Source organism: Pelophylax lessonae, assembly GCF_965119305.1.
Source record: "Pelophylax lessonae genome assembly, chromosome: 5".
NCBI classification, from domain to species: domain Eukaryota; kingdom Metazoa; phylum Chordata; class Amphibia; order Anura; family Ranidae; genus Pelophylax; species Pelophylax lessonae.
The window spans coordinates 191,333,579-191,621,936 of record NC_138772.1 but is presented as its reverse complement, the minus strand read 5'-3'; the positions used below and the strand labels follow the sequence as shown (position 1 = coordinate 191,621,936).

General features: G+C 43.6%; 1 protein-coding gene across 1 annotated transcript; it reads left to right on the top strand.

Annotated features, from left to right (window-relative positions):
• Positions 1-108,499: 108,499 nt before the first annotated feature.
• On the top strand, positions 108,500-282,386 carry VOPP1 (VOPP1 WW domain binding protein). Its single transcript, XM_082259830.1, has 5 exons — positions 108,500-109,031; positions 242,855-242,913; positions 272,704-272,781; positions 276,373-276,509; positions 281,727-282,386. The coding sequence occupies exons 1-5, from the start codon at positions 108,981-108,983 to the stop codon at positions 281,900-281,902; spliced, it is 501 nt and encodes a 166-aa protein (XP_082115956.1). The 5' UTR covers positions 108,500-108,980; the 3' UTR covers positions 281,903-282,386.
• The last annotated feature ends 5,972 nt before the right edge of the window (positions 282,387-288,358 follow it).

The window sequence follows — 288,358 nt, the reverse complement described above, 5'->3', positions numbered from 1 at the left end:
CGGGATACAGTACGTTGTTCGGTAATGTTATTTCTTGTTTTGGCGCGGTTTTAATGTTTTGGCGCGGTTTCAACAGCTGCAAGGTAGTCAATCAGCAAGCGTTTAACTAGTGTGCCCTTAGAAGCCATCACAGCCATGCCTACTAATGGCATGGCTGTGATTGACCAGTGCAGCATGTGACCCAGCCTCTATATAAGCTGGAGTCACATAGCGCCGCGCGTCACTCTTCTCTAACTATACTAGGGACAGGTTCCTGATGCTGCTGAGGGAGAGATAGGAGATTATTGTAGGGGCAGGCTGGAGATTGCTTTCAGGGAAAGAATAGAAAGAATCTTTTTTAATCAGACAGCGATCTACATTGACTTTATTGTGTGGGGGTGCAGTTCACAATCTTTTTGCCCTGACCTGAGCCTAGTGAGGAGGAGGGAGTAAAAAAAAACTTTTATCAGTCTGTTAGGTGGGCGGCGTGCGGCGTGCAGCGTGCAGCGGACATGTAATGCAAGCTCAGTGCATATGTGTCTGCTTAATCTGGATTAAAACTTTTTTCCTTCATATTTTACTTTGACATACAGTGTTTAGACACTGCTTTTCTAATCTGCACTTCAAAAAGCACCAATTTAAGGGGAAAATTATTTTTTTTCAGTTTTTAGGGAAAAAAATAATTTTTCAGTTTTTAGGGAAAAAAAAAATATTTTTCAGTTTTTCATTCAAATAGGTTTTTGTTATTCAATAGCGGAATAGAACAACAACAGTATCCAACCTGTTAGGCGTGCGGCGTGCAGCGTGTAGCGGCCATGTAATGCAAGCTCAGTGCATATGTGTCTGCTTAATCTGGATTAAAAAAAAAAAAACTTTTTTCCTTCATATTTTACTGTGATTTACAGCGTTTAGACACTGCAGTTCTAATCAACAAGCATCAATTAAGGGGACAATTATTTTTCCGTTTTTCATTCATACTTTACTGCGACACTGTCATACAGCGTTTAGACACTGCTGTTCAAATCTGCTCTTCAAAAATCACCAATTAAAGGGGAAAAACAAAAAATTTTCATTCATACGTTACAGTGAGATACACCAATTGGATACTGCTGTTGTATTCCGCTTTGCAATAAAAACCCATTTAGGGGAAAAAAATTTAATTGCAGCCTAGTCTGCATATGTTACAGTGAGATACACCCATTGGATACTGTTGTTGTATTCCGCTTATCAGTAAAAACCCATTTAGGGGAAAAAAAATGTAATTGCGGGCTAGTCTGCATATGTTACAGTGAGATACACCCATTGGATACTGTTGTTGTATTCCGCTTATCAACAAAAACCCATTTAGGGGAAAAAAATGGAATTGCGGGCTAGTCTTCATATGTTACAGTGAGATACACCCATTAGATACTGTTGTTCTATTCCGCTTATCAATAAATAAGTCAATAAGTCAATCAATAAGTCAATCAATAAGTCTGGCCAGCATGTGCAAGGTGGAGTTCCACCTTGTGGGCATGTCACATATGAGGCGGTGAGCGGGAAGGCTGAAGTTGCGCTGCAGCGCTGACAGGCGAGCAGCAGCAGGGTGAGAACGCCGAAAGTGCGCACAGACAGCCCTCACTTTCTGCAGCAGCTCTTGACATATCAGGGTAATTTTTAAGGAAGCTCTGTACCACCAAATTCAGCACATGCGCCAGGCAAGGGATGTGCGTCAAACCGGCTAGGCCCAGAGCTGCTACGAGATTTCGCCCATTATCGCACACCACCAGGCTGGGCTTGAGGCTCACTGGCACCAACCACTCATCGGTCTGCTGTTCCATGCTCCTCCACAACTCCTGCGCGGTGTGGGGTTTTTCCCCCAAACAGGCAAGTTTTAACCCTGGCTGTGCTGAAGTTGGTGGTGAAGGTGTTACGCTGACCGGATGAGAAGGCGGTAGAGGATGAGGAAGCGGAGTAGGAGGAGTTAGGAACAGGAGGCAAACTGAAGCGCCCTGCAATCCTCGGTGGTGGAAGGACATGCGCCAAACTGCTATCCGCCTCAGGCCATGCCGCCACTGCATTTACCCAGTGTGCTGTTAGGGAGATATAACGTCCCTGACCGTCCTTACTGGTCCACGTATCCGTAGTTAGGTGGACCTTGCCACAGATGGCGTTGCGCAGTGCACACCTGATTTTGTCACCCACTTGGTTGTGCAGGGAAGGGATGGCTTGCCTGGAAAAGTAGTGGCGGCTGGGCACGATGTACTGTGGGACAGCCACTGCCATAAGGCTTTTAAAACTCTGCGTCCCCACCAAATGGAATGACAGCATTTCAAAGGCCAGGAATTTTGAAATGCTGGCATTCAGGGCCAGGGATCGCGGGTGGATAGGAGATAGAAAGCAGTGTTTGGGAGATAGAAAGCTGAACACTTCCACGGACATTGTGGAGATGGTTGTTGGTGACCCAGGTGTTGGTGTTGCTGGCAGATCCTCTGTTTGCGGGGTGGCAGGTGCCACTGTCACTACAGAGGTGGATGAAGAGGCCGAGACTGCAGCAGCAGAAGAGGAAGCAGGAGGAGCCAGAGACCTTTCTTTGTTTTTTAGGTGTCTACTCCACTGCAGCTCGTGCTTTGCACTTAGATGCCTGGTCATGCAGGTTGTGCTCAGGTTGAGAAGGTTTATGCCTCGCTTCAGGCTCTGATTGCACAGCGTGCAAACCACTCATGTCCTGTCATCATCACATTGTCTGAAGAACTGCCACGCTAGGGAACTCCTTTGAGCTGGCTTTGGTGTGCTCGGTCCCTTGCTGCGTTGGGCAGTAGCAGGCGTAGTGTCTAGGGCACGGCCGCTCCGCATTTGCACCGTGCTCCCTTTTTTGCTGTGCTGGTGGCTCTGTGCGACCACCGCTTCTTCCTCTAAACTACTCAGGTCACCTGCATGACGTTCATTCCATGTGGGGTCGAGGACCTCATCGTCCTCCACATCATCTTCCACCCAGTCTTCACCCCTGCCCTCCTTGTCGGTCTCCACAATTCGGAATTCTGCAGCAGTTGGCACCTGTGTTTCCTCATCATCCGAGACGTGTTGCGATGGTCCTCCCATGTACTCATCTTGAGACATAAGTGGTTGGGCATCGGTGCACTCAATCTCTTCCACTTTTGGGGCAGGGCTAGGTGGATGGCCCTGGGAAACCATGCTAACAGAGTCATCAAAAATAAGAAGAGACTGCTGCATGACTTGGGGCTCAGACTGCTTGGCTGATTTGCAAGGGGGTGAGGTGAAAGATTGATGGACATCGGCTGCAGGTGCCAACTCTGACATTTCAGCAGAAGAAGGAACTGGAGGCACTGTCAGCAACCCAATCTACTATCGACTGTATTTGTTCTGTCCTCAACATTTGGCCTGCCAAATACTGCTGCAGGTTCTGTCGCCTACTCGCAGCTGAGAAAGGTGTTTCACCTGTGCGTGTAGCTGGCACAGATCGACCACGTCCTCTCCTTGCAACAGGAGCTCCACCAGCAGCACCACGACCCAGCACCAACATGGTGGAGCAGTATGTGTGCACACGCCTAGACATACTGAATGACGGGTCTGCCCCCTTCAACTTCTGGGCCCATGGCCTGAGCTTGCCCTTTACGCCTTGGAGGTGCTGGCCTGCCCTGCAGCCAGTGTATTATCTGAACGGGTATTTAGCACGGCTGGGGGAGTTATCACAGACAAGCGCAGCCGCCTGTCCAGAGCCAATGTAGACAAGCTCACGTTCATTAAAATGAACCAGGCATGGATCCCACAGGACTTGTCCGTACCTTGTGCAGAATAGACATGTATACCGGCCTTACCCAGCCATTGTTGTATTTGATCTTTCTTACTCTTTTGGGGTGTACCCTAATTTAAAAAAAAATTAAATTAAAAACCAAAACCAGTGTTGGCTACCTTGTCCTCCTCCTCCACCGCTGCCGCTTCCACCTACACCGCCATATCAACCGCCACCTCAACCTCCTACTCCATATGGGCCTCGTTCTCCTCCTACATCATTCAAGATTATTATTTTTTATTTTTATGTATTTTATGTTATTTCAAGTTATTTTCCTATCCACATTTGTTTGCAGAGCACTTGCAATGCTCTTAAGAAGATTTTGCTGCCATTTGCTGCCCTCTAGCCCTTTCCATGTTTGTTTTAGAGCCATTTTAGTGCTCAAAAGTTCGGGTCACCATTGACTTCAATGGGGTTCGGGATCGGGGTCAAGTACGGGTTAAGTCCGGGTCACGAACCCGGACTTTTTTTTCAAGTAGTAACAACTCCCAAGATGCTTTGCTTTACTCCCTGATGCTAATCACTCTGCTGTCAGGATGTCATGACACAAAGTCTTAGGCTGGCCATACATGTTCAATTTTTTTGTAGAATTTTCTGTTAGATTTACCAAAAACCATATAATATGAGGTTAAAACTAATCAAGACTTTCAAATGTATCCAATTAGGCAGGCCTTTGTACTAGGGATAGACCGATATGGTTTTTTCAGGGCCGATACCGATATTTTGGTCAAAACATATTGGTATCGGCCGATATGGGCCGATATTTTCTACATTTAAAGTTTTGGAAAATAAAGACAATTTTTGACATAAATCAGGTGCTGAACATGTTAATTTCTGTTTAATGCTTAATGGCTTGCTTGCTGGCACCCTGTGGTGGGTGGCTGGCTGGCTGACACCCCGTGGTGGGTGGCTGGCTGGCTGGCAGCCTGCAGTGGGTGGCTGGCTTGCTGGCACCCTATGGTGGATGGCTGGCTGGCTGGCACCCTGTGGTGGGTGACTGACTGGCTGGCACCCTGTGGTGGATGGCTGGCTGTCTGGCACCCTGTGGTGGGTGGCTGGCTGTCTGGCACCCTGTGGTGGGTGGATGACTGGCTGGCACCCTGTGGTGGGTGGCTGGCTGGCACCCTGGGGCAGGTGGGTAGCTGGCTAGTACAAGGCCTGTGGGTGGTGTGGCTGGTACAGTGCCTGTGGCTGGCTGGTACAGGGCCTATGGGTGGCTGGCTCTCTGGCAACCTGTCTGTGGGTGGCTGGCTCTCTTGCTCTCTGGCACCCTGTCTGTGGGTGGCTGGCTGTCTGGCACCCTGTGGTGGATGGCTGGCTGGCACCTTGTGGTGGGTGGGTGGCTGGCACAGGGGCCATAGGTGGCTGGCTGGCACAGGGCCTGTGGGTGGCTGGCTGGCTGGTACAGTGCCTGTGGGTGGCTGGCTGGTACAGTGCCTGTGGCTGGCAGGTACAGGGCCTGTGGGTGGCTGGCTGGTAAAGGGCCTGTGGGTGGCTGGCTGGCTCGCTGGTACAATGCCTGTGGCTGGCTGACTGGTACAGGGCCTGTGGATGTGGGTGGCTGGCTGGCACCAGGCTGCTGTGGGTGGGTGCAGTGGCGGCTGGTGCTCAAAATTTTTTGGGGGGGCGCAAAAATAAAAATGTAATAGGTATTGCTTTGCAGCAAAAATTGCGGTAAAAAATTGCGTGACTTTGAGGTCATGGTACAGGCATGGCACAGATGGTATAGGCATGGCACAGGTGATGGTACAGGCATGGCACAGATGATGGTATAGGCATGGCACAGGTGATGGGATAGGCATTGCACAGGTGATGGAATAGGCATGGCACAGGTGATGGTACAGGCATGGCACAGGTGATGGTATAGGCATGGCACAGGTGATGGAATAGGCATGGCACAAGTGATGGAATAGGCATGGCACAGATGGTACAGGCATGGCACAGGCGATGGAATAGGCATGGCACAGATGGTATAGGCACGGCACAGGTGATGGAATAGGCATGGCACAGATGGTACAGGCATGGCACAGGTGATGGTACAGGGATGGCACAGGTGATGGTACAGGCATGGCACAGATGATGGTATAGGCATGGCACAGGTGATGGATAGGCATGGCACAGGTGATGGAATAGGCATGGCACAGGTGATGGTACAGGCATGGCACAGGTGATGGAATAGGCATGGCACAGATGGTATAGGCATGGCACAGGTGATGGTATAGGCATGGCACAGATGGTATAGGCATGGCACAGGTGATGGTATAGGCATGGCACAGATGGTATAGGCATGGCACAGATGGTATTGGCATGGCACAGATGGTACAGGCATGGCACAGGTGATGGAATTGGCATGAGGAGGAGGAGGACTGACAGGAGGACTCACTTACCGGGCTGCTGCTGCTGCACAGGGCTGGACTCACTCGTCTCTCTTCCGAGACCCGACCGTGACCGACTGGTTCCAGATGACCTCCTCACCCCACGCTGCGCCTGCGGCCTGGTCTGGATCCGGATGTGGGCTTTCTGAAGTGCCGCCGTCCCGTCCGTCCACGAAGATTAGAAGGCCCGCCGTTGCCCGATCCGACTCGCCGACTCCCGCCGAGTCCTGCTCCGGTCCTCCTGGTGACTCGAGTCGGGCTTGAACAGAAAGTGCGGATGCGACATCTTCTTCTCTCCACTGCTGCTGCGCGACACACTGTGCTCGGGCGGGAAGGAAGTCGGAAGGCGGAAGCGGTGATCGTGACGCCGGGGTGGTGCACCGCCCCACGCGTCACGTCACCAGGTGATGTCCTACTGTGATTGGTCCAGGCTGGAGTCTGGACCAATCACAGCCCGGACATCAGAAAAGTGGGGGGTGTCGGGGCGCATTGCTCTGCGCCCCGATGACCCCCTGAAGAGCGCCAATCGGCGCCCCTGCTGGCCGAGGGTGGGGTCAAAAACCCCACCCCCCCATACCCAGGACACAGTCCGGCGCCCCTAGTGGGCGAAAATTTTACATTTTGTTTTTCAAATCTTTCTTCTTTCTTTTTTTTTGGGGGGGTGGCGCCCTTGCGCCCCCTATCGGCCTGCCGCCACTGGGTGGGTGTATGGCTGTGATACACTCCCGCGAGACTAGTCCCGACTCCAGACGAGTCTTTCCAAGGTGAGGGAGGCGGCCTAAGAAGGCAGAATGACGTCACAAAAATATCGGCAATATCGGCCAGTTCTGGGGCCGATACCGATATATCGGGGAAAGTGCATATGAGCCCCTGATATATCGGCCTTGCCGATAATTGGTCTATCCCTACTTTTTACTGCATAGTTTAAGGTAAATCTAAAGAGAATTGTACAGAAAATTGTAAGAAAATTGTATAATGTATTGCCAGCCTTAGCTGAGCACTAGAGAGAAACAGCGTTATTGCAGCAGTGCTGCAGAGTGTCTCCTGATACTACAGGCAATATTAGCCAGCTCCTGGCAAAAAATCATCTTTAAAATCATGTTATAATTTAAAATCAGAGAAACCCTGACAGATTGATTCTATATAAAGTGAGGGTCTAGCTAGATAATTTATTGCAATTTATATCTAGTTAAGCAAACTTGTGCACTATATTTTGATTATCAGATTTTAGTGTATGGTTATGGTTAGCTTTAAGGATTGTCCAGGAACAAAGATTTTCAGGGAAACATCTTTTAAAGCCAGGACCGTTTTTGCACATTAGTAGGATTATGTGACATGCACAGATCACAATATTCTAAGATAATACAGCAGCCCGGTCATTGTGGAAAATCTTGAGTTATAATACAAGTCTTATCTTGGTTTAATATCATATATATTCATCTGTTGGAAATCCCTGGCTTGGGGCAGTTTATTGCATCAGACACTTCAACCTTAATCTTTTTCCTATTACACTCCTGAGTCCGGCACCCTGTATATAGCACACTGCAGAGTCCTGCACCTTGTACAAAGCATACTCCTGAGTCCTTCACCCTGTACTAGCACACTCCTGAGTCCTGCAGCCTGTATATAGCACACTCCTAAGTCCTGCACCTTGTACAATGCACACTCCTGAGTCCTGCACCCTGTACGCAGTGCACTCCTGCATACTGTACATAGTGCATTCCTGAGTTCCACACCCTGTATGTAGCACACTCCTGAATCCTTCACTCTGTATGTAATGTACTTCTAAACCCTGTGTATAATGCATTCATGGTATTTACTAATGCCTCTGAAAGGCCCTCCTATTGTTAGTGCAGTTTGGCCACACCCACCCTTTCATGCGGTGTCCTTTCCCCCTTGCACCTTTTGTTTGAGAAAAAAAAACCTTTCATAAACTATGCAGTCTGATTGTATAATTCTCAATTAAGTGGTTGTGGCTTAAATAAGGTTTTTTGATATTTGGTTGTGGATTCAGCTGCAATTACATTTCTATGGACAATTATTTTCCAAAATTCTTTAGGTGAAGGTCCCCCTAAAATTCTTAGTACAATGGGGAAAGGTTTGGGACTTTAAATGAGGCACCTTCTGACTAAGGCTTGGTACCTCCATCCCTAATATTTGAAAGAGAAAGGGAAATTGGGACTTTAACCACTCCCATACAGAGCAGTTAGACACCCTTCCTGCCCAGACCAATTTTCAGCTTTCAGCACTCTCACACTTTGAATGACAATTGCTCAGTCATGCTACACTGTAACCAAACAAAATTTTTATCATTTTTTTCACACAAATAGAGCTTTCTTTTGGTGGTATTTGATCACAACTGGGGTTTTTTTTTTTCGTGATATATGCAAAAAAAGAGCAAAAATTTTGAAAAAAAAACACTTTTTTTTGTTTCAATTATAAAATTTTGCAAAAAATAAATTTTTCTTCATACATTTGGGCCAAAATGTATACTGCTACATGTCTCTGGTAAAATTAACCCAAATTAGTGTATATTATTTAGTCTGTGTGAAAGTTATTGAGTCTAGAAGCTATGGTACCAATTACTGAAAATTGATCACACCAGATGTACTGACTGCCTATCTCCTTTCTTGAGGCCCTGAAATGTCAGGACAGTACAAATACCACCCAAATGACCCCTTTTTGTAAAGTAGACAGTCCAAGGTATTTAGTAAGAGGCATGGTGGGTTTTTTGAAGTTGTAATTTTTTCCCACAATTCTTGGGAAAATGAAGAAAAAAAATGTTTTTTCTTTTTTTACCCACAAAGTTGTCAACTTATAAGCTATTTCTAACACATAGCATGTACACAGCAAAAATTACACCCAAAAATACATTCTACTACTCCTTCCGAGTATGGCGATACCACATGTGTGAGACTTTTACACAGCCTGGCCACAAAAAGAGACTCCATGTCCAAGAAGAACCTTCAGGCGTTCTAGGAGCATAAATACACATAAAACTTTCTTACTACCTATCACACTTTTCCAGGCCCTAGAGCACCAATACAATGGAAACACCCACAAAATGACCCCATTTTGGAAAGAAAACACTCCAACGTATATTCTATGAGGCATTATGGGTCTTTTGAACGCGTCATTTTTTTCCACAAGTTTTTGGAAAATGTGGGAAAAAAATTAAAACCTTTTTTTTTTACACAAAGTTGTCAATTTATAGGATATTTCTAACACATAGCATGTAAATAGCAAAAATTACACCCCAAAATACATTCTGCTACTCCTCCTGAGTATGGCGATACCACATGTGTGAGACTTTTACACAGCCTGGCCACATAAAGAGACTCCACATTCAACTAGCACCTTCAGGCGTTCTAGGAGCATAAATTACACACATCATTTTCGGACTACCTATCACACTTCTGAAGGCCCTAGAGCACCAAGACAATGGAAACACCCACAAAATGACCCCATTTTGGAAAGCAAACACTCCAACGTATATTCTATGAGGCATTATGGGTCTTTTGAACACGTCATTTTTTTCCACAAGTTTTTGGAAAATGTGGGAAAAAAATTAAAACCTTTTTTTTTTACACAAAGTTGTCAATTTATAGGATATTTCTAACACATAGCATGTAAATAGCAAAAATTACACCCCAAAATACATTCTGCTACTCCTCCTGAGTATGGCGATACCACATGTGTGAGACTTTTACACAGCCTGGCCACATAAAGAGACTCCACATTCAAGAAGCAGCTTCAGGCGTTCTAGGAGCATAAATTACACACAACATTTTCGGACTACCTATCACACTTCTAAAGGCCCTAGAGCACCAAGACAATGGAAACACCCACAAAATGACCCCATTTTGGAAAGCAAACACTCCAACGTATATTCTATGAGGCATTATGGCTCTTTTGAACGTGTCATTTTTTTCCACAAGTTTTTGGAAAATGTGGGAAAAAAATTAAACCTTTTTTTTTTTTACACAAAGTTGTCGATTTATTGGATATTCCTAACACATAGCATGTATACAGCAAAAATGACAACCCAAAATACATTCTGCCACTCCTCCTGAGTATGGCAATACCACATGTGTGAAACTTTTTCACAGCCTAGCCATATAGAGGGACCCAACATCCAAGGAGCACTATCATGCATCCTAGCCACTTGCCTAGGCCTATTTTTGACATTTGGTGTTTACAAGCTAAAATCAGTTGTTTTTACTAGAAAACTACTTAGAACCCCCAAACATTATATATATTTTTTTTTTAGCAGAGACCCTAGAGAATAAAATAGAGATTATTGCAATATTTTTTATCACACCGTATTTGCACAGCGGTCTTCCAAACGCAATTTTTTTTAAAAAAATCACTTTTTTTAATTAAAAAATAAGAAACCAGTAAAAATAGCCCAATTTTTTTCCATAATGTGAAAGATAATGTTATGCCGAGTAAATAGATACCCAACATGTCATGCTTCAAAATTGCGCACGCTCACGGAATGGCGACAAACTTTGGTACTTAAAAATCCCCATAGGCGACATTTTAAAAATTTCTACAGGTTGCCATCTTTGAGTTACAGAGGAGGTCTAGGGCTCAAATTATTGCTCTTGCTCTAACGATCGCGGCGATACCTCACATGTGTGGTTTGAACACCGTTTACATATGTGGGCGGGGTTTCCGTATGCTTCCGCTTCTGCACGCGAGCTAACAGGGTGCTTTAATTTTTTTTTTTTTTTTACTATTTATTTTATTTATTATTTTTTATTTTTACACCGTTTAAAAAAAAAAAAAATTGATCATTTTTATTTCTATTACAAGGAATGTAAACATTTCTTGTAATAGAAATAGGCACGACAGGACCTCTTTTTTGTAAGATCTGGGGTCAAAAAGTCCTCAGATCTCACAAGTACACTAAAAGATAGAAAAAAAAAATAAAATGAAAAAAAAAAAAAGGGACCTTTAAACTGGTTGCTAGGCAACAACATTTGCCGTAGCTCCGGTCCTCCAAGACCATAGAGTTGAGTGAGGGCAAGCTTGCCCTCACTCAACATCCTGTCCATGAGGATCCGGGACCGGATAGTTTTCCCCGCTGCCGGTGGGTCCGGTAAGCGGGGAAAAGGACCGGGACGCGGCGGGAGGGGGGGTCACCTCTTCCGCCATCCCGGAAGGGTGATCCCGCGGCGAATCCGCCGCTGGGACCACCCTTATCGGAAAGCCAACTGTCCACCGTTTAAAAAAATACCAGGGTTATGGCAGCTATCTGCTGCCATAACACTGTTTTTTAGGTTTAAACCGAGAACGTATATACATTGGCCGGTTGGCAAGTGGCTAGGGACATAAATCACACACATAAATTCTTGACAACCTATCACATTGTTGAAGGCCCCTAACACATAGCATAATACATACAAAAATACATTCTGCTGAGCAAAGGATAAACAAAAAAATACCTGTGGTTTTAGCAGTGCAGTGGTTCAGGCAGCAGGCAGGAACGTAGACAGCGACAGTGAAAGGATTGTCCAGGCAGCAGGCAGGAATAGTGTCCATAGTCAGTACAGGCAGCAGGCACAGATATTGTCAGCACAGCCAAAGCATTGGTCCAGGTAGCAGGCAGGTCAGCAGCAGAAAAAGGATTGTCCATGCAGCAGGCAGGAATACTGTCCATAATTAGTACAGGCAGCAGGCAGAGATATGGTCAGTACAGCCCAATTATTGGTCCAGGTAACAGGCACATGTTCCATAAAAAGTCCTGGGTCAGTGCAGGCAGGGATATGATCAGCACAGCCAAAGTATTGGTCCAGGCAGCAGGCAGGACCATGAAGCTTAGGGCCTCGGTTGGGAAAGAATGGGGACAGGGGTAGAGGCTTCTCCCACCCAAATCGCTTTGAAGCCTCCGGACTCCAGACCCTGTTCTGAGTTTACAAACCCAGAGAAATCCAAAAACTGGTTTTCTCATATCAGAACGCTATCTTCTGAAGCCCCTCACAAAAGTGAGACCCCTGTGTCATTTTGAATCCCACTACTACAGTAGCAGGGCGAAGGATCAGTTTAAGTGGCAGGCAAAAAACATGGTCGTAACAGGCCGAGGTCAGTGCAGGTAAAAGGCAGAAATAGACGGTAGGCTAAGGCAAAATCCATAAACAATCCAGGGTCAGTTCACTTGAAAGGCAGAAACATGGCGGATAAACAATGCAGACGGCAGGCAAAGGCATCGTCGATAAACAGTCCAGGGTCAGTTCACTTGAAAGGCAGAAACATGGCGGATAAACAATGCAGACGGCAGGCAGAGACATAGTCGATATACAGGCCAGGGTCGGTTCACAAGGAAGGCAGTAATATGGTTGGTTGAGGCAGCAGGAAAATATTCAGCAGTGAAATATGGGCTAAAAGTTTAGGGCAGTGTGATATATTTTGAAGCATTCTCCAATGCAAAGGCCAGGTTGGGAGGGACAATCGGGACAATGGAAACTGGTGTCTTTCCTAATTCCTCTTTTGCCACACACCCGACACCTTTTTTGGCGTCTTCTTCCGGTTTGTGATGGTGGGATACGGAAAGGGAAATGGCGCTCATGAAGTCTGCTGACACAATCCGAACGAATGATTTCTGGGGGGGATCCTTGCTGATAAATGAGGGCAGTGGCAATGTCTTCAATAAACTGGAGGAAGGGGATTGGTGTTGTTGTGGACTTTTTATAGGTGACAAAGGCATTGTACATGGCCAAATGGAAAAAGTACATTGTAAGCTTTTTGTACCAAAAGACGGTCTTTCGTGTCGGGAGATAGGGCTGCAGCATTTGATCGTTTAAATCCACCCCCCCATGTACTTATTGTACTCGTGGATGCAAGCAGGCTTTTGAACGGAACCGCGTCGTCTTCGAATTTCCACTGAGCTGTCATCGTGGATGGTGGACATGAGGTAAACGTCCTTACTGTCCCTCCACTTCAAAGCCATTACCTCCTCGTTCCTAAGGCTTGCGGATTCCCCAATTCGTAATTGAGTGGTGATAAGACTCTGCGGGAAGCCCTTCCGTTTTTTTCTTACTGTACCGCATGCCAGGGTTTTCTTCAAGTACAGGTGGCGGAAAAGGGGCAAACTGGTGTAATAGTTGTCCATATAAATATGGTACCCCTTTTGCAGCAATGGGAAGGCTAGGTCCCAGACAATCTTCCCACTTACTCCCATGTACGTTGGGCACTCAGGGGGCTGGAGCTCAGAGTCTCTGCCTTCGTACACGCGAAAGGTGTACACATATCCCGTTTTACTTTCGCAGAGCTTGTTTAGTTTTAAGCCGTACCTAGCCATCTTGCTGGGAATATACTGCTTAAATGCCAGCCGGCCTGTGAAGTGGACCAGTGATTCGTCCACAGCGATCTTTTGGTCAGGGACATAGACTTCGGGGAACCGTCTAGAAAAGTAATCAATTAGGGGGCGAATTTTGTAGAGTTTATCGTAATTGGGATCATCTCGGGGAGGGCACTGGGAATTATCGTTGAAATGCAGGAAGAGCATTATAGCTTCATAGCGGGACCTGGGCATGACTGAAGAATAAATTGGCATGTGGTGGATGGGTTTGGTGGACCAATAAGAGTGCAGCTCATTTTTTTTTGTAACCCCCATATTGATTGTAAGGCCCAAAAACACTTTGAACTCTTCCACTGTTAGGGGTCTCCATTCAAAAGGACGGGAATGATATGAGGTGGGGTTGTTCAAGATAAACTGTTGGGCAAAAAGATTGGTTTGGTCCACGATGTTTTGAAGGAACTCCAAAGGGAAAAATAAATTAAAAAAATCAATCAGAATAAAATTTTCGGTGTTGACCTGCAAACCTGGCTGTGCTGTGAAGGGGGGGGATTGTAGCTGACCCAGAGCTAGAAGGCAGCCACAATGGGTTTGCCAAGGCATCCGGAAGCTGCATTTGGGCTCTTCTTCTTTGGGGCTGGTGTGAAATCCCAGTACTTGTACTGGGCATTTCCTCCTGGGGTCCAGCGCCGTTGGCGTTTGCCGATTGGCCATTGGCGCTGCTGGTGTCTGCCTGATTTTCAGTGCGGCGTCTTCTAGGCTGAACTTCTTCCTCCTCCGATTCAGTGCCGGATGTAAAGCCTTCAAAGGGCTCAAATTCTGAACCGGATTCAGAAATTGTTTCAGCGTCGGAAGGTGAGATCTCCCCGCTGCCGTCACTCATCATGGATATCATTTCACAGGCCTCTTCGGCAGAGAAAACCCTTTTGGACTGTGACATGGTGGCTGTATGAAGGGTGACAGGTAATCGGGTACTTTGCTGGGCAGGTGACAGGCAGGTGATAGGTACTGATGGGTACTGATGAGTAGTACTGATTCTGATAGGTGTTACTGATGGGTACTGATCAGTACTGATACTGATAGGTACTGATGAGTACTGATGGGTACTGATGGGTACTGATGAGCAGGCGGCAAGTACTCGGGTACTTCAGGCGTCAGGTACTCTGATGAGCAGTTGGAAGGTACTCAGGTACTCTGATGAGCAGTTGGAAGGTACTCGGGTACTCTGATGGGTAGGTGGAAGGTACTCGGGTATGCTGATGGGTAGGTGACAGGTACTCGGGTACCCTGATGGGTAGGTGACAGGTACTCGGGTACCCTGATGGGCAGGGAAAAGGTACTCGGGTACGCTGATGGGCAGTTGACAGGTACTCAGATGGGCAGGTGACAGGTACTCAGATGGGCAGGTGACAGATACTCAGATGGGCAGGTGACAGGTCCTCTTTATTTGATGGGGGCAATCAGGGCACAGTAATGGTACAGTACTCTCACTGGTAACTCACTGTTAGCTGATCTCCTCACACTGGATCGGTGTGTGAGGAGAAGAGCCTGGTAACAGTGAGTTACCCTCATCTTTGTTGACATTTGTGACCGGCTGTGATTGGACACAGCCGGTCACGTGGTAAAGAGCCAATTTCATTGGCTCTTTACCAAGATATGGGATTGGCTCTGTCCAAGGGACGAGCCTCGTCCCCGATCGCTGCTCTGCGCCCCTCCGGGGGCGCGCATTGCAAAGAGAACGAGCGGCTCGTGCTTGAGCCGCTCATGTGATCGGCTGTGATTGACACAGCCGATCACGTGGTAAACAGCCAATTTCTATTGGCTGTTTACCTCGATCAGGGATGGGCTATGTCCGAGGGACGAGCCTCATCCCTGATCGCGCCGCTGCGCGCCGCCGGGGGCGCGCACTGGCAGCTAGAACGGGCCGACGTCATATGACGGCGGCCCGGCTCTAGACAACCACTTTGCCGACGTCATTTCACATGACGCGGTATGGAAGTGGTTAAATGAGATGCATGATTCTCAGTGGGTATAAATCCAACTAATTACCTAATGCAATTCATATATGTACATGTAGGTAGAATGGTAACATATAATACAATATAAAAGATGGTAATGTTGGGAGCAAATTTATTTAAAAACTCATCAACAAATGATGAGTTGATAAGTGCTAATGATGAATGTCTAAAAAGCAGTTATGTTCTAAGTAAATCTAAAGCCTTAGAATTGTTTCCAATCCTTCAAAAAAGACAGACTTGTGGGGGCCATTGTCTACTATGATGATACGCATGCATCTTCTCCTGATGAAGTGGAGTGAAGTCCACGAAACGCGCCGAGCCTGTTGATGCAAATTTATCCTAGTCATGTGTTTCTATACTTACTGTTTACATGTTTCTGTTCATCATGTATTTTTGTTTGTTGATATCCATAACACATATTATGTTCCAGTTGTAGACCAGGGAAACCATTGTATCTTGAATGTATATTTCTATCATGCAATCATTTTATCATTTGTTGATGAGTTTTTTTTATAAATTTGCTCTCAACATTACCATCTTTTATATTGTATTATAAGTTACCTTAGGTAATTAGTTGTATTTATACCCACTGAGAGTCACGCATCTCATTTTAAGTCCCAATTCCCCTTTCTTTCCCTAAAATTCATATTGCCTTGTAAAGTTCCTTTACATTTGTGCTCCTTCCATTACCCACCAGATATGCACTATAAGGGCTTGTTCACACAGGCTTTTACTGCTACCCAACTGCCCACCAAATCAAGGGCATTCAGTTGCCCAGGGAAGTATACAGGTCACGGCAAAAATTACGCAGTGTGGTGCTCTTTTGCTGAACACAACCCATTCAAGTGAACCAGGCCGCGCACCAAATTGCCATGCAAACATGTGCAATGTGCTTTTTTTTATAGGCCGTGGATCTCCATGGTGTAGCTATTCTGTACAATACCAAGATGTAAATCAGAGACCTTTAGGGCCCATTATTACTTTGTCATACTAGTTGAATGTGTTAATGCATATACGCTTATGCGGGTTGTGTCACACATTAATGTGCGTTGTGCTAAGGCAGCCCATTCAATGTAACAGAACAGGTGAAAGTTGCAGACATTATAAACGTTAAATTTAAACTGTCAGTTTTTGGACTTACCTGTGATTGGTATTTTGAAAGTCACATGCTGTGTTCAACGGTCCTGACACCAGCTGATCCCTATAAAAGAAGAAAAATGCATCATTAGTGATGCAGTCAGAGGGAATTTGAAGTGAAAAGCACATCCCGCCCTCCCACCCACGTCGCTGCTCAAGTTATGAGGTCTTGTCTTGTCCCTTTCTTAAGAAAGGGGACTTTAAGTTGTAATGTTTATAAGCTTGAGCTGCAATAGCTGAGGTAAATGTGTTGTTGAAAAATTTTAAGATAGATATTACAGTATGTTTTGTTATTATAATTTTAATAAATACCTATAATAAAGGGCCACGGCCTATTGAATCCACAGAATTCTGAGTCCAGTGTTTTAATTATTAATATGAAATATGTGTTCTGCCTACTATCCCATAAACTGTGCCTTTTTGTACAGAACTACAAACCTTAACTGCCTTATCAGTATTTAGCTGAGGAAACATAGTGGGATATTTTACATTGCAAAAGATAGATCTGATACTTAAATTTCCCCCGCCCCCACATATGGGACAAGTGGCAGACATTATGTCCGTGAAATCTGGACGGATGGAAACCCTATTTTTCCATCCGTTCAGGGATCGGATCGGATGAGAGCGGACAGGCGGTCCGCTCTCATCCGATCCCCCATAGATAGCAGCGGGGCTGTGACACCTCCCTCTCCGCACTGCAAGCGGAGACGGAGCTGTCATCCGCCGGCTCAGTGGGGATCAGCTGATCGATCCCCGCTGAGCAGCACGGATCCGCCTACGGAGGCGGACCGTGTGAAAGAGCCTTAAAGCAGTCGATGGGGATTTTAAGAGAAAACCACAGCTGCTGGTCATGGAATCCTTATTACATCACATGATGGAGCGGTCAGGCTCGACTGACAGGAAGGAGTAGATGCGATATTGCCTGTCACTGCCCCTGGTCTCATTGGTACCAGCCCCTGCTATTGCTAATGCTTCAGAAATCATGCAGCTCCCTTCCTTCTCCCCCCACACTCCAAACATTGATCCTCCTCTGCTTCCGGGACTTTCACCTCATGAGGCCACTTCCTCTCAATGGGATCTGCCTACCTTCGGTGTGTCACCGGACACTCCCTGTGATGATGGGCAAAGTAATCACAGCATTCCTCCTGCATCAGTAGCCCGGGACATGCGCAGAACAGCTGTTGACATTGAAAAAAGATAGCTTCCAAGCGGCCACTCAGGTTTGAATCCCCATACCGGACAAGAGATGGGGGAGCATAGAGGATGATCAACCTACAGATGGAAAAGTAAAAGACTGGTGGATGAACAACATAATTATTCTAATGTAGCACTCTTTTAGGTAGGTGCTAGTGAGAGAGTATAGTTTTTGGCTCTGTCTGCCTATCAGAGGAGCAGCAGACAAATCTATATTGTTTTCTGCCTACCAGAGAGCAGGATATGTGAGTTAGGTCTGCTCATGGTGCTCAGTGTGTGATTCATCTGATCTAGGGAGTGTTTCACACTGGTCCAATAGGGAGGCATATTGGACAGTGGAGGAATACTGATCAATGGGTACACAGGCTTTGATACAGCCCCAGTGATTGGCACAGACTGATTGTCTCACTGCATTGTGGGGTGTGGTATAAAAGCCAGGAGCACATGTGCTGAAGGGTCTTTTGCTGGTGAGCAGAGTCCCGGACGGAGGGTGGTTGCTGCCTCCTCTATAGCAGTAGCACGTGGTCACATGCAGTCGGCCTGGGGACCAGGAAGGAAGGAGCTGAACCCAGAGGTCCATGAGAGCTGACTGAGGGGGTAGAGACACTTGAGACCCTCGAAAAACAGTATCGTGAGTACAAGGGATCGTGTCTAAGGGCCTGACCTGAGGGGGGCCACCCCGGGTGTAGGATAGTCAGAGGACGGGTCAAGTGAAAGGGTGTGTATCCAGAAGATAATTCATCCTAAAAGTAATCCTAAATTCATCTAAGTGGCAAGGTGAATCAGCAGCCTGGCTGCATCTTCAGACAGGAGTCCTCCCCTATTGTAAATAATTCATGTTGGAGTATCCCACTCTTCCCTTCTCCCATCCCTAATTTAAATAAAACCACAAAAAAACAACTACATCCTAGACTGTTCATTGACTGAGCCAGAGAGTAAAGAGTAAAATTGTGCATGCTGCATTCGCTAATAGTAACCCAGAGGGAACCCAAGGTGTACAATCCAGCAGTCCTCAAGGGGGCAGTGCTACATTTGGGGGCGTCATCCGGGATGCACTACTGGGTTACTGCAATGGTTGTTAACAGCAATGGCCGGAAACTCTTGCAAAGTAACGTCATGCTTTCTCAAGAAATGTACTGGAGTGTCCACGGAAAAAGTGATGTCTGCTCTCAGATGGCTCTGAGGAAGAGGGTTCTCCCTCGACATGTGTTAGCCCTATCTATATGGACACCTTCAAGTTTGCTTGTCCTAATTAAGGAATATGGTCCTGCGGTCTCTGGATAGTCAAAGGAATCCTTTTGTTTTATGCTTTTATATAGCATACTCTTGTGAGTATAATGTATGACGTGGTTTTAACAATTTTCCAATAAATGTTTTTTATGGTATTGAACTAGGTCGGTGCGCCCTTCTCTTGTCTTTCATGCTTTCAATTTGTGTGGATACCCATCATCCTGAGAGGGCAGCAAGACTTCAGATGCCAACAATTTAGCCACCATCTCTTTGGTTTTTACGAAACATTTGAGCACAGGAGGCAGTTACTTGTCTTTTTTGCATCACGATTACTGTCTGTGGTTTTCATTAAAAAACTTCAAGCTATCAGATGAACTCCATTTTTTTATTTTATCTGCTCTAAAAAAAAAAAAAAAAAAAAAAGGAGACTCCCTGCATTTAGCAAAGTCTGAACACAACAGACAACAACAGTATTTTTTTTAGAACAGTAAATACGAAATGGCACAGCCCCCTTTAGTAAATTCCACAGCCCCCCTGCACATTAAACAGTCCCATTTACAGAACACAGCCCTCCATTTACATAACGCAGCCCCCCATTTACATTACACAGCCCCCCATTTACATTAGACAGCCCCCATTTACATTATACAGCCCCCCATTTACATTATGCAGCACACCAGTTACATTATACAGCCCCCATTTACATAACACAGCCCTCCATTTACATTATACAGCTCCCTATTTACATTACACAGACAATTTACATTATATAGCCCCCCCCTGCACTCCCAGGACAGCCCTGCCAGTGCACTCTAAAGTTAAAACAAATCAGTGTCAGTGAATCCATTTCAGGGACCCCTTCCTACAGTGTGTAAGGGTTAATGTAAATGGATGCCTCTCTCTTACCTTATTATTATTTCCGATCTTTCATCACTGTCAGTCACGTGCACTCCGGCACTCCGGCCGGCCGGGAGGAGGGGGAGGAGGAGAACGGCCGGCCAGAGGGCACGTGACTGTGACGGTGATTAAAGATCAGAGATAATAAGGTAAGAGAGAGGCATCAGTTTACATTAACCCTTACACACTGTAGGAAGGAGTCCCTGCAACGGATTCACTGACACCGATTTTTTTTAACTTTAGAGCACTGGCAGGGCTGTCCTGGGAGAGGCGGGGGGAGCTGAGATGACGTCATCCATGCATCAATGCGGCCGTTCCTCAGCATTGAATTTGAATTGTTCAAGGCTGCATCGCGATGCATCGATGCTACGATTAATTTCAACGCCCCTATTGCCAACGACAACAGATGGACTTTTGTCAGAAAAACAGCCTGTCTCTACAAGTAGAATGCAGGAGAGTTGATGAAGAGGAGATGCACTGTATTATACAAAAGGACTGTATCTGCTTTACAGTAATCAGTGCAAGTATGAATGAAGAAAGTAGTGACCCGGGACACAGGGATTGGTGTGTCGGGGGTCATGTCGGTACATGCTCTATGAAGAAAAGTGTTGACCGTGCAAATTATGACAGTGGGACAATTTTCCTAAATAGTGTGGGGAGTGATATCTATGCATATACTGCAAAGAAAAGTATTGACTGTGCAATTCATGACAGCTGGACAGTTTTCCAAAACAGTATGGGAAGTCATGTCTGTACATGTACTGTGGAGAAAAAATGTCGGCTGTGCAATGTCTGACAGCGGGATCATTTTCACAAACAGCGTGGGAGGTCAGTTGGCTTGGCGAGATGGAAGTGCAACTGAGGCCCAAGTACAGACGGAGATGGCGGATGTGTGTGGATTGAGAAGTACAGTCTGCCAGGCAGTGATCTTCGTGCTGGCTGAGCGGTGGAGCAGCAGTGAAGAGGTTACTGCACCACGTGGGAAAGCGCACGCTGAAGAGATCTGTCTAACAGGAGGAGTCACCGCCGGAGAGTCAGCTAGTCTGGAGGTGCGCCCACAGACTGCCAATCCTCGTGGAGGAAGAGAGTTGAAACATCACTTCCGCCTTCGGGTGTAGCTGAGGAGCAGACACGTGTGTGGAAGAGCATGATGGCGGATGTCGGAGTGAGCCGGAGCCCAGGGGCTTATCCCACATGTTGGCGGAGAACCTGTAAAGCTGATGGAATCACCGGAGTCGGTCCTGTGGGACACCGGAGTTTGGTTGGTGCCCAATGGAAGGCTGGCGCTGTGCAGCAGGAAGGACAAGGAGCACCTCGGGCTGGTATGTAGCCGGTGCTTGAATGTGTCTATAAGGCTGCAGGCCTGGAGTCAGTGTGGACATTGCGGTGATATGCTCATACAGGCGGTGCAGAGTGCCTTTCGAATTTCAGAACTTCACAATATTAACCACTTTTGGACCTAAAGGATTTGCCCCCTTAATGACCAGGCCATATTTTGTGTTTCGGCACTGCATTACTTTAACGGACAATTGCGCGGTCGTGCAACGCTGTACCTAAATAAAATTTATGTCCTTTTTTCCCCAACAATATTTTTCACATTCTGCTATATAACATACCCCAAAAAAAAAAAATTTAAAAATCTAAATTTTTTTACATTTTAGGCCAATTTGTTTTCTGCTACATATTTTTTGGGGAAAAAAAAAAATCGCAATTAGCGTATTTTGATTGGTTTGCGCAAAAGTTATTGCGTCTACTAACTACAGGAAAGATTTGTCATTTTTATAATTTTTTTTTTTTTTTTTTACCAGTAATGGCGGTGATCTGCGATTCTTTGCTGCAGACAGATTGGACCCCTGACTGACATTTTTGACACTTTTGGGGGGACCAGTGACATTACTACAGTAATCAGTGCTAAAAATATGCACTGTCTGTTACTGTAATAATGACATGGCAGGGAAGGGGTTAACACTGTGGGTGATCAAGGGGTTAAATGTGTACCTAGGGGTGTGTTTCTAACTGTGGCTTGTGAAATGATCATAGAGACCTGTGTTCCTATATAGAAGGATCACAGGAGCTCTGTGATCATTCCAGGGAGAACGGTCAGCTGTGTTAACAACAGCTGACCGTTCTTCTCTCTCAGCGGGGAACGATCGCAGGTGTCAGGCGGCAATTGTCTGCCCTGCGCATCGGAATCCCGGCTGACGAGCAGGGGTGGAGTGTGCCGCCAGCGGCACGCTCGCCCCTAGCTGCAGGAGCGCGACCGATGTATACCTACGTCGTTTCGCGCAGGAGCGGCTGCCTGCCGCAGTATAACTGCGGCGGGCGGGCGGTCCGCAACCAGTTAAAGTTAATTAATGCCTAATGTTTTCTGAAGTAGTTCTTCAACAGGAAGTTATTTGTATTCTGCTGCGTAAGAGTAAAACTGATCAGATTGGACATGGTCGTTGGAACACTCAGTGTAAAATAAAATAAATAAATAAGAAAAAAAAGGCGCAGAAGGGAATGCATACACAAGTCGTGCCCATATATGTAAATGGTGTTCAATTCACACATGTGATGTAACGCGGCGATCGAGCAAGAGGAATAATTCTAGCACAAGACCTCCTCTGTAACTCTAAACAGGTAACCGGCAAACATTTTCATAGCCTCGCCTATGGAGATTTTTAAGAACCATAGTTTTTCGCCATTCCATGAGTGTGCGCAATTTTGAATCATGACATGTTAAGTATCAATTTATTCGGCGTAACACCATCTTTCACATTCTAAAAAAAATTGGGCAAAAAAGTCAAACATTGCTATTCGTGATGGACACTGTTTTCTTATTTTTTAATTTCCAAAAAAATTGCGTTTGTAAAACCGCTACGCAGATACGGTGTGATATAAAGTATTGTGATAATCTCCAACTTATTCTCTAGGGTCTCTGCTAAAAAAAAATTATATAATGTTTGGGGGATCTAAGTAATTTTCTAGCAAAAAAATACTGACCTTAACTTAACAACGTTAAACAACAACAAATGTCAGAAATAGGCTTGGTCCTCAAGGGGTTATTTAAGTGGTGTAGGTATAGCACGAATGTTGAACTGCAATTTGACAACATTAACATTTATCTGGATATTTTTTGATGTTTTATAGTTGTTTTTATTTAGGAGTATTTTCATTTTAGTCACATAGCGCCTGAGGTAGTTTTTTAATACTTAGTTTAAATTTGGTATAAGCAAAGCTAGAACTGTCCATCATGAATAACAATGTTTAACATTTTTGTAAATGTAATTGAAGATTGCCTTTACATTGGAGAACAGATCTTAGATGAAGATGTACTCTGTTTGTCCTTACCATGGATATATTGTATAAACTTTGGCAGGGACCCAAGGAAACCCTTCCTCATCCCACTTCATCTGACATGGAGAAAGGAGTAGCTATAATTTCAATAGTATCTGCTTTCTCTCACATCAGCAGCCAAAGCAATAAACTTTCCTGTTTCTTTGGCTAGAGGCCCAGAAGGTGCTCTTACTAAGCAACTCTATAGGCAAAAAATGTTTGGTTTTAATAACACGATGTCATATTTTTCTTTAAGGATATCCAGATGTTTTTGTGAGTGTGCCCAAAAGCAGCTTCAATTGCAGTGTTGTAATTTTTACAATTACAAAGCTCAGTGCATTTCTATTTTAAACATATTTTTTGTCTCATTGCTGATCTCTGGTCGTTACAGGTATGCAGCACTTCCAAGTGTGAATGTCTGCTCCTCCTTCTACACATTATATTTCCTCGTACTGGGTAGTAGGTCACTACTAGAGACTTACAAGCCAGCTGAAGGAACTACAATGTGCATGAGGGGAGCAAGTTTTCAGGCTTTTGACACACCCAGAAGTGTCAGAGACCTCCAGCATAAGGGTGCTTTCATACAGGCAGTCCGTTTAGGTCTGCCTGTCAGTTTTTCAGGCGGACCTGATCGGAGCCTCCATTCACCCTTATGGAGCGGCAGATGTCAGCGGTGACATGTTCGCTGACACCCGCCGCTATTTGATCCGATCCTGTCCTACAAATCCAGACGGATGGTGACCCTATTTTCCATCTGTCTGGAGGATCGGAACGTATAAGATCGGGTGAAAATGGACAGCCGATTTCCCTGTAGGGAAGAGCAGGACTCTGTCTGTCTCTGCTCTGCACAGTGAGCAGAGATTCACCTGTCATCTGTCTGCTCAGTGGGGATTAGCGGAGCGATCCCCCGCTGAGAAAAGCAGAGTCCGCCGAGCAGACCGCCCATGTGAAAGGGCGAGTTTTTACAGAGTTTTAGGATGCACAGGGTCAGAAAGGGCTTAATTAGTTTTATTTTCTTTGGCTTAATTTGGTTTGTGGCCTGCAGTGACGTGTCACTTTACCAGTGCTTTTACTAAGATCAGTATGAACCATAAGGACCCATTCACACCAGTCCATTCCACTGCATAGCATTTAACGCATGTGTATTGCATCACGCATTAACATGCGTTGTGTTAAAGTGTTACTAAACCTAAAAACATTTTTTACCTTAATGCATTGGTTGCATTAAGGTAAAACACTTTTTCAGTTTCCCTGTGCCCCCCTTCCCCTGTGTGAAGAGTAAGAGAGGGGAGAATAGATCAGCGCTGTACACGGCTGCATTTATTCTCCCTTTACTTCCTCTTCACACAGCATTCGAGAAGCAGCAAGAACCATTGGCTCTTGCTGCTGTCAATCAAATGTTGTGAAGAGGAAGTGGGGGGCGGCCCTAAATCCTGCTGTGTAAGTCTATGGAGCGCGGCTCCATAGACACACAGGTTGGGAGCGCACAGACTGCGCTTCTCCCCATAGCAAGTAGAAGAGTAAGAAAAAGAGGAGGAGCCAAGATCGCTGCCAGGGACCCCAGAAGAAAAGGACCGGGGCCACTCTGTGCAATACCACTGCACAGAGCGGGTAAGTATAACATGTTTGTTATTTTATTTAGAAAAACAAAAATAAGACTTTAGTAACATTTAAGGCAGCCCATTGATTTGAATAGGCTGCCTAAGTTGCAATACAATGCAACAAAAGTGGTGCTTACAGCATTTTTGGCAACATAGCACATCACAATGCAAGGTAAAGCATTAGGCAGAGTCCAAGCTGGGGAGACCGCTCCAGGTGAGACTGGGATCAGGTGTCGGTCGGATCCGCAATCCAGGGTCACATCAAGCAAGAAGGAATGACCGCACTTCCGATGAAATTCAAAAAATGAGTGTCTTTATTCCACATCAATCAAATGGCAAATTTAAAACATACACACTGTGAGTGCAGGACAAGGTGGTAGACGCGTTTCACGACTAGATATGTCGCTTACTCATTACCCATGATGAGGTAATGAGTAAGCGACATATCTAGTCGTGAAACGCGTCTACCGCCTTGTCCTGCACTCGGGGGGCCGGATTTAAAGAAACTGCAGCTTCAAACATCTATGACGTGTTTCAGTTTCTCCGCTTTAAAATCAATTAACTAGCGCTGCGGCGAATTGGCTAGTGAAACAGCAATAATGAATTCCGCTGTCAGCGGTATTCACTTACGATCGCGGCTTCGCAAATGAGCATACTTATGTCTTTGTGCTTATAGCAGTTTCACATAGCGATGTGGGCTAGTGGATTAGTGCACACATCACGTCTGTAATTCATCTCCCTCTGCTGTAGGTTTGAGGCTTACCATCTCCACCTAACTTTTTTATTTTCTTTTTTTGTTTATATTTCAAAAATGTAAAGGATTACATCATATATATTGCTAAATAATGTTACACTCAGAAGCGCTTGCAAACTTACTGCATTTTAAGCGATTTTATGATCTTGTCTGTGTGTCGAATCGATCTTATGATTGAAAGTAGCAAAGGCAAGTGACCAAACCTCTACACTACTTCAGGTCAAGATGAAAACTCACAATTTTACCATGGTCTTCTTCCCAGATTCCATACAATGTTTAGTACTTTAGCTATATGTGCTTTTTAGCCTTAACACACTCCTTTTTTTTCACCAAACAGCTTTATTCTGCACAATAGCTAAGTGCTTTGCAACTTCACTGCAGTTAACAACGTCATGGGTTCAAATCCCAACAATCACTACACTTGGGATCTCTTTTCACTCTCATTTTTTTTAGAGTTTTTTTAAACTATCTTGAATTTGGGGGGGGGGGGGGGGGGTGGAGGGGGGGGTGTCCTACCCAAATTTCAAGCACATTAATGGAACCAACACAATTTTGATTTTATGAGTGGGATCCTAGTTTTCTCGAGATGCAATTCTTTACATATTTACCATGGTTCTTACAATTTCTTGACCAATAAACATAGGTGTCTGATATTGGACTCTCTCCATATTTCAACAACACAGACCCTCATAGTCCAACATTACATTTGCCTCACACCTCAACACAACACTGTCACATCCCTACTCTACATTCCAACCCCTCACATCACCAGTACAAGCAGCATGCAAAGTGCAAAGCTCCGGCCTTGGCAGCTTAATGTGCCATACACTAAGAATTTTTCAAGACTTTTTCCTGTAGACTTAACCAAACCATATAATATGAGGTCAAACCTCAACACTTTCAAATTGTATGCAATCAGGCAGGCCCTTGCACTACATAGAAAATGTAAATCTGAAGGATAAAGTCTTCTCTAAATCTTACAGTGTGTATGGCCCTTTTGTCTGTAGGCACCCACACCAAACAAAAAACACATGTTCCATTCAAAAGTCTTTATTTATTCTAGAATTACAGCATAAGGAGGGATGCAGCAAGATAATATTGTCAGTCTCCAGTCCGTGTGCCTTTACAGCGCCAGCCCACGATCTTTGCTCCATGGCTACGGGATTCTGATGTCTTCCCCAACTTCATGCAGAGTTTGGAATCCATTCTGCACCTCTACCAGCTCATAGGGGACAGGCATGGCCAGGTTGCTGGTCAGCTTCCAAGCCACTTTGGAAGTTCCAGGGTGTTCATGTTGGTCATCGATGCTGCTTTTGGCCATGTGCCTTACCAAATATCCACTGACGACAAAAGAAGATGAGTGGAGTCCATCAAGGTGGGTTTCTACCAGCTACAACCGCAAGCAGTACCACTCCTGGAAAAATAAAATAAAGGATAAGACATTTCATTATGAAAATCACATCTTAATGCCTGTTTGCTTCATTCTGAACTTCATTTAATTTCGACATCACGAGTGAAATAACACATTTTCTGCCAACTTACACAAACCAGAAATCATTAATGCAAACATTTGAATACACACCTGTGACGCCACACAGCCCATCACCACAGGCTTCTCATGGTACATGCCATGATTCCAAGATGTTCACGTTCTGGAAAATTAGAACACCATAAGATACCAAGCAGCCGTTCATGTTATCAATAACTACAAAGGTGGCATAGACACAACTAAACACCTGCCAGCTCTTCTCAGCCCTTTCCACTATTCACAATACCAACATGTTTATGGTTAGAGGTGCATGTTTTTGCTCAAGTAACACAATTTTGCCAATGTTGACTACACTTTATCTACAATGGCAAGTGTCATTGGCAGATGATAATTACCCTCTGTCTCCCTGTGAGTGGCACCTCTGCTAACTAGCAAATTAATACACATGCCCTATCTTGACCGGTTACAGTACTTACATGTAAAGTGGCTAGCAACCAGGGTATTCCGGGTGGCAAAACCTGCAGCGGTGCTCCGCCGCCTGGGGGCCGCTGGCTGACGGACCTCTGGCTCCCTCTCCTCCGTCAGCTCCCAAGATTCATCCGCACATGTTGTGCAACACGCAGCACGCCAGGATGATCTTGGAAGCCTTTGTAGGAGAGTACAGGAGTTCACCCCCAGGCCGGGCCAAGCAGAGAAACCGGGATTTGAGAAGACCTATGGTCAACTCGATGATACTCCGGCTTCTCCGCAAGGCCCTGTTGTAATTCATTTCTGCTCGGCCCTGGGGGTACCTGATTGGAGCCATCAGCCACGTCAGCTGCGGGTAACCAGCATCCCCTGAAAAAATATACATTAGTTCTTCATATCATGTGACTTTAGATGACTCCTCAAAATGGGAGACAATTATGCATTTTACTAAACAACCTGCTCGTCTGTTTGCAAAAACTCATATGAAACATCTCAACTCTGTCTAACTGCCTAAATCACTAATACAAATGGGAAAAAGGACACACAAAGTGGTGTGTTTCTCTTGCAAGTTCCAACTTGGCCCCTATTTTGTTCCTATTACATTAGCCTAGGTCTTACTTCTGGAATATATCTGCAACTAGAGTGAGGAAACCAATATTGACTCACTTATGCAAAGTACTTTGGGGATATGGCAATACCATTGGAATCATTTGTAGGTTTTCTTTGGGTGGCTAGAGGACACCATTTACACATTGGTTAACCACCTTCATTTGACTCAAAGACAACTCTGGAAATCTTTCTTTTGTGAGCTGCTAAGCTGCTGATCTGGTTGTGTGTGAACAGCCTGCCAACTCCTAACACATCCATTTTAGGTAGGCTTTGCTTAAATCAGGGTGTACACCGATGTAGCTTATTCCTATGTCTATGTAATCTTACAGTTTATGTTGTTAAGACAAAATACTTTACCAATAAGCCACCCTTGGGGCATTTGGCCACTTTCAAACGCCTCGTACAGAGTACTGGTTCGTAACATACTGGAATCATGGCACGACCCTGGGTGACCAGTGTTGACACTCATGATGCGCTGTTTGGCGTCACAAACTAATTGGACGTTCAGGGAGTGGTACTGCTTGCGGTTGCGGTACTCCACTTCGTGGCTCCTTGGTGGCCTAATGGCTATGTGGGTGCCATCGATTGCCCCTAGTATTTGCGGCATGTGTGCCCGCAGGTAGAAACCCAACTTGACTTCATTCCACTCATTTTCATTCTGTGGCCAGTAGATAAAATTGGGCACTATATCGACTATGGCATTAATGACCAACATGAACACCCTTGAAATTGTGGGCTGGCTAATGCCCATGATACTTCCCGAAGTGGCTTGGAAGCTGCCACGCCCTAAAATATACAAAGTGGCCAGCAATCTGGCCATGCCGGGCACTGCATGGCCGCGCTGTGTGTCCGGTTCAATTTTGTCTGATATGAGCTGGTAGAGGTGGAGAATAGTTCCTCGCTCGAGCTGGAACTTCCTCCTGACATCAGAATCCCGCAGCTTGTCCAAATAGATCCTTGGAGCAAAAATGCGTGGCTGGCGAGGTAAGTGCACACGGACTGGAGGTGCTGCTGGAGGTGCTGCTGGAGGTGCTGCTGCTGCTGCTGCTTCCCCACCTTCTGCTGCCTCCTGTGCTAGGGCCTCCTCAAACAAGGCACCGATGAATGCCAACATTGCACCATCTAATGCGTCTGGGATATCGTCCTCCATTTTGAACGCGCAAATTTGCGAATGCGCAGATATATATAGAAACGGCCGCTAATTATCACACCTGTGAGCCAGCTATAAAAGGAGCACATGGCCAATATGGCTGCTGGATGTTATAGATCAATGTTTCTTATGTGCTAGCAAGACCCTGTGACCCACAACGTACATTATCTTGAGGTAAGACAATTGTATCTCTCTCTCCCAAAAAAAACCCCAACAAATTCTCTCTCTCTCTCTCTCTCTCTCTCTCTCTATATATATATATATATATATATATATATATATATAGATCTGTCTGTTTGTGTGTTCTTGCTCACCGTTATTGTTTACTGAAGGAGAGAATTTGTACTTATCTTGGGTGTGCTTAAGTTGTCTATGGTGAATCCCCTCCAACCCACAATAGCTTGGGAACCCCTCAAGTGTCTTTTAATCATTGGCAGTTGGCCCCATGTGCATGTGGTTTTGACATGTGTTTTCTCATGTTTGTTAAAGGTGTGCAGTCTAGATTTGGCATCTAAACCTGCCCCCTTACCTTCCCAGCTTGCAAAGACACCATTTTTGCTTTCCTGATAACTGTAATTTATTATGTGCACGTATGTAGGTCATGCGATTTCTCATGTATGTTTAATGTTTGCAGCCTCCTTTTGCCTATAAAGGATTACACCCCCCCCCCCCACCAAGTCAGTTTGTGCCATTAGGTAAGTGTTTGGAGGGCCTCGTGTGATTTGTGCCCATATGCGTTTTCTTATGTGTTTTTTCCATTTCTTTGCAGCCTCTTGGGCTCTTTTGCCACCAACACCACCACCACCACCACCAAGTCTGTTTGTGCCATTAGGTAAGTGTTTGGAGGGCCTCGTGTGATTTGTGCCCATATGCGTTTTCTTATGTGTTTTTTTCCCATTTCTTTGCAGCCTCTTCTGCTCTTTGACCACCAACACCACCAACACCACCAAGTCTGTTTGTGCCATTAGGTAAGTGTTTGGAGGGCCTCGTGTGATTTGTGCCCATATGCGTTTTCTTATGTGTTTTTTTCCCATTTCTTTGCAGCCTCTTCTGCTCTTTGACCACCAACACCACCACCACCACCAAGTCTGTTTGTGCCATTAGGTAAGTGTTTGGAGGGCCTCGTGTGATTTGTGCCCATATGCGTTTTCTTATGTGTTTTTTTCCATTTCTTTGCAGCCTCTTGGGCTCTTTTGCCACCAACACTACCACCACCACCAAGTCTGTTTGTGCCATTAGGTAAGTGTTTGGAGGGCCTCGTGTGATTTGTGCCCATATGCGTTTTCTTATGTGTTTTTTTCCATTTCTTTGCAGCCTCTTCTGCTCTTTGACCACCAACACCACCACCACCACCACCACCACCAAGTCTGTTTGTGCCATTAGGTAAGTGTGTTCTGTAACTGTTCACTAATTATACTGTATATGAAGAGCAATCTGCAAATCATGTTTTTTTCTGTTTTCTCTTTTGTCATTTCAGATTTAGGCATTTGGGGCTCTTTGCTGCTGCTGGACAGCCATATTCTCTGCCCACCTCGTGCTCCCATGGCCCCACCCACTGGAAGGCTGAGGAGAAGGGGCAGGGTGGCCAGGGGGGGCAGGGTGGCCAGGGTGGCCATGGGGGCAGGGTGGCCAGGGGGGGCAGGGTGGGCAGATCGTCTGGCTCTGGTGTGAGGGAGGCTCCAGCTGTATCCATGAGGGAGTCCACCATCCCCATCCCGGAGGAGGAAGCCGGGGGAGGTGGTAACACACCAAGTGGACAAGCTGGCTCTTCTGACAGTAGTCCTGGAGAGGGTCCGTCCACCGGAGTCAGCTTGTCCACATTATCCCGGCTTCCCCGTTTCTCCCACAATCAGTGCTGTGTCCTGGTTCAGGCCTAAATGGCCAGATATGAGGCGATACATGGGACCAGGGCCGCGGCTCACTCGGTAACAGAGAAGCGCAGATTGTGGGATGAAATCCGGGATGCTGTAAATGCACTGGGTGAAGCACCTCGCCACCGTGACAGTGTGCGGAAGAAGGTCACCGACATCTGCGCGTCCGTTCGGAAGAAGCTAATTGCATGGGCTGCGGAGGGTCTTTATGACCGACAAGGTCGGCTGGATGAACGTGCACGAAGTTCTCTCTGGGATTATCAATTACCTTTCTTACAGATCATAGGACCCGATACCATCTTTTCCAGAGAGGACTTAGATTCGGATGCTTTGCACCGAGGTAGGATATTATCTTGGATGTCAATTGTGTGAGTTGTTTTGAAAAGATGAACTACTATCCTATGTGTGACATGAATAGAATTTGATACTTGCCCTTCCAATTGTCCTTTTTTTGTTTTCCCCAACCTGCAATTTGTTCATCTGTAGCACGGATCTCAGCCCCTCCACAGCCCATGCAGCTTGGCAACCCAGACGGACTGACGGGTGTTGACATCAGTGCTGACCCTCCTCCTGGTAGGTCCCATATCATACTGTGCCAAACAATGTAGATGTATATTTTATTCTTTCCAAGATAGCTCATATTGCTATGTCCTTTACAGAAGATCCGCAGCAGGGAACACACCCAGTGCAGCAAGGCCTGGAGGAAGGTGTTGGTATGTCTAGCAAATTAATATATTTTTTTTAATCTTATTAACCCCGTTAACACACATGTTTTTTCTTTTGAAAGAGTCTTGCCTTTTAGATGTTTACCCTGCAAAACACCGTTGCCAGCATTAATGGGTGCCGTCATTAGTAGGCAGACCAAGCCTTCTTAACCTTTGGGAGGGTTTAGCAAGTGTCTTATGAGCCCAGGAAAGCACTTTTGAATGTTTGGCCTCAATGCTTCATTCCTGAAGCTAGGAGGGCAATCTGGCCATAATCATTACTGCCTAAGGTTATGTACTAAACATGTTTTTTTTTTTTTATTTTTTTTTTCAAAGAACATCAGGCCCCTCTTGACGTAGCAGCTGGAGTTGGATCAGGAGCTGGCGACGATTCTGCATCCAGTGCTGTGGTATGTGATATAAGGGAACAAGGTGCACATGTAACATTTCAATGGTAGTAATGATTTTGGGCTAGATGTGGCTTACATTGTGTGTGTTAAATTAGTGCTATGACATTCTGACGATGCACCAGCACAAGAGTTCGATCTTGAACATCAGGGAATTATGTTATAATTTGGTGTGCCACTAATGTTCCAAAAACATCCAGGACCTTTAAAGTCCGGCCAGTCTTTGATTTTCCAGGTCCAAATTCATGTGTATCGTTTTGTTGGGTTGTCCTGTAGCCGATTGATGGCGAGATTTTAGACAACATACGTAGATGTAGAAAGTCATTGGTGTATTTACCAAAAGCATAAACAACCTACCACACCAGGGTTAATTGGGAACACCTTCATGTCGAAACTTTTTTGCCTTTGTCATATTAGTCCTACCAATATAATATGTACCCATTATCAGAAGTGTTGCTAGCTTGGATAATATTACAATGAACAAGTACTTATTAGAAGCACAAACTTTTCAACGTTCTGCTTGGGGTGTTAAGTTGTCAAACTAATCTGAACTATTTAGTCATGATGTTTGATAATGATTTGGTCTATTTCTTCTGCTTTCAGGTAGCCTTCGATGCAGAGGGATTGTCACCTACCCAACCTCGTCCATCTATGCTGGATGTAGCCGAGAGGCTGCTTGATGAGTATCGGATCCAAAATGAGTTAAGGAGGCGTACTCAGCAATCTACTGAGGTAGTACGTCTGCTCGGGCTCATACAGGAATCTGTAGCAACAATGGTACAGGTTCAACAGGATATGCGTAACAGCTTGGTAAGTTTAGCAGACCAGCATCAACGGGATCGGCAAAGTGTTGACACTCAGGTGCTGGCCACACGCCAATGCCTGTTTGGATCTGAAGATGCCCCATTGGCAGAGCCCTCCCAAACATCTCACTCACCTGCCACTGCAGGTTGTGGTAGTGGGAGGGTAATGCCAGTGTTGGCCACTTGTCAGGCAGCTGGGGATGGGATAATTCCTCCTGTAGCCACTCCTAGCACTTCACACTCCGTTCGGACTCCCACACCCCTCAATGAGCAATCCTCCTGCACAACCTCATTGCGCACTGGTTCCACAATGCCCTTTCCATTTGACTACACTCCCTACACACCTTTAGAACTTCACTCCTACCCAGGCCATCACCCTTTGTCAACAGCCCCACATGCCATTTCCCCCCGCACCGTGGACCACAACAACCAATCAACCACCACTCCCCACACATCTTCACAACCCTTGCACCACCAACAGCATCAAATAGCCTCGGGGCAGCAGCTAACAAATTTACTGGTAATGGCACACGTTCCCCAAATTCTTAGGCTGAGCACAGAGCAAATTGGACTATTGGCACAAGATCTTCAGTCTGGGACATTTCCAGGGTTCACCACCCTGCATCAGCAGCAGCCTCATGCACAAGATCTGATCATAATGGGCCACTATACCACAACTCTAAGGCTGACCCAAGAGCAGATGGGACTATTGGCCCACCATTTGATGGCAGGAACCTTTCCAGTGTTCACCACACTGCATCAGTCACCACCACCACCAACTTAATTTGATCTTTTTTTTATTTATTTGTGTTAGTTTTGTTAATGATTGTTACATTGGCCAATTTGTGGGGCCATTTTTTTGTTTAATTTGAGGGTGGCACAATATGATTTATTATAGTGTTTTTTTTGGTGATGCAATTAAATTTTATGCAAAATGATTAGTTTGTGTTTGATCTTTGTTTTTTTATGAGTGTTGGTGGCCAAGTAATGGCCCTGGTTAATGTAGGCATTTATACACACGTGCTTCTCTATCTCCAAACATATGATTTCATTTAAATTTGGAAAACTCAATGTTCACATAATGACCCAAGAAAAGGTCTCCCTTCAAATGTAGCTTCAAAACAAGTCTCAAGGATAACATAAACCAAAGCCAACATGCTAACAATTACAGACCACACCACTCGACTAAACAAATACGACACAAAAGACATTCGATGTGTACACCAAAAAGAAAACTTTGGTAAGAAAACATAAAATCTTTTTAATAACACATGTAGGTGTGTAACAACTTTAGCATAAAAAAAATATATTCTTAAAATATATAATGGGCAACAATTACAAATGTAACATTTCTTTGTGTTGCAACGTGCAACATAAGTAAAAAAAAAAAAAAAAAAAAAAAAAAAAACTAATATCTTTTTAAAGGTGTCACATTCCTAACGAATGGCTCCTTAGGGTCTGGATCCACGCCACAAAGCTGTTCCAAATATATTATTCGGTCTCCGCACCACCTCATATAATCCAGGAGGACCTCGTTGGTGAGGTGGGTGTGCCCTGGGTAGAAAAAGACATGACAATTAGTTTTATGCAAAATGATCCAAACAAGGATTGTAATTAATGTGCCTCAACAAATATGCTTAGGAGTCTATAGGTTGGCTTTTATCAACACTCTGAAGCAAATATGCTAAATTGCTGTTGTAAACCTTGAACTCAAACTTTCACAGCAAATTGTTCAAAAGGTTACATAAGATGGCTTGGAATGTTAGTAGCAGTTCCACCAAAGCTAAGTAAAAGGCTTTTCTTCATGTCAACACAAGCAATCATTTAGAAGAATGTAAGGTGTTTTGTGTTCAATTGGTCATCACGATACATGTGCACACATTTATCTCTATCACCTTTGGAATTTGTGTAGCGTTCTCTTACTGTCTATAGATTGAACCTGACACATAGTAGAGACTCACCCTTTGGAATTCTGAGGAACAGTTCTGGCCGGAGTAGATGTGTCTGCTCCCCTGATCTCCTTTCCGCCATCCCAGCTGTGTTAAGAGAGAAGAAAAAGATTCTCAACAAATGGACTCACGCTAACTGTAGGTTACGCAGTCATGAAAACGCTCTAACACCCACTCCTTACCCCTCCACACTTCCCTGAAAGTTTTATTTAGACATTGATACGGTGGTGATGCAGATTTGTACAGTGCAAGCGTCGTTCTTCTGGGTGAAGCTTGTAGCGTTAAGGATACGTACTCCCTGCTTTTGTGCTGATTGTGTTTCTCTGATGTTTTTTGTGCCTCAGCCCTGCCTGTTCTAAGTGTTGGTAACATATCATTTTTGGAGGGCTGCGGAAAACTAATCAGGTTAGACTTACCCTCTCTAGCTTTTTGGGGACGAGAGAAATCACGATCCTCCTTTTTACATGGCTCCTGTACACACCTCTAGGCACCTCCCTCCTGTTGGTTGACCCCACAGCAGGCAGCTTGCTATGGAGGCACATGAGATGAAGCCAAGCACCCTGTGCCTGTTCAGGCACTAGGCTGTGAGCCAGCCTTGCCCCCCTCCCTTCCTATGGTCTCAATGATTAGGAGTGACAGCATCAGGAGGCAATATTGGCATGCTGTCACCTCAGTTAAGGAGGAGGGGGAGTCTGTTCCAGACAAGTATTTGTGCAAAATTTTGGACAGTAAGAAAATGGTCCCAGTAAGTCTTAGGGGGAATATGCACACCTATCACTTGGAATACTAATGCATAGAATGCATTCACATAAAGAACCTGCTGCCTTTAGAACAACTTGAAGCCTGAGCGGGGACATACACAGTTAGCATTTCTCCACTTACTAAGTAGACACATTACTGCAAAAGCACACAACTTACCATCAACAAGGTTTGGTTGGCCCCCAGAACTTGATGGAATTGCCGGCTCAGGAGAAACTGCACAAAAAGAACACAAATTGTGAACTGGAATGTGGTACATTACCGAGGAAGAGTATTTATGAAAGATTGATAAACACGCATTTTCAGTGTTGACTAAATCCGGACATTAGTAAATTAACATGGCCCCCAAAAATTTCGAAGTACAAAGCACACCATTTCCAATGTAGAGAAACTAACACCAATTTAGAATAGGGTGGCTTGAGAAAGCTTAAAAATAATAACATGTCCTGTAATGCTCCCCAAAACCACCTTTCAAACATGAAGGTTAAGCAAGAGTGTTTCATGACCAACCTTACTGTCACATATAGCAAAACTGCACTTGCTTTGACTCCAACTTAGATTATCCTAGATACACATCATCCTAGCACACACAATACATGTGATAATCTAATTTTATGTACTTACAGACTAGTTCAGGGGAGCCACAAACATCATCCGGCTCCACCCCTGGAGTGGGGGAGGATGGGGGAGACCCTTCATGGGGGGATGGTGTCCCTTCATGGGGGGATGGTGTCGTATCTCCTAGAAACACAAAGACACAAATACAATCCTTGAACCAAAGCTATTTGATAAAGGCACACAGAAAGTAGTTGGGAAACATTGAAGGTAGTAGTTACAGTGGACTGGGTAAGCAGCGGCCCCTCTTCCCCAGTCCTCCACAACAAACATCCTCAATGTCAGCTGCTACATAACCCCAATGGCAAAATATATATATTACAGCCCTTATATTTCCCAGGACACATTGAACACCCAAACACATGTAGAATACTTACTTCCCATTTGAGGAGAGCCCAGGTCCTCGTCATTCCCCGAAAAATTGGCCTCTTCCTCCTCCTGGCCTGGATCCACATAACTTGGCCCTGCCTGAGGCTCCTCTGTTGCTGAAGCGACATCAACCACAAAATAACAAAAAAAAAAACAATCATTCCTCCAAGTTAGACCCCATACACAACACACCAGCACATCCACATTACTTACAGTGGGCCTGAGAAGGCTGAGGCTCCCGATCCTCATCACTGGTTTCTAACAAAAAAAAAAAAAAATCATAAAAAAAAAAAAACATTATATATTATTTATGGACACAAATAGGCAGTAACCTCTCATCATGCTAGCACCATACTCAATGCCCCTACAATTCAGAACATAAAAGTGCACTTACACCAATGAGATGCATTGACCATGTTTTAAAACAGGAGGGCACCATGCAAATTAAGCGGTCGCCTAAGGCCTCGCACCTACAGGGGCCTTGCGGCCAGTGGCGGAGCACCAACATTTCGAAGGGCGCAGTCAGGGAAATCTCCCAAGTAAAAGATTGCTTTCAATCCTCGGATCTAAAATTTGCAGCAGTGTGCTGCAGTCCCTTCACTGCGTCTGCCAGGTGTCTGTTGTCCGCTGACACTTACTCCTCCTTCTCTGACTGGGGATTGGCAGTCTGATCATGTTATCCTAAGATGTTGAGGAATCGGTAGGTGTGTACCTGCACCAGTAGGAAGTGACTGCCCGGTCAACTCACTCTGCTATCATCAGTTGTTGCTCTGGAAGGAGAGCTCCGCCCTGGACCCGGAACATACAGGTAACCAGGCCCAGACTTGATATTTTGCAGGCTGGTCATAGATTTGTGGTGTCTACTATGCAAAGGGGGTGAGTAGCCCCAGGGAAGTTGGAAGAGTCCGAAAATGGTTGGTGGAGGAGGAGGAGAAGAAGGCCCTGGGTGGCTGGGGGACAAGGAGAGGGCCCCTGGGTGTTTTCTAGAGGAGGAAAGATCCCCAATGACGCCAGAGTCAATTGCCAGGGAAGAGAGTGGAGCTGAGCAAGTCCTGCATATCTGACCTGAAAGCCAAACATGGTGTAGATGGAGCCCTTTGCCCTACACAATGACAGCACCGGAGGTGGAAGGTGAGTGGTAGCGGGTCTTTGACATTATATAGCATATGGACTCTGTCCATTATTGGTAGTTTTGTTTGGAGTTGTCCTTTAGATGTTTAACTCTGTTGTTTTTGACCCGAGCTGTGAGGGACTGAGGTATGACAGCCCACTATGCTGAGACTTATAGTGCCCTAGAATGTTGAGGACTGAGGAATCCTTAGTCCCTAACAGAGGGCACTACAAGTCTTAGCATAGCAGGCAGTAGTTCCTCAGTCCCCTACAGAGAGCAGTACAAGTCCAAGCAGGTAGCCTTCTGCAGTGGGACTTGTTGTGCCCTTGACTGTGGTGGACTGAGGAAGGGAAGTGTAAGGGGGTCTCTGTAAGCTCAGATGTATGGGGGAGCTTTGGTGACCACAGAGTTCCCTTTTACACCAGAGTCCCCAGCTTCCCCCCTCAAATAATGGTTCCGTGAACTCTCCTTACATCAGAGTCTTCACACTTCCCTTTTACAGTGTAGTAAGTCTGGAGACTCCGATGTAAAGGGGGCTCTGTAAAATGTGATTAGAGATTTGACATTTCTACCATTTTTTTTATCTACTTACGATCCACAATTTCGAGCTGCTCAAATGGCTCGCTGTCTCGGAAGGCGTATTTAAGTGTGGCCGTCCTCCTCCTCCCCTTCTTCACCAAAAGCACAAGAGGGTGCCGGCCGTCCGCTTTGGCTAGAAGCAGAAGAGAAAAAAGAAACATAAAAAATACGAATGTACATAGTAGTATTAAAGGTTGTGAAGTGACACTTGATGGAGGTAGGAAAGGTAGGAGCGAGAGGGAGGGGAGGGGGGGGGGGGGTGTTGGTATTAGTGTTGTTGCATACCTAAACACATGTCCACCTACCCAAAAAATTGTAACCTATCTGGTCACATGTAATGTATATTTTTACTTACCGGAGATTTGCTCCACAGCCTTTAGCAGGAGCCTGGGTGAGCGCCTTTTTGCATCACTCCAGGCCCGCTGCAGATCCACCACCCGAGCCTGGAACTGGAATCTCCGCCGCAGCCTCATCCGGACACGACACATCATCTTGTGCTTTTGGTGAAGATGCATATTGAGTTTATCATACCCCCAGAGGAGGAGGAGCTGTGGAAAGAGCAGTGTATGTTTGAGTCCAAGTATGTCCAAAATAGTACAGTCTTCCAAAAACATGCTAGGTCATCTTTGAGATATTGTAGAACAAAGAATTCCATTTCTGGTGATACATATACATCGATGTCCAAATCTACCTCCCCACACTGGTGATTTCCTCTACATGATATTGCCATTTTCTCAATTGGCCTTTCATTACACACCCAGGGCCGCCATCAGGGGGGGACAGCCAGTCACTGTATTTACAACCTTATTGCTGTCCATTTAGCAGGGTGAAAGTAACTTTACACACATGTAGCATAGGTATCAACTTTTGTCACCATGTTAAAAGGACAGCAGTATGGGTAGCATTACAGTGACTGTTATTGGTCCAGGCTCACTAAACTAGCCAATGCTTGGAAAAGCAAGCCATGCAGATTGCTTTTCAGGTCCCTTTTAACATGAGCTGTCTGATTGGGTGTGGCTGTTCATTTTTGACGCAGACCTGATAAGCCCCTCCATTCTCCTTTATGGAGTGTTATATGTAAATGGGATTGCTTCATTTGAGATGCAGATTTAAACTATGTATGGCCAGTCTGAAGGTACCCAAGTTGATTGATCGATCACCTTGAGGACAACGTACAACCAGTCTGTCAGATTTTACACACACTTATCGCTAGCATCTCTTGTAGCCACTAGCAATAATCACTGTGTTTTCCTGGCAGGGGCAGCACCGGGAGAACACAATGGCTCCGCAGGAGGGTTTCCCCTGTCTGTGTTGATGGTGGAATCAAGGCAAAATGTTTTTCCTGCAAGCCACGGGACAAACAAAGATAGTTTCTTTAATTAATCCATGATTTTTTCAAAATGGGAAAAAAAAGATGTTTGCTTTGTATATTCTTAAGTTTGCTACATAACTAGAACATGTAACAGTGTTATATCATTGCAGGAGATTTCCCCTCACTTCCTGTCTTGGTGTCACCAGGACAGGAAGTGAGGGAATCTCCCGGTGGGGATATAGCCAGCAATTCTTTCCTTTTATATATACTATGGACATTATAAGGCAACAATTGCAAGCTATTTCCCCACAGTGATATTCCCCCACTTCCTGTTCTGGTGACACTAAGACAGGAAGTGAGGGGAAATCTCATGCAATGATATAACCCTATTAGAAATTTGAGTTCCGTCTAAAAAGTATACATACAGTAAGCACTTGGTTTCCAAAGTGGCAAAATTCTGGAGGAGTTAAAACCCCATAGTGTGATCGGGGAATCTGACGCTGTGCTCCTACACTCCTCAATGTGTCTGTTCATTATGCTGTGCTGAATTATCCTTGATTCGCAATTCCTGCAAGAGTTGCACATGGTATGTGGGAGATGCGAATTTAATGTGGCAGAATTATCCACACAATCACACATAATCCTTTTTAAAGGTCCCCAGCAGAATTTGATGGCATAGTGGTTCACAGCAGTGCCATCAGATTCCAGTTAGATCTGTAAATTAACAAAGCAATGGGATCTGGGGGTTAAAAAAAAAAACAACAAAAATGACAAAAATCTTTCCCTTTGTTAGTAAACGCGATAACTTTTGCGCAAACCAATAAAACTACGCTTTTTGCGATTTTTTTTACCAAACATAGGTAGGATAAAACAAATTGGCCGAAAATGTTAAAAAATTTTGATTTTTACATTTTTTTTTTGGGGAATTTCATATAAAAAAATGTGAAAAATATTGCTATTTTTGCAAAATTGTCGCTCTTTTTTTGTTTATAGCGCGTGATCAAAAAATCGCACAGGTGATCAAATACCACCAAAAGAAAGCTCGGTTTGTGGGAAAAAAAGGACGTCAAATTCGTTTAGGTACAGCGTCGCACCACCGCGCAATTGTCCGTTAAAGTCACACAGTGCCGAATCGCAAAATACCCCCTGGTCTTTTAGCAGGAAAATCCTCCGGGGCTTAAGTGGTTAAGGGGATCCAGGACTATGACATGATAGATTACCTAGGCAAGCTGGCCAGCAACAAAAAGGATATGTTGCAGTCCTGGGTACCCTCTCGGTGCTCCCTAAGTTTGTTATCCCTGTCACTTATGGTTTGTGAGCAGTGTCATGCCAAGCTGAAGAAGCTGTGTCCTTACTCACGAGTGTATGTAAAGTGAATGTACTTAAATAAATATATATATATATATATATATATATATATATATATATATATAAATAAATATATATATATATATATATATATATATATAAATATATATATATATATATATATATATATAAATATATATATATATATATATAAATATATATATATATATATATATATATATATATATATATATATATATAATAAATATATATAAATAAATATATATATATATATATATATATATATATATATATATAAATAAATATATATAAATATAAATATATATATATAAATAAATATATATAAATATAAATATATATATATATATATAAATAAATATAAATATATAGATATATATATAAATATAAATAGATATATATATAGATATATAAATATATATAGATATATATATATATAGATATATAAATATATATATAGAGATATAGATATATAAATATATAAATATAGATATATAAATATATATATATATATATATATATATATATATATATATATATGTATACAGTAGGGAACAGGTTCACATGTAGGAACTTTCTATAACAGGAAGCTTCTATCTCACGTCTAATAGGCAGAAAGTGCATGCGCAGATCTGCAGACCAAAAGTTAAATGCACACCCGCTAGATAAGCGACACCCCCCCCTCCCCTCCTCTCCCCTCCTCTCCTCTCCTCTCCTCTCCCCTCCTCTCCTCTCCTTACCTTACAGATAAATGCCACAATCTCGTGTGTAAATAGCGCAGGAGCCATGATCAACCAACTTGCCGAACGAACTGTACTGTTTCCGGAAACGTGTGCACCCAAAAATAGTTTCGTTTCCGGTTGCATTTACAAATGTGATAACGCAGTTTTTTATATTAGCGAATTCGCCAAAAATAGTCACCTTACACAACCATTAAGCATATCTAACAAATAGACAAAACATACATTTGTGGCCACCAGAAAACTTTATTTAGACACATGAAGATATTTTGAAAAAACATTTAAAACATGCTCTTTATTACAAAGACAATACACAGCTCAAACATTTCACATGACATATTTTTGGCACAGTCTCCACAGTATACCATTGAAGCCACAGAATTGAATATTTTAAAGCAAAACACACTTTGTACAACTTTTCTAGCATATACATCAACAAAGAGCACATAATCTGAAGATACATGTGCAGATTGACAGAACAATACACAATTATGTTAACACCCAAAAATACTTACAGAGAGAGAGAGTCAAGTGCGCTATGTGTCTTTGAACATAACAGACAACACAGCAAAATCACACCTCCATAAATAACAAAGGCCCCCAAATGTTAACCATAAAGCATGTGACACACAATATATTTGACCTCTTGCTAGGCCAAATCTTTACTACACTCTGAGTGACCTATATATAATCAAGGGGAAGACACACCCAGTAATAGTTACTCCCAGGCAAAAAATTAACTGTGTGTGTCCTGTGTGTTTTGGAGCATGCTCATTTGGCAAAAAAAGGGAAATAGAAATGTGAATTGAGAAAATTCTCTCTTCAAGTTTGCTAGTCATTATTTAGAAGGTTTAAATACAGGAATACATACAATTACATGAGAGAGCGAGAGAAAGCGAGATATATATTTAGGGAAACAATTGAAACACCCCTTTTTGGAATTGGCAGTTGAGATTGTGAAGATTGAACAGATATGTAAGCCAACAATCTGACTCATCACTCATGAACATCCCTAATCTTGGCGTGGCAATTATATCAGGCGTTCTTATGGGCGTTTTTGCTGGCGTTTTCCCAGGCATTTTGACATGCATTTTTTGGCAAGGCATTTTTATATGAAATAACGTTAAAAAGCCCCAAAAACAGACTACAACACCTACATGTGAACGTAGCGCGTTTGGTGGCGTTTGGGGGGATTTGTACAGCTCAAGGATCAACTCCCAAAACAGCCAAAAAGTCCAATCCTATTCAGTTCAATGGCCCCTGTTCCCATGTGAGCATTTTGACAGCATGAGAAAAACACCCAACGCTCACAAGTGGACATGAGCTTGTTTAATGGCAGTAAGGACTGAGAAATAGCACAATCATTAGGGAGTCTGCCTTCCTGCGGTAGGTTTGTAAGTTCGAATCCAGAAGGAGCCCTCTGTATGGGCAACACTTGGAGGTCTCCAAAACTCCAAATGTTTACATCAATAATTTTGCTCATGTTTGAAAAAGGCATGTGTATCAGTAAACTTTTAATCTAAAGACATGAACAAAATACAGAAGATGCCACATAAGTGAATATGTAGCAATATTGTGAGTGAGCTAAAGCTATATTTGTTTGTTGGGCATACTTTGCTAATTAGCCAAGTATGGGGATATATATATATATATACCTTCAGTTAAATGGGTAGTCAAATGCTAACACTTGGCCATACCCATATGGAAGAAAATGTTGTTATATTTTAGAAAAACATTCTTTGTAAACACATAGAATATTGGCAAAATTGTGACATTTCCTTTATATTTGTGAAATGCTAATAACCTTTTTTGAAATATGTTTTACATCTTTTTTTGTTCTATATGACTACCCATTCCCCAATGTAATATTTGGTTGGATAATTTAGATAATGTGGAGGTTTTATATAAACACTGTAGATTTCACTGTTATTATTTCAAAGTTAGCAGGAAAGGTGTATGGAACGTGATGGTGTTTACTAAGGGATCCCCTGTTAGAAGTGTGCATGTTTTTCCAATCGGCCTGTTTTTTCCATTTTCTATGGGCGAGCCAGCGGATTTTCAATCGGTATTCAAAGAAGAAATTGCCCAAAATCGCGCTAGCGGAATTTTTTGAGCCTATTTGGCGTTGCGCATGCGCACATTTGCGCGTTCGCAGCTCGGGGCAGGAGGAGCTTTTTTACCTTTTTACACTTTTGCAGATATCTCTCTTTCTAAGTCAGTTTTTGAGATTTTTTAAAAGCTAGTCATCTCCAAATTCTTCTCCACACCTTCCACAGTGATTTGGGATTTTTGGGGGTACAGGGGAAAATTTGGCAAAACATTAGTCGAGCTTTTAGCTGGCGTGTTTTTAAGTCCCACTCTAACCTTGTAGCATCTTAATGAATCTCACAGTTGGCGTTATTTTCGGCCCGCCGTTCTTTGAATACCAATTTCAGACTTAAAAATTTGCCGGTTCGCAAAATCCCGCCGAAACGCCAATTCGCCGTACTATGAATCAGGCCCACAGTGTGTATGTTTTAAATTTGCCATTTGATTGATGTGGAATAAAGACACTCCTTTTTTGAATTTCATCGGAAGTGCGGTCATTCCTTCTTGCTTAAGGTAAACCATTACCATACATTGAGCTGCAATTAAGATCCACTGGGATTGTGCGCTTGGGTGTCATTCAGAATGTAACTTCATCACACCAACAGGCATAACAAGCAATATTACAGAGGACTGAGGTGAATGAGCATTGAGAGGAATGCAGCTATCTGTGCAATTGGATTAATAAACCTCTTGGTTTTTTTGCCCACCTTGTCTACAACCTATTATGGAACTTAGCAATTTCCCTCTCCTTGCTATTAGGTCTTCTGCTGATGTGTGTTTCAGTCTGTGTCTCTGCTCCACTTTTCCCTAAACTATTTGCATTATCTATCTGCCTTTTGTAAAGAAGTTTCTAATTTCTGCCTCCTGCAGGTTCAACGGGGTTAATTTTCTAAAGGCAAATAGAATGTGCACTTTGCAAAGTGCAGTTGCACTCTGCAAGAGCAGTTGCTCGAGAGCTTAGTAAATGAGCAGAAGCTCTGTTGAATTCCATCATCCAATCAAGTGCAAGAAAAAAATTTTGTTTTTTTTAGTCCCCTTGCATGTGATTGGGTATTTTTTGCAAAGTGAAACTTTACCTCATTTACTAAGCTCTGGAGCAACTGCACTTGGCAAACTGCACAGTCTATTTGCCTTTAGTAAATCAATCTCATTGTGTCCTCCTAACTCCTTACCATATTCAGGCTGCCAGGGTGAGACATAAGGTAAGTACTAAAATTATTCCTCCTCCCTGAGACTTCAGGCCAGTTCACACCATAGGAAAGCAGTCCAAATGCGTTCCGAATGCTTTTCTGCATGCACATTTTAATTTTATTTTGAAAATATTATATATTTATAATATATATATATATATATATATATATATATATATATATATATATATATATATAATATATATATACTCAGTATCTCACAAAAGTCCAAAAGTGTCAATATTTTGTGTGGCCACCATTATGTTCCAGCACTGCCTTAACCCTCTTGGGCATGGAGTTCACCAGAGCTTCACAGGTTGCCACTGAAGTCCTCTTCCACTCCTCCATGATGACATAACGGAGCTGGTGGATGTTAGAGACCTTGCGCTCCTCCACCTTACGTTTGAGGATGCCCCACAGATGCTCAATAGGGTTTAGGTCTGGAGACATGCTTGGCCAGTCCATCACCCTTACCCTCAGATTCTTTAGCAAGGCAGTGGTCGTCTTGGAGGTATGTTTGGGGTAGTTATCATGTTGGAATACTGCCCTGTGGCCCAATCTCCAAAGGGAGGGGATCATGCTCTGCTTCAGTATGCCACAGTATATGTTGGCATTCATGAACTGTAGCTCCCCAGTGCCGTCAGCACTCATGTAGCCCCAGACCATGACACTCCCACAACCATGCTTGACTGTAGGCAAGACACAACTGTCTTTGTAGACCTCACCAGGTTGCCGCCACACACGCTTGATGCCATCTAAACCAAATAAGTTTATCTTGGTATCATCAGACCACAGGACAGGGTTCCAGTAATCCATGTCCTTAGTCTGTTTGTCTTCAGCAAAATGTTTGTGGGCTTTCTTGTGTATCATCTTTAGAAGAGGTTTCCTTCTGGGACGACAGCCATGCAGACCAATTTGATGCAGTGCGTGGCATATGGTCTGAGCACTGACAGGCTGATCTCCCACCCCTTCAACCTCTGCAGCAATGCTGGCAGCACTCATATGTCTAATTACCAAAGACAACCTCTGGATGTGACACTGAGCATGTGCACCTCTTTGGTCAACAATGGTGAGGCCTTTTCTGAGTGGAACCTGTCCTGTTAAACCATTGCATGGTCTTGGCCACCGTGCTGCAGCTCAGTTTCAGGATTTTGGCGATCTTCTTATAGTCTAGGCCACATGTGTCAAACACAAGGCCCACGGGCCGAATCCGGCCCTCTAGGCCATTTCATGTGGCCCTTGCACCTCTCCTGCAGCTCCAGCCCTCTTCTGGTCCTCCTCCAGACCCTGTACTTTTTGCTTTCCAACAACACCTACAGCTTCTTCCCAGTAGCAGCACCAGATAAGGGGGCTGCACTGTGATGTAAGGGAGAGTGGGGAACTCAATTTCTGATGGTGGAGAGGCTCTTGGTGTCTGATGTAAGGGTAGGGGATGCTCTGGACATCTAGTCTTACAGATACAACCGTCCCTTTAGAGGGCAATCATGATGCTGATGCGCCCCCACGATTAAATTGAGTTTGACACCCCTGGCCTAGGCCATCTTTATGTAGAGCAACAGTTCTTTTTTTCACATCCTCAGAGAGTTATTTGCCATAAGGTGCCATGTTGAACTTCCAGTAACCAGTACGAGCGAGTGAGAGTGATAAAACCAAATTTAACACACCTGCTCCCCATTCACACCTGAGACCTTGTAACACTAATGAGTCACATGTCACCGGGGAGGGAAAAGGGCTAATTGGGCCCAATTTGGAAATTTTCACTTATGGGTGTACTCACTTTTGTTGCCAGCGGTTTAGACATTATTGGCTGTGTGTTGAGTTATTTTGAGGGGACAGCAAATTTATACTGTTTTACAAGCTGTACACTCACTACTTTACATTGTAGCAAAGTGTCATTTCTTCAATGTTGTCACATGAAAAGATATTAAATATTTATAAAAATTTGAGGGGTGTACTCAATTTATCTCATTTTACAATGACCTGATGAGTGCCTTGTCACTGGAGGAATTAAATGGGAATATCCCATGATCCAGGAAGTACCTCTATTCTAATCATTTGTGTTTGGAGGAGAAGAGAAACCATAGCTGCATATATATTGTGCCTGATAGTTCTATATGCCTACTTGATTCCTATTTCTGGTGAGTAGGGATTACAAGAGGGGAGCACGAAGAAGCACTGTGACAGCACCAGAAGATAATAACAAGCACAGACACTTTCTATTGCACTGTATATTGCACCTATGGACTTTATTTACTATTGCACTAGCACTTTTATGTAATATTGCTTACTCTATTTTCGCACCTGCACTTTCATATATTATTGATTATAATGCATATTGCGTTGTCATTTTGAAGCAGCTCTTAAATTGTATTTCATATGTATTTTATTTGTGTTTAGTATTTGAGGATTTAGCACCTTACACAATAGCAGCAGCTTGTTAAATTAGTTTGCATGTATATTTTCAACACTTTTTCCACTGCCATAGCACAGGTTTTTTTTCAATTATTTAATCCCACATATCATCACAATCATCCCCCTGAAAATTGGGGATTATTGCCATCCAACTGTTCCTACGTTTAGTGAGTGCTTGCGGCCTTTCTACAAACAATTCCCTATAAACTTCAGACAAGGGCTTCTTTGGCGATTCATCGGATAATAGTTGCTTAAAAGGGGAAGAAGTAATCTCTAAGGTTTCAGAGCCAAATTGTGCCAAGAATACATGCTGAAGCTGCAAGTAACAAAAGAAATACCAGTTCTGGAGGTGGTATTTGGACTTTAGCTGATCAAACATAAGGAGTCTCCCTCCCCCCATGATATCCTGCAACTGTTTCATGCCAACCCATGCCCACAAATCGGGATCCGGGATGTCACCAAAGTGAGAGAGTCTAGGGTTGAACCAGAATGGGAAAGAAGGTGGAGGAGCCAGACTATCAGGCTTCATCAGCACCTGCACCTTATCCCAGGCATGCAGAGTGCTGCACATTGACCCTCTCAAAAGAGAGGCCACCTGGGAACCCCTATAGACCAAATAATATAAACTTTCATAAGATCCCAGAAGAGCGGCCTCAAGCACCGTTGCTGCACCCCCATCATCATGTAACAGCCAGCGCCTGGCAACAACCATTTGACCTGCTAGGAAATATTTAAGAAGATCCGGTAGTGCCAGGCCACCCTGTCTGAAAGGTTCTTGCATGGTATGAAGCCCTATCCTGGGATGGGATGCTGGCCATAAAAAAGGAGATAAACAGACTATTTGCATGCTTAAAACATGAACAAGGAATCCAGATGGGAGAATTACGTAAAAAAGTATAAGGTCGGTAAAATTTGCATCTTAATAGGATTCACCCGGCTGATCAACGAAAGTGGTAAATGTCGCCACGCGTCCAACTGTGTCCTGGTCTTAATTAGTAAAGGGAGTAGATTAAGTGACATATAGTCTCCCACTCTAGGTGAAATACAGATGCCTAGATATATAAACTCTGAATCCCAAGTTATAGGGAAGTTTAGAGCAGCCTGAGTCTGGGATTCTGCATTGATGGGCATTATGCTAGATTTTTCCCAGTTAACCCTTAGGCCAGAAAAACGCTGAAAATGATTTAAAATCTCAAACACCGCTATGAGGGATGGGCCAGGATCCTGCAAAAAAAGAACAATGTCATCCGCATATAGGGCAGTGCACTCACGGATACTTCCTATCTCCAGAGCTCTTACCGCCGAAGATGTCCGCAGGGCAATGGCTATGAGTTCTATAGCGAATGCAAATAAAGAGGCGGAAAGTGGACACCCCTTGCCTGTACCTCTTACCATGGAAAACTGGGAAAGGGGTGCCGTACCAAGTCTAATGGGTGCCTTGGGACTACTGTACAGCAAATATATCCAGGTAAGAAACTGTTTTTCAACCCCATATGACGTAGAACCATGGACATATAGTTCCAATCCACTCAATCGAAAGCCCGCGTAGATTTTTGAGGAATAAAACCAATCTGGTCTATATCGACCAAAGTACTGATGACCTGTGATAATCTAGTGGTCAGTATCTTGATCAAGATCTTAAGATCTTGATTCAGAAGTGCAATGGGCCTATAGGATGAACATTCCAGAGGATCCTTGCCTGACTAAGGTAAAAGAACAACCTGTGCCTCCATAAGGGAACCCTGAAGTACCTTATTCTCTATACAAAAATGTAATAGTGATTTAAATCTTGGGACAAGAACTGCCATGTTCAGCCTATACCAGTAAGCACAAAAGCCATCCGGTCCAAGAGATTTGTGAGGAGGAACGGCCCGAATAGCTAATTCTATCCCTGCCTTAGTGATATCTGCCTCAAGGCTGTCCCTATCTGAATCTGACAGGAGGAGAATAGCTAGGGAGGAGAGCAATAACTCCAGTTCTTGTACATTGTAAGTTGGGATAGGCGCATATAGTGTTGTAATATTCCACAAAAGTAGCTAAAATGTCAACTGGATCCATAAGCACAGATCCCTGCAGATTTTTAACCACTTGCTGACCTGCTGCCGCACATATACTGAGGCAGGTCAGCTTTATTACGCGAAACGATGTACGCCGGCCACCCGCAATTGCTCTCCATAGAGGCAGAACGATGGTCTGCCTATGTAAACAAGGCTGGCTGCCTTTCTGTCACAGATGAACACAGGGATCCTGTGTTCCTGCTATTCAGGAACACAGATCTCTATGTTCATCTAGTGCGTCCACCCCTCACACAGATAGAAAGCATCCCCTAGGGACATACTTAACCCTTTGATCGCCCCTGGTGTTAACCCCTTCCCTGCCAGTGTCATTAGTACAGTAACAGTGCATATTTTTTAGCACTGATTGCTGTAGTAATGTCACTGGTCCCCTCAAAAGTGTCAGTTAGGTGTCCGATTCATCCCCCGCAATGTCACAGTCTCGCTAAAAATCGCCGATCGCCTCCATTAGTAATAAAAAAAAAAAAAAATGCCATAAATCTATCTCCTAGTTTGTAGACATGATAACTTTTGCTCAAACCAATCAATATACATTTATTGGTATTTTTTTTACCAAACATATGTGGCAGAACATATATTGGCCTAAAATGAAAAAAATTAAATTTTTTAATTTTTTTTATTCGCTGTGTTTTATAGCAGAAAGTAAAAACAAAACAAAAAAAAAAAAAATATATATATATATATATTTTTTTTTTTTTTTCAGAATTGTTGCTATTTTGAAGTTTATAGCGCAAAAAATAAAAACCACAGAGGTGATCAAATACCACCAAAAGAAAGCTCTATTTGTGGGAAAAAAATAACATACATTTTTTTTTTGGTACAGCATTGCACGACCGTGCAATTGTCAGTTAAAATAACGCAGTGCCGTATTGCAAAAAATGGCATGGTCATTGAGGGGGTACAACCTTCCGGTCCAGAAGTGGTTAATGCAAGGGACATTTGTCTGCACCCTCTGTTCTGCCACTAACATAGCCAGGAACTGGCCGTTCTTGTCACCTTGGTCTAATAAGGACTCAACTCAGTAAGATGTAACGCCAATTGACGACGGGTTTCTAGTAAGGCTGTATATATGGCTTTCGAAGGAGCAGAAGCATGAGCCAGCTTGCAACCTCTTTCTTTATCCTGCAGTTCCTGTAAGGCGGAGTTAAACGCCTTACGGGCCTGTTTTATAGCTGATATATAGTGAGCCCTCAAACAGACCTTAAAGGCATCCCACGCAACAGGAAAAGATGCTGAGGAGAGGTTGTTCTCCCAGGAGCTAGAAAAACAAGTGCCACCTGGAAGGACATCAACTCCACTTCCAACCACCCAAGACTCAACCTCTATGCGCCCCCTAATCCTTGATGGCAGACCAATATGAATGGACAAAGGGGTATGATCCAAGAGGCCCCCTAGCAAGTAATTGGCTCCCCTCAGCAATTGCCGCAGGGGATCATTAAAAATCAAAAGCTAAGTCTATCCTAGATGAGGACTTATGTGTTTTAGATAAATAAGAAAAGCTCAGAGTAGTAGGGTTCTTCCAATGACACAACTCTATCAGAGATGCCGTTGTCGCCGAGGAGGACAATTCCACAGAAGAAATCCTGGTCGGGTTAGATGAGTCCAAGACGGCACTTAATATGGCATTAACTGGTTGCTGACCACACGCCGCCTATTTACTGCAGCAGTGTGGCTCTCCCAGGCAAACCACTTTTTAAAGTGCAGTTGCACTCTTCAAGTGCAGTTGCTCCGTAGCTTAGTAAATGATCAGAAGCTCTGCTCCAATCATGTGCAAGCATGATGCTGTTTTTTAAATTTAACTTGCATGTGTTAGGTTGTTATTTTTAAAGTGAAGCTTTCCTCATTTACTAAGCTCTGGAACAACTGCACTTGCAGAGGTGCAACTGCACTTTCAAAAGTACACAGTCTATTTACCTTTAGTAAATCAACCCCACTGTGTTCCAGTGCGTTTTTGGTGCGTTTAGGTGCATTCCATAACAATCCAGTGCAGAAAAGAATGCAACATGTTCTACTTTTTATTTCTGGAACTGGAATGCACTGGAACTGACTGCACTGGTGTGAACTATGCCATTGAAAACCATATAACCTACTAATTATGCGTTTTTGATGCAGAAAAAAAATCACATAACTGCATGTGGTGTGAACTGGCCCTTAACCGGTTGCCGACTGCGCACAGTATATTTACTGCGGCAGTCAGCCCCGGCCAGGCAGAGTGACGTAGGTCTACGTCGCTCGCCTGTCACTGGGATTAGAGCCAATAGCGGGTGAGCGCGCGCCCGCCTCGGCTCATTCAGGGAGGAGTGCGAGCGTGTGACCGGCGGACCCGATGTCCGCCGGTCACTCGCCGATCGTCGGTACAGCGTGAAAAAGGCAGAGCGGCTTATGTAAACAAGCCGCCTGTCATTCTCCCCTGTGTAAAAATGAAGATCTTTGTTTTTACACCAATAGCCATGTCCCACTACAGTTAGAATCACGCCCCTAGGACACACTTAACCCCTCCCTGTCCAATACAGTTAACCCCTTCCCTGCCAGTGTCATTTTTGCAGTAACAGTGCATATATATACAGGGCCGATCCTAGGGTAACAGACGCCTGGGTGCAGAAATATTTATGGCGCCCCCGTGTGGGCGTGGTCATCTTACTAACTCCTCCCCTTTCCTAATGGGACATGGAGGGGGGTCTCTCCAAGGAACACAGAGAGGGCCTATGTTAGAGAGTCTGTTAGAAAGAGCCTCCACCAGGCCCCATTAGAAACTACAATGGGGTTGTATCATGGGACCTGGAGGAGGATCTCTCTAACAGAGGTCATCTCTGTGTGCATTTTAAAGTCTATGTTAGAAAGACCCCCCACCAGGCCCCATTAGAGACTACAACGGAGTCTAATGGGACCTGGAGGGGGGTTTATCTTACAGAGGCCCTCTCTGTGCCTATTGGAGAGTCTCTGATAGAAAGAGTCCCCTCCAGCCCCCATGAGAGACTACATTAGAGTGTCACCGAACAATAGAAAAATAAACAATATTATATTAATTAATAGCACTTTGATGCCCAGGCCCAAGACTAGAAGACTTCACTTACCTTAAATAATGGGTACTGGGGCTGGCTGCTGGTCCTGGGGCCTGGCTTCTGGGGCTTTGCTGCTGGTCCTTAGGTCTGGCTGCTGGGGCTGGCCTGCTGGTCTTGGGGTCTGGCTGCTGGTCCTCCTGATTCCTGGTTGCTGGTCCTGTATTCCGGCTGCTGGTCCTGGGGTCTGGCTTCTGGTCCTGATTCTTGGCTGCTGGTCCTGATTCTTGGCTGCCTGTCCTGATTCCTTGCTCCTCTGTGGTGTGCTGGGCTCTGTGGTGTAAAGCTCTTGTGTGATATCTCAGCGGGGCTGCGGCTGTCACTGTGAGAACGGCTCCTCCATAGTCCTGGCTCACAGACGGAGTGATATCACTAAGCCTCCATACAGGGCTGCCGCTAGAAATCCCAGGGCCCCATACAGCCTATTTGACAGGGCCCCCCCCCCACTTCCGGCGAAAATATCAAAATGATTACCCCCCCAATCTCTCTTCCTAGCACAAATCCCTCCCAATCACCCTTCCCAGCACAACCCCCTGAATCCCTCCACAAATTCACAACCCCATCCCCCCAGCACAAATTCCCCCCTCCTAGCACAAATGCCCAAGCCCCGCTCCTAGCACAAACTTTCCCCCCAATCCCCCCTTCTGGCTCAAATCCCCCAAACCCTCCTACAAGCACATACCCCCCCCCCCCCATTCCTCCTTCTATTAAATGCCCTGTCCCCCAAATCCCCATTACACTTTTACACTTTCTAGCAACGAGAGTTGCCAATCCCTCAAACATCCCAGGCATAAATTATTTTCCCATTATTATTTCTGTAAGCCCCCCAAACCGACAGGGAGAAACCACTACTAAGCCAGGAGGGGGTGCACTGTGTTGTGCTTTCCCCTCCTGTCTGAACAACACACAGCATAAGAGACAGGATCGCTCTTACATTGCATCAAACTGTACACTCACACACACCGTTTGATTACCCCCCCACCCACATTTCCTGCTGTCGGGAGATGAGCAGCCTGTGGAGAAGGTAGGGGGTGGTAATCAAACTGTGTGTGTACAGTGCGATGCAATGTAAGAGCGATCCTGTCTCTTATGCTGCATGGACGAGTGTTGTTCAGACAGGAGAGGAGAGCCCACGGAGCACCACACAGCGTACCTCCTCCCACGTCTTACCTCTCCACGACTCCACCACTTCTCCAGACTGCCGCCCCCGTGTCCCAGCTCTGAGGGTGGGGGGGGGACAAACAGCTGAAAGCCGGCAAGAGGGGGGAAAACCCGGCTTTCAGCTGGTGGAGGAAGAGGCAGACAGTGCATCGCTCTGTCATTGATCCCTCTCCCCACCAATCCTCCTGCTGCCCGGGCCCCATACAGGAGTACTGGCTGTACCCCTCTGATGGCGGCCCTGCCTCCATATACATGAGTTCTTTAGAGCCCATTCATATGTGGTGCAGACGTGTAACCTGTGCAGGGCGCTCTGTTATCAGCACAGGGATGTACGGGTGCTGTGTGCGTCCCTGTGCCAGCGTCCCATTCATTTCTATTGGCACCTGCATCTGTGTGTCATAGAATACAGAGACTGTGTCCATGCAGTCTTATGTCCCAGTAGAAATGAATGAGGTGCTGGCACTGGGATGTGTACACCTCTGTACCCCCCGTGCTGATAAAAGACAGCCCAGCATGGGAGACACATTGTTTGCACCCCTTGTTAATAGGTGCTTACTAAAAATAGAACAGCTGTCTGCACAGCCATATCAGGGACTAAAAAGCCTGAACTTTTTACCTGTTAGCTGAGTAGATTGTGGTAGACTCAGCAGCACAGAGATAGGAGGATAGAGAGCACCATTCAACTTTGCTGTACAGCTAGAGAGGAGGGGGTCAGAGGAAAGGGCACAGGAGGAGGGGGGGGGGGTCACTACACAGAGGAGGAATGAGCTCTGAGATCGTCCAGAGCAGGGAGAGATAAAAACAGAAGGCTGGGGGGGAGGGTGCCGATGTCCCACGGACATCAGGAAACTGTGAGAGAAATCAGGAGTGATGAAAAGGATTAGATAGGGGAGGGGAAGCCGCTGTTCAGAAGCAGGAAAGTTATACAGTGTGCATCTATTCTGGAGTCATCAGGAAGCACTGATAGTCGGAGCTTTCCATCCTCACCTGCCCCGCCTCCTCCACTCTGTCACTTGGGGAATAGTACAGCGCGCTGTGCAGGCAGGGGGTGGGTGATACCATCTACTCTACATGTAGGTACATAGCTGCTCTCTGTCTCTTACATTCGGCAGCATATTCTGTGCAGGGTTGTACCCATCAAACTGCGCCCTCTTCCCATACTGGTCCTGCTCAGTACTATGTGGAGCAGCGGCGATTCAATGAGAGGCAGAGTGGTGTCATCCTCCCCCCGTGGACACCCTGGTGCGGTCCGCCCCGCCCCTCTCCTCAGCTCACAACTGCAATGTATATAGCAGCTCCGAGGCTGCAGTGAGAGACTTGCGGCCAGGAGAGGATAGTGCGCCCCCCACCAGGCGGCGCCTGGGCGCACTGCACCCGCAGCGCCCGCCTGGGATCGGCCCTGTATATATAGCACTGATTACTGCAGTAATGTCACTGGTACCCCCAAAAGTGTCAAAAATGTCAGTCAAGGGTCCGATCTGTCCGCCGCAATGTCGCAGTACCGCAAAAAAAACGCAGATCGCCGCTATTACTCGTTAAAAAAAAAACACCAAAAATGTCAAAAATCTTACCCTTTGTTAGTAAACGCGATAACTTTTGCGCAAACCAATCAAAATACGCTTTTTGCGATTTTTTTTTTACCAAACATATGTAGCATAAAACAATTTGGCCGAAAATGTTAAAAAATTTTGATTTTTACATTTTTTTTGGGGGGGAATTTCATATAAAAAAAAGTGAAAAATATTGTTATTTTTGCAAAAATTACGCTCGTTTTTTGTTTATAGCGCATGATCAAAAAATCGCACAGGTGATCAAATACCACCAAAAGAAAGCTCTGTTTGTGGGAAAAAAAGGACGTGAAATTCGTTTAGGTACAGCGTCGCACGACCGCGCAATTGTCCGTTAAAGTCACGCAGTAAAAAATCGCAAAAAAAACCCTGGTCAGGAAGGGGGTAAAATCTTCCGGGGCTTAAGTGGTTAAAGCAGAAATATGCTCACCAAACAACATTGTCTTACGTTGTTCCTTCCCCCCTCCCTCTTCCACAAATACTAAATATGTTTATTGTTTTGATGACCATTTTTCTTTTTTTTTCATTTTTGACTTACTTCACTTCCGGGTTTTCAGCCTAGGGAACGCCCCACTGCCTCCTAATATTGCTACAGTATGACACAGCTATTTCTAGAGGCAGTGTTTTAATAGGCCCCATTTTTTGAGTATGCACAGTGGATGTCCGCACATGCACACAAATGTACTACAGTACCCATCCACCAGAAGCTGGCAGCATTTGCGCTCTTGTCTGGATACCCACCATATATAGATTTGCTGGGGTTTACTGCATCCCAAATGCCTGGAAGAGACCAGCGGTGTGTCTGGATAGTGTGTGTAGAAGAGACCAGCGGGCAATTTTGATAGTGTAAGCATGCATCTTTTTTTAAAAAAATGGCAGCTCAGAACAAGGGCAGGGGGAGGTCATTTGGCAGAAGTTGAGTTCTGCTTTAACTAGCATTTACAATAACAGGGAAACAAAAAAAAAACGCTATCTAAATGTAGTGGTTAGTGAAAAGAGGATTTTATAGTGCTAAAATAAAGCAAATCACAGAAAGACTGTACAAGTAAAGCTCATCTATCCTATGTGCAAGCTGTTTTACTCCTGCAGAGATGGATGGGAAAAGCACTGTACATCCCAATGAAGTGTTCCCAGTGGGTAACTGGAGCCCTCCGGGTACAGCCTACCTCCAGCCACCAACTGAAGTTGTAGCTGTATAGTAAGGGGCAACTGTTGATGGATTGAATGGATATATGTCTTTAGAGGCAACTCCTGTTTGTTGACATAAGACATATGAGTCACCATGGATATATTGTGAAATGTCTTACTGCCACACTTTAGCCCATCCTCTTGCCATTTTACAGCTCTTCTTAATTGGAAGGACAGTTATGGTACTTGCACATTGAGACATTTCAGTCCCTTGGATGTCCCATGCAGTTATTAAAATTACAGGAGACACTCCACAACAGAGCTATAGAAGAATGAGCCTCTTATAGAGTGGTCAAATCGGGCATATACACTCCTCCTTATATCGGCAGCAAATAGTGGTCAGCCAGGTTCCCCCCCTTGACAACTGAGACACTCAGTTGTCGGGCATGGTTCACATCTCCACGTAGTGAAAAATTACATTCCTACATGCGTTTGTTTTGCGTGTTTTGGAGCAATTTTACTCGCCACACATAGGGCAGCCCATTCACTTGGTTAATGGACAGCACTGCACGCACCAATCGCTACTGAGAAGCTCCAAAACTTTTTTTTAAGCAGATTCATTTGAGGCTTAAGATCACTCTGGTATCAGGAAAAAGGGGGAACCTGGCTGATCACTATTTGCTGCCGATATAAGGAGGAGTGTATATGCCCGATTTGACCACTCTATAATTTGAGGGTCGAACATTTCCGGTAAGAGGCTCATTCTTCTAGAGCACTATGGTGGAGTGTCTCCTGTAACCATGACCCTTCTCTTGGGCATGGGACTTTTTCCTTTCCCCTTATGGAATGTTCTAATTGGGATCATTACGATCTGCATTATGATTATTGGACAATTGACTGACCATCATTTGTTTTGGCGCTGCACCCCATTTCTGTTATTATCTTTTTTGGATCTCAGTCTTATCCATTGGTGCTGGCAGCCTATTTGTTATATTTTTCTGTGAGACTGTGTGCAGATATCCTGTTTGTTTTTAGTTATTAAAATTGACCACATGAAAGTAGGGGCATTTTATATATCCATTCATGTTGCGACTGAATAAAGGAGGAAGGCAATTTTAAAAGTGTTTTAGTGGAATATTGTCTGTGTTTATGATTTTATCATAATTATATTGAATAAAGCTTTTGTAATGTGCATTGGCCAAACGGAGAACTGGTTTGTAGGAATTAGTATATTTCCTAGGTATTTCTTTTTATTTTAGGGATATATCAAGGAGATTGAGTCTAAATCAGGTTCCTTAGTATGAGTTTTTTGATAGATCGCTAGAGATGGAGTGCGGTAAACACATTTTTACTTACAGAAAAGGGTATTGAAAAGCAGCTTTTAAAAAATATAACATTTGAATGCGCAGGATCACAAAATGTTGGTACTCTACTTTGTACTTTGTACTGTACATAGAATCCTTAGCCTAAAGCTTGCCATACATATCAACATCAAATTATATTGTATTATCTACAGTATCTCACAAAAGAGAGTACACCCCCTGTGTGTATGTATATATATATATATATATATATATATATGTATATATATATATATATATATATATATGTATATATATATATAAAATATAAAATGTGTTATGTGTTTTGTGCAACGTTTTGAATTTCCCTCCCTAGTTCCGCTCCCATGCAGCATTGCTGCTGCAGGGAACGGAACTAGGAAGTCATCACACCGACGGACGAGCGGCGGGACTCTCGGCTGGCGGTCACAGCAATGAGAGATCATCGCTGGATCGCCAGGAGAAGGTAAGAGACACCGCTGCGCTCTCTGCACATCTACCCCGAGCGTGACTCGGGGATACCGATCCTGGACTAAAAAACTCACCCCGAGTCACGCTCGGGATTACTGCCAGGGAGGTTAATGAATTTAGAAACCATGTTTACTCCATATATATCCATTGGCCTCATGTGTTCACCTCATTTAAAGTCCCAGGGCGAAATTTTGTTTTGTAAAAATGTAAAAACTAAACTAATAGTTTATCATATTGCAGCAGCATCCACACATGTAGGACATCCAACATTAGAGGTAATTTTTTGTTCTTTCAAAGCAAATACAGCTTGCACACTGGCTCTGACTAGTATTACAGCATTCACACTTCTTTATTTTCTCTCCCCTATGCAGCTAGCATGACTCCAGTGTTGACAGAGAGGGGCAGGAGGGTTGTCAAACAAGGCCCAGTGTCCTCCTTATCAACCAATGAGGTCAGGAGTTGTTAGGACACTGGTGGGTGGCCTGCACAGTGCTGAAGGTTGTAATGTTGCACAATGAAAAACTGTGGCTTTTTGTAACAAAAAAGCAGGCTTGATCCACCTGCTGGCTTATACACAATTTTTGGCCAATTTTTAGGCGTTTTTCCAAGGTACCCCTGAAGAACCGTGAAGGCAACCAGGATGAAAAAGGCTATTTTAAAGATACTATGTAGACTTTTCAATACACTTATTTCACAATATCTCCTTAGTCCAATCTTAAATCTGGTGAGGGTGCCCTGATATTCCTGAAGTGCACAGTATTATTTTAAAAAGTCTTTTTTTGGAAACTCCAGTGTTGCTGTGATCATGATTAATTGAGAGATAAGTGATGCAACGGAGACAGCTGTACCTTCCAGGCACACAAAGGTCACTCTATAAGCACATACTAATCCTACCTTGAGTTTGATCACATCTATCTATAGAGTGCACTCCCTGCAGTAAGAGTAAAAGAAGGTGTTTGGCATCAATACATCCCCATTGCCAGCCATGATAAGTATTGAATATTGACTAGGCCTACCAGCCAGTGATGAAAGAGTAGCTGGTGCAGTTTTTCCATGCAGCCCACACATGGAAAACAGCACAAGAACGAAGCTTCTCAGTGGAAAAAGTATGCAAATCCATCTTCTGAGCTAATATTTCTCTCAGATTACACTGCATTTTCTAAAGATCACATTGGCCAAACTATGCAGCAGAGTGTTTAACCTCTGATGTACAGGATACACAAGAGGGGAGTCTATAGTTCTGCAAATTATGGAAGCAATTAGAGATTGTAAAGCACCATTAACTTCCATCAATGAAGCAGTCCGCATAGATATTTCTTTGATCAAGCAGGATCTGCAAAACCTTAGAGAAAGAACATTTGATGCTGATCATAGAATGAGTAATTTGGAGAAAATGGCTGAGTCTATAGGGAGAAAAATGAATTAAGTGCTTAAACAGTTAGTAGCCCAGAAACTGAAGCTAGATGATCTTCGAAAAAGATCTAGAGGGAATAGTGAGCAGTTGTTGGGGTTGGGGGATCCCCTGTTTGAATCAATTCTTGAGTATTTGCTTAAAATGTACAGTATCTAAATTCCACATTATTTAGATTTTTATTTTGCAATAAAAGCATATTTAGCACACAAAAACATCAAAACCAGAGATGTTTCGGAGACAAAATGGCTTCCTTTCTTAGGATGACAGAAGCTGCCGGAGGCCATGCTAGGGACATTTATGCTCTCTGTGTTGGTGATGACTGTCGATTGCTCAAGTGAAGGTCCAGTGTAATGACAAGCTAAAATATATTTCCTGACAGACTTCCATGGCATCATACGTCTGGGTAGCCCCGCCCTCGCTCCTACCCCATAGGACCACACTACCTACATTTTCAGGCTGAGCCAGAGGCTGCATTCTTTTTTTGTCCTCCTCACTCATAAGGACAATTTTGTATGAAGTTTCCTACCTTTTAGAAGACGTGGCAACTGGGGTCTCACGCCGGACAGCCGTATGGATATTGGGAGCGTCCTATGGTGTCCAGTAGTTCCAGGATGGCTCCATTAGTCACCAAATGCCCGGCTAACAGCAGCGTGGTGAATGGCACACATGGGCAGAAGACTGACACCTGTAATAATGTAAGCTCTGCCAATGGCGAGCAATTGCGCTAGGTAGGATGCTCTGCTAAAAATGGGTGACGTCTAAAGCGTGCCCAGCATGACGGTGTGCTCTGCTGTTCCTGGGATCCGGGTCGGCCTATGGGTGCATCGATTGCTCTGTGGACGAGGTCCAGGATACATGGGTATGTTTGGCTTGAGGTCAGCAGAAGGGACCAAGAGCCATGTGGGCTGCTAGGGATTGTGTTATAAAATAAAAATAAATTAATAATAACCAAAATGAAAACTTATAGAGATGTCTATGCTCTGATGTGCATTGTAGAATTTTTATCAAAGTTTGGTGCAGTTGCTTTTTTTTCCTGAACAGATATCTGTTTGTTTTAGCAAGGTATTTCTTTCTGTGTTGGAGGCTCTGTCTAATGAAATCACTTGTGTAGAAAAGTCTGCTGTGGTAGTGTTTCTTTAGCAGTGGTTAACCCTTTCACCTAGGAAACAAACAACTGTTACTTTGCCTCTCTGAACAGCTTAAGAAACTTCAGCAGCTGCAGTTTGTATTGGGAAAATTATTTAATAAATTACTGCATGGCTTGAGTAGCAATTGTACATGTTATAATATTTATTTTTTTACTAATGTGGAGTTCTCCCTTAAACTTACAGAGATTTGTTTATTTCTGCAGCCTTATACCTTTTATGCCTTGTCTGTTCTATGCAGGTTATAGCTGAAGGGGATCAGTGTCCTCCTTACTGATACTGTTCCTGGATTGTCAGTCCTCCTGCAGGTCTCCTAAAGCTAGTGTATGAAAAGCTGACTAATGGACACTTGCTATTAAGCATCTCCAGATCTACTGTACATGTAATATGCGCACCCTAAACTGGGCCTTTTCTGCTCATGCCTTGGCTGGTAAAACTCTGTATGAACTTCCTGCCTTGTTCAGGCATACAGGGACCAAAATGACAGCGACCGTTAGGTTGCCACGGGTAGTCAAGACACTCTTAAGGAGTCTGTTACAACTCTCCCTGTGCAAGCATCCTCTACTCTGACAATGTCAAGCTTTTCCTTGCAGGACCAGTCAATTGGCTAATTTATCTCTCTTCAAACAATTCCTAAAAGCAAGATCTTTGAGCAGGTTTTTTCATAACTCCTTTGGTAGGCTGCTAGGATGCCTACAATAGCAGAGGTACCTGCAATGCAAGTATTTAGCACTTCCAAAAGAGTGGATTGCCTTTTCTCCTACGATGTTTAAGCTACAATATCATTCTTCAAGAGGGGTGCAAATTGAACAGAAGGACAGAGCAGCAGAATGTCTTTGTCAGCACCTTGCAGTATTGGGTTGCTCAAGTTCAAAACCCAACCAGGACACTTCTACCTGCAGTGCAGGATGTCAGATTAAGGCACTTATGGGGGAGCGGTTTTCCAGCATTATGAGTCACCTGTTTGGTTGATGTGGCCTTCATCAGCTTAGCTGTATACCAGTGGCGTAACTAGAACCTTCAGGGCCCCGATGCAAAAAACCATGAAGGGCCCCCCTGACCCCCGGATGGGGCCCTTCCCTCCCAGCCCAGTGGCGGAATGTCAGGGCCATTTGCAAGTGCGATGTTTGTGTGTTAGTCCTGCCACTGGTGTCAGTCGTTTTATTATTTTTATTAATTTTTTTTTTACAATAATATTTTTTAAATATTTTTTTTTTTTACATTTTTTTAGGAGCCCCGTTGGGGGGCTTTGGTGAAATATCAGGAGTCTAAACAGACCTCTGATGTTCCACCTTTGAGACACAGCTTTCCATCTCCTTCTCTGAAGCCTCAGCTGCACAGAATAAATGGATAGGAATAGCTCTGTACAGAGATTCCCATTCATTCACATACTGAAGCATTATAACACAGTTTACTATGTTTCAGTTATGAATAGACAGTCGGTGATCAGTATGGATCACTGACTCTCCATTCAGAAAAGGCTTCATCCTGACAGATCCCCTGCAGCAGCCAGTGGGAAAGAAAAAAATATACAGGGGATTTTTTTCCTGGTGTTTCTGTGGGGAAGCCCACTGAAATTATTTTTTGCTGCCTAAACGCAGCACGCAGCTGCGCAGATATGAAAAAGGGCTTGTTCACATGTGAGGTTGAGGGGTGGTAAAAAGCACACACTTTAACTGTGTTTTTACCACCCCCTAACTGTTAACCCTGTAGCTGCAGAGGCAGCAGCTGGGGGTGGACATGCTGTGGCTGGAAGTATACCCCCAGGTGAATGGGGCTGCACTACAACCACCCCACAACTGTGTGCATTGGAAGCAGTTGCAACATAGTGATGATACATTTAGGGGGTTAAAACAGGCGGTGAGGAGGCAACATAATGCCTTTTTACCGCCTGTCAAATGCCTCTGAAAAGCGATATGAGCATGGATCGCTTTTCAGAGGAATGGCATTTTCTTGCTATTACTATGAACAAGCTGGAAAAAAAAAAACCACTTCTGATTGTACACATATAGGGGGTCAGGATTAAAATGAATGTGCATACATACACGCATGTAAACACACATGTATGCACATACACACACATATTCATAGTCATATATAAGCACATATATACACACACACATCTATATAAGCATACACACATATTCACACTCATATATAAGCACATATACATTCACACATCCATATACAGTTTTTTTAAGGGGTCTGTTACTAAGACTGTGGCAATGTTTGCAGTAATTCTCTTTTGGCCAAACAGGTCTTGGTTCCTGCCTTTGATACCAGGGTATTGGATTGTGGTCCTTTCTCTCGGATGAGATCTTCGGTCGTAAAGAGCAATATTCCAACTTTGTTCATCTCTTTCACTTTCTCATCCTGGCAGGAAGAGACTAATCAGCCTTGGCTGTTTCTCTGAGCTAATATCTATACATTCTACAAAATTATTTGAATACAGCTTGCTCAGTTTGGGCTGCTTTGTTTTCTTTGCTTCAGTCCTCTGTTCAGGTGCATTCTGGACTTCAACTGATCCTAAAGCTCTCTTAGAGGGCAGATCTCTGCAGTCCCTGTCATATCCAATGTCTCCTGGGTAGACTATCTCTTACTCACCCAATACTTTGGTGGGGGGTTGCATCTGAGACTCGAAGGAGAACCAAGTCTCTCTAGGCAGGGTTTACTTCGTGCACTGGGCTTCCTTGCTGGCTCCAGATGAGCTCTTTTTTGCAGTCCAGGCTTGGTAAAGACTGAGCTATAAAGACATACACTCTAAGGGCTATCTCTTCAGCCAGGAAGTTTTCCAAGATCACAGATTTAAGCTAGGAAAGATCCTTTGGTGACTTACAGGTTCAGATGGGATCCCCACTAGTCCAGTTGGAGTAAGGATTGAGCTCTAATGTCCATCTCTCTAGGTCTACATCCCCAGCAGGAAGCCTGACCAGAATCAGGGCTCTTAAAGTGGAGTTCCACCCTAATTTTATACTTACCTCCATCTTCTCGCTCCGGGTCACCTGAAAAAGAAATGGATAATCACATTTTTTTTTTTTTTTTACTTACCTCGTAGCAAAGAAAATATACTTACCTTACTTCCTTCTTCCTCCTTCCTCGGCCGCGGTCCGTCGTCACTTCCTGGCTCTGCAATGATTCCTGGGAGCTGAACGTCATCGCTCCCAGGAATCATTGCGCCTGCACCGGCCCCGACGTCAGTTCCGAGGCGCGTACGTCATCCCCTTCTAAACAGCTTCTGGGCATGCCCAGAAGCTGTGGAGGGATGACGCGCGCGCACCGGAAGTGACGGCGGGGCCGGCGCAGGGCATCGAGGGACCGAAGAAGGCAGAAGAGGACGGCGAAGAGGATCTCGCTGGCTTCAAGCTGCCCACATCTGAGATGGCAGCGCTGGACAAGACGTTTTCAAGGCAAGTATTTGTCCTAACAGGTAAGTGCAACCCGGGACAGATCAGAGGCTAGCCATTATGGAATGTACTAAAAAAAAAAAATTCCAGGGTGGAACTCCGATATAAAGGCCCCTTGACAGATTGGTGCTCCAGATGGCATCTCTTTCAGTTCAGTTTTTAATAAAGTCTCAGTCATGAAGACACCCTTTCTATGAGTTCTGTTATGCTCAGAGTTTTAGAACATATTTGTCACTTTCTCTAGCAGAGTCAGCGGGACGGAGGGTCATCCAGAATTTTTGCTGGATGGGTCATTCCAGCTAGTTATTAGTCTTATAAAGCTTGGGGCTTGGTTTCTATGAAAGCAGTCACCACACATTCATCCAGGAGTGTGCAGGCTTTGTGCGCTCCCTGTGAAAGGGCGCCAGGAATAGTTGGAGGATGACATATCTTCCATTAAAGCCTCGTACACACGCAACGAATTTCCGCCGACCGGTCGTCCGTCTTTTGTCCAGAGTGCGTGTCTGTTGGTTGGAATGTGCTCTAGACTGCACATGAATTTTCCCGTACGACAGAACTCTATTTTAGAAGTGATGTCATGTGTTGGATAGCTTTCTATGTGTTTTTTCATCTCTGAGCATGCCTAGTCTTGCTCATAAGATTTTTCCCCATCGAAATCTGTACTAATGATACGAAAATCTGACGTGTGTTGACGGACAACAAATATTATATAGCCTGCACACCAGAATTTTTTCGGCCGAAAAGTCGGAGTCGGTTGTCGGAAGCACCATACTAACAAGCCGAAAATCGGCAGATCGGTCGTCGGACGAAATTTCCCGGCCGAATTTCTTATCGTGTGTACGGGGCTTAAAGCTGTTCTGGCTCTTTGCGGGGTGTAGCTAACTTCCTTATGCTGTCAGTATCTATCCATAGGGTTTGTTGGCTATGATTAAACTACTATTCTGACATCCCACCCTTGTTTTTTGGGCTAGTTAGTTCCCAAACGTATGCAGCCATGGAAGTCTGTCAGGAAAATGGAAAATTTACCATCAAATACTTACTGTAATTTTCCTTTGCTGATGGACTCCATGGTAGCAGAGATCCCTCCCAGAGTCATGAGTAGGCTAGTTACGGAACCCGGCCTCTGGCTCAGCCGGAAAATTTATGTGGGAGTGGGGTCCTATGGGTTAGGAGCGAGGGCGGGGCTACCCAAACGTATGCTGCCATGGAGTTGATCAGGAAAGGAAAATTACGGTAAGTATTTGATAGTAAATTTTTAGTTTTTTTCCAATAGGCCCAGTTTACACTAGCTTGTAAATTGGTGTGTGTTTTGTGAAAATGGAACATGCTGCATTTAAACACGCAACAATTACAACACACTGCATGTATTATAATGCATGGCACCACACTGTATGCACATTATATAAAGAAAAACTGCGTATTTTAGCTCCTGTTGTGAACAAAAAACCCAGTAGTATGTTCTTACCTCAGTTTTTGTCAAGCCTGTGTTTTTCAATAGTCTATACTAGAGCAAAAGCTAGCTGCCTTATGTATTTGGATTTACTAGTGTGGACTGATCTTTTGACAAAAGCAAACAAATCTTTATCCATAGATCTTCGCCATCTGGCTCATCCATGACGTCATTTTGGCGCCAATGCGCCGACGTTTGAATTTCCGATCTCAGTGTATATTAGACAGCCCACGGGACGGTCATGCCTCGGCGTTTACCGTTCCCGTGGGACTTCTATTTTATACACTGTCTTGGCGTTGGACACACAGAGCAGGACTTCCCCTCGGTGGATATTGAGCACCATGCCATCTGTCTGGGTTTTCTCTTTCGGTAATACTTGGCTTATCCCCCTATACTTTATACTTTTGATTGTCTATTCACTTTATTCCTTATTATGTAATTTCCTGTCTCATTTTTCTCACTCATTTTCACCCTCACTCATCACACTTTACTTCCCATTCCCCTCTTCCTTTGGGTATTTTTTCACTACCTGTCTCCACACCACCAGGTGTTTCCTATTCACTTCATGGGTCATGGGTCTCCACACACCCTCTTATTCCACTTTCACCCACTCTACTTCCCATTCCCCTCTTACTTTTGGGTATTTTTTAACCACCTGTCTTTATACCACCAGGTGTTCTATTCACTTCATGGCTTTTTGTCTGTCTCCATACACCCCCTTATCCCATTTTCACCATTTATTGTCTCATTTTTATCTTATTATTTCTGCACACTTCATCTTTCCAACTATAATACTTTTTTTACTCGTATACATCTGTACTTTAACATATACTTTTAACATATACTCATTATACTCCTCTTACAGATATATGTATACGGTGCTGTACTCATGGCTCTTGTCATTCCAACTACCTAGCCCACACATGCCATGTGTGCGACATGTTCCACCTGGCTCACCTGCCTGTGTGCCCTCAGCTCCAGTCTCTATGCCATTCTGCATGCCACTATGTAAGTTTTTGGGAGTTATGCGGTGTAATTTTTTCCCACCCTTTCTTCCCTCTATCCCTTTTTCCTCCCCATTTTTCATGTTTTTGATATTTTTCATCTTTTGACTTATCCTTATATGTGCTTATATTTCCCATTTTCATAGACTGCTAACAAACATACATCTACTCCTGATGAAGTGGCGATTTGGGTCCATGAAACGCGTTGAGGCTATGATGTTTGTAAAATACTGGATTACTCTATTACCTGGAACCTCAAGTTCTTTTATATTTTGCATACTTTTATTACCCTTATATTATTGGAAATCAGCCCTATTGGATATCATTCATTGTATTTGGGGAGTGTTTACCTTTATTGAATTATTTTTGATCTGCTATGTATGTTTTATCAATATTTTTTTATCAATAAATGCTATTGACAATTTACCTGCCGACCCCTTCATGTCTCTCATTTAAAGTCCCAACCTCCTTTTCTTTGCAAGAAGTCTGCCTAAGATACAAGTCAGATTTCTGGCATCCCCTGCAACAAAAATGTCATTTTTGGAGAGATACTCCCAATAGGAACATGTCTAAAGGGATGCAGGCCAAGCAGCTTTCCTCATTAGTGCTCTGCAGCTGCCACAGCTGATAGATAATTATGAAACCACTCTCATTTGACCCACTCAGCACAGAGGCACAGAGGAACAAACAATGATTTCTTCAGAATAACAAAAGGTAGGAATCTGCAATAAAGTTTGTTAAAATCCTTGCAATGAACAGAGATCACCCAGAGGGGAATGTTTTTTTTCTCAACAAAAGTGGAGTTACGCTTTAAAGCAATATGCCTTGAAAACAAAAAATGCACAATAAAACAAATGATCAGAAACTGGAGTCAATGTCTATGACCGAACTGTAAGACATCGCCTAAACGAAATGGGATTTTCATACAGAAAAGCCAAACAAAAACCATCATTGACACCTACAGTAAATGAAAAAAAAAAAAAAGGGTTACAGTAGGCTAAAGAAAAGCAATCATGCACTGTGGATGACTGGATGAAAGTGATATTCTGTGATGAATCACGAATCTGCATTGTACAGGGTGATGATGCTGGAACTTTTGTTTGGTGCTGTTCCAAAGAAATGTATGAAGGTGACTGCCTGAAGAAAATATGCACATTTCCACAATCATTGATGTTATGGGGTTGCATGTCAGGTAAAGGTTTGGGGGAGATTACAGTCATTTAATATTCAATAAATGCACAAGTTTATATTGAGATTTTGGACACTTTTCTTATTCCATCAATTGAAATTGCCCATCAGTGCCTCATCATTAGTGTCGCCTATCAGTGCTGCCTATCAATGCCCATCTTTCAGTGCCCATCTTTGACACCTATCGATGCCCATCAGTGCCACCTCTCAGTGCCCATCAGTGCCACCTATCAGTGCCCATCAGTGCCTCCTCATCAGTGTCCACCAGTGCAGCTTCATCAGTGCCCATCAGTCCCACCTATCAGTGCCGCCTCATCAGTGCCTATCAGTGCCCATCAGTTTAGCCTATTCAGTGCACATCATTGAAGGAGAAAAATTATCTGTTTGCAAAATTGTATAACAAATTATGAAATTTTTTTTTTTTTTCAACATTTTCCGTCTTTTTTTGTTTCTTTAGCAAAAAAAAAAAAAAAAACAAACAGTGGTGATCAAATGCCAACAGAAGAAAGCTCTATTTGTGTGAAAAAAAAATTATAAACATTTAATTGGGTACAGTTTAGCATGACCGTGCAATTCAAATTGTGACAGCGTTGAAAGCTGTAAATTGGCCTGGGCAGGAAGGGGGTATAAGTGCACAGTAAGCAAGTGGTTAATTAAAATAATTACAGTGCCATCATCCTTATACAGGGGTGCAGAGGTAAGCTGTGAAAGGGGGAAATGTGCAGAGGTGAGCTGTGGTCATGAAAGGGGGTAGTGCAGAGATGAGGTGCAGAAGAGAGCTGTGGACAGGGATGCAGAGGTGAGTTGTAGATGGGTGGGGGTGCAGAGGTGAGCTGCAGACATGTGGGGGGTGTTGAGATGAGTTGTAGGATGCACGTGAGTTGCGGATGGGTGGGGGGGAGGTGCAGAGGTGAATTGAAGACACGGGTGCAGAAGTGAGTTTTGGACAGGGGTGCAGAGGTGAGCTGCGGACAGTTTTGGATGGGGGTGCAGCGGTGAGTTGTGGACAGTGGGCGCAAGGTGAGTTGTTGTAGGGGGTGCAGTTAATTTGTAGAGTGGGGCGCAAAGGTGAGGTGTGCCTAGTTGTGGATGGTGGGGTGCAGAAGTGAGTTGGGGATGGTAAGGTGCAGTGGGGAGTTGTGGATGGTGGGGTGCAAAGGTGTGCTTTGTACAGGGGTGTACAGATGAGCTTAGGACAAGGGGCAGAGTTGAGTTGTGTGCAGTATGGTGCAGAGGTTAGCAATGCCCCTTTAGGACCTGCCCACTCTGCAATTTGTCCACACCGACCGTATGATGCAGTGCACACAATATGCCGCATCGGGGGGCCTTGAGGGAGTGAGTTTCTGTACCTATTCTCTGACAAACAAAAGCCCTGCCAATGCCAAAAATTCCATTGAGCTTTTACACTGTCAAACTTTTCCTTTAATTTCTCCTCCGGTGAGTCCCTGTATGGCTTGGGGACAAACAAGAAATCCCAGATCACTTCGTCACACCAAAAGTCTCTGAATTTCTCTATCAATAGCATCACCTCCCTGGGTGCATATGATAATCGTATCCATATTCAAGTGCCACTTTTTTCTGCAACCACCTCTGCATGCGAGATAATTGGGGGAGAGTCCTCCTGTTACCTCTCCCCTGTGGAGAAAAGGGAGTGCACACCCTTTGCATCATATGCTCACAGGCCGCATTCTGGTCTCTGGCCCTGGCAATATTTCCTGGAGGGGTGAGGTCTGGGATCCTTTCGACATATGCATCACAAAATCCTAATTTCTGAGCCAAGTCCCCTCTCTCTATGGCTTCCTTAGTCTCTTGGTCAAGTGACACTGCCACTTTAGGACCTGGGGAGCTGCTCCCAGCTTCTGACCCCCAGTCCCACTCAGTTTCATCTATGGACCCCCAATCATCGATCACTTCTTCTACTGATCCATATCTGTGTTGGAAAGATGGGGAATCCATGCGTACAGGGCATTTGTCTCCCTCATTGCTAGTGCTAGTAGGTGAGGCTTGAATTATTGCTGGTTTTTCAGGCTACCATATGCTAATGGCGGCAGATCCTGCCATGACCACTGAGGTAGTTCTGTCCTCCGGCCACCCTCCGATTACCGGTGCGGGCATGGATCCCCTCCCTATGGAACTCTGCGACCGAGTCCCACTTCCACATATTGAAGGCCCACTGACTTCTGGCAGGGCCTCCAGCTGCATCATCAGCGGCAACATGCCCCTCCCGCCTCAGCGGAGGAACTTGGATTTAGTCCCGATCACCTCCTGAGTAAGGCCTGATTCTCATGTAATAGAGAGCTTTTTGGGTCGGCCCTCACTCTTTTCTGCCCGGAGCAGCAGATAACCACACTGGACCCACGGCTGTACTCTTAGCCTAACAGTAGCACACTGAGGACATACCGCTTCAAGGAACTCCCGGCCGCCTCCCCTGCACAGCGCAATGTCGCCGTCCAGCACCATCTGGATACCGGTGTGCCAGACTAGGGAAGGATCGGGGGCTGGTGGATCTGCTGCTGGTTCTGCCTTGCAGAGTCATCACCCATGGTGGCAGTGATAGTGGGTACACTCTTCATTTCTCTCACAAACGACATGCTCCTCTCTCCTACACGTGTGTCCCGCACAGCCACACCCAAAGGAGGGAATAATAATAGAGTCCCCTTAGTCACTCCTGATTGGCTGGATGTTCCCCCTGTCTCCACCCTTTCACCATATATGGCAAAATCCTGGAGAACCCCCAAATGTAGCAATATTTCCAGGCCTTGAGCCTGATGTGAGTCTGCCATTGTTACCATTGACACTTCCAACACATTTAAGTTGTGAACCCAAGTGTTAGAATTGAGACATTGACCACTCCGGCATCTTTGGTTGGTTTTGTTTATTGTATTTTGGGGATGGGAGAAGGGAATCTGGCTCAACTAGATTAACTGGGACTTTGTACAAAAATGCCCTGTGCCGCTGTCTTGACACCAGCTGAATGCTGACCAGCGCTTCCTGGAGTTTGAAGATACGGTTATGCTGAATTTGTGCTGGAACTTCGACTTGAACTTGTTTATTAACTCAGAAGATCCAGAACTATAGAACACTTGACTCCTGACACTCAATCTAGCTCAAAAGTCACTGAACAGCTCCCTTCAGTCCTTCACTGACCGAGGTAGCTCCTTGTCACTGCTTGTGCCGCTGCAACTCTTAACTCTGTACACTGCACACATTAGCTCTTCAGGGCCCAACCGCTGGCGCCCCATCTACACTTCAGGGTCCTCTAACTAGGCAACCCCTCTAACACTTACGGGGTCCTCTGACTAGGCACCCCATTTACAGCTAGCTGATTCCTGGATCCCTGGAAGCTTCTCTGGAGTGGTCCCCTCTACATTTGGCAGACCCTTAGGGGCAGTTCATAGTACTCACGACCTTGGCAGGCTTTCTTGGAACTGAACCCCTCTTCCTCCTCTGATCCTCAGCACACCGGATCCCCTCTGCAGCTCAACTCAGCATTCTCTGGATTCCCAGGCAGCCACCTGAGACACCTGATTGGATTTCCTCCACTGCCCAATGAGAATCCTCTCATGGAGCCAGTGGGGAGACTCCCCTCTCAGCAGACACACCTGGGAGACATGACAGCCCAGCTGAAATTATGGCCCTGCTGTTAGGCAACCAAGGCCCACTATACTTTTACCTAGCACCTACCCTGTAGGGTGCTACAGATGTTTAACAAACAATCAGATTAAGAAGACATTGCAGGTGTCTAAAACAACAGTGGATTGCCTTCTACAACAATAATATCTAACAATTGTAAAGGTTGCTGCATGTTGGGTTCTGACTTAGTGTTGCTATTCGGGCTAAAAGTGAAATTTTAATAATTGCGATGAACGTGGCAAAATGTGACAGGCTATCCCATAATGCCCTGGACCTCAGCAGCAGCTATAGTGGCCGGGGACATACAGGGGCATGGAAACCTACAGTATGTGGGAAGAAACACATGGACACCCTGTTTTTGGTGACAGCAGTAGTCCCAACACACAGACAAGCAGTTTGCCTTGAGTCCTTTGAGTTCAGTTCACACTATGGCGTTGCAGTGGTGTGCACTGCAAAAAGAAGGACATGTGTCATTTTAAGATGCACAGTGTGGTGCAACCACTACACCACATTGGGTCACTCTGTGGTGCAAAAAAGATGATTAAAATGTCATTGTACGTAGTTAAACAGGTTGAAAAAAAAACAAGTCCATCTAGTTTAACCCATACAAAAAAATAAATAAATATTAGCAAAAATATGTGACGTGACATTTCAAAATAGTTGAGGAAAAAAAAAAAAACATTTAAACCGCAATGCATCATTACAATGCATTGGCACCAATCCCTTTACAGTGTACATCAGCAGCTAAAGTAAGGTTAACAATCTCTATTTTGCAGGTAATACTGTGTATTTGGCTGAGATATCATGATCATGAAGGAGAGTTTTGATACCAGAGAAGGGTGTGGAACAGTGCTTGAATTTGAGTATAAAAAGGTAGACTGACAGTACTTATTGCAGAAGGACAAAGACACCCTACCTGGACGAAGATCAGGTGCCTCTCTCCAGGAAGTATCAGGCGCCAACTAGCATTTGCTTGTCTACAAAAGGAGAATCAGAAAATCTACACCTTTTATGTATGTCTGTGATTCAAGCTTCGAGTAAAGTATTTTAAATATGTTATTTCCAGAAAGGCTTGTGCTGTTTTATTATCCTTTTTTCATAGTACATTTCGTTTGTGTTGAGTGTTATTATGCCTAGCCTGTGATTTCAATAGGGCTGCGTTTTATATGTTTGTTTGTATTGTATTGCATATATTCATAATGGTTTATTAAACGTAATTTGTTGCAACAAATCAAGCCTAACATCTTGTACTCAAAGTACGGCAATTGGAGGTAGTGTTTCTACATCAACATAGTGTGTGGTCTTCATTGTATTGTATTCTTGCTACTTTCCTTCCCTGCCATCCAATTATCAGTGTGCAATCACCTATCAGCTATACCCTCACAACACCTTCTGTAATGATATCTGGGTATCTTGTCTTATAATAAGCAATCCTGAGCAGACTTGGGTCTAATTGGAGCCATAGGCATGACTTGACAGTTAGAGGTTCCTTTCTTATGACATATTTTTAAATAATTCACAGATTTATACTGTATATAAAGAGTCTGAGCTGATGGTGCATAGGTATATTCTCAGGGGAGCCAAGGAGCATGGAATAGATTACGGCCAGCCAAATTTTTTCAAGTGGGACCCACCATTTAGTTGTTACATTATTGTGCCAGTCCAATATCCATTGCAGGGCAATCGTCTCATAATCTATGCGAATGACGGGCACACCCATACTACCCATCCTCTTAGGATGCTGCAAGGTGGCAAATGTGGGCTTCGTCCATGACAGATGTAGTTCACAAAGAGACTGGTGATGGTTGAGAAGAAGTACCTGGGTAAAGAGCTGAGCATCATTTGCAAGTAGAAAAGAATCCGGGGTAATACATTCATCTTTCTGACACTGACTCAGCCCATCCATAACAAAGTGCCTCGGTCCCAGCTTTGCAAATCCGCTCGAATGGTAGAAAGTAGTGGCGCGTAATTACGGGTATACAACTGAGAGCAATGGGAAGGGAGATGAATACCCAGGTACTTTAGGGAGGCGTGACACCGGGTGAAGGAAAATTCGGTCTGCAGCTGTGTATGTAAGCCCCGGGGGAATGACTAGGAGCAGAATTTCAGATTTAATGTAACTAATTTCAAAATTCGAGAGTGATTTTGGAAACCCTGCAGCTTAGTCATGATGTTGGGTAGAGAAATTAACAGGTCAGAAACATAGAACAGAACATCATTCGCATTAGCAGACCACTTATGTTGCGCCATCCCCACACGGACTACTTTAATATTGGGAATCAGGCCTATTTTATTAAGCAGTGGTTCAAGGGTCAGTGCAAAAATAAGGGGGGGGGGGATAAGGGACCCCTGCCTCATCCCATTACAGATGGGGAACGGATCCGAAAAGACTACATTCATCTTGCCCCGAGCTTCTGGGGAGCTTTAAAGCGACGCTATCCACGTGAGCATGTTGGGCCTAAGCACAACCTGGTTAGTACTGCCCAGAGATATAGAGATATACCCAATCCACCCTGCTGAATGCCTTTTTAGCATCAGTAGAAAGCAGGAGACAGGGTGGATGGTCAGCTTGTGAATGGACCCAGTGAATCAGCTGGATTGCTCGATTAGATTTATCCCTGGCTTCCCTCCTAGTTTGGTCAGGGTGGACTACTGCTGGCAAGATGGCTTTAAGGCGATTGACCACGATTGTCGCTAGTATTTTGATGTCGATATTTAGGAGCGCAATTACCAGGGTTAGTATAGTCCTTTCCATCCTTGGGGATGTTTGCAAGCAGGGCCTCCTTGAGGTTACCAGTACCAGAGGCCAGGGCCTTAAAGTAAGAACACATCGGACCGGAAAGGAGCTGGTGGAATTTACAATAGTAGGCATTAGTAAAGCCATCGGGGAACCAACTACTGTGTATATATCACACAGCATGACGCTATATGGTCTGTTATATGATGTGTATATTTATTGCATTGTTTTCTCATATACCTTATAGAACATTAGTTGGTTTCTTGGTCTCTTAAGCCCTGAAGAAGCAAAACCAAGCGAAACGCGTTGGCTGTGCAGGGACCAATTTCCACCTTCTCTTGTTGAGACCCACCACTTGGTTATCCTTATCTGTGTTCTTGTTTTTATGTCATTATATGTTATATGTATGTATGTCTTTAGAGCATGTTGGCACATGCCTTTTATGAGAAATAATTAATTAATAAACATGCGTTTTTAACAAACTTGCTGTGTAGCATCATATTCTGACCATCTCATTTTGGCCTACAAAACCCCACTCTTTTCCTTTCTCAATTTTTTGGTGTAATATATATAGGGGTGTGGCTTACTTTTTACGGCAATTTTTTCCTCTAAACGGAGAGACTGCAGTTCTTCTGTAAGTTACCAGGTCGTGCGTCGTTTGTGTTTGAGTTCCGCTGACCGAATTTTCATCAGAAGGTTCCTCAGTTCCCCATCACATGCCTTCTTTAGTCTGGAGCCCTGAGAAATAAACTTCTCCCGGACTACTACTTTGTGTCCTTTCCAGATGAAAGCTATCCCCATGTCACCCATCGAGTTCTCTGTGAAATTTAGGAAAATAGAGTCTGAAACCCGTTTCAACACCACTGCATCATCCAGCAAGTTCTCATTCAGATGCCAGGTCCAATGGCATCATCAGGAGATGAAAACTGGGGCGTGGTCCGAAATTGTAAGTGATCCAATTGACGCACCAGAGAGAGACTCCAAGGAGAACTGGTCCATCAGCAGTAGATCTATATGGATATAAACAGCATGAGTAGCCGAATAGTAGATAAAATCTTTATCAGTGGGGTGGAGCACTGTACAGCAGTCAATCAGATGGTGTGTATGTAGGTACTTCCTAAAATGCCTAAGAAAGGTGAACGAGTGTGTAAAGCAAGGGTCTTCGAACTATGGCCCTTCAGCTGTTCAGGAACTACAATTTCTATCATGCCTAGTTATGTCTGTGAATGTCAGAGGTTTACAATGCCTCATGGGACATGTAGTTCCGCAAGAGCTGGAGGGCCATAGTTTTAGGATCCCTGGTGTAGAGTGACCAGAGGATGTGTCGAGCTGCGGGTCGGTACTCACATTGAAATCTTCCCCCAGAATCAGCTGGCCTTCCCAAAAGAAAGAAAGGGATTCTAAAACAGAATACAAAAAGGTAAGCTGCTGGATATTTAGGGGCATACACAGCTGTAAAGGTGAATTTACAGTCAGAAATGGTCTGTCCAAGTAAAAGGGCAGTGTTTGTGCACTGCTATGGACACCCCTCCCGACCAGGGATGTGGGGAATTACTGAGGTACCATTGGCTGTACAGATGGGCAGGGAGGCAGGGGGACCGAGTCAGTGTTAAAGTGTGTCTCTTGCAATAAAAGAACATGTGCCTCCAAGCGCTTTGTCTCAAGCCACAACTTACTGTGTTTACAAGGTGAACCCAGGCTGTGAACATTGTACGATACTATCGTCAGAGAGACCATGATGGAAGGAAACTCGGGAGGCAACCTAGGCCCAGTGGCGGATCCAGGGGGGGGGCATCGAGTCAATTGCCCCCCCCGAGAAAATAGTACCAGGTTTAAGTTTACAGAGGCATTATCTAAATGCATCTGCAGGGACTTTATTTCTGCTTCCCCGGCTCCCAGGAGACCTAAAATATAATCTCTAAGCCCCATCAGTTCAGAGGGGCCCAGGATGCTGTTTCATAGAGAGAGTTTTTTTTTTTTTTTTTCCCTGCTCAGGTGGATTAATACCACCAGGAGCCGCATTTTGCGACAATAAAATGAAAGTTCCGGCCAGGCGGAGTGATATCAGTCAGCAGCCTCATCACTGCCTGACTCCTGCAGCCAATGGGTGCAGAGAGGAAAGGGCGGGCTCAGGCTGAGGGGGAAGCCTGAGACACAGCAGCGTGCGCGTCTGTGAACACACTGAGAGGGACAGGTCTGCACAGCAGACAGGGGCAGTGAGGAAAACATCTAGACTGCAATTAATCCATTTGTCTCCAAAAAGGTACAGTAACACACCCATCCCCCTTCTCCTATGCCATGTCCTTGCTGCTGGCCAGCCACCATGAGGAATTATACAGCAGCTAAATGCTATCATCATCATTATCATCATGATAATCACACAGTACAGATGCATTGAGCCATAGCACCTGTATTGTGTGATTGTCATGATGATAATGATGATATAGACTGACAGTGAAAATAATCTTCCTGCCTCCTTTACACAGGGTGTGCTGCAGATTTAATGGCTTTAGGATGCATAAAGTGTTGCATATATCCCTGTGCCAGCATCCCATTTTATTTCTACTGAGACACACAGCCACTGTGTCCCAACATGTCATGCTTCCGGGTGTGCATGCAGGGTGCTTTCATGGACCTGCACCAGGATGTCATATCAGGACAGTGCAGCCATGTGTCAGAATAAAAATAAAATGGGCTCAATAGCCCATTTTGTTTATGGGGCTGTGGCAGGCGGAGGGTTAAAACAGTCAGGGTTTTTAGCTTTAGCTTGTTGTTAGGCAGTTTTGAAGAATAGATATGAATTTAAAGTGATTGGCTATTAACCATAACATTATATGTCACAGTATCTAGGGAGAATAACTTCTTTACTTGTTTAAACCGGTTTCTCCCGCCGGGAGGTCAGGATTTCGATTGGCCGGGGGTCTCCAGCCAGGTCATTTAAGGAGTCTCCTCAGGAACAGATCTTCACACATCGCCTACAGAAGAGGAAAAGAAGACTTCTCAACTTTTCCCCCGAGAGGACATCGGTGTCGGTCAAGCCTGCGGGATTCCGGTCTGCACTTACAGCGGTATCGGTCAAGCCATCCGGTCCCCAGTCAGGTCAGCGGTGTCGGTCAAGCCATCCGGTCCCCAGTCAGGTCAACGGTGTCGGTCAAGCCTCCCCCTTTCTGATTCGGGTCATCGGTATCGGCCAAATTTGGAGTCGGGTGGATCTGCGGCATCGGTCAAGACTCGAAATTTCTCTAGAAGACTGCAGTCCTTACCTGTCGGCGTGCGAAGATGAGCCTCCTCAGAAGATTGATTGAATGCGCCGGTGAAGCGGGAAGCGAGGAGTGGCTCCGGAGGTGCCTCGAGCTGCCGCTCGCCGCGGAGGACGGAGGATCGTCGGGCGGAGACCGGACCGGGATGGCATCGCGCGAAGAGGCCGGCGGAAGCGGAGGACGCGGACCGGGTGACGCGACGGTTGGAGCCGGAAGTTCGTCATCGGCTGCGGGACCGGAGAACGTCAGCGGACGGGGTGTGAGCACGCGCGTCACACCCGGAAGAGCCGGTACGGACGCAAGACCGGCGAAGAGGAGGCGCACTCCGCGCCGTCGTTACTCGCCCCCGGCGGACACCGGGCGCACCGGGAGAGCTCATGTCGCCCCCGCTACGAATCGTGCGGCCAGGAGGCCGGCACCGGCAGCTGCATCCGGGTCGCAGGCGGCGACCGAACAGAGCGACCGGAGGATTCCGGACCAGAGGGCCCAGGAGACAGGTGAGAGGGATGTGTGTCACCCTGTCCCGGCCCATTCAATTCTTATTCAGCCCACTGTAACCTCCCTAGGGGGGCCCCCTCTTATTCAGGATCTAGCTTTTGATGGTGGGCAGCCAGCTGAGAGCTCCCAAAGGGGGGATTCATTATTTACTACTCAGCCCACTGAGATCCCCCAAAGGGGGCCCCCTATGTTCACTGATCAGCACAATGAGCACAGATTGAGTGGCACGGCTGTCGCTGAGGCTGCACTCCAGCCATTAGCTGGATTGCTTCATGGTTTTCTTAATGAATTTAAATCCTTGTTCGATAGACATGCTGTTGCCACTCAACCTGCTCCTCCGCCTGATGTATGTACCAATGTTCATAATACTGCTATTCATCTTTCTCCTTACCCAAGAAATGTGTGGGCCCCCACTGTCGATGTTTTGGAGGTTCAAAACCCCACTAGGCCTCAGAGTTTGCATTCTGAGGGGTCCAATGCTTACCTGTTGGCGAAATCGCAGAATCTTCCTGAAACTTCTTTGCGGGAGGCGATTGCTTGTGAAGTCTCCCCTTTGGGGTTTCATTTGTCTGAGTCCGTCAAAGAAAGGATTTGGCAGGGCAACTTTGTTGACCTATTGTCTCTTTTGCCCTCTGCCAGAGACTTTATGGCCAAGTCAGACAAAAAGGATGAGGATGAGAGGAGACGCCCTATCTCCAGATCAATTAACAATTGGCTTCAGGGATTTTTCATTTTTGCTTCTGTGCTTTGTGAAAGATTCCCTGAGAGAAGCATTGGTGATATGATTCTGGAGGCTTATAAGAACTTTGGGGGATCCGCTTGGTTCCAATATGATGTGGCTTTCCGCCAGAAGCTGGCAGTTCAGCCAGCGTTGAAGTGGGGAGTGAAGGATGTCGGCCTTTGGTTGGATCTTTTTCTTCCTCAAAGGTCGATATTCTCCAAACAGCCCTTTACCAGTCAGCAGACCCAACAGTCATCCACCACAGGCCTTCAACTTCGCAAGGGCGTCTGTTTTAACTACAACGAATCCGTGTGTAGGTGGCCTGGATCGTGCAAATATAGGCACGAATGCGCCTTTTGCTCTGGGTTTCACCCCATTGCAAAATGTTTCAAAAGGCATGGGAACTTGCCTACGGGTGCTGTGCAAAAAAGCGGTAACCCCGGTGAAGCTCACCGCCATGCTCCCGTGGCTTCAGCGTTATCCAGACAGGATGAAGGCCACCCTCCTAATTGAGGGTTTTAGGGATGGCTTTCCTTTGCCTAGATTTTGCGGCCAGGGTTGCACATTGGTCGATAATTTGAAGTCGGTTTATGGCTTTGAATTGGTTGTGGCGGAAAAGGTGAGTAAGGAGTTGGAATTAGGAAGGTTTGCAGGCCCTTTTGATTTTCCACCTTTTTGTGACTTTAGGATCTCTCCTTTGGGCATTGTCCAAAAGAAGGAGCCTAATACTTACAGGCTCATCCATCATTTGTCATTCCCTTTCGGGGAGTCGCTGAATGATGAGATTAGTCATGATTTGGCCACCGTCCAGTATTCTTCGTTCGATGATGCTTTGGGTAAGTTACGGAAGCTCGGTGAGGGAGTCCTGATGGCCAAGACGGACATAAAATCTGCTTTCCGTTTGTTGCCAGTGCATCCGGACGCTTTCAATTCCCTTGGATTTGTATTCGCAGGTAAGTTTTACTTTGACAGATGCCTCCCTATGGGCTGCTCTCTGTCATGTTTTTATTTTGAGTGTTTTGCCACTTTTTTAGAATGGGTCATCTCCGATTATTGTGCCTCTAATGACATTGTCCATTATTTGGACGACTTCTTATTCCTAGGAACGGCCAATTCCCCGAACTGTTTGCACCTTTTGGAAAGTTTTCTCACGATGTGCAAATAGTTTGGTATCCCTTTAGCGCAGGAAAAGACGGTTTTCCCGTCTACTTGCGTCCAATTTCTAGGTATCACGATTGATTCTGCAGCAATGGAGTTCAGACTTCCCATGGAGAAGATTGTCAAGCTTACGGTATGTCTTTTGAACTTGATTCGTAAACGTAAAGTTACCTTGAGGGAGATGCAATCTCTGCTAGGTTTGCTGGCATTTGCTTCCAGGGTCATACCTCTGGGAAAGCTATTTTCCAGGAAACTATATGCAGCTATTTCAGGCCTTAAATCTCCCACTTCCCATGTCCGCTTGACTGCCGAAATCAGGGAAGATATGTTGGTGTGGTACCAATTCTTACTTGATTTCAATGGGAGAAGTATTTGGCAGGAGGAATTCATCCTGGACGAGGATTTCTGTCTTTTTACAGATTCGGCTGGTTCAGTCGGCTTCGCAGCTATCTGGCGCACACATTGGTGTGCAGATCGTTGGTGCCAGCGTTGGGTGGAGTTGGGCTACACGCGCAATAGCGTGTTGCTTGAACTGTTTCCCATAGTTCTGGCACTGGAGATCTGGGGGGACTGCTTCCGGAACAAGCGTTTAATGGTTAGAACGGATAACAAAGGGGTTCTTTTTGCGATTATTTGTCTGTCGTCAAAGTCCCCCCCTGTTATCGCTTTGCTGAGATATTTGGTATCTAAGTGTTTGTCACTGAACATTTGGATAAAGGCGTCTTTCGTGCCTGGCAGAGATAATGTATTGGCCGATGCTTTGTCTCGCTTGCAGATGGAGCGCTTTTTCGCGTTGTTCCCGGAGGCAGACGAGTCGAGCTGGCCGTATCCGGCCCATCTGTGGACCATTGCTTAGACTTAGTCGCAAGGAATATCGTTAATTCTTTAGCTCCATCGACTATGGCAGGATACCAATCGGCGTGGTCGCTTTGGTTAGCACACTTACAATTTTTGGGCGAACCTGCGGATAATTTTTCCGAAGATTTGGTATTATCCTTTTTAAATTATTTATTTCAGAGGAGGTATGCTTGGACGCACGTTAACAAGATTCTAGCGGGTGTGTCCTTTTTTGTCAAATTGAAGAATTTTCCTTCCTGCCTGTCATTTTTCGCGGTACGCCAAGCTTTGAAAGGTTACCGGAAATCCACCTTTCGCACTGATTCGAGGAAACCCATTACGATTTCTATTTTGACCAGGTTATGTGCCGTTACGGTTTCAGTTTGTTTTTCGGTTTATGAGTCCGTTCTTTTTAAAGTAGCCTTTACGCTAATGTTTTTTGCGGCGTTGCGAATTTCCGAATTAGTTCCCTCAAGTAGATCGTCGACCTCGGGTTTACTTTTTTCGGACGTCGTTTTATCGGCTGAGAGCTGCAGTGTGCTGATTCGTTTTTCTAAGACGGATCAGCTAGGCGCGGGGAAGCGTCTTCGTTTATACAGGTTCCGGAGCTCGGCGGTTTGTCCAGTTCGCCTGTTGAACGATTTCTTGTCCATTCGCTCAGCTGGCTCCGATTTTTTGTTTACTCACAACGATGGTAGGCCATTGACTGGCTATCAGTTTACTGCCGTGTTTAAAAAATGCCTGATTAAATTGGGCCTTGCTGATGAGAAATTTACGTCTCATTTATTTCGAATCGGCGCCGCTACTGAAGCGGCGAGGTTGGGATTGAATGACCAGGTGCTTAAAAGGATTGGTAGGTGGAAGTCAGGGGCTTTTCAGTCCTATATTCGTCCTCATTTTGTTTGTTGATATTTTTAGGACGGAAACTGGACACTTGGATCATCGGGCATTCCTTCGTGCACTGGGCTCGTGCACGCGCCAGGAGAAGACCTTATGGTGAAAATGTTGGCCTGAATCCTGCTCACTTTAGTGTCCAGTGGTTTAGCAAAAGAGGGATGCTCTGGTCCGAGTTCCGCCCTGAGGTGTTTAGGTTGTTGCAGTTTCTTCCCCCCCCAGATGTACTAGTCGTCCATCTTGGGGGGAATGATGTGGGCAGGGCAAAAACGCTCGATCTCATTTTCTCGATTCGGGACGATTTGCAGCTGTTGAAGTTATCTTATCCACATATGATAGTGGTTTTTTCGGAGATAATTCCCAGGCTTGCCTGGTTCAAGCACTTTTTTTTAAAGCCGTTGGAAAGAATCCGTAAACGAGTTAACAGGGCTCTGGCGAAACTACTGCGCTCGGCGGGTGTTCTCTCGTTTAGACATAGAGAATTAGAAGGTGGTACCAGAGGTTTGTACCGTTTTGATGACACCCATTTGTCCGACATTGGTCTGGACATTTTCAATGTTAATCTGGGGACCTGTGTGGAAGAGGCCGCGCGTTGGGGATGTGCCAGGCGGGCGTGAGCCGCCTGCCTTTTGGATGATTTATTTCAATATTGAATTCTGATATGACAACCTGGGTCGTGCTGACCGGGTTGTTTTGTGGTTTTTACGATGTTATTAAAGTTTAAAGAGTTTTCTGATTTTATGATTGTTAAATAATAAACGGCCGCGGCCTCTTTCATTCCAAAATTATATAAATGGGTGGTCTAATTTCTTTATAGTTTAGTAAGGTTAAGGTGGAACAGTCCTGCCTACTGCCCCATAAAAATAAAATGGGCTCAATAGCCCATTTTGTTTATGGGGCTGTGGCAGGCGGAGGGTTAAAACAGTCAGGGTTTTTAGCTTTAGCTTGTTGTTAGGCAGTTTTGAAGAATAGATATGAATTTAAAGTGATTGGCTATTAACCATAACATTATATGTCACAGTATCTGGGGAGAATAACTTCTTTACTTGTTCAAACCGGTTTCTCCCGCCGGGAGGTCAGGATTTCGATTGGCCGGGGGTCTCCAGCCAGGTCATTTAAAGAGTCTCCTCAGGAACAGATCTTCACACATCGCCTACAGAAGAGGAAAAGAAGACTTCTCAACTTCCCCCCCCCCCCTTCCCATGTTTATTGTCGCGGTCAGTTTATTATTTTAGGGTCCCCTTCTTTTGAAGGGGGACGTTTATGTTTATAAAGTTTGGATGATTTATTTCAATATTGAATTCTGATATGACAACCTGGATCGTGCTGACCGGGTTGTTTTGTGGTTTTTACGATGTTATTAAAGTTTAAAGAGTTTTCTGATTTTATGATTGTTAAATAATAAACGGCCGCTGCCTCTTTCATTCCAAAATTATATAAATGGGTGGTCTCATTTCTTTATAGATTAGTAAGGTTAAGGTGGAACAGTCCTGCCTACTGCCCCATACAAATAAATGGCATGCCGGCATGGGGATACATGGAACACTTTAAAACAATGTCACTGTTTTAACCACCTGCCGACCAGCCGCCACAGTTATATGGCGGCAGGTTCTCGCAAATCGTCGTACCTGTACAGTGGTGTGCAAGAGTGATCCTGGGGGCGCGCGCGCCCACTTGCCAGCGGGGAAGCTGAGGCACAGGGCCAGCAGCCGCGATTGGCGCCGGGCACCTGCAATCGCTCCCTGTGAAGAGAGAACGACAGTCTGCAGTTGGAAACGCAGCAGACTGTTGTTGTCTCAGGAATCACTGCAGAGCTCCTGTGTTCCTCCTATTTAGGAACACAGGTCTCTGTGTTGGTATTACAAACCCCCCCCCACAGTTAGAAAGCACCCCCCAGGCTCACACTTAACCCTTTGATCGCCCCTGGGTTAACGCCTTCCCTGCCAGTGTCATTATTACAGTGACAGTGCATATTTTTAGCACTGATTACTGTAGTAATGTCACTGGTACCCCCAAAAGTGTCAGGGGTCCGATCTGTCTGCTGCAATGTCGCAGTCCCGCTAAAAATCGCAGATCGCCGCCATTACTAGTAAAAAAAAAAAAAAAAATTACAGTGCCCCTCCCGAGATTAGACTCTGGATCCGCCCCTGCCTAGGCCTCTATTAGAGGTGGAGAAAGACTTGCAATAGCTCGATTCATAAATCACAGAGTGCTGGGAAAACAAAACATAATTGAGAACCTGGAAAACAAGAAACGGTTATAACGCATAAAGAAAATAATGCCCAAAGGGCATGGCAAAGTATCCAAACACCGCTAGTAGGAGGCCCCTACTCGGCCATCTGGCCAAGACCATGGTGGAGGTCAGCGAGCAGCATGAGGTTCCCTATTAGGGCATATAACTCGGAACGGTTGACCTATTGGGGGGAGGTGGTATGACATCAGGTGCGAGCCCAGTTGAGGACCCGCCACAGGAAAGGTGCACGCGTGTATGCTAGGTGGGCAAAGCAATATACCACAGCAGCATGGAGGGAGAACCTAAAGGTAAACTGCAAAGGCCAGAAATGTCTGAGAAAGTCTCTCAGGGTGCCACTTGTAAAGTAGAAGCCTGTAGAGATGGCCTTGCAGTTCGCCCGGCGGTCGGTTCGTGGCACATTTTTCTTGTTCGCAAATTCGCAAAAAGTCTGACTTTTGCCGATGTTTGCGAATATGTCCGCGCCGCCATTTTCTTTTTCATTCAGAAGAACTTTGACCCATGACACAGCCGTCAGGTGGAACGGGACAGCTAGTTGAAACATTCCAGCACATGGACAGTCCCCCACCCTATAAATAGACCCGATCTGGCGGCCATTTCACATTCTGCTTTCTGCCAGTGTAGGGAGAGGTCTGCTGTGCTCATTAGGGAGAGTTTGCTAGACATCTGCTGTGCTCATTAGGGAGAGTTTGCTAGACACATATAGTGCTGTGAAGATCCACAAAAGTCCTTTTCAGGGCTGGTATTTCGGTATAGGCCTTCTACAGTCTCTTTTCAGGTTAGGGACAGGTATTCAGTGGTTGCTTTAGGGGCAGTTAGAGATCGGCTGCAGTCACAAATCGCTCTGTCAATGTCCACAAAAGTCCTTTCCAGGGCTGGTATTTCCGTATAGGTCTAGTATCTTTTGAGCTTAGGGAGAGGTATCCTGTGGTTGCTGTAGGGGCAGTTAGAGATCGGCTGCAGTCGCACAGAAATCGCTTTGTCAATGTCCACAAAAGTCATTTAAAATGCTCCAATGTCGTTTTAGGGTCTATTACAGTCTCTTTAACATTAGGGCCAGGTATCCTGTGGTTGCTTTAGGGACAGTTAGAGATCGGCTGCATTCACACACAAATCGCTAATTTTGATCTTACACAATTCGCTATGTTAATGTCCACAAACGTCATTTAAGGTGCCCCAATGTCGTTTTAGGGTCTATTACTGTCTCTTTACTATAGGGGCCAGGTATCCTGTGGTTGCTTTAGGGGCAGTTAGAGATCGGCTGCAGTCACCCACAAATCGCTAATTTTGATCTCACACAAATCGCTATGTCAATATCCACAAAAGTCATTTAAGGTGCTCCAATGTCGTTTTAGGGTCTATTACAGTCTCTTTAACATTTGGGCCAGGTATCCTGTGGTTGCTTTAGGGACAGTTAGAGATCGGCTGCAGTCACACACAAATCGCTAATTTTGATCTCACACAAATCGCTATGTCAATGTCCACAAAAGTCATTTAAGGTGCTCCAATGTCGTTTTAGGGTCTATTACAGTCTCTTTACTATGGGAGCCAGGTATCCTGTGGTTGCTTTAGGGGCAGTTAGAGATCGGCTGCAGTCACACACAAATCGCTAATTTTGATCTCACAGAAATCGCTATGTCAATGTCCACAAAAGTCATTTAAGGTGCTCCAATGTCGTTTTAGGGTCTATTACAGTCTCTTTAACATTATGGCCAGGTATCCTGTGGTTGCTTTAGGGGCAGTTAGAGATCGGCTGCAGTCACACACAAATCGCTAATTTTGATCTCACAGAAATCGCTATGTCAATGTCCACAAAAGTCATTTAAGGTGCTCCAATGTCGTTTTAGGGTCTATTACAGTCTCTTTAACATTAGGGCCAGGTATCCTGTGGTTGCTTTAGGGGCAGTTAGAGATCGGCTGCAGTCACACACAAATCGCTAATTTTGATCTCACAGAAATCGCTATGTCAATGTCCACAAAAGTCATTTAAGGTGCTCCAATGTCGTTTTAGGGTCTATTACAGTCTCTTTAACATTAGGGCCAGGTATCCTGTGGTTGCTTTAGGGGCAGTTAGAGATCGGCTGCAGTCACACACAAATCGCTAATTTTGATCTCACAGAAATCGCTATGTCAATGTCCACAAAAGTCATTTAAGGTGCTCCAATGTCGTTTTAGGGTCTATTACAGTCTCTTTAACATTAGGGCCAGGTATCCTGTGGTTGCTTTAGGGGCAGTTAGAGATCAGCTGCAGTCACACACAAATCGCTAATTTTGATCTCACACAAATCGCTATGTCAATGTCCACAAAAGTCATTTAAGGTGCTCCAATGTCATTTTAGGGTCTATTACAGTCTTTTTACTATAGGGGCAGGTATCCAGTGGTTGTCACAGATGTGTGAATGGACCCTATATGTATTAGACAATGTATTTACCGGCTGCTGTCAGTTCTGGCTGATTTATGAAAAAAAAATATATTTTTTGCTGTAAAAAAAAAAATAAAAAATTCAGGGCAACTTTTTCAATTGCAATACTTCTGTTATGACATTGTCCATGTGCTGGGGCTATTTGTGCACAGCTAGTACGTGTTTTGTGGCTGCAAATATGACCTAAAGGTTTTTAAAGTTCGCCTCCCATTAAAGTCAATGGGGCCCGCGGTACGCGGACTTTTGAGAAAATTTGCGGCTGGCGTTCGCGAACCATCCCGGCCGATGTTCGTCCATCACTAGAAGCCTGTAGGTTGCCACGGTTGTGGACGAGAAGGGAGTGGGATCTCCAGGGAGGAACGCCAGTTTGGAATGTCTGTAGAAGGCAAGCCAAGGCGAGTCAGGAACTGGAGCAAGTCACCTTTGTGATTTGTTGACCGTCTTTAGTGACTGGCTCATTGAAAGGAAGGCCTCACCAATCGTTAAGCTTTGCATCTTGAAGGGCCTCCAACAATGGTTTGAGAGCGCGGCATTGCATCAGGGTGTGCCTGGGGATCCAGAATAAAAGAACAATTTGGCCCTGTTAAAGTCCACATGACAGAAACCCCTGACATGAAACAATATGCGTTCCTTTATGAAGTATTTGTGGAGTTTACATATAATGTCTCCCAGCTTATCCGGGTCCTCTGAGGGTGGGCGAAGCGCTCTGTGAGTGATATCTATTTCAGTGTGGTCAGGCACCTCATGGCTGAAGATTTGGTTAAAGACACCTTGCAGTGTAGGGACTATATCCCGAGGTGCAGTGGCCTCTGGCAGGTCTCTAATGCGATCTTTTAGTAAGTGCCTGCAGGGTGAAGGTAATGTCATCCCAGTTTGATTCTAGGGCTTCAACTCTACCCCCTATGTGAGCAGTATTAGCTTGGAGGACTTCTGTGCCCTGCCTCAGGGCCTTCTCTGCCATGTTAGCAAGGAGCTCCAAATCAGCCTTAGTGGGGAGGGGTAGAATATGGGAGTTAAAAAAGAATAGCGCAACCATGCAAAAGAAATGACTATTAAATATGGAGACAATCCATAAATAAAAATGGGGGTTTAGTCCCACCATATGGCCATATCGTGCTCAAGCCCACCACTGCGTCAAAGTACCCCATTATCAGTGGGTCCTACACTATCCATAGAAAAGGGGTGAATCCAGCCTCTCCAACCCTTGGAGACAACACTCCTTGCTGGGATGGATGTGCTAATGCACTACAAAGGACTCCTCCTGTATCTACTTGATGGTGGACTCTGATAGAGTACAGGTGTGTGTGGGGGGTGGGATGCTCAACCACAGAAGTCTGGTCAGACCGAATACATAATATACAAGCAAAAAATTGGGGGAGCAAACCCTGAACTTGTATATCTAAAGCCGGTGCAGCTATGGACCAGGCAACATGTATATTAAAAAAGAATATTGTTTATTATGTATTCGGTCTGACCAGACTTCTGTGGTTGAGCATCCCACCCCCCACACACACCTGTACTCTATCAGAGTCCACCATCAAGTAGATACAGGAGGAGTCCTTTGTAGTGCATTAGCACATCCATCCCAGCAAGGAGTGTTGTCTCCAAGGGTTGGAGAGGCTGGATTCACCCCTTTTCTATGGATAGTGTAGGACCCACTGATAATGGGGTACTTTGACGCAGTGGTGGGCTTGAGCACGATATGGCCATATGGTGGGACTAAGCCCCCATTTTTATTTATGGATTGTCTCCATATTTAATAGTCATTTCTTTTGCATGGTTGCGCTATTCTTTTTTAATATACATGTTGCCTGGTCCATAGCTGCACCGGCTTTAGATATACATGTTCAGGGTTTGCTCCCCCAATTTTTTGCTTGTTTATTAGAATATGGGAGTGCAAGTCTCTATATTCTGGGATCTCTCCCACATCAGAGTGTCTGTCCTGGTTGTCTGAGTAGGAAAGTGAGGCTGTGGGAGGAAGCAATGGTAGTGGTAGCTTTGGAGAAGAGATCAGGGAGGCTGCACGTGCAGCATTAGAGTGCTCACCCAGGTGCCATCTTGGACAATCCGGCGGGGCCTCGGCTGCTGTCTGCAAAATAAACGTCCAGGGAGCTAGAGCAATGCTGAGAGGTCCTCTGTAACTGTGGGGATGTGTTCTGTTTGGGGGGCATGCCAGGACGCCGGGTTCTCCACCAGAAGGCTGCTGTGGAAATGAAGCGGGTCTCGCGGAGCTCTCAGGAACACGTCCTCACACGCTCATGGCGTGGCCACGCTCCCACTTGCACTGCTTTTAAAAAGGCACTGCACCAAACCACATGGTGACTGCAAATGCATTGTGTTTGCGACATGCGTTTGGGGCTCAGTTACCATTACATTGCCACCTGCAGCAGATTGCCAAGGTATTGCATTTTCAGTGCAGTGTGGGAAATGTGCATAACACACCTTTCTAAGCACCACTTTTTGGTGTGAACAGACCCTTATACTCACCTCCCCTCCAAAATTGCAATACCTACCTAGATCTCACTCCATGGCCCATGGCATTGTCTAAATCTCTCCATTGGCTTCTTGATCCAACCTTCATGCCTATGCAGTTTAGCCCCAAAGGCTTCTAGGCTGGTAGACGGATAGGAGCAAATCCTGTAAGATAACATTTTTTGCATTGGTCTGTGAGAAATAAGGCCACTACCTATATAGGCAGCCAACACACAATAAACATTTACAGTGCATTTAGCTTTACTTCACTTGTTCTATATTTAGGCCTCTTTCTCATGGGGTGGATCCACTGGGCGGATTCCACTAGCTCAGCAGGGATTGCTCCGTTGATCCCCTCTAAGCAGGCGGATGACAGGTCCGTCTCCGCTCACTGTGCAGAGATGGACCTGTCGGAGTCCCGCTCTCCTCTATGGGGAGATCAGATGAAAACAGACAGCATGTCCATTTTTTATCTGATCCGACTCGCTGGATGGATGGCGAACGTATCGCCATCCGTCTGTTTTCAGCGAATCTTGTCGGACCAGATGTCATTCCAATTTTGTTGCAAAAAAATACTATCTGTGTAACTATATAAAATGCTAAATTTCCTTGTAAAGTTATAACTTTTGATGTTACCTTAGAAAGTCCTTACTTAAAGACCCATCATAACAACCTGAACAACCTCAGTGTTCTACGCAGAAAAGCTTCAGCATCAGCAGTCATGGAAAAGCCTTAAGGCCCGTACACACGTACCGATCGTCGGCATACAAACGTCGGCGGACGAAAGATCTGCCGATTGTATGCGTGTTAGTATGGTGCCTCCGACAGATGTCTGCGCACAATCCGCGGACAAAAGTCTTTCTTGCAAACATGAAAATTTTTGTCTGCAGACACCAGAACGGACGATTGTTCGCCTGTCAGTACAGAATTCGGCCGACAGACCGCAGATTTGCAAGACTGGGCATGCTCAGAAAATAAAAAACACAGGGAAAGTTAACCATTACATGACATCACTTCTGCAGTCAGCTGAAGTCTGCAGACAAAATTCTTGTGCTGTCCTTGTGCTGTCTTTGCACTTTTCAACAGACACCGACATCCCGGGGAGAAAAGACGAACATTTGTATGCCGACGATCGGTACGTGTGTACGGGGCTTTAGAATGTATCTCTTAAAACTGACTTCATTTGCAGGGGATACCACAAATTAGATTCATAGCTCAATGAAAACTTCAGGGAAAAGGAGTGAAGACGATAACACACAAGTATATAATGTACAGAACACCCCAGGTTTCCTTACTGAAGTGCCATTTTAATGTATTTGATTGTTTTAGAAATAGATGCGTCGCCCTTCCATGTGCTTCTTGCTGTTAAGGCCAGTTATAGGTCAGGGCAGTTGCCGTTTGTTTGTACTGTTGGGTATTTGTTGAGGGGGTGCACTGGACACCTTTACTGCCATTGTGTTATTTTCTGGGTGTCCAGTGCACCCCTGTGTCTTTAAGGAGAAGTGGGCTCCCTCCAAGCAGTCAAACCTGCCCTTAATCTATCCATTACTATACAGTATATGTGCTCATACTGTAGAGTTAGCAGTGCAGATAATACTGGGGTGCCTTGTCGAGGCCTCTGCAGCTTACGCATGTATTTGCAAATGTGTGCAAACTAAACCACTGTTTTTAATGTGAACTGTTAGACAGGACATTTCAGTTGGTTTCTGGCGGGTTGGTATGTTGAGATGTAAACACTGCCATTTTATTTTCCTGGAAAGCAGAGTACATTTTTTTTTTTTTTTTTTTTAAGCTTTCCAGGGTAGAGGATCTCAGATCATTCCGAAAAGAGGACCTGGTATGCCTTATTTCTATTTATGCCTTATTTCTATCACAAGGGATGTTTACATTTCTTGTGATAGAAATAAAAGTGGTAAAAAAATAAAAAATAAAGTAACAGTGTAAAAAAAAAAAGAAAATTCAATCATAATTAAAAAAATGTTTTTTTAAAGCTCCCCGTCCCTTCGTGCTCGCATGCAGAAGGCGCGAACGCATATGTAAATGGTGTTTGCACCACACATGTGAGAAATTATAGCAAACATTATAGTGAGAGCAATAATTTTAGCACAAGACCTCCTCTGTAACTCTAAACCTATAAAAACTTGGAAAGTGTCACCTATGGATTTTTAAAATACCGTAGTTTGCTGCCATTCCACGACAGTGCACAATTTTAAAGTGTGACATGTTTGGTATCTATTTACTCAGCATAACAAAATCATTTACCGGTATATTTTAACCAAACATTAGGTTATATATTGTATTTTTAGTATTTAAAATCATTAAAAGTGTTTTTTCCAAAAAGATTGTGTTTGAAAAACTGCTGTGCAAACAGCATGTGACAAAAATTGCAATACCCACCATTTTATTCTCTAGGGCCTCTGCTTCAAAAATATATATAATGTTTGGGGTTTCTTAGTAATTTTCCAGCAAAAAAAAACTATGGTTTTAACATGTAGAAGAGGAATGCCAGATCTGGCCAGGTAGGGAAGTAGATAATATAAATTATTATTATTATTATTAATGATAATAATAAGTGTGGTGATGCTCATAGCATCTGGGAAGATTAATTTTTCTAATCAACATTAGAACAATTAAGGCAACAATCTCCATTGCCGCCATGGGCAACAGTCACTTCAGACACATGTGGTGGATTGTCATTACACAGTATATTAAAAATAATTTCATTTAAATGTTTACACTGCATGAAGTTCTAAGGTTGTAAAATCAAAAGAAAACTTTGCTTTGGATATATATGATTCCAGCTCTCCCAAGGGCCCATGTTAATATGAATTTTTAATAAGTATTCTCTTTGAAGTCTTCACAGAGAGCAGGGTAGTCAGAATCAAAAAGAAATCCTAGTTAAGAGATCTCCAAGAAGCTGTGAGCTGTGTGCGTTTATCAAACTCTCCGATCTCCCGCTGACCCCAATCTCCTAATCCAACTCTTGTAAATAATATTAATCTATCTTTTAAATCTATTTTTACTATTGTCTATTATTATATTTATATAACATACTATTTAATATAATATTATATTGTAAAAATAAATTTAAGCTGAAATTTATATTACTGTAATGTGATAACCTTTTGTGGTATTTTATGTGTTTGGCATCTGAAGACAAGACATACTTATGCATCCAAATTGTGATTAACATCTATCAGAACCAGCATAACTTAAAAGACAGCTGTAGAGTTGGCCTTAAATTTACCCCCCACCCCTTCCCTAATGCCTGAGTGCTTTCCACTAGGGCGGATACAAATACAGATATTTGCTCATCCTTTCCCCTAAATTTGGCTTCTTCACACTTCACATGCGCATCACGACATCATTCATTCTTGTGGGAAAGCCGTACTCTGAGCGACTCCTAGAAGCAGATACGCTGGAGAGTGGGAAATTTAATAAAGGACAATTTAACAAAGGTACAATAGTCCTTTAAAGCAAGTATGTGCTTTGCCGGTGCAGAGTGAAGCAGCAGGTCCGCTTTAATGGTGGTGGCTCCAGCAGCAGCACAAACCCCCCCCCTCCCTTCACTTCCTGCTATTCTGCTGGTGTGAGTGCAATAAAATATTTCCAGTATTTCCGAGTATAAGGGAGAATTTGTCTCACTCACTTCCTAGTATGGGTGACACTGCTGGATGTTGGTGGGGGCTCACCCAAGAATCGGAGTGTAGGGTTGACCATAGATGAATCAGTATCTTTTAGTCTTTTGTTCAACTAGTAGGTTGAACAAAAAAAAACTTACCCAATTTCCCCATCCACACTTTTCAGTTGAATGGGAGAATCCACCATACTGCGGGGAGGCTTCCCCACTACCAGAATATGCTGATTAGTCTATAGCCTGCCGCGGGGATCGAGTGGACACTTATCAACAGGGTGGTTGAACAAAAGTCGATTAGTAGATCAACTTCAATTCAACAACAGTGGCCATACATGGGACGAAACTCGGCAAGTCCCTGCTGAACCGGACAAATTTTCAACCATGTATGGCCAGTTTAAGCAACAGCATGGTCTTCACAAGAGCACTCTGCAAGGAGAGATGGGCCAGTGGCTCTAGTGGCCCAGGACTTCTTTCCCACAAGCTGACACCAGGTTGTGGCCCTCAGGATCGTCCTACCAAGGAGATACTGGAACAGGATGGCTACACTTTAGAGACAGGGTGCAAATTATGGAAGGCTGAAGCCTGAGTCAAGGTCTAATGCAGGCGACAGGCAACAGAATAGTTGGTGTCCAGGCCGAGGTAAAAAAAGGCACCAGTCAAGTGAGTAGTTGAAGTTCAGACTAAGGTCAAGGCAGGCAGTAAGCAACACAGTAGCCAGAATAGGCAGAATTGGCAACAGGACAACACAACAGACGGAGTCGTGAATACAGGTAATGCAAGAACAATACTAACATGCTCAGAAGAGGTGGAAAGAAATCACAGCACCAACCACCATAAAGAAAGAAGTTTAAATACCTTTTAGGCCAAAAAGCACAGCTGGCATCAAAGACACACTCCAATGCAAGCAGCTTGCCATAGCAAAATGCCACGATTTGATGTGTGTGCAATGCATGTAGCTTTTGACAGGCTTCATACCCTGCAAGGCTGGTCATTGGCTGTAATCTGAACCTGTGCCACCTGGGTGCCTGAAAATCAGGGTTTTATGCTGTACAGGGTTAAACACACATGGGTATGAGGCTGTAATTTCTCAGTAGCAAGGTAATTTATTAATAATAATATATAATATAAATAATATATCTATTATACAATATATTAATACATATTATAGTTGCATACATCTCAAGTACTTTTTTCACCACTTCTTTTTCTTTATAATGGTTTTTCAAAGTAAGAAATGCAGTAACTTAGAGGGTAGGTGAAATGTTTAGTGTGATAAAACACTTTTCAGTATTTAAACAGAACATTTGTACAGTAGTTTGTACATCAGACTAAAAAGAGGCGTGACTTAGGAAGGAGGAATAGAAAGATTTAGTGTAAAAAAAAAAAAAGGACAATCCATCCAATGATTGACAGTTGAATATGTAGTCCAAGCCTTACTATTAGGGTTTTTGGTCATTGAAGCACATGGCTTGTCAAAAGTAATCATAAACTAGGGCAGAGAATATTTTGTCTCCAGGTTTAAAAAATTCATATCATAACTCCCAGCTGTTCCTGATTTTGAGGAACTGTCCCTTTCCTCCTCATTTGTCCCTCATTTTGGTCTGATCTATATAGTTGTATATAAAATGCACTATTTATCTATCAGAAAGTGTTGTACAGTGCCAAACTTTTCATCCAATTCCAATTTCTAATTTGCTGCATATGTACATTTCAAAAGCCAATATAAAGTAGTAGTAGTGATGAAAAAAAATAATTTGTAGGTTTATCTAATCATTTTTTTAGAATTCTCCTTTAAGGGGTGTGGCAAGAGTTGTATCCTATGCCTATGTACTTTTGCTAATAGATGTCCCCCATTCCAGTCTTAGAAAGTTGGGAGGTATGTTCAGGTATCCCAAGAATGAGCTATAAAGGCCACCAGTGAAGTGAACAGCAGATGAGCAAATACCATAGATATGAGTTGATGAAATCTCCACCTAATGATTTTCAGCTTACACACTGCTGAATGCAGTCTCATTATCACCTCTCCTTGTCTCCTATACAGGTGGAATGAGCTGTAAAATAGATATAGCACCCTGCTCCATTTCATACAAAGCAAACCCATTATTTATGTAGCACTTTACTGGATTAACGACAAACAGGTCTTACCTAATAATATAGCACAATCTCATCACCTTTCTAAGTTCTTTACCTTCTTTACACAGAAAGATAAATGATTTACCTGTAGCACCCTCCTAGGTAGGTGCTAGTGATACCTGTAGCACCCTCCTAGGTAGGTGCTAGTGATACCTGTAGCACCCTCCTAGGTAGGTGCTAGTGAGAAAGTATAGTTTTGAGCTCTGTCTGCTTACCAGAAGGACTGCAGGTAAATCTATATTGTTCCTTGCCTACCAGACAGCAGGATCTGTTAGTGAGGTCTGCTCATTGTGCTTAGGATGCAATTTGTTCTGTCTGGAGAGTGTTTCACACTGGTCCAATAGGGAGACATATTGGACAGTGGGAGGAAACGTGACAAATGGGTGCACATGCTTTTGATACAGCCCTTGTGATTTGGCAAAGGAAAAGTGCCTCAGTGCATACTGGGATACCGTATAAAAGCCAGGAGCACATTTGCTCAAGGTCTTTCGTCTGGATAGCGGAGTCCCGGAGGGAGGGGACGGCTATCTCCTCCTCTGTAGGGGTGCTACTAGGCCTCAGGAGGGTCATTCTGAGGGCCTGGAGATTAGCAGTGAGGAACTGAACCCAGAGGTCCAGAAGAGCTGACTGAGAGTGGAGACACTGGAGGATCTTGCTCTGCAGTACAGTGAGTACAGAATCTTGTGTCAAGGGGCTTGACCTGAGGGGGGCCACCCCTGCTCCTAGGATAGTCAGTGGAGGGTTGTCGGTTGAAAGGGGATGCTAGTGAGAGTGTCCTGAAGATAAGGTTGTCATTCACTAAGTTGTTTGCTAGGAAGTGACAAGCAAGAGACTTAACCCTTTCCACACTTGTGGCAGTGTGGGTCAAGCAACCCAGCTGTTTCCAATCAAGCTATGAGATCTAGAGGTAGATGTCCTCAGCTGATATATATACTGTAGTTCAAATTGGAGTATCCCACTACAGTAATCCCCCGCTACATCGCGGTTCAGTTTTTGCGGTCCCGGTAATTCGCGTTTTTTTTTGTAATGTTATTTTACTATATAAATCATTAAAAATGAAAGATTTTTGTGTTTTTCATAGCTCTTGCTCTGTCTCTAAGTATCTTTTATGTGTTTAAATGAGTTTCTATTGTTTTAAAAGTGTGTTTAAAGACCTTAAAATGCTTCTACACGTACAGTGACAGTAAAAAAATCATGCCTACAATGCATTTTAATAGGGTTTTTCTATTTCGCGGAATTTCACTTTTCGGGGCTGGGTCCGGAACGTAACCCCCGCAATGGAGGGGGGTTTACTGTATTCTCTTCTCCTATCCAAGTTCCAAATAAACATAAAAAAACAACACCCCCTAGACTGTTTATTGTGTGACAAGCCCGCAGGAGCAAGGAGGAATCAATGAACTATACAGTATCTCAAGGTAACCATGTGCTGGTAACTCAGGGAGTCCATCATCCAGAAGGCCCAACGGGGACAGTGCTACATACCCTTTTGTGGCCACCTTCTATCTTGCACAAAAGATGACCGAGCCAATGTATCTGTTTTACACATGCACATTACAGACATGACGATTTTTCAAAGATTCCCCCAAACCAGATAATTTCTAAAAGCAAAAGAACCATAGAAGTAAAGGTGTAGTTGTCCTTGATTTAAGTCCTAGATAATTTTTCCAACTGGTTTTATTAGTATATAGACACAGCGAAAGGGTGGGATTCTTTCTCAGCCAGAACCATGTACCCCAGAATTACACTTATATAACCATTGCAGAGCTACATCAGATGCTGTTTCAGCATAACAACAGTGACTTCATTGCTTTGTTCAGTGCTTGTTGCGCAACTTTTGTGACTTGACATCTAAGTCCAGTGATTGCTTCAAAGCACCTGCAGCTAGACTGCTTGATCCAATGCTTTTACAGCTATTACACCTTGTCTGCTTGATCCAACTTTTATTATACAGCTACAGTATAGCATCGTGACTGCTTGATCCAGCATTTACTATACAGTATACTATTCATACCCCTTAACATTTTCCATATTTTTTCATGTTACAACCAAAAATGTAAATGTATTTTATTGGGATTTTATGTGATAGACCAAGACAAAGTGGCACACAATTGTGAAGTGAATGGAAAATGATACATGGTTTTCAAAATTTTTACAAATAAATATCTGAGAAGTGTGGCGTGCATTTGTATTCAGCATCCTTTACTCTGATACCCCTAACTAAAATCTAGTGGAACCAATTGTCTTCAGAAGCCACCTAATTAGTATAGTTAGGTTATAAATAAATATACCAAGCTTCGAACATCTCACGGAACACTGTTCAATCCATCATCGGAAAATGGAAAGGGTTGCAGTTGCAACAAAATTATATTAGCAGGTGGTGAGGGGTTAATGACTGCTTAGGATACCTATTGGTTCCACGCCCAATCCAATCCTGTCTTTTTTTAATTTTCCTGTTGCCGCTTCCTCCGTGACTTGACAAAGAGCATGTACGTGAAACATGTCGTCATGGCAACGTCTCCTCCCTGCGTTCCAGGTTGGTTTACAGTTCCGGGTTTGAGACTTCTGCCTTTGCCTCTGAGTTGCAGCCACGTCATACCGTAAACACACGGCTTCTCCGACTGGCATTCCATCTACAGAGGTTCGGCTACAGTTCACACAGTGGACCCAGTAGTCAATACCGATCATCATCGGAATGCCTGGTACAGCAATAGTTTCATTGGCTTAATGTCTCTTATTGCATTTTAACTTTGACATTTTCAATAAATAGTTTTTCATATCTATCGGCTTGTTTATCAGCATTTTCACAATACCAATATCCGGACAGTGCTGTTTTCTTCCTTTTGGTTATTTTATGGCGCAATTGCAAACCTACCAAGACATAGCTGTCCACCTACACTGACAGGTGGGAATTAAGGAGAGCATTATTCAGAGAAGCAGCCAAGAGGTCCATGGTAACTCTGGAGGAGCTGCAGAGATCCACAGCTCATGTGGGCTAATCTGTCTACAGGACAATTATTAGTCGTGCACTCCACAAATCTGCCCTTTATGGAAGAGTGGCAAGAAAAAATTGTTGATTGAAAGCCATAAAAAGTCCTGTTTGCATTTTGCGAGAAGCCATGTGGGGGACACAGCAAACATGTGGAAGAAGGTGTTCTGGTCAGATAAGGCCAAAATTAAACTTTTTGGCCTAAAAGCAAAACGCTATGTGTGGTGGGAAACTAACACTGCGCATCCCCCTGAACACACCATCCCCACCGTGGCTGATACATTAATTGAGCAGTATAAATTACTTTGTGTGGGTCTTTTGTCTCTAGGACCCTAAGTAAACCATTTTGGAGATTTGTTTTTTGAATGTGATTTTAACTAAAATAGAATTCTTTGTAAATGTTGTTATCTGTTGGCTTGTGCATCCCATTTGTACCAGTAAAGTCCAATCACAATTTTTCTGGTTTTTTCATATACGGTATAGAATATATGGATGAGGTACATTTACAGCAGAAATTATATATACTTTGACAATACATATTAAAAACATGATCAACCAAACATACATGCACAGTGCTACAAAGATATATAGCATGGAACATATAAGTAGAGAACAGTGTGACCTAATGAGTTTGGACTCATTAAGTCACACTGTTCTCTACTAATATGTTTCATGCTATATTTCTTTGTAGCACTGTACATGTATGTTTGGTCAATCATGTTTTTAATATGTATTGTCAATGCACTTTAACCACTTGCCGCCCGCCCACCATCAAATGACATTGTTCTGGCGGACGTCATATGACGTCGGCCCATTCAAGCAAGGCAGGCGCGTGATCGTGTGCGCGCAGCCCTGCCGGTGTCGGCGTGTCCCCGGGACACAGCCCGTCACTGGCAGGGGGGGAAACAGCCGATGGGCGTGGCTGTTTCCTACGTGATCGGCTGTGTTCCAATGACACAGCCGATCACAATAGCAAAGCCCGGAAGAAGACCGCGCATGCGCGATCGGGAGCGCGCAGCTCGGTCATGTCGGTGGCTCTGTGTTCCCTAGGAACACAGCTAGTCACCGGCAGTAGTGAACAGTCACTGTCAGTGACTGTTTACTATGTGATTGGCTGTGAATCCATTCACAGCCGATCACAAAATGTAAACACAGAGCAGTAACTCACTGTTACTAGCTCTTCTCCCCTCACACAGTTTCCAGTGTGAGGAGAGCAGGGCTAGAAACAGTGAGTTACTGCTCTGTGTACCTGTCACAATGTAAAAGCACAAAAATAAAGGTCCCCACACAGTCCTCAGCCCCCCCCCAATTGCACCTGTCACCCAACAGTCACCTCATCAGTGCCCAGAAATTGACACCCATAACATTCACATGTGAGCGTAGCGATCGCGTGCAGAATCACTGCAATTCTGCCCGCGATCCGGAAATCATTGCAAATTACGGGACGCCTGTACGTTGCCCGTGATTTGCAATAGCACCCCAAACGCTGTGCGATGTTGCCGCGATTTCCGCCTGCCGAATCGCAGTAACATCGCGCAAACAACGCATGCCGCCCAAAAAAGGTACAAGAGCTCTTTGGGGCGTCATGCGTTGTTTGCGCGATGTTACTGCGATTGGGCAGGCGGAAATCGCGGCAACATCGAACAGCGTTTGGGGTGCTATTGCAAATCACGGGCAACGCACAGGCGCCCCGCGATTTGCAATGATTTCCGGAATGCAGGCCGAATCACAGTGATTCTGCCCTGATCCGCTACGCCCACATGTGAACGTAGCCTAAAGTCACCAGAGACTGCCATCAGTACCGCCGTGCACCACCGCCCGTCACCTGTCGCCCATCGGTGACCATCGCCCATCACCTGTCACCCCATCAATCACCGTCACCTGTCACCCCATCAGTCATCGTCACCTGTCACCCAATCAATCATCGTCACTTGTCACCCCATCAGTGATCGTCACTTATCACCCCATCAATCATTGTCACTTATCACCCCATCAGTGATCATCATCTGTCACCCCATCAATCATCGTCACCTGGCTGTCACCCCATCAGTGATCGTAATCTGTCACCCCATCAATCACCGTCACCTGTCACCCCATCAGTCATCGTCACCTGTCACCCCATCAGTCATCGTCATCTGTCACCCCATCAGTCATCGTCACCTGTCACCCCACCACTCATCGTCATCTGTCAACCCATCAGTCATCGTCATCTGTCACCCCATCAGTGACCATCACCTGCCACCTATCAGTCACCTGCCACCCATCAGTGATCATCCGCAGTCAACCGTCACCCGTCGCACAGCCCATCACAGCCAGCACGTCAAAAAGGATGTACAGCAACGAGGAGGCCCTTCAGGTCCTCTCCATGACTGATGAGAGCACCGGGGAGCTCTCATCAGTATCCGAATCAAATCCCGAATCCGATTCGGAATTTGAAATCGCTAATAGTAGCGGATCGGAGATGGACTCGGACTATTCCTGTACACTTTCCTTTATAGAATGTATTTTGGGGTGCAATTTTTGCTATATACATGCAACAACTTACTGACCGCCTAACGACTATATACGTCAGCCATTAAAAGCTAAATACTGGGGTTATGGCAGCAGAGAGCTGCCATAACCCCAGTATTTTTTTAAACGGCGAGCGGTCGGCTTTCAGATAATGGTGGTCCCAGTGGCGCATTCGCCGCGGAATTACCCTTACGGTGCAGGGGAAGAGGTGCCCCCCCCTCCCGCCGCGTCCCAGACGTTTTCCCAGCTTACCGGACCCGCTGGCAGCGGGGAAAACTATCCGGTCCCGGATCCTCAGAGACAGGAAGTCGAGTGAGGGCAAGATGGCCCTCACTCGACTCTATGGTCTTGGAGGACCGGAGCTACGTCAAAAGTCGTTGCCTAGCAACCGGTTTAAAGGGCCGCTTTTTTTTTTTTCTTTTTAAACAATTTTTTTTTTCTTTTTTAGTGTAGTTGTGAGGTCTGAGGTCTTTTTGACCCCAGATCTCACAATAAAGAGGACCTGTCATGCCTATTTCTATTACAAGGGAAGTTTACATTCCTTGTAATAGGAATAAAAATGATCAAAACATTTTTTTTTTTTTTAAACTGTGTAAAAAAATAAATAAAAAAAAAATAAATAGGAAAAAAAAAAATTAAAGCGCCCTGTCCCCGTTAGCTCGCGCGCAGCAGCGAACGCATACGCAAGTCCCGCCCACATATGTAAACGGTGTTCAAACCACACATGGGAGGTATCGCCGCGATCGTTAGAGCAATAATTTGAGCTCTAGACCTCCTCTGTAACTCTAAGCTGGTAACCTGTAGAAATTTTTTAAATGTTGCCTATGGGGAATTTTAAGTACCAATGTTTGGCGCCATTCTGTGAGCGTGCGCAATTTTGAAGCATGACATGTTGGGTAATTACTCGACGTAACATTATCTTTCACATTATGGTAAAAAATTGGGCTAAATTTACTGTTTTCTTATTTTTTAATTAAAAAAAGTGATTTTTTTTTAAAAAAAAATGCATTTGGAAGACTGCTGCGCAGATATGGTGTGATAAAAAATATTGCAATGATCTCCATTTTATTCTCTAGGGTCTCTGCTAAAAAAATATATAATGTTTGGGGGTTCTAAGTAGTTTTCTAGCAAAAAAAAATGATTTTAGCTTGTAAACACCAAGTGTCAAAAATAGGCCCAGCCTTAAAGTGGATAAATGGACAACTTTGTGTAAAGTGCTACTTGGATGTTAGGCCTCTGTATGTGGCTAGGCTGTGTAAAAGTGTTACACATGTGGTATCGTTCAATTTTTGCTATGTACATGCTATTTGTTGGAAATATTTCATAAATGGACAACTTTGTGTAAAAAAAAAAATGCATTTTCATTTTCTTTCCACAGTTTCCAAAAACTTGTGGAAAAAAATGACACGTTCAAAAGACTCAAAAATGATACGTTGGGGTGTTTGCTTTCCAAAATGGGGTCATTTTATGGGGGTTTCCATTGTCCTGGTGCTTCAGGGCCTTCAAAAGTGCGATAGGTTGTCAGGAAATTATATGTGTAATTTATTCTCCTAGAATGCCGGACGGTGCTACTTGGATGTTGGGCTTCTGTATGTGGCCAGGCTGTGAAAAAGTCTCACACATGTGGTATCGCCATACTCAGGAAGAGTAGTAGAATGTGTTTTGGGGTGTAGTTGCAAGTATATATATGCTGTGTGAGAGAAATAACCTGTTAATACGTCAATTTGTAAAAAAAAAAAAAAAATCTTCATTTTGCAAAGAATTGTGGGAAAAAATTACAACTTCAAAAAACTCACCATGCCCCTTATTAAATACATTGGAATGTCTACTTTCCAAAAAGGGGTCATTTGGGGGGTATTTGTACTTTCCTGACTTTTTAGTGTCTCAAGAAATGAGATAGGCCTTCAGTACATCAGGTGTGATCAAGTAAGGTCAATTTTCAATGATTAGCGCCATAACTTGTGGACTCTATAACTTTCACAAAGACCAAATAATATACACTTATTTGGGTTATTTTTACCAAAGATAAGTAGCAGTATAAATTTTGGCCAAAATTTGTGAAGAAAAATTACTAATTTGCTAAATTTTATGACAGAAACAAAGAAAAATGCTTTTTTTCACAATATTTTCAGTCTTTTTTTATTTATAGCACAAAAAATAAAAAACCCAGTAGTGATTAAATACCATCAAAAGAAAGCTCTATTTGTGTGAAAAAAAGGACACAAATTTTTTATGGGTACAGTGTTGCATGACTGAGTAATTGTCATTCAAAGCGTGAGAGCGCTGAAAGCTGAAAATCGGTCTGGGCAGGAAGGGGGTGAAAGGGCACTGTAGGCAAGTGGTTAATAAAGTATATATAATTTTTATAATTGGCATTTGTACATCATTACAGACTACCCTCTAGCCCTTGAAAAATCTCAATTCACACAGGGAGATAGTTTGTTAGCCTCCTATGTCCATATGGACTGGATGACTTCTAAACTACCCCTGTTTGCTTTTGTTCTCCAATAGACACCAAGAACCTAAAAGTGAATAATGTCCAGGTCTACGGGAGGGGATTTCAGCGTCTGCTTGACCCACATCTCATAAATAGGCACCGAATCTAAGATTGGGGATACACAGGTTATTTTCAGTTGTGGAATACTCCTTTTTTGGCATATTTAAGGAGGTGCTGCAAGTGATCTACCATTGCACAAATGACCTACAATCAAAGCGCACTGCCGCTGGTCAGTTTCATAGCAGAAACTATTAGCAGTTAATCTCCACTCATTTCCTCCATAGATTTGAATGGGATTAGGAGATTAATCACTTAACAAATACTCATTTATGAGGTTCTCAGGAGATTGTTCCCATACAAGTATTCCATAAGGGATTAATTTCACGAGGCTAATCTCCCAACAATCATCCAACAATCTCCTGCAGTAGCACAAATGAGCAATTTGTGCATTAGGAGATTTTCTTCACACTCCAAGATTAAATAACCCATGTAGCCCCAGCCTTTGCTGTTGTGTGGCTGCATATTCCGCTTAAATTATGCATCCTCCTTGACTATGCTGAGTTTTGCCAGCATACACAATGGAACTAATTCAAGGAACTGCCATTGAAATTTTTTTAAAGAGGAACTTCACCATACATAGGTAAAACTAAATTTCAGCTCCCTACAAATGTTCCTGTATGATAATAAAAAAAAACATACAGTACATACTAGTCCACTGTGTCCAGTGTTGACTTCCTTAAAGCTGAAGTTCTTGCCATGTCACCATCTTGATACTCCTGTTTGGGAGATCCTTCGTTGTGCAGACACGGTCCCAGGTCTTTGTCAAGTCTCATATAATTGGAAGTGACCTGAAGCATGTCTATAATTGTCCGGGATCTCATGCATGCATAGGCATGCCATGGGTCTTTACCAGGTCCCTTATATACATTATATATTTGGAACCTGGCAGACATCTGAGGCATGTCTATCCATGCACAAGATTCTGTGCATATGCAGACATGGCGCAGGTCTCTGCCAGGATGGAACTCACACCATACTTCATTTCTCAGTGAAACACTGCCTCTCTGGATGTGTGACATGGATATCCAAGGAGGCAGTGGGTGGCCGATCCTACGTTGTCCTCACTTAAGCAGGCAATGGATGAGTCGAAAAACAAAAGTTCTGTCGATTGACAAATTAAAAGAGCTCATACGATGGTGCCATCATTTCTTTTTCGAATTTCTAAAAAAAAAAAAACCAGCATGTTGGATCTGGCAATTTCAATTGCAGCACGAAAATCGCATGTCGTAGTTGGCACACTTATAATCTTGAAAAATGAACAATTTGACGTTCAACGAGAATTTTGTTCATTTTTCGACTTGTCTATGGCCTGCTTAAGGCAAGGAATCAGAAAGTGGCACTATTAAAACGGAACTAAACCTATCAAATTACCGGTCTCAAAAAATTGTTATATTCAACCAAACTGTCAAACCATCAAATGGATGGTGTCATAACTGATCACATGTGCAGCACCATGGCAGTTGCAGATCAAACAGAAGCTAAGATGGAAGCTTCCCTGGCTGAAAAGGATAGGAGGGTTTAGTTCTGCTTTAGGGAAAAAAACGGTTTACTTTTCAAAGCATACAAAAATCGGAAATTTAATAAGAAGGAGGAAGCAGATGACAGAGGGTTCATTTCATGGATGAAGGCCACTTAAGGATCCTTTCAGACAAGCGGTGACTCACTTGGTAGTGAAGCCAAGATCAGGATGACAGCTCACAGCTGAAAGCAAATCAGTAATGGCAGCCCCCCATTTTTCATTACTTTAGGATCACTTTAAGCAGGGAAAACAAAGAAAGGCAATGTTCTGCAGCACTTATCTACTCATCACTAGTAAATGGCTGTCAGATCATTTAGTGAGGCTGAAATAAAAGATCTGTATGTTAAAGGAGACCCTAATGCTTTGTAATCACGGCCTGAAATTTGGCCAATATCGTCTAGTTCCTGCTGAACTTTCAGACCATGTGTACAGCAGTCTATTCTACAGAAGTCAATCTAACAGCCTGCTTCTGTCAAGTGGACATGCCTGAAAGCCAGCATCTGACTGTAAATGTGAAATCGTTTTCCATGTCACCTTTCCATAATTATTCCTCTGAATATGTTGTGTACTGCCTGACCTGTCACTGTGGGCTCTTATAAGTTAAGCTGGCCACACATGCATAGTACACAACTGGTAGTTTTTGGAAAGATCTTCGACATTTGTACCATTTTGACAGTAGGCCCGGCTAATGTTGATTGATCCCAAATCCAAAACATTTTACCATTTCAACCAAATTGTTTATATGTGTATGTTCTATTCAAAATAAAGAAAAACCCTCTGCCCTCTATTGCGCGTAATCATATCCTTAGAATATAGGTGAGCTGGAATTATATATGTTGTTATTGTTCTTGACTGATCACTTTTGATCATGGAAAAAATTGTATTCTACTAGTTAGTGGACAAGTCGCTATTGAGCGACAAATAGTCGTTCATGCTGCAAACAGCCAAAATTGAATACATGTATGGCTAGCTTAAGATGTACCATCAGGACCCTGTGAGTCAGGTTAGGTAAGCACCACGTTTATATATATATATATATATATATATATATATAGCACCCCCTAGCGTGCTTCTAGTGTGAGTGCAGAGAAATGTATATTCTGACTCATGCTTAAAACTGTGAGTCTTTAATTGGGTCATGGGTTTACTTTAGGTCAGGGCAGCATGACCCATACACACATCTCTCTGGTGCCCCCCCTGGTTCTGGAATGTTGGAGAACTTTCTGGAAGCTGGAGAGGGAGGCTAGGAGGGTTGTTTTGCATATTCTGGGTGCCTAGTCAATCCCCAGGAGATGGGCCTGGCAGGGGACTAAGTGAGCCCTTAAATAAAATTGACTTATGCTAGCCAGGAGAGTCAGGTGGAAGATAGGGATGCAGTAATGAGGGGACTGTTGGTCACCCTTGAGGCGACCCCCTAGTCTGGGGGAGGGGTGATCTGCGTCAGGCTAGGGCTCAGGTGCTGGCCTGGGAGGATCCTGACAACAGGAGAAGCTTGGAAAGTGTCTTCCTCGAGAAGCAGCAGGAGCAAGGAGGACAGTGTGAGTACTACAGAATGGTGCAGGGACCTACAAGGGGGGAGACTGGCACATGTAGCAGGTCTCCCTGGAAGATAGTGTGCTTAAACCTTCCATACCTTGCCCTGAGAAATCTCCAGAGAGTCAGTTGGGTAGACTGGTGAAGTGAAGAAGCCAGGTGGGCTGGTGAAGAGGTAGCCAGGTGGGCTAGCATTTCCTGCAGTGGTAGAGCTTGAACCAGTGTCTACAGAGGAATTGTATGTACAGTACTCCAGAATGCAGTTCACAACACATTCTGCTACTTTCCGAGTTCCTAGCCTGTAAGGGGCTGTTGCTGATCTAACAGAGACTGTTCTCTACTAAAGAGGAATTAATCATAGCTGTGCATGCCAAGGAGGAGGAATCAATTGACGCTGTATAGAATAAAGGGGAAGAAACAATTGAAGTTGTAAATAGGGAGGAAGTTGGCCCTGGATTTTTAACTTTCAAGTTGGGTATTCCATAATTTCTATTCCCCATTCAAATTATTACCTCCCAATAAAAACACAAAACAAAGCTCAAGGACTGTTCACTGTGTTCGTGTAAAAGCTGAAGCTGTTGTGTGCCTGGCTGAGCAGCAGTGGGGAACCCTGTTATTTGCAACCCCTACGGGGAAAGTGCTACATATACATTTATATTTTATATATTTGCTTAGCATATGGCTGTCAGGACAGTCAGTAAAGCTGAAATAAAAGATCTGTATGTTAAAGGAGACTTATTCACACATGCAGCTGGGGGGCAGTAAAAAAAGGCAGTTGAGAGTGGTTTTCCTGCTCCCATCCATCCCTTATATTCCCCATACACACAGGGTATTTTACAGCTGCTTTTAACAGCATCAGATGCTGTGTTTTTTTTTTTTTCAGCCTAAAAACACCTTTCCATGTTATTCTATGGCCTCGTGTACACAGGCTTTTAGGAGCTGTGTACACGAGGCCAGAGCGTTCTGCATTCTGAGGTTACAGCTGTAACAACGTCTGACGCTGCTAAAGCTGCCTCAATGTTTTTTTTTTTTTTTTTTGCCATATCAAAATCAATGGTTGCCTATGAGAGACAAATGATTTGAATGGAAGTCGTATCCAAGTCAGATCATGATGATCTGACTTGTGAAGAGATTTGTGTTCTGAGTATCTTGAAGGAAAACACGCCAAAATTAAAAAAAAAGAAAATGGCATGGGGTCCCCCCTCCCCCAAGATCTATACCAGGCCCTTTGAGTCTGGTATGGATCTTGAAAGAGAACCCCTTGCCAAAGTAAAAAAAGAAAAAAAAATGGCGTGGGGCCCCCCGGAAATCCATACCAAATCCTTATCTGAGCATGCAGCCTGGCAGGTCAGGAAAGGGGGGCGGGATGAGCGAGCGGACCCCCTCCCCTTCCTCCTGGACCATACCAGGCCACACGCCCTCAACATGAGGGGTGGGTGCTTTGGGGCAGGGGGAACTCTGTGGACAAGGGCCTCTTCCCGACTACCCAGGGCGGTGGTTGTGGGGGTCTGCGGGCAGAGGGCTTATCAGAATCTGGAAACCCCCTTCACCAAGGGGGACCGCAGATCCCAGCCCCCCCATGTGAATGAGTATAGGGTACATTGTACCCCTACCCATTCACCCTAAAAAAGGCAGTGTGGTGTAAATAAAGACAAGAGATGGTTTTTAACAGTCTTTAATAAAAATCTTCTACCCAGGGTCTGTGTAGCAAGAGGCTTCAGATGATGACCCTGCTGATGAAGTCCTGTTGGACGTAACACATACGGGAGGTGGAGGTTGCTTGTGACGTGACTGCTGCTATCCTGGCTCGCACGAGAGCGACACTACATGTTTATAACAGGCGCCTTACCAAGTGGAGATTTTGTGAGAGTTTATACTTATATCAGCAATAAAGACATTGTTTTTAAAAGCGACCGCTGTCTGTTTTATCTTTTTATACCATTGGGGATACATCCCTCATACCGGAGTCCGACGCCTTTTGCTACACAGACCCTGTGGTGGGATAAGCACGGTGGGATAAGCGAATTTGACCATCCTGTTAGTTCAGGGGTCAATATCTGGAGGTGAGCGGCCATTTTTACGGTCGCTGGTAGGAGCTGTCACCCAAGGTGATTGAGGAACATCTTTTCATTGCTCATAAGGAATCATCATCACTATTTGGTCCTTTTTAATCATTATGGTACTCTGTTCTTGGACTTTCTATAGGACTGCACTATTTGATTGTGTTTAATGTACTTAATTGCCAGCGGTGGTGTGGCTTTTTCAGGGTTAAAATAGGCAGTGAGGAGATGACATGTCACAGCCGATGCTGCCTGTCAACTGTCCTCTGAAAAGAGATCCACTGCAAACCACTTTTCAAAAGGGTGGCAAGGTGCTAGCTTTGAGGCTGTTATCCTGATCTTGTGTTGCCTGCCAACTGACCATGAACAAGCATACAGCCAGTGAGCTCTGCAAGTTGAACTGTCCTGAATTCCTGTTTCTGGTCAGTGACTAAGCTGGTAGTGAAGCCAGGATCAGGATGACAGCCCTAAAAGCAAATCAACAATGGCAGCCCCCCATTTTTTTTTTGTTCCTTTATTGGATCAAACAGGGAACGAAAATAAATGCAATGCTCTGCAGCAATTCTCTCCCCCATGATTAGCATATGGCTGTCAGTAAAGCTGAAATAAAAGCTCTGTATATTGGAGGATGTGTTTACTAGCTGCTACAAAAGAGAGAAGGAGGCTTGGCACTCCCATCATCATCCTCCTCCTCCATCTCATCATAATCCCCTCCTCACTTTGTGATCCTCCATCCAGTCCCTGTGTTTCCATTTCTGAAATCTCATTTCTATAAGGACACAGGTTACTGCCTTCATCTTCTCCAGCTAGTCCCTTTCTTGCCCCCCTCCTCCTCCTCCTCCTCTCTCCCTGATCCCTGTGTCAGCCTGTGCACATGATCTGCCTAAACAGTGACATAGGAAGAGCTGATACACCCACAGCCCTGTCATCTGCTGACGATCAGCTTAGAAACAGCCAAGGAGTCCCAGCATCGATCTGATTTACTGATTGTCCTAATTATCTGACACCCAGCATGTGACTTCACAAATGGAACACAAGAAGAAGTCCAAGACTCAACAGTGATCCTTGGGAACCCTGATCTCTATTTTTTTTAGGATATTTTTGGGGGGATCCAGCTGCTGCTTCTGGGGATACATGAAGAAGGGCTGATCTAAGGTTAAAGGGAAGTGCTTGCCACCCTGAAGAATGAAGAGTTTGCAGTGTGTTGGATTCTTCCTGCTGTCACTGCTGCTAGAGGTAAGTGGATGTCCCAGGTGACAGCAGCTGTCACTCACATACCATTCTGAGGGTCTCCTCTGAGCTGTTGGGGCTTCCCTGGTGTGTCATATTCCTTTCCTATTGTGTAGATTGCTAGAAATATGTCTGCCTTCCTTTGTTAGAGAAAATGCTATTTTCCGCTCTATAAATGGTGATCTGTTTGTGTTCCAGATCACTATTACATAAATGGGGAATTTCTTGTCTTTGTGTCATGATGGGATCCAAACAGGCGATCAGATGTTGTGAACTTGTCATTGTATTCCTTTTTTTATATATAATTATTACTTGTCTTTGTATTTTGATTCTATTTTTGATGTTCTTTACTTCCTCTGTGTGCTTAGATCAGCATACAGGCTAGTACAGTAGAAGCTCAAACTCTTGAATATGAAGCAGCAGAATTACTGTAAATGGTGGTTGTGATTATCCCTACAGCAGAGGAGATCAGCCTTCCGCAGATTTAGTAATCGGACATAAGAAGCCTTTTAAAAATCCTGAAGAGTGCATAATTTCATCACAGAAGGTGTTGCTGAGTGACAGATGTAACCTAAAGGAAGTTTCCTGATGTGTACTTCTGACAGCTGTCACACAGCGCTTTGATCTCTCCTCCATGAACTGTAGTGTTTACAGAAAACATGGGGAAAGTAGATCACAGCTGGAATATACAGAATATGAAATGATAGGCCTTTAGTTACTGTATTTGCAGCATGCGTGCTTCTCTATAGCAGGCGGATAGAGGTCCATTGTTCTCTTGCAGAGACTGTGTCAGATTTCAGTTTGTGGCTTTTCAAGTCATATATTTTTTCCAGCAGACGGGTTTCCCCACTACTCGATTGCATTCAAATGATGCTGCTTCCTTTACTTTTCAAGGCTGTAGCCTTCATTAGATGGTAATGTATGCGACACAGATTCCTTATTTACTGTCTCCTTGAAAAGCGCGATCCTGTTTAGAAATATTGTTGCCGTCATAATCAATACAATGCTGTAGTGGACATTAATGAGGTCAAAAAGTGAAGGGAACACATAGCAGCTGGGGATTTCTCATGCTGGAAAGCAAATTAACAAAAAAAAAAGTCTAACCTTTCTATGTAGAATGGGAAAAATTATTGGCGGGGTCATACATATGAAAATTGGGGATGGGCAGCCAATGGATGAAAAGCCTTGTCGAAATATTCTTGTTATAGATGGCATTAAACCCATCAGATATTGAAAAAACACAAAGGATAATATATAATAATATATATATAATATAATATACAAGTATAATAATGAAACTGGAACACAATGCTGTTGCCCAAAGCAACCTACCATGCTCAAACTTACACCAAAATGATGAAGGTGATTGGTTATTAAGGAGGCGAGGGCTTCATTTTTTTTCACGACTCCCATCCTTAACCACTCAATGTCCGCCCTATAGCAGTTTTACTGCTACAGGGCGGCACCTCTGTGCCGGATCACATATACAGTATATACGTTATAAACTCTTCTGGGTAGGGAGCAGGAGCCGATCGGCGGGTCCCGCAGACTCGATGTCCTCCGGCACCCGCCGATCATCAGGCAGAGAAACAGAATGGTGATCTACCTATGTAAACAAGGCGGATTGCCATTCTGACAGGAGGGAAGGGATGGAGTTTGTGTCCATTCTATCTCTTCCCTAGTAAAAGCACCTCCTATAGTTTAGTAAAACACTGGTTAGGCACACAGTTAACCCTTTGATCGCCCCTGATGTTAACCCCCTTCTTGTCATTAGTACAGTGACAGCGCTTATTTTTAGCACGGATCAGTGTCACTGGTCCCCAAAAAGTGTCAGTTAGTGTCAGAATGTCCGCTGCAATATTGCAGTCCCGCTATAAGTTGCTGATCGCAACCATTACTACTGAAAAATAAATAAATAAAAATATCCCATAGTTTGTAGATGCTATAACTTTTGCGCAAACCAATCCATATACGCTTATTGGAATATTGTTTTATAAAAATATGTAGCAGAGTACATATTGGCCTAAATTTATGAAGAAAGTTGATTTTTAAAAAAAAAAAAACATTTTATTGGATAGGTTTTGAAGCAGAAAGTAAAAAATATTGTTTTTTTTTTTTTTTTTTTTTAATTGTCCGTTTTTATTGTTTATAGTGCAAAAAAAAAAAAAACTTAGTGGTGATCAAATACCACGAAAAATAGCTCTATTTGTGGGAAATAAAAGGAAATCCATTTTTGTTTGGGTACAGCGTCACACGACCGCGCAATTGTCAATTAAAGTAATGCAGTGCTGTATCACAAAAAATGGCCTGGTCATGAAGGGGGGGGGGGTAAAGTGGTTAATAAATCAACCGCTAATATGTCACCAGTGTAATCGTTTGTGTATTAGGAAATAAGATTGGAGCTGCGATTCCCAGACAGTATATCAGAATATATTGGTGTGGCATAGTGCTAGTCTTTGTGTCTCTCCAGAGTGACTGTTGTAGCTCAGACATGTCAAAAGTAAAGTGCTTAATTAATAATATTCAACATGCATGTATACTGGAATGACTTGTGAAATATGTTCAACTGAAGAAAGAGGCAAATTTCCCCATCCCTTGATTTTTTTTTTTTTTTAATATGTGATATTTTTGTACAATATTGCATTACTAGGTTAAACCTCTCTGTGTTTCTGATAGGAAAGCTATTTAGATCTCTAGACCAGTCTTTCTCAAGCAGGGTTCCATGGATCCCTAGCTTTGGTTGCTCAGGGTTCCTCGTGCAAGGAGCAATTTCTGGTTCTCAAATATGTTCCCACTGACACCAATCGTCTTTTTTAACTGTCTGTGAGAGGTGAATTTTCCCCACAGACCATAAATTTGAAGTAACATTAAAGGTTATTTTTTTCCCCTTCAAAATAAAAAACACATTATATTCACCTGCTCTGTGCAATAGTGTTGCACAGAGCAGCCCCGTTCCTCCTCTTCTCATGTCCCCTGCTGGCGTTCTAGGCTCATTCTCTTCGGTGAGTGCCCCTATAGGAACCTGCTTCCTATTTGGGCACTCAAGCAGTCTCGCTCCCGAGCCGCATTGTCTGCGCCCATTGACACACACAATGAAGCTTAGCCCCTGCCCCCGCTCCCTTGTCACTGAATTTTATTGACACCATTGCTATCAATCTGTGCAGTGAGGAGGGAGAGCCATTGCTCTCATGCACAGCACTGGATCGGGCTTAGATAAGTATAAGTGGGGTGAGGGGGGAAACATGCAGGACAGAAGGTTTTTTATCTTAACGCATAGAAAGCTTTTAAAGAGGCGCTTCAGCCTGTTAACAAAAATTTTAAAGTCAACAGCTACAAATATAATAGCTCCCACCTGTCCCTGGATTCGTAGAACTTTCCCTCATTTGGAACAAAGTCCCTCTGTCCCTCATTCCTCCTCATATGTCCCTCATTTTGGAATGATCTCTATAGCTATAAATAAAATGCACTAATTATCTATGAAAAAGTGTTTTACAGTGCTAAACATTTCATCCAATTTCTGAATTGCTGTATTTGCAAATTTTAAATGCCAGTATAAAGTAATAGTAGTGGTTAAAAAAAGCACTTGCCTGCTGGGGCATAGGCCCAGAAACAAAGTTAACGTAGTAACAAACACCCCCTTCCCCCCTCCCCGTATAAAAAACCACGCTTACCATGATTACGTTGGAAAGGGCAAGGCCATAGCTTTTATTTAGTTTCCAATACCAAACCAGTACACGTCTAGACCAGTGCCAGTCACAGTTGTAATGTGAGCACTCTTAGTCATTAACTTAACTTCCAAAAAGGGGTATGGGGGAAGGGTCTGTCCTTACCATTAGTGCCTCACAGACAGCCTATCCCCAATTTACAAACAGTAGCATAACCCATTACCGGAACTTTAGCCGCTGGCAAGGTCAAAAACCGCCACGAAGGATGTGACAGACTGACCGAAAGACGAGGGGCTGAGCAGCTCTTCATCGCGATTCTTCTTAAAAGATCCAGAATTCCCTGGGAAGGTCCTCTTAACTGAGCTCAGGCCCAGCCCCATACCCAAGGCTCTGTCCAGTCCTTTTGTCCCATATAGCCCCCTGCTTGATCCCAACTCCTGGCTATGCCCCCATCAGTCAAGGCTCTCTTTCCCTACTGGGGTCAAGAGGCCTTCATGAGGGTTTGACCAATCATTTCTTTTTGTATAATTCTCCTTTAAAGGAGGTGTGGCAAGGGGTGTGTCCTATGCCTAAATACTTTTGCTAACAGGTGCCTCTCATTCCCATCTTTTAAAAAACACACACTTACCTGTCCCAGGATCCAGCGATGCCCTCACCCGGCCTGGCTCTTTGGCGGACTTCAGGTCCAGGTGAGGGCATCCTAAATATGGGCAGCCGACTGTGAGTGCTGGTTCACACTACGTCGCTCCAACTTAGAGGGCGACCTGTGAAGTCGCGTGCACGGACTTGCATGGACTTCATAAAATGAATGTCTATGCAAGTCTCTCCCAGGTCGCCCTGAAGTAGTACAGGACCCTTTTTCTAAGTCGGAGCAACTTGTGTCGCTCCTATCAGAACCGGTCCTGTACTACTCAATGGACCGCGACGGTGCGCGACTTGCCAGGCTGACCAAGTCGCCTGACAAGTCGTATTAGTGTGAACCGGCACTGACTCCTTGCGGCTTAACAGCCAGCTGTCCACTGCGCATGTGCGAGCCGCATTTCCCCTCTTGATTGGTCCCAGCAGTCTCCTGGGACCTGTGAAAATCTGACCAGAAGTTGAAGAGGGTACCTGTTAAAATCAGGTACCTGCCCCCCCCCCCCCACAATAAAACCTCCCAAATATCGGAGAGAACGGGGGGTGGTGTAGAAGGAAAAGCGGAACTTCCCCATTTTGGAGGAAGTTCTGCTGTAAGGTAAAAAAACCCTAAGGCTTTGCAACCACTTTAAGTAGCTTTCTTCCCATCGACCATCACAATGTTGTATTCTGAGCTTTGGATATAGTAATTATTAGCAGGGGTTCCCTGAGACTGTTATTTTAATGGTTCCTCAATGATAAAAAGGTTGAGAAAGGCTGCCGTAAACCATTAATTTTTTGAAGCTGGAAGTGCTGCTAATATGCAAATTGTCGGATCTCTTGAAGCAGATCAGTAGAATAATTTGTTGTCTGCGTCTGCCTGTCTATAAGATCATTATGTATGAGTAGGAGCCATGCTGTGTTTGTGTCTGCTCCCTCTCCCGATGGCTATGGCATGCTGAAGTGGGAATGGCCACACACAATTTGTGTTTTTTTTTTCAATTCTACCCTATTGTCTATATTTGTTTGAAAAATGAGGACCCCCTAAACAGTAAGCCGCATTTACATGAATATCTGGAAGAAGAATGCCATGAGCTTTAAGAATGCTTACTAAATGCCTGATCCTATTTTACGGCTCTGGTAGCACTTTATAGTATATGGTGTTCTAGCAGCGTTCAGCACGTGTTGTTGGGTAAAAGAAGAATTCCAAAGTTCCCATTCTGTTGGAATGCTTTCCTACCTTTTTAATGCTAATGTATCATTTGACATGCTTTTGTGTTATGTGGAGGACCTTTTATCCCCCTAGAGATAGATTTGTATGATGCAGTGCTTTGGTGGAAAACAGAGAAGTGGTAGTCATTCTCCAGAATGACCATCAACTCCTCCACTTCATAATCACCTTCATATGCACTAAAGCAATAGTCTCCAAACTTTTGGATCTCAGGGACCACAAAACTCACAATTTTGAATCCAAGGGACCACTAACATGAATTTTACATGCCTTATATACACAACGCTCTGGTTCTCTGCCCCCCTCCCTTTGCATCACACTGCTGCCTTATACACACAATGCTCCGGCTCTCTGTCCCCCTCCCTTTGCATCACACTGCTGCCTTATACACACAATGCTCCGGCTCTCTGTCCCCCTCCCTTTGCATCACACTGCTGCCTTATACACACAATGCTCCGGCTCTCTGTCCCCCTCCCTTTGCATCACACTGCTGCCTTATACACACAATGCTCCGGCTCTCTGCCCCTCCGCACTCTGTAGCACACTGCTGCCTTACACAGACTCATTATTGGTTGAATCTCACCTCCTTATCCAGCCATGTGCTCAAGCTCTGTGCTCCCTTCCACAGCCTGTGATCAACGCTGCCATTGGAAGTCCCCTCCTTCTTCACCTACCGCTCTCTGCACTACTCCCAGCGCCTACCTCTCAGGAACTGGAACGACAGAGTAGGCACCGGTATCAATTCGGACAGTGTTGACTGTCAGCACGCATTGAGAACAATACTGGAAACATCATTGGGTGCTAGCCACATGCCACAATGTTGATTTGCGGCAGATCTCTTGGGGACCACCAAAAAACTGATCTACGCTATATTACCAAAACTTTAATGGGATCCCAGTCTTATGCCTCGTACACACGCAACGATTATCGGCCGACCGATCGTCCGACTTTTGTCCAGAGTGGTGTTTTGTTGGTTGGAATGTGCCTAGACTGCACACGAATTTTCTCGGCCAACAAAAATCTACTTCAGAAGTGATGTCATGTGCTGGTTTACTTTCCGTGTGTTTTTTCTTCTCTGAGCATGTCCAGTTTTGCTCATCAGATTTTTGTCTGCCGAAATCTGTACTGACTGATGGAAAATCGGCCGTTGTGTTGACGGCCAACAAAAATTTTATAGCCTGCACACCAGATTTTTTTCGGCCGAAAAGTCGGAGTCGGTTGTCGGAAGCATCATACTAACAAGCCGAAAATCGGCCGATCGGACCCTGGCCGAAAATTCACGGCCAATTATCGACGTGTGTGTACGGGGCTTTAGTCCATAGGGTTTAATAATGAGTTGGCCCACCCTTTGCAGCTATAACAGCTTCAACTCTTCAGGGAAGGCCGTCCACAAGGTTTAGGAGTGTCTCTATGGAAATTTTTGACCATTCTGGCTCGCAGTCTCTTATCCCAAATGTGTTCTATCGGGTTGATGTCAGGGCTCAGTGCAGTCTAGTCAAGTTCCTTCACCCCAAACGTGCTCATCCATGTCATTATGGACCTTGAATTGTTCACTAGTACGCAGTCATGTTGTAAAAGGAAGGGGCCATCCTCAAACTGTTTCCACAAAGTTGGAAGCATGAACTTGTCCAAAATGTCTTGGTATGCTGACGCCTTAAGAGTTCCCTTTACTGGAACCAAGGGGTCAAGCCCAACCCCTGAAAAACAACCCCACACCATAATCCCCCTTACACTAATAGATATATGTATTTTTTTACTAGTAATGGCGGCAATCAGCAATTTTTAGCAGGACTGTGCCATTGCGGCGGACACCTAACTGACAATTTTGGGGGGACCAGTGACATTAACATAGTAACCAGTGCAGAAAATATGCACTGCTACTGTACTAATGACACTGGCAGGGAAGGGGCTAAAACCAGGGGCGGCCAAAGAGGTAAATTTTAGCCTACGGGGTGTTTTCTAAATGTGAATCAACACAGAGACCTGTGTTCCTAAATAGGAGGAACACAGGATCCCTGTATTCATCACTGACAGAACAGAGGTCTGCGGTGTTTACATCGGCAGACTGCCGTTCTGTCTTCATGGGGAGTGATCGAGGGTGCCCGCCGGACCCGCTCTTCGGCTCCCCCTCTAGCCAATTGGCACATGCGTGCCCCCACTAACTGCTACACGAAACAACGTGCATGTACGTAATTTCTCGTAACAGAGCGGACCTGCCACACTATAACTACAGTGGCTGGTTGGCAAGTGGTTATGTAGTTGGTCTAAATATCAAACAGGGAATAATGAGGAATGTATAGATACACTCCATTGGGACCAATATTTATCTAACTCAAAAAATATCTGGAGTAGTTTGTTCCTCAATATTTAGGGAAAAATACATTTCAAATTTTTAATGAACAATGCTCTATATTATAATATTGCAGCTTGCAAAGAACATTTAGCCATGCTTAAAGTGGAAGAAAGCATTTTCTCTACTAGCACTGGTAACTGCACAGTTTGATTTTTAGTTCATCAGTCCTAGATATACTGTACTTGGTGATTCTGCCTTGAAGGTCCTTTTCAGGTACTTCTTTGTATGCGGTCTCCCAACTGTGTTCTGCATGATAACCTTATCATATACTGTAAGCTCCTGGTGAAGGCTACAAGCAGTCATGCCAACACACATGGCACAGGCATGGTCCACTGTTGTTAGTAAGTTGAATTTCACCCACGCAATCAACATTTATAATTTTTAAACCTCATGCTGTTCCTTTCTGGTTTCTTGCCTGGGCAAATGATGCCATGCATCCTAGGAGTTTTCAGGAGGGGAGGAAAAATGGAGGGGTTTTCTCAGCACACCCGTCTGCTTGCATGCTTAAGCTCAGGCCAGATAGATTCCAGGGCGTAAATTCTACAATAATAATTTGCCCTTACTCAACATGGCCACAGCCAGAAGTGCTAGGGGGTGTTTTTCAAAGTGATTTCTTAACCACTTGCCGACCAGTCACGTTGACTGTACTGCGGCAAAGTGGCTCGTTCCCGTCCAGCGACGTAGACCTACGTTGCTGGACTCCTCCCCTTGTGGGCGGCGCGTGCGCGCCGCCGGAGGCTCGCTCCCGCTGTTTTCAGTCACAGCGGGAGTCGGGCCAGGGGAGGAGCGGCGGTGATCACCGCCGCTCTTCCCCGATTGTCAGGGAATCGAGTCTGGAGATCCGCCCGCTTGAGTAAACAAAGCGGGCGGATCTCCTAAGTGACAGGCAGGGTCAGATTGCATAGCTGAACTTGCGATCTGTCCCTGTGTCACTCGGTCACCTCCCCCCACACACGTTAGTAAGCACCAGGCATACATTAACCCCTCCCTCTCCAATAAAAAATTAACCCCTTCCCTGCCAGTGTCATTTTTACAGTAACAGTGCATATGTATAGCACTGATTACTGTAGTAATGTCACGGGTACCCCCAAAAGTGTCAAAAATGTCAGTCCAGGGTCCGATCTGTTCCGCCACAATGTCGCAGTCCTGCAAAAAAAAATCGCAGATCACCGCCATTACTCGTTCAAAAAAAAAAACATCCAAAAATGACAGAAATCTTTCCCTTAGTTAGTAAACGCAATAACTTTTGCGCAAACAAATCAAAATACACTTATTGTGATTTTTTTTTACCAAACATAGGTAGCAGAAAACAAATTGGCCAAAAATTAAAAAAAATTTTGATTTTTACATTTTTTTGGGGGGGAATTTCATATACTGTAAAAAAATGTGAAAAATATTGTTATTTTTTCAAAATTTACGCTTTTATTTTGTTTATAGCGCAAAATGTAAAAATCGCACAGGTGATCGAATACCTCCAAAAGAAAGTTCTGTTTGTGGGAAAAAAAAGGACGTAGATTTTGTTTGGGTACGGCATCGCACGACCGTGCAATTGTCAGTTAAAGTTGCACAGTGCCGAATCGCAAAAAGTGGCCTGGACGTAAGACAGCAAAATCCTCCGGTGGTAAAGTAGTTAACAAACTAAAGCATGGAGACATGGAACGCAAAAACACACGCACAAGAGGGAGCAAATTCCTCATGAATTACCACCAAACAATTTATTGAATCCTAAAAGACAAATGGATACACACCAATGTATAAAGAACATCAAGCATATAACATAGATACTTCAGCCAAGGACGGTGCACCCCATCAATAGACCATCTGATTGGAAAGCTATCGTGTTCCAAAAGTCAAGCTTCATTCTTCAGCTCTCAAGAAGGGAGCTCGTCTCCGAAATGCATTTGATTTCCAATCAGATGGTCCATTGACTGGGTACGCTGCCCATGGCTGAAGTATCCATGTCATATGCCTGATGTGTTTATACGTTTGTGAGAATCCATTTGTCTTTGGGTATTCAATAAATTATCTGGCGGTAATGCACGAGAAGTTTGCACCCTCTTGTGTGTGTCTTTTGCAGTTGACTGAAGATTTCCTGATCTGTGGAGGGCTTCACCTGGGGAGGCATTGCGCATCTAAGCACCTTTGAAAGTAGCTTGTATTGAGCGCTGGAGTGTTTTTGAAGATTCAGTGGAGACATGGGGGAGTTTGCTTTAAATATTAAAAATTTATTATATAGTGTTTTGGGTTTGTGGTGCTCAAATGCAGTGAAGAACCACTTTAATGAAGCCATTCAAGAGTAATTATGTGCAGCTCAATGAATGGCTGAAACTGGCTGGAGGATATCAACAATGTCCAGATGCAAAAAAAGATGAAAAAAGAGTAAAAATTGTATTTTATGCAAAAAAACAATTAGAATTGTTTGATACGCAGTGCGATAACAAATAAATTTAGTAAGGAAAGTAGAAAATAAGCACTGGACCCATAAGGTTATTGTATTGGTATTGCCAGGGCTGCCATCAGGGGGGGTACAGGTGATACACCTGTATGGGTCCTGAGCGTAAGGAGGGGCCTGAGCTGCGGCAACCAGGAAGTGTGCACAGTGCAAGAGAGATAAGATAGGATGGAGGAGATAGGATTAGAGGACGAAGAAATGGGATGGAGGAGATGAGACTGCAGGAGGAGGACATGGGATTGGGGAAGGAGGAGGGCATGGGATGGAAGAGGACAAGGGCAATGAGAGGACATGTGATGGAGGAGGACATGGGATGGGACTTGGTGGGACAGCCAGTGGGGGGGCCCTGAGAAATGTTGATGGTCAGGTCCAGGGGGGACCCAAGCCTAAAGCTGTGTAAGGGGCCCAAACATTTCTGATGGTTGCCCTGGGTATTGCTATCGTATCTTGAGGTAAGGATATTGTTTTAGGTGATCTAGTTCCTAGGCAGGCAGCTCCTACATCTCAGGATTTCCACAGTCTCCTTACCTTGTAGTGTAATGTAGCAAAAATGTAAATGGAAGTGTCACACTACTACTAAAAGGTCCAGATATGAATTTGTTCCAATGAAGGTCAGTGGGACAATTGACTGTTTCTTTGACGTTTAATGGAATCAAATCATATTTGCACCTTTTAGCAGTGCAAAAATTGTTATTTTTATTAACAATCTAATAATTATCCAGTTAGGGTTTAAATGTACTATATATAATTCTTCTGTGCTGTGGAATAAAGCAAGACAGCCTAAATGAGAATGTAAGAAAAGAAAGAAAATTAAAGAGCAATACAGAAAAAGGAACTCCATGATAAAAAACAAGTTTGCTCAGGGAGATAGAGATTTAGTGGACTTTAAAGGCACATATTAAGTAGGCAAAAGACTACCATAAGTATAAAAAACATATATTCTTTTATTTAACCAAAGTTTTTTTTAAAAAAAGAACAAAAGTTCAAGAAACAAAATTATACAATGACATACATATTGTTTGAAATAAGAACATTCATCGTATCTATAGGTCAAAATATTAGATATACAGATATTGTAGTAGTTACACTTTGTGAGTATTAGGATAGTGGTCTGAAGAGGTCGACGCGTTTCGCCTTAGCTTCTTCTGGACCTCAGACGCAAATATACAATTTATCTCTCTCAAAATGCAGAAAACCGTGTGATCCGTGGTCATCAGTATCAGTATATCATATTGATCATAGAGTAGTGAAAAATAAGCGGGAAGTGGAGAGGGAGAAAGAAGGCCCAAAAACTGGTGGAATGGGCCACCTCAAATTCCCACACTGGAATCTATCAAGGATTCAGGTCGGGATCAGAGTAATGATATGGAGGCTGCTATTGGCTGTATCACGTGAAGGTCTTTGTATCCTTCTGTCTAATCTTAGACCATATTGGGACCCAGTCCCCTTATAGCAGTAGATATTGGTGTCTTGTAACGTTGGATGGAAAAGTTCCCCCCAGATTTGTAGTGTATCCGATAGTAGAGTATATTCCAGTGTAAAACAATGGTATTATGGATATTACAGCTGAAATTGCTTGTGAATATAGTTCCCAGGGATAGAAAAGGTATAATCATCTGGTTCAAAAGGGGGCGACCCGGCGGGATACGAGCAGGCTGATGGAGGCTCTTGGCGCAGTCGCCCCCTTTTGAACCAGATGATTATACCTTTTCTATCCCTGGGAACTATATTCACAAGCAATTTCAGCTGTAATATCCATAATACCATTGTTTTACACTGGAATATACTCTACTATCGGATACACTACAAATCTGGGGGGAACTTTTCCATCCAACGTTACAAGACACCAATATCTACTGCTATAAGGGGACTGGGTCCCAATATGGTCTAAGATTAGACAGAAGGATACAAAGACCTTCACGTGATACAGCCAATAGCAGCCTCCATATCATTACTCTGATCCCGACCTGAATCCTCGATAGATTCCAGTGTGGGAATTTGAGGTGGCCCATTCCACCAGTTTTTGGGCCTTCTTTCTCCCTCTCCACTTCCCGCTTATTTTTCACTACTCTATGATCAATATGATATACTGATACTGATGACCACGGATCACACGGTTTTCTGCATTTTGAGAGAGATAAATTGTATATTTGCGTCTGAGGTCCAGAAGAAGCTAAGGCGAAACGCGTCGACCTCTTCAGACCACTATCCTAATACTCACAAAGTGTAACTACTACAATATCTGTATATCTAATATTTTGACCTATAGATACGATGAATGTTCTTATTTCAAACAATATGTATGTCATTGTATAATTTTGTTTCTTGAACTTTTGTTCTTTTTTTAAAAAAAACTTTGGTTAAATAAAAGAATATATGTTTTTTATACTTATGGTAGTCTTTTGCCTACTTAATATGTGCCTTTAAAGTCCACTAAATCTCTATCTCCCTGAGCAAACTTGTTTTGTATCATGGAGTTCCTTTTTCTCTAATTAATAGGATTATGGCACACAAGGGTCAGCTCAACCAAAAACCCCCCTCTTTTCTAAAGAGCAATACAATATTCCAGCATGCACCAGAAGGGACAGAAACAGGTGAGGCTGAACTTCCACTTTAAAGGGTAACTCCACTTTCTCGGGGAAAAAAATGTAAAATAAAGAAAAAAACAAAATAGTGCATACAATTGCGACACAAGTCATATTGTAATTGAATGTTATTAAAAATTATCTTTTCTTTTCAATCTGCAGCTGTTGTCATTTTCTGAAAATGCAATACAATATGGCTACAGGGAGTTGTTCTGTACACAGAACGTGTACAGAACGTCCCCCAAAAACATAATTTCCTGTTTGTGTGATTGGCTCACTAATTTTCCGTCTGCACTAAGATACAAGTCAGATTTCAAGCATCCCATGCAAATAAAAATGTCATTTTTGGTAAGATACTTCCAATAGGAAATCATGTCCCCTTGGAGCTGGCGCTTCCCGACCTTATAAGAGGTTTAGGATGCTGGGAGGCAGGGCGCTGGTTTAGGATCATGTGACCATCATGACAGCCAATCATGATCGGAAAGCTCACGATCACTGCTGTTTTCCGTTAGCCACCGTTAACTGTGCCGGAAGCGCGCAGGGCGTGCACTCTCATCACAGCTGTATTTGCACTAATGCATGCAAATTTGCGGTAACTCGGCACCAAGACTCACTCGCCGAGAGGCTGCATATTTGCGGACAACCAGCGCTAAGAGGTTAACAAATTAAACATGTCATACTTACCTGCTCCGTGCAGTGGTTTTGCACAGAGCAGCCCTGATCCTCCTCTTCTGGGGTCCCCCGCTGGCACTTCTTGACCCTTCCCCCCACTCTCCAAAGAAGTGGGCGCTCATGAGTGCTCGATCCGGAGCCGGGCTGTTTGCATCTATTCAGATACCCCCCCCCCCCCCCTCTTGACCAGCGCCCCCAATAGTAAGCCACTTGCTGTGGAGGCACTGGTGTGTGTTCACTTCCGAGCCCTGCTCTATGCATCCATGCGTGCCTGCTCTCTCCTCATTGGCTCACTGATTGTGATTGACAGCAGTGGGAGCCAATGGATAACCTGCTGTCTCAGCAAATTACAAAGCATAGGTTAATATATTGTGTTTGTGTGCACTAAAGTGTACTTTTTTCCCAAAAAATTGCATTTAATACACTGCTGAGAAAATATTGTGCTTTCAGAACAAAAATATAATGTTTGGTGGTTCTAAGTAATAATCTTGTTAAAAAAAAGCAGAATTGTAGGTGTCAGAATTGGCATGGGCAGCAAGTAGTTAAAAAAGGAAGGCAAACTAACATTTGTAGCAAATGTAGCTGCCTTAGAAGCCAAACTATGTTTTGTAAAGTATCTTCCTAGCAGTTAAAGAAGATCTGGGGTCACAGCAAACTCTCTGCACTTGGAAGGGCAGTCGCTGTAGATCTGAGGGGAATATCTGAAATGAGGGGAAGCTCTGCTGATTTCTATGATCCAATAATGTGCAAGCAAAAATGCTGTTTTTTATTTTCCTTGCATGCCCCCCTCATATCTACAGTGACTGCACTTCAAAGTGCACTTGAGGTGTACTTGTAGTGCACAGTAGATTTGCCTTTCGTAAATCAACCCCAGTATATATTGTTATCACTGATGACTGTATTAATATCACTGGTCATGTCAGTGGAAGTTAGTCAGTTCCTCTCATCATCAGTTAGTGTGTTATTTCCCGTCGCAATCTCATTATAAGTCACTAATGACCACCATTAGTAGTTAAAAAAAAAAAAAATTACAGTATACATACTATAGTTTGTAGACGCTATAACTTCCTTGAAAACCAATCAATATACACTTATTGGGATGTTTTCAACAAAGACTCGGATCAGAATATATTTCGGCCTAAATTTTTGATGAAATTCAATTTTTTTATTGGAAATGTTTTAAAGCAGAAAGTAAAAAATATTGTGTTTTTGAAAAAAAAAAATGTCACCCTTTTTCGTTTATATCGCAAAGAATAAAAAACCCAGTTGGGATCAAAAACCACCAAAAGAAAGCTCTTTTTGTGTGAAAAATTATATCAATTTTGTTTTTGTACAGCGTTGCATGACTACGCAATTACCAGTTAAAGTAGAGCTGTGAGGGATAGCAAAAAACAGCCTGGTCATTAAGGGGGAAAATCTTCCAGAGCTGAAGTGGTTAAAGACTTCATATCCCATGGTACCTTGCTGCCTGCAAGCAGTGATTTCTGTACTGACTCCGCCTCCTGAAACTCCTCCTCTCATTGCCGCTGTAGTTCAGGCTCTGTGAAATGTGTGACACAGCAGTGCCGGGGTATAGGGAATACGTGTGACAGAATTCAAGTTTACAAACTTCAAGATCATTCAGATTAATAGGATTAGGCTACAAATAATTGAAATACAATGTGGAAATGAATAAATTATTTTATATTTTGACCTTAGATTAAGGTGACCAGATTTTTAAAATGAAATCCTGGGACATTTTTTTTTTTTTTCTTATTGGCAAATGGCCCAGACTGCTTAATACACAGAGCGCTGGACACAGGACTGCATAATACACAGAGTGCTGGGCACAGGACTGCATAATACACAGAGTGCTGGGTACAAGACTACATAAATACACAGAGCGCTGGGCACAGGACTACATAATACACAGAGCGCTGGGCACAGGACTGCATAATACACAGAGTGCTGGGCACAAGACTACATAAATACACAGAGTGCTGGGCACAGGACTGCATAATACACAGAGTGCTGGGTACAAGACTACATAAATACACAGAGCGCTGGGCACAGGACCACATAATACACAGAGCAATTGGGCACAGGACTGCATAATACATAGAGCACTGGGGACAGGACTACATAATACACAGAGTCCTGGGCACAGGACTACATAATACACAGAGCGCTAGGTACAGGACTACATAAATACAGAGTACTGGGCAAAGGACTGCATAATACAAAGAGCGCTGGGCACAGGACCACATAATACACAGAGCACTGGGCACAGGACTACATAATATACAAGAGGATGTTAGGCATAGAGTGCAGGGTTCCGAGGTTTGCTATGCAAAGAGGACACTTCTGCCCCTACACCCATAGCTCACGTCTGCATGGGATGCCCTGTCTACATTAATCCGGCCCTGAATCCAGGCACAAAACCGGGGACAGACTTGGACCAGGGACAGTGTCCCCAATCCGGGGACGTCTGGTCACCCTACCTTAGATACCTAGCATTTATCAAAATGCTTTTTCCATTACTTCTACCTCAGTGACCACAGTCTACAAGACAGGAAGTGAACAGAAATCTCCCCAATGATGTAATAATGTACAGTAATAAGATAGAGATTCTTCTGCTATCCTCTTGACAATTTTTTTTTAACACTTTGTATGCCTCGTTGGAGGGACAGGAAATGTTCCTAATGGAAGCCCTTGGGTCTATAGCATTTAGCTGCATAAACCAAACCAAAAAATCTGCATTCACGGTCCTGCGTCTGAAGCATACCTTATGATACATGCATGTACCCATTTATGCTTAAAGTAGAAGTCCACCCTAACACTAAAATCTGTAAATCTACTTGCATCCACAATCTAAGACTATCTAGCCCTGTAAAGAAGAAATATCTAGCCCTGTAAAGAAGAAATCGCTATAAATACCTTTTCTGAAGCCGCTCCGGTGGGGTCCCACGCTGAGCTGTCAGCGGTGGCTCCTCTGTGTAGGCGTGTGCAGAAGAGGCAGCCGACAACGAAAGCCCCATAGAAACTCTATGGGTGAAGTCACTTCCCTGGCATTTCCCAGCCGATGAGAGAAGAAAGAGGTAACCCCCAATGCCACACGTCCATGCAGTCCTACAATGGTGATAGAGATGACATCTTCAGCCTGGACTCCAACCAGGCCATGCCCTCAACACATTTCGCTAAGCCCCCCTGGAGCCTAATCATGGGGATGGAAATCCCATGCTTGTAGGGAGTATTTAAGCATCATCGGCAATCACGGATTCACTGAATATTGTTGTTTCTGCATGTTACAATTCTATATTGTATTTGAATATTTTGAAATTTTTTATGTGGTATTAACATTATTGCACTATATTTTGCACTTTTGAAACAGCATTATTTTACTTTATTTTTGTTTTCACACTAGATTATTGTCAGTTTTATCACTTTGCGCACCTTTTCATAATTAAGTGATTGCCGATGATGTTTAAATACTCCCTACTCACATGTCATTTTTATCTCTATGATTAGGCTCCGGGGAGGGGGGGGGGGGGTGCTTCAGAGCGAAACACATTGGGGGCCTGACCTGGTTGGAGTCCAGGCTGAAGATGTCACTCTTATCACCATTGTAGGACTGCATGGACGTGCGGCATTGGGATTGCCTCTTTCTTCTCCTTTGAGCTATAGCTTAGAGCCAGGACGGGCTCTGTCCCTTGCCAGCACTTCCTGCAGTTGAGGTGGAGGAATCTATGCACATACTCCATATTGGAATGAGCCTGAGCATCACATTAAGCTATACCAGGCAGTGTTAATTTCTTCGACTGAAACCGACTAAAACGTTTTAGTCGACTAAATTAACACAATTTTAGTCGACTAAAATACGACTAAAACTAAAACAATTCAGATGACTAAAATACGACTAAAACTAAAATGGCATTTTAGTCTTAAGACCAAAATACGACTAAAACTAAAATGGCATTTTAGTCAAAAGACTATAACTAAAACTAAATCGAAATTTGCTGCCAAAATTAACACTGGTGCATGCTCAAAGCTTAATACCATAAATAATAACATATTCGATTTTTCACTCTAGGACCAGCAGTAGTATATAATGAGTTTGGAAATTGTAGAGAAATGCTTAAATAATGCAAATTACAATTGAACTACACCCATTCGATTATAGATGACTAAAATGAGTTTTAGTCGACTAAAATGTACTGGAGTTTTAGTCAACTAAATACGACTAAAACTAAAACACTTGCAGAAGACTAAAATGGGACTAAAACTAAAATGCCATTTTAGTCCTAAGACTAAGACTAAAACTAAATTGAAATTTGCTGCCAAAATTAACACTGATACCAGGGGTCATAGTGATTTCTCAGCCGCTGTTGGCTGTCTCCTCTGCAGAGCTTCCATCGCTGGAGACTGGACCAAAAAAAAAAAATTGTGTATAGCAATGTCTTCTTTATAGGGCTAGATAGGTTAGACTATGTGGATGCCAGTAGATTTAGAGATTTTAGTGTTAGGGTGGTCTTCTACTTTAAAGCTGGCCATAGACGAATCTAAATTCGAGCAGGTTCAGCAGGAACTGGCCAAATTTCAATCCATCTATGGGCAGGCTGGTTGTACTGAAGTCAATCTAAAAATCGGCTTTAGTACAACCAGCATTTCAGGTTTTGTTTGTGAAATCACTGGGCTATAGCCGCCAGCTGTAATTATTGTATTTTGACAACTGGAAAACCTCTGAATACAATAGCGCAGGGGTAGGGAATAGAACGATTTTCTTTTTTTCAACCAATGGTTGAAGGAAAGAAAATTGCATAATCTATGACTTGCCTAAGTTTACTTGCCTAAAGCATACATGGACCCCATTGCTTCTCAGGGCCAGTAGGTAAATATCAGCAATATGTAGCCAGCAGCACTGTTACCCCTAAATACACACTTTTGATGTTTAAAGCCCCCCTCCCCTAATGAGTCATACATGTGCTGCTGTCCCATGAATGACTCATACAGTGGGATATAAAACTCAATAGTGTGTATTCATCGGTGGCAGTGCCACTGTCTTCAATTTGTTGATGTCTACACGTTGGCCCTGGGCAGTGACGGCCATTAGGGTCAACAAATGTTGTATGCATGTGCACATTATTGTAAAAACATTACACACATATAACTTTCCACGCAGGATCTTTCAGCCCATAGCATTTTTAGGCTTTTTTTGCTTTTTTTTCAGTTTCCCTATGAACCTATTCATAATTGGTTATCAAAAGTGAATAGAAGTACCAGCACATACTTATATTAAGAACTTTATGTTTCTTTGTTAGAACATCACTTGTAGAACAGCACATTACCTTGCTTGGTGTTTGGCAGCTGAGAATGAGAAAATCATCAAAAGGCAATGCAGCAGGTCAAATGTGCACCATCTTATGTATTATACAGGATAATGCCCCATCTACAGTGATTTACAAAGATAGCAAAAGTAAACTCGGACATCCATGACCCACATAGAAGCACTCAACCACTCTCGTGCTTTAGAAAATTCAAGGTACCCTACAGTGGGGTTACTAAGCTATGTCAATTATTGTGATTATATATGTATTATCTCGTGATAATTTTATCAGAAGCTTTATTTCATGTCTCATAGGTGTGTAATCATCACTGTTGCATGAAAAAGTTATTTAACCCTTGCAAACCTTTCTAAAAAAAAAAAAATCTTTATTTTTCTCATGTTTAGGTTATCCCAACCTCATATTGCTGCATTTTCTGCTCTGCTCAGTAGACTCATCGTAGAACCTCACAGCTATTACCAGTTAGGAACTAGCAAAATCTCACTCTGTTTAATTTACATTGGCACTTCTTTTTCTGTATATGGATGATGGCATTGTAATTATTTTAATAAGACAAAACATCTAAGTACCTTTTTCCTATTCGATATACAGCTGTCACATGACCCAGCTTGTCTGCAGTGAAACATAAGCAGGAGGAGCTTCTAGTCCTGCTGCTGGTCACATGTTCAAAATGAAAATAAAAAAAGCAACCTTTGGGATACAGAATAAAAATAAATAATATCAATAAACTGCTTTAAATTGTCATGCAAATATATATTTGAAATTAAATCTTTATTATATTTTGGCAATAACATGGTGTGGGTGGTATTCTGCCAGTCACAGGCAGTGTCACACTTCCCCAGCCTCTGTCTTAGAATAAGAGGGAGGTGAAGCCTCCATTAATCTACATGTAATGTCCCGCCCCATTGTGTTTAGCTGGTTAGTTGGCATGGAGGAGGAGGTCTAGTCACATGGGCTGCTCAGATTTTCTAGGGAGGAAATGCTCAGCATAGAAACTTACTAAACTCACAAAACTGAGCACGTGCAGAGTTGCCACCACAGCTGCAAAATCCCTAGCAGAATTGGGGACCTGGACAGAAGGTGGAAATAGAGAGCAGCAGGATCAACCAGGTTTTTTGCAGAATACAGAAAACGAATCTCATAGTGACTGAGTGAGTATGAACAGCGTGTAATACACCATTTATTGATATGGGGTTAGTGACACTTTAATGAAAAAAACCCGTGCAATCATTTTTGTGAATTGACTTTACAGACTAACTAGTGCAGCAATCTATAAAATAATATGCAGTAAATTCAATGGATCTGTGCGATAAAACTTAATGGATTGTAAAAATCTTGCTGGAAAGTAGAAATCAGCACACAGCAAAAAAAATGACTACATATATTATGCTTTCATAATCCTTTCTATCCATTATAACAACTGTACTTCAAGGATACTATATTTTTCATAGGCCTATTATATTTTATCTTTTACATTTCAGCCTCGTCGACAGTGGTCACTAAGGATGAAAGAAGGTTTGGGCTGGGGGGAAGCTGTCAAATGATAGCAGGTTACCAGCTCATCCATCTGCTGCTGTGGAATTCCCTGTCCTGCAGCTGCTCGCAACAAAGAGGCTATATTTTGTCAGTGACACTGTCCAATTATGGCTGCATGACAGTATTAGGTTAATGATGTCATCGGCATCACGTCCCTTTGTTATGTGTGGAATTCCGTGGCCGCAGCTGATTGGGGTAGCAGCTCAGTGACAGCTTCCCAAAGGTTCTGACCAAACTCAGCTCATCCCTAGCGGTCATCAAGACCAATAGAAAAGGTGGATCTACCTAGTTTGGACACCAACAGCAAAATAAACTTGACAGGGGTTTTTATATTTTCCTGTCTTTTTCTGTCTCAGTTCCACTGATTGGGTCCTTTACAGGAAAAAAGATTTTGTTAAATAGGACTTGAACTTAGGAAATTTTTTACCAAAAAAAGGCAGGCAGAGGGCAAAGCACTAGCCATCAGTATGGCCTCTGGTCTCCCTACAGCCGATTTGTCCCCATTAGTGACTTACCATGCATATTGTGTCTCTGTGTTGAGAAAGCTATCTTGGTGGGAGCAGGGGTTTGCTTCCCCATGCCAGAGCCTCCAGCATAGAGAACATTGAGCGCCACAGTAGAGACTTCACCAAATCTCACTTCAATCTCCATAGACTCTTGGATTGGGGCAGCAGAATCTTAGATTTCACCCAGCAGATATACAGCTATAGGACTGCAGGCACAGGAGTGCCTAGGCAGCCTCGCATACCAATTTTATTCACATATAGCAGAGCATTCACTATTCTATCTATAAACCCCCATGCTGAATAAATATGTCAACCAAAATAAATGTAAAACTGTGAAAACCATCCACTATCACCTAGCAACAACTATGTAAAATCACAATTGTGTAATGAAAGTTTCCTGTAAAATGTTACATGTTTATGTGGTGCAAAGTGTCCAAGTATATTATTGAAATGAGTCCACAGTGATTATATTGATACACATGCAACTCAGTCCACAGGGAATGGCACAAGTGAATTTGTTTTCTGCAGTAATATATAGCAAGCGCTATCAACCCCTTCTATTCGTACCGATACACACACCAAATATAGTGAATAAAGAATCCACTACCTGCATGCTCCCCTATTTCTTGAGGTGACTTATTAGAGAAGATGCAACCTTATGATAATATAGTAATATTCAGTAACTGGAATCCTCATGGGTCATCACTTCCATCTTCCATCTCTCCGTTTCCATCGCTCCATCTCCTTAGATGTTTCATCAAACAAGCATCAAGGTTCAAATGAGAGACAAAAAAATCCACAGAAGTGTAAAACCTTCTTTTTATTAAGACATCACTAAGTCCTGCCCAACATTTCTCATCGTTGCTGGACTTCCTCAGGAACAGAGAATTTCCTCACATGCTTGCTCAGCACTGAAAAACATACACAAACCAATCTTGCTGCCTCTGCAAATGTAAACAGACTGACATCACAAAGCCCTGCCCAACATTTCTCATTGTTGCTGGACTTCAGGAGAAGAGCACTTCCTCACATGCTTGCTCAGCACTGGAGAACACACACAAACCAAGCTTGCTGCCTTTGCAAATGGAAACAGAATGACATCACTAAGCCCTGCCCAACATGCCTCATCGTTGCTGGACTTCCTCAGGAACAGAACAATTCCTCACATTCTTGCTCAGCACTGAAAAACACACACAAACCAAGCTTGCTGCCTCTGCAAATCGAAACAGGATGACATTACAAAGCCCTGCCCAGCATTTCTCATCGCTGCTGGACTTCCTCAGGAACAGAACAATTCCTCACATGCTTACTCAGCACTAGAACACACTGACAAACCAAGCTTGCTGTCTCGGCAAATGTAAAAAGAATGACATCACAAAGCTCTGCCCAACATTTCTCATCATTGCTAGACTTCCTCAGGAGCAGAGTACTTCTTTAAATGCTAGCTCAGCACTGGAAAATACACTTAAACCAAGCTTGCTAGCTTTGCAAATGTAAACAGAATGACATCACTAAACCCTGCCCAACATTTTTAATCTCTTCCTGACTTCAACAGGAGCAGAGCATTTCCTCATATATGCTAGTGCAGCACTGGAAAACACACTCAAACCAAGCTTGCTGGCTCTGCAAATGTAAACGCAATGACATCACTAAGCCCTGCCCAACATTTCTCATTGCTGCTGGACTTCCTCAGGAGCAGAGCACTTCCTCACATATGATAGCTCAGCATGGAAAACACACTCAAACCAAGATTGCTGCCTCTGCAAATGTAAACTAAGTGACATCACTAACTCCTGCCCAAAATTTTCCATCACCTCTGGACTTCCTCAGGAGCAGAGTGCTACCTCACAGGAGTTTTTCCAGGGCAAAAGGTACAATCTTTAGCATACTGCTTAGGCACAATTAATATTTATGTTCCCCATAACATAAAGCTTCAGAGTCCTGCTGATATGAAGCCCCACTCCCTCCGTCCTACTGTGCAAAAAATGTAATTGAAAGGAAAGTGTACACCGTCTCAGGTGAGAACAATCCATCCTCAATAACCAGGTGCAGGTCCAGTCCACAGTCTGAGTCCGTTCAATGCAAGCAAAAAGGTTTGACTGCACTCCAGTGGATGAAGATAAAATAATCCTTTATTGTAAATGTAAATCGGACAAGACGAGACAAATGAGCCACAGACAGTTGGCGTGTTTCACGGTTCAAGATCGCTTAATCATAACTGACAATACATCTTAGCATGCAATGTTAAAATAATGAAGGTAACAGATGAACCCAATATGGGAATAATTAGTAATTCTAACTTGCAAACAATTACTAACATCACAGCAAGGACTAATCAGATTGGTATGTGAAGCACATAACCACTCTGTTAAGGAAACATGACAAAAATGTAACAAAATAAAAGCGAAAAAGAAAATATTTTGTTTCCTTTTTTTGTATAAATAAAACCAAGAGGCAATAGCCATTAAGAGTCAGTTCACATTAGCGCGACACGACTCTTTACTACTTCGGGGGCGACTTGTGCATTACATTGCACCACGACTTCGAAGCGACTTGCAGATACTTCACATAATGGAAGTCTATGCAAGTCGCTCCGAGGTCGCCCCGAAATAGTACAGGACCCTTTTTCTAAGTCGGAGCGACTTGAGACCCACGGGAATACCCTTAGTTGTATGTGCTGGATGACTTAATTGTGCAAGAAGTAAACTTTTGTCTGAAAAAGGTTTCCTGTATAACTGAGTCACAACTCTATCATGGTAGTGTGTCAATTCTACATTCAGAAAATTGAACATATCGACATCTCTGAGCCCGTAAAAACTAAATTATATGTGTTGTCATTCAAAAATTCTAAGAAAGGGACAAGATCCCCCTCCTTGTTACAAATAAAAATAAAATCATTGATGTAACTAAAATATAAAGTAATTTGACTCCTAAATGAGTTTCTATCTCCAAAGATGTAGGACCTCTCCCACCAACCCATGAACAGATTGGCCAATGAGGGGCGAACATTTGGCCCCATCGCGGCCCCACACCGTTGGAGGTAGAAAACCCCATCAAACAAAAATTAATTATGAGTCAAGAGGTAATCCAAGGCTTCCACAATAAACTGTCTCAAATCCAACGGTAAGTTGGTATAGTTAACCAGTGAATACTCTTATGAACCTTGGGGAGATGATGGAAGGTAGGGAAAACAGGATGATCTGGGATTAATATTTCACTCTCTTTAGGTGTGCAAGCCCCCACATTGGCCCTGTTATCTACCATCGATCTCAAAATACTTTTATACTTTTTTGTATCGTCTCCCCTTAAAATGCCATAAGTATCCTAATTTTCAAGCTGTCTAATTGCTTCCTCCTTAAAATTAAAATGAAAGCTTCCTCTGCATCTAAAACTACAATTGCTCCTTCCTTGTCCACAATGCAAACCATGATGAAGGGATCTGCAATCAAGGGGTGCAAGGCCAATCTTTTCTCCTTAGTAAAATTGTCATTTTTAATTCATACATGAGGAGAGACCTCAGAGGCTAGGGCAGACAAATCCGCTCTATTATGCCCCATACACACGTGCAGATTATCTGCAGACTTTTGTCTGCAGACTTACCAAAACCATATAATATGAGGTCAAACCTAAACACTTTCAATTTGTATGCAATCAGGCAGGCCCTTGCACTACATAGAAAAGGTAAGTCTGCAGACAAAAGTCTGCAGATAATCTGCACGTGTGTACGGGGCATTAGCCTCTGAAATGTATCCAAGTCACCACTACGAGATTGTATAGGATAAAAGGAGGAAGGTACACAAAAGGAAACACGATGAACACCATCCTCACGTGTTTCTATATCTGTAGAAGACAAACTTTTAGATTCTAAATCCTCCTTGTCTAAGATAGTACAATTTTCTTTAAAGGAGAATTTAGACACATCTGCTCGCCATTATCACTCTGTACAATAGTTCCGCCATGTTCACTATCAACACCCAAAAAAATGTCTTATAAGGATTAAATTGCATACAAACCTATTAATATCCAAAACAGTATCAAAAGAGTTAAAATGAGCATGAGGACAAAAATGAAGACCCTTATGCCCCATACACACATGCAGATTATCTGCAGACTTTTGTCTGCAGACTTACCAAAACCATATAATATGAGGTCAAACCTAAACATTTTCAATTTGTATGCAATCCGGCAGGCCCTTGCACTACATAGAAAAGGTAAGTCTGCAGACAAAAGTCTGCAGATAATCTGCACGTGTGTATGGGGCATTAGACAGAAGTGATATTTTAGCATTAGACTAAAGCCCCGTACACACGTACCGATGGTCGGCATACAAATGTTCCTCTTTTCTCCCCGGGATGTCGGTGTCTGCTGAAAAGTGCAAAGACAGCACAAGGACAGCACAAGAATTTTGTCCGCCGACTGCAGAAGTGATGTCATGTAATGGTTAACTTTCCCTGTGTTTTCTATTTTCTGAGCATGCCCAGTCTTGCAAATCTGCGGTCTGTCGGCCGAATTGTGTACTGACAGGCGAACAATCGTCCGTTCTGGTGTCGGCATACAAAAATTTTCATGTTTGCAAGAAAGACTTTTGTCCGCGGATTGTGCGCAGACATCTGTCGGAGGCACCATACTAACACGCGTACAATCGGCAGATCCTTCGTCCACCGACGTTTGTATGCCGACGATCGGTACGTGTGTACGGGCCTTTAAGGGCCATACACACTATCAGATTATCTGAAGACTTTTGTCTTCAGATTTACCTTTTCTATGTAGTGCAAGGGCCTGCCGGATTGCATACAAATTGAAAGTGTTTAGGTTTGACCTCATATTATATGGTTTTGGTAAGTCTGCAGACAAAAGTCTTCAGATAATCTGCACGTGTGTACGGGGCATTATTGTAAATGTCAATCGGACAAGACGAGACAAATGAACCACAGACAGTTGACGCGTTTTACGATTCAAGATCGCTTAATCATAGCTGACAATACATCCTTGAATCTGATGTTAAAATAATGAAGGTAACAGATGAACCCCATATAGGAATAATTAGGAATTGTAACTTTCAACCAAGTTTCTTTAGGCCTGGCTCGACTCCCTGTCGATCATTGACATGGCTCCATTTTAAAGGCAACTTTAAATGTGGTTCCAAAGAATGTGGTTGTTGCTGTCATATAATATCAGATGACACTTTTTGTTCTTCAGCTTGTGATGTCAGTTATAAGTGCCGCTTCGGGGGCGACCTTTGAAGTCGCGTGCACCGCGACTTCGGCGCGACTGCACGGACTTCATATAATGAATGTCAATGCAAGTAGCTCCGATTTCGCCCCAAAGTAGTACAGGAACTACTTTCTAAGTCGGAGCGACTTGAGTCGCTCCTATTAGAACGGTTCCCGTAGCAGTGCATGGACCGCGACTTGTCAGGCTGACCAGTCGCCTGACAAGTCGCGGTAGTGTGAATGGGCGCTAAAATTAACAGATTTTTTTTAAATGCAACACAAGCTACATTATTTATGTCATCACATGCAGTGAATGCTCTATTCAATATGTTGGTAGGACCACCCTCGGGTTAAAAGATAGATTTAGAGAACATTTGAGCGACATTAGAGGATGTAAATCCACAAATGTGGCCAGACATTTTAGTAATGTACATGTGGGTGATCTTGGTGATCTTTCACTTTTAAGAATACAAGTCATTGAACAGGTTAAAATGCCAGAAAGAGGGGGAGATATATTCCGTCTATTATGCAAACGAGAAGTCTTTTGGATATTTAGACTTTGGACAAGAATACCGGTTACATTTCGAGTGGGATGTCACTCATTATTATGAATGACCGACTAACCCCCCTCCCCCTTTTTTTCTTGTGTTTTTTCTTCTCTTTTCTTTCTTTTCTTCTCATACATTATGTTTTATATAGTATATATTTTTTTCATTTTTGTTATAGGTGCGATTTTTTGTACATAAAAGCACCAACTGTCTGTGGCTCATTTTTCTCGTCTTGTCCGATTTACATTTACGATAAAGGATTATTTTATCTTCATCCACTGGAGTACGGTCAAACCTTTTTACACTAAATTTCATTGCCACTTCTGACAAGTGTAGGTGTATATCTGCCATTTCTGCAGTGACAGTGACAGTGTCCATGTGCCATAGTGTGATCACGCGGATTAGTCAATGCTAGTGGGCAGAATTATTTATTTCTTATTTTGTTTTTCACCAGCTGGTTTTCTATAGGCAAAGAACCTGTTCTGTGGAAATTACAAAGGAGGTACTTTGTAGTTTACATTATTAAAATCTTGTCATATGTTGTATGAATATTTAATTGTTAAAGAGAATTTAAAAAGGGGCTAAATACAACTTTGAACTAAGTGACTTTTACAGTAAATGACTTTGGCAGGAAAGTATATCAAATATGAAAGGTGCTATAAATCTAGGAAATAAAATCTAGGGTAATTTAAACCCAGCAAAGGCACATTGTATAAAGAAGCTACAAGTTAGCTATGATTTAAGTGTTTTGCAATATCACAGATAAAGTCGCCGCTGTAATAAGTTTAAAATATAATTGCACAGATGCATGTTTACAATACCAAAGTTGGATATTAAATAAATTAAGGATTATATAATTCTAGAAACAATTAAAAAAAAAGAAATGGTTTGCATGAAATTATCAAAAATACAAAGGGTTTTATTAAGTAGGAAAACTAATATAATAGAAAACACATCAAATTAAAACACCACAATGGACTTTTTTTTTAAATAACTAAGCAATGTTGTCCAGATTTTTTATGAAGTCCATGGTGGTGGTATAACTTGATTTGTTTTTCATTAATTTTCCTGTTATTGTTTGTGATATAGTAATTTTTTTTTTTTTTTTACTTAATAAAAATGTTTGTTATACTAATGATCAAGAGGTTCCATATTAGTATATATTTCAGGTGTAAAACATTTGAAAAAGGGTGATTTTCTAAGGTCAATGTCTTTTAAAATAATAAACTCAAATAAAAAATAAAAAAATTGCACAGGTGCATACCTAACTGGTGATCAGGTAACACATTTTAGGTATCACCGTGCATGCCAGAATGAGAGAAATAAATCTGTGGATATCATTTCAGGTAACTCTGAACTGAGGAGCTCTGAAGATTTTTTGAAGTGTTAGCGATGGACAGTATTGTTATTTTTTTGCCATCTCACTGTGCAGGCAGTTTTAAGGCTACGTTCACATGTGGGCGTAGCGGATCGCAGACAGAATCACCGCGATTCTGCCCGCGATCCGGAAATCAATGCAAATTGCAGGATGCCTGTGCGTTGCCTGTGATTTGCAATGGCACCCCAAATGCTGTGCGATGTTCCCGCGATTTCCGCCTGCCGAATTGCGGTAACATAGCACAAACAAAATCGCGGGACGCAGGAGGCCCAAAGAAGCTCTTGTACCTTTTTTGGGCGTCATACGTCCCTCAATTTTCTTTCGCGCGATGTTACCGCGTTTTGGCAGGCGGAAATCGTGGCAACATCGCACAGCGTTTGAGGTGCCATTGCAAATCACTGGCAACGCACACGCGTCCCGCGATTTGCATTGATTTCCACTTGATAACCACTTGCCGCCCGCCCGCCGCCTTTTTACTGCGGCAGGACGGCTCAGCTGCATCCAATCACGTAGTACTACATGACTGGAGTGCATGTGGTTTAGACACAGCGGGAGGTGGGCCGTTGGCCGCGGGAGGAGCAGCGGCGATTGTCACTGCCCTCCCGCGATCGTCCAGGAAACCGAGAGAAGACCCGCCTGCTTATGTAAACAAAGCAGGCGGATCTTCTCTCAGACAGGCAGGGACAGATCAGCAGTTTCAGCTAAGCGGAAACTGCGATCTGTCTGTGCCTGTCCCAGAACCCCCCTCCCCCACACAGTCAGTAAGCATATAGGCATACATTTTACCCCTTTGATCACCCCCAGTATTAACCCCTTCCCTGCCAGTGTCATTTATACAGTAACAGTGCATATTATTTAGCACTGATTACTGTAGTAATGTTACTGGTCCCCAGAAAGTGTCAAAAATGTCAGTTAGGGGTCCGATCTGTCTGCCGCAATGTTGCAGTCCCACTAAAAATCGCAGATCACCGCCAAACAATGCAGCAGTGCCAAGATTAGGCTGCCTGATTAGTTGACTGTAATCTGAATTTTATGAAAAAATTCAGACGGCAGGTCAGATGTTTACTGAGAGTCTAGTCCCTGTAGCCTGTTTTGCATCATTTCCTCTGTCTCTGATTTCTTTATCAAAAGAATGCATTTAGTAATCCAACCAGTAAATCTAATTATTGGCTTAAGGTAGCCATACACACGCACATTTTGTTTGAGAAAATTAATTAATTCCCCCATCTACTCTAAATAACGTGGATGAAGGAGTTTCCTTTGCCAAATTTGTAATCAGGTAGCTGCGGTTGCCTAAATATCCAAAAAAAAAAACGATTGTATCTAATAGGACATACAGGTGCATCTCATAAAATTAGAATATCATCAAAAATCAAAAAGGTAATTTTTTTTCAGTAATTCAATTCAAAAGTGAAATACTTTATATAGATGTGTTACACATACACTGATATATTTCAAGCATTTCTTTCTTTTAATTTTGATGATTATGGCTTACAGCTAGCAAATACCCAAAATTCAGTATCTCAAAAAATTAGAAAATTTACATAAAAGATAAAAAGGATTTTTAATTCAGAAATGTTGGCTTACTAAAACGTATGTCCATGTACAGTATAGTATGCATTCAATACTTGGTCGGGGCTCCTTCTGCATGAATTACTGCATCAATGTGTGGAATTCAGTTGATCAGCGTGTGGCACTGCTGAGGTATTATGGAAGCCCAGGTTGCTTTGATAGCGGCCTTCAGCTCATATGCATTATTGGGTCTGGTGTCTCTCATCTTTCTCTTGACAATACCCCACAGATTCTCTATGGGGATTAGACCAGCAAGTTTGCTGGCCAATCAAGCACAGTGATACCACGATCATTAAACAAGGTATTGGTACTTTTGGCAGTGTGGGCAGGTGCCAAGTAGGCATGGGCTCTGTGTTTGTTCAACTCAAACATCAGCTGTTCGTGTGTTCTCTGAACACACGAACAAATGTGGCACTCGGTGCAGTGCATTGATTTCTGATGATTGGCCAAAGCATGCGCCTGACCTGTATGCTTTGGCCAATCACAGCACAATGTACTGTCAGAGCTGTGATTGGCCAAAGGTAGAGTGCCTTTGGTCAATCATGGCTCAGGGGCTAAGTCCACGCCCTACATTATATGGGGCTGCTGCTTGCACGGCAGCCGTGTATAGTGTGTGACAATAGAGATTAGGCAGGTAGTCAGTGGATATTGAGTTCAGTAAGATTAGTGCAGTCAGGTAGTGTACAGGCATACTGCCCTTTAAAATGTATAGATATGTTGTAGTCATGGATCCCCTCTCGGTGCTCCCCAAGTTTTGTGTCCCTGTGACTTTTGGTTTGTGAGCAGTGCCATGTCAAGCTAACCAAGATTTCCCGTAGCTGCCAACATTAAAGACAGGGAGCAGTGGCATGTCAAGCTGACCAAGATTTCCCATAGATGCCAATGTTAAAGAGGAGCTCCAGGCACCTATCAAAAAAATAAAAGTCAGCAGCTACAAAAAGTGTAGCTGCTGACTTTTTAAAAACAGCCACTCACCTGTCCCACGGTCCAACGAGATGGCCCAGCCATCTTCATCCTCTCTCCTCCCTCGGTGGCGTCGGCATCTTCACTATGGGCACCTGGCTGTGACAGCTTGCGGCTTCACAGCCGGGTGCCCGCCGTGCATGCGCGAATCTCGCTGCGCATCCTGACTGGTGGATGCAGTCTTCTGGGACCCTTCTGGGGGGGAGGGGGGAAAATGTTTTTTTCATTTTTTTATATCTATTGCTGGGAGCCAACAATACATTACAGTCGCGAGCAAGTTTAAATGACATTTTTTCCTGTAGACATGACTGTTATTACTGTTAAAATTTTATAAGCTTAAATTTTCTTACTTTCGATAGTTTTTATTGAAAAAAATTTAAAGCGGAGTTCCGGCCACAGAATCGTTTTTTTTTTACAAATACTTCCCAAAGAGTGATCCCCTGCCCTTCATACATCCGCTAATCCGGTTTTAGACAGTTTAATAATGGATTGGTAATCATAAAATCTTACTTTATAAAAAGTTTGCTGAGCGCCGCCATCTTTGTCCTGGTCACCCGAAGCCGCAGTATGCAAATGTCTGCCCTGCTTCCTGGTTCAAGATGGAGGGGGCCGATAAATGCAGCGCGAAATCTCTCACATGCCCAGTACTATGCGATTGGCATAGTAAGGGTTTCCATAGGGACGGCTGGGCTCCGCCTATCATCGCATCATTTCCTGTTTGCAAATAACGTGATGAGAGGAGCGGCCAGCCACCTACATCACTGCCCATTGTCTCCCGGGAGAGATGAGTAAGAGCTCACAGGACGCATTGCAGGACAGGAAGTGACGGCGCGGGCCGCGGCCACAGAGGGAGGAAGTTGAAGGAAAGGTGAGTATATTTTCTTCTGAAACAAAGTAAGTAAAAAAAAAATAAAAAATTCGGGAATATCCAATTCTTTTTCAGGTGGCAATAAGGAAGCAGATGGCACAAAATCTAATGTAATGATTTTGCAGCCGGAACTCCGCTTTAAAGTCAGATATAGAGACATCACTGAGATTGTGACAACAGCCAGGGCAATATACATCTCTCCATAACTAGAGCACTTGATAATAGAAAAGAAAGTTAACAATGGAAAGCTAAATAGCCTCCATCCATTTCTAACCATAGTGTAGGCGGGACAAAGTAGCAAGAAGAATTGTTATATAACTCAAGTCAAGGACAAAAGGGAGAAAGCAAACAATTCACTATGTAAAATGCACTCAAAAATAAAAGTGTCATGAGTTCTAACTATAACCAAGCGTAAAGAAGAGAGGTCCCAGACAGGAGGAACCTCAGAAGGGACAGAAAAGAATAGAATAAGAAGAACAGAAGGGGGAATGCAAGAGAGAAAAAAAGAGAAACCCATGGAGGAGAAAAAGAATAAGGCTCCCAGGGGGGGAGAACTTCTGTGCAGCTTGATAGATATACTGTACACATGTTGGACAATTCAGGAAAGTCAGCTCTTTAGGAATGTAAAAACTTACTTTTATTTACAAATGAACATCTTCGTCAAGTTTCCAGATTCTTTTCACTGGCTTTACATGGTCTCTTGGCAAAGGTCCACCTAAACGTAAATAGGATACTTTTCAGTTCTTATCATGCCAGCATTTTTGCATCACCTTGAGGTTTTTAAGGTTTGTTTTTCATTAGGTTTGCTGTCATTAGCAAGGGGTATAGGTATCAGCACATGTCATCAATTTGTAAAGCTGCACATTGTGCACACTTAAACGCCCAAGCTTTATATACAGATAATGCTTCTCTAGAAGGTAAATCTTAGACACATCTCTTTTGCATCCCCAAAGCATCGGAGGTACCTGAGGAACCTATTGAGAGGGACAAGGTTAGTTTTTGTGAATGCCCCGCGCCTCCTAGGCAAGATGATGTAAGTCCGTCTTCTTGTGGGTTCCTGAGAATGTTTAGGATCCTAAATCCAGTGAGAAGATGCTCCTATACAGCTCTCTAGCATCTACTTTGAGAAATTCTTCAATGTGTACAGAGCGCCTGGTACAACCATTCATCTCACTTTGAGGACTTTTTGAACCTTTTAATGCTTAAGAACTGAACTCTAGAAAATCTAAAATAACAATACACAATTGAAATAAAAGCGAACTAACTGTCTTACCGAAAATTAAAGCGGATCTTCGCCCTTAAATCAAAATTCCTCCTTAACGCCCTCCTTAACTCTGATCCATGAGTACTGTGTTTTTTTTTTAATTCTTTTTTTTTTTTTACTGAAAAGGGTTCAGTCCTGCTTCTTATACACCTCATTCACCTAGGTTCTCCCTGTGCATCCTAGGATATGCACGTCCCGGGGCTGCTGTTAGAAACTGCGGGGCCCTGTACAGACTACCTGGAAGGGCCCCCCCAAGAAAATATTAACGATATATTTAGCTAAAATTACAACAAAATCACTATTATCAGACACAAATATAACATAACTCGCATAATTCCTGCTAAATCTAAAAAAAAACTATGTTAAATAAAAAAGAAGATGAGATGAGAAAAATATACAGGCTGGGCAGTTGGAGCTCAGTGATCAGAGAGACAGAGAGAGAGAAACAAAGTTACAATTTGCAAATAAACTCCTGCGCAGAGATAAGTGCTGGGAGGGGGACCCACACAAGGGAGGGGGATTAGTGAGGGATGACTGTCTCTTTCTCAACAGATAAAAGCTGATATCACAGAGAGGGACAGATCAGATTCAGGCGCTGGAGGAAGATTTCTGTATTTGTTGTCCATCACTAATCCCCCTCTCTGTGTGGGCCCCCCTGTGTGCTCGGGCCCCCTACAAGAGGGCTGGTGGTCCCCCCCTATCAGCGGCCCTGTGCACGTCACATATCCTAGAAGGCCTACTCTTTTATTCACTAAGGAAGAGGGGGGCAGGCCTAGTGACATGTCATCGGGAGGTCCACCGGCTGAATCCAGAAGAGCTGCAGCCTCCTGATGACATCCCACAACAACATAGCAGTGTGGGACTTCAGTGGCAGCTGCAGAGGAGAGGATCTCAGCAGGACAATGCTGGATTTGTTTGGTGGGTGAGTATCTCAATTGTGGAGAAACCACAACAAAGTAAGCAGGGATTTTTAAGAAGAAGGGTGGGGGTGAAGATCCACTTTAAATTTTGTTGAGGCAGTAGTTTGGTCCAGACATCCATAGTAGACAGTAGGTGACCACTGTTTGTGATCCTTGGTGGTCAGAGACATTCAGAGCAATAAAGAAAAGATAAAAAGGTGGTAGGGAGCGATTTCTGGAGTGAAAGGAAGTTATGAATAGGATGATGATAGAAAAGTGGCGTTCTTGCACCAACGACAAGGTATTTTTCTGTAGGCAATGATTGTCTAAGCGCAAACATCATTATTCAGGTTTAAAGTTAGGAATATGATTTTTTCCTTCACATTTGCATTTTTTTGTTATTGAAATTCTAAGAGACTTAACGTTCTTAGTCCCAGAAGAGCGAGGCACATATATAAATGTCTGCTTCGGAATTGAAAAAAAAACTTTAGCTATGAACCTCTCGGCCTGCTTTGCATTAAAATAATTTCGAGAAATATTACTTAGCAGCAGATCTGAAAAGCGTTAAAATAATATTTTGGTATGTTTTCCTCCTTATGAGACCCACATTTCTCTTTTATATGGATACAGAAAACACATTGGAGAAAAAAATGTGTACAATATATGGATACAGAAAATGTTGCATAATAATTACCATATATCATTTTGTATTTGTTTCTATAATCAACAAACTTTAATTAAAATAGTTGCACTGAGCTACAGTGGCAGAGAAAGTATGTGAACCCCTTGCAATTAATTGGTTTTCTGCAGTAATTTGCCATAAAATGTGATCTGATACTTATCTAATTCACAATAGACATACAAAATGTGCTTAAGCTGATAACATACAAACAATTCTAATTTCTTGAATGAACACACCCATTAAACATTCCCAGTACTGGAGGAAAAAAGTAAATGAACCCTTGGATTTAATAGCTGGTCGACCCTAATTAACAGCCATAACTTCAGACAAGCGCTTTTAGTAGCTCTGGATCAGACCTGCACAATGTTCATGAGGAGTTTTTGACCATTCCTCTTTACAAAACTGCTTCAGCTCAGACACATTTGTAGGATGTTTGATGTGATCGGCTCTCTTCAGGTCATTTCACAGCATCTCTATGGAGTTAAGGTCTGGCTGTGACTAGGCCACTCCAAAAGGGGCATTTTCTTTTTCTGCAGCCAGTCTGTGGTGGTTTTGCTTTCGATGCTTAGTGCCTTTATCCTGCTGCATCACCCAACTTCTACTAAGCTTCAGCTGGTGGACAGCCACCCTGACAATATCCTGTAGGATATTTTGGTAAATGTGGGAATTCTGGTATGTCGGTTAGCTGTGCCCTTGCATAGTTCTGAGTATTCTTCCTGAACAATTCTACTTTTGTTTCATCGGTCTACAAAACATTTTCCCAGTAGCGTTGAGGTTTGCCAAGGTGCTCTTTAGAAAAATTCAGTCATGCAGCAATGATTTTTTTGGAGAGCAGCAGCTTCCTCCATGGTGTTCTGCTATGGACACCCTGTCTGTTCAAAGACTTACATACAGTTGTGCTCATAAATACTGGAGGAAATTTTGCATTCATCAGCCCGGAAGCTGCGCATGGGACGTACTTGGACATTCCAACATTACAATGATCCTAAACACAAGGCCAAGTCGACCTGTCATTGGCTACAGCAGAATAAAGTGAAAGTTCTGGAGTGGCCATCTCAGTCTCCTGACCTCAATATCATTGAGCCACTCTGGGAAGATCTCAAACGTGCAGTTCATGTAAGACAGCCCAAGAATATACAGGAACTGGAGGCTTTTTGCCAGGAAGAATGGGCAGCTTTACCATCTGAGAAGATAAAGAGCCTCATCCACAAATACCACAAAAGACTTCAAGCTGTCATTGATGGTAAAGGGGGCAATACACGGTATTAAGAACTGGGGTATGTAAACTTTTAATCAGGGTCTTATGGGTAGTTTCTGTTGTCATTTTGATTTAAAAAGCATACACACAGTTTATTGGTAATAAATGGCTTCACCCAAACACTGACCATGAGTGAAAGAAAAGTTTTTGTGTTAACATTCATATTCTCTGAAAAATGGCCAAGAAATCATAAATTCTGCCTGGGTATGTAAACTAATGAGTACAACTGTACGGTAGACTCATGAACATGGATGTTTGCCAGGTACAGTGATGTCTTCAAACTCTTAGCTGTTACTTGTGGGTTCTTCTTTAGCTTGTTCAGGATTCTGCATTGTGCCTTGGGGTCATCCTGACTGGGCATCCACTTCTAGGAAGAGTAGCCACAGTAGTAAACTCTCTTCATTTATATACAATTTGTCTGTGGACTAATGGAGGCCTAAACACTTTGAGATTGCTTTGTGTCCCTTTCCAGCCTTATGCAGATTTCCTACTGTTGAACTTATGTCTTCAGAGAGCTCTTTTTTTGTGAGGCATGGTTCACATCAGCTGATTCTTTTAATGAAAAGCAATGCTAAAATGTTTACGTGTCTTTGACTTGTTTACGTGTCGTGACTTAGAAAAAGGGCCCTGTACTACTTCGGGGCGACCTGGAGGCGACTTGCATAGACATTCATTATATGAAGTCCGTGCAAGTCGCGCCGAAGTCGCGGTGACGGGACTTCACAGGTCGCCCCCGAAGTCGTGCACAAGTCGTGCCGCGCTAGTGTGAATGCACCTTAAACTACACCTACAAACACATTTCATAAATTGGATTGTGTGACTCCAATTAGCTTTTGTTACAGTAGTTAGTCAATGGCAGTGGTGTCAAACTCAATCACATTGTGGGCTGCGTCACCATTATGCTTGTCCCCAAAGAGCCAGTTGTATCTGTAGTACTACAAAGATTTTTGTAGGGCTTTTTTTCTCAAAGTATAGATGCAGGAACTCAACCACGCCCCCCCCCCCTCTCCCACATCGAACCATATTGAACAGTGGGTGTGGCCAAATTGCACAGCAGGAGGATCTTTAAGGGGCAATAAATACCATGTGTTATGTGTGGAGTTCAGGGACGTGCTATGTACAGAGTGCAGAATTCAGAGGTGCGCTACGTACAGAGTGAGGAGTACAGGTATGTGCTGTGTACAGAATGCAGGGTTGAGGTGTGTTTTACATACAGAGTTCTGGGTTTAGGGGCTTGCTATGCACAGTATGCAGGAATCAGCCCTCGTTCACAGGATGTTTACATCTCACTTCCACCCCTCCCCCTAGGTGTGAGGGCCACATGAAATGGCATTAAGGGCCAGATTTGGCCCGTGGGCCTTGTGTTTGACACTTGTGGTCTATGTGTTCACCTACTTTTTCCTCCGCCACTGTGAATGTTTAATGGGTGTGTTTAGAATTGTTTATTTGTCATCAGCTTAAAGAGGAAGTAAACTCTCTCTTTTTACTTGTACCTACAGGTAAGCCCATAATAAGGCTTACCTGTAGGTTCTGTGAATATCTCCTAAACTTGCACAATTTGGGAGATATTCAGAGTTCATGCAGCCGATGACGTCATTGGCGCATGTGCTCTGACGGTCCGGCTTACTGTACCAGACCTTCAGAGCCCGTGCCACATACAGGCAGCTCCCGCGCACATGCGCAGGAGTGATGTCATCACGGCTTACAGCACCAGAGCCCGTGAACCTGGAAGAAACATCGGGGAAGATGTCAATTGTCTCAGTGATGTGCAGGCACCGCTAAGGCAGCGTCATTCTAAGGTAAGTATTTTATAATAAGCTAGTATGTGATGCATACTAGCTCATTATGCCTTTGTCTTACAGATATTTTGTTTCCCCTCAGGTTTACAACCCCTTTAGGCACACTGTGCTGTCTATTGTTGTGACTTAGATAAGGATCAGATCACAACGTTTGGCAAATAGTCAAAGACAACCAGCTAATTTCAAGTGGTTCACATACATTTTCTTGCAACCGTATATTGTATCTTCATATATTTTTTTATTACGGATGTTATATAACACCATCAATTTACTAAGAGTTTTACATGTACATGTACTGTACTTTCACATCAGTCCCTGCCATCAAGGAGTCTATAATCTAAGGCCCCTCTCTCACATACTGTACATACTAAGGCCAGTCAAAACTGAAGCCAATTAACCTACCACTATATGTTTGGACTGTGGGAGGAAACCCACGCAAATCCAGGGAGAATGTGCAAACTCCATGGAGATAGTTAAAAACAGGTATTAATTCGGCACTATGGATCTAGGATCTAACATTTGCCTACTGCCTTACCTCAAATTCTCCACCACCCCAGTTTATAAAGGTAAGTCAAAAAGAGAGGTATATATGGCGCTGGCCAATACTAGCTTCAGAATATTCAAATAAATAAATGTGCACCATGCCTTCAATTGTAGTGCTAATAAAAATGTTCTAACTGATTTATGTCACTTATTTATATCATATTACCACTTAATTAGCTAAATCAATCAAATGAATACATTTATGCGTGCTTGTCCCTCTAAATGTTGCACTGAAAAAAAATTTGTTTTCTTGTTAAAACCAAATTACCCCAGCTGTAACATATCTAATTACTAAAATTTATACTGGTTAATTTCCAATATTAAAGTGCTCTCGTGCCCAATAAACAGAAATATCTTGTGCAACAAATCAGTTCATATATCTATAAATAAATTTAAAAAAATATTTCCATATAAACTCTCCCAATCGAAAGTAAAAGGTGCTTAAGGGAGAAGTACAGTCAAAGCTTATTTGGCTGTACTTCTCCGGTGGATCACAGGAATGCAGTTCATTCTGCAATCCTGTGAACCATTTTCAGGTCCAGGCTCGGGCAAGATTGTGACAATGGAGTCGGGATCTGCCCACATACCTGAAACGCCACCTGACTCAGCCTCTCAGCGAGCCCTGAGAGCCCCTAAGCCGGCCACTCCTGCCCCCACCACAGCCCAGCGAGTGCTGGGGGGGGGGGGGTGGAGCAGAAAACCGCTGACTGACAGAGCTGTGAGAACCGATCGATCAGCGGTGGTAGATCGCTTTGTTTTCAGTCTTAGAGGCGCCAGGGGACCAATGCTGCAACCACCTAGGTAAGTTTGATTATTGAAAAAATTGAATATTCTGTTTTTATAAATTGATTCTTGTAAAAGCCAAAAGCTCACTTACATGATTGAGGGAAGGAAAATATGTGCAATATATAATGTGCCTGGGACATCTTGCATTCCACGGGCTGAGAAACTGGAAGCGACACGATGATGCTCCAAGCCCCACCCCGGGGATACAAGTACACTTCACTCCTTCAAACAATAAACATCCATATTCTCAGAAGACCTCTGTGACAGCTGATTCTGTGCATAGTGCACCCGATCCAGAAAAGCTCACACAGTAGCCTCTTACCCCCTGACGATGTCATCTACGATGAAACGCGTAGGGTGGGGCCGATTGGTGGCCAGATCTACACTGTACAGCCCATAAGAATTTCTTGATTCTCAGCCCATGCCTTTAATGCTTGTCAGTTGTGAAGTTAATGTGAGTGCATATTTTATTCATTTTTAGCTAAATAAACTTGACGGTTTTACACTATTGGATGTTTTTTTATGTTTCATTCCTGAGAATTGTGGCTGCACATCTTGCATTGGTTTAGTTGAGGAGACACACTGACAGGCTGGAGGCTAATACTTTTGAAGCGCTGAATGGCCATTAATTACCACAGTGGTCATGGTGATCTGGTAAGCGGATGGAGTGTGAGCTTTTCTGAATTGGGTGCACTTTGCAGAGAATTAGCTTTTACACAGAGGTCTTCTGAGCTCATGGGTGTTTATTGTTTGAAGGAATAAGGAGCACTTTATTCACAACAATTTCATGGACTCATATGAAGACTGTTTCATGTGATATCACCTTGAACTGTCATTTTTAGTTTTGGCGTGTCTGTTTATTCATTTGCACTTTTTTTTTTTATTGTATGTATATTTATTGGATATATTATAGTGCTGCAATCAGACTCTATAAGAGGCAGAAGTCTGCACATGTCCAAGATAACTGCCAACAAGAGGGCAAGGTAAGACCTTGACAAAGACACACACGGAGGCCCAGTGTGCCCGTTAATGACTGTGATCTGAGCCGTCATTGTTTTCGGTGTTACTGAACATCGATACAACTTTAAAAGAAACTTCTCCCTGAGATTCACATGAAAAATATTAAATGACTGCCTTCAAGTATTTGACTGTTGATAAGGGCTCTTGCAAGTTGTTCTAAAGAACACGTTTTTTTTACCTTCATGCATTCTATGTATGAAAGTAAAAATCTTTCTCTGTCCATCAGCCCCCCTAATACTTACCTGAGCTGCATCACAATCTAGCAATGTGCACGAGAGCCTCGGCCCTCCGGGGACTCTCTCTCCTAATTGGCTGAGACAATCCCAGCCAAGGAGCCAATAAAGAGAGAAAGGTACAACAGGAAAATGGTGGTCCCAATTCCGTGGGGTTTCAATTACAGCCAACATTTAAGACAATTTATAAAAGTAATCAAAAAAAGTTTATTTATACATAGCTAAAAGACAATCAGACAAAATATAATGAATAAAATACAGACATAAATATACCACATGGGGTCAGGCCTCTGTGCTAGAACATGGTTGAACCAGATATGCTAACAGTCAGGGGGTAAAGCCATGAGGATAGCATTGGCGATACCAGTTAACCCAACATGTTTCGGAAAGTAAATTTCCTTCTTCGGGCAAAGCAGCACAAGGTATGTCTGTCTATTGAGAAATAAATGTACAAAAATCTGAAAGTATACATAATGTATTTAAAGAAGTATATATCATCATAAAGATCCAATACAACATTATAGATGAAAGAAAATAGAAGAGAAAAGGATATATTGCAGTTAACAATTCCCCGGAATGTATCTGTGCACTTGCATGAATTCTATCTGACAAAAAGACTGTATCGTAAAGGGGTTCACATTTAAATGTAGAAAGGGAGAAGGGGCAGGGTCGAGCTGCAGCTCTGTGTGCGGCTCAGGAGCGAACCTGCTTGGGTGCCCCCTTTGCAAGCTGCTTGCTTTAGGGGCATTCAGCAGAAGAAAGGGGCCAGAATCGCCGGCCGGGGACCTGAGAAGAGGAGGATCAGGGCTGCTCTGTGCAAAACAGCTGCACAGAGCAAGTAAGTATATTATTAGTTATTTAAAAAAAATTTACTTTATTATCACTTGAAGCAGTATTTCCTTAGGTGCAACATAGAGCCTGCCATTTACCTGTCTTTTACCTAAATGGCTTTGCACCACTGTAGTTGTGTACTGTATGAGTACAGCGTATGAGCATTTGCAAAAATTGGCCAGAGGGTTCCTAACTATTAATAAAAGTAAAAAAAAAAAAAAAAAAATTCCACTTTGAACAAGTAGGCAACATAATATTGTGGGTGAAGATCCACTTTAACCTACAAAGTGAAGCTAGATCAGCCTTTGTCAACCTTTTTACTTCAAAGGAATATTTGAACTAATTTTAAGGTCTCAAGGCACCCCTGCTAAAACCAATGAATTGTTTGTCAGTGGGGACAATGCTCCTTACATTGGGGGTCAAAATGCCACCCTTACATTCCTCACACCACTGCTTTTAAAGCAAACCTGAGCTTTACCCATGTATGGCTTGGGTTTTCCTTGAAACTTTGCAGCCTATACACAACTTTCTTTTCTCTCTCCACTTCATTCATCAGCAAGGAATAATTACAATACCTGTTATTTCTAATTATATTGGAGCATGTGGCTCACTCTCTTTTCCCTTATGTGACAGCTGGTATTTGGTAATTTGCTCAGTCTTGTCACATGGAGAGATACATAAACCATTTCATAAAAATGAAAACTTGAGCTAACTCCAAATATCCTGGCCATCCCAATGGACCCATGAATTTTGATGCAGCATTTTTGAAAAGTAGAGCATGCAATACTTTTTGTGTGATCCAGTGTGATTTCAGCCTTTTAAAATGAATGGGCTGAAAATCGCACTGACCTGAATTACACAAGAATCGCACAGGAACCCTGACCATTTTCCTGTGCGTTTCCGGTGGGAACCAGCCCTCGGTTGGTTTCTAATGGACACCAGCTGTGTATTTAATTTAGAGGGCTAGCAGGCTGCCAATATCTGATCTGCAGAGATTTCAGTGCCTGTGATATAAACTTTGAAAATTACTTTCTCCACAATACTTACAGATACGGGGATACATTAGAGCTTGTTTTAAAGTGCTTTTAGTGCTTGTTCAGAATATGTACATGTTTTAGTGTGCATGGCCTGGTTTCGAGTTCACAGTAAGGTTTATTGCAAAGCCACTTCATTGAGTACTACCGGTGAGCAGACGCAGTGCGGAGTGCTGACAGTGCTCCAATAATTTCACAAGTGGCGGGAAGCGTGTTCTCAGCCCTCCTATGAAAATACAATAATTAACTGGTAGGATCAACAAGTGAATTATGTACTGTGATGGAACTGTCCCAGCACCCAGCTTTGGTGCAGTATACAGCTTCCTCCAGTCTGGACATAGATTCCAGATATTATAGCTGACCATCCAAGACTAGCCAGCAATAGCTTAAATGAGAATCTGGAACTCTTTATTGAAACTCAGACACATACTTTATACCCCACATGAGGACAGTCCCCTCCAGATCATATTACCCTAACAATACAAACTGTAAACAGATATATAATTACCAGAGCTAAACAACAGCCAACATAAACTATGCTACTCACCCTCATACACAGGGATTCCCAAACTACGGCCCCACAGATGTTGCAGAACTACACATCCCATGAGGCATTGTAAAACTCTGACATTCACATACATGACTAGGCATGATGGGAATTGTAGTTCCTGAACAAATGGAGGGCCGTAGTTTGGGAATCCCTGCTCTAGCAACTAATAACTTACAGTGGTGAGTTAACCAACTAGTCACTTAAACCTGCCTAGATGACCAGACTATTCGCCCCTACAATACTGAATACAAAGTACTGTACAATACACAATAGTACAAGTATAAACACATCCCACAATAGTTTGCTAGCTGACAATAGGTGAGTTAATTAGCACTATTAAAAATGGCTGAAAGACAGGTGGCTTGAGCTGATGATATTAACATCTGCTATGAGTCTTACAGTGTGGCGCAGTCATTATTGGTAATGGGGCAGCGAGGCCATAAACAGGGACCCCGGGCCTAGAATCCCAGAGTCTGTGTGTCTTGGGGAGACATGGACCTGAATCCAAAATAACATTACTCCAAGGGTCCCCCAGGCATACACCTCCCAAAGAGTAGTGTTCCCTTAAAAGCCAGGGATCATAGTCAGTGGTTAAGAGGCTTGATCCCAGTCCTCTCCAAAAGCCCCTGTCCTGGTTAGGTCTGTCACATGTACCTAATAAACTGCTGTCAGGGCTTCCTTTATGAATAGCCAGATATGCCCAAAACAGTTCCAGTTCTCCTCTAATGGCTGTCATTTTATGTGCATTATGTGTACAACAGCCAAGTCAGTATGGTCACCTTTCCAATTAGTAAATTATAGCGAAAAAGGATTTTTTGCTCTCAGCAATATTATTATTCATGAGTATTCAATAGTTAAAGAAGGCAACCTTGGTGACCCTCTTCTGAAGCAAAGGTCACCATTTTCCTTCATAGAGAGGGTTTTTTGATGTGCGTTCCACTGTACAGTCTATACAGTAACCTGCAGTATTTGTTATGTGTTTTCTTACTTTACCTGAATGATATATTCTCAGAGCACCTACCATGACATTTCATTTCAGGACGGCCTTGCAGGGCTGTCTCCAAGGACCCTTCCTAGCTTTAGCATCACATTGTTGTGACAATAAGTCGTCATTTCAATACAGGAAGTTGGCATCCGTTTACCCCAGGGAATACTTTAGCAGCTGAGCAGATCCTCATATATATTCTTTAAAACTCACTGACATAGGTCTCGGTTTCTGCTTTATTTTATTTTTTTTCTCTTGAATTGATCCTGAAAGCTTAAGGCTATTCTAAATTGGTTTATTGAGTCAAACAAATGGACTGCTGTATTGGATAATGTACCATTTCTTCTTTTGCATCCTAATAATCTGTAGCAGTGGTCTCCAATCTGCGGCCTGGGCCATGTTCCCCCCCTTTACCTGCTTTTATTCAGTTCTTGGGGCACCATGTCATCCACTGATACCAACAATGGGGCCCAATGCCCACCAATGAGACCAGTGAAGGGGCACAGTTCTTCACAATGACACCAACAGTTGGGCCCAATAACACCAATGATGGGGCAGATTCCTTCACCTGACACCAAAGATAGGATTTTTTTTATTTTTTTTTTTTTACTTTGGGACCTTTTCTACTCCCAAAGACCACAGTCTGGCCTCCCTAAAGTCTGAGGGACCGTAAACTGGCCCCCGGTTCAGAAAGTTGGAGACCCCTGATCTATAGCACCAAAACTGGACATGCAATACTATGCAATACTGTACGCAAATGGGATTTTTATTATTTTTCAGTACAAATAAAGCTTTCTTTTGGTGATATTAGACCACCTCTGGATTTTTTACTTTTTGCGATTTTAATAAAAAAAAAAAAGATCAAACATTTATTTATTTATTCTTTATTTGGTTTTCCATATACATTAAATTCTTTTATTTAACATTTATATATAAAAAAAAAAAAAAACTATAAAAAAACACCAGATCAAACAATTTGACACAGCAATTGCGGGGGTGCCCAACTCCCCCTTATCCCGAGTAGGCAAAATGAAGTACTTGTACAGGCTTCTCAGCCGCATCAGTTGTCATTAAAAGACAGCCAACTGTCGGCTATGGACGCCTGTACTGGGGTGATGCCTCTAGCTGCAGGCATCACTCCGGTACAAGTACTTTCCCAAAATATCGGCAATATTGGTCACCTTGGTGGCCGATTCCGATATATCGGGGAAAGTGCAGATCGGCCCTCGATATATCGGCTTTGCTGATAATTGGTCGATCTGTATTACAGAGTTCGGTGGTGTTAAGCACAATGCAGAGTTCAGGGGTGTGCTATGTGCAGAGTTTGGGAGTGTGCTACATATACAGTGCAGAGTTCAGTAGTGTGCTGCGTACAGAGTTCAGGGGTGTGCTATGTGCAGAGTTTGGGAGTGTGCTACATATACAGTGCAGAGTTCAGTAGTGTGCTGCGTACAGAGTTCAGGGGTGTGCTATGTGCAGAGTTCGGGAGTGTGCTACATATACAGTGCAGAGTTCAGGAGTGTGCTGCGTACAGGGTTCAGGGGTGTGCTATGTGCAGAGTTTGGGAGTGTGCTACATATACAGTGCAGAGTTCAGTAGTGTGCTGCGTACAGAGTTCAGGGGTGTGCTATGTGCAGAGTTCGGGAGTGTGCTACATATACAGTGCAGAGTTCAGTAGTGTGCTGCGTACAGAGTTCAGGGGTGTGCTATGTGTAGAGTTCGGGAGTGTGCTACATATACAGTGCAGAGTTCAGGAGTGTGCTGCGTACAGGGTTCAGGGGTGTGCTATGTGCAGAGTTTGGGAGTGTGCTACATATACAGTGCAGAGTTCAGTAGTGTGCTGCGTACAGAGTTCAGGGGTGTGCTATGTGCAGAGTTTGGGAGTGTGCTACATATACAGTGCAGAGTTCAGTAGTGTGCTGCGTACAGAGTTCAGGGGTGTGCTATGTGCAGAGTTTGGGAGTGTGCTACATATACAGTGCAGAGTTCAGTAGTGTGCTGCGTACAGAGTTCAGGGGTGTGCTATGTGCAGAGTTTGGGAGTGTGCTACATATACAGTGCAGAGTTCAGGAGTGTGCTGCGTACAGGGTTCAGGGGTGTGCTATGTGCAGAGTTTGGGAGTGTGCTACATATACAGTGCAGAGTTCAGTAGTGTGCTGCGTACAGAGTTCAGGGGTGTGCTATGTGCAGAGTTTGGGAGTGTGCTACATATACAGTGCAGAGTTCAGTAGTGTGCTGCGTACAGAGTTCAGGGGTGTGCTATGTGTAGAGTTCGGGAGTGTGCTACATATACAGTGCAGAGTTCAGGAGTGTGCTGTGTACAGGGTTCAGGGGTGTGCTATGTGCAGAGTTTGGGAGTGTGCTACATATACAGTGCAGAGTTCAGTAGTGTGCTGCGTACAGAGTTCAGGGGTGTGCTATGTGCAGAGTTTGGGAGTGTGCTACATATACAGTGCAGAGTTCAGTAGTGTGCTGCGTACAGAGTTCAGGGGTGTGCTATGTGCAGAGTTCGGGAGTGTGCTACATATACAGTGCAGAGTTCAGGAGTGTGCTGCGTACAGGGTTCAGGGGTGTGCTATGTGCAGAGTTTGGGAGTGTGCTACATATACAGTGCAGAGTTCAGGAGTGTGCTGCGTACAGGGTTCAGGGGTGTGCTATGTGCAGAGTTCGGGAGTGTGCTACATATACAGTGCAGAGTTCAGTAGTGTGCTGCGTACAGAGTTCAGGGGTGTGCTATGTGCAGAGTTTGGGAGTGTGCTACATATACAGTGCAGAGTTCAGGAGTTCCGATATATCGGGGAAAGTGCAGATCGGCCCTCGATATATCGGCTTTGCTGATAATCGGTCGATCTCTAGTACAGAGTGCAGGGTTTGGTGGTGTTAAACACAGTGCAGAGTTCAGGGGTGCACTACATACAGAGAACAGAGTTCAGCCTTCTTTCACAGCTGCTTACTTCTGCATCCCCCATCCACATCTCACTTTTACCCCTCCTCTTCTTCTCTAGTACCTTCCCTCACACTGTAGATGGCTTTGCCTCTCTCACTTGCAGTGAGATCATCCAGTGGGGGTATCAGCATTCCTATTGTGGGGGTATCAGCACTCCCACTGTGGGGGTATCAGCATTCCCCCAGCATCTCCTTTGTCCCCATACTGCACTTGGAAAACACAGGAAGCCAGACCTCTATGTTTATGAGTGATAGTGGTGAGCAGGGAGCACAGGGCCTGAGCCAAAGGTGGTGGAACTGAGTTCCACCAAGTTCCAGCTGAAAAAAGCCCTATATATCTATATGTATGCATATATATATATATATATATATATATATATATATATATATATATATATATATAAAATGTTTGGGGGCTCTAAGTGATTTTCTAGCAAAGAATACTGATTTTCACTTGTAAACAACAAATGTCAGCAAAAGCAAGTGGTTAAAAACAGACAGCGGTAATAACCCCCCTCCTATGCAAAATGAAAAAAAAAAAAAAGCGTTCTACTTTAAGTAAGTAGGGTGGGCAGAAGGTTGGAAAGGGGGGCTGGTTAAGAACATTTTGCAGACTTCACGCCAAAAACTTGCAAGTCACCTTTCTGAAAACAAAGCCATATTTTGTTATTTATTGACTTATTTCTTGCTGCGGAGTTAGCAAAGTGCGCTGTGCCCCTTCCCGTTAATGCAGTCATCATGCAATCAGCTCTAATGCTGCATCAGCTTCTCTCTGTAACAGTGCAATTAGGGCAGAACTCCCGCAAGAGAGAGATAATTATACTAGCTCCTGTATCATCTCACTTTCGGGGACAGCCTACGGCAGCAGGTGTTCTGCAAGCTCTTTTAATAAACCATAATTATCTTATTTGTAATTAATGTATTGTACATCAAGCCCTGCATAGGGTACATTAGATGCCACCGAGAAAAAAACTTATTTGAAAATGAAAATAATAAGAACAAATGTAACAAAATAATGAACGTAATGAAGCAGAATCGACTCGCGTAGCCTTTCTCACGTTCAGAGCTGTAACCAGGTGTGGTTAGAAGTTGGAGCCCAGGTAATAGATAAGTCACGGAGGAGGTGTCATATCACACTAGGGAAGGAGAACAGTTTCAAAGGAGCATCTAACCAGAACTGATCATTTAAAAGGATCCCTTGGCAGTGGAGCTGAGCCAGCATTGCAAGGGTTAAATTGCTCATTTTGCTTTAGGGGACACAGAAAAAGAGATTTACTTATACGATCGTCCTCTCTTCTGCATTGCTAGACCGGTCCCCACAGCATCTTCTCCCAGTGCTTTCATGCCATGAAATCATCAGGGTCAATGCAGGGTCCATAGCTCTGCAATGGACATGATGATGCAGAGGGACAGCACACTACCAGAGCGTGAGGAAACACCAGTAGAGGACTGAGTAGGTAAAATCGCTTCTCCTTTAACTTAGACAAAATGAGCAGTTAACCCCTCCAGTGCAGGTGCAACTGCATAACTTTAAAGCGTAGCTCCAATTTTGTTGAGAATAAAAACTTTCCCCTCTGGCTGATCTCTGTACATTAGAAGGATTTTGACAAACTTTGTTGCAGATTTCTACCTTTTGTTATTCTGAAAAAATCTCTGTGTGTTTGTCTGTGCCCATGTGCAAAAGTGAGTCTAATGGGAGTGGTTTCCTAATTATGAACCAGCTGCTGCGCCTGCAGGGCTTTAATGAGGAAAGCTGCAGGGATGTGATTTCCTATTGGGAGTATTTCACCAAAAATGACAGGGGATGCCAGAAATCTGACTTGTGTCTTAGTGCACACTTATGGGAAACATGGTGAGCCAATCATACAAGCAGGAAATGATGTTTCTGGGGTGTGGTCAGTATACATTCTATGTACAGAACACCTCCAGGTAGCCATATTGCATTGCATTTTCAGAAAAATACTGAGCTGCAGTTTTTAACCACTTCCATACCGCGTCATGTAAAATGACGTCGGCAAAGTGGTTGTGAGGATCCGGGCCGCCGTCATATGACGTCGCCCGGATCTCCCCTCTACTGCGCGCCCCCGGGGGCGCGGAGCGCGGCGATCAGGGGTGAGGCTCGTCCCTCGGACATAGCCCATCCCTGATCAAGGTAAACAGCCAATAGAAATTGGCTGTTTACTACGTGATCGGCTGTGTCAATCACAGCCGATCACATGAGCGGCTCCAGCACGAGCCGCTCGTTCTCTCTGCAATGCGCGCCCCCGAGGGCGCGCAGAGCAGCGATCGGGGACGAGGCTCGTTCCTCGGACAGAGTCGATCCCCGATCTAGGTAAAGAGCCAATGAAATTGGCTCTTTACCACGTGACCGGCTGTGTCCAATCACAGCCGGTCACAAATGTCAACAGAGAACACGGTAACTAGCTGTCACCGTGTTCTCCTCCTCACACACTGATCCTGTGTGAGGAAGAGAGTGTGGTAACAGCTAGTTACCGATCATAGTGCACCCCAAACACACTGATTGCCCCCCCCCCAATAAAGAGCACCTGTCACTACCATCAAAGTACCCGAGCACCTGTCACCAGCCCATCAGGTACTCAGATGACAGGTACTCGGGTACTCTGATGGGCTGGTGACAGGTATTCGGGTACTCTGATGACAGGTACTCGGGTACTCTGATGACAGGTACTCGGGTACTCTGATGACAGGTACTCGGGTACTCTGATGACGGGTACTCGGGTACTCTGATGACGGGTACTCGGGTACTCTGATGACGGGTACTCGGGTACTCTGATGACAGGTACTCGGGTACTCTGATGACGGGTACTCGGGTACTCTGATGACGGGTACTCGGGTACTCTGATGACAGGTACTCGGGTACTCTGATGACAGGTACTCGGGTACTCTGATGACGGGTACTCGGGTACTCTGATGACGGTTACTCGGGTACTCTGATGACAGGTACTCGGGTACTCTGATGACGGGTACTCGGGTACTCTGATGACGGGTACTCGGGTACTCTGATGACGGGTACTCGGGTACTCTGATGACAGGTACTCGGGTACTCTGATGACGGGTACTCGGATACTCTGATGACAGGTACTCGGGTACTCTGATGACAGGTACTCGGGTACTCTGATGACAGGTACTCGGGTACTCTGATGACGGGTACTCGGGTACTCTGATGACAGGTACTCGGGTACTCTGATGACAGGTACTCGGGTACTTTGAGTACCTGTCAACGGAGTACCCATCATCAGAGTACCTGAGTACCTGTCACCTACCCATCAGAGTACCCCGAGTACCTTCCACCTGCTCATCAGAGTACCTGACGCCTGAAGTACCCGAGTACTTGCCGCCTGCTCATCAGTACCCATCACTACTCATCAGTACTCATCAGTACCTATCACGTATCAGTACTGATCATCAGTACCCATCAGTACAGTATCACTTATCAGTATCAGTACTACTCATCAGTACTTATCACCTGCCTGTCACCTGCCCATCAGAGTATCCGAGTACCTGTCACCTGCCTATCGGAGTACTCGAGATCCTGTCACTTGCTCATCAGTACCAGAGTACCTGTCACCTGCCCAACAAAGTACCCGAGTACCTATCACCCTTCATACAGCCACCATGTCCAAGTCCAAAAAGGTTTATATACGTCCCCCGTTTAAACCTAAATACCGGTGTTATGGCAGCAGATAGCTGCCATAACCCTGGTATTTTTTTAAACGGCGGACGGTTGGCTTTCCGATAAGGGTGGTCCCAGCGGCGGATTCACCGTGGGATCACCCTTCCGGGATGGCGGAAGAGGCGCCCCCCCCCCCTCCCGCCACGTTCCGGTCCTTTTCCCTGCTTACCGGACCCGCCGGCAGCGGGGAAAACTATCCGGTCCCGGATCCTCACAGACAGGATGTCGAGTGAGGGCAAGCTTGCCCTCACTTGACTCTATGGTCTTGGAGGACCGGAGCTACAGAAAATGTTGTTGCCTAGCAACCGGTTTAAAGGTCCTTTTTTTTTTTTTTTCATTTTATATAATAATTTTTTTTTTTTTTCTATCTTTTAGTGTACTTGTGAGATCTGAGGACTTTTTGACCCCAGATCTCACAAAAAAGAGGTCCTGTCGTGCCTATTTCTATTACGAGGAATGTTTACATTCCTTTTAATAGAAATAAAAATGATCAATTTTTTTTTTTTTAAACGGTGTAAAAATAAAAAATAATAAATAAAATAAATAGTAAAAAAAAAAAATTAAAGCGCCCTGTCCCCGGGAGCTCGCGCGCAGAAGCGAACGCATACAGAAACCCCGCCCACATATGTAAACAGTGTTCAAACCACACATGTGAGGTATCGCCGCGATCGTTAGAGCAAGGGGAATAATTTGAGCCCTAGACCTCCTCTGTAACTTAAAGATGGCAACCTGTAGAAATTTTTAAATTGTCGCCTATGGGGATTTTTAAGTACCAAAGTTTGTCGCCATTCCGTGAGCGTGCGCAATTTTGAAACATGACATGTTGGGTATCTATTTACTCGGCATAACATTATCTTTCACATTATGGAAAAAAATTGGGCTAACTTTACTGGTTTCTTATTTTTTAATTAAAAAAAGTGAATTTTTTCCAAAAAAATTGCGTTTGGAAGACCGCTGCGCAAATACGGTGTGATAAAAAATATTGCAATAATCTCCATTTTATTCTCTAGGGTCTCTGCTAAAAAAAATATATAATGTTTGGGGGTTCTAAGCAGTTTTCTAGCAAAACAACTGATTTTAGCTTGTAAACACCAAATGTCAAAAATAGGCCTAGGCAAGTGGCTAGGATGCATGATGGTGCGCCTTGGATGTTAGGCCCCTCTATATGGCTAGGCTGTGAAAAAGTCTCACACATGTGGTATTGCCATACTCAGGAGGAGTGGCAGAATGCATTTTGGGGTGTCATTTTTGCTATGTACATGCTATGTGTTAGGAATATCCTATAAATTGACAACTGTGTAAAAAAAAAAAGTTTTCATTTTTTTCCCACATTTTCCAAAAACCTGTGGAAAAAATTATATGTTCAAACGACCCATAATGCCTCATAGAATATACGTTGGAGTGTTTGCTTTCCAAAATGGGGTCATTTTGTGGACTTTTCCATTGTATTGGTGCTCTAGGGCCTTGAAAATTGTGATAGGTAGTAATAAAGTTTTATGTGTATTTATGCTCGTAGAACGCCTGAAGGTGCTTCTTGGACGTGGAGTCTCTTTTTGTGGCCAGGCTGTGTAAAAGTCTCACACATGTGGTATCGCCATACTCAGAAGGAGTAGCAGAATGTATTTTTGGGTGTAATTTTTGCTGTGTACATGCTATGTGTTAGAAATAGCTTATAAATTGACAACTTTGTGGGAAAAAAAAGAAAAAAAAAATGTTTTTCTTCATTTTCCCAAGAATTGTGGGAAAAAATTACAACTTCAAAAAACCCACCATGCCTCTTACTAAATACCTTGGACTATCTACTTTACAAAAAGGGGTCATTTGGGCGGTATTTGTACTGTCCTGACATTTCAGGGCCTCAAGAAAGGAGATAGGCCGTCAGTACATCTGGTGTGATCAATTTTCAGTAATTGGTACCATAGCTTCTAGACTCAATAACTTTCACACAGACTAAATAATATACACTAATTTGGGTTAATTTTACCAGAGACATGTAGCAGTATACATTTTGGCCCAAATGTATGAAGAAAAATTAATTTTTTTCAAAATTTTATAATTGAAACTAAAAAAAAGTGTTTTTTTTTTCAAAATTTTTGCTCTTTTTTTGCATATATCACGAAAAAAAAAAACCCCAGTTGTGATCAAATACCACCAAAAGAAAGCTCTATTTGTGTGAAAAAAATGATAAAAATTTTGTTTGGTTACAGTGTAGCATGACTGAGCAACTGTCATTCAAAGTGTGAGAGTGCTGAAAGCTGAAAATTGGTCTGGGCAGGAAGGGTGTCTAACTGCTCTGTATGGAAGTGGTTAAAGGAAAGGTATTTTTTTGTAATATTCAATTACAATAATTGTAATTGTATATGCTATAGTATTGTTTTTATTTGCTATTTTTTTCCACAAAAGTGGAGTTACCCTTTAAAGTTTCCCTGACTTGGACTTGGACTTTAAAGTAGATGTAATCTCTGACTAAGCGCCGGTTCACACTACCGCGACGCTACTTCCCGGGGCGACCTCCGAGATCGCGGTGCGAGCAGCGCGCCGCGACCTCGGAGCGGCCGCCACAGACTTCATAACATTGAAGTCTATGGCGGTTGCCTCCTGGTCGCCCCAATGAAGCTCCGGACCCTTTTTCTAGGTCGGAGCGACTTGTGTCGCTCCTATTAGAACGGGTCCGCAGCTTTCCTATGGGAGGCGACCTGCGGCGACCTGTGAGGCGACCAGGTCGCCTCACAGGTCGCCCTAGTGTGAAACGGGACTTAACGTAATTTTGTTTGTCAAATCATGCTGTATCATAAACAATTGCCATTCTGTTTTTAATTATATTTTTTAAAAAAAGGTTTACTTTTTTTCAATCCTTTCTGGCATCAAATAATGCTGATCACCATCAGCCTCTTTAAAACCACTTGGTAATGCTTGTTAACCACTTTACCACCAGAGCATTTTGCTGTCTTACGTCTGGGCCACTTTTTGCGATTCGGCGCTGTGCGACTTTAACTGACAATTGCGCGGTCGTGCAACGCCGTACCCAAACGAAATTTACGTCCTTTTTTTTCCACAAACAGAGCTTTCTTTTGGTGGTATTTGATCACCTGTGCGATTTTTACTTTTTGCGCTATAAACAAAAAAAGAGCTTAAATTTTGAAAAAACAACAATATTTTTCACATTTTTTTATATGAAATTCCCCCCAAAAAAATGTAAAAATCAAAATTTTTTTAAATTTTTGGCCAATTTGTTTTATGCTACATATGTTTGGTAAAAAAAATCACAATAAGCTTTTGATTGGTTTGCGCAAAAGTTATTGCATTTACTAACAAAGGGAAAGATTTCTGTCATTTTTGGTGTTTTTTTTTAAACGCGTAATGGCGGCGATCTGCGATTTTTTTGCGGGACTGCGACATTGCGGCGGACAGAACGGACCCTTGACTGACATTTTTGACACTTTTGGGGGTACCAGTGACATTACTGCAGTAATCAGTGCTATGTATATGCACTGTTACTTTAAAAATGACACTGGCAGGGAAGGGGTTAATTTTATTGGAGAGGGAGGGGTTAATGTATGCCTGGTGCTTACTGACGTGTGGGGGGGGGAGGTGACTGTGTGACCCAGGGACAGATCGGAGTGTTCAGCTATTTTGGTAATATAGTGTATGTCATTTCTGGTTTTGCCCACTATTCCACTTTTAACAAGCATTACCAAGTGGCTTTAAAGTTCAGGGCAGTTGCCCCAATACTTTTAGTAATATAGTGTATATGATGCAGCCTTTGTTTTTATCTGAGTACCCCCGATACCATAGTTTTGTTATCTGTTGGCCCTGGCAGTAGATCCATAATTTTCTTCCACCTGTAACAGGGCAAGCTGTACAGCAAAAAATAAAAAACAAAATAGTTACAAGAAACCATATACCATTGACAGGGATATTTATAATGGTAAGCTTTTATTCCTATGAATTCAACCTATTCTTCAAAAGAAAAAAAACTGTTGCTGAAAACGCTTACATAGTGTAAGCTGGAGTTGGATGTTAATTTAAATGTTTCTTACTTTAAGTGGTTGTAAACCTTCCATATACTCAGTGAAGTGATCGGCCTCAGGTCATATACAGAGATGAAACAAATCCTCCTACATAAGTTGTATCTGCTGTCTTCTATTTTCCACATCCATTCAAAGTGCTGAATTTATAAAGCTTGTCTGAGCTGTCACAAAAAAAGAGGGCGTCAAACTGAAGTTACACTCTGCAGAGCTCAGTGAGGAGAGCTCTGAGAGCTGATTGGAGGGAAGGGACACACCCTCTTCACACAGCACACAGGAACAGAGCTGAGGCTGTCACTCTGCTGGAGCTCCCTCCACTGTCACCATTTTTCTCCTGGTGTCAGGAAAATTTGCTTTTGAGAAAATTACACACTATAGAGGGATATGCTTTGTTCACATTTCATGTCTGAGGTTTACAACCATTTTAAAAATGAAAAGTCATCAGCTACATATACTGTAGCTGCTGACTTTTAATGAAAGGCCATTTACCTGTCCAGAGGACCCAGCGCTGTCCTCACCCTGGTCAGTTCTTCACTGGTATTTGGGTCCCCTTGCGGCTTCACAGTTGGCTCCCCATTGTGCATGCATGAGGCACACTGCGCCCTGTAAATGGTCCCACAGCCTTTGGGGGGGGGGGGGTGCGGAAAACTCCCAACTGTATTGCCTAGGAGATTTGTGCGCAGGAGGGAGCGGGTACCTGTCAAAACCAATGTAAGTCACTGATCGCTATTAGAAGTATAAAAAATAAATAAAAATTTAAATATACAGTGTATACCATAGTTTGTAGACACTATAACTTTTCATTTTCATTTTAATTTAAAAATCAAAACAATTAATATACACTTCTTGGAATTTATTTATTTTATTTTTTATTTTTTACCAAAGACATGTAACAGAATATATTTTGGCCAAAATGTATGAAAAAAAATTTTTTTTTTTTTATTGGATATGTTTTATAGCAGAAAGTAAAAAAAAATATTGTTTTTCTTCAACCGCTTGCCGACCGTCGCATGACTATTTACGGCGGCGCTCAGCCCCTCACAGGCAAAGTGACGTAGATCTACGTCGCTCGCCTATGAGGCTCTAGGCCCCGCCCCCGCTTGTTCCCTAAGCAGTCCGCGCGAGTGACCGGCGGACCCGATGTCCGCCGGTCACTCCAATCTTCCCGTGGAGAGGGAGAAAGGCAGACGGCTAATGTAAACAAAGCCACCTGTCATTCTCCCCTGTTTAATAACAGAGATCATACGGTCCTGCTATGTAGGATCGTATGCCTCTGTTGTTACACCACTAGCCCCACCCCTTTACAGTTAGAAGCACGCCCCTAGGGACACACTTAACCCCTTGATCACTAATAAAGTTAACCCCTTCCCTGCCAGTGTCATTTTTACAGTAACAGTGCATATGTATAGCACTGATTACTGTAGTAATGTCACTGGTAACCCCAAAAGTGTCAAAAATGTCAGTCAGGGGTCCGATCTGTCCACCGCAATGTCACAGTCCCGCAAAAAAAAAAAAACGCAGATCGCCGCCATTACTCATTAACCACTTTACCACCGGAGGATTTTGCTGTCTTCCGTCCAGGCCACTTTTTGCGATTCGGCGCTGTGTGACTTCAACTGACAATTGCGCGGTCGTGCGACGCCGTACCCAAACGAAATTTACGTCCTTTTTTTCCCACAAACAGAGCTTTCTTTTGGTGGTATTTGATCACCTGTGCGATTTTTACTTTTTGCGCTATAAACAAAAAAAGAGCGTTTATTTTGAAAAAAATAACAATATTTTTAACATTTTTTTATATGAAATTCCCCCCAAAAAAGATGTAAAAACCAATTTTTTTAAAAATTTTTGGCCAATTTGTTTTATGCTACATATGTTTGGTAAAAAAAATCGCAATAAGCGTATTTTGATTGGTTTGCGCAAAAGTTATTGCGTTTACTAACAAAGGGAAAGATTTCTGTCATTTTTGGTGTTTTTTTTTTAACGCGTAATGGCGGCGATCTGCGATTTTTTTTGCGGGACTGCGACATTGCGGCGGACAGACCGGACCCCTGACTGACATTTTTGACACTTTTGGGGGTACCAGTGACATTACTGCAGTAATCAGTGCTATAAATATGCACTGTTACTGTAAAAATGACACTGGCAGGGAAGGGGTTAATTTTATTGGAGAGGGAGGGGTTAATGTATGCCTGGTGCTTACTGACGTGTAGGGGGGGAGGTGACTGTGTGAGTCATGGACAGATCGGATGTCCAGCTATGCTGAACAGTCCGATCTGTCACTCCCTGTCACTATGGAGATCCGCCCGCTGTGTTTACACACAGCGGGCGGATCTCCAGACTCGATCCCCGACGATCGGGTAAGAGCAGCGGCGATCGCCGCTGCTCCTCCCCTGGCCCGACTCCCGCTGTGAATGAAAACAGCGGGAGCGAGCCTCCGGCGACGCGCAAGCGCCGCCCAGAAGGGGGAGTGTCCAATCACGTTAATACTACGTGGCTGGACGATAACGAACCACTCTGCCGCAGTAGTATTACTGTGAGCGGTCGTAGAATGGTTAAAAAAAAAACACCAAAAATGACAGAAATCTTTCCCTTTGTTAGTAAACGCAAAGACTTTTGCGCAAACCAATCAAAATACGCTTATTGCGATTTTTTTTTTTTTACCAAACATATGTAGCAGAAAACAAATTGGACAAAAATGTAAAAAAAATTTGATTTTTACATTTTTTTGGGAATTTCATATAAAAAAATGTGAAAAATATTGTTATTTTTTCAAAATTTACGCTCTTTTTTTGTTTAGCCCCGGTTCACATTTGTGCGAGTGCCGGGTTCGCATGTAATGTCGGAGCGCACTGCTCCGACATTACATGCGATCGGCAGTGCGGTGCGAGTTTAGCCATACAGTTTGTATGGCTAAATTCGCACCGCAGCCGCAGCAAACACGCACAGGGACCCTTTTCTCTAGCCGCATCAGGATCGGATCGCACAGCAGTTCACACTTGTGCGATACGATCCTGTGCGAACTGCACGATCGCACTGCGATATGCGATCAAACTGGGGGTGTCGTTAAGATTACATTGACACCCCCATCGTATCGCATATGGCAGTGTGAACTGCCGGGGGTGCGTGTGCGATGCGGGAACAGGCTGCGAGTTCGCAGCCTTCCCGCACTCGCACAAGTGTGAACCGAGCCTGATAGCGCAAAAAGTAAAAATCGCACAGGTGATCAAATACCACCGCGCAATTGTCCGTTAAAGTCACGCAGTGCCGAATCGCAAAATAGGGCCTGGTCAGGAAGGGGGTAAAATCTTCCGGGGCTTAAGCGGTTAATACTGCAATAAATAAAAACCAAAGACTACCAAGAGAAAGCACTATTTGTGGGATAAAAATGATAAAAATATAATTTTGGTACAGCGTTGCATGACTGAGCAATTGCCAGTTAAAGTAGCGCAGTGCTGAATAGCAAAGAATGGCCTGTTCCTGAAGGGGGTAAAACCTTCCGGAGCTGAAGTGGTGTTTTATGTTTTTCTTGCATGTAGATTAAAGTGTGCACATGGGACATCTGCTGTTGTGTGTCTGCACTGGGAACTAGAAAAACATGGTGTCTTGGTTGGGCACTAGAGGAATGTGCATGGCAACATAGAGGAGATAAGGGAAAACATGGCTTTGCAAGGGTGGCAGATGGCTGAACAAGCACAAATAATTACTGTCACATTTGGTTTGGCAGGAAAACAAATGAAAGGGAATTTATCGGTCACATGATTGCTGTATGCACACATAGACGCACTCTATTATCTGATGTTTGCTATCTCAGTATCCTACAATGAAATCATTTGCACATAGTGTGTGCCTGATGGATATCCCTGAGAACCTTGAAGCATTAATTCCTTTGTATGTGTAGGCCAGGGATCTTCATACTATGGCCCTCCAGTGGTTCAGGAACTACATTTCCCATCATGCCTAGTCATGTCTGTGAATGTCAGAGTTCATGGGATGTGTAGTTCCACAACAGCTGGAGGGCCGTAGTTTGAAGCTAGGCCATCAGAAAAGTCTTTAACTAGGCGTTGATCTGCTGTGACCATGCTGCTTTTTTTGGTGTACTACCATCATCTTATTATCCTGGACCTTATATGTTGCTGTCTAGGTGGTCATGTTAAATTATTATTTGTTCATTAGCCATCATGTTCCATGCTTACAAAGACAAGGAAAACTCCAGGTGGATTCAGAAGCCTGATGATGTACAGGTGCACGCCTCGGTTCGCCTCCGCAGATAATCAATATAGAAGAAATGGTTGCACTCCAAGTATCATCAAAATTCCGTTTTATTTACCGAACATCCCAATGTGGCAAACAACAGGTAGACGCGTTTCACACACTAGCAAGTGTGCTTAATTATTACCAAGTAATGTAATGATTACGCACATTCGCTAGTGTGTGAAACGCGTGTCTACCTGTTGTTTGCCACATTGGGATGTTCAGGTTAAATAAAACAGAATTTTGATGATACCTGGAGTGCAAACATTTCTTCTATATTGATGTTCCATGCTTGGCTGAGGCTGGGTTCACATCTATGTTGATGTGGGACTGCGTGTAAATCGCACACAAACATGCCTTGCACTTTATTTTTTCATATATTTACATACTTCTTCTCTATTGAATGAGTCTGATTGATTTATTGTATCATTTTCATACATTTTTAGATTTTTTTTTAACCACTTCTGGACCCCCTTTACCACTTAAGCCCCGGAAGATTTTACCCCCTTCCTGACCAGGCCCTATTTTGCGATTCGGCACTGCGTGACTTTAACGGACAATTGCGCGGTCGTGCGACGCTGTACCCAAATGAAATTGCCGTCCTTTTTTTCCCATAAACAGAGCTTTCTTTTGGAGGTATTTGATCACCTGTGCGATTTTTACTTTTTGCGGTATAAACAAAAAAAGAGCGACAATTTTGAAAAAATAACAATATTTTTCACATTTTTTTATATGAAATTCCAAAAAAAAAATGTAAAAATCAAAATTTTTTAACATTTTAGGCCAATTTGTTTTCTGCTACATATGTTTGGTAAAAAAAATCGCAATAAGCGTATTTTGATTGGTTTGCGCAAAAGTTATTGCGTTTACTAACTAAGGGAAAGATTTATGTCATTTTTATTGTTTTTTTTTTCAACGAGTAATGGCGGCGATCTGCGATTTTTTTTGCGGGACTGCGACATTGCGGCGGACTGATCGGACCCTTGACTGACATTTTTGACACTTTTGGGGTTACCAGTGACATTACTACAGTAATCAGTGCTATACATATGCACTGTTACTGTAAAAATGACACTGGCAGGGAAGGGGTTAACTTTATTAGTGATCAAGGGGTTAAGTGTGTCCCTAGGGGAGTGCTTCTAACTGTAAAGGGGTGTGGCTAGTGATGTAACCACAGAGACATACGATCCTACATAGCAGGATTGTATGATCTCTGCAGTTAGATCAGGGAGAATGACAGGCGGCTTTGTTTACATCAGCCGCCTGCCTTTCTCCCTCTGCACCGGGAGATCGCGAGTGGCCGGCGGACACCGGCTCGCCGGTCACACGCGCGGACATGTCGAACGACGTAGCCCTACGTCACTTTGCCTGTACGGGACTGACTGCCGCAGTAAATAGTCGTGCGGCTGTCGGCAAGTGGTTAATGACCAGGCCATTTTTTGCGATTTGGCACTGCATTACTTTAACTGACAATTTTGCGGTCATGCGACGCTGTACCCAAATAAAATTGATGTTCTTTTTTCCCCACAAATAAAGCTTTTTTTTGGTGTGATTTTTATTTTTTGCGCTACAAACAAAAAAAAAAAAGCAACAATTCTGAAAAAAAAAAAAATCACATTCTGCTATATAACAATAAAAAAAATTAAAATCACATATTTTTATCATTTTAGGCCAATTTGTATTCTGCTACATATTTTTGGTAAAAAGAATCCCAATAAACGTATTTTAATTGGTTTGCGCAAAAGTTATTGTGTCTACAAACTAAGGGAAAGATTGATGTAATTTTTTATTTTTATTTTTTTCTAGTAATGGCAGTGATTTTAAGGCGGAAATGCAACATTGCGGCGGACAGATCGGACACCTAACTGACATTTTTGATACTTTTGGGGGGACCAGTGACATTACTACAGTAATCAGTGCTAAAAATGTACATTGTTACTGTAATAATGACACTGGCGGGAAGGGGTTAACACCAGGGGCAACCAAAGGGTTAAATGTATGCCTAGGGGGTGTTTCCTAACTGTGAGGGGGACGGGCTTATGGAATCAACACAGAGACCCATGTTCCTAAATAGGAGGAACACTGGAGCCCTGTGTTGATTGCTGACAGAACAACGGTCTGCCGTGTTTACAACACCAGACCACCGTTCTGTCTCCATGGGGAGCGATCATGGGTGCCCGGCGGCAATCGTGGCTGCCGACCCCGCAGATCAGCTTCCCCCCTGGCGAATGGCCCTCCGTACGGGTACAGCGATTCATAAGAACCTGCCGACCTGCCGCTGTGTATCTGCGGTGGATGGTCGGCAAATCGTTAATAATCTTAAGGTATTTACCCCAAATTTTGAGAACTTTTTAAACACCTTATGTTTCATGTGGTCATGATTAAATTACTCTTGTATCCTAAGGCCCCTTTCACAGTGTCAGTTTTTTAGGTGGACCTGATCGGATCCTCCATGCATCCCTATGGGGCAGCGGCTGTCAATGGAGACATCTCCGCTGACACCCGCTGCTATCCAATTCCGATCCTGTCCGTCAAATCCAGACAGATGAAAACCCTATTTTCCAACTGTCCGGTGGATCGGATCGGATGAGAACAGACAGGAGCTCAGTTCTCATCTGATCTCCCTGTTGAGGACAGCGGGGATCTGACAGCTCCTTCTCTGCACACAGAGCGGAGACGGAGCTGTCATCCGCCTGCTCAGCGGGGATCAGCGGATCGATCCCCCGCTGAGCAGCATGGAGTCTGCCGGCGGAGGCGGACCTTGTGAAAGGAGCCTAACTTTGCTAGATTGTATGGTGTATGGGCTTCAGCACATGAGTATTTATAATCGGTTAACCCACGAGTTCTTTTACTCTCCATAAATACACTATAATACCAAAAGTATTGGGACACCGGCCTTTACACACACATGAACTTTAACCACTTGCCGACCAGCCGCTGTACTTTTACGTTGGCAGGTTGGCTCTGTCCCGCGAAACAACGTACCTGTACGTCACTTCGTGGGGACGCAATGTCCGCCGGGCACCCACGATCGCTCCCCAAGGAGGGAAAACGGCAGTCTGCCGATGTAAACATGGCAGACCACTGTTCTTTTAGTGATAAACACAGGGATCCTGTGATCCTCCTATTTAGGAACACAGATCTCTGTGTTCATCCAGCAAGTCCATCCCCCACACAGTTAGAAAGCATCCCCTAGGGACACACTTAGCCCTTTGGTGTAAACCCCTTCCCTGCCAGTGTCATTATTACAGTAACAGTGCATATTTTTAGCACTGATTACTGTAGTAATGTCACCGGCCCCCCAAAAGTGTCAGAAATGTCAGTTAAGTGTCCAATCTGTCCGCCGCAATGTCGCAGTCCCGCTAAAAATCGCCATTACTAGTAAAAAAAAAAAATAAATAAAAATGACATAAATCTTTCCCCTAGTTTGTAGATGCAAAAACTTTTGCGCAAACCAATCAATATACACTTATTGGGAATTTTTATACCAAAAATATGTAGCAGAATACAAATTGACCTAAAAAGATGAAAACATTCGATTTATTTTATTTTTTTTTATTGGGAAAGTTATATAGCAGAATGTGAAATATATATATATATTTTTTTTTTTTCAGCAGTGTTGTTTTTTTTTTTGTTTATAGCACAAAAAATAAATAATCGCACAGGTAACCAAATAGCACCAAAGGAAAGCGCCACACGACCGCGCAATTGTCAGTTAAATTAACGCAGTGCCGAATTGCAAAAAATGGCCTGGTCATTAAGGGGGTAAATCCTTCCGGTCCAGAAGTGGTTAATTGAACAATGCCTGAGTAAATTACTTGGTAGCAGCTAAAGGCAATGGGAGATGCTTACATTGGAAAATTGATTAGAGTAGAGAGGAAGATAGATCAGCAAATTTGAAAGAGGGGAATGATAAAGGATAGTTTAAATGTTTTAAAGGTGTGAGCAAGTCTATTAGGATAGTGAAGAGAATTTCAAAAAGCACTTTAATCATTGCTACTCTTTCAGTCCCATAAATAAGTATTGACCTGTGCATGCTGCAAACTGCAATCTTTGTGACAAAGAAAATACTAGAAGAATAGCCGCTAAGCTCTATACATTTATAGCATCGGCTTTACTCTTTAGTCCTTGGTATGAATCTCTTACCATTACTTTGAACACCCTGATTATGCACTTACTTCTGCACTTGATGGTCATAGCATGACATATTGGATAAATAAGGAGCCCACTTTTTACAAAAATATAATAAATAAAACATGAGTCACGATTAATAAAATTTATTTTGGGAAGCAAAATTTTGCCTTACAATATTTTTGGTAGCTGAAGCGAAATATGCATAGAGAGCTTACTCCGTTATTGATGGTAATCTATGATTGCATGTGTGCACGCGGGATCTTATAAGGACGTTGTGTGACGCATTTTTTAAATGTAAAAAAGTAAACCGCATCCATAATTATCAAAAATAATTAGTCACTTTCTGAGGAAATTTCATGTAGCGGTAGGTCTAGCCATCACCGTCAAGCTTGAATAGGGGTCTCCAAAATTTCAGCATGAAGGTCAGACTGTATATTGTACAAATATTCACATGCTGAAAAAATTCCCATCAGCATCCCCCCTTACATCATGGTGCCCATCAGAGTTCCCCCTTACATCAGAGTTCCCCCTTACATCAGAGTCCCCATTAGAGTCCCTCTTACATCATGGTCTCCAACATAGCCCCTGCTTACATCCGGGTCCCCATCAGAGTTCACATTTTTTAATCAGAGTCCCCATCAGAGTACTCCCTTACATCAGGCTCCTCATTAGAGTCCCCCCTTACATCAGAAGCGGAGACCATAAAGCAGCAACCTGCTGACCCTAATCCAGAATGCATGCACATTGAGGATACACCCCTCACCCTAGCTATGGGTCAGCGGGCCAGATGTGGTCCCCGAGCTGTAGTTTGGAGACCTCTGGGGCTAGAACAACCCCTATATTTAATTTTACATATTTACGTGGGCAGTGGATGTAGATCCAAAGGTGATAGTATTCAACCTCTCACGTTTTTTTAGATCATCTATTAAATTCTGGGTCCCCATCAGAGTTCACCTTTCATCAGAGTCCCCAGAGTACTCCCTTACATCTGGCTCCCCATTAATGTCCCCCCTTACATCAGAAGCGGAGACCATAAAGCAGCAACTTGCTGACCCTAATCCAGAATGCGTGCACATTGAGGATACACCCCTCACCCTAGCTATGGGCTGGATAAAATCTTTCAGCGGGCCAGATGTGGTCCGCGAGCTGTAGTTTGGAGACCTCTGGGCTAGAACAACCCCCTATATTTAGTTTTACATATTTACGTGGGCAGTGGATGTAGATCCAAAGGTGATAGTATTCAACCTCTCACTTTTTTTAGATCATCTATTAAATTCTGGGTCCCCATCAGAGTTCACCTTTCATCAGAGTCCCCAGAGTACTCCCTTACATCTGGCTCCCCATTAATGTCCCTCCTTACATCAGAAGCGGAGACCATAAAGCAGCAACCTGCTGACCCTAATCCAGAATTAGTGCACATTGAGGATACATCCCTAACCCTATCTATGGGCTGGATAAAATCTTTTAGCGGGCCAGATGTGGTCCACGGACTGTAGTTTGGAGACCTCTGGGCTAGAAAAATCCCTATATTTTGTTTTACATATTTACGTGGGCAGTGGATGTAGATCCAAAGGTGATAGTATTCAACCTCTCGTGTTTTTTATATCATCTATTAAATTCTGCCATTTTGAATTTATTTGATTTATTTAATCTTTTTTTTTCTTTTGCTATTTTCCTTGATTTGCTGTATAATTTATCACCTCTGTATGAGGGCCCCACAGAACCTAAAGTGCCCAAGGGCCCTCCTGGCCCTCATAGCATGTTTGTTGTACTTTGTTCTAATCGGATCATATCATTTGGAATAATCTGGTATTGGGAGTAAATGGCGCAGCACCTTTCTGTTCTGCTAATGTGGATTTGAATTGCAGTTTCACTGTGAATTACACATTTGTACGTGTCCCTCAGGTTTCAGAACTCATAAAATGGGTTTCCTTTATTAAAGAAAATCTCTGCCTGTAGTTACCTGCTTCTGTGCCTACATCCTGCTCTGCTTCGCAAAATATTGCTTGTAAAAGTGGGCCTGCTTATCAGTCCAGTGCAGAGCTGGTCTCCCATCCTCTAATGGAGGCCAAGAAACAAGACGTGAACATAGAGCCAGGTCCCGTTACTGGAGAAAGGATTCGTCTTCGATAAGGTAAGTTATTGGGGCTTTTTCGTTGTCTGCAGGAAAAAACACAGATGTATAATTTACAGTTAGAGTATAAATATACTTTAGTTTTAGTTTGCTTTTACCAGCCACTTCAGCTCCGGACGATGTTACCCACTCTTTCATGACCGGGCATGTTTTGCTACTTAGAACTGCACTAGTTTAACTGGTAATTGTGCGAAATCTCGCATTATTACACCGGCACCTGCTGTACTCAGATTTATTGCATTGAGTCCGTCCTCCGCCCCGCCTCCTCTCAGTTAGCTCTACGGGATGTAATGCTTTCAGTCCGCGTTCACTGAGAGGAGGCGGGGGGAGCGCAGACTCAAAGCAATACATCCCGTAGAGCTCACTGAGAGGAGGCGGGGCAGAGCGCGGACTCAAAGCAATACATCCCGTAGAGCTCACTGAGAGGAGGCGGGGCAGAGCGCGGACTCAAAGCAATACATCCCGTAGAGCTCACTGAGAGGAGGCGGGGGAGAGCGCGGACTCAAAGCAATACATCCCGTAGAGCTCACTGAGAGGAGGCGGGGCGGAGCGCGGACTCAATGCAATACATCCGAGTACAGCTGGTGTCGGTGTAATAATGCGGGATTTCGTCACTAGGCGATTGCAAGGGCTGCTGGGATACATCCCAGCAGCCCTTGCGAATCGCCGAGTGACGTAATCGCCTATAGATAGCCGGACCCGGAAGTGTGGATGAATAAAGAAGAAAAAAAGGTATTTTCTTGCAAAAAAAAATGAGTTTCCATTGGTAAAAGTATTTTGAAAGGGGATTACATTGTACATCTAAACTTATTAAAATGGGTGGAACTCCGCTTTAAGCTTAACATTTAGTGGCAGGAAAAAAAAAAAAACCTTCTAGTTTGCGTTTCTCATTGGGGCTTTCTGGCAGAAAAAATGTTGAACTCTCCTAAACTCATCTAAACTATTTACAATGACGGTCTGTATGAGCGTTTTTTTGCCAGTTTTTTAAGCCCAGTGTTCATGGAGCCTTTGATGGACTAGCAGATTTAAATACATTAACACACTTTATAAGCAGTTACAGCAACAGTTTTTTTTTTTTTCCTTTTAGAGTAAAGGTTCCACAAACATAAATAAAAGCTGACCGCTGTAAGCACCCCTATCAGTGTCAAATGGTTTGTCTCATCTCTGTAACTCATACATCTGCAGGAGAGCTTGTTCTTGTGAAAAACAACAAGCTTACTGGCCAGATCAGCAGGTGAAATAAGGGAAAGGAAGCCTAAAAAAGAAAAGCAATGCAGCCAACACATCGAATACGCACATTGTAAGCTGCGACATAATAAATGTTTTTTTTTTTTGGGTTTAATACTGCTTTAAATGTAGATCTTGCCGCTTTATTCATGTTTGAACTAGTCCATTGTGTCATCTCAGCTTGCATATCTAATGTTAATTGCTCTGAGAATAAAGTTATTAGGAAGAAGGCACTGTTTTAACAGGCATACAGTTACTAAGCAGATCAATTTTTCTCTAGTGTACATAAAATAAATATCCCACTCTGCAAAAACAGCTTGGAATCTTCAGGATTGTCGTGTAATATAAACGCAGATTCCACATTTTATCTCTTGGAATGTGTATTGGGAAATGATCTGCGGTACCATACACATCGCCGTCCTATGGGGGTGCTGAGAAGCCATATGGCAATAGTAGAAGCTGTCCGCACTTTCATTAGAAGGCAAGTCATGCACAGATATTTCAATCAAGATGGCTTGATGAACCGCAGCGTTCTTCATTTTGCATAAATCTTACTGTGTATATCTGGGATCCTCAAACTTCGGCCCTCCAGCTGTTGCGGAACTACACATCCCATGAGGCATTGTAAAACTCTGACATTCACAGACATGACTAGGCATGATGGAAATTGTAGTTCCTGAACAACTGGAGGGCCAAAGTTTGAGGACCCCTGGTGTATATGTTATTGCCCAGATTTTCTAGAGGTCTCTCTTCTGCTGAAGTAGTAAGCAGCCCATGACGTCCTCCATAAAAAGAAGGTAGAGAATTGTGAGTGACAGTCAGGTGCCTCCAAGGTCCTGATGGCCTTGGAAGGTCCATGCGTAGGTCTCCTGTGAACGTTATTAAAATCTGCTTCAAGTCGGATAGTTTCTTTTTTTTTTACTTATTCTTGTTGGATTTCACAAGCAGGAATTGGTGTCTATCTCCAGGGATATCTCTTGTAGAAGTCTGACTGCTTTCATATACTCCCAGTGAGTCGAAGTAGGAAAACAAACTCAAAGCTGACTGTATTACCTCAATGGCTCTTGGGGGTTGATTTTCCAAAGCATGCCATCACAGCTGTTTCCTGCTTGCTGTACTGTATGCATTTAATATACAGTTTAAGGGTTAGTTATTTGTATTTTGCAGTAAAAAAAATTGCTTTTGTTTGATTTATTTGCAAATGGCGGTAATTTTTCTGACAGGTGGTTACGTAGCTTCCATTTACTGGCCACCATCTGGTGTCCCCTTGTAGCCCCTATTCTCTCATGAGTCACTACCAGCAATCGGTATGCCATGTGCCTCAGCAATCTGTTGGTCTGTCTAATCCCAGTTGTGCTTTGCCCTCTTTTTTTTGCGATTCAGTATCATATCTTGTTGCTGGCCTTGCCACACTCTATTTTCTCCACTGTATTTATTGCTATTATTATTTATTAAAAGTATTTACAGTATCTCACAAAAGTGAGTACACCCCTCACATTTCTATCTTTTCATGTGACAACACGGCTACGTTCACATGTTAGCGTAGCGGACCGCAGCAGAATCACTGTGATTCTGCCCGCGATCCGGAAATCATTGCAAATCGCGGGACGCCTGAGCATTGCCATTGATTTGCAATGGCACCCCAAGCGCTGTGCTATGTTGCCGCGATTTCCGCCTGCCGAATCGCGGTAACATCACGCAAACAAAATCGTGGGTCGCATGACGCCCAAAAAAGGTACAAGAGCTTCTTTGGGGCGTCATGCGACCCGCAATTTTGTTTGCACGATGATACCGCAAATTGCCAACATCGCACAGCATTTGGGGTGCCATTGCAAATCAACGGCAACGCACAGGCGTCCCGCGATTTGCAATGATTTCCGGATCGCGGGCAGAATCGCGGTGATTCTGCCGCGGTCCGCTACGCTAACATGTGAAGAAATAACACGTTGCTACAATGTAAAGTAGTGAGTGTACAGCTTGTATAACAGTGCAAATTTGCTGTCCCCTCAAAATAACTCAACACACCACTCATACATCTATTTCCCAAAGACAACCTCTGGATATGACCCTGAGCATGTGCACTTAACTTCTTTGGACGATCATGGCGAGACCTGTTCTAGGTGGAACCTGTCCTGTTAAACCGCTGTATGGTCTTGGCCACCATGCTGCAGCTCAGTTTCAGGGTCTTGGCAATCTTCTTATAGCCTAGGCCATCTTTATGTAGAGCAACAATTCTTTTTTTCAGATCCTCAGAGAGTTCTTTGCCATGAGGTGCCATGTTGAACTTCCAGTGACCAGTATGACAGAGTGAGAGCGATAAAACCAAATTTAACACGCCTGCTCCCATTCACACCTGAAACCTGGTAACAGTAACGAGTGACATGACACCGGGGAGGGAAAATGGCTAATTGGGCCCAATTTAGACATTGTCACTTATGCCCTGTACACACGTTCCGATAATCGTACAACAAAACTCGATTTCGACCTGATCGCACGATAATCTGATCGTTAGTACACAGCTTTCGACAGCCGATCACAACAGTTCATCCAACAAAATCCGAAGGGACAAACAGGAAAACTTTTGTTGTACGACAGCCTCGGGAACGACAATCGTTTCATCAGTACACTATGCGTCCGCTAAAAATCGATCGACAAAGACCGCGCATGCTCAGAAACACTAAAATAGCACAGAAAAAGCCTGGCTGCCATTGTTTTTGTTTTGCACCATCTGATATGTAGCTAAGCAACCAGGAAGCTTTTCCAGAATCGTACGACAAAAATCATACGCTAAGTACGCATTGTTGAATTCGATGTTAGTATCATGCAACAAAATGCGAACGATAAGTCGTCCGATTATCTGAACGTGTGTACGGGGCATTAGAGGTGTACTCACTTTTGTTACCAGAGGTTTAGACATTAATGGCTGTGTGTTGAGTTATTTTGAGGGGATAGCAAATTTACACTGTTACACAAGCTGTACACTCACTACTTTACATGGTAGCAAAGTGTCATTTCTTTAGTGTTGTCACATGAAAAGATTTAATAAAATATTTACAAAAATGTGAGGGGTGAACTCACTTTTGTGAGGTACTGTATATAGCACCGACAATTTACATATTGTACATTCACATTAGTGCTTGCCGGCAAGGAGCTTACAATCGAAGGCGCCTGTTTCGCATACATACATGCATACACATACTAGGGCCAATTTTTTACATGAGGCAATTACCCTACCAGCATGTCTTTGGAGTGGACCTTGTGTACATAGACTCACTGGCCACTTTATTAGGTAGGTTGGACCCCTTTTGCCTTTATTCTTTGCATAGACTTAGGGCTCTTTCACACGGGCTTTCCGTGTGAGAGCTCCGCTGCGGTCCTTTTTTTTTTTTTTCACGGAGCGGATGACATTTCTGTCATCCGCTCCGTAGGTCCGCATATCATCCCATCCGTTTGCGGATGATATGCGGACCTAATGTAAGTCTATGGGGATTGCGGATGTCAGCGGATGACACCGCTGACATCAGATTTTCCTTCCTTTCCGTTTTTTGAACGGAGGAAAAATAGGGTTTTGTTCCGTTCCAAAAACGGAACAGAACTGAAAGGAAGAAAATCGTATGTCAGCGGATGGTATTCCGCTGACATCCGCAATGCCATAGACTTACATTATGTCTGCAAATCATCCGCAAAAAAATAGGATGATTTGCGGACATACGGAGCGCCCGTGTGAAAGAGCCCTTAACAAGGTGTTGGAAACATTCCTCAGAGATTTTGGTCCATAATGACATCACGCAGTTGCTGCAGATTTGTTGGCTGCACATCCATGATTCAAATCCCTCATTCCACCACATCCCAAAGGTGCTCTATTGGATGAGATGTGGTGACTTAGGAGGCCATTGGAGTACAGTGACCTCATTGTCACGTTCAAGTAACCAGCGGTGAGATGATCTGAGCTTTGTGACATGGTGCATTATCCTGCTGGAAGGAGCCATCAGAAGATGGGTACACTGTAGTCATAAAGGGATGGACATGCTCAGCAACAACACTCGGGTAGGCTGTGGCGTTTAATGATGCTCAATTGGTACTAAGGGTCCCAAGGTGTGAAAAGAAATTATCCACCACGTCATTACACCACCACCAGCCTGAACCGTTAATACAAGGCAGGATGGATCCGTGCTTTCCTGTGGTTTATGCCAAATTCTTACCCTACCATCTGACTGTCGCAGCTGAAATCGAGACTCATCAGACCAGGCAACGTTTTTCCAATCTTCTATTGTCCAATTTTGGTGAGCCTGAGCAATTTGTAACATCAGTTTCCTGGTTTCATAGTTACATAGTCAGGTTGTAAAAAGACACAAGTCCATCTAGCACTGTTCTTAGCTGACAGGAGTGGCACCTGGTGTGGTCTTCTGCTGCTGTAGCCCATCTGCTTCAAGGTTGCATGTGTTGTGCATTCAGAGATAGTATTCTGCACACCTTGGTTGTAACGAGTGGTTATTTGAGTTACTTTTGCCTTTCTATCATCTCGAACTCGAACCAGTCTGCCCATTCTCCTCTGACTTCAACAAGACATTTTCGTTCACAAAATCCCCCCTCACTTAGATATTTTCTCTTTTTCGGACCATTCTCTGTAAACCCTAGAAAAAAAGATGTGTGTGAAAATCCCAGTAGATCAGCAGTTTTTGAAATACTCACTCCAGCCCTTCTGGCACCAACAACCATGCCATGTTCTAAGCCACCTAAATCCCCTTTCTTCCCTATTCAGATGCTTGGTTTGAACTTCAGCAAGTCATCTTCACCACGTCTAGATGTCTAAATACATTGAGTTGCTGCCATATGATTGGTAACACAAATGGCTAATCAGCCAATCAATTGAACAGGTGTACCTAATAATGTGGCCGGTGAGTTTATATATCCATTATCCTACCAGCATGTCTTTGGAGTAGATCTTGCATACATAGATCTCCATTATAGTGTTATTGACAGCGGCTTCGTTGCCTGTTAGCGGTATTTAGTGGTTAGCCTTGTTTCCGTTGCTGATTCTCTGTATCTTACTTTTGTCCTTGTTGTTTTCATGGTTTGCTTCACCATTGCTGTCTTCACGTGTTTGCTTGCTAAGGCCGACCATACCCGGTTCGAATCTCGGCCGGTTCAGCAGGAACCCGCCAAAATTAATTTAATAACCCGAATTAATAACCCGAACCATTAATAGGCAAGCTGAATGCACCAAATTGATCGATTGATCAAACTGGGTACAACTAGCCTGCCGGATTCGCTTTTGAACAGCAAACGGCTGCTATAGCCACTAGCGATAATCACTGTCTTCTCCTGGCAGATAAAAGACAATTGCTCGGCAGGAGGGATTCCCGTCAGCAGCACCTGTGATTGCGGGAAAGAGATTTGCACCATCTATGGCCTGACTTAATTTGCTATGCTGTTTTTTTTTATCACAGTAAACTCCACTGGTGTGCCCCTTATATGTACAGTGCACACAGGTGGCAAGCATGACGGGGCCCGGTGTACACTTACAGAGCACATTGGGCATTTGTCAGGGTGGATATAAATCAATGATTTAAAAAAAAAAAAATTGAAGAAATCTGATTTTTTTTAAAAATTAAATGGTATCTTTGTGATTTAAATTCTATTTTTTATTTTTATCAAACTTATATTAATAAAATGCTTTTGGAGTAAAAATCTAAAGGTAGTTTTCTATTTAAGATACATGAATAATTTAGTTTATTTAGCATGAAATGGAGCTTAGTTATGTATAATGAGGCTGTATATTCTGCAATATTTACTTTTTTGGTAAACTCATTCAATGAATCCAAGCTCTACAAGCTGAGAGAACATGCACTGCATTGATGCATTCACACAATTCCACAATAACTACCAGGAAGATTGAGTCCTTACATTTCAAGAGCACCTGTCATTTCAGATCCATCATGGCAGCGCCTGTTAGCGGGCATCAACTCACCTGCTGCCGCCACATCCCTCACCTTGTTGTCTCACTGTCGCATCACCAGCCATCCCATTAAAGTGAATGGGACTGTCGGTGATTCCACAGCATGGCAGAGGAGGAGATGCTGCGGGACAGAGATGACAGTTGCTCTTTAAAAATTATGATTTAAATCAGGTTGATTTAAAATCAAGCCTTTTCACTAGTGATTTAAATCAATGCAGACTGACAACAGCGTGCCCCCTTTCAATGCAGACTGACCACAGCGTGCCCCCTTTCAATGCAGACTGACCACAGCGTGCCCCCTTTCAATGCAGACTGACCACAGCGTGCCCCCTTTCAATACAGGCTGACCACAGCGTGCCCCCTTTCAATGCAGGCTGACCACAGCGTGCCCCCTTTCAATGCAGACTGACCACAGCATGCCCCTTTCAATGCAGGCTGACCACAGCGTGCCCCCTTTCAATGCAGGCTGACCACAGCGTGCCCCCTTTCAATGCAGACTGACCACAGCGTGCCCCCTTTCAATGCAGGCTGACCACAGCGTGCCCCCTTTCAATGCAGACTGACCACAGCGTGCCCCCTTTCAATGCAGGCTGACCACAGCGTGCCCCCTTTCAATGCAGGCTGACCACAGCGTGCCCCCTTTCAATGCAGGCTGACCACAGCGTGCCCCCTTTCAATGCAGACTGACCACAGCATGCCCCTTTCAATGCAGACTGACCACAGCGTGCCCCTTTCAATGCAGACTGACCACAGCGTGCCCCCTTTCAATGCAGACTGACCACAGCGTGCCCCCTTTCAATGCAGGCTGACCACAGCGTGCCCCCTTTCAATGCAGGCTGACCACAGCGTGCCCCCTTTCAATGCAGGCTGACCACAGCGTGCCCCCTTTCAATGCAGACTGACCACAGCATGCCCCTTTCAATGCAGACTGACCACAGCGTGCCCCCTTTCAATGCAGACTGACCACAGCGTGCCCCATTTTCATTCGCTATTGTCACACAAATGAGTGGGCTCGGGGCATACTGCTCTGCGCCCCGGGTCCACCCTTTTCTGAAGCTTTTCTGTGACTCCCACTGTCAGGACGGAGCCATCGGCTCCTTCTGACAGCTCCGCTGGCATACACAGGCTCAGCAGCACTGGGGGGGCCAGACGCAATGATTGTGCTGGCCGCAGGTTCCCCACCCCAGGTCTAGGGGAACAAAAAAAAGATTTACTTACCCGATCCTCCCCTCAGCTAGACTGGTCCCCCACAGATTACCCCCCCCCCCATTCCCCCCTGACCCTAGCAGTCTATGATCCTGGCATTATCAAGAACAAAGCAGGGTATTGGACATAATGACGCCCAGGGACAGCCCACTGCTGGATTATAATGGAGCACCATCTGCTTGGAGAGCGGAAGGTGTATCTCCTCTCCCCTGGACAAAGTGAGCAATTATTCCTTGCAGTGTAGATGCAGCCTTACTGTTAGCCTAGCCATACATTACACAATTTTCTTATTCAATTTCCTTTAGATTTACCTTCAACTATGTAGTGCAAGGGCCTGCCTGATTGCATACAAGTGAAAATTGGAGGTGTTTAGGTTTGACCTCATAGTATATGATTTTGGTAAGTCTAATGCCCCATACACACGTGCAGATTATCTGCAGACTTTTGTCTGCAGACTTACCTTTTCTATGTAGTGCAAGGGCCTGCCAGATTGCATACAAATTGAAAGTGTTTAGGTTTGACCTCATATTATATGGTTTTGGTAAGTCTGCAGACAAAAGTCTGCAGATAATCTGCACGTGTGTATGGGGCATAAGGCTCCTTTCACACGGTCCGCATTCCATTGCAGACTGTTCTCTGCTCAGCGGGGATCGATCCGCCGATCCCTTCTGAGCAGGTGGATGACAGCTCCGTCTCCACACTGTGTGCAGAGAGGTAGGTGTCAGAGCCCAGCTGTTCTCTAGGGGAATCGGATGAGAGCGGATAGGGTTTCCATCCGTCCGGATTTCACGGACAGGATCGGATGCGGATGGCAGCGGGTTTCAGCGGACATGTCTCTGCTGACATCCGCTGCCCCATAGGGATGCATGGAGGATACGATCAGATCCGCCTAGAAAACTGACGGGCGGATCTGATCGGATCATTCGTGTGAAATGACCCTAAGGGAAAATTGTTAAAGAAAATTGTACAGTGTATGGCAAGCCTAAGGGATATTTTTTTTCTGCCAGGAGTTGGGCTTTAAAGTCTGACTTTAGTCAAAACCTTTTATTTTACTTTTAGAGAGAGAGACTTGAAAAGGATTTCTCCAAGTGTCAAGTTTTTATTGCTGTCCGTGACCCTGATGGGGAGATTTGGATTTTTCTTCCATTGGTTTCGCAGACCATATTAAAAACCTGACTGGTGTTCAATCCTTTTCCTACTGTGTCCTAAACGAAAATATATTACGTTTTGGCTGGAGTTGGGCTTGTAGTATGAAATATAATAACAAGTAAAACAAATATTAAACTTAAAGTGTTACAAAACCCAGCACCCTGCATTCACTATATATCTGGTCTCCCACAGTACACAGAGCATGAAAATGTAATTATTTTAGTAAATATAAACTGCTAAATACTATTTCTCTTCAGCAATATATAGCAGTCTTGTGACTTCTATCAGTGCCAGGTTAAAGCTTGTAGGGGGAGTTTTCATACTGCACTGGTTGTCCTATCCGGATGCAGGACCCCTGACCCTCTGTCTGGATTGGCTCTGTACTGATCACATGCACTCTCTCAAGAAAAATAAAAAACCTCTAGCAGAACACGCCAAACTGAGCATATGCAGCCTGACTCCACTAACTCTGAATCCGGACATGTTATGGGAACAATGCAGGAAGGGGAGGATCTGTGCATACAGGATCAAACAGCCTTTTTACACAATGCAGAGGATTAACCCCTTAGGTTCCACAGAGAGTATAACAAGCATGCTTTACTGCATATACAGGCTGATTTTTACTGTTGTGGGTTTAGTAACACTTTAAACCCACTAAATCTAGTGGAGAATTTTTTTATTAGGAGGGGATGAGAAGGAAGAAAGAAATAAGGATTTACCTTGACAACGGAATCCTTTTATTTTAAAGAAAAGTAATCAGTGCAACCAGGGCTTTTTTTCTCAGAGAAAAGGTTCAGGTAACTCCCCCCTTTCAAGTCACCCCTTGTTTCCACCCCCTACCGACCTCCAAGCACTGTCCCTAAGTTCCACCCCCTACCCACCTCCCAGTACTGCCCCTTTTAGAGAATACAGAACCAAATAGGAAGTTTTGAATGGAATTTGCAAACAAAAAGCAGTAAAATAGATCCCCTACAGCAACAATAGACCACCCATCAACAATAGATCCCTCCCAGCAACAATGCATTCCCCCAGCAAAAATAGATCCCTCCCAGCAACAATAGACACCCCCCAGAAAAAATAGATCCCTCTCAGAAATGATAGACCCCCCCCCAGTAAAAATAGATCCCTCTCAGCAACAATAGACCCCCCCAGCAAAAATAGACCCCTCTCAGGAATGATAGACCTTCCCCCAGCAAAAATAGATCCCTCCCAGCAACAATAGATCCCTCTCAGGAATGATATACCTCCCCCCAGCAAAAATAGATCTCTCCCAGCAACAATAGACCCCCCCAGCAAAAATATACCCCTCTCAGGAATGATAGATCTTCCCCCAGCAAAAATAGATCCCTCCCAGCAACAATAGATCCCTCTCAGGAATGATATACCTTCCCCCAGCAAAACTAGATCTCTCCCAGCAACAATAGACCCCCCCAGCAAAAATAGATCCCTCCCATCAACAATACACCCCCAGGCAAAAATAGATCCCTCTCAGCAACAACAGACCTTCCCCCAGCAAAAATAGATCCCTCCCAGCAACACTAGACCCCCTTAGCAACAATAGATCCCCCTTGCAACAATAAATCTTCCCAGCAACTATAGGTCTCCTAGGAACAGTAGACCCCCCAACAACAATAGCCTCCCCAACTACAATAGATCCACCCTAACAACAATAGATCTCCTAGTAGCCAGCAACAATAGACCCCTCCCTCAACAGTAGGTCTTTTCCATCAAAAATTGATCCCCAGCAAAAAGTTATCCCCCCACCAGCAGCGATAGATACCCCCAGTGACAATAGATCCCCCAGAAGCCAGCATGCAGCATACCCCAGCACTCCTTGTCATTACATACATTCAGTGTTGCAGGTGCTTGAACTGCGTTTCCCAGCGTTCCGGATGAAAAAAAAGAGTGCAACCATTTACGGTGTATTCCTCCTGAAGGGTTACTTGCATTGTACATCATCTTATTATTTTGATGGAAAGATACAGCATTTTGCTAATAACATCCTAGTTCACCAGAATGACGCAAAATTTCGCAATAGCCTCCGACCTTTCCTTGTAGTAACATGAATGATTGTTCCCATTGCAACACCTCTGAGTCCCCTGGAGCTGAAGTTGCTGACAGTACATGTAGCATCAGTATTGAGCTAGAACTCATTCATTATGAATATTGTTAAAGTACTCATTTAAAAAGGCGTCTAGGATGAAGTTAATCAATCAAGTTTTTAACATGGGCTAGCCAACCACTTAAACGTATTGTATCTATAGAGTGCTAGCTATGAAAGTGAGAAAAGGCTGTAAGGCTAATCATTGGCATTAGAGGCGGATTGTACAATCTCTCATATCTTCCAGCATAGATGTAGTGCACTAGATCCACCAGCAACTATATAGTGGAAGAAGAAAACATTTGGTAAAGAGGAAGTTTAATCCGCCTGCATTTTGCCATTCCCATTTCCTCTCTCCCGCCAGCATCCTAATACAATTTATAAATTAAATGTTTGTTTTTATTCCTTACTTTAGACCAGTGGTCTCCAAACTGCGGCCCAGGGGCCAGATGCTGCCCTGTGCTTGCTTTATCCGGCCCTTGAGGCACTATTTCATCCAATGATAGCTATAATGGGGCATAATTCCCCCCCACTGACAACAATGAAGGGACATCAATCCCCCAGGTGACACCAACGAATGGGCACATTTCCTCCCAATGACACCAATGATGGGACACAATTCCTCCCAATGACACCAATGATGGGGCATAATTCCTCCCAATGACACCAATGATGGAACACAATTCCTCCCAATGATGAGGCACAATTCCTCCCAATGACCCCAATGATGAGGCACAATTCCTCCCAATGACACCAATGATGGGACCCAATGACACCAATGATGGGACACAATTCCTCCCAATGACACCAATGATGGGACACAATTCCTCCCAATAACACCAATGATGAGACACAATTCCTGCCAATGACACCAATGATGGGACACAATTCCTGCCAATGACACCAATGATGGGACACAATTCCTCCCAATAACACCAATGACGAGACACAATTCCTGCCAATGACACCCATGATGGGGCACAATTCCTCCCAATGACACCAATGATGGGACACAATTCCTCCCAATGACACCAATGACGGGACACAATTCCTCCCAATGACACCAATGATGGGACATAATTCCTCCCAATGACACCAATGATGGAACACAATTCCTCCCAATGATGAGGCACAATTCCTGCCAATGACACCAATGATGGGACACAATTCCTGCCAATGACACCAATGATGGGACACAATTCCTCCCAATGACACCAATGATGGGACACAATTCCTCCCAATAACACCAATGATGAGACACAATTCCTGCCAATGACACCAATGATGGGGACACAATTCCTCCCAATAACACCAATGATGAGACACAATTCCTGCCAATGACACCAATGATGGGACACAATTCCTGCCAATGACACTGATGATGAGTGATAATTTTTCATAATGATACCAATGATGGGGCACACTTTCTTCCAATGACACCAACAATGGGACCCAATGACACCAATGATGGGAAACAATTCCTTCCAATAACACCAATGATGAGACACAATTCCTGCCAATGACACCAATGATGGGACACAATTCCTCCCAATGACACCAATGATGAGACATAATTTCTCCTAATGATACCAATGATGGGGCACACTTTCTTCCAATGACACCAACAATGGGACCCAATGACACCAATGATGGGATACAATTCCTTCCAATGACAACAAAGATGGGGCACTGTTTTTTTCTACAGTCCTCAGGAACTTTTCTGCTGCCAATGGCCACAGTCCCACCCTCCTGAAGTCTGAAGGACGGTAAACTAACCCTTTGTTTAGAAAGATTTGAGACCCCTGCTTTAGACTTAGTGATTTTATCACTGGGTCTCTGTGCTTCTTTATGCAATGCAGGCAAATCATGGCTGGTAGGGGGGAGGGAATAGGTGGCAGGGTGCTGTACATAGTCCTCTCATACCATCACAGCATCCTGCCCCAGTATTCCTCTCAAGAACCCTTATCCCTGATGCAAGCAGTAGGTTGTCCCTTGGGAGGAGTTATGCAATTATTAAAATGCCCTGATTGGTGGATGTAAGTCTGGAGGGGTAGGCATTCCTAGGCAAACTGCATTTGCATGCAGTCGACTATATGTAATATCCACAGGTGATGTTGAACCTTCTTACTGGAAGAACTGAAATCTTTTTAATTAAAAGGAGGGGGACATGGAAGGTACAGTGCAGGAGGGATAGATGATGCTGGATGTCCTACAGCCAGGAAATGAGGCATGCTCTATCTGAGTTGATACAGCTTCTAATGCACACTGCAAGAAGCTCACAGTGTGGAGTTAAAGTAAGTGTAGACCCTCACAATGTAAAACAACCTATTCAGTGTAAAAATAAAAAATTAAAGGCAAAACATTTTTGTATAGATATAAAAATACATTATAAATACCTTTTATCCTGTTTTATTAGTTATCACATCCCCTCTGTTCTCAGCTGCATAAGAGCTGGGAGGAGGAGAAGCAGCAGCTTCCCAGTGAATGACTATGCAGCGGGGGAATGTCAGGACAAGTCTGATCATTGGAAGACAGCAGGCTTTGTTCCCAGCATACAGTCAGGTCCATAAATATTGGGACATCAACACAATTCTAATCTTTTTGGCTCTATACATCACCACAATGGTTTTAAAATGAAACAACGAAGATGTGCTTTAACTGCAGACTTTCAGCTTTAATTTGAGGGTATTTACATCCAAATCAGGTGAAAGGTGTAGGAATTACAACAGTTTGTATTTGTGCCTCCACTTTTTAAGGGACCAAAAGTAATGGGACAATTGGCTGCTCAGCTGTTCCATGGCCAGGTGTGTGTTATTCCCTCATAATCCCATTTACAAGGAGCAGATAAAAGGTCCAGAGTTCATTTCAAGTGTTCTATTTGTATTTGGAATCTGTTGCTGTCAACTCTCAATATGAGATCCAAAGAGCTGTCACTATCAGTGAAGCAAGCCATCATTAGGCTGAAAAAAACAAAACAAACCCATAAGAGAGATAGCAAAAACATTAGGTGTGGCCAAATCAACTGTTTGGAACATCCTTAAAAAGAAAAAAACGCACCGGTGAGCTCAGCAACACCAAAAGACCCGGAAGACCACGGAAAACAACTCTGGTGGATGACCGAAGAATTATTTCCCTGGTGAAGGAAACACCCTTCACAACAGTTGGCCAGATCAAGAACACTCTCCAGGAGGTAGGTGTATGTGTGTCAAAGTCAACAATCAAGAGAAGACTTCACCAGAGTGAATACAGAGGGTTCGGCACAAGATGTAAACCATTGGTGAGCCTCAAAAACAGGAAGGCCAGATTAGAGTTTGCCAAACAACATCTAAAAAAGCCTTCACAGTTCTGGAACAACATCCTATGGACAGATGAGACCAAGATCAACTTGTACCAGAGTGATGGGAAGAGAAGAGTATGGAGAAGGAAAGGAACTGCTCATGATCCAAAGCATACCACCTCATCAGTGAAGCATGGTGGTGGTAGTGTCATGGCGTGGGCATGTATGGCTGCCAATGGAACTGGTTCTCTTGTATTTATTGATGATGTGACTGCTGATAAAAGCAGCAGGATGAATTCTGAAGTGTTTCAGGCAATATTATCTGCTCATATTCAGCCAAATGCTTCAGAACTGATTGGATGGCGCTTCAAAGTGCAGATGGACAATGAACCGAAGCACACTGCGAAAGCAACCAGAGTTTTTTAAGGGAAAGAAGTGGAATGTTATGCAATGGCCAAGTCAATCCCCTGACCTGAATCCGATTGAGCATGCATTTCACTTGCTGAAGACAAAACTGAAGGGAAAATGCCCCAAGTACAAGCAGGAACTGAAGACAGTTGCAGTAGAGGCCTGGCAGAGCATCACCAGGGATGAAACCCAGCGTCTGGTGATGTCTATGCATTCCAGACTTCAGGCTGTAATTGACTGCAAAGGATTTGCCACCAAGTATTAAAAAGTGAAAGTTTGATTTATGATTGTTAATCTGTCCCATTACTTTTGGTCCCTTAAAAAGTGGGAGGCACATATACAAACTGTTGTAATTCCTACACCATTCACCTGATTTGGATGTAAATACCCTCAAATTAAAGCTGAGAATCTGCAGTTAAAGCACATCTTGTTTGTTTCATTTCAAATCCATTGCGATGGTGTATGGAGGCAAAAAGATTTGAATTGTGTCGATGTCCCAATATTTATGGACCTGAATGTAGCTAGAGAACTGACTTCAGTGTATTCTCCTGCTTAGTGTGGTCAGTTTTTATACGGAAAGCAAAGGGACTAGCAGACACACTAGGGATTTTACACAAAGGAAGCACAGGATACTTTCTCATACAAGTACATGGTACAGCAGGCACATATCAGGAATATGAAGTGTTAGGGTAACTAACACTTTAAATCTGAGTAAATACTTCCAATACAGGAGAGGAGATGTGGTTGGAGTTAAGTTTTAACCACTTAAGGACCGGAAAGGTTTTACCCCTTAATGACCAGGCCATTTTTTTGCGATGCGGCACTGCAATACTTTAACTGACAATTACGCGGTCGTACAACGCTGTACCAAAATAAAATTGATGTCCTTTTCCCCCACAAATAGCCTGCCTACAAATGGCTCACTGGATGAACACAGAGATCTGTATTCCTAAATAGGAGGAACACAGGATCCCTGTATTCATCACTGGCAGAACTGCGGTCTGCCTTGTTTACAATGGCAGACTGCCATTCTGTCTCCATGGGGAGCGATTGTGGGTGCCCGGCGGACATCGCGTCCCCCGGGCCTGCTGATTGCCTACAATAATTCCCGGGCACTATCCCCTACAATAATTCTTTACTGCCACTAGGTGTCCTCAGTCTTCCAGGTTGACTGCCTGTCATTACCTTCAGAAGACTGAGGGCATATCATGAGTGCAGGGCACCATGGGCTCACCATGCTTCGGCCCTCATTGCTTTCACTGCTCACTGCTCTCTTCATCATTAAGGGCTGCCCAGCATCGGAGAAGGACTAAAGAGGACTGAAGAGAAAGAACAGTGTACATCATGTGACCAGTCTAAAGTTTTCTTTAAAAAAGTAGAAAACATTTTGCAGCAAACACACTAGGGGGCACTGGGCAGGGAAATTCATCAAAACTGGATATTTCATGTACTTGTTATCAGAATACACAACTATTGATCTGTACCTCTTTGCCCATCCTTGGCTTTTTCCATTCATTTTTCTTATTATTTATTCCTTATTTATTATGCATAGTTCATTACTTTTTTTATTTTAGACAGCATGATAAAAAGGTCTTTTGTCATCAGTATTATGAAAATTCTATGGAAATGGTATAAAGAACAGAGAAAGCTGCTGTACATAGATGCAGCATTGTAGTACAGTCAGAGCCGGTTCACACTGGGGCGACTTCTCAGGCGACCTGGTCGCCTGACAAGTCGCCGTGGGTCGCCTGCCATTGATTAGCACAGGACCCGTTCTAATAGGAGCGACACAAGTCGCTCCGACTTAGAAAAAGGGTCCTGTACTACTTTGGGGCGACCTGGAGCGACCTGCATTGACTTCAATGATATGAAGTCCGTGCATGCCGCTCCGAGGTCGCGGTGCGCGCTGTGCACCGCGACTTCACAGGTTGCCCCGGCAAGTCGGGTCGCCCCCATCTGAACCGGCTCTCATGGTGCCAAATAAAATACCTTTTTTTGTGTTATTCATAATTACTGCTGGCAACATTCTGAGATTGCACTGCTGTATTTTGCATACATTGTAGTAGTGCAAACACTTTGGAAAAAAAAATAATCTACTGGTAAGGATATAACATTTTATGAAATATATATATTCCTGTGAAACAAAGGAGCAGGGCTTGACAGAATGGGGTTGACTGCAGAGGATTTTTAAACCTTCCTAAAATGTAGATGTATTGGGGATTACCAATAGGGCTACCAATAGGGCTTTGCATTTGAAGTTTACTACTTGTGGACTTTAGATCTGCTTTAGCCTGGGTTCACACTACTGCAATGCAGAAATCAGCGCGATTCTATCGCAGGTTCCCGCATCGCATCTCCCCCGCAGGCAGTTCACACTGCCCTCTGCAAATCCCTGCAAGTGTCAATACAAAGTTAATGACACCCCCAGATCGATTCGCAGTTCACAGTGCGAACTGAGAATTTGGACAGGAATCGGATCGCATGGGTGTGAATACCCATGCGATCCAATTCAAGTGCGGGGGGAAAAAAAAGGTTCCTGCACCTTTTTTTTTTTTTTGTGAATCCAATGCAAGTTCAGCCATACAACTGTATGGCTGAATTTACATTGCACAGACATCACGTGATCTGCACAGTAATGCAGTGCAAATCGTATGCAATGTCTGACATTCCCTGCAACCATTAGCCTTCACTCCACATTAAAGCTGAGTTCCATTTAAAAGCCCCCCCAAAAAAAAGCCTAAAAACGATACGCTCATGTGTGAATGGCCCCTTAATGATAAGAAGAAAGGTAGCAAAAATAGATATAGCAGCAATGAACACCCCAGATGACATTAGATCTACCCTTAGCAACAATGGACTCCCAACAGCCAGCATCAATAGACCCTCCAGCAGCCAGCAACAATAGACCTCTCCCTCAACAGTGTTTCCATTAAGGCAAGGATTGACCCCCTGCAACATAAGACCCACCCTCAGCAACAATAGATTCTCCACCATCAACAATAGATTCCCCCAGCAACAATAGACCCCCCTACCCCCTGCAAAAACAGATCCCCTCCAGCAACAAAAGATTCCCCAGCAGCCACAGCCAGCATCAATAGACCCCACTCTCAAAAGTGTATCCCTCTCAGCAATGATTAACCCCCCTGTGACATAAGACCCACCCCCAGCAGCAACAGAAGACCTCCCCAGCGCCAATAGACCCCCTTCCTCCGCATAAATAGATCTCCTACAGCAACAATAGATTCCAGAGCAGCCAGCATCAATAGACTCCCCAGCACCCCTTGCTATTAAATACTTTCAGTTCTGGAGGTGCCGGAACTGCTTTTCCCCATGTTCCTGTTGAAAAAAAGCCCTGTATTTTATACAGAGAAATAGTTATACATACATATTAAAAAGGGACTGGACTGCTTACCATAAGCAATTTCTATTCGAATCGGCGCAGTTCCTGTTTTCCAATGTACATTACTTTCATGCTATCAAAAATGTATGACTGTTAAATAAAATATACCCATTAACTTTAGCATAGTTCTGTAGAAATATGGCTTTGCAGAATAAAGATAAACTTGCAGTGACTACTTACAGAATTTAGGTAAGATTACCAACCGAGTTTTAGGATCCTTACATGATTGTTGTATCCTGGTGTCCTGGAACGAAGGGTTAATGCCTCCCTAGGAAGCAAGTTCCCTGATGGTACCAAATGAATGCTTTAGTTCAGTGACATTAATTTGTACATGCGTTTCATTTTGATATACATCAAGGCAAATGGAAACTGGCACTTCCATTAGTACTTGAGTAAACTGAGCTGTTGGGATTAAAAGAAACCTGTCACTGCATTATAGAGGGTAGATTGGCATTTAATGTTAAGTCGTGGCACCATACATGAAGATGTCTTTCAGAGCACTCTGGGAGTCCGCAAAATCCAAGACTTGCTGTTGTACACATAATAATGTCAGGTAGGAATTGGTGCTGTGTCCTCCTGTGCTTCCTTGTTGGTCCGGCAGTGTGATGGATGGCCTCATAGACTAAAGCCCCGTACACACGAGTCGAAATTCGGCCGGGAATTTTTGTCCGACGACTGATCTGCCGATTTTCGCCTTGTTAGTATGATGCTTCTGACAACCGACTCCGATTTTTCGGCCGAAAAAATCCTGGTGTGCAGGCTATAAAATTTTTGTCCTCCGTCAAAACACGTCCGATTTTCGTGCAGTCAGTACTGATTTCCACAGGGAAAAATCTTATGAGCAAGACTAGGCATGCTCAGAGAAGAAAGAACACAAAGAAAGCAAACCAACACATGACATCACTTCTGAAGTAGAATTCTGTCGTGCGGGAAAATTCGTGTGCAGTCTAGGCACATTCCAACCAACAAAACACCACTCTGGACAAAAGATGGACGACCGGTCGGCAGAAATTCGCTGTGTGTGTACGAGGCTTAAAGCCACACACGATCAGGTTATCGGACAAATTTTCATCCGTTTTTTGTTGCATGTTAGTCTCATATGGAAAGTGAAGAGGTTACTTTCATACGAAAATTCTCGTACGACAGAATTTAACTTAAGAAGTGATGTCATGTGTTGACGTCTTTGTATTTATTTTTTCATTTCCGTGCATGCGTAGTCTTGCTCTTACAATTTTTTTCAGACGAAAACTGTGCTAATTAAATGAAAATCGGACCTCGTGTACGCGTACGATAAAACTTTTATAGCCTACACATCCAGTTTTTGTCGTATGATTTATTTCACGTTATTCATCCACCACTGAGCACTTTATATTTATATTTATTTATGATTTTATTTGTGCTGTTTGATTTGTTTATGCAATTTATATTTGACAATTTTTATCTATTTATATTTGATGATCAATACGATATATATTTATTATCCTCTACATACTAGCACTTATTACACTTTTTACACTGTCTACAACCACATACTTAAATGTATTGATCACAATCAATGTAACCACATCAAGGCACACATACTTCTTTAGAGTGCCCCTTTATCTAGAGGTAGCGCCATTTACCTCACCCCCCCCCCCCCCATTTATACTCTTCATAAACCTTTCGGGGTGTATTTCTGAGGTAGGCAGCAGCCTTACATTTGTTCCTTAGCGCGGATCTTCCCAACTCTCTAACTTTACTGTTTCGTTTTAAATTAATTAAAGTGTTTTTTTTCCCCAAAAAAAAAACTGCATTTAAAAGACTTCTGCGCAAATACAGTGTGACATAAAAGATTGCAACGATCGCCATTTTATTCTCTAGGGCATTGATTGCGAACCTTGGCACCCCAGATGTTTTGGAACTACATTTCCCATAATGATCAACCACACTGCAGAGTGCATCAGCATCATGGGAAATGTAGTTCCAAAACATCTGGGGTGCCAAGGTTCACCATCACTGCTCTAGGGTCTCTGCTAAAAAAAAAAAAAAAATATATATATATATATATATATATATATATATATATATATATATATATACACAGTACAGACCAAAAGTTTGGACACACCTACTCATTCAAAGAGTTTTCTTTATTTTCATGACTATGAAAATTGTAGAGTCACACTTCAAGAGGTAGTCACCTGAAATGGTTTTCACTTCACAGGTGTGCCCTGTCAGGTTTAATAAGTGTGATTTCTTGCCTTATAAATGGGGTTGGGACCATCAGTTGTGTTGTGCAGAAGTCAGGTGGATACACAGCTGATAGTCCTACTGAATAATCTGTTAGAATTTGTATTATGGCAAGAGAAAAGCAGCTAAGTACAGGAAAACGAGTGGCCGTCATTACTTTAAGAAATGAAGGTCAGTCAGTCCGAAAAATTGGGAAAACTTTGAAAGTGTCCCCAAGTGCAGTCACAAAAACCATCAAGCGCTACAAAGAAACTGGCTCACGTGTGGACCGCCCCAGGAAAGGAAGACCAAGAGTCACCTCTGCTGCGGAGGATAAGTTCATCCGAGTCACCAGCCTCAGAAATCGCAGGTTAACAGCAGCTCAGGTTAGAGACCAAGTCAATGGCACACGGAGTCTTTGTGCGACGCAGAAAAGGTGAACGGATGGACTCTACATGCCTGGCTCCCACTGTGAAGCATGGAGGAGGAGGTGTGATGGTGTGGGGGTGCTTTTCTGGGGACACTGTTGGGGATTTATTCAAAATTGAAGGCATACTGAACCAGCATGGCTACCACAGCATCATACAGCGTCATGCTATTCCATCCGGTTTGCGTTTAGTTGGACCATCATTTATTTTTCATCAGGACAATGACCCCAAACACACCTCCAGGCTGTGTAAGGGCTATTTGACCAAGAAGGAGAGTGATGGGGTGCTGCGCCAGATGACCTGGCCTCCACAGTCACCGGACCTGAACCCAATCAAGATGGTTTGGGGTGAGCTGGACCACAGAGTGAAGGCAAAAGGGCCAACAAGTGCTAAGCATCTCTGGGAACTCCTTCAAGACTGTTGGAAGACCATTTCAGGTGACTACCTGAATCTGAATCCTGAATCGCTGCGATTCCCACACCCCCAGCCACACGCAAAAGTGTGAACTTAGCCAGAGGGTTCCGAATCCGATCCAGAACTACAGAATCCAGAGAATGCCAAAAACACAGCGCTCTCTGCTCAGAAACAGTAGTCTGGAACGTCGCACAACCCCTTAATGCAAATCCTGTGTCACATTTTCCTATATTCTCATAGTGACAGGGTCTCACACTGTCACAATATATATACATATACTTTGTATATGTATATATACATTGCGGCGGACAGATCAGACCCCTAACTGACATTTTTTACACTTTTGGGAGGACCAGTGACATTACTACAGTAATCAGTGCTAAAAATATGCACTGTTACTGTACTAATGACACTGGCAGGAAAGAGGTTACTACCAGGGGCGATAAAAAAAAGGGTTAACTGTGTCCCTAGGGGGTGCTTTCTAACTGTGGGGGGGCTTGCTGGATTAACACAGAGACCTGTGTTCCTAAATAAGAGGAACACAGGACCCTGTGTTCATAACTGACAGAACAGTGGTCTGCCGTGTTTACAACGCTGTTCTGTCTTCACGGGGAGCGATTGTGGGTGCCCAGCGGCAATCGCGGCCGAAGGACCTGCTGATTGGCTCTCCCTGTGGCCAATGGGTGTGTGTGCGTGCCTCTGGTGGCACGCATGCGTTTGGCTAGCGGTCTCACGAAGCGACGTACAGGTACGTCGTTTTGTGGGACAGAGCCGACATGCCGCAGTAAATCTACGGCGGGTGGTCAGCAAGCGGTTAATCCCAGTATAAATATATATATATATATATATATATATATATATATATATATATACACACGCACACACACATATATATATATAAATACACACATATATATATATATATATACACACACATATGTGTGTGTATATATATATATATATATATATATATATATATATGTGTGTGTGTGTGTGTGTGTGTATATATATATATATATATATATATATATATATATATATTTATATTATCAGCAGAACTCTGTAAGAAGATATAAGCCAGCTGTCTTCCTAATATCATTCTGCAGTCATTCAGTCTATCAAATTATGAATTTAAACATTATGACATTGTTACAAAAGGCTTTTTACATAGAGTGTGTATGGTTCAGTTGATATGTAATACATAAACTAAAATGATTTTACATTGCTGAGACAGATGATATAAACCTGTAACAGCACAGGAACATGGGTGGCAGATGTAGCAACTGCTGCCATGGCCCCTGGTGGGCCAGCTTGGAACCTGACTCAGGAATCTTTATTTCCCCCTCATTGCATCAAATAAATCATCACCATGAGATCTTTATTATTTTTATTAAACTTTCATGTTGACCAGTTTTTATTTGTATGAGGCATTTGTATTTGGTAGGCATTTATAAAGGACCTGTAATGAGAGCACTGTCATTGCTGACTTCTGTAAATTCTATCTGACCTGCCACCATACTGGTGGGGGTCTGACATCAATACTTTCTTTGTCCCTGACCCAGAACGAGTTAAGGAACTCTAACTTTCCTTTGACTTCTACCGCTTGCTTATTCTTGGTCATTGAAATCTTTAAGTGGAACTACACTACATCTGATCACACAAACTAAAAATGCTATTTAATTAATTTTTATTTTCTCTTACGTCCTCCGACAGTCGCCGCCTCTTCATATTCGTCACATATGGGGTATTAGACTTTGCTCCGAAGGAGTAGCTAGGCAACAGAATATGTTAACAATAAAGCTTTAACATATCCCACCCTCAAGGGGTGGTCCCCTCAGTCAATACCCTCCTACTTCCTGCAACCATATCTCAGTTTTAATGTCTAGCTTGTCAGGAGTGGCTGGCTCTCTCTGTGCTGGGACTTTCTGTCCCAGACTCTTTCTTCTTTTTAATATTTTGTTAGAGTTTTCTCTCTACCTTTACTTAGCTGTTATTTTTGTCAGCATTAGTTAGTTCTTCGGACGAAGAGGATCATGCGGACTGGGTCTCGGGCTGATCCCCCTGATCGCAGGTCGTGGGTCAGTGGCTTCCCAGTCTGCCATCGAGCGTTCAGCCAGGTAACGCTCCTGGCACAGTGAACGACCCATCCCTGTTCGGTGCAGGGATGATTGGTGAGGTGGCTACCTCACCGGACGCTGTGCGGTTTCTTAACCGCCATTGTGTGCGTCTTGAATTGCGACTCTCCCTGCCTCATGTGCAGCGGCTTGTTCGCCTGTGCGGGTTCCCCACGCCATGTGAGGTAAGTGTATTTATGTGGGGACCTGTCTGTCTGGGGGGGGTCTCAGTCTGGGACTGTGTAACCTGCCTTTAATCACACTGCTTGTCTCCCTATCTCTCGGCTGCATGCTGTGGGCTGCAAGGGGGGGGGGGGGGGGGAACTGTATGACACTGTGTGTGTCAGGCTGGGCAGTGTGAGGAGCTGTGTGCTGTGGGGCATGTTTTTTCTTGGCATGTTTGGGCATATACAGCGATCGCTGCGGCGATCTAACATGTATCCTTATATTGGGATGTAAATGTGTGTGTTTTTATGCACTGTGGGGCGGCGTTTTCGGCGCCAAACGACGCCATTTTACCGGCGCCCGCTCCGGCCGCATGGTTTACATGCACGGCGGCCATTTTCTTGTAGCCTCCATAGGCTTACATAGAGCGCCCTGGCAGCATCACTTCCTCTTTCCTGGAACACCGATCGAGGCAGCAGCAGCAGCGGGGTCTCCTCAGGTTTTATCCTTCTATTCTTGCTATCCATTGCCTGTATTCAGTCTGTATATTCCCTGTGGGGGTCTCATTGTGCCTGAGTGTGGTGCGGTGGGCTGCGCTTGCCGCGCTTGCTAAAAGGGGGCAGTTAACCCTTGGTTGTCTGGCATTACAGGGGCAATGGATTCTCAGGAGGGCAAGTTTCCTACAGTATTGGTGGAAAGCCAGGGGACCGCTGTTTCCCCCCCAGGGGGGGATTTAGCCACTATTGTGGCTGGCCTTGCTGCCCAGGTGCAAATGCTGGTGGCTGCTCAATCTACTAAACGGCCCAGAGTTGCTCTGTCCTCTGATTCTGAGGGTGAAGGTGATGGGGCTGTTCTGGCAGGGACCTCCTTGTCGGGGTCCCGCTCCTCTCTTGATCTAGTGGGGTCTGAGGTGGAGGCTGAAGTTGAGGGGGTTGATAATTCTCCCCCTGGCTCGCCTGAAGAGCTTGCAATCATGGATGAGTTGATTGCTTCCATTAAGCAGACGCTACGTTTACAGGACGAAGTGTGTCCCCCCGCTGCCTTGGCGGCTTATGGGACGCAAAGGAAACGCAGGACGCCGCAGGTTTTTCCCTGCAATGCTGATTTTCAGCGCGCTGTTAAGGATCAATGGCGCGATCTGCGCAAGCCTTTTGCGGTACCAAGTAAATTCAAGCTGCGTTATCCTTTCTCGCCTGCCACTGATGAACGGTGGTGTGTACCTCCGCCAGTGGATCATGCAATTGCGGTTTTGAACAAAGCCACTGCGATTCCTGCAGAGGGTTCCCCTGTTTTCCGTGATGCCACGGATAGGAGACTGGAGTCTCTTGCCCGTCATACTTATTCTGTTACGGGTTCTATGCTTAAGGCTCTGTTTGCTTCTCTCATGGCGGCCCAGGCGATCGCAAGTTGGACGCAGATGCTTAGGCGCGTCCTAGTGGCCGACTCGGCCTCGGCGGCGACCCTGGATATGGTGGATCAGATCCACCAGGGTGTCATGTATCTGTGTGATGCGGACCTGGACCTGATTCCGTTGGCTGCACGTGTGCACAGCGTGGCGGTGTTGTCTCGCCGCCTGGTTTGGTTAAAATGTTGGTCGGTGGACCAATCTTCACGTAAGACCTTAGCCAATCTGCCTTATGATGGGTCTCGCCTTTTTGGGGAGTCCCTGGATGTATTGATTAAGGGGATCACCGGGGGTAAGAGCACTCTCTTGCCCCATTTCCCCAAGGCTAAGGGGGCTTCTGGGAAGAAGCATGCTAATTTTCGGCCCCCTCAGGGGTCCTTTCGTGCCTTTCGGCCGCACTACAAGGGCAAACCGTTCAAAGGCCAAGGCTCTCAGAAGAAGCCCTGGTCTGGGAAACAGAAGTCCGGCCAATCCGGACCTACAGCCCATAACAGTTCGGCCTGAAGGGGCGCCCTCACCCAGTTTTGGGGTGGGGGGACGCTTGCTCGGTTTTCTTCAGCCCTGGTTGGCCCGTGTGCGGGACAGATGGGTTCTGGAAATCGTTCGATCTGGTTACAAGATCGAGTTTCTCTCTCGGCCAGGGAGCAGATTTTTTCCCTCAAATCTTCAATTGTCTCCAGAGCGCCTGCGGGATCTGCACCTGGCGGTGCGGGACCTGAGGGCTCAGGGAGTGGTGGTTCCGGTGCCTCATCGGGACAGATTTCGGGGGTTTTATTCCAATCTGTTCACCGTGCCCAGGAAGGAGGGCAAGGTTCGTCCGATTCTGGACTTAAAGGCTCTGAACCGCTCTGTGCGGGTTCGCAAGTTCCGCATGGAATCCCTGCGGTCGGTGGTGGCTGCCCTGGTTCCGGGGGAATTCATGGCCTCCATCGATTTGAAGGATGCGTACCTTCACATCCCCATATTCGAGGGTCATCAGAGATACCTTCGATTTGCCATTGCGGAGGATCACTACCAGTTCGTGGCTTTGCCCTTTGGTCTCGCCTCGGCTCCGCGGGTCTTCACCAAGGTGCTTGCACCGGTTCTGGCATTATTGAGGGCCCAGGGCTTTTCTGTCCTGGGGTATCTGGACGACATTCTGGTTCGGTCTGCGACCAGACAGGGTCTGGAGGAGGACCTGTCTGTCACAATGCAAACTCTGCAGGAGTTTGGTTGGATGATAAATGTTCCAAAGTCGACACTGAGTCCGTCGGTTCGTCTTCCCTATCTGGGAATGATACTGGACTCGGTGCAGGCGAAGGTCTTCCTGCCGGAAGACAAACTCAGGACTCTTCAGGAGGAAGTCAGGTCCCTCAGGGACGTTCCACACTCGTCTCTGCGGACGTGCATGAGATGTCTGGGATTGATGGTCTCGGCCTTCGAGGCGATTCCTTTCGCGCAGTTTCACACGCGGGGTCTCCAAGCGGAGATCCTGTCCAGGTGGGACGGGCGACCTCAATCCCTGGATCTTCAGATCTCGTTGAGTCATCGCACAAGGGAAAACCTTCTGTGGTGGCTCCAGTCCCCGTTGGTGTCCGGGGGCAAGTCGTTTCGTCCAATCTCATGGACGGTAATCACCACGGATGCCAGCCTGTCGGGCTGGGGTGGTGTTCTGGGCGTTCTGTCCGCCCAGGGGACCTGGTCGGAGGGGGAGTCTTCCCTCCCGATCAACATTCTGGAATTGCGTGCGATAAGGCTCTGTCTTCATCGCTGGACGGACCGGCTGCAGGGCTGCCCGGTTCGGGTGCAGACGGACAATGCCACGGCGGTGGCCTACATCAACCACCAAGGGGGCACCAGGAGTGCCCGAGCGGCTCGAGAAGTGGCCGACATTCTGTCCTGGGCCGAGACTCATGTTCCGGCGATAACGGCGGTTCACATTCCGGGAGTGGAGAACTGGCAGGCGGACTATCTGAGTCGCCAGACCCTGGATCAGGGGGAATGGTCTCTCCACCCGGCTGTCTTCCAGATGTTGTGCGCGAAGTGGGGTCTTCCAGATGTGGACCTGTTCGCGTCTCGTCTCAACAACAAGGTGAGAAGGTTCGTGGCAAGGACGCGCGACCCTCGGGCAGACGCGTCAGACGCGTTAGTGGCCCCGTGGCATCGGTACAGGCTGATGTACGCGTTCCCACCGATTCAGTTGCTATCCAGGTTCCTTCGCAGGTTACTCTCGGAACGCAACACGGTGATTCTTGTGGCACCGGACTGGCCTCGTCGGTCCTGGTACACAGACCTCGTGAATCTGGCGGTCGACGCCCCTTGGCGTCTACCTCTTCGAGACGATCTACTGTCTCAGGGACCGATTTACCATCCTGCTTTACAGTCGCTGGCTTTGACGGCCTGGCTGTTGAGACCGAGGTCCTGAAGGAGAAGGGTCTCTCTCCAGAGGTCGTTCATACTTTGATCAACGCGAGGAAGTCTTCCTCGGGGAAGGTTTATTACCGTACTTGGAAGGCCTATTTTGCCTGGTGTGAGTCCATGGGGTTTTCACCCCGCACGTACTCGGTTTCCCGTGTGCTGTCTTTCCTTCAGACGGGTGTCGATCAGCGTTTGGCGCTGGCTACGATTAAGGGTCAGGTGTCTGCGCTGGCCGTTCTGTTTCAACATCCCGTGGCTTCCAACTCCTTGGTTGGCACTTTTATTCAGGGTGTGCGGCATCTGGTTCCTCCTAGGAGGGATCCTTTGCCCCCTTGGGACTTAAATCTCGTTCTATCTGTGTTACAACGTGCTCCTTTTGAACAGATCAGGGAGATCTCGTTGTCTATGTTGTCCAAAAAGGTCGCCTTTTTGGTGGCGATCACTTCGGCTCGCAGAGTGTCGGAACTGGCGGCTTTGTCCTGCAAGTCTCCGTACCTGGTCGTTCATTTGGATAAGGTGGTCTTGCGACCTAATCCTTCTTTTCTGCCGAAACGAGTTTCGGAATTCCATCTTAATGAGGATATTGTCTTGCCTTCGTTGTGCACGAAGCCTAAACATCCAAAGGAGGTGAGATTGCACTCTCTGGATGTTGTTCGGGCGATAAGGGTTTACCTTAAATCGACTGAGTCTTTTCGTACGACGGACTCCTTGTTTGTTCTTCCAGAGAGTCCTCGGAAGGGCATGGCGGCTTCGGCCTCTACCATCGCCAAATGGATCAGGCAGACCATTGAACAGGCCTATGCTTTGCAAGGGAAGGTTCCCCCTGTGCCTGTGAAGGCGCACTCTACTAGATCTCTGAGTACGTCTTGGGCCTGTCGTCATGGGGCTTCTGTAGCCCAGGTGTGTAAGGCGGCGACTTGGTCGACCGTGCACACTTTCACAAAATTCTACAAAGTAGATGTTCAGGCATCGGCGGATGCTTCCTTTGGCCGCAAGGTTCTTAGTGCGGCTGTTCCCTAGGGTCCCTTGTTGGGGACTCCTGGCTGTTGGGATATCTTTTGTATCCCCTGGGTTTTTTGTCTTTTCCTGGGTTGTTGCTCCTGTTGAGCACTTGTTTTTGCTGTTGCCCAGCTGGTTTCCTTCCTTTGGTAAGGTTCCTTTCTTTGATGTGGAGACTGCGTTGCCTTTCGGCGCGGATGCGTTTCCCACCCCTCATGTTTGCACTGCTTTGGGACGTCCCCATATGTGACGAATATGAAGAGGCGGCGATTGTCGGAGGACGTAAGAGAAAACGGAATTTTTGTAAAATCTTACCTGTAAAATTCCTTTCTCTGAGTCCTCCGACAGTCGCCGCCCCCGCCCCTCTTTTGGGGTTTGTATGTATACTCTACTGCTATTCCACTAAAACTGAGATATGGTTGCAGGAAGTAGGAGGGTATTAACTGAGGGGACCACCCCTTGAGGGTGGGATATGTTAAAGCTTTATTGTTAACATATTCTGTTGCCTAGCTACTCCTTCGGAGCAAAGTCTAATACCCCATATGTGACGAATATGAAGAGGCGGCGACTGTCGGAGGACTCAGAGAAAGGAATTTTACAGGTAAGATTTTACAAAAATTCCGTTATTCAAAGGAAAGTGGGCATCCATGTCTCCATGCTTTATTTTGCTAAAAAAAGAAAATCACTTTGAAAAACACCTCTAAAATTTCTGGCCATGGCCATCTTGAGTAAGGGCAGATGATTTATGTAGCATTTACTTCCTGGAATCCATCTGCTCTTGGCTCAGGAATGCAGGCAGAAGGGTGTGCTTAGCTGAGAAAACCCCTCCTCCCCTCCTGAAGACTCTTGGCATGTATTACATCATTTGCCTAGGCATGGAAACCAGGAAGTAACTGAAAAAAAATGTACAAAAAACTTTAAAACAAGCAAATATTGTAATAGAATTTATTTATATTACCTCTTAGGCTCCTTTCACACGGCCGCTCCGTGTGTCCGCAAATCATCCAATCCGTTTGCGGATGATTTGCGGACATAATGTAAGTGAATGGCACTGCGGGTGTCAGCGGAATACCATCCGCTGACACCCGATTTTCCTCCTGTCAGTTCTGTTCCGTTTTTACGAACGGAACAGAACCCCATTTTTCCTTCCGTGTAAAAAACGGAAAGGAAGGAAAATCGGATGTCAGCGGTGTCATCCGCTGACATCCGCAGTGCCATATACTTACATTATGTCCGCATATCATCCGCAAATGGATAGGATGATATGCGGGCACACGGAGCGGATGACAGAAATGTCATCCGCTCCGTGGAAAAAAAAAAAAAAAAAGTCCCGCAGTGGACCTTTCACACGGAGCGGCCGTGTGAAAGGAGCCTAAATCTCTCTATTAACTAGTCTCAACCTTACTTCAATTCTGTATCAACCTCTTACCTTCAGTTCAGCATTCTCAGAGACCATGCAAGGAGTGCTATATACAGACAGATTACATTAACTTCTTCCGATCCGCGCTATAGCCGAAGTACGGCTACATCGCGAACTCTAATTTCCGGGAGGCCGTCTTTAACCGGTTGCCGACCGCCACACGACTATATACTGCGGCGGTCAGCCCCGGCCAGGCAGAGTGACGTATCGATACGTCACTCGCCTGTCACTGACTTGCGAGCCTATTGCGGGCGGGCGCGCGCCCGCCACGGCTCGTTCACAGACAAGTCAGTGCGTGTGACCGGCGGACTTGATGTCCGCCAGTCACACTACGATCGCTCCTGTGAAGGGAGAAAGACAGAGCGGCTTGTGTAAACAAGCTGCCTGTCAGTTCTCCCTGTGTAAAAGTGAAGATCTGACCGTTCTACTATGTAGAACTGTTGATCTTTGCTTTTACACCAATAGCAATGTCCCTGCACAGTTAGAATCACGCCCCTAGGACACACTTAACCCCTCCCTGTCCAATAAAGTTAACCCCTTCCCTGCCAGTGTCATTTCTACAGTAACAGTGCATATATATAGCACTGATTACTGCAGTAATGTCACTGGTACCCCCAAAAGTGTAAAAAATGTCAGTCAAGGGTCCGATCTGTCCGCCGCAATGTCGCAGTACCGAAAAAAAAAAAAAACGCAGATCGCCGCCATTACGCGTTAAAAAAAAAACACCAAAAATGACAAAAATCTTTCCCTTTGTTAGTAAACGCGATAACTTTTGCGCAAACCAATCAAAATACGCTTTTTGCGATTTTTTTTTTACCAAACATAGGTAGCATAAAACAAATTGGCCGAAAAATGTTAAAAAATTTTGATTTTTACATTTTTTTTGGGGAATTTCATATAAAAAAATGTGAAAAATATTGTTATTTTTGCAAAATTTACGCTCTTTTTTTGTTTATAGCGCGTGATCAAAAAATCGCACAGGTGATCAAATACCACCAAAAGAAAGCTCTGTTTGTGGGAAAAAAAGGACGTCAAATTCGTTTAGGTACACCGTCGCACGACCGCGCAATTGTCCGTTAAAGTCACGCAGTAAAAAATCGCAAAAAAACCCCTGGTCCTTTAGCAGCCAAATCCTCCGGGGCTTAAGTGGTTAAACAGCCTCCCAGAAACAGGCTCCCCACGCGCTCCCGCGAGCGCGCATCGGGGAAAATCTGTGTCGGCCGTGTCCCTTGGACACAGCCAATCACAGATCGTGGTAAATGGCCAATCACAGCGGCCATTTACCACGTGATCGGCCCATGCAATGAGAGATGATCTCATATGTAAACATATGAGATCATCTCTCATCGCCAGCTCTCCTTCCTCACACAGAGACTGCAGTGTGAGGAAGGAGCAGAGCTGATCAGCCGTTCGGGGACACAGAGGAATGTAATCAGGGCACTGATCACCAGTGCCCTGATTACACAAGGTAAATAAAATACTCTAAGTGCCCACCATCAGTGCCCACAGTGCCCCCCATTAGTGCCCACAATCAGTGCCCATAGTGCTGCCAGTCAGTGCCCATCAGTGCCTGCTCATCTAGGCACTGATGAACACTGACTGGCAGCACTATGGGCACTGAGTGTGGGCACTGATGGTGCTGCCCATCAGTGCTCATCAGTGCCGCCCATCAGTGCCACCTGTCAGTGTCCTTCAGTGCCACCCATCAGTGTCCAGCAGTGCCGCCTCTCAGTGCCCATCAGTGCCGCCCATCAGTGCCGCCTCTCAGTGCCCAGCAGTGCCACCTCTCAGTGCCCAGCAGTGCCACCTATCAGTGCCGCCTATCAGTGCTCATCAGTGCCGCCTATCAGTGCCGCCTATCAGTGCTCATCAGTGCGGCATATTAGTACCTCCTCATCAGTGCCACCTCATCAGTGCCCATAAGTGCCACCTCATCAGTGCCCATAAGTGGCACCTCATCAGTGCCCATAAGTGCCACCTCATTAGTGCCCATCAGTGCAGCCTCATTAGCGCACATCAGTGAAGGAGAAAAATGTATTTATTTTCAAAATTTATTTGCAGAAAATAAGAAAAACTTTTTTTCTTTTTTTTTTTTGTAAGAAATAAAAAACCCAGAGATGATTAAATACCACCAAAAGAAAGCTCTATTTGTGTGAAAAAAATGATAAAAATTTCATATGGGTACAGTGTAGCATGACCGCGCAATTGTCATTCAAAGCATGAGAGCACTGAAAGCTGAAAATTGGCCTGGATAGGAAGGGGTGAAAGTGCCCGGTAGGCAAGTGGTTAAAAACAAGGTTGGTTTCCTCTGTTTTATAGGGTTCATTACAATGACACAATACAGGATATGATGATGCACAGTATAGGATATCACATGACAATGACGGTGGCATCTATTCACAGTATCCCTTGATAGGACATAATTCCCTTCTTATGGGTGGGTGCATTTACCCCCTAAAGTACCTCCCCATTTATGTGTTCATCTTACCAGAAATGTAACTATAGATTCTGGCAAACAATATTGCTTACTTATTGTATAGGTCTGTACATCTGTGGTCAGCTAGGACGTGAAGACACTTCCTCTTTCTTATGCAAGCTATTTTCTGACTTCACACTGTTATTAAAATATAAGCTTTACAGTAGTTCTCCAACCTTAGTTTCATAAAAAATTGCAAATACATATAAATGATTAACTTCTGCATAAAATCCATATTCAGAGAGATCAATATCCTATCAAATATGATATACTTTTCTATATATTTACTAAAGCTAGCAGCATGAGGATTACAAATAGTCAATGTTGGTTAAGAAAGTGAAGTCCCACTTTAAAGGGTTAGTCCACCTTTATTTACTTTTCACAAAAACCTCCCTATGGGTTACCGGGTCATTAATACATTACCATTCAGTGCTCTTCCCCTCTCCATCCTGCAGATGACAGGACGAACCCAGCATTGGTTGTGTGGTCCCAGAAACCTATGAACGTGCACTGAGCTTCGATCCCTACCCATGCAGCTCAGCATTCTGCAAGAGATTCTGAAAGTGAGCAGATTGCGCATGCATAGGTAGGGAACAAAACCAAATGCTGGTTCAGGGGTTTTTATTTTTTTATTTTATTTACTATTTCGTATTCCTATTCATATTTTGCAGCTCTTTTTATAACTCTTTTTATTCCCATTATGGTTTTTCATATTCTTCTTTTTATATTTGCTTTTTTTATTTCATGCTACAGTACTTTGAATGGTATAAACCTCCTGATTACAATTTGTTAAAATTTTCCATGGTTTTATTGTCTATATTCTTCTCAGTTTTTTTTTTTTTTTTTTTATTTCATCCTATACCCTGTAGCCTGTTTCTAATAAACCCCTATATACAGTATTTCAGTAACAGATTGACTACATGTTTCTGTCAGCATCCGCTTTTCTTCTTCAATCAGACCCACACACTAGCACCAGCAATTCTATCCGGGCCTCCTGCAACCCTGAGCATGCAAGGCAGCACTGAAATGCATGCTTTCCAGAAGTGGGCCAGCTGCTGAAATGTACGTCAGGTATAGAGCCACCACGCCAGCGGCCAGCCTGCCAGCTCAGACATGTTCATCGCTGAGTACCCTGCATCCTTTTGTACACTTTCTTATGTACACTTATGTATGACGTCCCCAAGTGATTAAAATCTGGTATGTTACTCAGCAATACATGGCTGCAAGTCTGGTTTTCTTTTTCCTGTTTTGATGGAATTATATGGACTCATAGAAAGTGATTATGCTAAGATGTAAGAAAATATTTCAGGTCTCCTTAAAGGTTGCTCTGCTGGAATGTTTACTCGGTGTACTAGATTACTATGATTGGGTTAAATATGGTAAAGAAGCCATTCATAGAGCCTTGTTTCAGGCTCGGAGGCTGATTATGGTACATTGGAAGTCTGAGAATCCTCCGACTCTGCAGCATTGGATTACTGCTGTGGGTGGTATGTTGAGGATGGAGAAGGTTGTGTACCAACATAGGGGTGCTACCTCAAATTGCAAAAAATTGTGGACACCATGGCTGGATACTCCGGGGCTCGCTTCGGTGGATCTGGTGATGGGCAGGCTATTAGGCTGATTCTGCTGCGTTGGTTGGGAAGGGATCTGTGAACTGTTTATGATTTCTATGTATTTTGTTGGGATAAGCTGACGTGTTGTTCCTTATATACATGTGCTGTATAGAGCTGCACGATTCTGGCCAAAATGAGAATCACGATTTTTTAGCTTGGAATAAAGATCACGATTCTCTCACGATTCTCTGTGTAACAAAAAAAATTGGGATAACTTTACTGTTACGTTTTATTTTTATTCATTAAAGTTTATTAATTGCGTTTGAAAGACTGCTGCGCAAATACAGTGTGACATAAAATATTACAACAATCGCCATTTTATTCTGTAGGGTCTCTGCTAAAAAAATATATAAAATGTTTGGGGGTTCTAAGTACTTTTCTAGCAAAAAAAAAATGATTTTAAACTTGCAAGCAACAAGTGTCATAAAAAGGTCTAGTCTTTAAGAGGTTAAACTTCCTTTCTCCCTGGCAGAGGGAAGGAAAAGATACAATGTAATCATTTTGTTTATAGTTACTGGGAGACTTAATGCTGATAGGCGTTTGCGGGAGGAAAGATACAATGTAATCATTTTGTTTATAGTTACTGGGAGTTTTCCACAGCTGTTTTCTCTGCTCCCTCAGCTATGCAAAGAATCGAGAATATGTCAGGTTTAGATCGTCAGGGGGGATGAATCGAGATCGCGATTTTCATACGATTAATCGTGCAGCTCTAGTGCTGTATACTGCTTGCCACTAGCACTGGCTTACTGTTTACTGTTTTTGTTATTTGTTTCGACTCAATAAAGTTCTTGTTTGGATATAAAAAAAAAAAGATGTAAGAAAATAACAAACTAGTAGACATTAAATAGGCCTGTATAGGTCCAGAAGACTAATGGGGGACATTGAACCTCCTAGGAGAAACGCACCTTTGGAATATATCATGTTTTGTGTCTGACAAATCCTAATTTTATTCTGTTCAATAATATGTCGGTTGTCAGAGTGCAAAACCTTGTCAGATGAAAATATAGAGACATTTAGAAATGTTGAGCCACCTTACAGTGGCTTCGGTTGGGAAATTAAGGAGAGAAGTGACCTTCCTAACTGTTCTTCTGGAGACTATATGAGAACTACTTCATAGGCGATACATATAACCCATTTTGAGCTCAACACATGTTATCTCTGGTAAGGAGCCATTCACTATTATTTTCTTCACGGGCACGAGGTGTGTGTGGAGAGGATGGGAAGATACACTGTGAGGCATAAACCCTAGCGTCATCTCTACCGCTATTTATTATCCTTTTTTTTTTGGTAAGAAGCCATCCACAGTGCATATCCCTACCCCTGGGTGAAGATATTAGTGGTTTGGACTGTTTTCACTTGTCACGGATTATTACGAATTGTGAAGAAACTAGTGGACTTGTGTCCTATGGACTGTCTTTCCCATATATGTGTTACCATTGTGGGAAGTCATTAGCCATACTGTTCCTTCCAATCATTTTCCATTTATCACTATTGGTGTTAATATATATATTTTCCAGCACACTGTTTTTTTCTGGTGTCACCTCAGTTGATTATTTTACTACAGTCATGTAATTGTTATATTTTGCACATGCATTTTTTTAGGGGAAGCCCGCTTATATTTTTCTTTTCCTTTAAACTTTGCTAAGTACTTTTCACTTCTATAACCATTTATTTTGGTGCTGTTTTTGTCTGGTTTGTAATACTCTTTTTCTGTAAATATTTTCTTGCACCATTTTTCTTTTTTTAAAACTGTAATTAAAACTGTTAAAGTAAATATCTGAATTATAGTGATCAGAATTAAAGAACCTTTGCCTTTAAAGTCTACCATATTTTAAATCTCTGTTACATTTGTGTCTGGATGTGGTGGCAATTTTACAGGCCTTTCATAAACAAACCCAACCCCTTTCACCACTCACAGGCCAGCTGGGTGCCAAGGTCCTGGAGTCTGCTCTTGCTCTATAATCCACCATCCAAATAACAGGCTGCAAACTGAAGACATTGAACTTCAGCCAAGGTTTATTGTAATGACAGCACATTGTTCACTCCAACCCAGAGGCGTAACTAGAACCTTCAGGGCCCCGGTGCAAGAAACCATGAAGGGCCCCCCCGGACCCCTGGCCAGGGCCCTTCCCTTCAAGCCCGGGGCTCTTCCCACTGATCCTGGGGCCCTTTACTCTCGTTGGGGGGCCCTTTATTAAGGTCCCTCAGCGGGACCCTTTCACAAGTTCTGCAGTGGGCCCCCTTCCTGCCATCTTGGGGCCTCCCCACAGTGTTTGGAATGCCAGGGCTCGGTCGCAAGTGTGACCTTTGCGATCCTGGAAGTTCACCCACTGGTGTCAGTAGTTTTTATTTTTTGGTATTTTAATTGTATTATTTCTTTACAATGTCGCTGACTATAACTCTGTCCATTCAGAAAAGGAAGGAGCTGGTAAATTACATATTTACCGACCCCTTCCTGGTTCTCTATTGTGACATGTCCCCTGCAGCAGCCGGCAGATTAGGGGAGGGAGCACAGTGGGGGGGGGGGGCAGCACAGTGGGGGGGAACCGGGGGAGCACACAGGGGCCCAGAGACAGTAGAACACAAGTGAACTGCATAGGAGGAGTGGCGGGGGCAGCATACAGAGGAACCAAGCTCCTCCATTTTCCTCCTGCACCTACAGGAGGGAAAAGGAGGTCAGTAATTTCTCTACATGCTGCCCCCGCCGCCCCTCCTATCCAGGTGTACAGGGGAGCCGCACAGGCCCCCTGTAGCATAGGGCCCGATTGCAATTGCAACCCCTGTAACCCCTGTAGTTACGCCCCTGCTCCCACCCCAACCTATTTCACCCACAGCAGGGCTTAATCATGGTGATCCATGATTAAGCCCTGCTGTGGATGAAACATGTTTGGGGCATGGCTTTGAATGGAAGTGAGCAGTGGGCTGTCATTGCAATAAATCTTGGCTGGAGTTAAACATCTTCAGTATGCGACCCATCAGAAGGTGCTGTGAATAATGTGTGTGTTTCCCTTAAAACTCATGGTAGAGATTACTGTTTGTTTGTGTGTGTAAAGCAGGGGTGGGGAACCTTTTTTCTACCAAGGGCCATTTGGATTTTTGTAACATCATTCGGGGGCCGCACAAAATGTATGCATAAATGTAATAGGCATTGATTTGCGGCAAAAAACGCTGTAAAAAAATTGCCTGACTTTGAGGTCACAAAAGTGTGAAAGGGGCCTTCAGTAATCAAGGTATAGCGTGCCCCCTTTCAATGCAGACTGACCACAGCGTGCCCCCCTTTCAATGCAGACTGACCACAGCGTGCCCCCCTTTCAATGCAGAGTGACCACAGCGTGCCCCCTTTCAATGCGGAGTGCCCAGAGCGTGCCCCCTTTCAATGCGGAGTGCCCAGAGCATGCCCCCTTTTAATGCGGAGTGCCCACAGCGTGCCCCCTTTCAATGCGGAGTGATTGACCACAGCGTGCCCCCTTTCAATGCGGAGTGATTGACCACAGCGTGCCCCCATTCAATGCGGAGTGACCACAGCGTGCCCCCATTCAATGCGGAGTGCCCACAGCGTGCCCCCATTCAATGCGGAGTGCCCACAGCGTGCCCCCATTCAATGCGGAGTGATTGACCACAGTGTGCCCCATTTCAATGCGGAGTGATTGACCACAGCGTGCCCCCTTTCAATGCGGAGTGCCCACAGCGTGCCCCCTTTCAATGCGGAGTGATTGACCACAGCGTGCCCCATTTCAATGCGGAGTGATTGACCACAGCGCGCCCCCATTCAATGCGGAGTGCCCACAGCATGCCCCCTTTCAATGCGGAGTGCCCATAGCGTGCCCCCTTTCAATGCGGAGTGCCCACAGCGTGCCCCCTTTCAATGCGGAGTGCCCAGAGCGTGCTCCCTTTCAATGCGGAGTGCCCAGAGCGTGCCCCCTTTTAATGCGCAGTGCCCAGAGCGTGCCCCCTTTTAATGCGCAGTGCCCAGAGCGTGCCCCCTTTTAATGCACAGTGCCCAGAGCGTGCCCCCTTTTAATGCGCAGTGCCCAGAGCGTGCCCCCTTTTAATGCGCAGTGCCCAGAGCGTGCCCCCTTTTAATGCACAGTGCCCAGAGCGTGCCCCCTTTTAATGCGCAGTGCCCAGAGTGTGCCCCCTTTTAATGTGGAGTGCCCAGAGCGTGCCCCCTTTTAATGTGCAGTGCCCAGAGTGTGCCCCCTTTTAATGTGCAGTGCCCAGAGTGTGCCCCCTTTTAATGTGGAGTGCCCAGAGTGTGCCCCCTTTTAATGTGCAGTGCCCAGAGTGTGCCCCCTTTTAATATGCAGTGCCCAGAGTGTGCCCCCTTTTAATGTGGAGTGCCCAGAGTGTGCCCCCTTTTAATGTGCAGTGCCCAGAGTGTGCCCCCTTTTAATGTGCAGTGCCCAGAGCGTGCCCCCTTTTAATGTGCAGTGCCCAGAGTGTGCCCCCTTTTAATGTGCAGTGCCCAGAGTGTGCCCCCTTTTAATGTGGAGTGCCCAGAGTGTGCCCCCTTTTAATGTGCAGTGCCCAGAGCGTGCCCCCTTTTAATGTGCAGTGCCCAGAGTGTGCCCCCTTTTAATGTGCAGTGCCCAGAGCGTGCCCCCTTTTAATGTGGAATGATTGGCCACAATGCAGAGTGAACAGCGTGCCAAGCCCCAGAGCACTTACCTGTTGTAGCGGCGGCCGGCTTCCTCTCTTCAGTCCCCACGTCTCTTCGAGTCCTTCCGCGTCCCGCCTCCCGCCTCCTCCTCGGCCAATGACATTGGCCGAGGAGGAGGCGGATCCGTGAGACAGTAGCGAATTTTCATTCGCTATTGTCACACAAATGGGCGGGCTCGATGCGCACTGCTCTGCGCCTCGGGTCCAGCCTTTTCGGAGATTCACAGTGTTAGAACAGAGCCATCGGCTCCTTCTGACACAGCGGCACGGATCGCGGGCCGGATAGAAGGATCGTGCGGGCCACATACGTCCCGCGGGCCGGAGGTTCCCCACCCCTGGTGTAAAGGGTTAACTGTGGAGTTTACTGACCCCAGTGACAGTCACTCTCAGTCTGCTGGTGCTTAGATTGTTGTCTATGTATGCGCATTGTGAGTCTGAGAGTGTATTATCACATTAACTAAAGTGGACCTTCACCCTCCTAATGACGATCCCGCATCTCCACCCCCCCCCCCTTCACTTTCTCTGCTGGAATATGGCATAGTTTTCTTTTTTCTTTTTATTGTTTTTAATAATGTTAGGTCCGCCCCGCCTCCCCATGCACATCGCTCAACTTAGGCGAATGACGCGCACACTGTCTGCTGTGCATCCTGGTATATGTACGTCACATATCCCAGGAGGCATAGCCTTTCATTCAAGAACAGTAGGAGGCGTGGGCCTATCGGCACGTCATTGAGAGGCTTGCCCGCTGAATCTGGAAGAGCCGGCTGGCCTCTCAATGAGGTCAGAGAAAACATGGCGGCACAGATGGAGCTGTGGCTGGGCATGGTATGATCTCAGCAGGTTAATGCTGGATCCACTGGATGGGTGAGTATCTAAAATGTCCAGATAGGACATTATAGATGCGTACGTCAGCCAGAGTTCATCTTTAGCAATTTAATGCTATTATTTTGCAGCAGGCACACTAAAGTGCCTGGTTCTACCCAGACAGTACCTCCTTCCTCCTCAGTACACTGCTTGCGTGATGCGTCCCTTAAAACCTAGAGCTTTCAGGTATCCCCTTATCTCCTTAATGCAGGCACAAATGCCTGAATACCTTGTTGCCAAGTCCAATCACTTTGATATGGGAAGCTTTCTAGACCCTAAGCAAATACTGAATTTTGGAATGTTGGCATTTACATTGGAGTTCTGTTTCCTGGGAAGGCGTTTTGCTCTCTGCAGGTAGAAACAGACACATTTAGATTCCTGCTGAAAGACTTTAGTGTTACTTAATAAGTAGTCACTACAGGGTTAGTTTCACGTTTAGGACCCTACGGATGCAGATAACCTTCTTAAAGAAGTAAGGGACAGATTATTTTTATGCTTTGGATCGATTTTTGTATTTATAAATCAAACAGCAGGCGGTAAAATTGTTATATTGGGACCAAGTGGCAGATTTATCTAGAAATGAAATGGGTAAACCAAGTATATTTTTGCAAGGGCAGTAGCAAACACAATAAACTAGTGACATTCTAAAATAAGAAAAATGATAGAACTGCCCAACAGCTTGTCGCTGTGCACTAAGGTGATCAATAAAAAAGAGACAAAAGCTATAAAGCATGTGTTCTTTACAAAGCAAAATATACAACACCATGCATAAATGAAACAAGAAGGGGATTCTGTGACTTTCATTGCAGAGGAATTATTACCAGTTACTACCGCCATCAGGAATTATATTCTGTAGCTAAAGTATACCGTAAAAGCAATTTTAAACCTGCCAAAGTCAGCGCACCTATAAGTTTATAATGATCAACTTTGCTAAAAATAAAGTACCCTGTGGACCAATAAATATGTGCAGTGGTGTTACTAATTGCCATCTTAAAATATTGTTGGTTGTAATATAAAATCTTAATTGAAAAAAAAGCCAATAAGTATTCTGCAGAGAATTAATCACTTTGCCCAATAAGAGCAAAGTGACAAGTTCTCCTATAAGAATAACCTCTTGTTCATTGATATTTACCTTCATCATGTTTCCTTGGCATTCCTTGGCTCCTTTGAAGCCCTTGGTAGATACCTCTGATATGGAAGAGCATGTGACCTCCTCCCAGGATGCATTGTTTGGTCTGAATAGCCAAAAGCCTGAATGGGCACTCAACCCCAAAGTCATTGGGGTTAACTTATTAAAACTGGAGCGTGCTAAATCTGGTGTAGCTCTGCAGAGAAACCAATCAGCTTCCTGTTTTTATTTTTTTTTTATCAAAGCTTAATTGAACAAGCTGATGTTAGGAGCTGTTTGGCTACAATGCATGGTTGCACCAGATTTTGCACTCTCCAGTTGCAGTAAATCAACCAAATTGTCTTTTTAAAGCCCAATTCAAGGATTGGCATGCTTCTCAACTTGCTTAGGGCTCAGGCACATGGGAGACCATATAGTGTAAATCAAGATTATTCCAGAGCTTGGGAGGTGCAGGTGGCACATACAGCCTGCTGCCAGAAGCCTGTCAATATCAATGATTAACTAAAGTCCTGCTGGAAAATGAAAACAGCATCTCCATAAAGCTGGTCAGCAGAGGGAAGCATGAAGAGCTCTAGAATTTCCTGGTAGAGAGCTGCACTGACTTTGGACTTGATAAAACACAGTGGACCAACACCAGGCGATGACATTGCTCCCCGAATCACCAAAGACTGTGGGAAATGTTGCATTTCATATGGAAATCAAGGTCCCAGAGTCTGGAGGAAGAGAGGAGTGGCACAGAATCCAAGTTGCATGAGGTCCATGGTGAAGTTTCCACAGTCAGTGATGATTTGGGGAGCCATGTCATCTCCTGGTGTTGGTCCACTGTGTTTTATCAAGTCCAAAGTCAGCGCAGTCCTCCACCAGGAAATTATGGAGCATTTCATGCTTCCCTCTAGTAACCAGCTTCATGGAGATGCTGATTTCATTTTCCAGCAGGATTTGTCACCTGCCCACACTACCAAAGGTACCAATAACAGGTTTAATGATATCACTGTGATAGGCCAGAAAACTCGCCTGACCTAAACCAAGAAAACAAGATCTTTAGTGTTAGTCACTGCTCGTTTGTGTTTTAAAGAGAAATCTTACTTTGTTCATGCAGAGCAAAACAATAGGTTAATTTTAACGCAGAGATGCACAAATGCACATATTTACCTTCCCATTTCTCCACTGCAGCTCCATTTAGCCTTTGGGAGTGAAAGGAAAGTCCTGTGTAAGCTATAAGTCGCTATGGGCATTTTAATATACATGACAAAGGAATCCCAAAGCACTGTGGAGTCACCAAAGAGACAGCACAGCACATATTAATTACTTTAAAGTATGGTGACCAGACGTCCCGGGTATTTTTTGCATTATCTGTACCCCTCTCTGACAATCATGTGCTGGTCGGAACGGAGGGACTATTTCTTGAGTTTTGGGCGCATGCCCATTCCGCTCCTACTCGCATGTTCTTCTGCCTTCTGACTATGAGGTGGGTGGCGGTGGAGGCGACGGCGACTGACATAGAGAGGCAAGTGAAGTCAGCTTCAGTTTATGACCAGTTTATGACCGCCCCATAGCAGAGTTACTGTTACAGGGCCGTTGTGCTGTGCAGGATCATGTGTATATATCCGGAATTTCTGGGTATCAGAGCCAATCAGCGGGTTTGGCGGACCTGATGTCTGCCGGTACCCGCTGAACGTTCTGTACACAGACAGAATGGCGGTCTGCCTATGTAAATAACGCAGATCACTGTTCTGTCAGTATGGAAGACATTGATCCTGTGTTCCTGCAGAGGGACAGTGATCTTTGCCTTCCCTTAGTAAAAACACCTCCCCCACAGTGAGAAAACACTTGTTAGGCACACATTTAACCCTTTGATTGCCCTAAATGTTAACCCCTTTCCAGCCAGTGTCATTAGTACAGTGACAGTGCATATTTTTAGCACTGATCACTGTATTGGTGCCACTGGTTCCCACAAAGTGTCAAAAGTGTCACTTAGAGATTGATTTACTAAAACTGGAGAGTGCAAAATCTGGCGCAGCTCTACATAGAGACCAATCAGCTTCCAGGTTTGTTTTGTCAAAGCATAATTGAACAAGTTACAGTTAGAAACTGATTGGCTACCATGCACAGCTGCACCAGATTTTGTACTCTCCGGTTTTAGTAAATGAACCCCTTAGTGTGTGATTTGTCCTCTGCAATATCCCAGTCCTGCTATAAGTCGCTGATTGCCACCATTACTAGTAAAAAAAAAATATGTCCCCGGATTTCATTTGAAAAATTTTGCCACCTTACTTTAAAGTCTCCTTTTGTTTGATTGGAGCCTTAGACTAATTTGCTGATAAGAGATGATTTAGTGTCGACTTACCGAGTATATACTGTAGCATCCTTTTCTCCAGCTGCAATAATTTGTAACAAGCTGACAGCTTCCATTCTCTCTGTTCTCTTGAAAAGCAGGCTACAGATCCAGACTCTGTGTGCACTAAACAGCAGGGATAAAGACATAGCGCTTTATAGGAGAATGATATCCTGTCTGGCAGCTTAGGGGTGAAGCATAGGTGCACACAGATTAATGCATTAGGGTGCGCACCCCAAAGCTCAAACACACATTCACATGCTTTTCTCTAGCCTCAGTTGCACTGGGCAGTGAATGAATGGGAAGTGTTCTGTGCTGAACGGCTTCTTCCTCATTCACAAACTGAAGCATAGTAAACACGGTTTACTATGCTTCAGTTACAAATATACAGAGAGAGTGAGTGGGTTAGAAAAGGAAGGGGGGAGAGGAGAGGAGGAAAGCCGGGGGGAGAGGAGAGGAGGAAAGCCAGCAGCATTGTGGGGGGATACTGCAGGGGGAAGCCTGGCCAGGAAAGGAGATCAGCACTGCACGTGGTGATTAGGGTGTGCCCAGGCACACCTAGCACACCCCCTGCACACGCCTATAGGGTGAAGGCTGTGCAGGTTCTGTGGGCACTGCCTGCCACGCTCCCTGTCCTCCTGAGCTGTCACCCAGAAGTCCGTCTCCGTTGACTGGGTTTGTCAGTGAGCTAGGCGGATGAGCAGGCTTAGCTATCTGACTCCACAGCTCAGCAACCCCTGCACAGATAGACACGGGAACACGTGCTATGTGCACAGGATCCCATGGGTGATTTAACTAGCTTTCTTTTCTTCTGGTGATAGTCCTGCTTTAAGTACTGTCACAATGCACATAATCCATCTCAGTCTTTTCATACTTTGCACATTGAAAACGAACTTCTGCATAATCCGCATTGAACCTAATGAATCTTTCTCATCTTTAATTATCTTCTCAGATTTACCTGCATATTGATTTATCAGATTCCTATGGGGACTATTCTAATGTACTGTATAAATGCTTCTAAAGAGCAAGTAAAGGGATACAAAACTTTCAAACAGTTTTTGTAACATTTTGCACCCCTGCTTGAGCTGGACTAGCCTTACTGTCCTCTCAAAGTCGCACACTTACCATGATCAGCCAGGCCCGTAGCAATGCATAAATAAAACAAAATATTTTAGGTGACCTAGGCTGCATATTAGCTACCCAACCAGGTAAAATAGATTAACCACTTGCCCTCCAGGAGGTTTTACCCGCTTCATGACCAGACCATTTTTTGCTTTTCGGCACTGCTCAAACCTAACTGAGAAATGCGTGGTCATGCAACACTGTAAGCTAATAAAATTTATATAATTTTTTTACAGAAATAGAGCTTACTTTTGGCTATATTTGATCACTACTGGGTTTTTTATTTTTTATTATATAAGCAAAAAAAGACTGAAAATTAACACAAAAAAAAAAAATATATATATATATACAGTGGGTACGGAAAGTATTCAGACCCCCTTAAATTTTTCACTCTTTGTTATATTGCAGCCATTTGCTAAAATCATTTAGGTTCATTCTTCTTCCTCATGAATGTACACATAGCACCCCATACTGACAGAATATATATATATATATATTTTTTTTACTTTCTGCTGTAAATTATATTCAATAAATGTAAAAAATCTAATTTCTTCATTAATTTAGACCAAAGTGTATTCTGCTACATGTCTTCGGTAAAATAAATAAATAAATAAATACCCCAATAAGTGTACAGTATATTATTTGGCTTGCATGAAAGTTTTAGCGTCTACAAACTATGGTACATATACTAGAATTTTTTTTATACAAGTAATGGTGGTGATCAGCGACAATGATAGTGTGGCGGGGCAATCTGACACTAGCTGATGCTGGCTGGGGGGTACACTGACTGACTGACACTGACATCAATGGTGACACTAATACAGTAATCAGTGCTAAAACTCTACACTGTCAATGTTCTAATGACACTGGCTGGGAAGGGATAACATCTGGGGGCGATCAAGGGGTTAACTGTGTGCCTAACAATGTGTAATATGTGCTGCCTTTACTAAGCCCTCTTGTTTTTTTCCCTGCTTTGCAAGGGATAAAAACAGCAAGATCGTCTGTCAGCGTACTGAGCTCTGTGTTGTTTACAACACAGAGCTCTCTTCTGTGAACGATGGAACCGATCAGCGGGTGCTGGTGATCAATCATTGGCCAGGACCCGCTGATCGTCTTGTGCTGCCTTACCCGGGAGCGCTGATTATGTACCAGATACGTGATGAAGCACACAGCGGCCACCATGCAGTAGTAAATGTTTGTGAAAGGATAAGTTTACCTTTAGTAAAAGAAACAAATGCACATGATTTTCCTTTTTTTTTTTTTTTTTTTTTTTTTTTTACACTGGAGCTTGCAAAGCATAAAGCATTGCACCTGTGATTAGTGGATTGCGTGTGCAATGTCAGAAGCTGCCGATACTACAGGCTGCTCTCCGTACTGCTTAGTATGGACAGACAGTTACTGAGCTGCAGAAAATGCCAGTGAACTACAAGGGCGCTGAGCAGTGATTCATTGAGAACTGCAAGCTGTCTGCCTCAGTGGAAGATGGGACTTGTGGTTCCTTCATTTCAAGATCTCTGTGAATGAATGACACGGCTGTGCGGGCAGAGCCCCGCATGGGCGCGCTGATTTCAAATGCATCAGTGGGAGAAGAACCCCCCACCCGCTGTCACAGGGAAGGGGGGGTGAAGTGGGCGTGCTGAACATGTTACATATTACACCCTATATATATTTAACATGTTCAGAGGGTTAACTTAGCCTTTAAGATAAACTTATTGTTGTAGTTGTTCAGTCGTTTAGTCGCGTCCAACTATTCGTGACTTCATGGACCATAGCTCACCAGGCTTTTCTGTCCTCCACTGCCTCCCGGAGCTTGCTTAACTTCATATTCATTGTTTCAATGATGCTGTCTATCCATCTTGTTTTCTGTCGCCCTCTTCTCCTTTTTCCTTCCATGTTTCCTAGCATCAGGGTCTTTTCCAATGAGTCCTCTCTTGGCATTAGGTGGCCACATTTTTTGGGTTTCAGCTTCAGGATCTGTTCTTCCAGTGAATATTCAGGGTTGATTTCCTTCAAGATTGACTGGTTTGATCTTCTTGCTGTCCAAGGGACTTTCAAGAGTCTTCTCCAACACCATAGTTCAAAAGCATTAATTCTTCAGGGTTCAGCCTTCCTTATGGTCCAACTTTCACAGCCATAGGTTACTACTGGGAATCACTGCTGTATTTAGGCCTAGGCCGACAAGGCCTAGGCCTAGGGCGGCACTTTGTGGGGGGGCGGCAAAAAAGCCGACCCCCTGCATGAAAACCCCCCCCGATTCCGCCGCTGAACCTGAAAGAAAAAAAAAATGGCCGCGGCCGGCCCGACATGCGCACTGCGCACGTGCCGCCGCCGCCGCTCGGGAAAACCCGAACATGATGTTCGGCTATTCCCGGGCAGGTGGCGCCTGCGCGGTGACGCAATGGCGCCGGGCGGCGCCATTTTTAAATGGAAGGCGCCTCAAGGTAAGTGAGACTCGGACTCCTCCGCAGCAGATGCCGGTGCTGCAGGCATGGTACAGGAGATTCTCCTGTACCATGCCCGCAGCACCTGCATCGGCTGTACTATGCTGCCCACAGCCCTGCATCTTTTATATTATGCTGCTCAGTCACAGTGCCCACAGCCCTGCTGCATCTCCTGTACCATGCTGCCAGTGCCCACAGCCCAGCTGCATCTCCTGTACCATGCTGCCAGTGCCCAGTGCCCACAGCCTTGCTGCATCTCCTGTGCCATGCTGCCAGTGCCCACAGCCTTGCTGCATCTCCTGTGCCATGCTGCCAGTGCCCACAGCCTTGCTGCATCTCCTGTGCCATGCTGCCAGTGCCCAGTGCCCACAGCCTTGCTGCATCTCCTGTGCCATGCTGCCAGTGCCCACAGCCTTGCTGCATCTCCTGTGCCATGCTGCCAGTGCCCAGTGCCCACAGCCTTGCTGCATCTCCTGTGCCATGCTGCCAGTGCCCACAGCCTTGCTGCATCTCCTGTATCATGATGCCAGTGCCCACAGCCCTGCATTTCCTGTACCATGCTGCCAGTGCCCAGTGACCACAGCCCTGCATCTCCTGTACTATGCTGCCCAGTGCCCACAGCCCTGCATCTCCTGTACCATGCCTGTACCATGCCCGCAGCACCGCATCTCCATGTCTGCAGCCCCTGCACTATGCCTTCAACTACTGCATCTCCTGTACCATGTCCGCAGCCCCTGCACCATGCCAACAATCCCTGCATCTCATGTACCATGTCCGCAGCCCCTGCAAATTCCAGCAACCCCGGCATCTCCTGTACCATGTCTGCAGCCCCTGCACTATGCCCGCAGCCCTGGCAGATTTTCCCCCTTAATGACCAGGCCATTTTTGCGATTCAGGACTGCGTTACTTTAAAGGACAATTGCGCGGTCGTGCAAAACTGTACCCTAAAAAAATGAATGTCCTTTCTTTCCCACAAATAGAGCTTTCTTTTGGTGGTATTTGATCACCTGTGTAATTTTTATTTATTGCGTTATAAACCAAAAAAGTGAACAATTCGGAAAAGAAAAATATTGTTTTTCACATTCTGCGATATAACATTCCCCCCCATAAAAATTAAAAAATCTAATTTTGTCATCCTTTTAGGCCAATTTGTATTCTGCTACATATTTTTGGTCAAAAAAATCCCAATAAGCGTATTTTGATTGGTTTGTGCAAAAGTTAGTAATAGCGTCAATCTGCGATTTTTAGTGGGACTGCGACATTGCGGCAGACAGATCGGACCCCTAACTGACATTTTTGACACTTTTGGGGGTACCAGTGACATTACTACAGTAATCAGTGCTAAAAATATGCCCTGTTACTGTAATAATGACACTTGGAGGGAAGGGGGTTAACCCGGGGGTGATCAAAGGGTTAAGTGTGAGCCTAGGTGGTGTTTTCTAACTGTATGGGGGAGGGGCTTGTGAAATGACCATAGAGACCTGTGTTCCTATATAGAAGGATCCCAGGCGCTCTGTGATCATTTCAGGGAGAACAACGGTTAGCTGTATTTACAACAGCAGGCCGTCGTTCTCTCTCAGCAGGGAACGATCGCAGGTGCCCGGCTGCAATTGCGGCCGCTGGCCCCGTGGATTGGCATCCTTGCTGCCTAGTGGGGGCCCCCAGGAGCGCTCTCACAAGCCAACGTACCCATACAAAACAACGAAATATACAAGTAGGCACTTTGTACCCACTTTTAATGTACAGAGAGGAAGAGGTGGAGCCTTAAGAGGAAGGGGTGTGGTTTATAGATGATAGGGCGGGTCTGAAACAGGAAGGGGTTTGGCCTTGACAGTAAGGGGTGGGTCGTAGGTAAATTAGGGGGTGCACAAGTTTAGTCCGGCCTAGGGCAGCACAAAACCTAAATACACCACTGCTGGGAATGCCATAGTTTTGACTATACAGCACTTTGTTAGTAGAGTGATGTCTTTGCTTTTTATATTGTTGTCTAAGTTTGCCATTGCTTTACTCCCAAAAAGTAAGTGTCTCTTAATGCCATGGCTATAGTCACCGTCTGCTATGATCTTGGAGCCTTGGAAGATAAAATCTGTCACTGTTTCACTCATTACAGATGAGTGAAACAGTGACAGAAAATGTTTCAGCTGTAAAACAAAAACAAGTAGAAGAGGGGTAAAACAGAGTCAAGATTCTTGCAATTATATGACTTAAGGTCTGGTCAATGTGGGAGGAACATGGTCACATAATCCATCACCAGCATCCATCTGTACAGATGATGCCTGTCTGTAGGGGACACACTACACTTTAAAAATAGAAAATTATAACAAAAAATTTGCTAAGCCCTGCATGGGCGTGTAGATTTCAAATGCAAAGGTGGGAGAAGAACCCCTAGCCGCTGTCACAGGGAAGGGGGGGGGTGAAGTGGGGGTGCTGAACATGTTACATATTACACCCTAAATACGGTTGTAACATGTAACATGTTTAGAAGGTGAACTTAGCCTTTAAACGAAACTCATTGTTGCTGTTGTTGTTGAGTTGTGTAGTTGTGTCTGACTCTTCGTGACCTCATGTACCGTAGCACACTGCCTCCCGGAGCCTGCCTAACTTCATGTTCATCGTTTTGATTATGCTGTCTATCTATATTGTTTTCTGGCATCCTCTTTCCTTTTTCCTTCCATGTTTTCCAGCATCAGGGTCTTTTCCAAAGTGTCCTCACTTCGCATTAGGTGGCCAAAGTATTTGGGTTTCAGCTTCAGGATCTGTCCTTCCAGTGAATATTCAGGGTTGATTTCCTTCAGGATTGATAGAGTCAAGATTGATAGAGTGATTATATGACTTAAAACAGACCTTCAGTCATTTTTTCTTCTTTCCATCTATTAAATCCTCTGCCCTTGTTTTAACTTTGGATAGTAAAACATTATTTTCTGCCAGTAAATACCTTATACAGCCCACTTCCTCGTTCTTGTCTGGTAATTAGCCTAGGCTAAAGACATCATGCACAGCTCTCTCTCTAACTCTCCTGAGATTTTGCCAGCAAGGGAGTTGGGGTGAGTCATAGGAAAGCCATTGAGAGCTGCAAACCTGGAGGGGGCTGGATGAGGGCAGAGATAACAGGAGACTGCAGAAAATCATGAGGAGAAATGTGCAGGCAAACAGTGGTGAGAGTGTGTCTGTCTGTATATATGTGTATATGTGTGTCTGTATATATGTGTATGTGTGTCTGTGTAAATCTAGGAAGTGAACAGGCAGCAGCTTCAGCTGCCCACAGTTAAAATGGCTGCAGCCAGACTTAGGGGCGAACGATTTCTGCAGCATATTTGGCAAGTACAGAATTTTTTATTGGTTTAGCCAGATAGACTTTTGTGTCTTTTTTCAACCTGACTAACTATGTAACTATGTAATCACAGTATATATAAAATAATATGCAAAGTGGTTGGAGGGAAGCTTCAGAATGGCAAAGATGTTTTTATTACAAATTATGTGAGCACACTGCAGTTCCCCTTTAAGGTCTGGGAGGGAGGAACATGGTCAAATGATCCATCATCAATATCCATCTGTACAGATGACGAGTCTGAAGGAGACTCACTACACTTTAAAAATAGATAATTATATCAATAAATGGCATTGTGCGGCTGATTTGGAAAAGCTGGAATCCCAACTCCAGGCACCGAGCCTCTGCCCCCTCATCATATCAGCACAGAGCTGTGAATGGCAAAGTCAAGGGGGAGGAGACAAAACACGGGAACTAGTTATCAGTCAAAGATCTTCTTACGATAGGAACCAGGAGTGCAGCTTCCCACATTACAAAACAGGAGCACACACTGGAACTTAGAGAAGGGTGACCAGATGTCCCCAGTTTCCAGGGACAGTCCCCGGATTGAGGACACTGTCCCTGAACCTAATCTGTCCTAATCTGTCCCCGGATTCAGGCGCAGCTCTCATACCTAATGCTGACAGCCCCCTAGCTAGTAGCAGGACATTGAGTAGTGTGAAGAATTATCCAGCACAGGAAGGGATTGGTGGGCAGGGGGGGGGGGGGGGGGGCGTATCGCTGCAGTGACAGTGAGTGGAGCTGTCAAATCTAAGCATTGATGTTGGGGATGGGCGGGGCCAATATGCAGAGCTCCGCCCCTTTGTCATACAACCCTGTAAAGTGAAGCTAGTGCACCTGCCGAGCAGGAGGGAGGGATGAAATAGTGCTGCTCTCCTCCTATTTCTGCTACCTCCTAGCATCTCTCTCTGTTCAGTGGCAATAGGGAGACTGGAGAGAGCAGAGCACAGTGTTCCTCCCTCCCCCTCCCTCCAGCTGTTGTCACCCAAAGTCCCACCTCCTTGTTTGGCTCCTTTGATAGACAGCACACTTATCCAATGGCGGGACGTGTGCTGTCTGTCATAGGTAGGAGTCGATCCAGGAGGCGGGACTTGTGTGACGCGGGAGCCCGATGATTCAAATTAAAGCTGAAACAGTGGGGGACGCCGGCCTGTGTGAAGATGTGATGTGGCTCTCCTCCCTGATCCCCTGCACTTGTGAGGCTGCATTCATGGGCACTGGTGAGGCTGCATTGCTGGACACTGGTGAGGCTGCATCGCTGGGCACTGGTGAGGCTGCATTGCTGGGCACTGGTAAGGCTGCATTCCTGGGCACTGGTGAGGCTGCATTGCTGGGCACTGGTGAAACTAAATTGCTGGGCACTGGTAAGACTGCATAGATGGGCACAGCTGAGACTTGCATTCTTTATGTAACTCACTCCTGAACTCTGCACTCTGTTTTTCTCTATCTTATCTTCATAACATTTGGTAGTCATATCTTAAAAAATTCTAAGAAGTATTATTTTTTTTTCTCATGGAGGAAATGTGAGAAATAACATGTATATCATACAATAATTCCATAAACACATTGCACATACACTGCATATATAATTTGAGGAAAATATGCTTATACAATAGTTTACCATTTGCCAATAAAAAAAAAAAACGATGTCCCCGGATTTAATTTTAAAAATCTGGTCACCTTAACTTAGAGGGCTCCTGAAGTAGTAGCAGAAATACATTGTTTATGTATAAATTAAAAATGAAAAAAAAATTGCTATAAAAATGACTGTGCCTGAAGATAGGCTTTAAGTACTAAAAAATTATAGTTATTATGACAATGCCCATGGCATGGAATATTAAGGGCCATGAAATGGTTAGAAGAAAGTAAAAAATGTAAAGCTCACAACAATATATTATTATCGAGAATCTACAATAAAGAAAGACGTGATACAACTGTGAACAGTCTAAACACAAAGGTGGTGTGTGGGAGGTGCAGAGGACTCCCATTGTCTTCCTAAAGCATCAGCTTGGTGAGAAACATCTGCAGACTTCTTCAGATTTTCCATATATCACCTCTCTTCTGCACAGTGAACATTGCCACTTGTGTGGTTGTTGTATAGTGAAATGTAATGAAATAAAAGCTAATCTCTAAGCAAATAAAAGTTTGGGCCCATCGATAAACTTCCTCTTGGATATGCCCTAGAGCAGGGCTTCCCAAACTTTTTTGGACCGAGACCCACTTCTGAATACAGTTATTTTTCGGGACCCACTTGCTTGTAATTGAATATTGTAAAGCGCTACAGAATTTGTTGGCGCTATATAAATGCAAATTAATATAGTTGTAAGTAATCAGCACCCTCATAGACAGTATAAGGCAGGCAGAGGACGGAAATCAACCACCCCAGGACAGTGATCAGCAGGCTATATGGCACTCACCCCCCTTCCTCTCCCAGTGGTCCACAATGAAGGTGAAGCCCCTGTTTGCCCTCTCCATGGCCCAGCACACCTCACCCAGAGTCTCCATAATGAGGAGCTCTATGCTGGTCTTTGTGTCCTGGCTCTTCTCCTTCAGATCCTCTACTAGGGTCACAGAAGCAGCCATGACACTGAGGCTGCCGTCTCTGCCCGCTATAGCTGAGAGAATACTGCCGCCAGTCTAGAGCCACCACCGCTGCCGCCAGCAGGACCGAGGAGCTGGCTCTGCACCCCATGAACATATCCTACATAACAGCCCACATACATACAAATACAACATTACAATGCCATAGAAATGGTTACTCATTGATGCAAGTATCCTCCTCGCAGGAAATGCAGACCAGCCTCCGTAAATTGCGTGGACGGGGTCCTGAATCCATCGCGATTTGACTGCACTGGCTCTCTGTAATTTGCGCGGGCTCGCACAGCACAATTTAAGCAAGCCCGCTCTCAGTGATTTCTGGCTCAGCACGACCCACTCAAATGCAGCTCGCGACCCACCAGTGGGTCCCGACCCACAGTTTGGGAAGTCCTGCCCTAGAGTGTACATAGGGTTGTTCAATTGCACAAGGTGATGACAAAATCTGGATTTGTTGTCACCTATGTAATACATTCAGGAGATATACGCATACCTGTTCATACAGTGCCTTGGAAAGGTATTCGTTCCCCTTGTAATTTTTCACATTTTGTCATGTTAAAACCAAAAATTTATTTTATTGGCATTTTATGTGATAGACCAACACAAATTGGCACATAAGTGTGAAGTGGAAGGAAAATGGTAAATGATTTAAAAAAAAACAGCAGACAGACAGGTCAGGGATAAAGTTGCGAAGAAGTTTAAAGCAGGACTAGGTTATAAAAAAAATATCCCAAGCTTTGAACATCTCACGGAGCACTATTTACTCAATCATCTGAAAATGGAAAGAGTATGGCACAACTGCAAACCTACCAAGACATGGCCGTTCACCTAAACTGACAGGGAGAGCATATATATATATAATATAATTTCATTTCTTTAAACATCCTTGTCCTTGAGCGAGCATATTGATTTGCATTATATACAATTAAGACTTTTAATTGTAAATGATGGCAATAATATTTTGGACCTGTTCACCTCATATGTGCTATCGCAATATGTCACGGAGTAAGTAAGATTACTCCAATCTTATAAGATATTTGGACTTGTGTTTGCTGCCACTGATTATTTAAATTATTTGTATAATGACTCTGGACTTCCTAGTCATTATACAAATAAGTGAAATAATCCTATGATTACAATCAGTGGCAGCAAACACAATTCCAAATATCTTAAAAAAAGGAGTAATCTTACTAATCCAGAGACATAAGGCTGAACTAATGGGCACTGATAAAGCTGCACTGATGGCCACTGATGAGGTGGCACTGATAAGCTGCACTGATAAGGCAGCACTGATATGCTGCACTGATGGGCACTGATATGCTGCACTGGTGGGCGCTAATAGGCTGCACTGATGGGCACTAATATGCTGCTCTGATGGCCACTTATGAGGTGGCAATGGTGGGTACTGATAAACTGCACTGATGGGCACTAATGAGGCTGCACTGATAAGGCAGCACTGATATGCTGCACAGATGGGCACTGATGAGGCTGCACTGATGGGCATGAGGTATGCTGCCCTGATATGTTGCACTCATGGTCACTAATAGGCTGCACTGATGCCACTGATGAGCTGCACTGATAAGACAGCACTGATGGGCCCTGATATGATGCACTGATAGGCTGCACTAATGGACCCTGATAGGCTGCACTTGTGGCCACTGATGAGGCCGCACTAATATGCTGCACTGATGAGGCTGCGCTGATGGGCAGTATTGAGGCTGCACTGATGGACATTGATAAGGCTTCACTGATGGGCACTGATGAGACTGAACTTATGGGAACTGATGAGGCTACATGCATGGGCACTGATAGACAGTGATTGTGGTCTGTGGTTTACAGCTGACAGGGTGGGTCATAAACAGGAAGGGGTGTGGCCTTTACAGGAAGGACTGGGTCATATTTAAATATGGGGGTGCACAAGTTTAGTCAGGCCTAGAGCAGCACAAAACCTAAATAGACCACTGCATACAAGCTACAGTGGAATAGTTTAGATCAGAGAATATTCATGTGTTAGAACAGCCCAGTCAAAATCCAGACCTAAATCCAATTAAGAATCTGTGGCAAGACTTAAAAATTGCTATTTACAGATGTTCTCCATTCATTCTGACAGAGTTTGAGCTATTTTGCAAAGACGAATGGGCAAACATTTCACTCTCTAGATGTGCAAAACTGGTAGAGACATCCCCAAAAAGACTTGCAGCTGTAATTGCAGCAAAAGGTGGTTCTACAAAGTATTGACTCAGGGGGGCTGAATACAAATGCATGCCACACTTTTCACATATTTTTTTGTAAAAAATTTTGAAAACCATTTATCATTTCACTTCTTTCACAATTATGTGCCACTTTGTGTTGGTCCATTACATAAAATCTCAAACAAATACATTTATGTTTTTGGTTGTAACATGACAAAATGTGGAAAATTTCAATGGGTATGAATACTTTTTCAAGACACTGTACCTGTTTCATATTTGTGTTTGAACACCAGTGCCGGGACAAGATCATCTAGAGCTCAGGGCGAACATGTCAAACTGCACCCCGGTAACCAATAGATAAGCATATAATATACAGTAAAAGCATACCCAGTGGTGTGATCTTAGGTATTGTGCATATAGTGGTGGTGTAAAATTTGTGACTGAATTTTCTAGGTCCCGGGCAAAAGAATTGTAGCTTCCCACTGACTGTTGAAAAGCGGTACAGGAGAAAGGCGTGTATGTCTAACATGGGGTGGCACACTTGAGGACAAATCCCTGGTCACACTGGTCAAAACTTGGTTGTGAGCCAGGTATGTGTAGTAGAAAAGGCTAGTATAAAAGGACAGTGATAGAGTTAAGCCTAGTACACACGCAACGATTATCGGCCGACCGGTCATCCATCTTTTGTCCAGAGTGGTGTTTTGTTGGTAGGAATGTGCCTAGACTGCACACAAATTTTCTCGCCAGTCAAAATTCTACTTCAGAAGTGATGTCATGTGTTGGTTTGCTTTCTTTGTGTTCTTTCTTCTCTGAGCATGCCCAGTCTTGCTCATTCGATTTTTCCCTGTCGAAATCAGTACTGACTGCACGAAAATCGGCCGTGTTTTGACGGCGGACAAAAATTTTATAGCCTGCACACCAGATTTTTTTCGGCCGAAGAGTCGGAATCGGTTGTCGGAAGCATCATACTAACAAGCCGAAAATCGGCAGATCGGCCGTTGGACGAAAATTCCCTGCCTATTTTTGACGCGTGTGTACGAGGCTTTAAGCAAGGAGGCAAAATAAAATACAAGGGAGGGGGAGAAGAGTGGTAAAAAATGAGGGGATGGGGTGATTAATAGAGTCATCAAATAGAAAGTTAGACCCTCAGAAGTTCATTAGCCTTCAAGTAATGTTCCTTGATTTCTAATAAGATTTTAGTGTGCTTAAGGCTGGGTACACACAGGCTAAAAATCAGCTGAAAACGGATGGTTCAGCAGGAACTGGCTGAATTTTGGCACCTATGTACAGCTCCTCGTCCAACAGAAGCTGGGGGAGATCACCACACTAACATTGGATGTGTTAGTACAGCAATCTGTAAGTTCTGTTTAAATGTAGCCCGCTGTGTATCCAGCTTGAGAGAATGCAAAATCAACCCAGTAGAACCATGTTTTCCAGAAGCTCTCCTCCTGCTGTGTGAAAATATGAGGTCTTCCATAGCTTTGATTTAATTAATCTTTGTAAATGATGACCTAACTGGAGGTGGGTCAGCCTATTTTCAGTATATTGGGATGCATGCTTTGGTATGAGATGAAACAAGACAGATTTCTTGTTTTTTTAAATCTGGGTTGAACCTTCCGGGGGTTAGCTCCCAAGTGTATATTAGCAAGTTTAAAAATAATTATTTGGACTGGGTCCCAGAAACCTCATAGCCATGGACAGCTCCATAAAACATAGAACATTGTCCCTTTATGGTCACCACATTTCCATCGGGGGGGGGGGGGGGGGGGGGTGCACTGCAGAAACATTTTGTACGGTCTCAAAGGCCCATGATACCATCTGGTGAAGATCTTATATCCTGCTTACTGGAATTCTCCCACTCTGGCTGCTAAGCATTGGATAGTTTTAAAGTGTATGATACCCCAGCATGTCATATTCCTGATATGTATCTGTGTTTCCATGTATTTGTATCAAAAAGTATCCTGTTCTCTTTGCATTGCTTCCGTTGTGTGAAATACATGGTGATCCTGCCAGTTCCCCTGCTTTCCTATTTCAAACTGACCACACCAGAGCAAAGAAGCGCATCCATCCATCCCTCCATCTATCCATCCAGCGTGGTCAGTTTTCTTCTTTACATTCTACTTGGGAGCAAAGCGTGCCCAGTGTGATATAATTTACAGCCAACTTATCTCACACTGTTCAAAATATATGGTTTCCTGAGTCTAGGCTGGCTTTAAAGGCGTCCTTCGGCTTTCTCCAAAAGGAAACCCTTCCAGATATAGGAGATAGGCTAAGAGATGACTTGTTAGACCATATCACTTTGTTCTGTTGCTTTGAGGTCTATGGGTTGTTATACAATTTATGTGTTGCCATCAGATACAAGTGTCTTCTTAATGGCAGCCTGCCATATATTTGAACATTGTGAAAATCATGCTGTCGTGTTTTCCAATGCAAGGTGTTCATGTTTGGTATACTCTGTTGTTTTTTTTAGACTGCATTGCATGACAAATTACACATTTTTTTATATACCGTATATACTCGAATATAAGCTGACCCGAATATTAGCCGATGCACCTAATTTTACCACAAAAAACTGGGAAAACGTATTGACTCGAGCATAAGCCTAGGGTGGGAAATGCAGCAGCTACTGGACCCAACTGGACCACCATGAGACCCAAAACAGGGGCTGCGGTCATGGTGCAGGGGCTGCGGACATGGTACAGGAGATGCAGGGCTGTGGGCATTACAGGAGATTGGTACAGGCATGGTACAGGATATGGTACAGGCATGGTGCAGGAGATGGTACAGGCATGGTACAGGAGAATGTACAGGCATGGTACAGGAGATAGTACAGGCATGGCACAGGAGATGGTACTGGTGTGGTACAGGAGATGGTACAGGCATGGTACAGGAGATGGTACAGGCATAGTACAGGCATGGCACAAGAGATGGTACAGGTATGGTACAGGAGATGGTACAGGCATGGTACAGGAGATGGTACAGGAGATGCAGGGCTGTGGGCATAGTACAGGAGATGCAGTGCTGCAGGCATAATACAGGAGAATCTGAGGAGATGCAGGGGCTGCGGAGGAGTCTCACTTACCTTTCGGTGAGGCGCCTTACATTTAAAAATGGCCCTGCCCGAGGACAACACGTCACCGCGCATGTTCCGTCTGCCCTGGAATAGACCAATGTGTACTGGCTTTCCCAAGCGGCGGCGGCGGCACATGCGCACTGCATCGGAGAAAGGTAAGTGGGGACCCTGACTCGGGTATAAGGCGGGGGGGGGGGGGGCTTTTTCAGCATAAAAAAATGTGCTGAAAAAGTCGTCTTAACATGGAGGAACTCTTGAAATAACTTTCCGGTCACAGAGAACCCCTGCTAATAATTATTATGTCTACAGTGCACAGTACATTAGTGTGACCTTCATTGCGGGAGAAAAGCTCCTTACATGTGTAGTCATTGAGAAGAATCCCCCCGTACAGATAGCTAAAAAGATCATCAGTGTCAGTGGTCACTCATTTTAGAGGCAGAAGTTGCTCATTGCTCAGGGAACTCCTAGCAACCTCTGGAGGAACCCTAGGGTTCAACGTAACCCTGCTTTAGAGAGACTGTTCTAGTACATAGCAGAACAGAGATGGCATATAGGAGAATATATGAACGTTAACAATCTTGCTGTGCAATTTTGATGCTGTGAACCGGCCCTTAATGACACTTTAAAAATGTTAGAGGCTAGAAATCCCTGAGGATGTCAGACATAGACTGACGAAATGGCGTTGGAGGTGTTTGAGATACATCAATTCCGGTCAGCTGGAACGCAGGTATATCGCAAACTGGTGATTCCTATGCAATACATGCTGATCCCTGTCTTTGATGTAAGTGCAATACAACCTTCTTTTTTAAGTAAATGATTTGAAATACTGCATCATGAGAGTGTTTCTTCCTCTCCCTCTCTATATGGCAACACTGGAGCTTTGAATACGCTATTTATATACATATTGAATGGATGACAGCAGCGATTTTAATTATTTCCAGTGACCTCATGTATGACATCTTGGATTCTCCCATATGCGCAATTTGGCTCTCTGTAATAGGGGTCAACTAAGTCTGGTGAGTGTATATTGCATCTGCATGCTGCTGGAGAGGAACCTTTCCTATACTCACTGAGGACATTAGTCAAGTTTGGGATTACATATGGACTTCACAATATTTTGTTATTTGTTTATTCACTATGGTGATATGTATTTTCTAATGTAAGAGCGCGGTTCCTTTTCATAGTAATAATGGTGACTTTCCGTGAAGCATTTTTTTAACTATGAATCCAGTAAGAGGGATTAAAGCCCCGTACACACGATCAGATTACCAAACGATCTGTCGTCCGTTTTTTGGGGCATGCTAGTCTGATGTGGAAAGTGAAGAGGTTATTTTCATACGAATTTTCCCGTACGACAGAATTCTACTTCAGAAGTGATGTCATGTGTTGGATTGCTTTGTATGTGTTCTTTCGTCTCTGGGCATGCCTAGTCTTGCTCTTAAGATTTTTTTTCCGTCTAAATCTGTACTAATGAGACGAAAATCGGACGTTGTTTTGACGGACGACAAAAATTATATAGCCTGCACATCAGGATTTTGTCAGCTGAAAAGTCAGAGTCGGCTGTCGAAAGCACCATACTAACAATCCGAAAATCGACAGATCGGTCGTCGGACGAATTTTCCCTACAGATTTTCTTATCGTGTGTATGGGCCTTTAGAGGACGGGGAAGATGATCTGGGAGGGCATTGTTTGAATGAACCTTGTAACCTCTTTGGAGCTATTTTAGTTTTCTCATATTTGAGAAAAGGCGTTTGAATATAATTTAGGCATACAAATATAAATACCCCATTTAATTCGGTAATAAAAAAATCATTAATTAACCACTTTACCACCGGAGGATTTTGCTGTCTTCCGTCCAGGCCACTTTTTGCGATTCGGCGCTGTGCGACTTCAACTGACAATTGCGCGGTCGTGCGATGCCGTACCCAAACGAAATTTACGTCCTTTTTTTTCCACAAACAGAGCTTTCTTTTGGTGGTATTTGATCACCTGTGCGATTTTTACTTTTTGCGCTATAAACAAAAAAAGTGCGTTTATTTTGAAAAAATAACAATATTTTTAACATTTTTTTATATGAAATTCCCCCCAAAAAATGTAAAAACCAATTTTTTTAAAAATTTTTGGCCAATTTGTTTTCTGCTACCTATGTTTGGTAAAAAAAATCGCAATAAGCGTATTTTGATTGGTTTGCGCAAAAGTTATTGCGTTTACTAACAAAGGGAAAGATTTCTGTCATTTTTGGTGTTTTTTTTTTTAACGCGTAATGGCGGCTATCTGCGATTTTTTTTGCGGGACTGCGACATTGCGGCGGACAGATCGGACCCTTGACTGACATTTTTGACACTTTTGGGGGTACCAGTGACATTACTGCAGTAATCAGTGCTATATATATGCACTGTTACTGTAAAAATAACACTGGCAGGGAAGGGGTTAATTTTATTGGAGAGGGAGGGGTTAATGTATGCCTGGTGCTTACTGACGTGTAGGGGGGGAGGTGACTGAGTGAGTCATGGACAGATCGGATGTCCAGCTATGCTGAACACTCCGATCTGTCACTCCCTGTCACTATGGAGATCCGCCCGCTTGTGTTTACACAGGCGGGCGGATCTCCACACTAGATCCCTGGCGATCGGGGCAGAGCAGCGGCGATCGCCGCTGCTCCTCCCCTGGCCCGACTCCCGCTGTGAATGAAAACAGCGGGAGCGAGCCTCCGGCGGCGTGCAAGCGCCGCCCAGAAGGGGGAGTGTCTGACGACGTAGTACTACGTCGTCAGACGATAACGAGACACTTTGCCGCAGTAATATTACTGTGGGCGGTGGTAAAGCGGTTAAAAATATCTCTAAATATATTTGATGTATGCTGCACAGTATTAATCAGACAGTGAGAAGAAGGGACAGCCCTACAAGCCAATAAGACACTATATTGTTGAGTACACAGGGAATTGGTTGATATGGGAGCATGGGATCGACCTTATCAGTGTGTTGCTTCTTCCATACTATCCAATCACAGCGCGGGGCACTCTGTGACTACAAAGTATAGCTTTAACTGCTGTAGAGAAAAGTGAGGTCAGATCCTGGCCATACTGGCAGATAGAGTATAAAAACTAGCCGAACAAAATGACAATTATTTTGGAAAACAACACTTCAAATGTACATTTTTAGCTCTAAGTTTAGCTGTTTGCCTTGACGTCTTCTTTAAACTCTTTTTTTTTATTTCATGTGTTATTTCTATTTGTTCTGCAACCCCTCCCCAGTACATTTCCATCTCCAGTTATAAATTGGATATCAGTGATGCCTGAGTATCTGAGAAAAGCAAAGAGCACAGAGCGGAGTGAGGGAACCAGCTGTGGCAAGCTCCATAGTAACATCCTGGCAGTAAAGATCAATCTGAGTCACAACAGGAGAGTGCGCTTCTCACATGTAGCAAGCTGATTGTCTGTCTGCAGACATAATAGCACCTACCACAGCTGAACTTTATTTTCTCTTTGACATGGAGGCAGATCATTATACTTCCCCTTGCATAGTTCCTAATTAGCATCCAGTGGCGTAGGAGTTGCTTGTAAAAAAAAAAGACCTCATACATTCCATGCCCAGGGCATGGCTCAAACTGCGCCTCTACCATGGAACAGAACAATCTGTCTGCTGTAGATATTAAAAGCAAGAAGCAGACATAAATGAAAAATGTATTCAGTATTGTCTGATTGAATATATATTTCACTATAGACTATTGCATGAAAATAGATGACTTTATACTGTGCATAGGGTCACCACCTCATCCCTCTAAATCCCAGCACATATTAATTACACAGATTCTGTGGCTAACCTAATGCAGGTAAGGCAATAAGTGAGTTTATTACCACTATAATCAGCCACAGAACCTGTGTAATTAATCTCATGTGATTCTCACTGCTCTGTGCAGACAGGGCTGGTGCTACCACTAGGCGAACTAGGCAGCCGCCTACGGTGCATTGCTGCCTAAGGCTCAGCCACAGCCAGGGGGACTCTGGGGACCCTGATGTAAGGAGGTCTATGGGGACCTTGATGTAAGGGGTTGGCTTTGGGATTCTAACGTAAGGGAAGACTTTGGGGGTCCTAATGAAAGTGGGGTCTCTGTTGTAGGGGTGAACTCTGGAAACTCTGATGTAAGGGGGAGGGGGGACTCTGAGGGCCTTGATTTAAGGAGAAGGGATTCTTGAGACCCTGATGTAAGGAGGGGGGAGTTTGAGGACTCCAATGAAAGGGGTGAAAGGGGGTCAGGCTCAGGGGGGGCCCAGGCCTAAAGCTGTGTAAGGGGCCCCAAAATGTCTGATGGCTGCTCTGTTCCCCAACACACTGCACCATTGTTTCGCATCTGCTGCAGGATTAGATGATGTTAGCTGGAGACGAAGCCGTCTCCTGCAAACTTCAGCCAATCCATGAAGAAGAGGTATCCATCCAATGAAGAGCAGCGCAAGCCGTGCTGTGCACTATATCACTTCCTCCCAGCTCCCCAGTCAGTCTGCATACAGAGCTTACATTGACAAGGTAGGGAGAAAACATCCCTGTACAGGCTGCGTTTGGAGACTTTATTTTTTTTGGGGGGGTGCAAGGAGCTGGTCTTGCCTAGAGCACAAAATAGTCTAGCACCGGTCCTTTGTGCAGATCACATACAATGTCTGTGCACGAAAAAGGTGCAGGAACCTTTTTTTTCCCCACACTGGAACCACTTTTTTTGCACTTCAAACATGCTCCAAGTGTGAAAGCAATCATTGATTTTAATGGGAATAGATTTTTGTGAGCTTTTTTTAGCGCCAAAGCGCTTGAAAAGTGCCTCAGTGTGAAAGGGCTCTAAAAAAAAGCATACTGCTAACATCTCAAAAGTGCCTCAAAATCATTTAGAGTTTTATGGGCAGTTTGCAAGCGCCTCAGTGTGAAAGGGTTCTATTATGTATTGATTATATTTTTCAGTATGGTTAGTTTAACAATAAAAAAATGGGATGTTAAAGCGGAGTTCCAGACTGTATTAAAAACTATTTAATATCAGCAGCTACAAATACTGTAGCTGCTGACTTTTAATATAAGGACACTTACCTGACAGGTATCCCGCTATGTCGGAACCCCTAACTGACCCATCCATCGGCTCCGGGTGCAGGCGCTGGCATCCTTACTAAGGGAAACAGGAAGTGAGGCCTTTCTTACTGCGTATACGCAAGTAGCTATGCGCTTTCTGAATGGTCCCGTAGTCTTCTGGGACCTGTGTGTGTCTCCCAGAAGGCAGAGGGGGAAAGAGGAGGGGGCCATAAATTACATAGCTGTGACGAGCTTACACGGAAGTGGGAGCGGGTACCTGTTTTTGGCAGGTATCCACTCCCCCCTCACCCCCAAAAGGTGCCAAGCATGGCACTGGAGGGAGGGGGAGCAGATAAGTAGAGCTTCCACTTTTGGGTGGAACTCCGCTTTAACTCTTTCAAATTTTCAGGTGCTCCTATGCTGAAACTTCTATTCTCAGCTCCTGTAGCTGCAGAGTTGCGTGCAGCTGCTGTACCCCCTCCTGCTCATTGCCCAATCACAAGAGTGCTTTATGTTATGTGAACTTATTCAGAGAATACAAAGCCTTTGGTGAATGGGCAGCAGAGGGGAGAGGCAGACAGAGCTGCTGTGAGGGGAAGACAGCGCCTGTCCTCTAAGAGCCCAAGGAGTGTGTACTCCCTAGCTACCATAAAACTAATAAGAGATAAATCCTGTAGGTGACATGCACCTTGTTGGACTTAACCCCTACTTTGCCTGCACATATTACAAAGTGAATGAATTCCTGCTACTGCTCACCTTGCTACTCTTCCTCGGCCTGTTCCAGTAGAAATGGTGTGGCGTGGAAGGGATTGTATTGTGGGCACACAATAGGGAATATTGGAACTGTACCAGAGTCCTTGACTTTCCTGAATGAACACAACAGTACTCAGTACTAAGCATTCCAGTGTTTCCTAAAGTGTTGCTGAACCCACAACAGTAAAATCAGTTTGTATATGCAGTAAAGCAAGCTTGTTATACTCACTGTGGAACCTAAGGGGTTAATCCTCTGAATTGTGTAAAAAAGGCTGTTTGATCCTGTCTTCTTCCACTGTGCCCAAACCATCCCCTGATAGAACAGAGCCTTGAGGGCAAAATGCACATGCTCAGTTTGGTGTGTATTGCTAGAGAGATTTTTTTTCTTGAGAGTGCATAAGATCAGCACAGGGCCAATCAGCACAGTCTAGACCAGGGGTCTTCAAACTATGGCCCTCCAGTTGTTCGAGAACTACAATTCCCATCATGCCTAGTCATGTGTGTGAATAATGCCTCATGGGATGTGTAGTTCTGCAACAGCTGGAGGGCCGTAGTTTGAGAATCCCTGGTCTAGACCGAGTGTCAGAGGTCCTGCAGCCTCATAGGACAATCAGCGGAGAATGAAAATCCCTCCTACAAGCTTTAACCAGACACTGATAGAAGTCACAAGACTGCTCTAACTGCTGATGAGAAAAAGTATTTAGCAGTTTATATTTACTAAAATAATTGCATTTCCATGTTCTGTGTTCTGCGGGAGACCAGATATAGTGAGTGTCGGGTGTTGGGTTACTAATTGGGTTGTTGTTGGGTGTTACTAATAACACTTTAAAGCGGAGTTCCGGGCACAAAATCGATATTTTTTTTTTGTGCCCGTCTGCTAGTTCAGCATAACCTGAAAAGGAATTGGATAGTTAGGTTTTTTTTTAAAAAAAAACTCACCTTGTAATTGACGATCGTAAATACTCACCTCAGGGTACTTCCTCCCTCAGCGCCGCGGCTCCGCTGTCACTTCCTGCGCTGCGATGATTCCTGGGAGCTAAACGTCATTGCTCCCAGGAATCAATGCGACGGCACCGGCCCCGCTCGTCACTTCCGGGCGACGCCGCATTCCCCTGCTAAACAGCTTCTGGGCATGCCCAGAAGCTGTTTAGGAATGCGGTGCCGCACCGGAAGTGACGAGAGGGGCCGGTGCAGGCGCATTCTGGGACAAGAAGACGCGGAAGAAGACACAGAAGAGGACCGTGCCGGCTTCAGCTGCCCACAAGAGAGATGGAAACGCTGTGGAAGAAATTTTATAAGTAAGTATTTCTTCTAAAAGGTAAGTGCGAACCGGGACAGATCAGAGGCTAGCCATTGTGGAATGTGCTAGCCCTGACTGTCCCGGGGGTATGTTTGTTAAAAAATGACTTCTGTGCCCGGAACTCCGCTTTAATAACTGAAAGAATAGTAAGCATGAATAACATAGTTACTATATCTTCCATTTGTGAATGAACATATACATGTAAAGGACTGAGCACTTCTGTGTTTAGTATTACGTGCTGGGGGCAGTGGAAAAGGCAGTTGAAGGCTCTGTGTCCTCAATTTCCTTCTGTAACGTAAAACATCAGGGGTTTTAGAGGGTACAATATGTTTCCACAGTGTGGGGATAAAGACACAGGCTGCGTATACCAGGTGGATGGTCAAGGAAGACTTATACCGGCCATACATGCTTAGAATCTCGGCTGGTTCAGCGGGAACAGGCCAAGATTTGAACCGTTAATGGGCGGGGTGAATGTACCAAGTTGATTAATCGATCAATGTATGGTCGGTCTTTAAATTATTCCATTGGAACCTTGTTAACGTGAAGTACATAGCTAATGGGTTTCATCCCTAGATCTACTGAAGAGTTGATCTATGGGCATCAGTAATGAGCAATACCAGAAAATATGATTTTGTGTCCTTGACTCAGACTGGCTTAGAAAGTTTATTTTTCTTGGTAATGTAAATTGATATCAATAGCTTTTCCCACTAGATCCATAATATTCCTAAAAACTGTATTTATGGTTTTTGCATCTTAATTGAAAGAAATTGTATCACACAATCCCAGCGAGCAAGGGTCCTTTTTATTGTTGAAAATCTATTTTTATTGTAAAATTTAGATGTATAGGTACAAAACATAGTCTTTGGGCATTCCCAGCTAATACATATGTAGCAATGTTTCCAGGCCTGGGGCCTGAGGTGGGTCTGCTATCAGTACCGGTAACACTTCCAACACATTTGAGTTGTGAACTGAGACAATGACCATTCCGGCATCTTTGGTTTGTTTTGTTTTATTGTATTTAGGGGATGGGAGAAGGGAATGAGTGGGATACTCCTCTGGCTCTTCTAGGCTTAACTGGGACTTGCTGGGAAAATGCTCACTAACGCTGCTTTGGTGCCAGCTGAATGCCGACCAGCGCTTCCTGGCGCTTCAAATGCTGCTTGAGTGAATTAGTGCTGAAACCTCGACTTTAACTTGGATTGTTAGCTCAGAAGCTCCAGGACTGTAGACCTCTTGACTCCTGATACTTGGTGTAGCTCAAAAGTCACTGAACAGCTCCCTCTAACCCTTCACTGGCTGCTGGTTGTCACTCCTTGTGCTGCTGCAACTCTCAACTTTGTACACTTCACACTGTACACTGACTCTTCAGGGCCCAAACTGCAGGTACCCCCTCTCATACTTCAGGGTCCTCTGACTAGGTACCCCCTCTCATACTTCAGGTTCCTCTGACTAGGCACCCCCTTTAACAGTTAGCTGACTCCTGGATCCCTAGAACCTTCTCCGGAGTGGTCCTCTCTGACACTAGGCAGACCCCCAGGGGCAATCCACAGTACTCACGACCTTTGTAGGCTTTCCTGGAATTGGACCCCTCTCTCTCTCCGCTGGTTCTCGGCACACCGGATCCCCTCTGCAGCTCAACTCCACGCTCTTTGGATTCCTAGACTGCCACCCGGGACACCCGCTTCCTCTGACAGGAGGAGAGACAGCCGTACTCTCCCTCCTGGGACTCTGCTTCCCGCCAAAGACACTGCCTCATGCTTTCCTTCAGAGCTTATACCCATTCCCAGATTCCTCTGCGGCAGAATCTGCTTTCTGGGGTAGATACAGGCCTGAGTGTGTCTCTGATTGGGGTTCCTCCACTGCCCAATGAGAATCCTCTCATGGAGCCAGTGGGGAGACTCTCCTCTCAGCAGACACACCTGGGAGACATGACAGCCAGCTGAAATCATGGCCCTGCTGTTAGGCAGCCAATGCCCACTATACTTTACCTAACACCTACCTGTAGGGTGCTACACATAAAACATAGAACTACTAATAACAACTTCTTTTATAGAACTCGAAAAAAAAGAAAAAGGGGGGGAAATAAACAACACACCTTCCATACACCTCGATCTGTCATTCTCTTATAAAATCACTTCAAGGGTTGATTAATTATAAGAAGATTCCTGTTCCATCTCAACCATCAGGATAATGTATCGGAAGAATAATAACTTGTGTTTAGAATCCTACCTGTAATGTGAGTCCCTGCAGAGAAATACATTTGTTCATATAAACTAAACCTTATAGGGGAAATTAATTCAGTCTGTGGACTCCTGATCATCTGTTGTACACTCCTAATCTGTCCACAAGTGCCAGACCTTCTCAAATTTCCTAGGGCAACCCTGGGAAAAATAAGTAGCTTTGTATTGGGGTACAACCTTATTGATTAAATGCTTCCAGAAGGGCAGATTAGGGGCTGTGTCTGATTTCCACTTGAGCACTATCACTTTCCTCGCATAAAATAATAAGAGACCCAAAAGAGTACGCATCACCCTACTAACGGCCAGAGAGTCAGCTAACCCCAGGAGGCAAACACCAACTTATACAGGGACCTGTATAGTAGTTAGTAGATATAAACTGAGTCACTTCCCGCCAGTACCTACTAATCTGAGGGCACTCCCAAAAGATATGGGCAAATCCAGCAGGGTCACTAGAGCATCTCTAACAGTAAGAAGAGGAATTAGGGTATATACTATGTAGTCATTGTGGTGTAAAATAAATTCTGTGCCCTATTTTAAATTGGATTTTAGTCAATATTAGTGCTTGAAATGGGCTGCCCCAGAGATCTTCCCAGTCTTCATTGTCCAAGTCCTGCTCCTCTGAATGCCAGGCAGTTAGTAGGGCATCTAGGCTCACATAAACGGAGGGAAGTAGTGACTTGTAGATCACAGAAAGTGGTTTTTTGAGAGCATCATCCCGGAGGAGAACCTCCAAATGGTCCTGCTCCAGTTTAAACAAGGAGGACCCAAATTGCACTGCATAGGCGTTTCGGAGTTGCAGGAACTGGAAGAAGAATGCATTAGGCAGTGTAAATTTATCTTTTAACCCAGGGGTGTCAAACTCAATTTAATTGTGGGCCGCACCAGCATTATGATTACCCTCAAAAGGGCCAGTTGTATCTGTAAGACTAGACATTCAGAGCATCCCCTACCCTTACATAGGACGTCAAGAGCCTCCCCACCAAGGGCCAATTGTATCTGTAAGACTAGATGTCCAGAGCATCCCCTACCTTTACATAAGATGTCAAGAGCCTCCCCACCATCAGAAGTTGACTTCCCCACCCTCCCTTACATCATTGTGCACCCCCCTTACCTCATGCTGCTGCTGGGAAGAAGCTGGAGGCCTTTCTGGAAAGCAGAAAGTACATGGTCTAGAGGAGGACCAGAGTAGGGCTGGAGCTCTCCTGCAGCTGCAGGTGAGGTGCGTGGGCCACATGAAATGAACTGGAGGGCCGGATTCGGCCTGCGGGCCTTGTGTTTGACACATGTGTTTTAACCTATCAAGCGTAAATAGTGCACTCCCATCTCAAATAGCTGAAAGGTATCTGATTCCTAAAGGTTCCTTTTAAAAAGACAAAATAGCACTCCATTCTACTCATTTTAAGTGTCAAGTAAACTAGATGTGGCATGTACTGTATATTTTATTTAAGAGCCTCTCGAGAGAGAGAGATATAAAAAAAACAGAAAGCTTTGTACGAGAGAATATATTACTAAAGAAAACCACAAAATACAGAAATGGTAAAGATCCTTAATGGTTGAAAGTGCAACAAATCAACAGAAAATAATCCAAATGACTAATTATTTTCCATAAAATCCTTTATGTAATTCAGTGACTAATACTATATAATGGCAGCCATGAAAACAGATATGTAGTGTGAACTGCAAGAAATAGTACATTTTCCTTTATTCTTCCATTCTGAAAAAAATATATAAAAAATGTATTAAAAAATATATATTTGTTATATTCTGAATAGTCTTAGGTGTTTTATGCAATGTAGTCACTTAATAATTTTGTCATATTTTGTTTTTTTCTTCAGTGCACAGAAGCCAAAAAACATTGCTGGTACTTTGAAGGTTTATATCCATCATATTACATGTAAGTGTGTTTTTCTCTTTCCCTAGTGTTTTTAAAAAGGATTTTAGCACATTTAAAATGTCACTGCTACTACTATTTTCTTTTTGTCTTTATGCATCTTCCACCCTTGAATTACTATCCAGGGGTGGGCAACTGTGTCCCTCCAGCTGTAGCGGAGCTAATAGTCCCATCATGCCTCTGTCGGTTTCGCAATGCCTCATGGGACATGTAGTTCCACAACAGCTAGAAGGCCACAGTTGCCCCCTTCTGCTATATAATGTATATTATTATTTTATTACTAGATCTATAGCTGTAAGTTATGTTTGAATAATGCAATCACATTAGCTGCTCAAAGTGGTCAGCATTAGCATCCAGAAACGTTTGATTTCGGCTAATTACTGTGTGAACAATAATTAGAGTGTCCACAGGAATTGCTTTGCATGATGTTTCCATTTCCTGCCGTAGTGCAGTCAGTGTAGGTGGTTTTCTGTGGTACACCACATCCTTTAGTGTTCTCCACAGATAAAAATCAAGGAGTGTTAGGTCTGGGGAACGTGGAGGGAATTCAACAGAACTTCTATGTCCTCTCCAACGTCCTGGCAGAATATCATCAAGATAGGCTCTCACGTCCCGGTGGTAGTGAGGTGGTGCGCCATCTTGCTTGAAGTAAAATTGCTCATCCGTAGGGATGATCGAACGGTTCGGGTTGACCATCGGTTCGACCCGAACATTGACTGTTCGAAATTCGGCTGAATTTCAAACTTTTTGCTGAAAAAGTTCGGATTTCGGCAACCAGAACCGACCAAAATGCAATGGGACAGGAACTGGGCTTTAAAAGCCCGTGATTGGACCTGAACCATCAGTAAAATGTGATTGGAGTGACTAGGGGGTCCAGAGGCCAATCAGTAGTGAATACGCCCCCCAGTATATAAGATAGCCCCACCAAATCTCTAGCACTTTAATACTGGGGCTGTGGAAAAGAGAGGAAGCAGTTCTGTTACTCCTGCTTCAAACTGTCATTTAGCAATTATTAGTGTGAGGAAAGGGATATCTTGTGTAGTTAGGGTACTATTTTCCACTATAGTTAGATTTAATAATGTCGTTTCTGTAGGGAAAGTGTTAAGTGTCAGGGGACTGTAGTGTAGTGTAGGGTTAACTGACTCTGACTGCTATGGCAGGGTGACCAAACCCTTCCATGTCAGGGTGACCGCCATAGAAAGCCATAGCAAAAAGATCGTTTCTATTAGATCTGCTATAGAACAGGATAGTGGCTTCGCTCCTGTCACACCTGGCCGTTTTGTTGCAGGCATTTTATTGGGCTTTTTTGTGGACGTCTGTGGAGGCAGGCATGACATCTGAACTTCTGTGTAGGGGTATATATACACACACACATGTATGTATATATATACACATACACATATATAGGTGTGAAAGTAGAAGAACCCTATGGCTGCGCTAATGAAATTATTAACACCCATAGGGCTTCGCTCCTTTCACACCTATATGTGTGTATGTGTATAAATACATATAAGTGTGTGTGTATATATACCCCTATACACAAGTTCAGATGTTATGCCTGCCTCCAAAGACTCCCAAAAAAATGCCCAAAAAAAACGCCTGCAACAACACACCTGGGCGTTTTTGTAGCAGGCTTTTTTTTGGGCATTTTTTGGGCGTCTTTGGAGGCAGGCATAACATCTGAACTTGTGTATAGGGGTATATATACACACACACTTATATGTATTTATACACATACACACATATAGGTGTGAAAGGAGTGAAGCCCTATGGGTGTTAATAATTTCATTAGCGCAGCCATAGGGTTCTGCTACTTTCACACCTATATATGTGTATGTGTATATATACATACATGTGTGTGTGTGTATATATACCCCTATACACAAGTTCAGATGTCATGCCTGCCTCCAAACACGTCCACAAAAAAGCCCTATAAACGTCTGCAACAAAAAGTCGGGTGTGAAAATAGCGGAGCCACTATTCTGTTCTATTGCAATTCTAATACAAACAAACTTTTTTTTTCTGGTTCTGGACATGCTACAGAGCTGAAACTTCACAGGTACACTTTTTAGACCCCCCAGGCACTAAATCCAAAGAAATCTCATTTTTTTTTCAATAATTTTTTCAATAATTGGCTCTCTATCAAAAATGACAATTTTAAGAACTTTTTTTTTGTGTGATTAATAGTCCCTGGGGCATGACCCAGAACCCTAGGCACTTTTTAGGGGCATTTATTGGGTTTTAGGGCTTCAAAATTGTGTTTTTTGATTACCAAAGTTCGGGTCCCATTATTTTTAATGGGGTTCTGAAATCCGGGCCAAACTTTCGGGTAGTTCGGGTGTTCTGGTCGAACCAAACTTTTCAAAAGTTCGATCATCCCTACTCATCCGCATAAACCGCATGAATGGCCGGTAACATGATGACATCTACAATGGAGGGACTACTGACATCTTAAGAGGAAACATATTACTACACATTGCTGCCATAATTCAATTCAAGGTTTACAAAAATGGCATAGATACCAACTGTTGAAGTGTATATATCTATATCTATCTATCTATCTATCTATCTATCTATCTATCTATCTATCTATCTATCTATCTATCTATCTATCTATCTATCTATCTATCTATCTATCTATCTATCTATCTAGATAGATCTATATATATATACATATATATATATATATATATATATATATATATATAAATAGATCTATATATATCTATCTATATATATATACACATATTCATACTGTATACAGCGTGTAAAATAAGTATTGGACACGTCACCCTTTTTCTTTCTAGGTAAATATATTTCTAAAGGTGCTTTTGACATGACATTTTCAACACATGTCCGTAACAACCTATGCAATCCATACATTTAAAGAAATCAAATCAAATAAGTTCAGAAATTAAGTTAGGTATAATAAAATGGAATGACACAGGGAAAAAGTATTGAACATGCTAACTGAAATGTATTTAATACTTCGTACAAAATCCTTTGTTGGTATTGACTGCTTCAAGATCCCTTCTGTATGGAGAAACGAGTTGCTCGGTTGTGATTTTGGCCCATTCTTCCACACAGTCTTCAAATCTTGAATGTTCCGTGGGCCTCTTCTATGAACTTAGATCTTTAGTTATTTCCATATCATTTCTATTGGATTCAGGTCAGGCGATTGGCTGGGCCATTCTAGCAGCTTTATTTTATTTCCTTGAAACAAATTTAGAGTTTCCTTGGCTTTGTGTTTGGGATTATTGTCTTGCTAAAATGTCCACCCTCTTTCCATCTTCATCATCCTGGTAGATGGGAGTAGATTTTTATCTAGAATGTCTTGGTACATTTTTTTCATTCATCCTTCCTTCAATGATATGAAGTTTGCCAGTACCATATGCTGAAAAACAGCCCCAAAACAAATTAGTTCAGAAATGATGGAGATGCCGATGTAGACGCTGTGAATGGTGGCCAGTCAGCCATAAGGCAGAGGCTGCAGGAGTCCGTGATGATCGGCAGTAGTGAACAAGCACGCTGTGAGTCATGTGAAACATGTCTACCATCCATTTTGCTGTACCTTGCATCCTTGTTTAATAAAGCCTTTCATCGTGAGCTATCGCCTGATGTGCGGCCATTTCTCTTGTATCCTGTCTGCGGTGGCGATCCGAGGTCCTGCACCCAAGGCTGGCTGTGAAGTTCCAAACTGCCTGAGCAGTGTACATCTCTTTCTCTGTGACGATCCGCTGGCAGGGTGCAGTGCAGTGATGGTTGTCCTGTCAGCAGGCTGAGAAGGCAGAGCTGATGTCCGGAAGTGAACCGAGAAAAGAGCCAGAGGGGTGGCAGTAATTGCAAGTTCCAAGAGAAAGACGTGGGAAGCGTGGGGGCATGGCCATTCACAGCGTCTCCATCAGCGGAGTCACTTCAGCCTGTCGACTGGACCCCCCACCCCCTCAGTGCATCATTTCAATTGACCATCACAGACTCCTGCCATCGCCACCTTGTGGCTGACCTGCACCTTCACAGCCAGACAGACGTCTTCTTCCAGCAGCTCCTACAGCCTGATCTCAAAGACTCAGCCACAACCTTGCTGAGCTCTACATACCTTCCATCAGGATACATGCTTTTAACACTTCCACTAAATGTGAGTGAAACCTTTATTCATCCTTGGTTTTACTTGGTTTTAGATTAACTGCACTTAGATGGTGGCGCTTCCCACTCCTTGTTCACACAGATCCTGAGGTTTCTAATCCTTTTTTGGGACAGCTGCAGACAGAATCTTAGTGTTGTTTTTTTTTTTTTTAAACTGTTTCCTAAAACATTTTTTTTCTCTCATTAAATAAGTCTATTCCTCAAAAAACACCCCCCCCCCCCCCCCCACTCACACACACACACACCTCTACTTTGTACCATAATTTACTTGTTTTTTGCATCTTTTTCTGTTAGTGCTGTAATATTCCAGCATTTTGTAAAAGAGGGATGTGACATAGGCAGATTGTGTATTTTAGTGTTTTTTTTCCAGCACATATGGCAAAAACATGTCCTTTTCATAAATGCATTTTTGGCTACATTCACTTTTACTTGTTACACTACACTTATTTAGTATACTTTACTAAGACTGCCTTTGAAAATTATATTCAGACCTTGTGACTTTGTAGATGTATGGTTGCTGAGCTGGCACTATTATTCTGCTTTTATCCTTTCTCTGTAGGTACAGCCTGATTGTTTGGCAGGTTATCAAGCTTATTTTTTTGGTTGGCTGCATTCCTGGGCATCAGAAACATTTAAAAGCGGACATCCTGAATGTTATTCTAGTTATTTCATGAAACATATTGTAGTTGTTCTATGAAGGAGACATAGTTAAATTACCAAAGAAGGGGAAAGTTGACTTTGAAAATTGAACATTCACGCTAAAATAATTAAATAGATTAAAGTGGTTGTAAAGCTTTTTTTTTTCTGAAAATATTAAACATTGTATACTCACCTACTCTGTGCAAATGTTTTGCACAGAGTGGTTCTGAACCTTCTCTTTTGGGGTCATCCGCTGGCAATCTTGGCTCCCCTACTTCTCTGAGTGACACCTTAGCAAGTCGCTTGCTATGGGGGCACTCAGGCAACCTTGATTCCAAGCCAGGCTGTGTGCGTCCATAGATACATATAGCCCAGCTTGGCCCCGTTTACAGTGCTGGATCAAGATTGGGTTCAGCTAAGAGTTTAAGGGGGTGCTGGAGGGAACAGCATTTGAAAGCTATTTTACCTTAATGCATTTTCTGCATTAAGGTACAAATACCTTTTGCCTTTATATCTATTTTAAGCTGTGTTCACTTTGAATACCCCAGCATGTGCAAGGTATATGCAAAAAAACAAAAAAAAAAAAAACAAGATTTTTTTTTTTTTCACAATACATTAAAGTGAATATTGCTGTCCCCCATTTACTAAACTAGCTGAACATTCACTTTCAAATTGAATATTCCTTTAGTAAAGTGTGGAAATAAAAAATATCCACGCAACAGTTAGGCAAATCAAGTTGTTCCTATAAAATGTGTTTTACACTATTTATACCAATAAATTGTGCGAAGTAATAAATTGGGAAAAAACTTGAGCAGCTGCTGCCTTAATGGTATATTTTAATTCCACATACCAAATAGTACATGTAAAATTAGAATAAAGGTGCGCTCACCCTAACAATGTGTAACATTTAATTACATCAGCTAATGTAAACCATCATACAACCATAAAAAAATCATATATCAATTAAGGCCAAATTCCAGGGTAAAAAGCTTAGTACTGATGTATTCCAACCAAAGTGTAATAGCGCGCAATTAAAGTGCAGATTTACAGTATGTGCAGTTCTTCTTGAAATAAAGTGATTTGTGCTCTTTGCAAATTTACTCCAATCTCCTCCAATCTGTGTATCCCCCAGTGTTCCCTATAGGGACAAGACTTACCAGAAGTTGTTGACTCCTTAAGCTTATATGGAGGGAGTTCAGTAAACCACTTGCCTACAGGGCACTTTTACCCCCTTCCAGCCCAGGCCAATTTTCAGCTTTCATCACTGTCACTTGAATGACAATTGGGCGGCCATGCAACACTTAACCCAAACAAAATTTTTATAGTTTTTTTTCCACACAAATAGAGCTTTCTTAGCTTTCGTATTTATTCAGTACTGGGTTTTTTATTTTTTGTTAAATAAATGAAAACCAAAAATTTAAAAAAAAAAAAAAACCTTTTTCATAGTTTGTTATAAAATTTAGAAACAGTTATTTTTTTCTCCTTTACTGATGTGCGCTGATGAGGCTGCACTGATGGGCACTGATGAGGCGGCACTGATGGGCATTGATGGTCACTGATAGGCTGCACTAATGGGCACTGATGAGGCAGTACTTGTGGGCACTGATTAGGAGGCACTGGTGGGCATTGATGAGGCTGCACTGATAGGCGGCACTAATGGCCACTGATAGGTGGAACTGATGGTAACTGATAGGTGGCATTGATAGGCGGCACTGATGGGCATTAATAGGCAGCATTGATGGGCACTGATAAGCAGCACTGATAGGTGACACTAATGAGGAGGCACTGATGGGCACTAATTGGCAACACTGGTAGGCACTGATTGACAGCACTGGTGGGTACACATTGTAAGAAAATAAACGGCCGCACATCCAGGAATTCCAATTGCCTTTAATTTCCAAAGTGCTGACAAAGTGATGACACCAAAGACACCAATATAGGGTCACGTAGACGCGTTTCAAACATACATCTTGTGCTTAATCACCAGTGCCCACATTGGCAGCACTGGTGGGCACTGTTGGGACTGGACTGATAATCAGAACACTGATAATCAGTGCCCTGATTATCAGTGTAGATGTCCCTTTTAGAGAAGCCGGTTATCAGCTCTCCTCCCCTCATGCTCTCTGATAACATCCGTGATTAGCTGTGATTAGACACAGCTGATCATGTGGTAAAGAGCCGCTGATTGGCCCCTGGACACTGTGATCACAGAGGTCACCGCCCACGCCCTGTTGTGGTCACGCAGCAGGCGTGATCATGGGGTGCTGTAAAATGACAGCACCTCCCAGAACTAGCCGTCCACGCTGTAGCCATCATTTGGCTATAGCTCAGTCAGCGAGTCCTGCTGTGTATTATGCCATCATCCACAGGATACTCTCTGATCCACATCACTCATAGAAAGAGAGGAAGCCAAGAAAAGTCTCATAGGGTATTACCATTTATTAAAAACCACATCAAAAAGTAATTAAGATTGCACTTATAAATGTATGGTGCCTAACCTGGCACCCAGAATGACCTGCCAATGCTCTGTATGGATAGGATGGCCACAGCTTTATTCTAAATTTACATTCCTTTGGTAAAGCAACCGCATTTTTAGTTTTAAATGGTTGTGAAATTGGATATATATATATATATCTCTATCTATATGAAAAAAGGGTGAATATGTCTTTGTTTTGATGATAGAATCACTTTACTTACACGGAAAAAATGTTAATAATGATAGTTTAGACATGTTTCTTAAACACAGCAAAAATATACAGTGTGTTTTATTGCATAAAAAGGAACCAAACTGCTGAACAATGTAATAAACCTGTACATATACATTTGTACTGACAGCCAGGTGGCAATTGTCAGAAGACACCCAGTGGAATGTTATATTTTTTGATATATGTTAGAATACAGTAGTGGCCAACGCATCACACACAGCAGTCCATCACTACCTACGTATTAGTCTGAACTGTGAATGAAAACCGTATATTTTCTGGTCTTCTGTGATGCGTTGGCAGCCAATTCATAATGAATTAGCTGCCCTAATGCAGTGTACTGTACCATTAACACACAACATAACACACTAACAAAAGTGCATTGATGAATTGCAGCAGACCTCATAAGTCTAAATGGGCTTTTAAGTTCCACCTGCTGGGTGGATATGAGAATGCAGAATATCCATAAGGATTATTAAATACAGTATCTCACAAAAGTAAGTACCCCCTTACATATTTATAAATATTTTGCCACGGTCCGCTACGCTAACATGAGAAGAAATGACACTTTGCTACAATGTAAAGTAGTGAGTGCACAGCTTGTATAACAGTGTATATTTGCTGTCCCCTCAAAATAACTCAACACACAGCCATTAAACCGCTAGAAACAAAAGTGAGTACACCCCTAAGTTAAAATGTCCAAATTGGGCCCAAAGTGTCTTTAGTTTGTGTGGCCACCATTATTTTCCAGCCCTGCCTTAACCCTCTTGGGCATGGAGTTCACCAGAGCTTCACACGTTGCCACTGGAGCCCTCTTCCACTCCTGCATGACGACATCACGGAGCTGGTGGATGTTAGAGACCTTGAGCTCCTCTACCTTCTGTTTGAGGATGCCCCACAGATGCTCAATAGGGTTTAGGTCTGGATACATGCTTGGCCAGTCTATCACCTTTACCCTCAGCTTTTTTAGCAAAGCAGTGGTCTCTTGAAGGTCTGTTTTGGGGTCATTATAATGTTGGAAAACTGCCCTGCAGCCCAGTCTCCGAAAAGAGGGGATCATGCTCTGCTTCAGTATGTCACAGTACATGTTGGCATTCATGGTTCCCTCAATGAACTGTAGCTCCCCAGTGCTGGCAGCACTCATGCAGCCCCAGACCATGACACTCCCACCACTATGCTTGACTGTAGGCAAGACACACTTGTATTTGTACCCCTCACCTGGTTGCTGCCACACACACCTGACACCATCTGAACCAAATAAGTTTATCTTGGTCTCATCAGACCACAGGACATGGATCCAGTAATGTCCTTAGTCTGCTTGTCTTCAGCAAACTGTTTGGGGGCTTTCTTGTGCATCATCTTTAGAAGAGGCTTTTGTCTGGAATGACAGCCATGCAGACCAATTTGATGCAGTGTGCGGCATATGGTCTGAGCACTGACAGGCTGACCCGGCACCCATTCAACCTCTGCAGCAATGCTGGCAGCACTCATAGATCTATTTCCCAAAGACAACCTCTGGATATGACGCCTAGCACGTGCACTCAACTCAGGCGAGGCCTGTTCTGAGTGGAACCTGTCCTGTTAAACTGCTGTATGGTCTTGGCCATCGTGCTGCAGCTCAGTTTCAGGGTCATGGCAATCTTCTTATTGCCTAGGTTATCATTATGTAGAGCAACAATTCTTTTTTTCAGATCCTCAGAGAGTTCTTTGCCATGAAGTGCCATGCTGAACTTCCAGTGACCAGTTTGAGAGCGTCAGAGTGATATCACCAAATTTAGCACACCTGCTCCCCATTCACACTATGGGCCTTTTAACACTAGCGAGTCACATAACACCAGGGAGGGAAAATGGCTAATTGGGCCCAATTCAGGCATTTTCACGTAGGGGTGTACTCACTTTTGCTGCCAGCGCTTTAGACATTGATGGCTATATGTTAGGTTATTTTGAGGGAACACAAAATTTACACTGTTATTCAAGCTGTACACTCACTACTTTACATTGCAGCAAAGTGGAATTTCTTCAGTGTTGTCACATGAAAAGGTATAACAAAATATTTACAAAAATGTGAGGGGTGTACTCACTTTTGTGAGATACTGTATGTATTGACTAAAAAATTTGACATTTTCTTTTTTAGTGTTATATTATATACCAAACCACAATAAATTACCTTGAATAACCCTTTCCTTTCCAATTTGGATTTAGTAATACAGTACAACTTGCAAAAGTAATAATAGGCTGTAAACCTTAGCTAGGATTGCTTCAACTGTTTTTGGTAATGCAATCTCACTGGTAAAACCACCTGCAAGTAATCACTGTCAGTCACTTACTATATACACAGGGAGTAAAGAAAGACTTTAACCGGTCTTGCATAAATCGAAATTCAGTCAGTTCAGCAGGGACCAGCTGGTTTTCGATCCATGTATGGGCATTGAGGTTGTACAAGAGTCAACCTATGGATTGACTTCTGTGCAACCGACCTGTTGGATTTTCTTCTCTCTATCAACCCTGATGCTGATCAGTGTATTCTGACGGCTTTCTTCTCTCTATCAACCCTGATGCTGATCAGTGTATTCTGACGGCGGGGAAGTCTCCCTGCTGTCAGAATACAATAGCTCACCAGGTAGGATTTCCACAGCCACACTTAATTTCACACTGCTGGTTAAATGAAAAAAACTGACTTCTCTATAGGCTGCCCTAAACCACCTCACAGTTTTCTATATCTTTTTGGTCTTGGTGAGATATCTGCGTTCGAGTTCCTGGGTCTGTGCACCCAGTTTGTCAAACTGGTATAACGGGTAATGGGTCCCACTCTGCCTGTTGGATTTATTATGGTATAACATGGACAATGCAAGGACAATGTAACAAGTGGTGCTCAAAAACAACACATCCCAGGCGAAAAGAAACAAAGTCAGGCATCATAACAAGGACATCTTGCTGTTGGAGTTTCCAAGTTATGTTGAAGTCAGAGTCTGACTCAGGCTCCACCTTTTGACTAAAATATCAAATTTTTGTTACTGGTTCAATATTTGCACAGTCATTTATTAAACACAATTGTTTAGGAAAAAATACACTAAAATGAATTTTAGCGCACACAAACACCATATAATACCTCATTGTTGGTAAAATATGGAAAAAGATGATGTTTCGTCCAAGTAAATGGATACCAAACATGTCATGACTCAAAAATGCATGTGCCTGTAAAATTCCAAGCAATGCTAACAAACTACTATTAGCTTTCATAGGTGATGCTTTAAAAGCCTTTACAGGTTATCAATGTAGAGCTAATTGTAAATGATGGTCCTAGAATTATCGCTCTCACTCTGGCATTCGTGGCGATACCTCACATAATCGCTGTTTACATACATGTGCAGGTCCTATGAGCACGTTTGTATTTGCTTGTATGCCTGGGGGATTGTGGGTGTGGCAGGGGGTGCTTTATAAAAAAAAAAAAAAAAATTAATTATTTTTATTTGTTTTTAGTAAAAAAAAACTTTTTACACTTTTTTTTTATTTATTTTTTTTTTTTAATTGAAATGTTTGCTATCACAAGGGGGCTAACAAAGAGGCCCACTGTAGAGCCACCCAGATCACTATTACTGAACAGCCAATCTCTGACTGTAAAAAATTATATGGCTGGAGCTCATTAAAACCACTTGCTGACAGGATGTTTTTCTATGTTTGGCTCTCAGTAAGTGGTTAAGAAGTAACCATGAAGCAGCAAAAATAGTTAAGAATTTTGTGCTGATACAGGATATACAGTACAGCCGCAGTACGCCTGATTCATCCATACTGGAAGAATTTGACGTAGGACTGGATTTTCCAATCATTATGTGGCTACCAGCCAGAGCTATAAAGGGCTATGCTAAACATTGATGAGAGTTAAAATTAATATTTAATCAGATTCACTAGATGCCTTTTTTATGTAATATAGAATGTAGCATGCGTAATGCAAATAAGGATTTAAAAAATGCATTGCTTTGTTACCAGCACTGTGCATGATTTTCACATTTTCTCAGACCATATCCGTCAGCACTAAACTGGGCAGCAATGAAAAGACCAGCTAAGGAGTGACTACACATTGTTTACACAAAAAAACAGCCACCCCATGATTCTTTCCTGCAAGCTTGTAAGCATAGTTATCACCAGGGCTAGAGGATAAAATAACTGTAAATTAAATAATAAAATATACTATAAATGAAAGGGATCGAAAACCATAAATACAGTGGCCTAAAAAAAATATATATATATATATTATAATTAATTTAAAAAAGTATCAAAATAAATTGTAAAATAGATTGCATGATTTAGACCCCGTTTAGACAGGGGCGACACGACTTGGTGGGGCGACCTGTGAAGTCGTGCACCGTGACCTCGGCGCGACTTGCACGGACTTCATATCATTGAAGTCAATGCAAGTCGCCTCCAGGTCGCCCCAAAGTAGTACAGGACCCTTTTTCTAAGTCGGAGCAACTTGTGTCGCTCCTATTAGAACGGGTCCTGTGCTAATCAATGGCGAGCAACCCACCGCAACTTGTCAGGCGACCAAGTCGCCTGACAAGTCGCGCTAGTGTGAATGGGGTCTTAGTCCATGTGATAATAATACAAATTAATTCTGTATATAAAAGTAAGACGTATGTTGTGCAGCTGCTACTAATAAACTAAAATCTTGCATATACATGTGAATCTCAAAAAAAATTTAATAATATTATTATTATTATAGAGGATATATATAGCGCCAACAGTTTGTGAAGCGCTTTACAACATGAGGGCAATCAGTACAGTTGCAATGCAATTCAATGCAGGAGGAATCAGAGGGCTCTGCTTGTTACAATATCATCAAAAGTTAATTTATTTCAGTAATTCAATTAAAAAGGTAAAATTCATATATTATATAGATTCATGACACCCAGAGTGATATATTTCAAAAATTTTTTTGATGATTATGGCTTACAGCTAGTGAAAACCCAGAATTCAGTATCTTCAAAGATTTCAATATTACATAAGATCAATTTAAAAAAAATAATAATAATTTTCAATACAGAAATGTTGGCTTACTAAAAAATATGTCCATGTACAGTATGGTATGCACTTAATACTTGGTCGGGGCTCCTTTTGCATGAATTACTGCATCAATGTGGCGTGGCATGGAGACGATCAGCCTGCGGCACTACTGAGGTGTTATAAAAGACCAGGTTGCTTTGATAATGGCCTTTTACTCTTCTGCATTGTTGGTTCTGGTGTCTCCCATTTTCCTCTTGACAATACCCCACAGATATGGGGTTTAGGTCAGGCGAGTTTTCTGGCCAATCAAGCACAGTGATACCATGATCATTAAACCAGGTACTGTATTGGTACTTTTGGCAGAGTGGACAGGTGCCATGTCCTGCTGGAAAATTAAATCAGCATCTCCATAAAGCTGGTCAGGAAACATGAAGTGCTCTAGAATTTCCTGGTAGAAGGTTGCACTGACTTTGGACTTGATAAAACACAGTGGACCAACACCAGCAGATGACATGGCTCCCCAAATCATCACTGACTGTGAAAATTTCACACTGGACCTCATGCAACTTGGATTCTGTGCCTCATTACTCTTTCTCCAGACTCTGGGACCTTGATTTTTAAATGAAATGCAAAATTTACTTTCATCCCAAAAAAGAACTTTGGACCACTGAGCAACATTTCAGTCCTTTTTCTCCTTAGCCCAGGTAAGATGTTTCTGACATTGTCTCTGGTTCTGTGATTTGACACAAGGAATACACAGTTGTAGCCCATGTCCTGGATACGTCTGTGTATGGTGGCTCTTGAAGCACTGACACCAGCCGTAGTCCACTCCTTGTGAATCTCCCCAAAATTCTTGAATGGCCTTTGCTTCACAATCCTCTCAAGGCTGCAGTTATCTCCCTGTTGCTTGTGCACCTTTTTTCTACCACACCCTTTCCTTCCACTCAACTTCCCATTGATATGCTTTGATACAGTACTCTGTAAACAGCCAGCTTCTAGCAATGACCTTTTGGCACTTATCCTTCTTGTGGATGGTGTCAATGCCTATCTTCTGGACAACTGTCAAGTCAGCAGTGTTCCCCATGATTGTGTAATCTACTGAACTAGACTGAGAGACCATTTAAAAGCTCAGAAAACCTTTTTTTTTTGTTATTTAGCTGATTAGAGTGTAACACCATGGGTCTACAATATTGAGTTTTTTCACAATATTCAAATTTTCTGAGATACTGAATTTTGGGTTTTCACTAGCTGTAAGCCATAATTATCAGAATTAAAAGAAATACATGCTTGAAATATACTCTGTGTGTAATGAATCTGTATAATATAAGTTTCACTTTTTGAATTGGTAACTCAGGGGTAACTGGTACCATCAATCCTTCTAAAGGTGTTTGTAATGGCGCTTTTCCACTGCATGGAACCGAACGGTTCGGCTCGCTTTTGTGCTTTTCCACTGCTGGTACCGCATGGTATGGTGTAGGAACGGTTCGGTACGGTACGGCGGCGCTTTTTGCACTGCATGGAACCGAAAGGTTTGGCTCGCTTTTTTGCTTTTCCACTGCTGATACCGCATGGTATGGTGTAGGAACGGTTCGGTACGGTATGGTACGGCAGCGCTTTTCCACTGCATGGAACCGAACGGTACGGCTCTCAAAAACAGTACCACCTCGATTGTGGTTCCAAGAGGTACCATACCGGTACCATATCCCACAATCCTTTGCATGCAGTCACTACTAGCCACTGATTGGTCAGAGAATCCCACCCACCCCGTTGTTATCCCACCCACTTAACTTTAGTACTACTTTAGTGGAAAAGCAAACCATACCGTACCGAACCGTTCCCTCACCGTACCATGCGGTACCAGCAGTGGAAAAGCAAACCGGGCCGAGCAGGGCCGAGTAGAGCCGAGCCGGTACTTGCAGTGGAAAAGTGCCATAAGATTATTCCTTTGAAAAGAACGGAACACTGATAGGTGAAGATAATTTACAACAAGCTCCAACAGGAGTTGAGAGTATGATGAATTATTTTTATATTGAATGTCCTAAAACAGTATCTGTTTTTTTGTGTAAAAAGGGTTTGACAACCCTCTCTTACCAATCCTTCTTCACTCCAAACTCCAGATAGACTGACGTGATGTCTGAGGTATGATGAGGGACCACTAGGTCTGTATTGGGATGTATAGACTGTAAGTGATGTTTGGCAAGATTTGCCTTCACTCACTGAGAAGTCACTATAATTGGCTGGAGTCTTCATCCTAAATCCTTAAGAGGCAAATACAGAAAAATACTGTCTAACTCCGTTCATAAAATGACCACCGGCCAGACATTGTGTAATGGTAGCCATGAATGAAGCTGACAACTCACCCCTGGATTGTTGCTGACTATTCAAGATGGTTATTGTTCTTTTTTTTCTGAGGTGATGGTGGCCGGAAGTGAAACTGATAGCTTTGTTGATTGTTAAATTGAAACTTTAGTCAGAAAATTAAGTCATGCTGGATCACTTCATGTTGGCCCCTTTTGCATGTAATAGCTAAGTAACACACTACAAGTGCCTTAACTGTTTAAAATCCAGTAATATACTGTCTCTCCCTGTTCTGCACATGCTCAGTTGCTCCCTGTTTTTCAGCACTGTACTGAAAATGTGGAGGCCGTTCTGCTGACAACCTAAGAATTTACTGCTGCACAGGGGCTCTGGGCTTTATCAAAATGGCCGCATCCAGCAAGAGGAAACAGGAACAATGCTGAAGGCAATTTACAGCACACACTGATTTTAGTAGCATAATTACTAATGTGGAATGTATGTTCCTTTGTAAAGAACATTTTTGTTTTATAAAGTTGTTAAGGGTAAAGTTCCACTTTAAAGATGGCTGCTGTCCTCTCCCTGTGGTAATGGTGGCTGCGTGTGAAAACTGACATTTCTCTGAAATATTGTTGAGTGTTAAAGATGCTACCATTCTCTCTTTGAGGCCAAGGGTAAGACTGACAGCCTCATCACTTGGATCCTTCAGCTTGCCTTAGGCCACCAACACTCCTTTATTAATAGGTATCAGATTGTCGGTCCCGGCAACTCCTCGGCAGATACGTCAGTTGTGCTGCAGGACAGACAAATCCTCCAGGCTCGGTGCTCAAATTCCTGCATCCTTCCCTTTCTCTGGTCTGACCACTAAGACCTAGAACTTTCCTCCTCATTGCTTCCCCCCCCCCCAGCACAAAAGCTGTTTGGGTGTTGTAGTTGGCAGCGTCTCCTTCTTGCTAATGAGTGATAACCAATGGAGGTGGGGGTGATATGAGGTGCCTAATTTCCCCAATGGGACACAGATAGCAAAAAATAAATTGGTAAAATGTTTTACCCTGTTGTACTCTGTTCAACACAACAAAAGAAAATTAGCGTGCCCTGTAATCTAACTTACGTAACCTGACATGATTGGCTGCTATGGGAAAAAGTATTTTCCACATCATTGCTGCTAAATGCACTACCTTCTCTAACTTATCCCATGTGTGTAGACGTGCATAAGTGATCGGTGGAGCCATTCTTGGCTATTAAAGTAAACCAGTTATAACTGGGTTTTTTTTTTTTTTTTTACAATATTTGGTCTTAAATTATCAGTGTGAAGGATTATAAAAGATTTATATTTCCCCTTTTATGTTATAGTTGCTGCTGTGCCAGCTACGTGACTTCATGCTGATAACACACTCTTGACTAACTTCATAAAAGCATAATGCATGAGGTATTTTCACTCCTGATTTAGTAATCAGGACTTTTTTCTTCAATTTGCTTAATTCACTACCAAGCACATTGTTCCACTTTTGCACACATATATTATTATTTACTGCACATACAATATGGAATACATTTTTTTACTTTTTTGACTAAAAAATATTTTACAGGTATTTTCCCCCAATAAAATAATTCTAGCTACAGGCTGGTGATGGCAAGGTTTTTAGAGAAGAGCAGAAAATGTAACGCTTTGAGATGGTAATAAAATAACACTTTTGTGAGTAAAATGATACTTTATGAAGCTTTCAACAGTTATATTTTAATTTTATGTGGAAAAAATAATGTCTCAATGTGACTTTATTTTTTTTTGTGAACTGACCATCTCAGATTAAAAACACTCATGTGACATTGAGGATAGTCTAATATTGGCCTTATACCTGTAGACGTTTGTTTGGACGGAAAACCCCACACCAAAATAAAAAAATTTAAAAAATGGCATAGGGTTCCTCCCAAATCCATACCAGACCCTTAGGTCTAGCAGAAGTGCTGGCAACAGGGCAGAGTGCTACCAACCTCTGTCCAGCACCCGCAAAAGCTACAGAGTTCCAGGAAGCTGGGGAAATCAGCCCCTTGCCCCAGCAACAAGCTGATGAAGTGACGCTTCTACACCCAGCTGAAGCGCTGGCAGTCGGACAGAGAGGCAACGACCTCTGCCCCACACCTGTGGCAGTTCCGGAGGCCAAGGGTGAGAAGAGAGAGGAGGTTGCTGTCCTCCCTCCCCAACAGTCAGTCAGAGCCGAGGAAACTGTCTTCCTTCCGCAGCCAGGATCTGTACATCTGGGAGACAGTACCAGAGAAAAGTTGTCCCAACCATCAGATGAGGGTAAAGAAGATGGAGCAGCTGACTCCCATTCCCAGCAGCAGTTGGTGCCCCAGAATGATGACACCAACCCAGCAGAAGAGCTGGCAAAAGATGGAGTTCCTGTGGTAGTGGATGGGACTGCAGTCTTCACGTTTATATCCCAGGTATGCTGGACAGTCGGCCCAGATCCCCAATGGCCTGACAAAGTAAGCCCCGCTACCCTGTCTTCTCTCCAGTGGCTGAAAGGACTCCCAGGAGAAGAGCCAGTCCACGTTTATCCACAGCGGCGGGTATGTTTTGCGAGAGAGGTTGGCTGGGTGACTAACGCTGTTTTCCGGACAATTTGTTTGGGGTACTGGGTGGGTGCAGACATATGGAGGGCTCGTGGAACACAGCCTACCTTAGAGATTTGGAAAATACCCTCTCTCAGCCCACTAGGCCCCTCTTATGTCTAAGTCACCCTGTGTCTATTAGGGACACAGGGTGACCAAGAAGCCCAGTCTGGCCTGCCCAAACCAGACTTCTACAGACTGATCAGCTATGAGAGCTCCATGCACCTTGCCAGGACAAACTTACAAACTACGTGGAACTTTGTCAAGGAAGCTGCCATGATGGATTGACTCTTTGGGACTTGTTACCCGACTCTTCAGGCACAGACCAATTGGAGGTCTGGTACCTGGTTAGTCTACCTTTGGGGGGAAGATATGTGATGGTGTTCACCGTCACTGGGAGTGAGGGACAGTTACTTGGGGGACGCTGAGAGAATGGTTTGGATGGCTTCAGATGGGACAGTAATATTTGTCAGCAACATCTCTCAGGAAATCTATGAAGATGAATGGTTTGACTTTTCAGATTGCTAGAATATTGCAGGAGTGTCTCATAGACCCTTGCTAGATAATGAGATGGGGTGGGGTTTGTTATTGGTAAGTGCCTGTATTCCATTGTTCTATTGTTTCTGTCTGCCTTAAAATGAACTTATTATGGGATATATATGTGTATGTGGATTGGCTGCTAAGGAGGAGGGGGGATTGTCCCACAGTGTATATCTCTTTGTGCATGTGTTTGAATAAAGAATTTGAGTTCCTGCTTACCCTCAATCTAGAGTCCTGTCTCTCATTGGGGGAATCTGCTACAAGGGATTGCCATGCTCTTCATACTCCCTTGAATAATCACTAAGCTCTTGTAAGAGCTTGTTCCTGCTTCACTCTCTGGGGAAAGAGAGGTTCACCCACTGGAACCTGGAGCCTTGTCGTAGGTCCTGGGTGGGTAGGAGACGGCAAGACCCCAACCAAGCTGCAGCGGTTCGTGGGGTCTGAGGTGGTTATGGTGTCTGGTGGAGTTCTTGGAGCCCTTGGGAAGCACTAGGAGCATCCGCCAATGGAGGTACCCAGTTGGGGTGCCAGTTGATCCGTTACACACATTTACATTGGTCCAAGCTATGTAGAAATATACCATTTCTGAAATTCTTCTTCTTTCTTCTTATTGAGTCTATAATTGGATTAAATGGTGGCTTTTTATATCTGCCCTTCTATCTGCCCAGAGTTTTCTTTGCTCCTGACATTATGGAGCTTTAGGTTCATTCCACTATATTTGAGGGTCTTTCGTCATAATATAGATATGCTAGTAAAGGATTAACTTGGTAAAATGTGTATTACTACAAACATGGCAATGGCATTGCTGTCCATTACTAAAATGTGGGATCCATAAATTGCTGTCCATTACTAAAATGTGGGATCCATGAATCACCTTACACTATCACAATCATGATTTTATATCTAAAATAAATCAATATATAAAGTGCTACTATCAGAAGTAGAAATTAATACAAAACATTTGATGAAAATCCCACACCGAAGTGAATAAGTATATCAAAATAAAGTGCAGCACTACCCTCTATTCTTGTGTCAATGATTTTTTTCAACACATAACAATCAATTTTGCTTTTCTCTTCCTAAATATACAATATTTATGATTAAAGGTGGGAACCCCCAACCAATAAATCCACCAAAATTGTGTACCAACATATTCAACTTAAATAACACTGTATATAAAAACTTAAAAAACTCAAAACTGCGACTTGTGAGTTATGGTAGAAACCTCCAAACCTAAATTACCCAATTGTTTACATATGCATATACTGCGACACCCAAGACAGCATCCAAGACAAATATTGAATTTACAAATGAATATAGTAATATATCATCAGCCCATACATCATATGAATGATGGTGGAAGCCCCTTAATATGAGTCTAATATTGTGAAACAATATGATACCCATATACATCAAATAAATAAAAATCTCAAATATCATGGAATTGCTTTGAATATCCATGTGGTCCGTAGGAAAAGATGTAACAAGTCACCACGTGCTCACCACCACCGGTCAAATAATGCACTCACCTCAGCTTTTGATTGAGGTCTGTCTGTTAAATAGCCGATTTGTAAGTATTGGGTCCCTTTTTGACCGCTGATCCCTCCATAAAGAGTACCTGACCTGTCACTGCCTATTAGTGTCACAGGGGATGTTTACATTGCTTGTGACAGCAATAAAAGTGATCATTTATTTTTATTTTTTTAAAACAGTGCTAAAAATAAAAAAAATAATAAAATAAATAGGAAAAAAAATAAAACATTTTAAGGTCTATTTTTCATCTCTGTAATACATATCAATTTTCAATATTTTTGTTGAACGTGATATCTGGTAACCGTACACCTAGTAACTAGGTATAACTATAATCGTTCCCCCCCGCCCCTTTTTTTTAATGATATTATTTTACATGTGATATAAGCGTAGAAAAGTGTAACTCTTTTTTATGACTGCATGTATATCTATCTCTATTTGTATTTTGATTAAAAAGTATTTTTTTTTTTTTTTTTCGATTAGACATATATGTTTTCATGTTGGTCTCCAATTCCTGTCACATAGAATTAAAAATGTAGTTTGGATCAGCGTATGAAAGCAGTTATGTGTTATATAAGAGGCATTTGCAAGTGCTGATTATGGAGCTTTTTGACTCCTAACGTCTTCATGCATTAATGAATAAGGGTGATGGTGATATTCACACTTTATAATTGACGGATTTATACAATTACTGTTGTCTCTGTTAGATGGTGCTAGCAAATATTAAACAGGTCTCCAAGTTATGAACAAAAGCCTTCTGGTAATGTGTAATTGAATTATAAATTTGTATTCATTGTGCCTCTGAAACAGAAATGTCAGCACCAGCGGTTAAGATAAAATGTTAGTTTCCAGGCCTGGAATACAAGTATATGCACGACTGAATCCTATTATTTATTATTCTTTAACAATCGGGTGACTCAAAACAAATTTTTTCTCATTCGGATAGATGCTGCTGGCTTGAATTACCCACAAGCTTCCTACACCATGCTAGGATTCTGCTGGTGATATAGAGGTCCTTAGGTTAGCCTATTGAAACCTTCATTAATTGTACATGAGCGAATGCGGCTGAGAAAGTGTGAAGCCACATTGGGTGGCGGAAGAGCTGAAATTCCTGTCAGGGATGACTTGTGATTCCCTAGAGATATCATATTAAAAGCCAGTGAGGTATTTAATTTGTTGGATTCCCTTCATTAAAAAATGGGGATAAACTAAGCAGATGTTTTAACCACTTCAGCTCCGGAAAGTTTTACCCCCTTAACCACTTCAATACAGGGCACTTTCACCCCTTCCTGCCCAGGCCAATTTTCAGCTTTTAGCGCTGTTGCATTTTGAATGACAATTGCGCGGTCATGCAACACTGTACCTAAACCAAATTTATGTCACTTTCCCCCCACAAATAGAGTTTTCTTTTGGTGGTATTTGATCACCACAAGGTTTTTTCTTTTTTGCTAAACAAATAAACAAAAGACCAAAAAGTTTGAAAAAAGAAAAAAAGTTTTTTTGTTTATGCTATACACTTTTGTAAATAGATACGTTTTTTTCCTGCACTGATGAGCACTGATGAGGCTGCACTGACAGGCACTGATGGGGTGGCACTGATGGGGTGGCACTGATAGGCGGCACTGATGGGCACTGATAGGTAGCACTGATATGCAGCATTGGTGGGCACTGATAGGCGGCACTGCTGGGCACTGATAGGCGGCATTGATGGGCACTGATAGGTGGCACTGATGGGCACTGATAGGCGGCACTGATGGGCACTAATAGGCACTGATAGGTGGCACTGATGGGCACTGCTGGGCGACACTGATTGGCACTGGCGGGCGGCACTAGTGGGCACTGATAGGCGGCACTGGTGGGCAATAGTGGGCACTGATGGGCGGCACTGATAGATGGCAATGATGGGCACTGGTGGGCAGCACTGATGGGGAGGGCACTGGCAGGCAGCACTGATGGGGAGGGCACTGGGGGATCCCTGAGCCTTGATTGCCATCCCTGGTGGCCATAGTGGGCATCCCTGGGGTCATGGGTGGGCATCCCTGGTGGTTCTAGTGGCACCCCCCCCCCAAGGGTCTGCACTGGTAATCAATGATCTGATTACCAGTGCAGACCCCCCTGTCAGGGGAGCCGCAGATTGGCTCTCCTTTACTCGTGCCTGTCAGGCACGTACTGAGGAAAGCCGATCAACGGCTCTTCCTGTGTACTATGTGACCAGCCGTGATTGGACACGGCTGGTCACATGGTAAAGAGCCTACGTTAGAGCTGCTGTCATATGACGTCAGGTCAGGATAATGCAACCCCCTTCCCGCCATCAATCGCCTATACGGCGGGCGGGAAGTGCTTAATGACCAAGCCATTTTTTGCGAAACGGCACTGCGTTGCTTTAACTAACAATTGCGCGGTCGTGCCCACATAAACTTGATGTCCTTTTTTGCCCACAAATAGAGCTTTCTTTTGGTGGTATTTGATCACCTCTGTGGTTTTTACGTACATGACTTTGCGCAGCCGGGCCGCCCTGCCATGGCATATATGCGCCAGGTGGTCCGGAAGTGGTTAACCCTCGGCTCGAAATTCTGGGAGGAAATTGAAGAGGGATTAGGGGCTGATTTACTAAAGGCAAATAGACTGTGAACTTTTGAAGGTGCAGTTGCACTCTGCAAGTACAGTTGCTCCAGAGCTTAGTAAATGAGGGGGAGCTCTGCTGACTTCCATCATTCCAACATGTGCAAGCCAAAATGCTGTTTTTTTAAATTCCCTTTCATGTGATTGGGTATTCTTTGAAAAGTGAAGCTTTATCTTATGTACTAAGCTCTGGAGCAACTGCACTTACAAAAGCAGACGCAATAGTCTGAGAAACGTGTGCAGCATCAACCCCCACTACAAAACTATTTTCAACATAATTAGAAATCTATCTATCTAATTATATATATATAGTATCTATTTATTGGTAAGAGATCTCTAGATCAATGAGTATACATATGGTAATGTTTAAAAATCTTATGTTTAACTGTCATTTTGTTAAAAACTGGACCTATAATTTTTTAAGGAAAAATGCTTGAAACCACCAAACAATTATATATTTTCTGAAAGCAGGGGCTCTGAAGAATAAACAGGCTGGCAGTTGCAATCTTTTATGGTGCACAATGTTTATGAAAATGTATTACAAATCTATAGTTTTCAGGAAAAAATATACAAAAATTAATTTTAATGCACACATTATAATATACAATTTTTCGGTTACATTTAAAAAATTGGATTGTATTGAGTAAGTAAATACAAACATGTCTTAAAGTTGCATGGGCCTGTGAGATAGTGAAATAAATAGTACACATAATTGTTCAAAGGCATCCATAGGCCTTTAGAGCTAACTGTAAATTATTATTTTCTATTTCTATTTATTTTTTTATAATCTAATTTTTTTAACAATTTTTTTTTTCATTCAACTTTATTGCTATCCCAAACAGATTAGCTGCTTCATTGACCCCAGCAGCCAGGGAATGGGAGCTCTGGACCCAGAAGTGACTAAATGCTTGTCTCTTCCGAGTTTATTTGTCACATAGGAGATTGGAGAACAGATGTTCCCTAAGCTCTTTAAGCTTTCTGTCCTGACACAGTTTACAATGGTCCTGGGCTTCCTGGAGGGGTGGGGCGGCTGGGAGCCATGTCAGATTCATAGTGCAGCTGACCTGCCTTGAGCTTGTTTTAACCATTTGAAGTCCAGGCTATTTTATTTAGGGTCTGTTGTTTCTTGATCCTACATTTTACTGCCCTGATCTGTAAAGGGGCATTTTTTTTATAGATGTGGCAATATTAAATGTAGAAAAAACAAATATTTGTTTTATGAAATCTTATGTACATGCGTGGCTTATCCATAGCACCCGAAAAGTCCCCAAAAAAATAGTTTTTTGACTGTATATCTTCTTACTTGGGATGTGATTATTATTACAATTATTATTATACGGGATTTATATAGCACCGCCACCAACAGTTTGCGCAGTGCTTTACAACATGAGGGCAGACAGTACATTTACAATACAGTTTTGCTTATAAAAAAATGTGAAAAATATTGTTATTTTTGCAAAATTGACGCTCTTTTTTTGTTTATAGCGCATGATCAAAAAATCGCACAGGTGATCAAATACCACCAAAAGAAAGCTCTGTTTGTGGGGAAAAAAGGACGTCAAATTCGTTTAGGTACAGCGTCGCACGACCACGCAATTGTCCGTTAAAGTCACGCAGTGCCGAATCGCAAAATAGGCCCTGGTCAGGAAGGGGGTAAAATCTTCCGGGGCTTAAGTGGTTAACAGCCAAAAGGATTTCTCTATTTTAATTTTCCCAGATGGTCTGGTAAGCTGAAGGTTAGCCAATTCCCAGCGCAAATAAGTTCTGTCAATCATAGAGCAATAATGCAGGACATATATTACATTGAGCCTCCTCAGTACAGGTACATATTTACTGTTTTATGCAGCAAATTGCATTCTTCCATGGAAAATCTATATCTTAACTGTGACAAAAATGCATCAAATGACTGTTTAGATTATAATATCATCACCTTCAGGAGAGTTTTCATCACCTATTGAATGCATCTAATAACTACTTTGCTATGTTTTTATATAATTATTTTGTCAAAGTGATGTTAAAGTCATGACACATTTTTCTTGCTTGAAAAATGGTAGCTATACTAGGAACAGCAATAGGTTACTATGGGGGAAGTTAATTTGTTTCTACAGCTTTACTAATTAGTGCTGTATCCAGGCTACAGTCACCTTCGGGAAGTTTTCAGAATAAAGTGAAGGTATATACAATTATTTCAGGCCATAGGAAACCATAGGAGTCTGTGATGCAATGGTCTGTGATGAGGGAAGTCTGTGATGGGGGGGGGGGGGGGTCTGTGATGGGATAGGGGGTTATGAGGGGAGTCTGTGATGGGGGGGGGGGTCTGTGATGGGATAGGGGGTTATGAGGGGAGTCTCTAATATAGAGTTTGGAATTGAACATAATGGTATGTCATATAATTTTGCATATAGACAAGTTGCTGTTGCATGTAAATCTGACTTCTTGATAAATGTAACTTTAGTTTTAATTATCATGATATAAAATAATGTATGTGGAGGCCTTTTTGGTGGGCGTAATTTTTTTTTGGGGGGGGGGGGGTGGAAGGGGGAACAGCATTTCATTATTGGACCCAGGCAGCACAATGTGTTGGGCCAGCCCTGAGGAGGAGGTAGGCACACACAATTAATTCTGGGGAGGCTCTGCCTCCTATATCCTTCAAATTATATCCTGGCCGTATACAGTATCTCACAAAAATGAGTACACCCCTCACATTTTTGTAAATATTTTATTGTATCATTTCATGTAACAAACTTAAGAAATTACTCTTTGCTACAATGTAAAGTAGTGAGTGTACAGCTTGTATAACTGTAAATTTGCTGTGCCCTCAAAATAACTCAGCACACGACCATTAATGTCTAAACCGCTGGCAAAAAAGTGAGTAAACCCCTAAGTTAAAATGTCTAAATTGAGCCCAAAGTGTCAATATTTTGTGTGGCCACCATTATTTTCCAGCACTGCCTTAACCGTCTTGGGCATTGAGTTCACCAGAGCTTCACAGGTTGCCACTGGAGTCCTCTTTTACTCCTCCATGACGACATCACGGAGCTGGTGGGTGTTAGAGACCTTACGCTCCTCCATCTCCCATTTGAGGATGCTCAATGGGGTTTAGGTCTAGAGATATGCTTGGTCAGTCCATCACCTTTACACCCAGCTTCTTTAGCAAGGCAGTGGTTGGCTTGGAGGTGTGTTTGGGGTGGTCATCATTTTGGAATACTGCCCTGCAGCTCAGTCTTCAAAGGGAGGGGATCATGCTCTGCTTCAGTATGCTTCTGCTGCATGTTGGCATTCATGGTTCCCTCAATGAACTGTAGCTCCCCAGTGCCGGCAGCACTCATGCAGCCCCAGACCATGACGCTCCCATCACCCTGCTTGACTGTAGGCAAGACACACTTGTCTTTGTACTCCTCACCTAGTTGCCGCCACACACGCTTGACACCATCTGAACCAAATAAGTTTATCTTGGTCTCATAAGACCACAGAACATGGTTCCAGTAATTCATGTCCTTAGTCTGCTTGTCTTCAGCAAACTTTTTGCAGGCTTTCTTGTGCATCAACTTTAGAAGAGGCTTCCTTCTGGGACGACAGCCATGCAGACCAATTTGATGCAGTGTGCGGCGTATGTTCTGAGCACTGACAGACTGACCCCCCACCCCTTTAACCTCTGCAGCAATGCTGGCAGCATTCATACGTCTATTTCCCAAAGACAACCTCTGGATATGACACTGAGCACGTGCACTCAACTTCTTTGGTCGACCATGGCAAGGCCTGTTCTGAGTGGAACCTGTCCTGTTAAACCGCTGTATGGTCTTGGTCGCTGTGCTGCAGCTCAATTTCAGGGTCTTGGCAATCTTCTTATAGCCTAGGCCAGTGATGGCGAAGCTTGGCACCCCAGATGTTTTGGAACTACTTTTCCCATGATGTTTATGCACTCTGCAGTATAGATGAGCATCATGGGAAATGTAGTTCCAAAACATCTGGGGTGCCAAGGTTCGCCATCGGTGGCCTAGGCCATCTTCATGTAGAGCAACAGTTGTTTTTTTCATATCCTCAGAGAGATCTTTGCCATGAGGTGCCTTGCTGAAATTCCAGGGACCAGTATGAGAGAGTGAGAGCGATAACACCAAATTTAACACACCATCTCCCCATTCACACCTGAGACCTTGTAACACTAACAAGTCACATGACATCGGGGAGGGAAAATGGCTAATTGGGCCCTTTTTGGACATTTTCACTAAGGGGTGTACTCACTTTTGTTGCCAGCAGTTTAGAAATGAATGGGTGTGTGTTGAGTTATTTTGAGGGGACAGCCAAATTACACTGTTATGCAAGCTGTACACTCACTACTTAACATTGTAGCAAAATGTAATTTCTTCAATGTTGTCACATGAAAAGATATAATAACATATTTACAAAAATGTGAGGGGTGTACTCACTTTTGTGAGATACTGTATGTGTATATTCTGCTTAAAGTTGGTTAAAAAGTGGATCTTCACTCTGCCAATCAATATTGATATATATTTTTTTTTAATTATCATGCTGCTAGCATTAGTATATAGATAGGAAAGTATATCATATTTACCTGTTTCAAACTTTCTTTTTTTTTTGCATTTCTTTAGTTACTTCCTTGTTTCTTGCCCAGGCAAATGATGTCATGCATCCCAGGAGTCTTCAGGAGGGGGGGGGGTCAGGAGGGGGGTGGAGGAGCGGGCAGGAGGGGGGTGGAGGAGGGGGCTGGAGGAGGGGGCTGGAGGGGGGTGAAGGGGGGAATCTCTCAGCTAAGCACACTCTCCTGCCTGCATGCCTGAGCTAAGGGCAGATGTATTCCAGGAAGTAATTGCTACATGAATCATCTGCCCTTACACAAGATGGCCACAGCCAGAAATGCTAGGGGATTGCTTTTCAAAGTGATTTCTCAACAAAATAAAGCATGGAGACATAGATGGTTGTGGGAGTTTGCTTTGAATATTAAAAATGAATTAAATTGCGTTTCTGGTGCTCAGATGCAGAGAAGATCTGCTTTAATTTAGTTACTTTGTATCTAACCTAAACTCATTTTCAAATGTTTTTTTGTGATTTAAAAAAAAGTGGGGAGGCCATTTGAAGGATTGCTCAACATATATTTTTTATAGCATATGCAAGATTTATGTAGAAGGCCCTGAACGTTAGTACTTGATCAGTCCACCTCTGCTCCTTCCATCTGCCTTCCTTCTGTGAAGCAGCACGATAAAATGAACATGTTTTATAACGCTAAAAATAACCCGTTTTTGACAGTCGCATGGTGCTTTGAAACGCAGACATTATTTCATTTGTTGCATTATGTTTTTCTTCAACTTCTTCAAATTATTTCACATTACTTCTCTTGGTATTGAGTGAGTGGAAGCATTAGTTCTGTAGACACACAACGTTTTCATGTAAAGTAATAACATAACAGTCAGCCGTTGTAACAAAACCATCCATCAACTTACTGTGTGATTGGGGGATTTGTACTCTGGGCTGTTACCTATAGATATACAGTATTCCTTTGTATTACAGTAGACTGGTTGCTTTATTAAAAGGGGCCCATTGGATAATATGAAGGATTATAGATAAAGGCAAACATAAAAAGAATAGGATTGCCAATTGAAAAGCATTATTATTGCTCTACATCAGTGGTCCCCAAACTGGAGCCCTGTGCTTGCCTTTATCTGGCCCTTGGGGCACTTTTCCTCTCACTGGGGCACAATTTAAACATTGATGATGCACTATTCCTCCCACTGACTCCAACAATGGGGCACTATTCCTCCCACTGACTCCAACAATGGGGCACTATTCCTCCCACTGACTCCAACAATGGGGCACTATTCCTCCCACTGACTCCAACAATGGAGCACTATTTCTCCCACTGACTCCAACAATGGGGCACTATTCCTCCCACTGACTCCAATAATGGAGCACTATTCCTCCCACTGACTCCAATAATGGGGCACTATTCCTCCCACTGACTCCAACAATGGGGCACTATTCCTCCCACTGACTCCAACAATGGGGCACTATTCCTCCCACTGACTCCAATAATGGGGCACTATTCCTCCCACTGACTCCAATAATGGGGCACTATTCCTCCCACTGATACCAACAATCGGGCACTATTCCTCGCACTGACAACAATGATGGGACACTATTCCTCCCACTGACCAACAACACCAACAATGGGGCATAATTTAAACATTGATGATGCACTATTCTTCCCACTGACTCCAACAATGGGGCATAATTTAAACATTGATGATGCACTATTCATCCCACTGACTCCAACAATGGGGCACTATTCCTCCCACTAATACCAACAATCGGGCACTATTCCTCACACTGACAACAATGATGGGACACTATTCCTCCCACTGACACCAACAATGGGGCATAATTTAAACATTGATAATGCACTATTGTTCCCACTGACTCCAACAATGGGGCACCCCCCCCCCCCCCTACTAACAAGAATGATGGAGCATTAATCCTCCCACTGATGGCAACAATGGGCACTATTCTTCCCACTGACAACATTTCTGAGGCACTATTCCTCCCACTGACAACATTGCTGAGGCACTATTCCTCCCACTGACTTCAACAATGGGGCACTATTGCTCCCACTGACAACAATAACAGGGCACAATTCCTCCCACTGACAGCAATGATGGGGCACAATTCCTCCCACTGACAGCAATGATGGGGCACTGTTTCTACCACTGACAGCAGCGATGGGGCACTGTTCCTCCCACTGACAGCAACGATGGGGCACTATTCCTCCCACTGACAGCAATGATGGGGCACTATTCCTCCCACTGACTTCAATGATGGTGCACTATTCCTCCCACTGACAACAGTGATGGTGCACTATTCCTCCCACTGACAACAGTGATGAGGCACTATTTCTCCTATTAACACCAACAATGGGGTACTTTATCTCCCACTGACAACATTGATGGGGCACTATTCCTCCCACTGACTCCAACAATGGGGCACTAATTCCTCCCACTAACAGCAATGACGGGGCACTATTTCTCCCACTGACAGCAACGATGGGGTACTATTCCTCCCACTGACAACAGTGATGGGGTACTATTCCTCCCACTGACACCAATGATGGGGTACTATTCTTCCCACTGACACCAACGATGGGGCACTTTTACTCCCATTGACAACATTGAGGTGCCACTAATACTCCTACTAATAACAACGATGGGGCACTATTCCTCCTACTAATACCAACTGTTGGGCACTATTACTCCCACTGACAACAACAATGGAGGACTATTTCTCCCACTGACACCAACAATGGGGCATATTCCTTCCACTGGTAACAACGATGGGGAGCTATTCTTCCCACTAATACCAAAGATGGGGCACTATTCACCCAACTAACACCAACAATGGCGTACTATTCCCCCCCCTAATGCCAAAGATGCAATGGCCACAGTCTAGCCCCCCTAAAGTCTGAGGGACAGTAAACCGGCTCTTTGTTTAGTAAGTTTGGAGACCCCTTCTTTACATAAATGCATACCCTTATGCCAGCATGACCCAAGGCTGAGGTCCAATGTATTTAACGCTGATTCCTCTGCTGGGCAGAGACAATGGATCACAATGAGCAGCAGCTAAAGATAGCACAGTGAGCCTCAATGGGCTTCCTAGTCAAGTCAAGTTGGTTGGTATTTTAACTTAATGTTTCTCTTTTTAGATGTCGAGCATATGAAGACTGCTGTGGATCCAGATGCTGTGTACGAGCCCTTTCCATTCAGAGACTATGGTATTTCTGGTAGGTAACGTCCCAAACAGATATATATTTTTGAGTTGTTGGGGTTGGAGCTGACAAGCAAAACCATTTTGGCTCCATCGGGGTACACCACCTAGAAGCCTGCACATGTGCCAAAAAATTTGCTGCCCAAACTCTCAGTTTCTATAGCTGTGTTCACTGCAGTCAGCTTTCTCCAGATCAATAAACCCCCCCGTAAATAGAACATAGACCTATTCACCACACATAGCATCCTCAAACTTGCATGCAGATCTGGGCAGGGAAGTTCTTGTCCTCAGATTTCTCTCTAATGTACTCCCTAAAATCCCCTTGTTTTGTCAGATAACTTTCAGGATTGCTGGAAAGCTTTTCTTCTCGGCTGTGCAAGAATGATTGTGTTACCATGTAATGTCATCCAATGCTCCACCACCAGAGTAGTCTTTATTACAGAGTAACGAAGTTCTCCACAAGGACAGTCTCTCACATAGAAGACTTTCTCAAACAGTGCATGTGGACAGTTTTCCTTTTACAGTAGGACAATCTTTCTAATAACAGTCTCTACAATAGGGTAGTCTCTCACCAACAATGGCATGGCACCAACAATGTACTTGCAATCAGACATGGGCAGTCTTTTAACAGAAGGATCTCTCCTTAAAGAATAAGTAAACCCAGAATTTCAGATTGCTGATATTTGCCTGCTCTACCATGTACTTTTATGAAAAAGTATCCTTTTCTCTTTGTATCGCTTCCTTATGTGAAATTCCCTGGTGAACCCACTAGGCATGAGAGCTTGAAATCACACAGATGTGGGAAAACCGCAAATAAAGTCACACTGACTGGTGGCTTTGAAATTGCGCTGAAGAAGCACGATTTCAAAGCTGCATTCGGTGTGAACCAGGGCTCACTTGGAAGACCAGTGTACTGCTGTTTCTCCTGCCCTAGCTCTTATGCAGCTGAGAACAAAGGGTATGTGATCACTTAAATAAAAAGATGTATATATTGTTTTTTTTTTTTTTCTTATCTATGGACAAATGTTTTGCCTTTCATTCCTATTTTAGGTTCCCTGCACACTGGGCTTAAAAAATGCTGCTTCTACAGGAGTTTTGCAATTTGCCTGTAGAAGCAGCTTGATGTTATCTTATGTGTCCATGCAAATTAGGATTTTATAGGCAAATTTTTAGCTTAGAGGCTTTTTTGAGAGGCACTATATCATACATTTCTGCCAAAAGAACTAGCATTTTTTAAGCCCGATGTGCATGGACCCTTAAACTGAATGGGTTGTTTTACAAGGTGAGGGTTTACACCTATTTTAAATAGTAGTATCCTGTATTGCAGCTTCCTTAAATCTCTACATTTTCAGTATTTTTAATGGGTTTTTAGAGTCTAACCCTCTATAATAGCCAATACTTCCTAAAGCGAAATAAAGCCTTTTTTTTTTTTATACTTACCTGCTCTGTGCAATGGCTTTGCACAGAGCAGCCCAGATCCTCCTCTTCTGGGGTCCCACGCTGGCGCTCCTAGCCACTCTGTCATGCGGGGTGCCCCCACAGGAAGCAGCTTGCTGTAGGGGCATCCAAGCAGGCGTGTTCCCTAGCCACAGCTCTGTGTGAGCTGCAGCTCGGCCCTGCTCCCTCCGTCTCCTTATTGGCTTACTGGCTGTGATTGACAGCAGTGGAAGCCAATGCCACTGCTGTGAAAAGCCAATCAGGAGTGCAAGTCCACTGAGAGACAAGGCTCTCGTGGACATAGCTGGATCGAAAGGGGGCTCAGGTAATTATTAAAGGTGGGTCTGCTGCACACAGGTTTCTTACCTTGATGCAAAGAATGCATGAAGGTCAAAAACCTTGTGCCTTTACAACCAAAGGTTGTCAAGAAAAGACATCAATTTTTTTTTTAAATAGTTATATTTCACTGCTCCTCCTCTGTATATAGATTTGTGGGTTTCAGAACCATTGTCAGAATTGTGTAAAGCCTGAAGAAGGGATCTAAGGCATCTCGAAAGCTTGCATCTTCAACAACTTAAGGCTCGGTTCACATACAATATATGCAAATTAGATGCGTTTTGAACTGCATCCAAATCGCATGACATGTGAACCAAACTGGCTTTCTATAGAGCCGGTTCACATATTTTTGGGCCGGCCGCAGTACAGTTTTCAAAAATCAGCACACGGGACTTTACTTACTTTTTGTGCAAAGTGTCCTTTTACTGGTGCCGTCTGTCGTAGTGGAAATCTTCATTCCTCTGCCCCCTCCCACATCAGTAATCCTCCAGTGCTGCAGAGGTTAATAACAGTGCTAGACCTGTTAAGGGCACTTTTCAAGAGTGGCAACAATGCCTACCCTTTCTACCCCCCTCCTCCATTCATTGAAACTGTACAATAATTTCTGTGAATTAAAAGCGATCAATGAATGGAGGAGGCAGACCTTTCATTCATCCCCCTGTCCTCTATTAATAGATCACGTTTTATTCATGGACACTTCTATAAATGGAGTAGGGGGTGGAAAGGGCGGACATAGTCAGCACTCTTAATGAGTGCCTGTCACTGGTATTAACCCCCAAAAAGAGAAAGACCGCACTCAGAGATGTTAAATGAAAATCCGAAATGAAAACTGGTGTGTGGTTATGAATAAGCGATTTTTATCGTGAAACGCGTCAACCCGACACGTCTGTCCGTGTATTGCACTGTCTGTCTGCTGTCTGTTGGATTTATGGAGAATAAAGGAGTCCTAAGGATTTTCATTTAACATCTCTGAGTGCGGTCTTTCTCTTTTTGGATGTCTACATGCTTGGATGGCGGATCTGACCTGCACCGAGTGCTGAACTTGCACCTGAGCGGCTTTCTTCCTTGTTTTTACTGGTATTAACCCCCACAACACCAGAGGATTATCACTGTGGGGGAATAGGGAGGGGGAGTGGGTGGCTATAAAAGATTAAAGATTTCCAACATGACAGCCAACACCACCATAAGGTACACTTTGCATTGAATGTAAGTAAAGTCCCTTGTGCTGATTTTCTTTTAAAACTTTTTTCCAAACTGCTTTAAAGTGGAGCTCCGCTCAAAAGGGGAAGCTCCACTTGTCTCCACCCCCCCCCCTATAATGACACGTGTCATCTTTTTGGGGGGAGGGGGGGTACCTGGTTTTGACAGGTACCCACTCTTACTTTCCACTCAGTTCGCTGCGGCAAACTGAGCCTGAATTTGTTCCCCCCTTCTTCCCTTGCAGTCTTCTGGGACACTTCACAGGTCTCAGAAGACTGCGGCCCATTCACAAAGCGCAAAGGCTTCACTGCCGGTTTCCCTTAGTCAAGATGGCGGCGCCAGCACCCAATAGCCGATTGGAGATATGGTTTGGGTGAGGACACCACTAGATGCCTAGACAGGTAAGTGGCCTAATATTAAAAGTCAGCAGCTACAGTATTTGTAGACTGCTGACTTTTAATTTTTTGGGGTTGGAGCCTGGAGCTCCTCTTTAAGCTAGCCAAAAAAGGTATCACCTAAACTCCAAACTTTCTCCAATAATCAACGGCACAGTACAACTGATATCATATAATTGTTAAACCTACTGCATTTATTTTACAAAGATGACATAAATGTTTTCCCTGTGTTCCTCTAGGTTCCTGTTGATGATGGGAGTTCTGTTTTGCTGTGGAGCAGGGTTCTTCATAAGAAGGAGAATGTACCCTCCCCTGCTTGTTGAAGAACCAACATTTAATGTATCGTACACAAGGCAAACTCCTGGGCCTCCACCAGGTCAGCTATTTACATTTACCCCCTTTTTGTTTTTAACATATGGTTTTTGGTCTTTAAACTGCAATTTAGCAAGACATAAAAAAAAATCCCTTAAACCAGAATAATATGATTGCAAAACAATTTTTATTTATCACAACGGTGTGTTCATGTTAAGAAAAAAACTTATCCTACCGGAAAGCACAAATTAGAAACCGTAAAATGACTTAATTACCAATTATCTGAAAACGTTTGCTGTCATGGTAATCCTTTGTTTTTGGTACTTACTGGATTACTGCTTCATAACAAGGATGCAGCAAGTGATATGAGTAAAGTCAAAACTTCTGATCTTAATACTTGGTTCTAGGTCATTGACCACACCTCATTTCATAAGTGAATCCAGGACACTAGAAGCATGATATCAGGAAACTAGCCAGTGTCTGCACATTTTCTTCTTATTTCTTTCATGACGGATCTACTTGTAATCTTTCCCTTGCAATTAGTAAAAATCTAATAAACAATACTGTATCTGACATGTAGAAGAATGCTGTATGTGCCCAACTTTTCCGTTACATCACACCAAGGGGACATCACAGCTTACATAGAGTACAGTCTGGAAATTCCTATTGTGTTATGGAGCTTTTTCCTGTTTAGCTTTGAAATAAACCTATACTGAGATATAAAGGTAAACTCCCATTGACATTTCTTGTTATTTGCTGATCTAAAGGTTTCAATACATTCTGCCTCACCAACCAGTCGCACATATTCATATCTGGTGTTCTGACTACACTTAAACTATAACCGCCGCTTGCTTGTTCCAGTTCCGTGACTCGGGAAGTACTGAAGCCAGAGACTGATAGACAAGTAGAATTTAAATGTAACCACTTTCAGACCGGAGGATTTGGCTGCTCAATGACCAGGCCCTATTGTGCGATTCGGCACTGCGTGACTTTAACGGACAATTGCGCGGTCATGCGACGCTGTACCCAAAATTTAAGTCCTTTTTTTCCACAAACAGAGCTTTCTTTTGGTGGTATTTGATCACCTGTGCAATTTTTATTTTTTGCGCTATAAACAAAAAAAGAGCGACAATTTTGAAAAAATTATATTTTTCACATTCGTTTACATGAAATTCTCAAAAAAACAAATGTAAAAATCAAAATTTTTTAACATTTTAGGCCAATTTGTTTTCTGCTACATATTTTTGGTAAAATAAATTGCAATAAGCATATTTTAATTGGGTTGCGCAAAAGTTATTGCGTTTACTAACAAGGGGAAGATTTATGTCGTTTTTATTGTTTTTTTTTTTTTTACTAGTAATGGCGGCGATCTGCGATTTTTAGCGGAACTGCAACATTGCGGCAGACAGATCGGACCCCCAACTGACATTTTTGACACTTTTGGGGGTGCCAGGGACATTACTACAGTAATCAGTGCTAAAAATAGGCACTGTTACAGTAAAAATTACACTGGCAGGGAAGGGGTAAACAGTATGGGTGATCAAGGGGTTAAATGTGATTCTAGGGGCGTGATTCTAACTGTGGGGGGTGTGGCTTGTGAAGTCATCACAGAGACATGTGATCCTATAAAGCAGGATCACATGACATCTGTGATCACTTCAGGGAGAAGTACGGACGGCTGTGTTTACATGTTTCTCTCTCAGCGGCGGAAGATTGTTAGTGGCCGGCGGCCATCGGAGACACTTGTCACACGCACTAGCTTCCCCACTGACGAGCGGGGGCGGGAGCCCGCCTCCGGTGGCACGGGATCGCCCCTAGCTCCTCCCAGGCGAGCGCCGTACATGTACGGGACTTTGCCTGGGAGTGCCAGACTGCCGCTGTACATCTCGGCAAGTGGTTAAAGTGGTTGTAAAGGCTCAAGGTTTGTATGCATGAAGGTACCAAAAAAAAAGAACCTTCTGTGTTTAGCAGCACCCCCCAGCCCCTCTAATACTTACCTGAGCCCCATCCCAATCCAGAAATGTGCACGAGAGCATCAGCTCTCCTGGGTCTCTCCATTCTCATTGGCCAAGCCACGCTCCATGTGTGTATGGACACACAGAGCAGCGACTCAGGAGCGAGCCTTTTGGGTGCCCCCATAGCAACCTGCTTGCTGTGGGGGCACTCGGAACAAGAGAGGAGCCAGGAGAGCCAACCGAGGACCCAAGAAAACGAGGATCAGGGCTGCTCTATGCAAAACCATTGTAAAGAGCAGGTACGTATTACATGTTTGTTATTTTAAAAAAAAAACACACACACAAAAAACAAGCCTTTAATATCACTTTAAAACAAGGTCAGCAATGACAACTTTTATACTGTATTTCTCTCAGTATAGGTTATCTTCAAAGCCCAATTTAAAGTGGTTCTAAAGGCAAAAGTTTTTTTTATTTCAATAGCAGCTTCCCGAGCAAACAAACACTTACCCAAATCCATTCTGTCCCGTTTGCAGCAGCTCTTCTCCCCTCTTCCTGGTCTCACAGGCTTTGTTGATAGCAGCAGGAGCCATTGGCTCCTGCTGCTGTCAATCAAATCCTGTGAGAATGGAAAAGGGCAGGGCTGAGCCACACTCTGCGTGTCTGTAGACACACACAGCCTGGCTCAGGATGAAGCCTGCATGACGGTTTGCTCTGGGGCAGTCAGAGAAGAGGAACCAACATCACCAACAAGGAACCCCAGAAGAGGAGGTTTAAGGCCACTCCACAGAGCAGGTAAGTATAAGATGTTTTTCATTTTTTGGAAAAAGAAATTAGGTTTAGAACCACTTTAAGTCATAGAAAGATACATTCGGCAAGATTGATTTTCTATTAATAACCCCCTATTGTCTTATCTGCATTTCACTGTTACAGGTCAGCACAGTAAAGTAGGCACCAAAGTCTGACTGTGCTGTCCAGTGCACTCTATTTGATTTGGTCAGACAAACCCTCTCCCTCACTCAGTGGCCTTCAAACTTTGGCCCGCTGGCTGGATGAGGCCCTTTGTTTGCCTTTATCTGGCCCTTGGGGCACCATGACATTTAATGACACCAATGATGGGGCACCATTCCTCCCACAGAAACCAATGATGGGGCACCATTCCTCCCACAGAAACCAATGATGGGGCACCATTCCTCCCACAGACACCAACAATTGGGCACCTTTCCTAACTTGAATACCAACAATGGGGCACTGTTGCTCCCACTGATACCAACAATAGGGCACTATTTCTTCCACTAAAACTAATGATGGGCCACTGTTTACTCATACTTACACCAGGGTGTCAGTGAGAGTACCCACTGACCCTAGCCTGCCCCCCTTAAAGCCACAAGGACTGTAAACTGGCCCCTTGTTCAGAAAGCTTGGAGACCCCTGCTCTAACTGACCTTAACAAGGCACAAATGCAGGCACAATGTGGCATAAACATTGTGGTGGCTGATATCCTCTCCCCTAAATGTAATTTAGTTAGTATTTAAATATACTTTCAAATACAAATATACAGTTGTGCTCATAAGTTTACATACCCTGGCAGAATTTATAATTTCTTGGCCATTTTTCAGAGAATATGAATGATAACACAAAAACTTTTCTTTCACTCATGGTTAGTTTTTGGCTGAAGCCATTTATTATTAATCAACTGTGTTCACTCTTTTTAAATCATAATGACAACTGAAACTACCCAAATGACCCTGATCAAAAGTTTACATACCCTGGTGATTTTGGCCTGATAACATGCACACAAGTTGACACAAAGGGGTTTTAAAGGCTATTAAAGGTAACCATCCTCACCTGTGATCTGTTTGCTTGTAATTAGTGTGTGTGTATAAGAGGTCAATGAGTTTCTGTACTCCTGACAGACCCTTGCATCTTTCATCCAGTGCTGCACTGATGTTTCTGGATTTTGAGTCATGGGGAAAGCAAAAGAATTATCAAAGGATCTGGGGGAAAGGGTAGTTAAAGGGTAGTTAAACAGGAAAGGGATATAAAAAGTTATCCAAGAAATTAAGAATGCCAATCAGCAGTGTTCAAACTCTAACCAAGAAGTGGAAAATGAGGGGTTCTGTTGAAACCAAACCACGGTCAGGTAGACCAACTAAAATTTCAGCCACAACTGCCAGGAAAATTGTTGGGGATGCAAAGAAAAACCCACAAATAACTTCAGGTGAAATACAGGACTCTCTGAAAACATGTGGTGTGGCTGTTTCAAGATGCACAATAAGGAGGCACTTGAAGAAAGATGGTCTGCATGGTCGAGTCGCCAGAAGAAAGCCATTACTACCCAAATGCCATACATTATCCCGCTTACAATATGCCAAACAGCACAGAGACAAGCCTCAAACCTTCTGCCACAAACTCATGTGGAGTGATGAGACCAAAATTGAGCTTTTTGGCCACAACCATAAACGCTACACTTGGAGAGGAGTCAACAAGGCCTATGATGAAAGGTACACCATTCCTACTGTGAAACACGGAGGTGGATCACTGATGTTTTGGGGATGTGTGAGCTACAAAGGCACAGAAAATTTGGTCATAGTTAATAGCAAGATGAATGCAGTATGTTATCAAAAAATACTGGAGGAAAATTTGCATTCACGAGTCCGGAAGCTGCGCATGGGACGTACTTGGACATTCCAACATGACAATGATCCTAAACACAAGGCCAAATCGACCTGTCATTGGCTACAAAGGAATAAAGTGAAGGTTCTGGAGTGGCCATCTCAGTCTCCTGACCTCAATATCTGGGGAGATCTCAAACATGCAGTTCATGCAAGAATTTACAGGAACTGGAGGCTTTTTGCGAGGAAGAATGGGCAGTTTTACCATCTGAGAAGATAATGAGCCTCTCCATAAATACCATAAAAGACTTCAAGCTATCATTTATGTTAAAGGGGGCAATACACGGTATTAAGAACTTGTAAACTTTTGATCAGGATCATGTCGGTAGTTTCTGTTGTCATTATGATTTAAAAAGAGTAAACACAGTTGATTGATAATAAATGTCTTCAGCCATACACTAACCATAAGTGAAAGAAAAGTGTTTGTGTTATCATTCATATTCTCGGAAAAATGGCCAAGAAATCCTAAATTCTGCCAGGGTATGTAAACTTATGAGCACAGCTGTATGCTATAAAGTAATACACTTCTTACCTCTACTGCTAGATCATTATCTTCGTAAATTGGTCCCTCAACAAAAGAAAGCATGTACAAAAATCAAACAACAGATCGCAATCCTTTAACTATAAGTTCTCTTTTTTTTTTTTTTATTTCAGGACCTCAGCAGCCAGGAATGCCCTACTACTCAGATCCAGGAGGAATTCCAACTCCTGCTCCCTCTTTTCACATGCAGCCAAACTCACCACAAGGGAACCCAGCATTTCCACCTCCCCCTTCCTACTACAACACACCTCCACCACCCTACGAGCAAGTGGTGAAGTCTTGCAAATGAAGCAATTTTGCACTTGGCGATAATTTTTCTTAAAATTGACTTTTTACAAAGGTTTCCACTTCACTATGAGGAGGACAATCCCTTGGCATGATACTTGCTCTGCTGGCATCAAAGCATTGTGTGCCTTGGCCGAGCCCAGGAAATGGAACAAATCTTTCTAGAAAATGGTTGCAGTACGACCAGTTCTCAGCTGTTCATGTTACCTTCTCAGCACAAGCATGGGGTTTGAAGAATAAATGCACTCCTTCATTGCTGAAAAGGCTTTTTATTTCTTTTTTTTTTTTTTTTTCTTTTTTACACGTTCATGGTCTGTGGTTCTTTCATTGTAACAATGTGGGTGGTGTGCAGTACATATCTTTGCATATTATATCTGAGAGTGCAAGCAGATTTAAGCAGTATGTACATTTAAAGGCATGTTCTTCATGGAAACCATATTGGATAACTTGTCGTTCTCATCCCGATTACATAAAAAAATAGAAAATAAGAAGTAAAATGTTGTATGATGAGACATTTGTAACTGTACAATTCCATCTGAAAAGGAAACTACTATGTTTGAGACAGGTGTTGGGCTTTTTGCACAAATAAAAATTTCTGGCACATCAAAATGGACTCAAGTTAATTGATGTTATCCTGCTGTTGGTTTTATTCTAAAGAAAACCCACAGGCAGAAGTAAACAATAAGTGATAAATATTCTATATGATTAAGTCATTAACATCTGGCTAGTTTTAGTTGCTCCTGGCACTCAATGTTCTGCTTTATGCCTGTGTTTGGCCAGCAGCAATTCTGAAACCTCTCATTGACAGCAAGAACTCTAGAATGACAGTCTTCTTTGCTAGTCACCATATGTTACATAATTCAGTTCACTGGAGCCAGTTATTTTCTAATAAGTTTGATCTTATTACAACGCTTTTGGTTAGATCTAGGCTAGGCCTTCCTGAGGCTAATGAAAAAGATTCCAGCTAAAACCTGATAAGATAGCTGAGGTTTATACCTCTGTAAATAAAAGGTTTAAAGAAGTGGCTATTACTGTAGCGCTACCCCTATAGGAGCCGCTAGGTACATTGCCAGAATCTTTACCCCAGTAGATTTCCCACACCAAACAAACAGTTCCAGTCACTCTCCAGGCTCATTAAACAGTCTAGGGTTATGCTTTTTCTGATGCATTTTTGTAGAACTTGGAAAGGTAGTCTGGTAACGGTGGCATACTTCAGTAACTCTTAACAATAAGGACACTGAACTTCCTCTCTATGAGCCAAGTCCTTGTCGAAGTAAAGAGTGGACTGGGGTTTGAAGTAGCAACTTGATGATATTTATCTTCCAGTTCTTCATGACACAGGACACAATGTCCCCTTTGAACCTGCTGACTCTAACACACGAGGGATGGCCTCAGCACACAGGCTCTAGAACAGGGGTGGGCAAACTTTTTGACTCGAGGGCCGCAATGGCTTCATATATTGGACCCGGGGGCCGGACCAAGAGTAGATGGACGGTGTGTATGTGTGAATTAATATAAATTCAATTAAAATTTCAATGCAGATATGCCAGCGTGCCCCCTTTCAGTGCAGATATGCCAGGGGGCCCCCTTTCAATGTAGATATGCCAGGGGACCCCCTTTCAATGCAGATATGCCAACATGCCCCCTTTCAATGCAGATATGCCAGCGTGCCCCCTTTCAATGCAGATATGCCAGGGACCCCCTTTCAATGCAGATATGCCAGGGGGCCCCTTTTCAATCCAGATATGAGTCGAGTCCTCAGTCCTCCCGCCTCCTGGAGGAGGATCCGTGTGACAATAGCGAATTTTCATTCACTATTGTCACACAATGGGCAGGCTCGGGGCGCACTGCTCTGTGTGCCCCGGCCGCCACTGCCGAAGTTCCTCGGGCGGCCAGGTACCGTTTAATCCACGGCACCGGTCCGCGGCCCGGGGGTTGGGGAACACTGCGCGCTCCGCAGACTGGAATAAAAGGTCCGCCGGGCCGTAGTTTGCCCATTCTTGCTCTAGAATCTCTCTCATCAGTCTGTACTCACAAATGTTCTTGGAAAATTGGTTCCCTCCTTGCAATATCCTTGCGACACTTCCACCCTGTGTTACCAGACTAGGTCCTCAGATGACAGTCCCTCAGTCAGCTTTCAGCAACTTTCAGCAAAGCAGGCCTCCAGGTCACCCACTTGAAGCCTCAACACACTGCAGGCACATAGAAGGAAGGCCTAGGGGCTAGCAGCCCACCCCTAGGCTGTGATCCCCTGCTTACAGAAAAAGACCCCACTGCACTCTCAGAATATTTACAGAGCATCCGGAAAGTATTCACAGCTCTTTACTTTTTCCACTTTTTGTTATGTTACAGCCTGATTCCAAAATGGATTAAATTAATTTTGTTCCTTAAAATTCTACAAACAATACCCCATAATGAACAACGTGAAAGGTTTGTTTTAAATCTTTGCAAATTTATTACAAATAAAAAAAAATCACATGTACATGCAAGCATTTGCCATGACACTCAAAATTGGGCTCAGGTGCATCCTGTTTCCACTGATCATCCTTGAGATACTTCTACAACTTGATTGGAGTACACCTGTGGTAAATTCAGTTGATTGGATGTAATTTGAAAAGGCACACACCTGTATTTATAAGGTCCCACAGTTAACAGTGCATATCAGAGCACAAACCAAGCCATGAAGTCCAAGGAATTGTCTGTAGACCTCCGAGGTAAGATTGTATCGAGGCACAGATCTGGGTAAGGGTACAAAAAATGTCTGCAGCATTGAAGGTCCCAATGAGCACAGTGGTGCAAGTGTCATTCAATAATATTATAACCATATATAACATTGTATTCATGTGTGACCTTTGATCTGGATATGGTGTCAATTAAAAAAAAAAATGTATTTCTATTTAACCCCTTTTGATCCCATATTTAACCCTAAGTAGCCCTGATTTATTCTTTCTTCCCCTTCGCCTCATATTTTTTCTGCTTTTTTTTTTTTATTTCTATATTTTAACATTAATTGATTTTTTTTTTTGTTTTGTTTTCATTTGCATAATAATTCCTTTTTTAGTTGAAATTTACTTTGACATGCTTTCTACCTGAATCATTGTGTTGGTATCAACTTAAACAGGACAAGGTATAGGACAAAATACACACATTTTATTTTCAGTAAAAGTCCTTTATTTTTTTATTTTTTATTTTTATTCTTATTTGTCATAAGAGAAAAAAACGTAATAACTATTTATCCAAATCAAAGTCGCATATCAAAGTCAATGAAAGAAATCTAAATCATTTTGGTATACCAAGTTTTTAAATAGTTACTGAGTAAACTGGTACATATCACAACTTTAAAAAAAATGGTTAGGAATGTTTTTATTTCCCTGAATATAACATTTTTTAAATTTTCTCTACGATAAAGCCCTAAATTGAGGGTGAAAAGCATCAATCTGCACATGCTAATCAGAAAAATAAAGTTTATCAGCGTCTGAATTTTCTTCAGAGGGCAGCTGGCCTTTTCCCTTGGATTTGTTCAGTCTGTAGGGCATAGGATAAGACCCTGCTGGCATTCAGCACTTAATATTTCATTAGGGTGACCGATTCAGGGCTTGGGAGCAGCTTCTCCTATACTCTTAAAAAGCTACACGAGTAAGCTGGTGCAAATCAAAACTTCAAAAACTGATTCTAAAGGTTTTTATTTCCACTGAATATGAAATTAATAAATAGAGAAGTTCCATGTAATTCCTATATTGCAATAAGCTAGTTAACCTACATAGATTTATAAACTGCTACAACAGATTTAGGATTACATGGAAATACTGGAGTTAAATCTTGAATATAGAAATTCATTCCCAGCTGTATAACATGCAGTATTAATTCTTGCCCTTATCTGAAGTGTGATTTGTGTGTAGCCTGATATTAAAGGAATCTGCTGAGCCAGCCTTCTTTGTCGGGTCTAGAAAATGACTCTGCTAAAAGAGAAATATGAAAAGAAACAACATCACTGCTTGGATTATATTCTTGACAGCTTGTAAGTAGAATCATTTTTCAGGTTCATTCCCAGTGGCAGCTACTATAGAGAAATGAAAGCTGAACTTCAATATGTGAAATTCTATACACTTTCTCCGACTCAATTTTCACCATTTTATACATGAAAAGGTTGGTTGCTGACAATCTTTGAGGCCTTTGATATGCTTACGGACAACCTTTCTGTAACTTTACAAGTTTACTGCAATACATTTCTGACATGTCGCAGTATCAACAGTACCATTCTTCAAAAAAGTTGTTACCTTTATTATTAAACTGAATTTTTATGCTCCAGTCAAGTAACTAGACCTAACCTGAGATGATGTGACCAGTCGGCTGCAAGCAGGAGGAAGCACCTTCTCAATCTCCTCAGACTGGGTCCCCAACACCACAATTGTCCATCACTGCAGCCACCAGCAACCCAACCCATCAGCTGTGATTCAAAAAATGTGCGGTTGGTCATTCACTACTTTGGCTCTGATGAAGAGGGTTCTCCCTTGAAACGTGTCAGCAATTACGGACCCTGCCTGGTCTTCCCACACTATTAGTTGACTACAGCAGACATGAAGGCAATTGTTCACACTTTCTATGATATGCATATACATGCCGTGTGTTTGTAAGTATAACACTTGTTGTTTTTTATTCTTAAATAAAATTTATTTTGGCAATGCACTAGGTCGGTGCACCCTTTTCTTGTTGTTTTCCAACCCGCCAGCTGCCTGTCAGATCGATAGACTTCAGAGTGATGGGAAATTGCCAATAGGCTCCTCCTCGGCTCTGACATGTCCCATGACACAAGACAAGGTGGAGCCTGGAAGGGAGAACATTGTTCCAGCCATCTGCCATGCTGTATCTGAGGTCTGTAAGGGAGGTAGAGGAAGAGGGACACAATGACCTGAGAGGTAACAAAAATCTGTGCTGCAAGGGAAGGAATTTATACTGAGCAGTGCAATTTGGGGGAGGGGTGAATAATCTGTACTGGGAGATAGATTTAGTTGGGAGGGGGGTTGCACTATTGGAGGAATTGGGGGAAGCATCCCTGCTGAGAGGGGTTGTTTGGGAGGGACAGAAATTTGTGCGGAAGGGGGAAATTTTAGCGGGGGGGGGGGGGGGCAGGCGATTTGTGCTGAGAGGAGAGGGGATTTTTGCTGGGAGGTGAGATTTTAGGGATAGGGGCAAAAATTTGTACTGGGTGGATGGACTCCCGCAGGAGGGAATTTGTACTGGTTGGCAGGAATAATTTTTGCATTTGTGGAGAGAATTGGGCTTGCAGTGGAAATGTGTGCTTGGAGTTTGAGCTTGCAGATTAGGGCCTAATGTGTTACGGAGGTTTGATGACAGGGTAAAGTGGAGGAGAGTATTACTTTTTGGGGTGATTTTGCACTCTTTTGACCCATGCATTACACACCCCTGACTCCTGAATGCTCTTTGCACTCCTGACCCCTACACTCTTTGCATTACATATGTTTATTTTATTTATTTCAGGTGCTCATATAGCGCTGTCAATTTACACAGCACTTTACATATGCATTATACATTCACATCAGTCCCTGCCCTCAAGGAGCTTACAATCTAAGCTCCTAACTCACATTCATACATACACATACTAAGGCCAATTTAGACAGGATCCAAATAACCTACCTACTTTGGAATGTGGGAGGAAACCAAAGTACCCGAAGGAAACCCATGCAGGCACAGGGAGAACATGCAAACTCCCGGCAGGTAGTGCCATGGTTGGGATTTGAACCAGTTACTCTTTTTGCTGCTAGGCAAAAGTGCTAACCACTACACCAGTGTGCCGCCCCATATCCCTGCCTACAGACACACCTGTATAGAGTGACTCTTTGAGAGGTGGTAAAAGCCTATGTAAAATGTATGAATTACTGAGCTTGAATGCACCTAACATGAAAAATATGTGATGCTACATTTCACTTTAATTAAGATCTCTTCCCAGTGGACCCCAATGCATTTGAGAAATACAGTCCAGTTTTTCTGTTAGGTCACATTCACACATTCTCCCTGTCTATAAAGGTTCTCATTTATCCAGATGATCATCATATCTAGTAGCAATTAGTCACATTCAACGGGACTCGTTCTGCAATGTATAAGACATTTGGTAGTTTGTCCAAATCACTTTTTCAGTTCCGAGTGATGGGAAAACATCACATTTATATTCACACAGATGACACCTTGATCCAATTACCATGAAAGGCAGTTGCTATTGTCTAAGGAAAGGATGGGAGGTGTGAAAATCGTGCAACTATAATGTTGTAGTTACATAATCCCATCCTCCATGTCAGGAAGACTTCATAAATGTATAACATTTGGCCGAAGAAAGAATTGAAAATGACAATATACAGTTCTTAATTTAAAAAAAAAGGTTTAAAAGTAAACTAGTAGGACAAGGTCTAGAAAGGAGTCACAGTGAACACCAGGATGGACGACT

What these genes read in the sequence shown, in the direction of transcription:
- VOPP1 (XM_082259830.1), top strand. Translation starts at nt 108,981, where the DNA reads ATGAAGAGTTTGCAGTGTGTTGGATTCTTCCTGCTGTCACTGCTGCTA. An exon ending in TTATATCCATCATATTACAT is followed by an intron (nt 242,914 to 272,703) that starts GTAAGTGTGTTT and finishes TTCTCTTTTTAG; the next exon opens with ATGTCGAGCATATGAAGACT. An exon ending in CAGAGACTATGGTATTTCTG is followed by an intron (nt 272,782 to 276,372) that starts GTAGGTAACGTC and finishes GTGTTCCTCTAG; the next exon opens with GTTCCTGTTGATGATGGGAG.